At 40.9% G+C, this 278828-nt stretch overlaps 1 protein-coding gene, 1 non-coding gene and 1 pseudogene across 5 annotated transcripts; 2 read left to right on the forward strand and 1 right to left on the reverse strand.

Annotated features, from left to right (window-relative positions):
• Nucleotides 1-15061: 15061 nt before the first annotated feature.
• LOC123460472 lies at nt 15062-15164 on the reverse strand. Its single transcript, XR_006637028.1, has one exon. It is a non-coding gene; the product is annotated as a U6 spliceosomal RNA (small nuclear RNA).
• A 13439-nt stretch (nt 15165-28603) lies between these two features.
• Nucleotides 28604-234991, forward strand: Chn1 (chimerin 1). 4 transcript variants are annotated; one of them, XM_045147786.1, is made up of 13 exons: nt 28604-28711; nt 107478-107516; nt 114152-114207; nt 126989-127020; nt 129564-129677; nt 154863-155151; nt 187778-187855; nt 211354-211438; nt 220197-220370; nt 221409-221486; nt 225810-225947; nt 232938-233043; nt 234201-234991. In XM_045147786.1, exons 1-13 carry the CDS (start codon nt 28693-28695, stop codon nt 234370-234372), a joined length of 1380 nt encoding a protein of 459 aa, XP_045003721.1. In that variant the 5' UTR covers nt 28604-28692; the 3' UTR covers nt 234373-234991. The 4 variants fall into 4 exon arrangements, with proteins under 4 accessions (XP_045003721.1, XP_045003722.1, XP_045003723.1 ...); XM_045147787.1 differs by lacking the exon at nt 187778-187855; XM_045147788.1 differs by lacking the exon at nt 28604-28711 and having other exon boundaries at nt 107496-107516; nt 126993-127020.
• On the forward strand, nt 88885-89527 carry LOC101616422 (annotated as a pseudogene).
• Nucleotides 234992-278828: the final 43837 nt, after the last annotated feature.

The raw sequence follows: 278828 nt of genomic DNA on the forward strand, positions 1-278828 counted from the left end.
GCACACCAGGGCCTCCAGCCACTGCAAATGAACTCCAGATGCATGTGTCACCATATGCATCTGGCTTACGTGGGACCTGGAGAATCAAACCTGGGTCCTTAGGCTTTACAGGCAAGTGCCTTAACCACTAAGCCAGCACTCCAGCCCTATTTATTTATTTATTTTGTTTATTTTTATTTATTTATTTGAGAGTGACAGACAGAAAAAGGCAGAGAGAGAGAGAATGGGCACACCAGGGCCTTCAGCCACTGCAAACAAACTCCAGATGCTTGCATTACCTTGTGCATCTGGCTTACATGGGTCCTGGGGAATTGAGCCTCCAACCGAGGACATTAAGCTTCACAGGCAAGCGCTTAACCACTAAGCCATCTCTCCAGCCCCATTATTTATTTATTTATTAAAGCTATTTTATTTTCATCTATTTATGAGGAGACAGAAAAGGAGAGAGAATGAATGGGCACACCAGGGCCTTTAGCTACTGCAAACGAACTCCAGATGCATGTGTCTCCATATGCATCCGGCATACGTGGGACCTAGAGAATCAAACCTGGGTCCTTAGGCTTCACAGGCATGCACCTTAACCACTAAGCCATCTCTCCAGCCCAGAATTATATTTTTATCTGTTATTTAAGAAAATAATCTAGGACTGGGGAGATTGCTCAGTAGTGAAGAGTGCTTGCTTATTAACCTGTCTGGCCTGGGTTCATTTCCTCAGCACCCATGTAAAGCCAGATAAGCAAAGTGGCCCATGCATTTGGAGTTCTTTTGCAGTGGCTAGAGGTCTCAGCATGCCCAACACTCACTCATTCTCTCTCTCACCTCTAAAATAAATACATATTTTTAAACTAACCTTGACTTAATTAAATCTAGTAAAATGTGTAGATATTAAGAGTAAAACCTTGAAGGACTTTAACGGATTGCACACCTGTGTTGCATCCATCCTTACTCCCAGCTCCTGATACACTATATGTAATTGGAGTTTGACAGCCAGGCAGTTGAAGCCAGTTCCTCAGCTCAGGGCAAACACCTGAGACAACAATCCTCTAACTCTGTGAGCATCAGAATCACCTGGAGGCTTGTTAAAGCAGATTGCTGTCACCAGGTGATGCGAGCCTGATAGCCCAGGGACCGCACTGAACAGAATCCCTGGGGTTAAGATTTCTGGGAAGTGTTAAACCACTAATATGTATAATTATATGAAGAGTCAAGTGCCGAGGTGTAAATTTGTCATCCGAGCTAGTGGGGATGTGGAGGCAGGAGGATTGCTGGAGCCTAGGAATTTGAGAGCAGCCTAAGTAACATAGGATCCTGGCCCAGAGCCCAGAGCCCTTTAAACACTGCCTCTACTACTAGCAAAATGGTCATCAGCATCACAAGCGTGGAGTAGATCAGCATATTGCTCCTTGAGGCTCTTTCTGGTGCATTAATGAGGGTGATGGACCCAAACAGTTTAAAAGGATCACTGTGCTTTTAAAGGCTGGAAGTCTTTTCATACCCTGATGGATAGAAAAAGGGCACTGGTGAGCTACTCTGTGATCCTCAGAGGGCTATCAATCAGTCTGCACTCACCTTTAGAACATGAAAACAGGTTTATATTTTTTTCCTCTCTGCCTCCCAAGTGCTAGGATTAAAGGCGTGTGCCACCACGCCCAGCTATGAAAACAGTTTTAAAGTAACATATTTAATGAGTGAAACTGAGCTGGTTGTGCAGGCACTGTAATTCTTGCAGTTAAGAGGCTGAGGCAGGAGGATTGCAATTTCAGGCAAGCCTGGGCTACATAGTGAAACCCTTTTTCAAAAATAAAGTGATCACCCAAGATGTGAGAATCTTGTTCTATATTCGCTTTGGTGACCTTAAAAATCTTAGTAATTTTTTTGTCATAGTATACTGCTTTTAAAATCATAAATATCAAAACATAAAACAAATTTCCTGAGTAACTGACTTTTCTTGCCACCTCTCTTTGGCCACACAAGCTGCATTTACATAAGAATTTCTGTATTACAAAATGCTTACCCTTTTTTTCACTACAAATTTTTGTTTTGTTTTGTTTGTTTGTTTGTTTTTCAAGGTAGGGTCGCACTCTAGCCCAGGCTGACCTGGAATTCACTATGTAATCTCAGGGTGGCCTCCAACTCACAGTGATCTACCTAACTCTGCCTCCCAAGTGCTGGGATTAAAGACGTGCGCCACCACTCCTGGCTCACGACAAATTTTGACATAGTCATACAAAAATATTCATGGGCTGTTTTTCACTGCTACTCACAATGTATCGATAGATGTTTGAATTACAAAAGTCACTTACAGGGTGGAGAGATGGCTTAGCAGTTAAGGTACGTGTCTGCAAAGCTAAAGGACCCAGGTTTCATTTCCCAGTAGCCACGTAAGCCAGATATACAAGGTGGCACATGTGCCTGGAGTTCATTTGCAGTGGCTAGAGACCCTCATGTGCCCATTCTCTCTCTTTCTCTATCTGCCCCCTCAAATACATAAATAAAATATTTTTTAAAAAGTCATTTATTAGACTATCTTCCTTTTTCCTTTTTCTTAGCAAAAGCAGCGTAAGTGCTTGAGGTATGTCTTAGTGGGTAGAGCGCTTCCCTAGCATGCACAAAGCCCTGAGTCTTATGTCCAGTGTAGCATAAACAGGGTCTGGTGGTACATACCTGCCATCCAAACACTTGGGAGTGGAGGCAGGAGGATCAGAAGTTCAAGGTTATTGTCAGCTACATAGATAGTTCAAGGCCAGTCTGGGCTACATGAGACTCTATCTCAGGGGAAAAAAGCCATGGAAGTGGGGCAGTATTTAAGTGAATTTTTATTTATTTATTTATTTGAGAGAATGAAAGAGGGAAAGAGGCAGATGAAAAGAGAGAGAAAGAGAATGGGTGTGCCAGGGCCTCCAGCCACTGCAAACGAACTCCAGACGTGTGCGCCCCCTTGTGCATCTGGCTTATGTGGGTCTTAGGAAATTGAACGGGGATCCTTTGGCTTTGCAGGCAAACACCTTAACCACTAAGCAGTCCCTCCAGCCTGTAAGTATGAATTTTTAAAAATATTTATTTATTTAGTTGAGAGAAGAGAATGGACATGGCAAGGCCTCTTGCCCCTGCAAACAAACTCCAGATGCATGGGCCACTTTGTGCAAATGGCTTTATGTAGTTAGTAGAGAATTGAACAAGTGCTATCAGGCTTTGCAAACAAAAGCCTTTAAGTGCTGAGCCATCTCTCCACAACTTGAGTATGAATTTTTGAAAAGGGTAGAAAGGGGAAAAGATGGAGAAAGGGAGAAAGAAAGAAAGAAAGAACTTAGCAGCAGAGCACTTGTCTGGGTTTGAGCTCTAATATGACACAGAGAGAGAGCCGGTGTCAATGTGGAGTAAATAAAAAGTAACAGAGTAATCCTGACCCCTCTGTCCCAGTTTATTCTTATTTTTAAAATAATATTTTATTGGAAAAAATATATATTTTATTGGGATGGAGAGATGGCTCAACAGTTTAGACACTTTCCTGCAAAGCCTAACGACCTGATTATGATTCCCTAGAACCCACGTAAGCCTGATGCACAAAGTGCCACAGGCACCTGGAGTTCATTTGCAGCAGCTGGAGGCCCTTGCACGCCCATCCTTTCTCTCTCTCTGCTTGCAAATAAATTCAAAAAAATATATAATTTATTTGAGAGAAAGAAAGAGGGAGTGAAAGAGAAAGAGAGAGAGATGGGTGAAACATGGCCTCCAGCCACTCCAGTCGCATGTGCCACTTTGTGTATCTGGCTTACGTGGATTCTGGGGAATCGAATCTGGGTACTTAGGCTTCATAGGCCAGTGCCTTAACCGCTAAGCCATCTCTCCAGCCCTGTCTGCTCTGCTCAGCATGTTTAGCCAGTCATTATTCTGTAAGCAAACCGTCTGGCAACTCTTTCTCAAGGAAATGTGGCAGCAGATAGCGTTTGTGCTTGTCAAGTCTGTCTTCTGTGCCTCCTTTGAAGTAACCAGTGAAAATTGCCTTTGTAAAGCTACATCTTACATCACACAGCAGCAGGAACAACACTTCTTCCAGGACCTTCTGTGGCAGTAGTCTACTTTTTTTTTTTTAATTTTTTTCTTTTGTTCATTTTTTATTTATTTATTTGAGAGTGACAGACACAGAGAGAAAGACAGATAGAGGGAGAGAGAGAGAATGGGCACGCCAGGGCTTCCAGCCTCTGCAAACGAACTCCAGACGCGTGCGCCCCCTTGTGCATCTGGCTAACGTGGGACCTGGGGAACCGAGCCTCCAACCGGGGTCCTTAGGCTTCATAGGCGAGCGCTTAACCGCTAAGCCATCTCTTCAGCCCAGTAGTCTACTTTTTAAGCATTGCAACTCAGTGGCCAAGTGTTTACTTATCGTCCTTTATATCAAAACGAGAATTTCAAGGAGAAAAAAAAAAAAAAAGAGTGAGCCGTGTATTTCTAGAACGTGTAGCGAACCAGCCGTCCTGCCTGCTCCACCTGTCCCCACCTAGGATTCCTTGCTTATAGGTCCCTGTTGCCAGCTTCCCCTCACTCTTGTCCTCTTGGGGCCGGGGCTTTGGGTGGCGCTGTCCCATCTTCCACTATTACAGTACTAGAAAAAAAAGTGTCCACACAGCCGGCTGAAGCCTGCACCAGCCCTTCTGTCCATCTGAGCCTTTAAAAGCGCAAAGTAGAGCCAGCTGGGCATGGAGGTACACACCTATAATCCCAGCACTTGGGAGGTAGAGGCAAAAATCATCAAGCAAGAGTTCAAAGTCATCACTTGGCTACAAAGTGAATTTGAGACTAAACTGGGTTTCAGGAGACCCAGTCTGAGAAAACATAAATAAAAACTCACAAACTAACAAATAGAACAAGCTCACAGAGAGAGGAAGTCATCTCCTTCCGCTATCAGCTGGAGACTTATACTATGAAGTGTAGTCTTGTAAAGTGAAGTCCTGTAAAATCTGCAAAACGCTAAAAGCTGAGTCTCAGGAAAGGTACTAGGCAACTTCATTTAGTATCTGAATAACAGGTTTCAGTCCCACATCCCATGACTGTATAGCAAGGTCTTTTTTCCATGTCAACTCCACCTTCCAAAAAAATTAATAGCATGAAACAAATCCAAATCCCAAACAAACAACAACAAAAATAAAACCACTTGCATGTACCAGGCACTAAGCACTTTTTGGTAATTAACTTTTTGAGGTGGGTTCTATTACCACCCGTTATTTTATGGGGTTTTTATGGTTGGAGAAGCTGAGGCACAGAGTCATTAACCCAGGAACACAATGATGAATGGAGGAGCTAGGATTCAAACCCAGGCAACCTACTGCAGAAGAGGGGCTCTTGGCCACCTGCCTCTCCATGCAACTGTTCTGGTTTCCTGTCATCAGAGATTTGATAAGAACGTTTATTTTTAAGAGGTTGGCTTTGGGGCTGGGGACGTAGTTCAGAGGCAGAGTGCTTGCCTGGCATGTGTGAAATCCTGAATTCATTCCCGAGTGTTGAAAAAAATAAAGTCAGCCAAGACCAACAGTGGGGAGAAGGGTGGGCACAGGTGATTACAGTTCAAACTTCCAGAACCATGATTAGATCCCAGAGGACTTATCGACTCACTATCCGAAGTATAAGAGGAATAGGTTTGGGTTTAGAGACAACAGGATCTACAAAGATGTGATAAAGTGTGTGGTGTGGGGGTGGGGTTGTTACCAGTAAAAGATGAGCGAAAGTCTGCCTTTCATAAATCAGGAAGTAGTTCAACTATAGTGGATTTGGATATGATTCAGGAAGGCCTGGGTTCTAATGCCAGCACCACAGTTTTTTAAAGTTCTTTTTACGAAGGATATACTTAAGACATGCTATTTTTAAAAAATATTTTATTTATTTATTTATTTGAGAGCGAGAGAGAGAGAGGCAGATAGAGAGAATGGGCATGCCAGGGCCTTTAGCCACTGCAAACGAACTCCAAACACATGCGCCCCCTTGTGCATCTGGCTTACATGGGTCCTGGGGAATCAAACCGGGGTCCTTAGGCTTTGTAGGCAAATGCCTTAACCATGAAGACATTTCACCAGCCCAAGACATGCTCTTTTAATTGGATGCTATACATCCATTTAAATTCCTTAATTTTTTTTTTATTTTTGTTTATCTTTATTTATTTGAGAGTGACAGTCAGAGAAAGAGGCAGGTAGAGAGAGAGAGAATGGGCGCCAGGGCCACCAGCCACTGCAGATGAACTCCGGATGTGTGCACCCCCTTATGCATCTGGCTAACGTGGGTCCTGGGGAGTTGAGCCTTGAACTAGGGTCCTTAGGCTTCACAGGCAAGTGCTTAACCGCTAAGCCATCTCTCCAGCCCTAAATTCCTTAATTTTTGATAAGTTTAGAGTGTTTACTTTCATGGATTTTAAATGCCCCAAGGCATTTATATTTGGTTGAGTTTCCATATAGCCCCCATGTTTTTATAACAGAATCTTGATGTTGTTAGAAACATTAGATCATTAAGTTCTATTATGATGTTTAGTCTATTATAGTTATTTGGCTCATTTCATTGAAATTTTTCATTATTTTCTTTAATCACTTATTGAATTTGGTCCTGGGTATTGAACCTACAGCCAGCGGGTTCACACTTACTAGACCAAGTACTTGTCTCATTTTCAAAAATTACATAGCTGGGCATGGTGGTACACTCCTTTAATCCCAGCATTTAGGAAGCAAAGGTAAGAGGATCACTCTGAATTTGAAGCGACCCTGAGACTACATAGTGAATTCCAGGTCATCCTGAGCTAGAGTAAGACCTTGCCTCAAAAAAACAAACAAACAAGCCTGGCATAGTAGCACACACCTTTAATCCAAGCACTCGGAAGGCAGAGGTAGGAAGATCGCCAAGAGTTCGAGGACACCCTGATAATACAGAGTGAATTCTAGGTCAGCCTGAGCTAGAGTGAGACCCTACCTCGGAGAGAAAAAAAAATCCATAATTAATTACTTATAAGTTATTATAATGGGCAATGACAGCCCTCCTAAAAAATAAATACTAATAATAATCTTAACAGTTTTTATTTGTTGGGATGGTTTCTAATGTCTTTCTGAATTCAGTTTTCTTTCTTCTTTTGTCTTTCTTTTCTTTTTTAATCATTTATTTTGGAAGGGATAAGAAACCTCTCTTTTTAAAACTTTATGGGTGATTTTTAACAATACTTTGTTGACAAATATTGGACATGCTTGACATGTGTAGCAGACAGTTTCAGGTTCACTGAGATGAACTTTCAGACCAGGCACAGTTACGGAGGAAGGGATGTTTATTGAAGATCCAGAGGAAGTTCTATAATGGTAGAAGAAGCTGGTCTGCTCTTACAGGACCAAGCAGAGAGAGAGAGGGCCGGGTGTGGTGGTGCATGCCTTTAATACCAGCACTCGGGAGGCAGAGGTAGGAGGATTGCCATGAGTTCAAGGCCACCCTGAGATTCCATAGTGAATTCCAGGTCAGCCTGGGCTAGAGTGAAACCCTACCTCGAAAAACAAAAACGAAAACAAACAAACACAGAGAGAGAGGGAGGCCACAAGGCCAAAAGCCAAAAGCCTCACAGAACAGCACACTTCAAGAACTCCAGCTAGGCACACTTTGAATATCTTTATATTGGAATCTCAATCCCCCACCACACCTTAAGATCTGCCCAGTGACACTGCCTCTAGCCAGGTGGCTGCAGATGTAAACTACAAACTAATAAAACACTGAATATATTGGGAGCCATCTATTTAAACTACCACATTGCAGTCTCTGGCCTCCAATAGATTTATAACCATCACACGTTGTAAATTGTATTTAGTTCAATTTTAAAGGTCCCCACAGTCTTGACCAATTTAAGATAATTCCAAAGTCCCAAGTCTCTTCTGGGATTTAAGATTGTTTCTTAGCTGTAAGTCCTATAAAATCAAACAAGTTACATACTTTCAACTTATAAGGGCATAGAGTAAGCATTTTTAATTTGTATAAGGCATAGCAAGGAGAGACTAGAACAATGTAAACTCAACCACCATCAAGCAAACATCAAACTTTTGTAGTTCAAGTCCAGTATAACCAAAGAATGACAGTCTCCAGATTTTTCCAGTTCCACCCCTCCAGCTGGTCAGAGTAGCCAGGGAAAACTTTCATCCTAGGGCAAGAGTGTACTCCATGGTAGCTCTTGTACAGTCCTGGTACAGCAAAAACATCTTCGGGTCTCCATGCAAACCAGGGTCCCTTTCCAAAGGCTCTTTCAGCATATCAGGGTCGTCATTCCCTACTTCATCTCAGCAGTGGCTCCTTGAACTATGTGTAATTCATGACCGCTCCACATATTTTTATTTTTGTCTTCAAAATAAATACCAGGTGTGTAGAACACAGTCATATTTTTAAATTCAGGGACAAAATAAATCGTAACCTTGAAAAGCAGGTTTATTTTTTAGTCAACTCTTTGTATTTTTTGAAATATGTATTTATTTATTTATTTATTTATTTATTTATTTATTTATTTATTTGAGAGAGAGAGAAAGAAAGAAAGAAGGGGAGAGAGGGGAGGGGGGGAAGAATGGGCATACCAGGGCCTCTAGCCACTGTAAACAAACTCTAGATGTATGTGCCCCTTGTTCATCTGGCTTACATGGGTCCTGAAGAGTCCAACCAGGATCCTCTGGTTTTGTAAGCAAATGCCTTAACCACTAAGCCATCTCTCCAGCCCAACTCTTTGTATTTTTAAGTCATTTTTCAGGCATCTTCTCTATTGTTTCAATGTAAAGCAGTTGGGCCATCTTTTTTAAGATTGTTAATGTGTTTAACAATAGCAGTTTTTGTATCCTAAACCCAGTCTCAGTGTCTGTAATTTTAACTTGTTTGAGGTTTTTTTTTTTTAACTTAAAATCTTAAATCTATTAGTCCAATATCTTTATCTAAGTACATCAGTCCATTACAAATTCAACTTTGATCAAACTCTCTGGGCATGGGCAGATGAATGCAGGCAGCCCTTATGTTAGTAGCCCAGTTCCAACAAAGTCTTCTGTGGTCTTTTTTTTTCCCCCTTAGCAAGTTCATAAGTCGAGCCTCCAAGTTCACTTTTTTCTGTACTTAGTATTGTCAAACTTTTATCAGAATAGTCCATAAAACTTGGCTTACTGCTCTAGAAGGCATCTTCAGTTGTAAGCACCAAGTCCATGCCCATTCCCCCAAAACAAAGGTTCCAAAAGATCAAAATCCATATGGTCAGGTTCATCTCACCCACTTCTGGTATGAGCTTCTATAGCAGACAGCTTCAGGTTCACTGAGATGAACTTCCAGACCAGACACAGTTATGGAGAAAGGGATGTTTATTGAAGCTTATAGATCCAGTGGAAATTCCATAATGGCAGAAGAAGCTGTCCAGCTCTTACAATACCAGGAATAGAGAGAGAGAAGACATAAGTCAAAGCCACATCGCACAGCACACTTCAGGAACTCCAGCGAGGCACACTTTGTATATGTTTAGATTGGAATCTCAAACTCACCACCACACCTTAAGATCTGCCTAGTGACACTGCCTCTAGCCAGGTGGCTGCAGATGTGAACCATAAACTAATAAAACATTGAATATATTGGGGGCCACCTATTTAAACTCCCACAACATGTATGGTGTGATGACTTAAGATAAATATACAGTATAATGTTTACCATAATCAAACACACCACCACCCATGCTGTATTTTAAATACCCAGAACTTATTCACTCTACAGCTAGACATTCCTACCTGTTGACCAACAGCTGCCCTACCCCATGCCCAGTTGGAATTCACTATGTAGTCTTAGGGTGGTCTCAAACTCATGGTGATCCTCCTACCTCTACCTCCCAAGTGCTGGGATTAAAGATGTATGTCACCACAACTGGCTCTGTATAGGGATTTATGTGAACAGGGTGATGTCATAGCAGCCCTCGTTCTCTCTTTTTAAAAATATGTATTTATAGCTGGGCATGGTGATACACACCTTTAATCCCAGCAATCAGGAAGCAAAGGTAGGAGGATCACTGTGAGTTTGAGGCCACTCTGAGACTACATAGTGAATTCCAGGTCAGCCTAAACTAGAGTGAGACCCTACCTCAAAAAAAAAAAAAAAAAAAAAAAAAAAAAATATATATATATATATATATATATATATTATTTTTGAGAGAGAGAGACAAAAAGAGATATAGAGCTTGTATTAGCATATATAACTCATGGTGATCCTCCTACCTCTGCCTCCCAAGTGCTGGGATTAAAGGTTTGTGCCTGGTTGGTTTCATTAAAAAAAAAAAAATATATATATATATACACACACACACACACACACACACACACACACACACACACATTTGCTTTTAAAAAATAAAACATATGTTATTGACAACTTCTATACTTACAGACAATAAACCATGGTATTTCCCTCCCCTCCCCCACTTTCTCCTTCATAACTCTGCTCATATCCCCTCCCTCTCTCCATTAGTCTCTCTTTTAATTTGCTGTCATCATCTTTTCCTCCTATTATGAGGGTCTTGTGTAGGTATTGCTAGGCATTGTAAAGTCTTGGATATTGAGGCCACTGTTGTTTGGCAAAATTCTTCTGCATTAAAAGCAGTTAAAAAAAAAAAAAAACAACCCTATGCTAGCTTTTATCAAAAGCAGCTGTTGATAGCAAAGTGGCTTAGCAGTTAAGGAGGTTGCCTGAGAAGCCTAAGGACCCAGGTTCCAGTCCCCAGTGCCATGTAAGCCAACTGCACAAGGTGGTGCATGCATCTAGAGTTCGTTTGCAGTGGCCAGAGGCCCTGGTGTGCCCATTCTCTCCCTCCCTCCTTCTCTCTCTCTCCTATCTGCCTCTCTGTCTCAAATAATAAAGTACATATTTTTAAAGCTGCTGGGACATCTCATGAGAGAAGGCGTGAGGAGGGTCATCAGTCCCCACATGAGGCCTAAGGCGATTCTTTGCCAGCTGCATTCAATGACGCAGGACATCCCATGACCTCAGGGGAAGATAGAGTATATAGAAAGCAAAACATCAAGAAACAATGGGCTCCATCGAGGTGCTTTCCTTGGAGTCTCCATGCTCTGTAAACTCTCACCCCCAAAACTGAGGGAGGAGCATGTGGTGGCTAATCCCAAAGTAGCCTCACTGAAGTGCTGTTTTGGGGTCTCCTGCTCTGGAAGTAAGCCCTCCCCCAGAGACTGAGGGAAGAGCATCCCCTGGATAATCCCAATATAAAGAGCTCTACACTCTAAGTGAACTCTCACTTGAGGCTGATGGAAGAACCTTTGGGAGGTATTCCCAACATAGTGAGCACCCCCCTGAAGTGCTCTTTTGGGGTCTCCTGCTCTGTAAGTAAGCGCTTCCCCCAGGACCGAGGGGGGAGCATCCACAGAGGTAAGCCCCATATAGAGAGCTCCATTAATGTGCTTTTTGGGGTGTCACTATGCTTTGTTAGCCCTCAACACCCTGCCCCACCTCTGTGGCTGAGGGAAGAGTCTCCACCCAAACTAGACCTACTGAAGTGCAGCTTTGTGGTGTAGTGCTCTGTAAGAAGCCCTCACCCTGAGACTTGGGGAAGAGCTTCCACTGGGTAATCCCGACATGTAGAACTCCATCCAGGTATGTCTTTGGAATCTGCATCCTCTGTCAGTAAGCCTTCATCCAGATACTGAGGAAGGAGCCTCTGTCAGGGTAACCCCAATATTATGAGCCCCATTGGAGTGCTGTTTTAGGGCCTCCATGCTCTGTAAATAAAGCCTCACCCCAACACTGAGAGGGAGGAGCAGCCTTGAGGATATTCCTGACATAGGGACCCCTCTTCCTCACTGAAGTACTGCCTTGTGGTCTCCCTACTTCTGTGTAGGGACAAAAAGCTCCTTGAAACAGCCCAGGGAAGTCGTCATTCATGGTGGGATGAGACTTCTGGGTATTGTGGCTGTCCTGGGCTCCCTAAGCTCTGTAAGTAAGCTCTGAGCTGAGGAAGGAGCATCCAAGGGGTATTCATATATATATGTATATATACTTACTACATTCAGGTCTTTCAACTCTAAAAAGAATAGTCCATCAAGCTGTACTTACAGCGCTGCAAAGTGTCTCTTAGGCCAAGATTTCAAGTCCTTCCACATTCCTCTTGAAAATCAGCTGCAAAAGGCCAAAGCCACGTAGTCAGGTGTCTAGCGGCAATGCCACTCTCGGTACTAACATTACTGCTGCAGTCAGGTTCACATGGCTGGCAGAAATCACCTGACCAAGAGAAGCTTTTGTGACAAAGGATTTATTTTGGTTTATAGACTTGAGGGGAAGCTCCACGATAGCAGGGGAAAACGATGGCATGAGCAGAGGGTGGACATGACCCCCCTGGCCAACATAAGATAGAAAATAGCAACAGGAAAGTGTATCAAACACTGGCAAGGGGAAATTGGCTATAATACTGTAAGCCCACCTCCAACAATACACTGCCTCCAGGAGGCATTAATTCCCAAATCTCCATCAGCTAGCATTCAGAACACCTAAGTTTATGGGGGACCCCTGAATCAAACCACCACAAGGCACTTGCCTGAAAAGCCTAATGACCTAGGTTTGAGTCCCAGTACCCACATAAGCCAGATGCACAAGGTTGTAGATGCATCTGGACTTCGTTTGCAGTGGCCAGAGGCCCTGGCATCCCCATTCTCTCTATATCTCTCTATCTGCCTCTTTCACTCAAATAAATAAAATATTTTTAAAAGAACTTTAGATATTGAACTACATACATATGACAAAAAGCTCCATTCTGTATCACTGAGATTACATAAGAAAAGGTAAGCAAGGGCTGGAGAGATGGCTTAGTGGTTAAGGCGTATGCCTGCAAAGCCTAAGGACCCTGAAGGTTCGATTCTCCAGGTCCCATATAAGCCAGATACACCTGGTAGCACATGTGTCTGAAGTTTGTTTGTGGTGGCTAGAGGCCCTGGTGCACCCGTTCTCTCTCTCCCTCACTCCCTCTGTCTCTAATAAATAAATAAAAATAAAATCTTAAAAAACACACATTTAATTTAAAAAAAAAGACAAGAGGGCTGGAGAGATGGCTTGGCAGTTAAGCACTTGCCTGTGAAGCCTGAGGACCCCTATTTGAGGCTTGATTCCCCAGGACCCATGTTAGCCAGATGCACAAGGGGGCACACGGATCTGGAGTTCGTTTGCAGTGGCTAGAGGCCCTGGTGCACCCATTCTCTCTCTCTATCTGCCTCTTTTTCTCTCTGTTGGTCTCAAATAAATACATACAAATAAACAATTTTTTTAAAAAAGGTAAACAATATTCTAATAAAGAAATCATCCCAATAGAAGAAATACATGTACATAGATAGATATATAATGTGTATACATTTATAAATGTTTAATTGCAGAATAAACAATGAAATGCTGTTGTGGTCAAGCATATAGGTAAAAGTCTACCTTCTTTCTCTGTGTGTGTATGTGTGATGTGAGGCTGATTATGCACATGTGTGTGCATATGTGTGGAGGCCAAAGAACAAACTTGGGTGCTATTCTCAGGTACTCTGTTTAAACCTTTTCAGAACAGGGTCTCTCATTGGTGTGAGAATCACCAATTAGGTTATAATAGCTGGCCAGTGAAGTCCAGCAGGTCTCCTATCTCCTCCTCCCTAGCCCTGTGGTAACAGATACATACCACCACATCTGGCGTTTATGCAGATACTGAACATTGAACCTAGGTCCTCATGCTTGTAGGACAAGTGCTTTAGTGACCGAGTCATTTCCCTAGCCACCTACACAGCAGCTAAGGGGCATCTTTGAAATCATATATGGGACTACGTCAGTCTCCCTAGATCCTGTCAGTGTTTCTCTATCACAGCTAGAGAAAGCCACAGACCTTGCTAACCTGGTCACCTCCTTCCCCATGGCTCCCTCCTTCCAGCCTCCTGTTTCAGTGATGTAGTTTGAACACACAGGGTGTGTTCTAGCCTCCAGAACTCGGGCCTTCCCTAGATATTCTCATGCCTTGAGCCTTTACTGGCTATAGTTGCACATTGAACAGTCCCTCGAAGCCCGCCTGTTACAGGCTGTTCTCCAGGCTGGTGCTATTGGGAAGCAGAACCCTTAAGAGATGGAGTCGAGTGGGAGGCAGAAGAAGATGGTGGGACCCCGATGCCCTCCTTGTCCTCCCTTCCTCCCTGTGACGCCGGCATTGTGTGGGTAGTGAGTATTCAAGTTAGGCCTCCATGCTTGCAGGGCAATCCCTGTACTGTCTACGCTCTCTCTCCAGCCTCCTAAGTGGGTTTTGCTCTGCCATACACTCCTGTGACATGATGGGCCAACTAATCTTGCTCTAGAATCTCCAAAACTATGAGCTAAAATCGTTTTCTTGAGTTGGAGAGATTGGCTTCGCGGTTAAGGCACTTGCCTGTGAAGCTGAAGGACCCATGTTCCACTCTCCAGATCCCACTTAAGCCAGAGGCAAAGGTGAGGCAAGAGCAAGGTCACACATGTCCACTAGGCAGCGCAAGCGTCTGGAGTTTGATTGCATTGGCTGAGGCCCTGGCGTGCCAATTCTCTCTCTAAAATAAATCTAAAAATAAAATAAAACAATAGTTTTCTTTCTAAGTTGATTATGCCTGGTATTTGTTATAGTGATGGGAAGCTGGCTGATGTACATACTGTTTCTTGTCTTTGTCTTACATAAAATGCAAGCTCCACAGGCCATAGACCTGGCTCCAGTCTTTAGTATACAACCAGGCATGCAGTAGGCAACAGTTCTTTGTTGAATGTGAGGTTTTATTTACTTATTTATTGTTAGAGAGGTAGAAGGAGGCACATAGAGACGGAGGTAGAGTGGGCACGCCAGTGCAAATGAACTCCAAGACACAAGCACAACCTTGCGCATCTGGCTTATGTGGATCCTGGAGAGTCAAACCTGGGTCTTAGGCTTTGCAGGCAAGCACCATAATTGCTAAGCCATCTCTCCAGCCCATTTTTTTTTTTTAAAGGAAAATACTACTATTGAGAAGAACTGTGAAATGGTTACTTTCATGTAATATTGATGATTTATTTTTTCTTTTTCTTTCTAAATATGGAATGCTCCACAAATTTTACATGTCATTCTTGTGCAGGGGCCACGCTAATCTGCATCATTCCAATTTTACTGTAGGTGCTGCTGAAGCGAGCAGAATATTGATGATTTCAACCAGTGAAATGTTTTAGATGTTTGATGTGGCTGCAAAGATTAAGCCTTAAAAATATGGGGCTGGAGAGATGGCTTAGAGGTTAAGCACTTGCCTGTGAAGCCTGAGGACCCAGGTTCGAGGCTTGATTCCCCAGGACCCACGTTAGCCAGATGCACAAGGGGGTTCACACGTCTGGAGTTCGTTTGCAGTGGCTGGAGGCCCTGGTGCGCCCATTCTCTCTCTCTTTCTGCCTCTTTCTCTCTGTCATTCTCAAGTAAGTAAATAAAAATAAACAATTTTTTTTTAAAAAAAGGTTATCTTGAGCTGGGTGTGTTGGCACACATCTTTAAAAGCCACACCGGGGAGGCTAAAATAGGAAGATGGCTGTGAGTTCAAGATTAGTTGGGGCTACAGAGTGAGTTCCAAGACAGCCTTGGCTAGAGTGAGACCCTTCCTCAAAAAAAAAATAAATAAGGTTTAGCTCTATCCCAGCACTTGGGAGGCAGAGGTAGGAGGATCGCTGTGAGTTCGGGGCCACCCTGAGACTACATAGTGAATTCCAAGTCAGCCTGGGCTAGAGCGAGACCCTACTTCAAAACACAAAAAACAAAAAAACAAACAACAAAAAAAGTTTAACTTTTGTATAACAACAATTTTACTCTGAGAAATTTATCACAAGCAAAAATAGAACAATTTGGGTTACAGAAAACAAGAAACCACTTGTGCTAGCTTAGGTAATGATGGAGATGTGATTTATTATGATACATTATAAACCATATTAGAAAGGAAAAAAGAGCAAATAAATTATGTGAGACATTTACACAGGCCCGCCACACCCAGTGTCTGAAGTCAGTCTTCCAGGAAACAGATGGAGACAGAGATTTGCAGGCAGTAAGTTGACTGCACAGAGCTCTTTCCATCAATACCTGTAAGAGTCAAGGGAAGTGGGGCTAGGCAAAGGGCAAAGTTGAAGTGGGATGCAGTAAAAAGCAGTGCCACCACCAATCCGATGAGAGCTCTGAAGCTGTTTCCCATTGAGACAAGGGGTCAACATTCATGCTTACTTATCCTCAAGCCATTAGCTGTAGGCTGCCTCTGGAAAAGTGTGTGACTTTGGTCCAAGCAACTCCCTTGTCCAGGAGTAAGTTCTGGAAAATGGTTCTGCTATGAACCAACAGCAACAGACAAATGGACACTCCAGGCAGCTACAAGTGTGTATTTGAGCGGGAGGAGGGTGTGTACCTGGATGCTAATTTGGGATGGGAACATAGCCCTATTGCAACATCTGCTACATCTATAAAATCTAAAGAAGCCGGGTGTGGTGGCGCACGCCTTTAATCCCAGCACTCAGGAGGCAGAGGTAGGAGGATCACTGTGAGTTTGAGGCCAGCCTGAGACTACATAGTGAATTCCAGGTCAACCCGGGCTAGTGAGACCTACCTGGAAAAACAAACAAACAAATAACAACAACAAAACCCTAAAGGAATGTTAGGTTCTTTCAGGCCTTAGAAGAATAGGAACCAAACACTCGGATGCTGGCAAGATGCTCATCTGTATCTCGCTGTGCCTCTGTCTCACTGTGGGTTGTTTTCCCAGTTTCTTATTCTACATGGTAGAAGATCATTTTCAGCAATCCGTAACTTAAACATTGTGCTTCATCCTCCAAAAGGGTAACTCAATAATCCAGTTTAGGTGGCTGCCCATTCATGGATCTACTGAACAACTATGGTAGAGGGTTAAGTTGAATGGCACCAATAGCAGAATATCTGTTGTAATCGTTTGGATTAAACAAGGTAGAGAAAAGGGCAAATCTATACTAGCATGATGTGTCAGTAAGGGTTCTCTAGAGAAACAGAACTGATAGAATGAACGTGTATTATAAAAAGAGATTTATTAGGTCTGCTTACACAATAGGGGCTGGATATTCCAACAATGGCCATGTGCACACTGGAAAAATAGAGAACTCCGTAGCTGCTCAGTCCACAAAGTTGGCTGTCTCAGCAGTCCCAATCTGGCACTGAAGGTCTGGAGGCCTCTTGGAAAATGCTAAGAAGAAAGTTGAGGGGCTAGAGAGATTGCTCAGTGGTTAAGGCCCTTGCCTACAAACCCTAATGACCTGAGTTTGATTCCCCAGTACCCACATAAAGCAAGACACATAAAGCGGTGCATGTGTCTGGAGTTCATTTGCAGTGGCTAGAGGCCCTGGTGTGCCCATTCTCTCTCTCTCTCTCTCTCTCTCTCTCTCTCTCTCTCTCTCCTTACAAATAAAATAAAATGAAAAAAGTTTAAATAAAGAAGGCTGAAGAACATGGTATCTGATGTCAGCAAATGGTGGCAACAACAGGGGAGATGCACTCACGAGCAAGGAGCAGCCACAGGCAAACAAGCAGCACCCTTCTCTCTTAACGTCTGGGCTGCCACTAGAAGGTGCAGGCCATTCTGGGTGAGGGTCTTCTGCTCTCCGTTAATATGCCCTCACAGATACACCCAGAGCCACATCTTATAGTTGATTCCAGATCCAGTCATGTTAACAAGATTCACCATTATGAACCACCAGACATGTGTTACATCTTTTTTTTTTCTTTTTGGTGCTTGGGGTTGAATCCAGGGCCACATCTCCATCCCTTCATGTGTTACATCTGTAGAGTCAAATGAATGCCTCAAAGGATATAAACTAAAATGCTAACAGCGGTTCTTTTGGTCAGTAAAAGTAACAATGGTTTTTCTCTCTCTTTCTTTCTCTCTTTTGTTTAATTTGGCATATACATCTTTGTAATTGTTACATATAGATTTTAGTAATTATAAGCCAGTTAAAGAAAAGGTAGGTATTATTTCTGGCTTTTTACATAAAATGGCCGTTAGTTACAGGTTCTAGAAAGACCATTTATATTAATATTTTCTGTGAACTAGTGTGAGAAACATCTGTTTTGACTTTGCAACACTTATTCCATTCATCTGCAAACAAACTGGACAGGGAAAATCCAAATACTCAGCAGTCATCACGATGACCCTTCTTGCATGCTGCTGGTGAACCCTAGTCCTGTATCATGCAACCATGCAGCAAGTCAAACTTTAAACAAAACTCTGTATTTTGCTGTTACCAAAATGCCGGAACAGGGCAATGTAAAGCATCAAGCACAATGTTACCCATATCCTAGGGCGTTCCCTGCTGTTGACAGCCTATTTAAAATCAGGGTATTAACTAACTTTCCTGTTCACCTTAGTGAACATAGTCTCCGGTTATTCAGTTGTTGCTTGTTAAATGCCTATGAGCGGGAGAGCATCAAAGCCACAACCCAGCCTGACTTGTAAGGGATCCAAGATCCAGTAAGGGGGGGGAGGGGGGCTGCGTGGAGGAAGAAAGGGAGGGAGGAGGAGAGACTAAAATAGAAGTATATTTACATATTTGTTCATATGCAAATATATCATGATGCAAACAACATAAAGTTCATTAAGACCCATATTTAGAGCTGGGCATGGTAGTGCACACGTTTACTCCCAGCACTCTGGAGGCAGAGGTAGGAGGATTGCTGTGAGTTCAAGGCCACCTTGAGACTACACAGTGAAATTTCAGATTTCAGGTTAGCCTGAGCTAGAGTGAGACCCTACCTCCAAAAAAAAAAAAAAAAAAAAAGATCCGTCCTTAAAGAGCTCTGTGGGAGTTAAGAGAAGGAAGACTGAGCTGAGCTGGTTCTGGGCAGGGTAGCTTCCTGAACAATTTCAGATTACATGGGTATTTTTGAGATCTCAGCTGAATAGTTGCCTACCTATCATTTGTCTTACCCCTTGCTTGATTTATTTTTAATTTTGGTTTTTCAAGGTAGGACCTCACTCTAGCCCAAGGCTGATCTGGTATTCACTATGTAGTCTCAGGGTGGCCTTGAACACATGGCGATTCTCCTACCTCAGCCTCCAGAGCGCTGGGATTAAAAGTGTGTGCCACCACACCTGGCTTCTTGATTTATTTTAACCAACCATCTGCATCAGTACATCCCCTAAACTGTCACGGACTGCACAGGCTTACAAGTAACAAGGACCTCTAAAGAACTGATTGATAGGAAATATTTTCAGTTAGGTCAAACCCTTAACTCTAAGACAGAGGGAAAAGGGGGTGGAGTGTTAAGGCCCTGAGGAACCTGGTGAGTAGGAAGGACTCCTCCCTCACTCAAAGGAATGCCTGGCCACAATAAGACAAGCAAATGCTAGCTCTTCCCTTTAGGAGATTGTACTTACAAAAAGATAAGCTGGAGAAATGTATTAGCCATTCCATGAAGTAATGGAATAAACGGAATAAAAACATTTCCTGCCGGGTATGGTGACACACGCCTTTAATCCCAGCACTTGGGAGGTAGAGGTAGGTGGATCACAATGAGGTCAAGGCCACTCTGACACTACATAGTGAATTCCAGGTTAGCAAGACCCTACCTCGAAAAACCAAAAATAAAATAAAATAAAAATAAAAAATTCCTATCATAGCTGGGGTGGGAGAGACTTTTTTTATTTTTTATTATTGACAACTTCCACAATTACAGACAATAAACCATGATAATTCCTTCCCCCCTCACTTTCCCCTTTACAACTCCACTCTCCAACACATCCTGGGGGGAGGCTTTTTGAACAAAAGGAAACTCAAGCTTGAGTGTGGAAGGACAAACTGAACCTAATGCAGCAAGGACATAAAAAGGGTGGAGGACAGAAACACAGCCAGGGTGAGTGAGGAACGGACATGAGGGACTTTTATTCAATGTGCATGTTTTCCTCTTTGGGATGGGATGAACACATTATGTCACTTTGTCACTGGAGGTTATCTTTCTCCAATTTGCATTGTTCCTTAGAAGAAACACAGGAAACACAGGAAGACATTCCCTATGACAGCTGGCTTCCCTTCACAGCTTAAAAGGTACCAGACCCTTCGCCGTTCATAAAGCCCGGCAATCAGGCTGAGCCAAGATCAGAAAGAGAGGTGTATTAATGAAGTCACTCATGGCTACATAAGCACAAGACAGGAAATGGTTTGTTCAGCCTTAGAGTGGAATTTTACAATCTTGCTTCTCAGTAAAACAAATTTCATCCTGTCACTCATCTGTTGAAGACCTATTATCTTTGACCTCTTATAATGGCCGAGTCCCTGATGGTTCAACGAAAGGCATGCCTAAAAGACACCACCTCCCATTTTCTATTCCGACTTTATACACTCCTGGGCGGTCTCACACCAGTCACCATTTCCCAGAGAGATCTAAGGGCAAAAGCTTCAGATTAGACTTCTCCTAGCAATTATTTATTTAAATTGCTGTGCTGGAGATCAAACTCAGGGTGTCACCGATGATTGTTAAGCACCCTACCACCAAGCTACATGGCAACTTCCCAGCACTTTTGGAATTTAGCTTTACTTCAATTACATAATTATTTTCAAGTGATCTGCCCAAAACATGGGTAATTGTTTTTTGTCAAAATATTTTGCAAAATACTGAGTTCATAATGAATAGTTTATTTATTTATTTGAGAGAGAGAGAAAGAGGCAGATACAGAATGAACGCTCCAGGGCCTCTAGCCATTACAAACGAACTCCAGTTGTATGCATTACCTTGTGCATATGGCTTACGTAAGTACTAGGGAACCTGGGTCCTTTGGCTTTGCTGGCTAGTACATTAACCACTAAGCCATCTCTCCAGCCCCCTAATAGCTGTTTTGTAAGGTCATGTGGTTTGAAGTTCATCTTATGTTTGAACTTCTGGTATATTATCATCAATAAAAGTTTTGTCAAATGAATGTAAGTTTAAGTTATAAACTGGATTAAAATCTCAATTAGAGAGAAAAAATAAAATAAAATAATATTAAAAAAAAATCTCAATTAGAGAACCAGGTATGGTAGTGCACACCTTTAATCTCTGGAAGCTGAGGTTGGAGGATTGCTATGAGTTCCAGGCTCACCTGGGTTATGGAGTGAGTTCTAGGATAGCCTGAACTAGAGTGAAACCCAGCTTCAAAAAAACCAAAAGAGCCAGGCATGGTGGCACATGCCTTTAATCCCAGCACTTGGGAGGCAGAAGTGGGAGGATCATCAAGAGTTCGAGGCTACCCTGAGACTACATAGTTAGTTAATTCCAGGTCATCCTGGACCAGAGTGAGACCCTACTTCAAAAAAACAAAAAACAAAAAACAAAACCACACAAAAATCTTGGCAGCAAAACATTACATCTTGGGATTAGATTTATTAATAAAAAAGCTACTCACTCAAGTACTCAAGTTGGGTGTCAGTGTTCACACCCAGCACTTGGAAGGCTGAGGCAGAAGGATCAGGGAGTTTGAGGCCAGCATGGTCTTCATAGTGAATTCCATGACAGCTTGGCTTTCCTATGGGGATCGCTCCACACGATGGTGTTTGAGCAGATAGCTCAGGGTAACCGGCGTCATGCCTGTGACCACTCCCGGCCCCTGACCACAGTGAGTATTTATGGATGAGAATAGCCTGATTTGGCCCAATAAGAGAAAGAGTACTGACAGCAGAGCAAGAATCTCTCTTCTCTGGATGGAGAAATACAGACTGGTGATGTCTAGATGCTCTGAAATAATTTTGCTACCATAGGAGTAGAGACTGGAGATACAATGAATCAGGGGGCCCTGTGGTATGTCAAGATAATATGACTGCAGCAATGGAAAAACTTAGCCCACTGGGGTCTCTCTCTCTCTCTCTCTCTCTCTCTCTCTGTGTGTGTGTTTGATATCAGCCTTCCCTGAAACTCACCCTGCCACTAGCCTTTTCCTTTACAGAGTAAATAAAAAAAAAAAAACAAACCTAATTTGAGTTTTGTATTGTTTGTACACTGACCAATTGAAAGGGTACCCTGATTTTACAGCAGAGAAAACTGAAGTCCAAGACGTACATGTGTCCTAGACCATGTAACACCAAGATTTAAATTGATGGTTTTCTCACTAGTGATTCTCAAGATGTACTGTGGTTTTCTGGGGTAGCAGGTGGCAATGGTGAACTTCACCTTAATAGTATCGACATTGTTCTTAAAGTGTGTGTGTACAGTAATCAATGCATTTGTAACGGAGGACACTGGGGGGTTAGCTCAGTGGTGGAGCACTTGCCTCGCATGTGCAATGCCCTCGGTTTCAGGCCTAGCACCACACACACACACACACACACACACACACACACACACACACACACACGATACATTGTTATACAAATAGGGAACAGGGCAACAGGAAGAGAACAGAATTTTACATAATGAATTCAAATTCCTAGTTGCCTCAAATATTTGTGAAGAATAAGCTCGGTTCAGATAATGATGAGCACCAGCTCAGCAGCCTCATCTTCTACATCATCCCCAACTTACCTCATATCCCGCTGCTCCCTCTTCTGAGTCCTGTGGTATAGCCAACGCCCTGCCAGCAACACTTCGCTCATGATTTCCCTCCAGCATGTTCCTTGTGGCCCCCCCGCCCCCCCACCCCCATTCTTTAACTTCCACCTCTCCTTGCTCTCTTCTCCTGGTCATACCTCAAGACATGGCTTCATCCATTTATTCATCATTTCTCTTTTCTGAATGTCCACAGTATTTGGCGTGTATCCATCTTGTGGACTTCATCATTGTTCCACTTGCAAATCTTATCAACCCCACAAGACTGCATTCACGTTGGATTCATTTTAGCTCCTTTGCCAGAATCTAGCATGAAGCCTTGTATATCAAAGGAATTTAGTATGCTGGATAGATGAAGAATGGATGGATGGATTCCACTTGTTCATTGTCTCATGTCTGACACGGTCCCATACAATGGGGTACAAGGCTTTATTAAAACTCCATCACAGGAGTAGATTTTTGAGATTATTTTAATCATGTAAATTCACTTCTCTCCTTTTCAGCTGTTATTTAATTAGATATTACATAGTTCCCATCCAGTTTGTAGCTATGTTGCTGATTTATAACTCCCAAAGTAATCAACTTGAATAAGTCATCCGTATTATGGACACCCACATTACCAGAAAAGCCATGGCCATGTGAGAAGATTTGATTCGTAGCCAAATCCCCTTATATTCTCTTGAATAAATCTGGCAGAAATCCAACTGCTCAAGTCAAACGGACATTTAGCCACACTGTGCATTAGATATGCCTGGTGACCTCAGAAAAATACCCTTGAATAGCAATACTGGCTTAACACACTATAATATAATTGTGGTACAGAACAAAAACTTACAGCTGTAATCACTGCACTTTGTCCTTTTGTCTACTGTGTATTTGAAATTGTACTCTATCGTAAGCCTATAAAAATTCTAAAAGATCTGTGATACACTTTACCAGAAATTGGGTATTATTTTAAAATATGTATTCAGAAACAAATTAAAAGTAAGAGTCTCTTTCTCTCCTGCTCTCTTCTGGCTACTCCAAATCAGTGGCCATCTTAACATGTCAAAATAAATTTTATCACATTTAAAACAAAAGGACCTGCGGCTTTTAGGACATTTGAATCTAGGGTGTGCAGTAATTCCTGTGGTTCAATCCTCCTGAACTAAGATCACTTCTTCATGCTGAATAATTGACAAGAAATCTATTATCTTGGGTCAAAGAAAAACTAGTTTTAATCCATTTTTTAAACCATTTTCCCTTCCTTTGCCCTTTCCTTCCCAAACACAAAGCTGCCACAAACATAGGTTAGTTTGTTTGTTTAGTTTGGAGGTGACAGACTCAGGAGCAGTAGTGTTTCCTCAGTAAGATGCAATTAGTAGCCAGATAGCCTTTTGGTGTGACAAAAGCACTATGTAGGGAACCAGGTCTTTAATTCTAATGGTTTCTCATAGATTTTACAAATTAAGTTTTATGTCACTTTTAAGGCACAGTATTGCTCCAGTGGATATAATTTAGGCACCCTCTGGTGGTCAATAGAACACAATCAATTCTCCTAAACATTAATTTGAATTATTTAAGCTTCATGGCCAATTTTACAGTTTATGGTGTGATTCCCCCTCCTTAGTTCTATTATCTAAATCTTTATGTTCAAGATAAGCATTGTCTTAGTTACTGTTATGCATATGGCTTTGTTCTCACAAGGTACCATTTATAAGTCTTGCAATCTGCAAACTTCAGGTAAGGTGTTTACTCAGGAAGTCTGGAATCAAAGAGGGGAGAAGAAAACTCACTCAGATTCAATGTTTGAGGAAAACATTATTAAAAGCAGACCAAATTCACTTCAAACAAATTCACACAATGGAAACAAAGACTTCAACTGACAATATAAATGTAGGATAGAGATGCCACATAGTGCTAAAAGTTAAATTTAAAAAAAACTTAACTTTTCTAATTGGTGTAACTGAGGAATAGGAATAGAAAATGTTTTTATCACATTAGCAGAAATACGCTGTGTAATTTTTCCTTCAACAGCAAACTTCAGCACTATTTTGGGAACTGTGCGAATGCCTCTGGTATTCTAGTGTTTAAAGCCGTGTTGACATGATAAAGTGCTGTAATTTTAACTTGTTATTGTGAGGCAGAAACAGCCTCATTAATTTCTGCTTCATTCAAAACTGAGGAACAAACCAATGTTTACCAATGGGAATGAAGTTAAATGAGTAACAAAAGGAAAATCTAAAACACTTGTGATAAGTCATTAGCTTAAGATGTAAAAAACAGATAGTCTTAAAGGACTGTCTAAGTTCTGTTTAGTCAACAGAATTTAGACAAAGATGAGGAATAGATTGCTTTCTGCATACATTTAATTTTAATGCTGTTGAACCTAAAAAAGGTTAGTTTTTATGCAATAAATGTAACATTATTAGCACAACACACTGTAGATAAGAGAGAAGTATCAATGCCTTTTATAAAACGTTACTTTTTTTTTGGTTTTTCAAGGTAGGGTCTCACTGTAGTTCAGGCTGACCTGGAATTCACTCTGTCATCTCAGGGTGGCCTCGAACTCATGGCGATCCTCCTACTTCTGCCTCCCGGGTGCTGGGATTTAAAGGCATGCACCACCATGCGGGGATAAAATGTTACTTCTTTATGACCTCAGATACTGTTGAACTTTAGGTAAAAAACACTTTAATGTATTGAAGATGCAAATAAAAACAGCTGTTTTATCCATAGTCCAGTTAAATCAAAAGTTTTTTTAAAAGAATATCTCAGAATGGTAGATAAGTCTAAAAGGAGCATGAGAGATAAATTGTTCCCAATCCTTTCATTTATGAATAATGAAGATAAGTATATGGAGTAAAGTATTCGTTGAAAACAAGTCTAACAATTAGTTAGTAATAGAACAAATATGGCTCTTCTAATTACTTTCCTGTTAGGTACAAAATCAAATCTTTGGATGAAGGATAAACGTGTTAAGACGTCAATTCTTTCTTCACCCTCTTTTTTATAAACAAGGAAAAGTCACCACCCATAATAATCGCCTCCAAGTAGTCAACACCCTTCCTCACATTGAATCTGAAACCTGAATTGAAAAGGCTATTGCTTTATTTCCAGGAGTCAAGAGGCACCCTCTCTTCCTCATTGGATAGCGCATGATTACAAACACCAATACTATTTTCAAGGCAGAATACTTGGGTCAAGCAGAGAAGGCATTTAGTTAGCCCATCAAGACATTTAGAAGTGAATGGAAAAGTAGCATTTATGGAGACAAGGCTAGATGCCTTACAAAGAAAGATAGCAACATTCACTCTGTGTTGTTCCAAACAGTACCCTAAAAAGTGCTGTGTTGGATTGGGTTTGGAAGTGCCCAGAGCTTTTGAAGACAAGAGGAAGGGCAAGGGAAGGTCTAAGCTGGGTCTATCACTGGGACTCTGCCTTGTTTGGCCACCATCAGTAAAAAATAAAGAACTGCTCCAGTTACCAAAGCCTGGCTGTTCAGTGGGAGGGTACTCCCCCTGAGCACAAGATCGTTAACTTCCCTCTGACTCACCCCCAGAGCCATTCCCCAAGGGACAGTGAGAACTCCCAGCAAGCTCAGCAGGGCTCTAATTGAACTGGACAAAGAAGACAGCTTCACTGGCCTCAGTTCTCAGTAGAAGAGCACGGGAATAAAGACTCTAGAACAAGATGTAACCTCCTAAAGTGTACCTCGACCCACACAGGGAAAATGGCTGTGAACAAAATACCCCCTTCTCTGCTTTTAATAGTAAACAGATTTTTTCCTTTTAAATTCAAACCATGCATGCTCTAAATTGGGGGGGGGGAGGAGGGAGGAGGTGGTGTTGGGAGAGCAGCAGAAGCCTGGTTTCCTGCTAGTTCTGCAGCTAAGTAGGTGCATGGGGTGGGGGTGGGGGGATCTCTAACTACTAGATCCTCAGGTTTTTTTTTTTTTTAAACCTACTCAAAATTTTATAAAAGAGATTTGAAAATTGTAAAGGCACAACTTCCTGGTACTATACAGCGAACAGATAACCTGGGGCTCTTGAATAATGGCCCTGAAATCATGCAATTTTGGTGTGTCTATATATATACGGTAGGTGATCAAAAAGGACGAAGAGCACGGGTGATTCTGGCTGCAGAGCAGAGCAAGCTTTACATGAAGCTGCCTCACAAAGCCTTCTTGACTTCATTTATCTTCATGAACTGTAATTTTTACATGAGCAGAAAGGGGAAAAAAAAGGCTGCTGAAAACCAAGTTATTTTTTTCAATAATGATGTAAAATTCTGGGGATTTCAAGATATGTTTTTATATCAGTGGCTAAGGGAAAGTTAAATCTGAAAATTTCAAGCACGTAGCATCTTAAATATTTGCTCGCTTGTGCTGAATTATCTTAACATTTCTTTCTTCTTGAGTTAACTCACTTGAAACAAAAGGCTTGGCTCCTCCTTCCATGTACCTTTTTTTTTCTTCTTCTGATGTGATGTCTGCTGTGAAATAATGATGATGAATTAACGGTGGCTCTATTTGAGGTAGTAATTATCATTTTTATAAAGATTTGATCCCTAAGATACATTAAATAGAAACTATTTTTATAATCTTACAATAGTTGGTTGAAAATTAGAGAAAAGAGGAAAATGATATTGGGGATTCTAAAAGAAGAAAGATGCATTCAGGAAAAGAATGACCACCAGAGAAAATGTACACGATTAGATACCAAAACAGTATCAAAGCTCTAAAACAGAGAAACTAGGAAAAAAAAAAACACGATGATCTCGGATGGAACAAAGATAGCAACGAGAGAATACTGACTTTTTGAATACATTGAAGTGAAAATGACGAAAGACATCACAGCCGAGCTTTTCAAGAACATCTTTTGGCTGATAATCTCAAGGCGTTCTCAGGCTCCTCGTTAATTAAGGCAAAGACGGAGGCGAGGAGGAAAACATCAGAAAGAGTGATGTTGCCTGTGAATATCAGATAAATACCAAAAGCTCGAGGGAACATTTTATTGTGGCAGGGACACGCCAGTCAATGAGGAAAGCTGATTCCAGCACCCCTCTTAGACAATATCCAAAAGGTCTAATATAAACAGGAGAAAATTGGGTTTAAACACCTGCCTTCTAACGCATTATCTTAGGCAACCCCAGATGCTTTTTAAAGCGACCGTTTTCTCGTCTGTGCCAATGTCATCAGGGCTACTCGGGTCTCCTCCTTCCGAAGGGAAGGAAAGCAGCATGCAGGGGCTCGGTCCCCGCGGGTCGGCTCGCGGGGAGGAGACGCCTATCACCCTCACACGAAGCGGGTCCCTAGATGACCCTGCCTGGGTGCCCGTGCCGGAGCATCCTCGGGGCGTGTGACTCTGCTGCCATGGAGTAAATAGCAGGTTTTTGTTTTTTTCTCCTCCGCGCGCCTCCCCATATCCCATTCAAGAGAAGCCGGGGGCACCGCGGCTGCAGCGCACAGGGCCCCGCCCAGCCCCACGGGCGGCCGCTCGGGCGGGGGGGGGGGCGGGAGCGCGCGCGCGCCCCCGTGCCCCGGCGCGCGCCCCCGTGTCCCCCCCCCCCCGGTTGCCACGGCAACGCACTGAGCCCATCCGCCCGAGAGGCGCGCGGGAGCCGGCGAGCTGGAGAGACGCTCTCGCAAGATGGCGTCTGCGAGGCGGCGCGTTGCGGAGTGAGCGCGCCTCGCCGGGGTTGTACATGTGTGTGAGGAGTGGGGGGGGGGAGAGGGGGGCTCCGCGCCGCCCCTCCGCCCCGCTGCGCCTCGCGCGCGCGCGCGCACGCGCCCGGCCGGCCTCGCGCCGCCTCGCAGGTACCGCCGCCCGCCTCGCGTCCCAGCCCCCTCGATGGCCGCGACAAGTGCCGGCCGGCGGCGGCGGGCTCGCGGGGTTCCCCTGGCCCCCGTGCGCCCCTCCGTAACGCGGGCGTAACTTTTTTCTTTGCAGCGGCCTCCCCGCACCCGTCCCGCGTCCCGGTCTGCAGTCTCTTCTTCTCCCCCACCCCCCTCCCCGCCATCACCTCCCCGCCCTCCACCTCCGTCCACGCCCCTCGGACACCCAGCCCCGCCGGGCTGCGAGCCGCGCGCCGGGCCGATGCGGTGAGCTCGGGCCCGCCCCGCTGGCAGGCAGGCAGGCAGGCAGGCAGGAGCGCGTGCGGCGGCGCGCGGCGGCCCCACCATGGCCCTGACCCTGTTCGGTGAGTGCGGACGTCTCCCTGCCCCGCGCCGCGCCCCGGGCCACCACCCCCGAGGGGACCCGCATCACCCGCCCCGGGGCTCCCGGAGCGCGGCAGGCTCCCTCGCGCCTCTCCCATTGTCTGGTCTGGCGGCACGGCCGATGGGCGTGTGCTCCCCTGGCCAATTCTTGGGCTGGGAAGGAAGGCTCGGTGGTCCTGGGGATGGGGGTGGGGGGGTGTTTTGTGAACGCACGGTGATTCTCGTGGACGCCAACTTGAGAGAGAAGAAGTTAGGTTAGTTGTTGCCTAACCTAACCTATCCCCAAGCCGGTAAATAAAGATCCTGGAAAAAAAAAAGTTTATTTATTTTGAGCATCCCCAACCTCTCTAGAATGATGACCAAGTCCATGCGTTTGCTTCCCCTTGGGTTGCTGGGGATTGGATTGCAAACAAGAATGGTTTTGTGTACTTTTAAATATTGGTTGGACTTGAAAAGGTGTGCTCTGACGAATGAGGACAAGAAAGTTGGTGAGTGGAAGGTAACCAGTCAGCAGGGTATTTTTGAGGATTCATTAAGAAATAGTGTTATTTGGGGGATGTAATTACTGTGACACTTGTTTCCGTGGTGAAAGACGTCTAGGTGTCCCCTCTCCCTCCACTTTGCAGTGACAATAGGTTGGGAAGAAGCACAGGAAATACTGTTTTCTTTTACAAAAGCAGACTCTGGTACCGATGTACATTAATTAAGAAATCTGTATGAGAAAACTTAGATGTTCAAAGTATTCAGTGTTAAAAGAAAAAGATACAATGATAGGTTACCAGTCACTACAAGAATAGTGTTGTTTACAACATCAGGATTCCAGGTAAGTTTTCATGTCCCTTAGACCAGAGGTGTAACATACCTTAGGTGCTTTTTTGTTGTAAATCTCACAACTAAGCTGCTCCAGTCAGTTACTTCTGATTTTCTTCTCGATTAATTAATGAAATCCCACCGTTTTCCAGTGCCTTTTATTGTATTGTAAATGATGCCTTGCATCATTTAGAACAGGCATTCTCTTTAACTGTGGACTTTTTGTACAAAAGTTGAAAATGGTGGAAGCTTTACTCCTAGGTGGTATTTTCTTTTGAAGAAGCACTTGTAGCTAATTAAAAACTGTGTAGCTGATACATGGTAGTGAGGTCTCTGGAGGTAGAATTCTCTTTTTAAAATATTTCTGAATTAAGTTCAGTTTTCCTTTCTAAAGAGGTATTCTGCATTTTTAGGGTATCCAAAAGTTTATGAGTCTAGCACTTTAACAATATTGGCATTTCTGATGAATAAGAGATAAATTGGGAAAATAATTCTCTTTTATAAGGATTCTTAAATTGTGAGTCTTTACCCTGGTGGAAATGAGGAAAGGAAGAATATGGAAATCCATCAATGTCAAAAACTGCTCACACTCCTCAGAATGAATGATCTGTTTTTAAAATTCTAAAATCCATTTGTGGAAAATAGCGTTCAGCTTACAAAATTCACCTTGTTCCATTATGGATACTGATGTGTTAGAGTATACTCCCAAATAGAAGCTGTGTTTGTGTGTGTGTTTATGACAGTCTCAATAATAGCACAGGTTGGCCTGGAATTTACTGTGTAGCCCAAGTTGGCTTCGGACATTTGTAATCTTCCTGCCTCAGCCTACCAAGAGTTAAGATTGCAGGCATAAGCTACTATACCTGTTTTATTTATTTAAGGTAGTGGTAGAGCATCAGCTCTAAGTGGGACAGTGAAACACTCATCAGTCATCTGGATATCTTTTTTTTATTACTTATTTGAGAGTGGGAAAGAGGCAGAGAGAGAGAGAGAGAGAAAATGGGTGAACCAAGGCTTCAAGCTACCACAAACAAACTCCAGACGTATGTATCAACTGTGCATCTGGTTTACTGGTTTACATGAGCACTGAGGAATCAAACTGAGGTCCTTGGCTTTGCAGGCAAATGCCTTAATGGCTAAGCCAGCCCCAGGATGTCTGTTTTAAACGTAGATTCCTTTGCCCAAAGACCTGTAGATGAGGATTTTAAAGGGATAATTCTGTGATTCTTAGCACATACACACACAACTTCAGAGCTATTGAGTTAAAGGTAAATACTAGGAGATTTGAGGAAAATTGCCTGATTCAAAATTAGCTTTTGCATGCATTAAGAAAAGTATGCAAGGGTTAGATTTAAAAAAAATTTGTGTTTATTTATTTGCAAGCAGAGAGACAGAATGGGCACACCAGGGCCTCTAGCTACTACAAATGAACTCTAGATGCATATGCCACTTTGTGCATTTGGATTTATGTGGGTACTAAGGAATCGAACCTGGATTGTTAGGTTTCGCAGGCAAGCACTTTAACTGTTGAGCCATTTCTCCAGCCCTAAAAATGGATTTTATTTTTATTTTTATTTATTTATTAGAGACACACACACAAACACACAGGCAAACAGACAGAATGGGTGAGCTGAGGTCTCCAGCCCCTGAAAACGAACTCTAGATGCATGTGCTACCTTGTACATCTGACTTACTTGGGTCCTGGAGAATTGAACTTGAATCCTTCGGCTTTCCAGGCATGTGTCTTAACTGTTAAGTCATCCTTCCAGCCTTGGATTTTATTGTAGGTTCTATTGCCATTTAGTTGGTTTTAGAAGCACTTCTTGTTGTTTTATATTTATTCTCTTTCTTTGAAAGTAAAGATTCCATGGTCTCGATGATGTTCCTCCACTGAGCAACACCTTAGACTATCTTTCCTTTTTATGTGAAACAAGATCTCACCTTGTTACATGGGTTGGCATCCAACTCATGATCCTGTTGCCTTGGCATTCTGAATTCTGATATTGCAGGCATATTTACTCACAGTGACCAACTTTGAGGAATAATGAGATGATCCATTTCTGTGAGCTGAAGACTAGATGAATGTGATCTGCCATTATCAAGAAGAGCTCAGGGCTGGGTGTGGTGGTGTATGCCTTTAATCCCAGCACCTGAGAGGCAGAGGTAGGAGGATCGCTGTGAATCCCAGGCCACCCTGAGACTACACAGTGAATTCCAGGTCAGCCTGGGATAGAGTGAGACCCTGTCTGGGAGTGGGAGGGAAGAAAAGCTCAGAGGTGTGTACCCTTGGCTTCCCAGAGGAAACACTGACAGTTGTCCTGTGTATCTTGGGGTTAGTTTCTGCCAGCAAGACGATAGTCCAGTTCCCTGATTTATGTTTTTCATTTTCATTCACACTTTTTATAAATGCAAGGCTAGTGCTTAAATATCGTTGTTGCACCATTGTCTTTTCCAGGGCTATAGTTGCTGCACTCAGCCCAGCCACAACCAGTGCTGTGCAGTTAGTGACATCTGGTGAACTCCATGGATGTTTTGTTGGAACTTCCAAGGAAGGGAAGTGTGTGTTCTTTAGTAATTACTGGGATAATGGAAAAGTCTGAGATCATCTAATTTAGGCCTTTTCAGCTGGTGTACATGACAGGTTGTCCTAATGGCCAACATTGGTACATCCCTAGTTGGCAGAGCTGGGGAAGTAAGCATCCTGCCAGGTCAACCTTTGGTGGGAATTTCATCAATTTTTCCTTTCTTCTTCTTCTTCCTCCTCCTCCTCCTCCTCCTCCTCCTCCTCCTTCTTTTTTTTTTTTTTTTTTTTTTTTTTTTGAGGTAGGGTCTTGCTGTAGCCCCGGCTGACCTGGAATTCACTATGTTGTCTCAGGGTGACCTGGAACTCATGGCGATCCTCCTACCTCTGCCCCCTGAGTGCTGGGATTACAGGTGTGTGCCACCATGCCTGACCATTATTTATTTCCTATAGGGACAGCCCAGTGATGAGCTTGGGGGCTCAGTATGTGCCCTGGCTGGCTAAACCCTGAATAACATTCTTCTCTCTGGGTAGCTGGTACTGGTTCTGCCCTACCCATTGTCATTTAGTCACCACCACAGCTACTATGGGTCATGCCTGGTACTTTCTTACCAGCTTTCCTAGGACCCTGTGCCACAGAAACTTATTCATTATTTTAATTCATTTAGTGTCTCTCACTGCCTCACACACCTGCATATAAACATCTTTGTTGAGATGCTTTGGAGAAGATAATCTCAATGACAATTTTTTTTGTGGTACAGTTAGAAAGTTTACTGATTTGTAGTGTGACTGCCCTGAAATTTAAATTTATTTTCAAAAAGATCAACTGAACACTTTCATTATGATTTGTGTCACCAAAAGCTCATTTTAAAGGAAACTCTTCTTTGCTCTGATGGCATTTTTTTAAAAATCTTTTTAACAGCAAAGGAAACTTATTTATTTACTTATTTATTTATTTATTTATTTGAGAGCGACAGACACAGAGAGAAAGGCAGATAGAGGGAGAGAGAGAGAATGGGCGCTCCAGGGCTTCCAGCCACTGCAGACGAACTCCAGACACGTGCGCCCCCTTGTGCATCTGGCTAACGTGGGACCTGGGGAACCGAGCCTTGAACCGGGGTCCTTAGGCTTCACAGGCAAGCGCTTAACCGCTAAGCCATCTCTCCAGCCCTGATGGCATTTTTTTTAAAAGCAAGGTTTCACTCTAGCCAAGGCTGTCCTAAAGGTCACTTTGTAGCCTGGGCTGGCTTCAGACTCAAAGCAATCCTCCTGCCTTAGCCTGCTGAGTTCTAGGATTAAAAGCACCACCATGCCTTGCTCTAATGCGTTTTTAAATATTTTATTTTAATTTGTTTATTTACTTGACAGAGAAAGAGGGAGAGAGAGAATATGGCACACCAGGGCCTTTAGCCACTGCAAATGAACTCCAGACACGTAATTTTTATTTTATTTATTCATTAGAGACGGAGGGAAAGATAGAGAGTGAGAATGGGTGCACCAAGGCCTCTAGCCACTGCAAATGAACTCCAGATGCATGCACCACCATTTGCATCTGGCTTACATGGGACCTGGAGAATGGAACCTGGGTCCTTAGGCTTCACAGGCATGTACCTCAACGACTAAACCATTTTTCTAGTCCCTAGCTTTTTAAAAAAATATATAATTTATTTATTTATTTGAGAGAGAGAGGGTGGGAGGGAGAGGGAGGGAGAGAATGGGTGCTCCAGGGCCTCCAGCTACTGCAAATGAACTCCAGATGCATGTGCACCCTTGTGCACCTGGCTTACATAGGTCCTGGAAAGTCGAACTGGAATCCTTTGGCTTTGCAGGCAAAAACCTTAACTGCTAAGCCTACTCTCTAGTCCCCCCCGTCAGTTTTTTAAAAATATAATTTAATTTTTTATCTTTTCACAATTTTTATTAACATTTTCCATGATTATAAAAAATATCCCATGGTAATACCTTCCCCCCTCCTGCCGCACTTTCCCCTTTGAAATTCCATTCTCCATCATATTACCTCCCCATCTCAATCATTCTACTTACATATATACAATACCAACCTATTAAGTACCCTCCTCCCTTCCTTTCTCTTCCCTTTATATCTCCTTTTTAACTTACTGGCCTCTGCTACTAAGTAATTTCCTTCTCACACATAAGCCCAATCCCCGGCAGTTTTTTTAATATCAGCTTTTGTCAACATTTTTGTTTTTTAATCTCCTCCAGCCTTGTAGACGGTTTTTTCTGCATGAAAATTGAATACCAGAAATGAGCTTCAGATTGCATATCTGCTTGTAGACTCTGCATATCTGCTTCATGCATATATGGACTGAAAGGCTAGATGTGGTAGCACACTCCTGTAACTCTAACACTGGGAAAGTTGAGGCAGAAGGATTTTCATGAGATTGAGGCCAACCGGGGCTACAGTGTGAGACTGTGTCTTAAAACCATTAGAATCAGGACTGGAGAGATGGCTTAGTGGTTAAGGCATTTGCCTGCAAAACCAAAGGATTCTGGTTTGACTCTAGGACCCACATAAGCCAGATGCACAAGGGGCGCATGGATCTAGAGTTTATTTGCAGTGGCTGGAGGCCCTGGAGTGCCCATTCTCTCTCTCTCTCTATCTGCATCTCTCACTCACTTTCTCAAATAAATAAATAAATATTTTTAAAATTAGGTAGAACAATACTGTTTGGTCATATTTTATATACCATAATAATGCTGAAGAGATGGCATAAATAAGTTGTGCCAGTTTTGACTGGATTGGTTCAATCTAGAAATTGGAATTTACTGTAATCTTAAGACTATCTACTCAGTAAAGGGATATAGGGGAGGGGGGACAAAACAAAGGAGGGTTATGGAAGGGTGTTATGACCAGGGTGCATTGTGAATATATATGGAGGTTGTCAATAAAAAAATTAAAAACATTAAGAGCAACTGTAACAAAGAGGACTTTGTTATTGTTGAGGAAGGCAGTATTTTCTTTCTCAAAAGTCCCTCCGACTAAAAATACCCTTTGGTAATCTTCTATGAAGTGTCAGTAACAACACGTTTAGGACACTATCTCACGGTGTAAACTATAAGCAGTCACTGAACTCTGCAAACCCATTTCAAGACAAGCCCTTGAACCTGGCCTTCTGATCAAAATTACCAACCAGAGTTATTCTTATGAAGAAAATGACTTCCTTAAACTTTGATTTGTTTTGTTTTGGGTCAGGGTCTCACTCTGTAGCCCAGGGTGGTCTTAAACTCATGGTGACCCTCCTCTTCATCTTCCCTAGTGCTGGGATGACAGGCATCAGTCATCATGCCAAGCTCTTTGGTTCTTATGGATTGATAAAGTCTTACTATCCTTGAGAGACAACCTAGGAAGAAACTAAGAACTCAGAATAGTGTGACCATTTAATGTTAAAAAGCCATAGTAAAATAAGCCATATCTGACAGTTAAAAATTTATATTCTGACCTCGACTTCTTATGTCTCAATTGTTTGTTTATTTGCAAGGAGAGAGAGCAAGAGAATATCAATATGAGAGAGAAAGGGAGTGGACACACTACGGCCTCTTGTCACTGCAAATGAATTCCAGATTTATGTACCACTTTGAGTGTCTGGCTTTATGTGGGTACTGGGAAATTGAACCTGGGCCACCAGGGTTTGCAAGCAAGTGCCTTTAATCACTGAGTCATCTCTTCAGCTCATGACTTATTTTTGAACAAGTGAATTATTCTGTGACTATACAAAAACCCTCTGCATTGTATACTTTAAAGGGTGGATTTTATAGTAATGTGAAGATGCCTTAGACAGCTTTCATTTGTAAGCGACCATTTGAGCTTAAAACAACTTTACATAGAAGGAAAATTTATTAATTTAATCAATCTCTCTTTAGTTTTTTTTTGTAGTTTTTTTTTTTTAATGAGTGAGAGAGAGAGAAAGAATTGGCTCACAAGGGCCTCTAGCCACTGCAGTCAGACTCCAGACACATGCAGCGCCTTGTGTGCATGTAACTTGTGTTACCTTGTGTCTGGCTTATGTGTGACCTGGATAGTTGAACATGGGTCCTTAGGTGTTACAAGCAATTGTCTTAACCATAAGCCACCTCTCCACCCCTCTTTTTTCTTTTTAAATATTTGTATTTAGTTAGTTATTAGAGAGAGAGAGAGAGAGAGAGAGAGAGAGGGACAGAGAATGGGCGCACCAGGGCCTCCAGCCACTGCAAACGAACTCCAGATGCATGTACCTCCTTATGCATCTGGCTTATGTGGGTCCTGAGGAATCAAATCTAGGTCCTTTAGCTTTACCAGCAAGCACCTTAACCGCTAAGCCATTTCTCCAGCCCGCTCTAGCCCTCTTTTATTTATATTTATTTATTTATTTTTTCTAAGTAGGGTTTCACTCTGGTCCAGGCTGATCTGGAATTCATCATGTAGTCTCAGGGGTGGCCTCAAACTCATGGCAATCCTCCTACCTCTGCCTCCTGAGTGCTGGGATTAAAGGCGTGTGCCACCATTCCTGGCTCCTCTTTTAAGTTTTTTTTTAAACTTTCATCTTCATATGTTTTTTAAAGTATGTTTTTATTTATTTATTTATTTATTTATTTATTTATTTATTTATTTATTTGAGAGAGGCTGAGGGGAAGAGAGAGAGAATGAGTGCACCAGGGTCTCCCAAGCCAGTGTAAAAGAACTCCAGATGCATGTGCCTCAGTGTGCATCTGGGTTACGTGGGTCCTGGGGAATTGAACCAGAACCCTTTGGCTTTGCAGACAAATGCCTTAACCACTAAGCCATCTTCTTCAACCGCTCCTTTTAGTTTCTTTTTCTTTTCTTCTTTTAGTTTTTTTTAAAGGCAGGATCTCATGTAGCCCAGACTGACCTTGAACTTACTCTGTAGCCAAGGATGACCTTGAGTAACATAACTAGAAACCTTTTAGAGCATTCCATATTTTTGGATAGTTTTTTCTTTCCCCTATAATTCCAAAAAAGACAGACAAAAATCTAAAACAAACATACCCTGGAAATTGCTAGATGCAAATGGCCCTACATATCTCAGGGGCTGTTTGAGTTGAGAGAAGCAAGCAGTTGTTGGGAGCCAGGCCAGGCCTGCTGTCACCAGCTGCTTAGTGGCATGGCATATGGCCGCCTCATTGTTTTTCCTTTCTCGTTCCAGTTTGACTTTTACCTTGAAGATCCTTAGAACTGCATATATTTCTTGGTGTAAGGCAAGATGAGAAATGATGTAGTACAGATTTTTCTGACCACAAACTTTACATTTCGAAAGCAAAGTAGGTCTTCTTGGCTCTTGAAGCTACTGTAGTCTTTCCTATCTTTTAAAAATATTTTAATAAATATTTATATATGTACATACATAAAATATATACATGTATAAATATATAAAGTATATTTTTAAAAATTATTTTATTGGGCTGGAGAGATGGTTTAGTGGATAAGCGCTTGCCTGTGAAGCCTAAGGACCCTGGTTCAAGGCTTGATTCCCCAGGACCCATGTTAGCCAGATGCACAAGGGGGCACACGCATCTGGAATTTGTCTACAGTGGCTGGAAGCCCTGGTGCACCCATTTGCGTGCTCTCTCTCTCTCTGCCTCCTTGTCTGTCTGTCGCTCTCAAATAAATAAATACAAATAAACCAAAAAAAATTTTTAAAAATTATTTTATTTACTTCAGAGAGAGAAAGAGGGAGGGAGGGAGACGGACAGAGAGAGAGAGAGAGAGAGAGAGAGAGAAAATGGGCGCACCAGGGCCTCCAGCCACTGCAAACAAACTCCAGATGCATGCACCCCCTTGTGCAACTGGCTTACATGGGTCCTGGAGAATAGAACTGAGATCCTTTGGCTTTGCAGGCATATGCCTTAACTGCTAAGCCATCTGTCCAGCCCCATTTTTCTTTTTTCTTTTCTTAATATGTTTTATTGTCTTTTTTTCTTTTTATTTCTGCCACTGGTATGTCTTGTCTCAGGGTCTGTACTGTATGTTCCTTGTGTTTGTACCTCTTTTGTAGAACTTAGTCCCTGTTTTCTCGCTACTTAATGGCTATGGCATCACTTTGCTAGGGGTGGCTTTAGGATATGAGGAGGCTTGTTTAGATGGGATAGAGAACAAGTGGTTCTGTGTCCATGTGGAGGAAATGTTTGCCTGAAATACTTCCCCTGCAGATCTCCTGTGGTAACAGTTCACAACATGAGAGCAAAGCTAAAGTGATTTCTAGCATGTTGCTTATGGAGAATACCATGTGAAATCTCATAGTCTGAAAGAATTATTTTATTTAATTTATTTTTTGTTCATTTTTGTTTATTTGAGAGTGACAGAGAGAGAGAGAGAGAGGCAAATAGACAGAGAAAGAGAATGGGCGTGCCAGGGCCTCCAGCCACTGCAAACGAACTCCAGACGTGTGTGCCCCCTTGTGCATCTGGCTAACGTCGGTCCTGGGGAATCCAGCCTCGAACCGGGATCCTCAGGCTTCACAGGCAAGCGTTTAACTGCTAAGCCATCTCTTCAGCCAAGAATTATTTTAATTTGTGGACTGAAGACCTTAAAGTGGCAAGACCTAGAGTAAACACATATTTTGATGAAGGAGCTACAGGCTTAGAGAAAAGTAAGAGGTCTTTCCCTGTCCCCCCCTCTTTCCGCACCCCCCAGAAAGTGGGATATTACTCTGAGTGCTGGGATTAAGGCATGAGCCACCACTCACCTGGCGTGCTGGTACATTACTAAGAAAGACTTGTGAGGGGTGGTATAAAGACAGGCCATCCCTGGTTGGAGGAAGGGATAGATGGTACCATTTAGAGAAGGAAGCCAACCCAAGTGTAGTGATATTTGATTGATTTTTCTTTGGAGTTCCTCTGGTTGTGTGTTTTCCACTTATCTATGTGATGAATTATTTATTGAGCACCTACTGTGTTCCAGGAAAATATGCCCTCAAGGAGTTAATATTTGCAGTAGGGGAGACAGACAATAAAAAAACTGAAGTGGCAAGTGGCAGGGGATGTAGGGAATGGGAAGTAGGTTGAGAGGTATGGTCGCTTGGTCTCTGTGGGGAGCGGTCAGGAAAGACTGCTGTAGCAGCTGAGGATGTACGCAGCTGGAGAAGAGAGGGTCATAGGTGGCGGGGGTCCTGTGAAGCGTGGTCCGTTCTCCAGCTCATTGTAGTCAGATGAAAGCTCACTCAGGATGATCGGAGCAGGGTGTGGTAGAAGGGGCCTAGACTTCAAAGGAAGAGAAAGATGGCCAGGTCCTCTGTTGGCCAAGTGTCAGCTGTGTTCTCATCTGTTTTCTTGTATGTAGAGATCCCATCCTTTCTGTGTCGAATCATTGTGTTCACTCATGTCGTTCGTAGCACAGTGGTCGCTGGTATGAGCAGCATTGTGCCAGTGTTGCTGTTACATGGAAGCAGCTCCATGACACCTGTGCAGCAGAGCTTCTCCGTTTGTTTGCTCTCTTACAGTGCTGGGGATTGAAATCCAAGCCTTGCACATGTGAGGCAAGAGCTCTATCACCAAAGTACACCCCTAGTTTCTCTGCTTTACCAAGTCTGTTGGCTCTCTTGAACAAGAACGTATGCAGTGTTTCTGCTTACATGTGTGCCTGAAGACAAGCCATATGTCCTTATAGATGTCACCTGAGAATGTTGTGGTATGGTCTGCCATGGTTTAGGGTACTTATAGGACTTCCCTCACAGTGCTGTCTGTTGTGACACTTTCCTTTTCCTTGGAAGATGTAGAAAAGATATCAGTTAACGTGCAATACTTCTTGTTAAGGAGGTAATCTAGACTGTAATCAGTGGCCCTTAAAGAGATGAAGAATATCAGACCCAGGCTGGAGAGGACTTAGTGGTTAAGGCACTTGCCTGTGATGCCTCAGGACTCATGTTCGACTCTGCAGGTCCCACGTAAGCCAGATGCACAAGGTGATGCAAGCACACAGGGTCACACATGTGCACAAGGTGGTGCATGCATCTGTATGTTCAGTTACAGTGGCAGGAGGCCCTGGTGTGCTAATTCTTTCTCTCACATAAAACAAACGAACAAACAAACAAAAAGGCCAATCTGGGTGTGGTTGCCCACGTGTTTAATCCCATCACTCAGGAGGCAGACGTAGGAGGATTGCCGTGAGTTCAAGGCCACCCTGAGACTATGTAGTGAATTCCAGGTCAGCCTAGGTAGGAGGGAGACCATACCTCAAAAAACAAACAGCAACATAAAAAACAGCTGCATGCCTGATCCCCAGTAGGGACTCAGTCCAAGTTTATTGAGTAAATAAATGAAGCAGCAAAGAATAAATACCTAATAATGGACATTTACTTTATATTTATTTTCTGAGCCACTGAAGCATTTTGCTTTCATTTGTCCTTTTTTATTACATTACATTATTAAAAATATTTTATTGGGGGGAGGGCATTACCATGGGATATTGTTTACGATCATGGAAGTTGTTAATAAAAAAAATGTTTTCTTAAGCCAGGTGTGGTGGTGCATGCCTTTAATCCTAGCACTTGGGAGGCTGAGGTAGGAGGATTGCTGTGAGTTCAAGGCCAGCCTGGGACTAGAGTGAATTCCAGGTCAGCCTAGACTAGAGTGAGACCCTACCTCAAAAAATGAAAAAAGGGCTGGAGAGATGGCTTAGCAGTTAAGTGCTTGCCTGTGAAGCCTAAGGACCCCGGTTCAAGGCTCGATTCTCCAGGACCCACGTTAGCCAGATGCACAAGGGGGCACACGTGTCTGGAGTTCGTTTGCAGTGTCTGGAGGCCCTGGCGTGCCCATTCTCTCTCTCTCTCTCTTTCTGTCTCTCTCTCTCTATCTATCTGCCTCTTTCTCTCTCTGTCACTCTCAAATAAATAAATAAAAAAATGAACAACAAAAAAATTTTGAAAAAAAATACACACACACACATACACACACACACACACACACACACACACACACACAATTTATTTTCAAGGATAAAGAGAGAGGAGAGAGAGAATGGGTGGTACACCAGGGCTTCTAGTCACTGTATACAAACTCCTAGTGTATACATCACTTTGTGTATCTGGATTTTATGAGCATACTGGGGGATTGAACCTGTATTATTAAACATTAGAGGCAGGCGCCTTAACTGCTGAGCCATCTTTCCAGCCCACATTACATTATTTTTGCTTATTATGTTAGGAATTGATAATTGGACATTAAATCTTAGAAACTGTTAGTTAACAATCCACTTTTCTACTTAAAATCTCTTACTGTTTGTCCATTACCTTTAGGTTATGTTCAGGTTCCCTAGCATATGAGTTGTGAAGAAAAGACCCCTGGTCACACATCTGCCTGTTCTTGTCTCTCACTGTCGCCCCCCCCACCCCAAGCTGGGCTTCAGCCAGACAGAATGGGGCCTCTGGCACATCATGTCCTTAGTTCTTTCCCACTTGCTTCGGCATATACTCCACAAGTCTATATGGCGCAGCCCTCCCTTTCTGCGTACATACTGCTGGTTTTTACACCTGTGCCTAGCACTTACCATGCATGATATAATTCAACTTTTTTGGTCTCCTTTATGAAGGGAAGCTCTTTCATAAGAAAGCTGCAGAGTTCTTCTTTATGCCTGTTGGCCAGTGTATGATGCATACCAGCTACTTAATAAATATTTGAATGAATATTGGAACTTAATGGAGTCTACCAGAACTCTTATATTTGGGAGTTAATTATAAGGCCCAAGTCCACATGATATACCCCTCTATTTTGCTTATATCATTTAAAAAACACTTTATTCATTTGAGAGAGAGAAAGAAGCATATAGATAGATAGATAGAATAGATGCACCAGGGCATCATCTAGCCACAATGAATACACTCCAGATGCATGTGCTACCATGTGCATCTGGCTTATGTGGGTACTGGATAATTGAACCTGGGTCTTTAGGCTTCACAGGCAGATGCCTTAACCACTGAGCTATTTCTCCAGCCCCCCCCCCTTTAAAAATATTTATTTATTTGAGAGAGGGAGAAAAGAAGGAAGCAGATAGAATAAAGCCTATATAATATTTTTTAGCTTATATAGTTTTTAAAAAATTAAGTTAGTTTGCCTTTCTGTTGTCCCTTGGATTCATACTGTACTGTGGGCTCCTCCACTATAAGCTTAATATGGTGGGATCTCTCTCGAGTGTGTTCTGTGAAGTTTAACTGTAGCATACTAACAACAAACAGATGTGTCTAAATTATTTGGCATAATTAGATAACAAATTTCAGCTCATTAAACTATTGTTGATTTTCATTTCAGTGGTACAAAGGAATTGCACATAAATTAACTTGGTTTGTTCATTTGTTGCCTTCACAGTAGAGAACATACTCAAATTGAATAGAATTTCGTATGACAATGGCTGACAACCTTTTAGGGTTCTGAAATAAAAACAGTATAGTCTATAATAATCAATACTTGTGCTGTATGAATTAGCTTCATGTGATTACTAGGATATATAAACAGTCACTTTAACCTTTGTATCTTATATGGGTTGAATGAGACTCCTTATTTCTGTTATTTAGTATTACCTGTTGTTCTTTCAGGAAAAATTTGAAGTGACTCGCAGGAAAAGGCAGTGCAAGATGAGAGAAAATAGCCCATGTGGGAATTCATTTTCTGCCCTTTTGTGTCCTTAGTTTCTTCCTCTCCCCGGGGTTGCTTCTTTGGGATTACAAGTATGCCTTGCTATTCCACATGACAAAGGCTTGCATCGCCTTTCTACTCTCAAAAGCACCAGGGGATGATTAGCACTGCCATCCCCATTTCAGCGGTACATGGACTTGCAATAAATTGAAAACAGCCAGTGCACCCTACCACAATTCTGCGTGCTTGCTTAAGGCTTAACCTCATCTTCCCCACCTCCTTGTAACTTCCTGCCACAGAGCATTCTTTCATCATAATTACATATGTATTTTATGCAAACGAAAAAATTCTGATACTTATTAAAAAAGCAAGAAAGATGCTACTTAAGATATGATAACTGCCAATACTAATGCAAAAGGGAAGAGATTTTTTTTTAAATATAATGCAACATATAGTCATGAAATGGTGTATGTGTAAAAGTATTAAGAGCAGAAAGAGAAATCTTTGCCAATCTGACCTGACAGCTTCTTGTTGAGGGCAGCCAAGGTGATGAGCCACCAAGGGTGGGAGAACGGGAAGTTGATTAGACACCAACAGAAGATCAGATTCGAAAGGTGGAGGGATTTAGCAGATGTGACTGGCTTCTCGCTGAATCTGGGTTGTCCTAGCCCGACAAACAATAGGGCCAAGGAAGAGGCCTCCTTGAGAAGAGGACCTGGAGAAGCTTGACTAGAATGTGGTCAAGGAAAACATGTTACCTTATCTTGCTCTCCTTATAAGATCATCTTCTATTTTGCTTCTATTCAGCTGGAAGTCAACAATAGCCAATTTTCAGTGTTTTTGTTTATACATTAAAAAAATTATTTATTTGCAAGGAGGGGGAGAGAATAGGTGTGCCAGAGCCTCTATTCACTACAAATGAACTCCAGATGCATGTAACACTTTGTGCATCTGGCTTTATGTGGGTACTGGGAGATTGAACTGGGGTTGTTAGACATTGCAGGCAAGTGCCTTAAATGCTGAGACATCTCTCCAGCCCCTCCAGGGTTGTGTTTTTTTTTTTTTTTAAATATTTTTAAATTTATTTGTTTGCAAGCAGAGAGAGAGAGAGAGAGAATGGGTGTGCTGCTGCAAGCAAACTGCAGATGCATGTTCCACTTTGTGCATTTGGCTTTACGTGGGTACTAGGGAACTGAGCCTTGGTCATTAGGCTTTGCTCAGCATTAACTGCTGAGCCATTTCTCCAGACCTCATATTTGATCTTTTTATACTATTTGATTTAGCTGAGGATGACCTTGAACTTCTGATCCACTTCCTGGGCACTGGAATTACAGATTTGCACCATTTCTTGCTGTTTGTGAGGTGCTAGGAATCAAAGTTAGGGCTTTGTGTATGTTGGCAAGCACTCTACCAATTGAGCTATATCGCTAGACCCTGTTTGATCTTTCTCATAGCTTCTTTGTTCTTGAAGCTGCTTTTTGTCTTTCAAGATATTCTTAGAATTGGGCAGGAGAGATGGCTTAGCAGTTAAGCGCTTGCCTGTGAAGCCTAAGGACCCCGGTTCGAGGCTCGGTTCCCCAGGTCCCACGTTAGCCAGATGCACAAGGGGGCGCATGTGTCTGGAGTTCGTTTGCAGTGGCTGGAAGCCCTGGCGCGCCCATTCTCTCTCTCCCTCTGTCTTTCTCTCTGTGTCTGTCGCTCTCAAATAAATAAATAAATAAAAATAAAAAAAGATATTCTTAGAATTGCATTTGTTAGTTTCTCAAGATGCTCATTTCTTTTTCCCCATATTTCTTTTAAAAAATATTTATTTATTATTAGAGAGAGAGAGAGAAATGGGTGTGCCAGGGCCTGTAGATACTAAACAAACTCCAGATTTGTGTGCCACCATATGCATCTGGCTTACATGGGTTCTGGGGAATCAAACTTGGGTCCTTGGGCTCCAGCCTCCCAAATCATATTTCTTTTTCATCATAATATATCAAAATTAACCAGAGATTTTCTATTTCTTGAATAAAAATTAATTCTCTGGTCTTGTCAGTTTATTTCTTTAGTTAAAAGTTAAAAGCATATATTACCTCCAAAGGTTAAAAGGAGCAAAATGGATTAATAGTGTACTAATAGAAAGCAAGGGCCAGGTGTGGCAGTTTATGCAGTCTTTAATTCCAGCACTTTGGAGGCTGAGGTAGGAAATTGTGCTGAAGTGACTTCGAAGCCATGCTGGGTTACAAATGAGTTCCAGGTTGGTCTGGGCTAGAGTAAGATCCTGCCTTAGCAATAGAAAGAAATGGGGGCAGGGATGGGGAGAAAAAGAAAGAGGAAGGCCCGTTCTCTCTCTCTCTCTCTCTCTCTCTCTCTCTCTCTCTCTCATTCTCTCTCTGACTCTGAAATAAATAAATAAAACTTAAAAAAAAATTGGGCTGGAGGAATGGCTTAGTGGTTGAGGCATTTGCCTACAAAGCCAAAGGACCCAGGTTTAATTCTCCAGGACCCACATAAGCCAGATGCACAAGGTGGCACATGTGTCTGGAGTTTGTTTGCAGTGGCTAGAGTCCCTGGTGTGCCCATTCTGTCTGTCTGTCTCTTTCCCTCTCTCTGACTCTCTCAAATAAATAAAACTTAAAAAAAAGAAAGAGGAAGGAAGGAAGGAGGGAGGAAGGGGTAGGCGAGCAGAGGCCATGAAATGCTGAACATCTTTGAGGCCTGCCATCCTGAATTTTCTATAAGGTTGGAAGTAGCGAGACTCATTTTGCCTTCCTGTCTGCTGCTGTTCCTCCCTTTGTCCAGACAGAGGAGCTCTTACTCCCTTAGTCTCCATATCCCTCCCCCACAACCTCTAACCCCCAAGTGTGCCAGCTTCAGAAGGAATTAGTGAGGGAGCAGTGACTGGACATCCAGTTCCCAGACTTGTTCCTTGGCCATGAGACCTCACTGAGCTTATATGCTTCCTGGTGTCACTTGGCACTCTTTTAATCAAGACTTTTCTCCTTTATCTTTTAATCACTAAAGAGAGTTAATCTCTCTCTTTGGTTTTTCCAAGGTAGGTACTCACTCTAGCACAGACTGAGCTGGAACTGACTTTGTAGCCTCAGGTTGACCTTATTCTTTAGTATAATAATCAATGTAGGTAAGGGCATTTGGAAATTTAAATATTCTTTTTTTTGGGGGGGTGGTTGTCAAGGAAGCCCAGGTTGACCTGGAATTCACTATGTAGTTTCAGGGTGGCCTCGAAATCATGGCAATCCTCCTACCTCTGCCTCTCAAATGCTGGAATTAAAGGCATGCACCACCATACCCAGATTAAATAGTATTTTTGAAGTAATTTTTAATTAAAAATTAATAAAATTTTCAGCAGATAATGTCCAACATTTTTAAGATTTACCCAACAATAGTTTTCTCATAAGCTAAGATACATTTAAAGTAAGTATGAAATTTCAGTACATTATTTGTTGTATATCTTCAGCAGTCAAGGCCTCTTGCCACTGCAAAGGAACTCCAAATATATGTACTACTTTGTGCATTTGGCTTTATGTGGGTACTGGGGATTGAACCCAGGTCAGTAGGTTTTGTAAACAAGTGCCTTTAACCACTGGGCCATCTCACCAGCCCCAAATATTTATGTTTTACTTTAAAATTTAAACAGCTTATGGTACTACTTAACTGACTAATCTATAGGTTAAGAGACCAGGACTTCAGAGTTGGCGAATTTCACTGAGCTACTGCTAGTGAAAAAAAGTAGCTGCTTTAAACATTTTACAATTGAGCATTATTTGTTAAAACTTTTGACTTTAAAGCAGAATTAGAAATGGTAATATAAACTGAAATGAATGAAGTCTTCCACTTTAAATCCTTATTTTGCATATGTCAAATCCATGGACCTAAATTAGTATACTCTGAAATTTTTTTTTACTATCCAAAAAATGATACCTTATTAATGCAGAAGATTTGGATTTTTTTGCTATATTTACTACTTTCATTTTATTTATTTTTTCTAAAGAGCTCAAATTGATGATATTTAATAGGCTTTAGCTTTTCCTTTAAAAGTTTCTTATTCTGTTAGCTGAGGTTGACTTCTGATACTCCTGCCTCCGTCTCTGGAGTGCTAGTGTTACAGGCCACCATGCTTGGTGGTGACTGAACTCATGGCTTCATGCATGATGTGTGGGTACTCTACCCACTGACCATGCCTCTATCCAAGTGCCTTTTTCCAAAAGATTCACAACTCCTGAGAAAGCTGCTGTAGGATCCTATCTATTTTTGCAAAGCAACCAAGCATATCATTGCAGTGTATCACAATCACTTCTGAAACATGAAAATTACTAGCGACACTTGGAAAATGTTACACTCTGTGCTCATTTTATTAATATGAGAGGTGAGTGTGGACAGTTTAAAATGCTGTCACATCTTAAAACCTACTTATATTTGGCCTATATGATGTTCTTCCCTCCATTTCTTTTCAACTATTAGTCTCTTTTCTTTCTCCCCCTAAAGAATATGTTTTGTTAAAACCAAAAAAAGCAATGGGGGCTGGAGAGATGGCTTAGTGGTTAAGGTACCTGCCTGCAAAGCCTAAGGACCCAGGTTCGAGTCTCCAGGTTCCACATACAACAGATGAACAAGGTGGAACATGCATCTGGAGTTTGTTTGCAGTGGCTAGAGGCCCTGGCGCACCCATTCAGTCTCTTTCTTTCCCTCTGTCTGTTGCTAATAAGTAAATAAAAATAAAAATCAAACAAAGCTAGAAATAATTACCATATATCACAAGATGATATTTGATGCCATTTTGTGGGTTCCTCCTTTCATCCCCAAAAAGAGTATTAAGAAGGAGAATCCTGAAGGGAAAATGAAAATTGGGGGAGTTAAACAGAAGGTAAATCTGGGTAAATTGGATGTTTACAGTGGTCAGATAGCTAACACAGACAATAGGTAAAGTTGAGGAATTTCCTGGTTTTAATGCTGGTAATTGGAGCCTTTAAAAAGCACTGTGTGGGCCAAAGAAAACACATCTTTGGGCTGGCGGTAAGGTGGTGACAGGCAGGCAGTTGGTGACTTGCCAATTGTAAACTCAATGTTGTAGAAATGGAAAACCTGACTGAGCTGGCATGAATCTTGGGACTGTCCTAAGATGAGGTATGAGTTGGACTGGGGACTGGAGAAAAGGGAAGCCAAAGAGTTGAAGACTTCTGTAATAGAGGTGTGGCTAGGATCAGGACAAGTAGATGACATGACATGATATTCTGTGTTTTCTTCTGTTCCCAGTTGTGCCTTTTAAATAGGGACACATTATTCATTGATTCTGTATCTCCCTGCTTTTGTTTGGCTTCAGTTGTTATGGCCCAAGTCTGCTCTCATTATGTCCTGGCATGTTAGTACTCTTTAGCATGTGAATGTTTTAGAGATTTTTTTTCTTTTTTTTTTAAAATTTTTTATTTATTTATTTGAGAGCGACAGACACAGAGAGAAAGACAGATAGAGGGAGAGAGAAAGAATGGGCGCGCCAGGGCTTCCAGCCTCTGCAAACGAACTCCAGACATGTGCGCCCCCTTGTGCATCTGGCTAACGTGTGACCTGGGGAACCGAGCCTCGAACCGGGGTCCTTAGGCTTCACAGGCAAGCGCTTAACCGCTAAGCCATCTCTCCAGCCCGAGATTTTTTTTCTTTTATTTCTGGTCTTGCCCAATTTAGACCATCAATCAATACCCTCCTCTTTTATCATCTAGGATCAGATAGAATTGACTGTCAGTGAGTGGACAATGGAAGGTAGCACATCTGTATATAGCTTCTGCCACCTAAGTATTTAGTCTTTATAAAATTACTAAAAATTTTCTGTAAGTTTTCAATTTAAAAATTAAGGTTAGGGCTGGAAAGATGGCTTAGTGGTTAAAGCATTTGCCTGCAAAGCCAAGGGATCTCAGTTTGATTCTCCAGGACCCACGTAAGCCAGATGCACAAAGGGGTGCATGCATCTGGAGTTTGTTTGCAGTGGCTAGATTCCCTGGCATGCCTATTCTTTCCCCCTACCTCTTTCTCTCTCAAATAAGTAAATAAATAAATAAATAAAATATATTTAAAAATTGAGATTAAATACTAGTTCTTGGGCTGGAGAGATGGCTTAGTGGTTAAGGCACTTGCCTGTGAAGCCTAAGGACCCATATTCTACTCTCCTGATCCTGTGTTAGCCAGATGTACAAAGGTGAGGCATGTGCAGGGTCGCACATGCCCACTAGTTGGCACAAGCATCTGCAGTGGCTGAGGGCCTGGCACGCCAGTGCTTTCTCTGTCTCTCTTACTCTTTCTTAAAAAAAAAAAAGTTTCTCCTTATCTCTGTTCAACAGTATTGTGAACAAGGAGCAATAATAGAATTTGAGTTTCTGTGTAAATGTCAGCACTATGTAAATCTTGAATGTTAATAATTCCCTTTTTAATGTTATATGAAATAATAATATTGTTTTATCATATAATTTATTATTTATATATAATTTGTTATTATTTTAGTTTTATGTGTACATATTATGTGTATGGTGTGTGTGTTTACATGCCTGTACCATGACATATATGTAGTGTAGAGTACTTTGCACTTCTACTTTTTCTTTTTTTTTTTTTTTTTACTTTTTTTTACTTTTTCTTGATACAGGGTCTCTCTTGTTTTACTGAGGCTGTATGTGCCAGCCTAGCTGTCCTGTGAGCTTCTAGATTCTCCTGGCTCTTCCTTCCATTGCCATAGGCACATTGGGATTAAGAAGCATTTGCCATTTTGTTTATGTGGGTGTTGGAGAATTGAACTCGGGTCATCAGGCTATAAGCAAGCACCTTTAACTAATGAGCCATCTCCCAAGTACCCTCATTCTTTTCTTTACATTTTTTTTAATTTTGTTAGGGAAAAGGGTTTATTTTGGCTCACAAACCCAAGGGGAAGCTCCATGTGGCAGGGGAAAACAATGACATGAGCAGAAGGTGGGCATCACCTCCTAGCCAACATTGATGGACAACAGCAACAGGAGAGATGCTAAACACTGGCAAGAGGAAGGTAGCTATAACACCCATAAGCCCACCCCCAACAATATAATGACTTCAGGAGGCTTTAATTGCCAAATTGCCAACAGTTTAGGACATGGCATTCAGAACACCTAAGTTATGGGGGCCACCTGAATCAAACCACCACATTCCACCCCTGAACCATCCATGATGAAAAATGCAATGCATTCAATCCAACTTTAAAAGTCCCATAGTTAGCCGGGTGTGGTGGCTCACGCCTTTAATTCCAGCACTCGGGAGGCAGAGGTGGGAGGATTGCCATGAATTCGAGGCCACCTTGAGACTCCATAGAGAATTCTAGGTCAGCCTGGGCTAGAGTGAGACCCTACCTCGAAAAACCAAAAAAAAAAAAAAAAGTCCCATTATCAATCTCAGTGATGTTCAAACATCCCCATAGTCCCAAGGTCTTTTAACTTGGCCATAATATCAAAGATTTCCTTCCCCCCAAACCCACAATGGCACAGGATAAACATTCACACTGCAAAAGATGGCATTGGGTATAACAAAGAAATATTTAAGTAATACAAGATTTAAACAGGGCAAACATCAAACTCTGTACTTCCAAGTCCAGCAACTCTGGTCAGTGACAAATCTCCAAGTCTGATAATTCTAACCAGTAACAAGTCTCTGGAGTTCTAGTCCCAGCCCTCCAGCTAGACTACTCACAGTCCCAGAATACTTCATCTGGTGCTGGCAGCTCTCCTTGGCAGCCATCCCATAGTCCTGGCATCTCCACTGAGTCTCCATCTGCAACCCAGTTCATCCTCATGGCTCCATAGGTCTCCATCTAAGTAATCCAACAAGCCTGCTTCATACTGCCCATGGCAGTTTCTAAAATACAAAACCATGTTGCCAGTCCCATGACCCTCTCTTACCTGCATTTGTTATACTCCGTACGAATAGGTGGACTACCAACTTGTTAAATCAGGGGGAAATAGAGCAGACTTTGAAGAACAGGACACTCCTTCAATATTCAGGCCCCTTCCAAAGAGTCTGCATTCTTCCTGTTGTCCCAATGCAGGGCAGCTGGCCCAATCTCAGTGATTGTAATCTCCCAACCAATTGCAGCTGAATGGGCAGCAGTTTTGGCCCAAGACTTCATTTTTTTTCTGTGCCATATCCCTCTGCTCACACCAGTCCATTTCTCCACAATGCAACCCTGCATTAGTATTCAGGACCCAGGCATAACAGCAAGCCTCTCTCACAAACTGCTTCTAGCCCAGTCCAGGCAAAGCTCTTTCTCACCTTCATAAGCCAAACCTCACAGTCCATAGTTCTTACTGCATTCAGGTTTTTCAACTCTGACCAAATATTCCATCAAGCTGTACTTATAGCACTGAAAGGCATCTCTTAGGCCAAGGTTTCACATCCTTCCACATTCCTCTTGAAAATCAGCCCCCAAAGGCCAAAAGCCATGCAGTCAGGTTTCTCACAGCAGTGATCCCACTCTTTGTACCAACCTTATTGTTGCAGACTTGAGGGGAAGCTCCATGATGGCACAGGAAAACGATGACATGAGCAGAGTGTGGACATCACCTCCTGACCAATATCAGATGGACACAGCAACAGGAGAGTGTACCCTTTTAAATATTTTTATTTATTTGCAAGGAGAGGGAAAAGGAGACATATGCAGGGCCTCTTGCCACTGCAAGTGAACCCCAGATGCCTGTGCCACTTTGTGCATCTGGCTTTATGTAGGTACTGGGGAATTGAACCCAGGCTGTCATGCTTTGCAAGTGTGCATCTTAACCACTGAGCCACGTCTTCAGCCCATATGCTACTTTCGAGACAGTCTTGCTGTTGGCCAGGCTGGCTGTTACTTGTGATCCTCCCACCTCAGCTTCCCAAGTGGTAGGGATTACAGGCGAGCATCACTGTGTCTGGCACACAGCGGTATCATGTCCAAGATCTAAGAAGAATCATATTTTCCTGTGGCAGGAATGTTTTCTATGCGTAGTCTTTTGTTTTTTCGTGATCATATACTATATGACTTAACTCTGTACAGTGTTGGGGATCATGCCCGATAAACACTACCACCGAACTCTGACCTGAGCCCATCTAAATTCTTACTTAGCTCATCAACTTTTGCTTATCAGACATGTACAAAGAGAATGTTGACCTATGGATGTGTCTATTTATTAATTCTATATTTATATTCTTGATGATGTTTGTGGTTTTCATGAGGAAGTACCCCCCCCCCACTTCTAAAACTCACTGTTTCATAGCTTGGTTTCTCTATTGTAAAGTTAGAATTATTCTAAGTTCTCTGCTGACCAGATGCTGACGAGAGAAACTCTTAAGCTTCATTGCGTAGTAATCTTCAGCCCAAACCCTGAGAGTAACGATCAGATGCGGTGGTTGACCAGAGCTGCGTCAGATTCTTTAGAAGCATCTCACTCATCTTCACGGCCTCACTGCTCTTGGAGGCCACAGCCCCGACTTGTGCTTGCCAGGCTGAGGCAGGCTTGGACTACAAAGTGAGTTTCAGGCTCCTCTGAGCCAGAGTAAAACCATCTCAAAAACCTCCCCAAGTTCCCCAAACACAATTTATTATGGTTATTGGCATATGGTCCCTGCAGAATTAACCTTTTCATTTAAATAATTTGGAACATTGTATTAAACATTAATACTGATTCTTATGTGGGACTATGCTGAAAAGAATGGAAACATTTTCTGTGAAGTCCACAAGATGGCACTTGTTAACCTATTTCCTCTCCTAGCTTATGAAAATTTGGCAAGATTTAAGAAGATGAGTCAGGACTCCTAAAATTGGTATACTTCAATTTGACATTTTGAAAAATATTCATTTCTAGTAGAGGAGGCAGGGTCCTTGGTTGAAGGTGTGAAGGTTATTTGTAAAGCACATTGGGATCTATAGACTAGAAAGGGGTGCCTCTGTTCATTCCATTTGCTTTTAAACACCTTAAAAAGAAAATGTATGATTCATGAGAAATAGGATCTATGTTCAGTTTCCAGACATCCTAAAATAATGGCATTTATAAGGATATTGGCCATTATTTTAGGATTGTCTGCATACATTAACATTTTTTTATGCCAAGGCAGTGATGCTGAGATTATGTTGAGCTGGTGAGGGAAATTTTATGTTTCTTACTCTGTGAAGTCTTGTCAGTTTCAGTGGAAAGAGCTCCATGTTTATAGAAACCGGGCAGGACAGTTTGTCCAGTACACTTTAGTGTCATACTGTGCTGCATGAAAGGGGCTATTCTCATTTTTCTCTTCCTCATCATAAAGAAGTAGTAGAAGCAAAGGCATGCCATTGAAAAAGAACAGTAAAAGGAACTTTCTGTTGAAAACAGTCAGATTTGTGAAAAACAAAAATTTAACTTTATAAACCAAATATTTTAGAGGGTTGTGAAAGTACTCATTTTTGTACCATTCCTAGGAAGGTCCTTGAAGAAAGAGTCTATTGTACATGAAGAAAGAATCTCTAAAGCTTTCTGTTTTAAACAATTGGTCCATGTCCTTGCTTCTGAGCTGGCGTGGTGAATGTGCGCTGTGGGCAGGCTGCAGGGAAAGCGTCCTTTGTTAGCTCGCCCTCCCTGTATCAAGGACTCAGTGTTGGCGCAGGTTGCTGTCACTTACAGCACATCGTTTCGTAAAATATTTCTTTTTAAAAGCTTGTAAACACAATCTTTTTACAGTTTAGTTTTTATCGACACCATGTAAGCATTGCATTTAGGCATTTACTTTCTGAGCTGCAAACTAGACAAACACTGGTTAAAGAAATGTACTGTGGAAGCATATGTAAGGATGCTTGCCAGCACCAAGGCCTGAGTCCCCACTGTCATCTTTGATATGAAGATCACGAGCTTTCATTATTAATGTGCTTTGTTGTTTCCCCACTGATACACAGAAAACTGTGCTTCCAGTTGTACCCATGTCCAGCTATGTTTCTTTTTCTTTTTCTTTTTAATTTTTATTAGCATTTTCCATGATTATAAAAAAATCCTGTGTTAATTCCCCCCCCCACTTTCTCCTTTGAAATTCCATTCTCCATCATATTACCTCCCCATAACAATCATTGTACTTACATATATATATAATATCAACCTATAAAGTACCCTCCTTCCTTCCTTTCTCTTCCCTTTATGTCTCCGTTTTAACTTACTGGCCTCTGCTACTGAGTATTTTCATTCTCACGCATAAGCCCAGTCATCTGTAGCTAGGATCCACATATGAGAGAGAACATGTGGCGTTTGGCTTTCTGGGTCTGGGTTACCTCACTTAGTATAATCCTTTCCAGGTCCATCCATTTTTCTGCAAATTTCATAACTTCATTTTTCTTTACTGTTGAGTAGAACTCCATTGTATAAATGTGCCACATCTTCATTATCCACTCATCAGTTGAGGGACATCTAGGCTGGTTCCATTTCCCAGCTATTATAAATTGAGCAGCAATAAACATGGTTGAGCACGTACTTCTAAGGAAATGAGATGAGTCCTTAGGTCCAGTTATGTTTTTCCAGAGTTAAAGTTTAAGAAACTCCTGGCACCCCTCCTGCCCCAAACTTCTGGATTGATAAAAACATTCCTTGTCCTTTTTGTCTGCATAGATTTGTAGTTCACATTTGAGATCAAATGAGAAATAGCTCACATGGCAGTGTGTTCCGTGTGGGTGTTTTGACACCTTGTACTGTCGTCAGGGAAGTTTGTCTCTCAGGCAACTGATTGGCTGACTTGTGCTTTCTGAATATGTTAGCTTTATATTTTGTGCTCTACATTCATATAGATACATTCTAGTTATAATCTCTGATTATCCTCATCTTAACATTTGCATATGGGACCCCCTTGAAAATGATATGTTTTAAATGACCATGACAGAAACTATTGTTACATCCTTCTCACACTTGGTCCAGTTTATATAAGCATTGGTGTTATACTAAGAACAGTGAAAGTTTGAGGAGTCGTATTTATTTATTCCTTAAAGATTAAAAAATTAAGTGGAGCCGAGTATGGTGGCGCATGCCTTTAATCTCAGCACTTGGGAGGCAGAAGTAGGAGGATTGCCGTGAGTTCAAGGCCACCCTGAGAGTCCATAGTGATTTCCAGGTCAGCCTGGGCTAGAGTGAGACCCTACTTTGAAAAGCCAAACAAACAAAAAAATTAAGTGGAACATACATGCAGGAGCATATATGATATGTAGCTGTATTAAGTATAAATATACAAAAGGCTAAAGAATAAGTAAGACAGAAATAATGAATTATTTCAAAATGAGCACCTATGTAAGTACATTTAAAGAAATAGACCATTATCAGCATCATTCATTATTCCCCTGGAAGCTCCAATTTCCTGCACCCTACTGCTTTTCCAAAGTTGGTCACTAGCCTGAAATCTAATGCTGAAGAATAATTTTGCTTCTGTTTGTGTTTATAAATCTCTTCTTTCTCTCTTTGGTGGTAATGAAATGTTTTATTTGCTTATTTTTTTGGTGGTCGTTAGAATTAAAGACAGGGCCTTGTATATGCTGATCAAGCTCTCTTTCACTGAGCTACACAGCAGCCCATGAAATATTTTTAATTAATTGAATCTGTATTAAAATACAGTTTAACCTAGTAAAAATGTTTCAGTCTTACTGGGGAAGGATACTGTATAGGTAAGAGAGCATTGTAGTTTTGAATTTCTTTTTCTTTCTTTTTTTTTGGTTTTTTGAGGTAGGGTCTCGCTTTAGCCCAGGCTGACCTGAAATTCACTATGTAGTTGCAGGATGGACTTGAACTCATGGCAATCCTCCTACCTCTGCCTCCTGATCACTGGGATTAAAGGCATGTGTCATCATGCCTGGCCTTTGAGTTATATTTTTAATTTCAAATTTTAAAAATGCACAGTGTGGTAGTTTGAATAGATGTCCCCCAATAGATTTAGGAGTTTATTAAAGCTTGTAACTTAGATCTCTGCTGCATGGCTGGAGGAAGTGTCACTGTGGGTGAATTTTAGGGTCCAGCTTTCTGTGTTACTGGGGATGGATCTGAATTCCAGCCTAAAGGTATGCAGAGTTGCTTAAGTTCTTCCTGGCTTCCTGGAGTGTGCTTGCTTATAGCGCTGGTGATGGTGTTTCTCTCTTCATGGAGTTGTGGAAGGGGACCAGCTGCTTCTGCTGTTATGGAATGCCTCCTGGAACTTTAAGCTTCAATAAATCTCTTCCTCATATAAACTGTCTGGTTTGGAAGTTCATCCCAGCAATGTGAAGCTGACTATGACAGACAGTATTTCTAGCAATATAACTATTTCAAACTGTTGAAAATATGACATCAGGGGAAGGTCTGTGCTGTCACCTACAGAAAAAGTAACCTGTAGCAAACTGACCTTACATTGGTTTTACACTGGTCATGAAAGGCAGAAGAGAGCAAATGGGTGGAGTTCTGGATGTCTGAGAGATATGTCAGGGTCAAAAATTACATAATCATAGTGTGAATGTAATTAAGTGCTGTATGTTTAAATTTTGTATGGATTTGATATTCTCCATAAATTGTACACTTTAACATAATGCTATATCATATTATTAGGGAAAATATTTACTATTGCTTTCATAAATTAGTAGGCAAAATGAGGCTGGAGCAGTAGCTCAGTGATTAAAGGCACTTGCTTGCAAGCCTGACGGCCTGGGTTTGATTCCCTAAAACCCAGGTAAGCCAGATGCACAAATCAGCACATTTGTCTAGAGCTTGTTTACAATGGCAGGAGGTCTTGCCATGTCCATCTTCCCTCCCCTTCCTGTGTCTCTGTTTCTCTCTCAAATAACTAAATGAATGTAAGAAAAAAAAAAAAGGACAAAATGCCAATGAAGTGTACTGTCTATTAATTCAGATAGGAAGAGTTTTTTTTTTTAATTTGTTAGTTTATTTATGTTAGAGATAGAAAGAGGCAGAGAGCAGGAGAGAGAGTGAGAGCGAGAGCGACAGCGAGAGAGAGAGAGAGAGAGAGAGAGAGAATAGGTGTGCTAGGGCATCCAGCCACTGCAGATGAACTCGACATGTGTGCCACCTTGTGTATCTGGCTTACGTGGGTCCTGGGGAATCAAACCTAGGTCCTTTGTCTTTGCAGGCAAGCACCTTAACCACTAAACCATTTCTCCAGCCCAGTTTTATAAGATGTGTCCATGCTATCTTAGGAAAATGACATGTTTGAATATTTTATAAATATACAAAGATCCAATAATTAAAATACATTTATAAAACATGAAGGGGGGGAGCCAGGTTACCTTCCTTAATCAGTTGCTTAAATAGATCTTTGAGCACATCCAAAGTTACCATTTTGCAAATATGATTATGGCATCTGTCTCTAATTTATTTGCCTCTCTTTTTGGCAGAGGTTGGGAGGGGGAATGACAGACCATGATAGACTATGTCCAGCACTAAATTTGGTCAAGTTTTGCATACAAAGATGATTCTCAAATTGGCTTTCTTGGAAGCTTTAAACAGTTTTTAAATTTGTAACTTAGCTCAAGTTGTTTATTTTATGAAATGTGTTTTCTGTTTACTATCATTAAAGCTCTTTAAGATGGCATGAAACAAATCATTCCAGTGTGATAGTTTCATTGAAGGTTCTGCTCGGGTATTGCTTTATTCAGAGCATTATTTAGTTCATTTGCAAGCTCAGAAAAATGTGTCCACCTTAAAAATATTTTATCTTGGTCTTTTTAGCCAGCCACTGCTAATTATTACTGACTTCTTAGTAATGATGGAGGAGAAATAACATCTTATTTCCTATTAGGAAACCAGATCTAACACAAATTTCTTTCTTTTAGTCATGTGTACTTCCAGATGTATTTTAAATGCAATTTATCAAGCTCTGTTTTATTTTTATTTTTGAGGCAAGCCCAACAGATTGCACAAGTGAATGAGAGAGAAAGAGAGAATTGGTGCTCCAGGCCTCCAGCCACTGGAGTTGAACTCCAGATGCATGTGCCCCCTTGTGCGCAGGTATTACTGTGCATCTGACTTATGTGGGATCTGGAGAGTTGAACATCAATCAGTCCTTAGGATTCACAGAAACCACTAAACCATCTCTCCAGTCTAGGCTCTGTTTTTTTTTTTTTTTTTTTGTTTTAAAGATTTATTTAGTAGAGACAGAGAGAGAGGGAGAGAGAGAGTCCAAGGCCTCTAGCTATTGCAGACGAACTCCAGGCACATGTACCACCATCTGCATCTAGCTTATGTGGGACGTGGAGAATCGAACCTGGGTCCTTAGGCTTCGCAGACATGTAACTTAACTGCTAAGCCATCTCTCCAGCCTGAGACTCTCTTTTTTTCTCAATTTTTATTAACATTTTCCATGATTATAAAAAGTATCCCATGGTAATATCCTCTCTCCCACCCCCCACTTTCCTCTTTGAAATTGCATTCTCCATCCTATCCCCTCCCCATCTCAATCAGTCTCTCTTTTATTTTGATGTCATGATCTTTTCCTCCTCTTATGATGGTCTTGTGTAGGTAGTGTCAGGCACTGTGAGATCATGGATATCCAGGCCATTTTATGTCTGGAGGGAGCATGTTCTAAGGAGTCCTACCCTTCCTTTGGCTCTTACATTCTTTCCTCCACCTCTTCTGCTTTAGACCCTGAACCTTGGAAGGTATGATCGAGATGTTACTCAGTACTCCAGTCACTTCTTTCCCGCACTATGATACCTTCTGAGTCATCCCAAGTTCACTGTCATCTGAAAAGAGAAGATTCTCTACCCAAAGTGAGAGTAGCGTTAATATAAGGATATAAATATTAAGAGAAGTGCTTATTGGGTAGTTTGATAAGCATAGTTTATACATTCCTTCTATGACCTCATTTAGTCCAGATGCCTCTTTGTTTATTTTTTCCCGGGATGACCTGTCAGTTGATGAGAGTGGGGTGTTGAAGTCACCCACTACCACTGTGTTTGGTGTTATCTGTGACCTTAGTTCTAATAGTGTTTGTTTCATGAATTTGGGGTCCCCCATGTTAGGTGCATATATGTTTAGGATTGTAATGTCCTTGTGTTGGAGGGTGCCTTTAATCAACATAAAGTGGCCTTCTTATCTTTCTTAACTAATGTTGGAATGAAGTCTACCTTGTCAGATATTAGGATAGCAACCCCTGCTTGTTTTCTGGGCCCATTTGCTTGAAACACTGTTTTCCAACCTTTCACCCTAAGGTAGTGTCCATCCTTTGTAGAAAGGTGAGTTTCTTGAAGGCAACAAATTGAAGGATCCTGCTTTTTAACCCAGTCTGCAAACCTATGTCTTTTGGTTGGGGCATTGAGGCCATTGATATTAAGAGATATTATCGAAACTGTGTATTCATTTTTGCCTTTTTTTGTAGTTCTTCTGGTTTTACCTTTGCTCTCTTGTGTTAACTAGTATTTGAGTATTGTTTGTTTTTTTAGGTTCCTTATATGTGTGCTTTTCTTTTTCTTCAGCATGGAGGATTCTTTCAAGTATATTCTGTAGAGCTGTTTTTGTCTTCAAGTACTCCTTTAGTCTGATTTTGTCATGGAATGTTCTTATTTCTCCGTCTATTTGAATGGATAGCTTTGCAGGATAAAGTAACCTTGGTTGACAGTTGTTATATTTCAGAACTTGGAATACATGACTCTAAGCCCTTCTGGCTTTTAAAGTCTGTGTTGTGTAATCTGCTGTGATCCTGATGGGTTTGCCATTGTAGGTAACTTGATTTTTCTCTCTAACTGCTTTCAGTATTTTTTCTTGGTTTGTATGTTTGGTAGTTTAATTATAATATGGTGAGGAGAGGTTCTTTCCAGGTTTTGTCTGGTTGGTGTTCTAAAGGCTTCCTGTATCTGCATTGGCACCTCTTTCCCAATTCTGGACAATTGAGAGTGGGTTTTTCCTCCCCCCCAATCTTTTGAGACAGATTTTCATGTATCTCAAAATCATCATGTAGCCAAAGATGATTTGGAATTGCTAACCCTCCTGCTTTTACTTCCTGAGTGCTGGGATTTTAAGACTATGTCACCATGCTCAGGTTTTATGCTGTGCTTGGAACTGAACCTAGGGATTCGTGCATCCTAGGCCAGCAGTCTCCTGCCCTTTCATGTTTAAATACTGAAATATCCTTGCCAGAGTTCTTCAGTGTTATAAAAGATAAGTGTGTGTTCAAAAGTGACCAAAAGATAATGTAGAAATAAATTTATTGATCATTTTGGTTTTATAAATCTAGACATAAAATGCTTCATAATATAGTAGAAAAGATGGCTCTCCTTCAAAAAAAGAAAAAAAAACACTGAGTTTTCAGAAGTATTGTTTTGAAGATACAGGTCCAAATAGTTACTTTAGGAAATAGTGATGTGAACTTAAGGTGCTTTTAACCTCTAGAATTTTCTTGACAGGAGGTACCCTGGCTAGTCTTTTGAACTGTGAGGCTCAAGAAGTCTTCCTGTGTTAGCTTTGTGAGCAGCTGGGACTATAAGTATATACCATACCCCCTGAATCCATCTGAAATCTTAATTTCATTTCAATAGTATATGTGCAAGGAAAAAAAAAAAACCCAGAAGACATAAACTAAAACCTGTTTTTTATCAGCTAGAGTTACAGTAGTCAAAACCTATAATCTGTATTTACAAAATGGTTATGTCCTAAGATCATGTTGCTAGTGGATGAACCTTAATTTTGCTCTGTGTGTGTGTGTGTGTGTGTGTGTGTGTGTATTTAGACAGAGTCTTACTACATAGGCTAACTGGCCTGGAACTTGCTATGTAACCAGGGCTGGCTTTGAACTTGAAGAGATATGTCTTCCTTTGCCTCCCAAGTGCTAGGATGATAGGCATGGCACAATGCCCCACTAGGTACATGTCTTTTAATACTTCCATGTTTAGTAGATCATGCTGAAGTACCAATAGGTGAAAGTTTGCATGTCTCCAGCTTATTTAACAAGTCGAGGCCAAGTCATAGAACATGGAACAAAAAGCTACCAAGTAGCAGGTTTCAACAGAAGACTTATTGATACTGGATTCTTTTTTTTCGAGGTAGGGTCTCACTCTGGTCCAGGCTGACCTGGAATTAACTCTGTAGTCTCAGGGTGGCCTTGAATTCACGGTGATCCTCCTACCTCTGCCTCCTGAGTGCTGGGATTAAAGGCGTGTGCCACCACGCCCGGCTTGATACTGGATTCTTCTTTCAGCTTGGTTTATAAGATTGGATAACTTGGGCTGGAGAGATGGCTTAGCGGTTAAGCGCTTGCCTGTGAAGCCTAAGGACCCCGGTTTGAGGCTCGGTTCCCCAGGTCCCACGTTAGCCAGATGCACAAGGGGGCGCACGCGTCTGGAGTTCGTTTGCAGAGGCTGGAAGCCCTGGCGCGCCCATTCTCTCTCTCTCCATCTGTCTTTCTCTCTGTGTCTGTCTCTCTCAAATAAATAAATAAAATAAAAATTAAAAAAAATTTCTAAAAAAAAAAAGATTGGATAACTTCAAAATAAATAGAAAAGTCAAAGAAGTGAAAATTCATTTTGAGCTGGGCACACGTCTTTAATCCCAGCACATGGAGACAGAGGTAGGAGGATCGCCATGAGTTCAAAGCCACTCTGAGACTATAGTGAATTCCTGGTCAGCATGGGCTAGAGTGAGACCCTACGTCGAAAAACCAAAATAAAGAAAGAAAAAGAAAGAAAATTCATTTTGAAAAAAAAAAATCCATTCCTCCTCCTTGAGTATATATTCCTTTTAGAAAGAACACTAGAATAGTGAGAGAGAGAGAGAGAGAGAGAGAGAGAGGAGAGAGATTATCTTATTTCTGATTGTATTTAGCTTTTTACAGTAGCAACAATAATATGCATTAGTTTGCCACCAGTGATATTTTAAAAATTATTTACTTATTTATTTGAGAGATACAGAGACAGAGACAGTGAGTATGAGTACTCCAGGGCAAACACTCTAGATGCATGTGCCGTTTGGTGTATCTGGCTTTGTGTGAGTACTGGGGAATCAAACCCAGGCTATTAGGCTTCGCAAGCAAGCACTTTTAACCGTGGGGCTTTTAGAAAATTTAAATTTAGCAATAGAATGCATATGTAACATTGAAAGGACAGTTAACCCATTGGTTGACCCAGGTTGTGCCAATATGTTCTATGTTATTTTTAATATTTCATTTGGCCTATTTTCCCAGAAAATAGAGTTTTCTTCAAAATTATAGTCACATGTATTGAGAACTCAAATTTTCAGAAATTATTTAATTCATATAGTACATTCTTGAAATAAATTAGAACTCCAGATGCATGTGCCACCTTGTGCATCTGGCATATGTGGGTCCTGGGGAATTGAACCTAGGTCCTTTGGCTTTGCAGGCAAGTGTCTTAACCACTAAACCATCTCTCCAGCTGTGATATATATTTTTTGTTTATTTGATATTTATTTATTTGAGAGTGACAGATAGAGAGAGAGAGAGAGAAAGAGAGAGAGAATGAATGGGTGCGCCAGGGCCTCCAGCCACTGCAGACAAACTCCAGACATGTGTGCCACCTTGTGCATCTGGGGGGTCGAGCCTTGAACTGGGGTCCTTTGGCCTCACAGGCAAGCGCTTAACTTCTAAGTCATCTCTCCAGCCCTGATTTTTTTTTTTAATTTTGTTGTTGTTTGGAAAGCATTTACTGCTAGCATATTTTCATTGATTTTGAAGTACACAAAGTATTTAAAAATTTATTTTTTTTAAATTTTTTATTTTTATTTATTTATTTAAGAGCAACAGAGAGAGAAAGAAGCAGACAGAGAGAGAGAATGGGCGCACCAGGGCTTCCAGCCACTGCAAACGAACTCCAGACACGTGCGCCCCCTTGTGCATCTGGCTAACATGGGTCTTGGAATCGAGCCTTGAACTGGGGTACTTAGGCTTCACAGGCAAGCGCTTAACCGCTAAGCCATCTCTCTAGCTCGTGTTTAAAAATTTATGAGAAACAGAATTTGATCTGATTGTTACAAAATGTAAAAAAAAAAATCATTTATTTTGTTACAGGAATTTAAAACCACATTAATGATAAATGTTTGTCTCTTATAGACTACGAAGGCATGTGAAAATGTTTTACTATTGCCGTTATTTTTCTGTGCTTGATATTGGTTTGATTCATGTAATTCTTTTTCACTTTCCAGGGACAATGACTTTCTGTCTTCTAATCCTTAGCATTCAGCCTCTTGGAGGGCATTCTAACAATGTTAGTTCAGTAGAGCATGCAGATAGTCTTAGACCAAATACTTGTTCCCAGCTGCCTAGCATAAATCACTCAGTCTGCCTTTTGAATAACAATATTGCTATTAGGAAGTTTTAACTTGAATTTTGAGTTAAACATAATAAGACTCTATTTTGCTATTTAAGAATAATCTAAGGCTTTGCCTACTGGGCTAGGGTTCATATGTGAAATATTTTGGTGTATTAGGCATTTGCATAGTATTCTGGAGCATGTAGTAGAATGGGGAAATGATATTGCTTAAATAAACGCCTTTTGGAAAGTTCTTTAAAGTATAGTGTCTTGAGAGACTTCTAACAGCTTTTTGATGTGTTTGTCTACACTTCCTATTAGGTGGCAGGAATTTATTAGGTTTTTGTGGCATAAGAGAAACTTTGTTCTCCTTTAACTCACACTTTTTTGTTTTTGAGGTAGGGTCTTACTGTAATCCAGAGTGACCTGGAATTCACTAAGTAGTCTCAGGCTGGCCTTGAACTCATGGTGATCCACCTACCTCTGCCTCCTGAGTGCTGGGTTAAAGGTGTGTGCTCACACACCTGGCTTCCCTTCCTATGTTTTGACTAGTACCTGTGCCTCCACTGTATCACATGCTTGACAGATGTGAATGTGTTTTATGTGTGTCTATGTTTCGTGTGTGCACATTACATATGCTTAATTGTTAGATCCATTTTGGTCAAGCTATTTGTTGCTAATCATCATATAGAAAAACCCCAGCAGCTCAGGAAATGTTCACTGCTGAATGACAGAAGGGGATGCTACTCCATAATGGTGTCTCTGATGTCCATGATATCATCAGTATTCACTGATTATATGTGTAAATCTTTCTGCATGTATTTCCCTCGAAATTTCATTAATATCAGCTGTCTGAAGAATCATGTTTAAAATTTGAGAGGAATTGGTAAAAATAGCAAAAATTGATTTGCCCAAGGCAAGATTTCAGTTAGTGCTCATACAGGCAGATTTTCTAACTTTTTTTTATTTTTAAAATTTGTTTTTTATTATTGACAACTTCCATAATTATAGCCAATAAACCATGATATATCCATCCCCCCACTTTCCCCATCACAACTCCACTCTCCATCATATCCCTTTCCCCTCTCAAATTAGTTTCTCTTTTATTTTGATGTCACCATCGTTTCCACCTATTGTGATAATTTTGTGTAAGTAATGCTAGGTACTGCAAGCTCATGGATATCCAGGCCATTTTGTGTCTGGAAGATTGCATTTAAGGAGTTCTACCCTTCCTTTGGCTCTAACATTCTTTCTGCCACCCCTTCTACAATGGACCCTGGGCCTTGGAAGGTGTGATAGAAATGTTTCAGTGCTGAGCACTCTTCTGTCACTTCTCAGCACTGTGGTGCCTTTTGAGTTATTCCAGAGGTTACCATCATCAGAAAAGAGAAGCTTCTCTAACCAACAGTGAGAGTATTATTAACATATGGGTATGAACATTAAGAGAAGTATTTATCGGGCAATTTGATGAGCATAGTGTATACATTTAGCCAGACAGTAGCAGATGTTTACACTCCTAGGGCTCATGACTACCCCTGTTGTAGGCTTTCAATATCAGGGATGTATTCCCTCACATGGAGCGGACTTCCAGTGCAATTAGAGAGAGGTGGATTTCCCCCATAATATACATGCCACTATTACACCTGTTGGCTCATTTGATCTGGCTGCTCAAACTTAAGGCTTGCAGTGTTCACTATTGTTTATTTCTGCTGATGACTTTTCCCTCTTTCCCATGGAGCTGCATGCAGCATTGCTTTTTCCAGCTTTCTGCCAGCTGATCTACAAGAAGGAGGTTTTTAGCTCAGCTCCAGCAAGATTTCACAGTGACCTTGCAGCCCAAGCATGTGGAGTCTTCAGTAATAGGGTCTTATCATTTATTCCTGGTGGGGAACTAAGAGCCTTGGCAATGGCCTGTAATGTTTTGGGGGTACCAGGGATCTCCCTGGCCAACAACTCTCTGAGATATCCCATCACTGACACTGAAAATTGTCTAGTAACATCTATGGTTTCTGGGTATGCCATTGTCCAAAAAAGTAGGTTTCCATATGACTTATTCATACCCTCTTAGATTTTGATTAGCCCTCCCCCACCCTTCCTTTACTCAGTCTATTCCCCTGACCTCACTTAGGCCTTTTGAAACATCCCCAGTAATCTGTTTTACATACATATATATATGAAACCCTCTCAGATTTTCACACTTTTAACCCTGTCCTACACTGCCAAAGTGAGACAGGTCCTCAGAGTCTACAGTCCAGACTTCCCTGGCAGGATATGCTTAACTCCTTTCTTCTAACCCCTAGATGAATGCTTCCAGGAACCTTTCATCTTCATCTTTTTTTTTTTTAATTGTTTTCCTTGTTAGAAATACCCCAGAATTTTCTTTCAGTCCTTAGTTTCACTGGCTTGGAGGTGTGTTTTGTCAACTTTTGCTGTAGATTTCTGTCATTGCAAAGAAAAATGTGTTTTGTGACTAGACTTAGCAGCCAGAATTGGTCTACTGGTATCATGCAAGAGGATCTCAGTGTCCTGTGGAGTCTAAAATAGTTAACCACTCTGCTTCACGTATGTTTGTGTTGTTTATATTCTAGCACAATGTTGAATCACTGTGACTCTGCCTACCACATGTTAAAGTATGTGCTCTCATAGGAAGGAGAAATGAAGACTGGGTGGCAGCCCAGTCAACTGTGGAAAAGATCAGGAACATAGTCACTCTATTCAGCATACTCTTTCTGACCTTCACAAAAACTTAGTGACACCATGTGGAAGATTTTGGGGTAAGAAAGATTCCAGGAAAAAATAGTATTAGAGTAGTCCAGTGTTAATAGCAAAGCTGTCAAAAACCTCATGGTTTTCTTTGTATGTTCAATGGTATAAAATGATAGAACACTTGAGAAGGAAGATAATCAGGATCATTCATCACCCTTCAGATATTAGGAATGTTTTAGAATCTCACTGAAACATTTGAAGGTATGTTTGTAAGACTATTTTTGCATTGTTACTGCTTCTATGCATTTTGTATTTTTCCATGTCTAGCCTTGCAGATGCATGATTGAGTCATGCTTTTCCCAATTTTCTTTCTCATAGGGCTACCTAGTTCTATACCTCATAGGACACTGCCACAACACTGAACATGTTACTTGACTTTATGCTTTCCTTCCTTCCCTTTGAGAACGTTCCAATATAGTTCTTGACTTTCTTGGCTTTCACTTCCATGATTTGTCTGAATGCTGCATTGTAAAACCATGACTGGCTCTGCCAGCCACTCCTCCTTTTTTCCTCCATCCTCAATCACTTCTTTAAAAAACATCATCCCATACAAAAGTGACTAATATTTTAAATATTACAGGAAGTAAAATTCAAGATTGTGGAAAGTGTATCTGCATATTCCCACAGAAAATTTTAGCATAGGAGAACTTGAAGTTGGGGCAAGGATTGCTGTTCTTGACCTTAAGAAGGATTTCTTCAGGGCTGAAGAGATGGTTTAGCAGTTAAGGTACTTGCCTGCAAAGCCTAAGAACACATGTGTGAATCTCCAGGTCCCATGTAGCCAGACACACAGTGATGCAAGCACACAATGTTGCTTATGTGCCACAATGGGGTGCACACATGTGGAGTTCATTCACAGTGGCTGAAGACCCTGGTGTGCTCTCTGTCTCGCTCTCAAAAAAAAAAAGACTCCATCAAATGTAGACAATGAGTGCCTTTCTTATCACAGCCAGTCAGGATGATGTCATGTCCAGATATCAACCTGCTGCTTGCATGAGAGGAGGAAGTCTTGGACATAATAGATCTTAATGACATGACCACCTTCCTTGGATATGGAGACCAGAGAACATCCCAACTTATTTTTTTTTGTTTTGGTCTTTTTGAGGTAGGATCTCACTCTAGCTCAGGCTGACCTGGAATTCACTATGTAGTCTTATGGTGGCCTCGAATTCATGGCAATTCTCCTACCTCTGCCTCCCGAGTTCTGAGTTTAAAGGCACGCATGACCACACCTGGTTTCCCAATATTTTTTCTGAAGGCTACACTTATACTTGAGCTACAAACAGAGTAACAGTACCAAGAATATTCTAAATCATGAATGAACCTAACCGTAAGGGGTACCAGCTTGTCTCTCCTATTCTTGGTGGATTTGAACCTCAGGCTTATTAGTATCCATTCTTTAGTCTAGTGAGGGACCCTTGGACTGAACTTGACACATTTGCAGAAACATTATTAACAGCCTGTAAGCAGCTGTCTTGGTCTTTCCTTTGCTCACATGACCTTCCCTAGGTTGCCTCTTTTCCACCCCCAAGTTGTTTTGATTTGTGTTTTGGCTCCTTACTGTATTGATACAAGTACTTTTAGATGCTGTCACTCGGCTTGCACTGTTAACTTGTTTCTAGCCTAACATTTTCATTACATTCTCAGTCACAGTTATGAGCATGATATCTGGAGTCATATGGTCAAGGGTAAGGATGGAGTCTGCTGCTGGAAGTGTTAAGCTGTGATTTGTGCCTTGATCTCTTGATTATTGGCTTCCTAATCTTTTCTTTCTTTCTTTTTTTTTTTTTTGTCTGAGGGTAGTATGTGTGATGGATATGTCTCTGTGTGGGTGGTGTGTGCATATATGCACATCTTGTATATGTGTATGTGGAGGTCAGAAGAGAACTTTGGCATCCCTCTTGCACACGTTTCCTTGAGATGGAATCGCACTTATTCTGGAGATGGCCATTTTCCATGACCTCCAGGAATTCTGTGGTCTTTGCTTCCCACAGGACTAGAGTTATAGACCCACATGGCCATGTTCAGCTGCTTTACATAAATGCTAGTGGATAGAAGTGGCCACCAGATGCCTCAGGCCTTCATATTTGCACAAGAAGCATTCTTACTGAGCGTCTCTCCAGTCCCAGGCTTTCCAATTCCTAAAATGATAACTGTAGCAGACAGCTTCAGGGCCGCACGCGCTCAAGTGAGAGCAAGCCACAAGCCAAAAGCTGCACAGCACACTTCAGGAACTCCAGGTGTACCTAGGCACTTTGCATATCAAACCCACCACCACACCTTAGGATATGCCCAATGATACCTCCTCCAACCAGGTGGCTGCAGATGCAAAGTACCGACTAATAAAACACTGAATATATTGGGGCCATCTGTTCAAACTACCACAATAACCATAGTGATACCTGAGGCACAAACAAAATAAGTAAAAAAGCATTTAATAAGAACCTGTCACATTGCTAATATTCAGTTCAAGAGAATTTACTGCTGTGTTACTATTTTAGGTTAGTAGTTTCCAGACTTTTAAAAAATTTTTAAGAAGAGGTAGGGTTTCACTCTAGTCTAGGCTGACCTGGAATTCATTCTGTATTCTTAGGGTGGCCTCGAACTCACAGCACTCCCTCTGTCCCTGTCTTCCAAGTGCTGGGATTAAAGATGTGTGCCCACCATGTCCGGCCAGTACAACAGCATTTTAATTTCATGAGGTCCCAGTGGTTGATCAGTGGTTTTCTTTCCTGAGCAACTGGCATTATATTCAGAAAGTTGTTGCCTATTGCAGTATGTTGAAGAGTTTCCCCTACTTTTCCCTCTAGTACTTTCAGAGTTTCAGATCTGATATTAAGGTCTTTGATCCATTTGGCTTTGATTCTTGTGCATGGAAAAAGATTAGGATCTATTTTTATCTTTCTATGTATCAATACCCAATTTTCATTTGTTAAAGTGGCTGTCTTTTCTTCAATGAATATTTTTGGCATTTCTGTAGAAAATCCAATGGTTGTAGCTGCCTGGATTTACATCTGGGTTCTCTGTTCTGTTCCATTGATCAATGTATCTGTTTTTGTGCCAGTACCATGCTGTTTTTGTTACTATGGTTATATAATAATAACTTAAAATTGGGTATGGTGATACTGCCAACCTAATTCTTTTTTTGCTCCAAATTGTTTTGGCTATTCAAATATTTTTGTGCTTCCAAATGAATTTTAGGATTGTTCTATTTCTGTGAAGAATGCCATTGGAATTGTGGTAAGAATTGCATTAACTGCATAGATAGCTTTTGGTAAGATTGATATTTTTGTTTTTCTTTTTGGTGTTTTGAGATAGGGTCTCACTCTAGCCCAGGCTGACCTGGAATTCATTGTGTAGTCTCAGGGTGGCCTTGAACTCACAGCGATCCTTCTACCTCTTTCTCCCAAGTGTTAGGATTAAAGGCATCTACCACCACACCGGCTAAGATTGACACTTTTTAAAAAATATTTTAATTTTATTTATTTATTTGGGAGAGAGAGATGGCACACCAGGGCATCCAGCCACTGCAAACAAACTCCAGATGCATGTGCCACCTTGTGCATCTGGCTTATGTGGGTCCTGGGGAATCAAACCTGCAGGGGTCCTTAGGCTTCGCTGGCAAGTGCCTTAACCATAAGCCATTCCTCCAGTCTAAGATTGACATTTTCACAGTAATGGTTCTTCCAAGCCAAGAACAAGGGATGTCTTTCCATTTCCTAGTGTCTTCTGCAATTTCTCTGTCGAGTAGTTTAAAGTTTTCATTGTAGAGATCATTCACTTCCTTGATTAGGTTTATTCCAAGGTATTATTTATTTATTTTCGGTACTTATTTATTTTTGAGGCAGTTGTGAATGGGAGTGATTCTATGATTTCATCCTGGGTGTGCTTGTTGCTAGTATATAGGAAGGCTACTGATTTCTGTGTGTTTATTTTATATTCTGCTACATTGCTAAAAGTGTTTATGAGCTCTAACATTTTGCTGGTAGAGTCCTACGGTCTTTTATGTATAGAATCATATCAGCTGCAAATAATAATTTGATTTCTTCCTTTCCAATTTGTATCCTTTTTATGTATGTCTCTTGCCTTATTGCTGAAGATAAGACTTCTCAAACTATATTAAATGAAAATGGGGACAGTGTTCACCCTTGTCTTGCTTCTGATTTTAGTGGAAAAGCTTCAAGTATTTCCCCATTTAATATTATGTCAGATGTCTTTCCTGCATCTATTGAGATCATAAGTGATTTTTGTCCTTCAGTCCCCTTATATAGTGTATTACATATATGTAGTGTATTGTGTAGAGCATTTATCGATGTGTTTATCTTGAACCTTCCCTGCATCTCTCAGATAAAGACTACTTGGTTGGGGTGAATGATCTTTTGAATTTTTTTTGTTGAGAATTTTTCCATCTATGTTAATGAGGGAGATTGGTCTGTAATTTTATTTTTTGTTCTGTCATTGTCTGGTTTTGGTATAAGGTGATGCTGGCTTTGTAGAAAGAGTTGGTAGAATTCCTTCCTTTTTTATTTTATGGACAAGTTTGAGAAGTATTGCTGGTAGTTGTTCTGTGAAGATGTGGTAAAATTTACCAGTGAATCCATCTGGGCCTGGACTTTTTTCAGTTGGAGATTTCTTTCATAACTGCTTTGATCTCCATATATGTTATAGGTCTATTTAAATGGTGATTTGATCTTGGTAGGTCATATAAATCTAGAAGATCATCCATTCTTTCAAATTTTCAAACTTTGTGGAGTATATGTTCTTAAAGTATACCCTTATGATTTTCTGAATTTCTTTGGTATCTGTTGTAATGGTGGCTTTTCCACCTTCAATTCTACTTGTTTGTGTCTCTTTCTTTTGGTCATATTTACTACAGGTTTATCAATCTTGTTTATCTTTCCATTCTTGTTTTTTTAGTGCCATTCTTGTTTTTTAGTGCTTTCTATTTTTCCTTTATTCTCTTGTATTAACTATTATTTGAGTATGGTTTTTTTTTCCCCTCTTTCCTCATGTGTATGCTTTTCCTTACTCTTCAGCGTGAAGGATCCCTTCAAGTATTTTACATACAGCTGGCTTAGTTGTCATATATTCCGTTAGCCTGTTTTTTTGTTGTGAAGTTTATTTCTTCACCTATTTGGATGGATAGCTTTGTAGGATAAAGTAATCTTTGTTCATAGTTGTTATCTTTCAGAACATGGAATATGTCATTCCAGACCCTTCTGGCTTTTAAAGTTTGTGTTGATTAATCTACTGTTATCCTGATGGTCTTGCCTTTATAAGTGACTTGATGTTTCTCTCTAACTGCTTTCAATATATTTTCTTTGGTTTGTGTGTTTAGTAGTTTAATTATCATATGGAGAGGAGTGGTTCTTTCCAGTTTTGTACATTTGGTATTCTAAAGGCTTCCTGTATTTGCATTGGCATCTCTTTCCCAACTTGGGGGAAATTTTCTTGTATGATTTTATTGAAAACACCTACTATATCTTTGGAATAGAATTCTTCTCCTTCTTCTATACCCTGATTTCCTATGTTTTGTCTCTTTATAGTGTCCTGAATGTCCTGAAATTCCCATTCATACTTTGCTATCTGTTATTCTTTCTTTGTTGGACTGTGTTAGATCTTCCACCTGGTCTTCTACTTTAGATATTCTGTCCTGTCTTTCATTTCTTCTTTTGGTAAGACTTTCTACAGAGTTTTTATTTGACTTAATGTGTTTTTCATTTCTAATATTTCTGATTGTGTTTTGCTTCAGTATTTGCATTTCCTTACTTATCTCTTATATTGATCTCCTTTTTTCATTAAGTTTGTGTCTTGTGTTCTCTTTCAGGAGTATATTTTCTTCTTTGATTCCTTTGATTTCTTTGGATATAGTTATAATAATTTTTTTGAAATCTTTCTCAGGTATTTCATCTAAATCAGTCTCACTTGAGGTCATTTCTGATGGATTTATTATTTTGGATGGAATTATATTGTCTTGATTTTTTATATTTTAATATAGTTATTTTTGCACCTGCAATTAATTTTATTCTTGGGTTTTCTAATTGTCTATATTGGTCTTAGACATGTAAATCTGACTTTATATATCTTCAGTGTAGGAGCTTACTCTTACATTATTTCCAGAGTAACAGTAGAAGTGACCCTATGTGTTAGGTTTGCTGGCTATGCAAGTATTCTAGTAGGCTGGGTAGAACAAAATACAGGCAAATTCTAAAGTTCAACTGAGCAATATATACATTCAAAACCAGCATGGAGTATTTATGTAAGAGTGGGTCTTAAAACAGATAATCTAACAAAGTCGGAGTCCCTAAAGGTGTGTGTTGCCCACACCCTTAATCCCGTCAACTGGGAGGCTGAGATTTCTGGTCTATTAGGGATTTTTGGTCAGCTTGGGGAAGATTGAGACCCTGCCCCACAAATGGCAGAAGTCAAAGGTACTATAAATCATTAAGCAACAAAGGGCAACTGCAGGGAGCGGCTACAGACGCCATTACAAGATGGCGCTGACTTCCTGCTGAGAGTGGTGACGAACAACCCCCTACTTGGTCATATCCTGGCGACAGTCTTGCTTGATGCTGCGCGTGCACATGATGTAATGCATCCTGGGCCTATCCCGTGGCCCTGGGTGATGGGGGAGCAGGTAACGGCCAATCCGTAGGTGTCTAGTAGTATTACACCCTATAAAAGCAGCTACACTCCTGCGCCCCGGCCCCTCGCCATCAACCTTTTTGTTAACCAAGAGGCTCTCCAATAAAGTGTGATCGAGAAGGATCCTTGTTTGCTGGTCGTGCTTTTCCTGCGGGTCAGGGGGTTCGCAGCAGGCAACCCCACAATACAGCTTTTTAAGGATGACAAAGCCAACCATCAATCAAGTCTAACACATCATCTGACATGGAACATGCAAAAAGCACTTCCACTGCAGGCCTTGGGGAGTCTACCAGGCTTTGGGGAAGGTACTGGCTGTTATAAGTAGTCCTTGTTACCTTTTGGGATGGTTTCTGTCTCATCTATGCTGCATGCCCACGTGCTCTTAACTGTGTTGTGGGCTCAGCTAGGCTGGCTGGGTTGATGGGTCTGCTGCTCTTATCACCTGTGCTGGGTGCTGTGTATCTGAGTGCCCTTCCCCAGGTTTCCAGTGTTGCTGGTGCTTGTGGTTGGGAGAGGGAGGTGCTGGAGGGTGCCTAAAGTTGTACCAGAGCTGCGTAGCTGGTCTCCGTGGCCCTTTTCCTCACAAGCTGTTCAGCTTGTCCTTGCTGTCTTCTCCTTCAGGTTTCTTGACTTTGTGAGGAGGTTGTTGTGAGTGGAAAATCCCTTCACCTGGCTTCTTGTGCAGAACCGGGTGGCACCATGTACTGGCACTGTGGCAAGATTGGGCAGGCTGCCTGCTTTCTAGAAGATCTTGCTCTCTCCTGCTTCTCTGCTGAAGTTGATAATTCCTTGCACACCTTCACTTTTCAGTAGAAGAGTGCATGTTGCTGTTTTCCTCCTTATTTCAGCCACCATCTTGCCTGGAAGTAACTCAGACTTTTTTTTTTATTAGAGTGAGAGCAAGAGAGAAAGAGGGAGAGTATTGGCTTGCCAGGCCCTCCAGCCACTATAATCAAAATCATGACACATGCACCATCTTGTGTGCATGTGCAACATTGAACATGCATCACTTTGTACATCTGGCTTATGTGGGATCTGGGGAGGTGAACATGGGTCCTGAGGCTAAGCACCTTAGCTGCTAGGCCATGTCTCTAACCCTTCCCCAGACTTTTTAATCTCAGGATTTATATTATTGAGAACCTGTAGAGAATTGTTTCTGTGAGTTCTATGCATTGGTCTTTATTATATTTAAAGTTAAATAGAAAAATTAAAAATATGCTGTTTTACAAATAATAAGTACATTACTTTTTAGTGTTAATATCATCGTATGGGAAAATAGAAAATAGTGAAAATAATGAGTTTTTTTTTAACATTTTTTCTAACTATTGTCTGAGAATTGGATTCTCAATTTTTACATTTCACTATTTTGTTTGGGTATATGAAGAAATTCACTTAATGAAGATATATAGTTGGAGAAGTGGGAAGTATTTTAATAATATTTTAAAACAGCTGCAAGTATTCTCTGATGCTACACTAAAACATTTTTAAAATATTTTATTTATTTATTTGAGAGAGAGATATTGAAGAAGAGGCAGAGAGAAAGAGAGAATGGGTGTGCCAGGTCCTCCAGCCACTGCAAACGGAACTCCAGATGCATCCATCCTCTTGGGCATCTGGCTTATGTGGGTCCTGGGGAACTGAACCTGGGTAATTAGGCTTCGTTGGTCCTGAGGAATTGAACCAGAGACCTTAGGCTTCATAGACAAATGCCTTAACCACTAAGCAATTTCCCTAGCCCCACTAAAACATTTTATAAAAGTTGTTTGAACTGTAGATTCTGAAACCCTGTTTGTGAACGCTATACTATGTCATTGTTAAAATCCATGAGTCCACCTTGTATTTCACTGGCTCTGTTACCATTTATGGTTCTGTACTGGCTTGTAGTTGTCATTGCAGAAGATTGGTTAATTGACTTACGCAGAGCCTCTTAATACATTTCACTCTACAAATATTTAAAAATTGCATTCTTTAGTTATAACCATGGATATCATTGGAAGTCTTACAAATGAACAGTCTGTTAAGCCTATGGTAGTAGGTGGGGTTTCCTCAAATTCTAATTTTTACTTGAAAGCTTGAATTTTGTGACTGACAATAAATACTGTCAGTTACTTTCTTTGAAATGACAAGCTTACTTTGTTCATTTTCAAGAAAATATCTATCAAATACCCACATCTGATTAGTCATAGATTGTCAGTCATTCTTTCCGCGAAATGGTGTTGATGAAATTTGCAGCTAGCAGCTCCCAACTCTAATGACTTTGCATGCGCCCTTCAAGACAGCTGTCATATTCAGCATCCAGTTGAGGGTGTACACCTTATGTACACCTCCCATTTTGTCAGAGAATATCTAAAGTCTGGATGCTGAAGGACTCAGACTTAATAAAATTAACAGTTCTTTAGCTGCTTCATCAAGGACATTCATAGGTGGAGTAATGCCTTTTTTTGTGGTTGTTGTTATGAGCACGTGCTGGTGAAGAATACAGGAGGAGCTACTGGCTCATTGCTGCTGGTTTGTACTGGGCTGAGTTGCCAGCAATTTGACCTGTCAATACTCCTCTCTCCCTGGTGTAGATAGTGTGAAGGAGAATGTGAAAGGTCTTGGAGTTTTGAGAAAGAAAGGCCTCATGCATATAGAATTGAAGCAGATGAGGGAGCCAGCTGTCATGATCCACGTGGGGAATAGTCCAGAGTGAAGAGACAGGCAGGTGTACGTGTATGTCGTGTGTCTGATGAATGGCATTGAAACTAAGGATGCTAGAGAAGGGTGGATGAGAAGGAGAGAGGCGGAGGAATTGTTGAGGTAAGAGGGACAAATCACCTGGGGTCTTTCAGGTTATGCTTTTAAAAGGCCTGTGTGTATGTACATTACTTAGTCTTGTGAGAATGCTGAGGGAGGATGAGTCCTGCGATTTTACCTCCCTGTGTTTCTATGTAATGCCAGTATTATTGGGCCTTTTTGAATGGTGGTCTTTGTAGGCAGTTCTAAAGTGTTCAGTTTTTATTTTGAGTGACCCAGAAAGCCACTGGAAAGAATCCAGCAGAAGAATGACATGTTCTGATTTATGTTTTAACATGATCAGCCATAAATATTAATAATAGTAGCAGGTTTATAATCCTTTATCTAAAACCCTGGGGCCCAGAAATGTTAGAATTCAGAATGTTTGAGATTTTAGAAAGGTAATGTATTTCATATATGTATACTTTAATCCTCCAGCAGCACCTGAAGCATTACTCTTTAACGACACAGTAATATTTTTACAATGAAATGAATGGTCACACTGAATGGAAAAAAATAAAGACTCTCAAATCTATTCAGGTGAAGTTTTTACTAACAAATGACTTAATAAATTGTTAAAAAATTTTCTTCAGGTTCAAGTCAGAGCAGAGTTGGCTGCCAAATGAGTGATAAAAATGCTTTCTATTTTCAAAGCAGTAGGATGTTATAATTAAGTTCATAAACATGGATATTTTGTTGTTACTACTCTTCTAGTTAGTGTGTGAACACTGCAGGGACATCTTTAAGACAGATTACATGTTCCTTATAGACCTTGTTGGATGCAAGTGTCACCCGAGACACCACGCACGCCCAAAGCTTGTGTTGCCCTGGTTCTCCTTGAAGAAACAGTAACAGACACCTATCAATTTGGAACCCAAGTTCTCCTTTCCAAAGACTTTTTACATTCTGGCAGCCTGTGCTGTCAGTGCACAAAGCATAATTAAAGCCCTACTGAGAATTTTATTATACTGTGGGACACTTAACATGTATTTAGAATCACCCAGCTCTGGTCATTTGTGGTAGACACAGTATTACTTCTATATTTGACTTTGTTTTCTTCCTTACAGTGGTGACCTGCCTTATTCCACACTTGGTTCTGTAGCTCATAATTTAGACCAAACTTCTCTGTATTTTTCAACATCTTCTTTTTTCTCTTTCCTTCTTAAGTGACTGAGCAGTTTGGCCCAAGAAGTTCAGTTAAAAAGAAATGCACGTGGAAATTATTACTAGATAAGGAATGCTGTGATCTTTTCTCCTCACGGTGATCTGTGATGCTTTATCTCTCTTCTCCAGAGACTCTTGTATAAGGATGAGCGCTTCCTGCTTTCTGAGCACTTCTCTTGATAAATCTTTAAAACAGTGGCGTAACTAAGACTTAGAAAGGTAGTTTTGCATGACTGACTCATCACTGCAGAGTCCTATCTCCTGTCTACGAGTCTGTGTCAAAGAATAATGCACATTCTTACAAACATAGTATTCCTGTTCTTTGGCCCGCCAATGTTTATGAGAGATTCTTTCCCCAAGGACAAGGGTCTACATGGATCATTGCTACAAAACTGGGGTAGGGCATGGGAAAAGTGTAGGCTAGGAATAATTTGTCCAAAATAATGAGTAATAACATTGCTTGCTATTTTTCTTTCAAAAATAGAAAAGACAGATGCATGCCGTGTCTGCTAAAGGAAGGAGGGCACTTGAGACAGCTGGGTTGCTGTTCTAGACAACTGGCTAGGAAGGTCACCAGCTGGAGTGAGTGTATAGTCTTAGTTCGTTATTTTCTAGAATTTATATTTATGAAAAGTAGGAGTTGTACAAAGACTGTTTGTGGAGTTACATTTTTAAATTTGTATTTATTTATTTATTTATTTATTTATTTATTTATTTATTTGAGAGAGAACGAGACAGAGAGAGAGAATGAGTGTGCCAGGGCCTTCAGCCACTGCAAACAAACTCCAGACACATGTGCCACCTTGTGCATCTGGCTTATGTGGGTCCAGGGGAATTGAACCTGGGTCCTTTGGCTTTGCACAAAAGCGCATTAACTGCTAAGCCATCTCTCCAGCTCTGGATTACATTTTTTAAAAACTTTTTTTATTGACAATTTCCATAACTATAGACAATAAACCATGATAATTCCCTCCTCTTCCCTAACTTTCTTCTTCTTCACAAATCCACTCTCCATCATATCCTCTCCCTCTCCCCATTAGTCTCTCTTTTATTTTGTAGTCATCATCTGCGGTGGTTTGATTCAGGTGTCCTGCATAAACTTAGGTGTTCTGAATGCTAGATTTCCAGCTGATAGAGATTTGGGAATTAATGCCTCCTGGAGGGAGTGTATTGTTGGGGGTGGGATTATGGGTGTTATAGCCAGCCCCCCCCTTGCCAGTGTTTGGCGCACTCTCCTGTTGCTATGGTCCACTTTATGTTGGCCAGGGGGTGATGTCCATCCTCTGCTTATGCCATCATTTTCCTTGCCATCATGGAGCTATCCCCTTGAGCTTATAAGCCAAAATAAATCTTTTTCCCACAAGCTGCTCTTCATTGGGTAATTTCTACCAGCAATGAGAACCTGACTGCAACATCATCTTTTCCTCCTATTATGATGGTCTTATGAAGGTAGTTCTAGGCACTGTGAGGTCATGGATATTGAGGCCAATTTCTTTTTTTTTTTTTAATTTTTATTAACATTTTCCATGGTTACAAAATATATCCCATGGTAATTCCCTCCCTCCCCACCCCCACACTTTCCCATTTGAAATTCCATTCTCCATCATATTGCCTCCCCATTACAATCATTGTAATTACATATATACAATATCAACCTATTAAGTATCCTCCTCCCTTCCTTTCTCTTCCCTTTATGTCTCCTTTTCAATCGAGGCCAATTTTTATCTGAACAGTTGTATTGTAAGCATCCTCCCCTTCCTTTGACTCTTACATTCTTCCTGCCACCTCTTCTGCAGTGAACCCTCAGCCTTAGAAGGTATGGTAGAGATATTTCAGTGCTGAGCACTCCTCTGTCACTTCTTCTCAGCCCTGTGGAGCCTTTTGAATCATCCTGGTGGTCACCACCATCTGAAAAGAGAAGCTTCTCTAACAAAACTGAGAGTAGCATTAATATATGGGTATAAACATTAAGAAGAGTGCTTACAGGGCAGTTTTGGGAGCATAATACATGCATTTAGCCAGTAAGAGCAGGTGTTACACTCCCAATGTTCATGACCTCCCCCACCTTAGGTTTTTGATTGGTTTTTCAGTACCAGACATGTATTCTTTCCCATGGATTGGGACTCCAGTCCAATTAGAGAAAAGTTGGCTGTCCCCATAAGAGACATGCCACATTGTACCTGTTTGGTCATTTGGCCTGGTTGGCCAGACTTAAGTTTTTCAATGTTCACTGATTTCACCACTGATGACTTCTCTCTCCCATGTAACTATGTGCAGTACAGCTTTTTCCAGGTTTCTGTCAGCTGGCCTAGAGGGAGGAGATTTTTAGCTCAGTTCCAGCTTGATTTCTCAGTGACATTGTAGCCCAGGCATGTGGAATCTTTAGCAATAGGGTCTTACCATCTATTGCTGGTGAGAAATCAAGAGGCTTAGCAATGGCCTGTAATGTTTTGGGAGCATCAGGGACCTCCGTGGACAAAAACTCACTGGAAAGTATCCCATTCCTGGCACTGAACTTTCTCTAGTAACATCTGTGACTTCTGGGCTTGCCATTATCCAGAAAAGTAGGTATCCATATGGCTTATTCAAAACATCTTGAATTTTGAACAACACTAACCCCACCATTCTTTTACTTAGTTGCTTCCCACGACCTCGCTTAGGCCATTGTACCCCTAGCAATCTATTCATCTACTTAAATATATGGAATACCATCTCCTTAAGTCATCCCCTCTCTTTTCTCCCTTGCAGCCCTTTTCTAGCTTACTGGCCTCTGCTACTGATTTTTACCTCAACTCACATAAGCTAGGATCCACATATGAGATATGTGATGTTTGGCTTTCTGGATCTGGGTTACTTTACTTAATATAATCCTTTCCAGATCCATCCATTTCACTGCAAATTTCATTTATCTTTACTGCTAGATAGAAACTCCATTGTATAAATGTACCACATCTTTTATTATCCATTCATTAGTTGAGGGATATCTAGACGGGTTCCTTTTCCTAGCTGCTATGAATAGAGCAGAAATAAACATGGTTGTGCAAGTATCTCTAAGGTAGTGAAAACAGACCTTAGGATATATGCCTAGGAGGGTGTTGTAGTTAGGTTGACATTGCTGGCAGAAATCACACAAACAAGAGCAGCTTTTGGGAAAAAAAGGGCTTAATTTGGCTTACAGACTTGAGGGGAAGCTCCACAATGGCAGGGAAAATGATGGCCAACATCAGGTGGACAACAGCAACAGGAGAGTGTGCCAAACACTGGCAAGGTGAAACTGACTATAATATTCATAAGCCCACTCCCAAACATACACTGCCTCCAGGAGGCATTAGTTCCCAAATCTCCATTAGCTGGAAAACTAGATTCAGGACTCCTAAGGTTATGGGGGGCACCGAAATCAAAACACCACATCCTGCTTCTGAGGTATTGGGATTAAAGGTATGAGCCACCACACACTTTTTTTTAGATGTTTATAGGCCATCTGTATTTCATGTTTTGAGAACTCTTTATTTTGTTCCATAGCCTGTTTTTTTAGTTGGGTTGATTTTATATTATTTAATTTTCTGAGTTCTTTGTATATCATAGATATTAGTCTTCTGTCAGATGTATAGCTGGCAAAGATTTTCTCCCATTCTGTAGGCTCTGTTCAAATTGTCCTTTGCTGTAAAATAGCCTTTTAATTTCATAAGGTCCCAGTGATTGATCAGTGGCTTTATTTCCTGAGTAACTAGGGTTATATTCAGAAAGTTGTTGCCTATGCCAATATGTTGAAGGGTTTCTCCTACTTTTTGCTCTAGCAGTTTCAGAATTTGAGGATTGATATTAAGGTGTTTGATTCATTTGGCCTTGATTCTTATACATGGAAAGAGATAAGGATCTATTTTCATCCTGTTACATTTAGTTATCCAGTTTCCCAATATCATTTGTTAGAGAGGTTATCTTTTCTCCATTGAATATTTTTGGCATTTTTGTAGAAAATAAGATGGTTATAGCTGCCTGGATTTACATCTGGGTCCTCTATTTTATTCCATTGATCTGTGTATCTGTTTTTGTGCTAGTACCATGCTGTTTTTGTTATTATGGTTCTGTAATATAGCTTAAAATTGGGTATGGTGATACTGCCAACCTAATTCTTTTTTTGCTCCAAATTGTTTTGGCTATTCAAGTATTTTTGTGCTTCCAAATGAATTTTAGGATTGTTCTATTTCTGTGAAGAATGCCATTGGAATTTTGATAGGGATTACATTAACTGTGTACATTGCTTTTGGTAAGATTGACATTTTCACAGTAATGGTTCTTCTAATCCAAGAACAAGGGATGTCTTTCCATTTCCTAGTGTCTTTTGCAATTTCTCTGTTGAGTGTTTTAAGGTTTTCATTGCAGAGATCCTTCACTTCCTTGGTTAGATTTATTCCAAGTTACATTTTTTTTTTTTTCTTTGCGGCAATTGTGAATGGGAGGGACTCCTTATTTCATCCTCAGCATGTTTGTTGTTAGTATATAGGAAAGCTCTTGATTTTTGTGTGTTTATTTTATATCCTGCTACATTGTGCTCTAACAGTTTGCTGGTTGAGTCTTTATGGTCCTTTATGTATAGAATCATATCATCTGCAAATAATGATAATTTGACCTCTTTTCCAATTTGTATCCTTTTTATGTGACTTTTGCCTTATTACTATGATGGTAGTTTTCTCATAAATAGCTTTTATTATTTGAGATATGTTCCTTCTATTCCCAGTTTCTTTAGGACTTTTACCATAAAGGGAAGTTGGATTCTGTCAAGTGCCTTTCATGTGATTTTTTTTTTACTTCAGTCCATTGATATAGTACATTGCATTTATCGATTTGCATGTGTTGAACCTTCCCTGCATCTCTTGATAAAGCCTACTTGGTCAGGGTGAATGATCTTTTTCATGTAGTCTTATATTCTGTTTGCCAATATTTGAGAATTTTATTTTATTTTATCTTTTTCTAGGTAAGGTTTCACTGTAGCTCAGGCTGACCTGGAATTCACTATGTAGTCTCAGGGTGGCCTTGAACTCATGGTGATCCTCTTACCTCTGCCTCCTGAGCTCTGGGATTAAAGCTGCTGTAACACCTTGTCCGGCTAATTTTTTTTTTTTTTTTTTGTTCAGTCTTTGGTTTTGGTAATAGGGTGATGCTGGTTTCATAGAAAGTTTGGTAGTTTTCCTTCCTTTTCTATTTTACAGAAACGTTTGAGAAGCAATGGTGTTAGTTCTTCTATGATGTTTTGGTAAAATTCACCAGTGAATCCATCTGGGTCTGGACTTTTTTAGTTGGGAGATTTTTTCCTTTTCTTATTTTTCTTTCTTTTGATTTTTTTTGAGGTAGCATCTCACTCTACCCCAGGCTGACCTGGACTTCACTATGTAGTCTCAGGGTGGCCTTGAATTTATGGCAATCTTCCTACCTCCGCCTCCTAAGTGCTGGGATTAAAGGCATGTGCCACCATGCCCAGCGAGATTTTTTTTTTTTTATAACTGCTTAGATCTCCGTATTTGATATAGGTCTATTTAAATGGTTTGTCTCATCTGTAAGTCATATAAAACTAGGAAATAATGCATTCTTTCAGATTTTCAAACTTAGTGGAATATACCGTTTTCTTCTGATCCGTAGTCAGACGTGTTATCCTTTGCACCACTGGCCCAGTGCTGAATATACCTTCTTAAAAGTATGTCCTTAGGATTTTCTGAAGTTCTTTGGTATCTGTTGTAATGGTGTCCTTTTCATCTCTAATTTTATTCATTTGTGAGTCTTCTCTTTTTCTTTTGGTAAGATTTGCTACAGGTTTATCAATCTTGTTTATCCTTTCAGTGAAACAATTCTTTGTTTTTTAATTAATTTATGCTCTAATCTTTATTATTTCTTCCTATCTACTGAGTTCTGGTTTGCCCTGTTCTTCCCTTTCCAAGGCCTTAAGGTTAATAAGCATTATGTTGTTTACTTGCAACCTTTCTAATTTCATAGTATAGACACTTGACCCTCTTAGGACTACTTTTACTGTGTCCCAGAAGTTTTGGTATGTTGTGTTCTTACTATCATTTAATTCTATGAATTTTTAAATTTCCTTTTTGATTTCCTTAATGTCCCATTCATCATTCAGTCGTGTACTGTTTAGTTTCCATAATTTTGCATAATCTCTGTAGTTTTTCTTGTTGCTGATTTGTAGTTTAATCCCATTGTGATCAGATAGAGTAGAAGGAATTATTTCAGTTTTCCTGTATTTGTTAAGATTTGTTTTGTGTCCTCATATATGGTCTAATTTTAGAGAATGTTCCATGTGCTGCTCAGAAGAATGTATATTCTACAGCATTTGGATGGGATATTCTATAGACATCTGTTAGGTCTATTTGTTCTCTGACATAAATTAATCCAGATGTCTCTCTGTTTATTTATTTATTTATTTATTTTTCAAGGAAATAGATTTTAGTATATCTGTTTATTTTTTGCTGGGATGATCTGTCAATTGATGAGAGTGAGGTATTGTAGTCACTCAGTACAATTGTGCTTGGTGTTATCTGTGATCTTAAGTCTAATAGTGTTTGTTTAATGAAATTGGGAGCACCTGTGTTAGGTACATACATGTTTAGAACTTCAGTGCCCTCTTGTTGGGTTGTTCTTTAATCAATATAAAGTGACATTCTTTATCTTTCCTCACTAATGTTTGCTTGAAGTCTATCTTGTTAGATACTAGGATAGCAACACCTGCTTGTTTCCTAGGCCGATTCCTTGAAATACCATTTTCCACCCGTTCACCCCAAGATACTGTCTTGTCTTTTATGGAAAGGTGATTTCTTAGAGGCAAGATACAGAAGGATTCTGCCTTCTAAACTAGTATGCAAGCCTGTGTCTTGAATGGAGCATTGAGGCAATTGGTATTAAGAGTTACTATTTTTTTTTTTTTTTTGAGGTAGGGTCTCACTCTGGTCCAGGCTGATATGGAATTAACTCTGTCATTTCAAGGTGGCCTTGAACTCATGGCAATCCTCCTACCTCTGCCTCCCGAGTGCTGGGATTAAAGGCGTGTGCCACCACGCCCGGCAAGAGTTATTATTGAAAGGTGTTGCAGTCAAGTTCACAATGCTGGCAGAAATCACCCCACCAAGGGCAGCTTTTGGAAAAAGGGTTTATTTTGCCTTACTGACTCAAAGGAACACTCCACAATGGCAGGGAAAGTGATGGCATGAGCAGAGCATGGACATCACCCCTAGCCAACATAAGGTGGACAATGGCAACAGGAAAGTATGCCAAACACTGGCAAGGGCGAGCTGGCTATAACACTCATAAGCCTACCTCCAACAATACACTGCCTCCAGGAGACTTTAATTTCCAATTGTCATCAGCTGGGGAGACTAGCATTCAGAACACCTACATTTATGGGGGATACCTGAATCAAACCACCACAAAAGGTATTTATTTATTCTCACCATTCTTGTTTTGTAGTGCTTCCTGCTTTCCCTTTACTATTTTGTATTAACTGTTGTTTGATTATGGTTGTTTTTTTTTTTTTTTTTCCTGTTTCTTCATGTGTGTCCTTACCTTTCTCTTCTGCATGAAAGATTCCTCCAAGTATTTTATATAGAACTGGTTTAGTTGTCATTGATTCCTTTAGCCTGTTTCTGTTGTGGAATTTCTTTCTTTCTCCATCAATTTGTACTGGATAAAGAATTCTTGGTTGATTGTTCCTATTTTTCAGAGCTGGAATATATCTTTCTAAGCCTATCTGGCTTTCAAAGTTTGTGTTGAGTAATCTGCTGTTATCCTTATGAGCTTGCCTTTATAAGTGACTTGATGTTTCTCTCTAACTGCTTTTAGTATATTTTCTTTGGTTTGCATGTTTAGTAGTTTAATTATATGTCGAAGAGAGTTTTTTTCTTTTTCATATTTTGTCCATTTGGTTTTCTAAAAGTTTCCTGTATCTGCACTGGCATCTTTTTTCTAGTTTGGGGGAAATTTTTATCTATGATTTTGTTGAAAACACCCACTGTGCCTTTGTACTGAAATTCTTTGTACTACCATATCCTGAATTCTTAAGTTTGATCTTTTCATAGTGTCCTGAACATCTTGAAATTCCCATCATACCTTGATAGTAGCTTGTCTTTCTCTTTGTTGGACTGTATTAGATTTGCCACCTGGTCTTCTAGTTTAGATATTTTGTTCTCTCCTTCATCCATTTTTTTTTTTTTTTCGAGGTAGGGTCTCACTCTAGCTCAGGCTGACCCAGAATTTACTCAGGGTAAATTCTGTAAGTTTGAGGGTAGCCTCAAACTTACAGCAACCCTCCTAACTTTGCCTCCTGAGGTCTGGGATTAAAGGCGTGCACACCATGCCTGGCTCTGTAGAGGTTTTTTTTTTTTTTTTTTTTTTAACTTGACTTACTATGTTTTTCATTTCTAGTATTTCTGATTGGTTTTTCTTCAGTATTACTATTTCCTTACTCTTATATTAACCTCCTTATTTCATTAATTTGGTTTCCTGTGTTCTCTTGAGATTCCTTCAGGAGTTTGTTTTCTTGTTTGAGTCCTTAGATTTCTTTGAACAGAGTTATAATGATTCTTTGTTTTTGAAAATTTTCTCCGGCATTTCATCTAAATCAGTCTCATTGGAAGTCATTTCTGATAGATTTATCATTTTTGGTGGAATTATATTGTCTTTTTATTATAATGTACAGATTTCTGTATCTAGGGTTAATTTGGTGCCTGGGTTTTCTAATTATCTGCAGTATTCTTAGATGTATAAATCTGATGTTGTATATCTTCAGCCAGGTGTGGCTCTCACATCTTTTCCAGAGTAACAGCGGAAGTGACCCTAGGTGTTGGGTTTGCCTGCTATGCAAGTGTTCTAGTAGGTTGGGTAGAGCAAAATACAGGTAAATTCTAAAGTTCAACTGAACTATATATATATATTCAGTCAAAACCAGTGTGGAGTATTCATTTAAGAGTGGGTATTAAAACAAACAGATAATCTGACAGTCAAAATCCCTAAGGGTATTGCCCTACTCCCTTAATCCTGTCAACTGGGAGGCTGGGATTTCCGGTCTGTAAAGGGCTCTAGGTCAGCCTGGGGCCAAATGAGACCCTGCTCCCACAAATGGCAGAAGAAGAGACAAAGGCACTATAAATCAGGAAGCAACAAAGAGAGTCCCAAAATATAGCTTATTTAAGAATGGCAAAACTGACTATCAGTCAGATCTAACACATAACCTGCCCTGACGTAGAAGGTGCAATTAGCACATACAATGCAGGCCTATATACCAGGCTTTTTTGATGTATACTCACCTGGTGTAATTTGGCACTGTTACCTTTTGGGATGGCTTTGGTCTTAGCTATGCTGTATGCCTGCTTGGGTCCCTCTTTACTGTGCTATGGGCTAGGCTCTGCTGGTTTGGGGTCCACTGCCCTGATCACCTGTACTGGGTGCCGTGTATCTGAGTTCCCTTCCCCTGGTGGTTGGCAAAGGAGAGGCTGTGGAGAGTACCTGAAGTTGTACTGGAGCTGTATAGCTAGCTGGTCCCCATGATCCTCTTCCTCACGAGCAACTCAGCTGCTCCCTGCTGTCTTCCACTTTCAGGTTTCTTTCAGGTGTGTAAGGAGGCTGGTGTGAGTGGAAAAGCCCTTTACCTGGCTTCTCCTGTGGACTGGTGCTGCTGCTGGAGCCACTTCTGCCTGGTTCTGTGGTCTCTAGAGGCTTTGGGTCTCTCCTACTTCTCTGGTGAGGTTTATAATTTCTTATACACCTTCACTTTTTGGTAGAAGAGTCTTTTTTGTTGTTTTTCTGCTTATTTGCTCCCTAGGCCGCTTTGGTGTGGCTACTGTGCCTCCATCTTACCTAGAAGCCCCTCCTGGGTTACATTTTTACTATCTAGAATTTCAAGTTCTGGAGGTAGTTAAAAGTCTAGGCTGGGTTTGGAAGATTTTTTCATCAGATGTATTTTTATTGTGATTATATATAAACTACAGTATTTAGGCAGATTCATAAAGATCTAATATAAATTTATCTTATTACATTTAAATTTTAGACATTTGAGATGCAGAGAAGTAAATGTTAGCCATATAAGGATGGGTTTTACATTTTTACTCTTATTTTCTGAGGAAGAAGGGTTCAGGAAAGGGACATATTATGAAAGGTGTGGTTTTTCTGTTTTGTTTTGTTTTTGCTTGCTCATCAAAAGTCAAATAGAAGTGGCCCATCAGGAATGCCAAGATGTTAGAGAGCGTTGGCAGGAGCTGAATCTGTTTTTGCAGTGCCCTTTTGAAGCCCTAGGGACAAGTAGGCCTGTCTGAGAACTGTCTGCAAATGTGCCAGCTTGCTAGGGTACATTATTGAAAATGGTCAGATCTCTTAAGGAGAACACCTCAGGGGCATGACTTGTTAACTAGAAGTAGTGTGTTGGAAAATGACCCCCTTATCATTGATTGAGTTGAATGCCCAGCTCCTGTGTATTACATCCTTTTGTTTCCAAAGTATAGTGAAAGGTTTGAGTGAGCAGAAGGATTTGGTTTGTGTGGCCTGCTGGCTGATCCACAGCTGGTGAGAGGAGGCTTTGCTTTGCTCTGAAATAAGAGGCTGAGCTGCAGTTCTAAAAAGGAAAGGCTTCCAGGCTAGCTGTGGCCACTTTGAGGAGGTTTCTGTGGTGAAGAGCTGAGCCCAGCATTTACGAAATTCTTGTTTCTGGAGATCTTTGGCAAGGCTACATGTGAGCATAATCATTGCACAGTCTCACCATCTCAGAAGTTTTTTTCCTCTTTATATGTAAATAGTTATGGATTACTATTCTCTGAAGAATTAAAAATAATTTTCTTGGGGCTGGAGAGATGGCTTAGCAGTTAAGGCGCTTGCCTGCAAAGCCAAAGGACCTTGGTTCGATTCTACAGGACCCACGTAAGCCAGATGCACAAGGTGGTACATGCATCTGGAGTTTGTTTGCAGTGGCACACCCATTCTCGCTCTCACTCTTTCTCTCTCTGCCTCTTTCCCTTTCTCAAATAAATAAAGTAAAATTAAAAAGTTTAAAAAATTTAAAAAATAATTATCTTTGATTTTAAAAATGATTTAGTCTTGTCACAACAGAGTTATGACACGTCAGTTTCAACTTGGAACAGTTTTACATTACTTGGTTGCTTTTAAGGGTGAATTTAACTGACCTAATTTGGCTGTGAATTTTAATTACTTCAATTGAAATGCCTTCTTTCCACAGTTTGAATTACATTCTGGTAAAACATATAGTCAGGATGTGCAGTACATATGAACTTAGCAAAGCTCATTTTTACTTGTTTTCTTATTAGATTTTATTTGCATATACTACTCAAAGCCTTTTAATATTTATTGTGAATTTGTGTGTTCAAATAAACACATTTCTTATAGAGTAAGAATTTGGTTATTTTCCTTGTGACTCTTTCAAGCTTTTTAAGTATTGGCATTATAGCACTTGTTTGCTGTTTATTATTTGTATGTCCTCATTCTTGTAATGATGCTTTATTGTAACAGAGTTTTGTGGTCGTTTTGGTGTGTCCAGATTTGGCACAGAACAGAATGGCAGCAGGTGGGGGTTAATCCCCAGAGCCTTCCTTCCTGTGGAGATTAAAGTCATGCAGGGGCTCTCTTGCAGTGGTTGCAAGGAATGCTTTTTGTTATAAGCTAGTATTCTTTTTTTTTAATTTAAAGCATGTTATTTTTATTTATTTGAGAGAAAGACACTTGCACCACCTTGTACATCTAACTTACGTGGGTCCTGGGGAATCGAACCGAGGTCCTTTGGTGTTGCAGGCAAGTTCCTTAACCACTGGAGCCATCTCTCCAGCCTTCAGCTCGTGTTCTTACAGAAATTAAAATGATTAATATTTAAGCCACAGGCAAACTAAATAAATCTTTCAATTTTTTTAAGTGTTGTGAATCATTAGTGTGAGCTTCACTTAAAGTAGAACATAGATAGCCCTTTAAAAAAAATTCTGTTTAAAAGTTGCTTGGGAAAAAAGTGGCTTTGTTTGAGCCTAAAAAATATGAATCGCTTAAATTTATTTATTTATTTATTTTTTGAGATAGGGTCACACTCTAGCACAGGCTGACCTGGAATTCACTCTGTAGTCTTAGGGTGGCCTTGAACTCACGGCGATCCTCCTGCCTCTGCCTCTGCCTCCCAAGTGCTGGGATTAAAGGCATGCGCCACCATGCCCAGCTCTTAAATTTAATATTTTGATCTGTTCTCTATTAACTATTTTTCTTTTAAAATGAAAAGTTAAGTGCATATAAATTTCATCAGAGGAATATTCTAAACCCAAGCCCAAGACTTAAAATGTAACAATCCACAAAGCTGTATTTAATAAAAGGAATGAAATAATTTCTCCCTAAATTTTGGTCATTTTGACATTATATGTATATATACTGGATACAAATAAGGTCTTATTACAGAGTATTAGGAATTATTCAATCAGGTGTTTTAATCTAAAAAAATCAGGGTATTAGAGTATTTGAAGCTTTGATTCTGACAACAGTGAAATGAATACTTTAAAAAAAAATTATTTTGAGTGGCAAGCGGAGATGCCAGCAGTTGGCTAGTGTGAGATCAGGAGGCAGGTAGCAGTTGGGTGGGAAGCAGAGCGGCCTTGTGGCATTGGCAGCCAGCAGTGGGTCTCTCGCTGTCAGGGAAGATGGTGTTGCTCACAATGATTACCTGAGTGGCGGATACCACTCCGCTGGCCACCTCCTTGCAGGAGGTGAGCAGTCTGGCCAGGACCTTCGACAGTATCAGAGTCAGGCTAAGCAGCTGTTTCAGAAGTTGAATGAACAGTCCCTACCAGATGTACCTTGGAAGCAGGAGCCATGACTTTTCACTACATTATGGAGCAGGGCATGTGCTGTTTAGTTTTGTGTGAAGCTGCCTTCCCGAAGGAGATGGCTTTTGCCTACCTGGAAGACTTGCACTCAGAATTTGATGAACAGCATGGGAACAAAGTGCCCACTATGTCTAGACCATATTCCTGTATTGAGTTTGATACCTTCATTCAGAAAACCAAGAAAAACCATACTGATAATCGTGCTTGGAGAAATCTGGGCTCTGTCAACACTGAGTTACAAGATGTGCAGAGGATCATGGTGGCCACCATCAAAGAAGTGCTGCAGTGGGGAGAAGCGCTCATAGCATTGGATTCACAGGCTAACCATTTGCCCAGTCGATGCAAGAACTACTGCCAGGATGCCATGTACTTGAACATGCACTCTACTTATGCCAGGCTTGCAGTAGTCACTGTGTTTTTCACCATGTTAGTGGATGTGCGATTCTGGTGGCTGTGAGGTAGTCACTGGTGAGGGAGATGTTAGAACCCAGCAGGTGTATGTTGCCAGGAAGCAGAGCTCACAGAATCCAAGTGGAACTTCTGACTAAAGCTCTTGCAAGAAAAGACAAGTTCTGAAAATGAAAGATTGCACCTCATTTAATGAAGCTTAGCCCTGTGTGGAAGCCTCTTTTGAGGGCAGAGGCTTACTGTGGGTGCTAAGCCACGTGTATTAGGGAACAGGAGGTTGTTTTATTTGTTCTTTTTTTTCCTTCCTACTCCATTTTTTTTTTAAAACAGCACTGACTATAGCACTGTCTCAAGAAGCTATCAGTGAGATTTAAGGTAATCAACCCGTGCCAGCAAATTCTGAAATCCCTTCAAAGAAGACAGCCTTTTGGGAAGTTTTTACTTTAATCAACATTCCTTTTGTTGGTGGTATTTGTGATTTTCTGTAATTTGAATGTTTGATGGCCTTTCAGACAAGACCACAAGTATGTGAAGGTTCATTGCTATGCTGGATAGATTCTGTCTGTTGGCCCCTGTAGGAAGTTAACCTTTGTTATTTTTATTTTATATATTGCATATTGCACAATTGCTTTAGGATTAATTGGATTATATTAAGATGCCTTAAATTATATAGCACTCCTTGATTAAGAAGCTAATTTTTTTCCTCATTTACTCTTTAAACAAAAGACCTAAGTTAGTTGGAACATTATTATTTTGCCGTGTGTGGTTTATACTAATGTTAGAACTAATACACTGTAGGATAGCTAGAGGCCTCCGGCTTGATGAGAAGCAAGGCTTGGCTCAGGCTCCAGCATTGTCTTGTCTCTTACAACATTCTGCCTATCATTAGTTCTTCCCATTTTTTGGTTTCCTCTTGCCACAATTTGCTCACATTTTAAAAATTCCCCTCTCTGTGTAGTCTCATGTCCCATAAATATCCTTCCAGGATACTTTCAGATTTCAAAATAGAAACTGTTCAGCTATATAGTTAATTAAATTTATAATATTGCAGATCAGCTATGAAACTAAATATATTTATCTGAAAAAAGTCTCCCAGAGCGCCTCATTCCTATCTCACATCATGCAATTTTTCCAAGAATGTTCTTTTTTTTTTTTTTTTTTTTTTGGTTTTTCGAGGTAGGGTCTCACTCTGGTCCAGGCTGACCTGGAATTAACTCTGTAGTCTCAGGGTGGCCTTGAACTCATGGCGATCCTCCTACCTCTGCCTCCCGAGTGCTGGGATTAAAGGTGTGTGCCACCACGCCCAGCTAAGAATGTTCTATAGATAACTCATTAGCTACTATTGACTAATAAAAATACATACATTTTTTTTCCTTTTTTGCTCAGGGATAATAGGATTTCTTTTTACCTTCTGAGGTGGAATTTCTTAAATGGGAAGAATAGGCCTTTTGAATATTGTCCCAAGAACCTACAGTATAACCTATAACTCCTGTACATGTTACAAATACTTCTTTAAATTGTTCAGGAAATGATCCAACTTCTAATTTTCTAACATGTTTGGAAAGAACTTTAATAACTAATTTTGGGACCCTAAAGGATCATCAGAGCTACTATCCTGACTCCTGGTAGAGAACAGCTATCCTATTTCCTTGCAAGAAGACAAATAGAAATGCTTATTTTATTCCTAATCATTTACAGAATAAACTAGAATAAACATTTTCTTCTATTATGAACTTAAATCTGTCAATTAGAGTTTTTACATAAAATACAAAATTATATTTCATAGAGAATAAGTGCTTGTAAGTTTCTAAAAGGCTTATCCCTCAAGTAATGATAGTGGTAATAAAAGCCTTTGAAACACTGAAAACCTAAGTAGTGGTACCATATTATTTGGTGCCTCTGTAGGAATGGAGAGTAGCACCTCATTGTTGAGCTTTACATGCTGTAACCTAATAGCAGCAATGAAATAAATACTTCTAAAAAGTTAATTAAAAATTATTTTGTTTGTTTGAGAGAGAGCAAGAAAGAGGTAGATAGATAAGAGAGACTTGGCACAGTAGGATCTTCAGCCACTGCAGATGAACTCCAGAAACATGCATCTCCTTGTGCATCTGGCTTACATAAGGTCCTGGGAAATCATATCTGGGTCCCTTGGCCTTGCAGATCAGTGCCGTAACTGCTAAGCCATTCCTCCAGCTCTTTAATTTTTTTAAAATTTGAAATGAACACATTTCAATATTTCCTAAGTAGGCCTAATGTTGTGATTATAATTTACCAAAGGAGTTATCCTAGATATGTTTTGTTACCATTTTTTTTTGTTACTACTCACAGGTACAGATATATATCTTAAAATTTTTTACTTTAAAGAAAAAAATAGGTATGCATAAGATATCATATGTGGAGAAAAATACAACAGAGAAGTCTATGCAGTATAGTATGGAATCTTACTAAATAATTGCAGGTTTGAGTTTAAAAAGGCAATAAAGCGAAGTCATATTCATGATATGATAGAAAGAAATGAAATTTTCCTGATTCTTAGCTCTAGCAATTAACCAAAGTGAAGGGAAAACTTTCCTTAATGAATATTTGATGTTCACAGATTCTGTTAGAACAGGGAGCAGGAGAGCCCAGAAAGAAGGTGATAACCTTATTATGTGTTCCTGTGCTCTGGAACTCGAGCTGACTCCTGAGCCTCTAGATAGGCGTACAAATTCTCTAGCGATGTGCTTCTTTCAAAAACCTTTGCAAAGCGATTACCGCCTCCTGTAGATTTGCTATAGGGGAACCAATTTCCATGTTAACTTGTTTCTTGTAAGGAAAGTGTAAGAGAAAAGCAAGAGAGAACACCAGACTTGCTCTCTACAGACAGGCAGTTTACTGAGTAGAGCAGCGAGGGGCAGCAGCCTTCCCACGAGATGAAGCCTGAAACACTGATTTAGGCTGGGGTTCACACTTGTAAGGAGGATCCTAAGAAACAGACTGTGCCACGTGCAGTTGATAAGAAAACTGTAGCTGTTTGTGTCCTTGTTCAGAATAGGCTTCTTCAGCCAGGATTGTCTAAGGGAGGATACTCAGATGGTTTCTGGTCCTTCAAGGCCATCTGAGCTTAAGGGGAACATCAACATGGAAGGTTTCAAACTTAATGAGGCCAAATACCTCTGTGACTTCTTTATTGCCTGCGAGTTTTAGGGATAGTTACCAACTCTTTAGTTCCCTCTAGTTTTCATGTAAGGCTATTAACCCTTCATTTCTAATGTTTTTCTTCCCCATTAGCACAAAGATAATCACTGTATTGTTTTCTAAAAAATATACAGATATTTTTCTAAATTATTTTTTTTTAAATTTTTTATTTATTTATTTGAGAGTGACAGACATAGAGAGAAAGACAGATAGAGGGAGAGAAAGAATGGGCGCGCCAGGGCTTCCAGCCTCTGCAAACGAACTCCAGACGCGTGCGCCCCCTTGTGCATCTGGCTAACGTGGGACCTGGAGAACCGAGCCTCGAACCGGGGTCCTTAGGCTTCACAGGCAAGCGTTTAACCGCTAAGCCATCTCTCCAGCCCTTCTAAATTATTATTAGCAAAGTTTTCCCCCTGCTGGTTCTGGGAGAAGATGATTATCTTCATTTTTATTAATTTTTTGAGGTTGGGTTTCACTGTAGCCGAGGCTGACCTGGAATTCACTATATAGTCTGAGGGTGGCCTCAAACCCACAGTGATCCTCCTACCTATGCCTCCTGAGTTCTGGGACTAAAGGTGTGCGCCACCACGCCGAGCACAGGGCAGCCTTTGTATGTAATAAGTTAACTGTTAACAGTTATACCTGTAGAGAGAGAGAACGGTGCAGATCTACTGCAAATACTATCTGCTGTGTGGTTTAGAAGAGGAACCCACATGGGAAAGGCTGATGTGGAAATCACTGCTGTCATTATTTTAGTAGGTACCTCCTTCTTGTTTCTTTATAGCTTTTCTGCTTATGTTCTACTTAAATATTTACAGAGACATACTCATACATACACTTACTTTTTTTCCATTTATTAACAAAAAGTGGAGGTCAGTGGGTAAAACACTTGATATGCAAGAGTGAGAGCTGGAGTTTGGATCCACAATACTCGCGGAAATGCTTGGTGGTTGGCATTCTAATGCTCTGGAGGCAAAGGCAAGGGATCTCTAGGGCAAACTGGCTAGCTAGACTAACCAAATCAGCAAACCCTGGGTTCAAGTAAGAACTCAGTAAGTAGAGTGGAGAATGATCAAAGAAGATACTTGATTGTCAACCTCTGGTTTCCACTGGCACACATGCATGTATATCACATACACAGTCAACTCCTTTATTAGGTGATATTATACATACTAATTAACTTAGACTTTTATTTTTTACTTTTTACAAAGGTTGTAGTCTTATATCCCTTCTCCCTTCCTTCCCTGCATTAAGGACTTTGTCAGTCTCTGTGGGAGGTGGGCCATGCCTCAGCATATTTCTACCCACCCGGTGGCTCTGTCACTCTTCAGATCTCTCTTTCAGTATGGTCCTTGAGCCTTGGCACATCTGTTAGCAGTTTGGTTTAGTGTTCAGTTCTCTGTAGCCTCTGTATTTCAGATCCAGTGTGCTTTGATTAACCATAGTGTCTGTTGCCTTTCCCCCGGAGCTGGTTATTAGGCTACGGTGGGAGCAATATTTGTGTTGTCGCTTCCTCTGCAGTTTCTGTGGGTCCTGGCAGATGGTATAGAGGTGGCATGTCTTATGGTAGGCACTCGGCTATCTTTACTTGTCCAACTAATGAATCTTGGATTTCCTCTGTTCTCTGCCATCTGTAGTATAAAACAGATTCTCCAATCATGAGTGAGAGTAGCTTAGATTAAGGGGATATACATAGTTATCTGAGAGACTTTTTGGCATATATGCCCACTTTTCTTATTCAGAGAGCAGTGGGGGCTTCTCTCTGGAGTCTATGAATTTCCTGGCTATGGGATTCTGACTTGGTTTCCAGTACCAGATATGAGTTCCCTCCCACTGAGCAGGCCTCATGTCCAATCAGAGAATAGTTGGCTATGTGCCACTATTGTGTAAGTGTGTATTTCTTGCCCAACAGGTTGATTTGGTAGCTTGTTCACATTGTTGGTGACCATTGTTCCTCTGCATTGGTCTTTATTTTTGATATAGTTTATTGATCTTTTTTCTTTCATTTTCATAAGTTCTTTTAAATTTTTGCACTGCATCACAGGGAGGACGTCTCAAAAAAACCTATTTTCATACTTTCCCACTTCATTAGGCTTGCCTTAATCCTGTGGCATATTCTACTTTTGTTTGTAAAATATTTTATTTTTTATTTATTCATTTATTTGACAGAGAAGGGGAAAGAGAGAGAGAGAGAGAGAGAGAGAGAGAGAATGGGTGTGCCAGGGCCTCCAGCCACTGCAAACAAAATACAGACTCATTAGTCTCCTTGTGCATCTGGCTAATGTGGGTCCTGGGGATTCAAACCTGGGTCCTTTGGCTTTGCAGGCAAATGCCTTAACCGCTAAGCCATCCCTCCAACCCTTGTTTTGTTTTATTTGGTGGTACTGGGTGTTAAATTCAGAGCCTTTGGCCTGTTGTATCAAACCTTTCACCTTTGAGCTATAGCCCTACCTTTTATATTTATTTTATTTTGCTCATTAAAATTTTTAGTAAAATAAGCCAGACGTGGTGGCACATGCACTTGGGAGGCAGAGGTAGGAGGATTGCTGTGAGTTTGAGGCCATCCTGAGACTACATAGTGAATTCCAGGTCAGCCTGAGCTTAGAGTGAAACCCTACCTCAAAAAAAAAAAAAAAAAAGTAAAATAAAATAAAAATCCTTATACAGGGGCTGGAGGGATGGTTTAGCAGGTAAGGTGTTTGCCTGCAAAGCCAAAGGACCCAGGTTCGATTCTCTAGGACCCATGTTGGCCAGATGCACAAGGTGGCATATTCATCTGGAGTTTGTTTGCAGTGGCTGGAGGCCCCGGTGTACCTCTGTCTCTCTCCGCCCTCCCTGTCAAATAAATAAAAAAAATAAAATATTTAAAATAACTTTATACAGTTTTTTTGTATGTGTGTGTATATGTTCATGTGTGTGTACGCATGCACATAGAGGCCAGATCTCAGTGTTAAGTGTCTTCCTCATTCACTCTCCACCTTATTTTTTTTTGCAACAGGGTGTCTCAGTAAACCTGAACTCACCAATTTGGCTAAGCAGAAATTCCAGGGATCCTCTTAACCTCTGCCTCTCCAGTGCTGAGATTACAGGTGTGTGCCATTGTCCACAGCTTTTTATGTGGGTGCTGAGTATCTGACCTCATGTCCTCATGCTGCGTGGCAAGCACTTGACTAACTCAGCCATCTCCTTAGCCCCTAAATTAAAAATAAGAAAGTTTGGGCTGGTGAGATGGCTTAGCAGTTGAGGCACTTGCCTGCAAAGCTAAAAGACCCAGGTTTGAGTCCCCACGACCCACATAAGCCAGATGCGCAAGGGGGCACACACATCTGGAGTTCATTTGCAGTGGCTAGAGGCCCTGGCATGCCCATTCTCTCTCTCTCTCTCTCTACCTGTCTGTTTCTGTATTTCTCTCTCAAATAAGTAAATAAACAAATAAATTAATTAATTAAAAATAAATAAAGTTTAACTTTAGTTTCAGATAGTGTCTTGTTAAGTTGTCCAGCCTTACTTTGAACTTGGTGTGTATATAGCCAAGGCAGATCTTGAATTTATTGTTCTCCCCAATAAGTAGGCTGATAGGCATCTACCACCTCACTTGGTTATGTCTATGTTTTTGAGTATATTATGTCTTTTTGTAATTTGTATTTATTTGTTTGAGAGAGAGAGCAGAGAGAGAGAGAGAGAATGGGCATGGCAAGGCCTCCAACCACTGCAAATGAGCTCCAGATTCTTGCGCCACCTTGTGTATCTGGCTTGCATGGGTTGTAGGGAACTGAACCTGGGTCCTTAGGCTTCACAGGTAAGTGCCTTAACCACTAAGCCATCTCTTCAGCTGTGCTATTGAGTTTTCAAGACTACACATACACACACAATATGTTCTGGATGTCTGTGTGTGTGTGTGTGTGTGTTTATTGTTTTTTTAAAATTTTTTTGTTGTTTATTCTTACTTATTTGAGAGCAACAGACAGAGAGAGAAACAGGCAGAGAGAATGGGCATGCCAGGGCTTCTAGCCACTGCAAATGAACTCCAGATGCTTGTGCCCTCTTGTGCTTCTGGCTAACGTGGGCCCTGGGGAATCGAGCCTTGAACCGGGGTCCTTAGGCTTCACAGGCAAGCACTTAACCGCTAAGCCATCTCTTTCCAGCCCAATTGTTTTTTGAGACAGGGTCTAACTGTGTAGTTCAGGCTGGCCTTAACCTTGTGTTCTTCTTGCCTTAGCATCCAAGAATGCTGGTGTTTCAAGTGTGAGCCTAGCTTCTATATTCTGGTTTTTAATCCCTTGCCTACATACAGTTTGTGAATATTTTCTAGCATTCTGTAGATTTTCTCTTCTTTTACTTACAATCATGTATACCTGCTAGGGTTATTTTAAGTAACTGTTCATGAGTCATATATTGTCTGGTGTTCAGTCCCAATAGTGCTCCAGTCTGCCACATTTGTATTCTCAGTCTGATGCAACATGATGATGAGAGTCCTTGAGACCATCGTGAGGGCAGAGTGTTTAGTGTCTTTTCATTGGGCTACTGCTCTTTGCTCAGAGAACACATGGTTTGTTCTCCTTTCCTTTTAGTTTATTTTTGTATTTCCGCTATAAGAGGGGATACCTTTTACTCCACTTCAGGCTGTACCTCAGATATGCCAGGGAAATCATGGTTTAAAATAGTTCTTTTTCTTTTTATTTTTTTTGAAGTATATGGAAGATATTTATTGTTTATTTATTTATTTATTTATTTTTTTACCACTGAGCTATATCTTTTAATTTTCATTTTCCTTTTTCTAAAAAATTTTATTAGCATTTTCCATGATTATAAAAAAAATATCCCATGGTAAATCCCTCCCCCACCCCCACACTTTCTCCTTTGAAATTCCGTTCTCCATCATATTACCTCCCCATCACAATCATTGTACTCACATGTATACAATATCAACCTATTAAGTACCCTCCTCCCTTCCTTTCTCTTCCCTTTATGTCTCCTTTTCAACTTACTGGCCTCTGCTACTAAGTATTTTCATTCTCACGCATAAGCCCAGTCATCTGTAGCTAGGATCCGAATATGAGAAAGAACATGCGGCGCTTGGCTTTCTGGGTCTGGGTTACCTCACTTAGTATAATACTTTCCAGGTCCATCCATTTTTCTGCAAATTTCATAACTTCATTTTTCTTTACTGTTGAGTAGAACTCCATTGTATAAATGTGCCACATCTTCATTATCCACTCATCAGTTGAGGGACATCTAGGCTGGTTCCATTTCCCAGCTATTATAAATTGAGCAGCAATAAGCATGGGTGAGCACGTACTTCCAAGGAAATGAGATGAGTCCTTTGGATATATGCCTAGGAGTGCTATAGCTGGGTCATATGGTAGATCAATCTTTAGCTGTTTTAGGAACCTCCACACTGAGTTCCACAATGGCTGGACCAGATTACATTCCCACCAGCAGTGTAGAAGGGTTCCTCTTTTTCCACATCCCCGCCAACATTTATTATCATTTGTTTTCATGATGGTGGCCAATCTGACAGGAGTGAGATGGAATCTTAATGTAGTTTTAATCTGCATTTCCCTGATGACTAGTGACGTAGGACATTTTTTAGATGCTTATATGCCATTCATATTTCTTCCTTTGAGAATGCTCTATTTAGCTCCATAGCCCATTTTTTTATTGTCTTGTTTGCTTCCTTATTATTTAACTTTTTGAGTTCTTTGTATATCCTAGATATTAATCCTCTATCAGATATATAGCTGGCGAAGATTTTTTCCCATTCTGTAGGTTGCCTCTTTGCTTTTTTCACTGTGTCCTTTGCAGTGCAAAATCTTTGTAATTTCCTGAGGTCCCAGTGATTAATCTGTGGTTTTATTGCCTGAGCAATTGGGGTTGTATTCAGAAAGTCTTTGCCAAGACCAATATGTTGGAGGGTTTCTTTTTATTTTATATATATATATATATATATATATATATATATTTTTTTTTTTTTTTTGATAGAGAGAAAGCTGCAGGCACGCGCACACACACACACACACACACAGAGAGAGAGAGAGAGAGAGAGAGAGAGAGAGAGAGAGAGAGAGAGAGGGAGGGAGGGAGGGAAGGAGAGAGGGAGGGAAAATATGAGTGCTCCAGAACCTCCAGCCACTGCAGATGAACTCCAGATACATGTGCCACTTTGTGCATCTGGCTTACGTGGGTCCTGAGGAATCAAACCAAGGTCGTTTGGCTTTGCAGGCAAGCCCCTTAACCGCTAAGCCATCTCTCCAGCACCTAAAACAGTCCTTTTTAAAGATGGTTCAGGGACCCCTGGCAGTTCCCCAGTTTTTTTTTTTTTTGAGAATTTTTGCAAAATCTAAGGTGAAAAACTATTTCAATTTAATTCCAAGATATTATTTTCTCCTTGCAACTTGAATCTTATAGAAGTTACATGGCATGTAATGTACTTGTGGTGAGAATCATTTAAATTTAAATTTAATTTGAAAGGTGTGAAACCAGTTTTTTGTTCATTTTGAAAATAGTTATTGTGGGCTGGAGAATGGCTTAGGGGTTGAGGCACTTGCCTTTGAAGCCTAAGGACCCAGGTTCTATTCCCCAGGACCTGCATAAGTCAGATGCACAAGGTGGCACATGCTTCTGGAATTCATTTCCAGTGGCTAAAGGCCCTGGTGTGCCCATTTTGTCTAATCTATCTTCTTCTTTCCCTTAAATAAAGTAAAAATAAAATAAATGTAAAAAAGAAAATAGTTATTATTCATAAAATATTGTTGTATTGGAATTATTGTTTTTTTTATTTTTACTGGTTTATCAAGGTAGGGCCTCACTGTAGCTCAGGCTGAGCTGAAATTCACTATGTAGTCTCAGGATGGCCTTGACCTCATGGTGATCCTCCTACCTCTGCCTCTCGAGTGCTGGGATTAAGGGCTATCATGCCTGGCTTTGTTTTTGTATTTTATTTATTTTTTTATGAGAGAGAGATATGGTGGGGAGAGAGAATTGGTGCACCAGGGCCTCCAGCCAGTGTACTCGAATTCCAGATGCATGCACCATCTTGTGCATATGTGTGACTGTGTGTTTGTGTCACCTTGTATGTCTGGCTTATGTGGGACCTGGAGAGTAGAACATGGGTCCTTAAGCTTCACAGGCAAGTGCCTTAACCATTAAGCCATCTCTCCAGCCTAGATTTACTAGTTTTAAAAGGTTTTATTTTTATTTATTTATTAGAGACAGAGGGGTGGGGGAGGGGAAGAGAGAGAGAGTGAGTGAGTGAGTGAGTGAGAATGGGTGTGCCAGGGCCTCTAGCCAATGCAAACGAACTCCAGACGCATGCGCCACCATGTGCATCTGGTTTTCGTGGGACCTGGAGAATCAAAATGGGGTCCTTAGGCTTCTCAGCATGTGCCTTAACTGCTAAGCCATCTCTCCAGGCCTTACTTTAATTTTTAATATGGTTAATATTACTCATGATAGATTATTCCTGATTCAAAAGTAGGAATTCCAAAATTCTCCAAAATCCAACATTTTGTGTGTGTGTGTGTGTGTGTGTGTGTGTGTGTGTGTGTTGGCATGTGAGTGCTACAGTGTGTACGTGGATGTCAGAGGACTACTTTCTTCTCTCAGTCACCTACCACCTTGTTTTGTGGCAGGTGTCTTTCACATTCTTGCTGTTGTTATCTAATACTTTCTGAGCACCAGCATGATTCCACATATGGAAAATTGCCCTCCTGTCCCTTTGTGACAGTCTTAGTAGAAACACATTGTGTAGAATTACCTCAGGATATTGTGTAAGGTGTATATGAAATATAGGTGAAATGTGTGTTTTGAATTGGGTCTCATTCCCACTATATATATGTGTATGTATACACACATTCCAAAGTCTGAAAAAAATCTGAAATGTGAAGTACTCTTTGGTCCAAAGCATTTTGAATCAATAGATACTCAACCTGCTTTTCTAAAAAAATTGCCCTTTCTTCCTGACTCTGGCTGCATTTTTTTTTTTTAGTCATATACACACTGTGTATACAGCCATGTTGGTACCATTGTTAGCCTCCTCCCTCCTCCCTCCTCCACAGGGACCTTCCTCATTGGAGACTGTGGGTTATGCATTGTGGGGGTAGCCACGAGTTATGGGAAAGAGGCAATGTCTCTGTGCAGAATGTCCCAACTTGTGGCTCTAACAATCTTTCCACCTCCTCTTCTGCAAATTTCCCTGAACTATGTTGGGTTTGTTTTAAGTCTACTTCAGTGAAGAGGTCTTGGGAGCCTCTGTGTCTCTGGATATCTGGTTTGGTAGGAGTTGAGTGTTCTCTGTGTGTCTCTCCTTCACCCTTGTGCTGGCACCAGGTTCGCCAAGAAAGCAGCACTCTTGCTCATTTCCCCAATTACTCCTAGTTTCAGCTGGGACCCTGGTGAGTTGCGATGGGCTGAGACTCCTCAGGATCTGTGTCCATCTGAAAAAGAGAAGCAAGTTCTCCAACGGATAGTGAAGTCAGCACCAGATAAATGGGATAATCATTATGATTTTTGACAGAATTTAATATGTGTAGGCCCTTTTGTAGTCCATGATTGGTGGGAGCTTGATAATGGAGAGTGGACTCATTTTTTGATATGGTTGACTTGTTTCCCAGCTCCAGCTGTGGGTTCTGTTCTTCTGAGCAGATCCATTAGCCAAGTCAAGAGCAGTTGGTTGCCCACCATGGCTGTGTGTCTGGCTGCATTTTGATGAACCGGCTGCCATGCCTTCCCTGCCATGATGTAAAGTATTCCATTGGAATTGTAAGCCAAAGTAAACCTTTTCTTTTCTCAAGTTGCTTATGACCAAGTATTTATTTGTCGTTAGCAATGAGAAACTGATATAAGCCATATGCCTCTGGTTCTGGAGACTGAGGGCCATGAGCCTCTAATCAGCTAGTCCAGCCTATGGGCTTGTGGCACTGAGCAACCTGAGACAGCAACTCCAAGGAACCACCCTTTGACTATCTGTAGTTTCCATCTGCATAGAACCACAATAATAACAAAAATCCTGGCCAGCTGCTATCAGCTGGGATAGCTTTCCTAAGCCATTCAACTTTCTTCTTCTAATGCCCAAATTTCCTACTTCTGAAGTCAGTGGCACTTCCCATTTGCCTACTAAGGAGTCTATTGGAGCAGCTCTGTTCTTAACAGAAAGGATCATGCCACCATGATCTAAGGTCCTAATCCTAAACGTAAGAAAAACCATAAGTTACTGCTGTCAGCAGTAAGTAGAATTGTTTTAGCATTAAAATAAAATCAAATGTTTCTCTCAATAATTCTTTGTTTGGTAAAAACTTTTTTCAGCCACATGTTTATGATCAGTTATATCTTTTTTCACATTTTTTTAAATTTGAGATAGAATGTGTGTGTGTGCCTCTTGCTACCCAAGTGAACTCTAGACTCATGTGCTACTTTGTGCATTTAATTTTATGTGAATACTGAGTAATTGAACCTGGGATGGCAGGCTTTGTAATCAAGCCCTTTTAACTTCTGGGCCACCTTCCCAGTCTAATCACTTATATCTTGAACAATATGTAGTAGAGTAGGTGTACAAGGATTTAGAAAATGATGAGAAAATATATATCTGAAGTAGTTAACAATGTCTTGGGATAATATGTACTGTGTTTTTTTTTTAAAGAAATGTTATCTTTTTTTAAATTTTTATTTATTTATTTGAGAGTGACAGACAGAGAGGGAAAGAGGCAGAGAGAGAGAGAAGAGAATGGGCACGCCAGGGCTTCCAGCCACTGCAAATGAACTCCAGACACATGCGCCCCCTTGTGCATCTGGCTAACATGGGTCCTGGGGAATCAAGCCTTGAACCAGGGTCCTTAGGCTTCACAGGCAAGCGCTCAACCGTTAAGCCATCTCTCCAGCCCTGTATTTTTTTTATTAGTTATGTATATAGTGTGTATACAGCCATGATGGTACCATCGTTAGCCTTCTCCCTGTCATTCCCCCCCCCCCATGGATTGTAGGTGATGCATTGTGGGGATGGCCTTCAGTTATGGGGGAGAGGCAATGTTTCTGTGCATAATGACCTAGCTTATGGCTCTTACAATCTTTCCACCCCCTCTTCTGCGAATTTTCCTGAACCATGATGGGGTTGTTTTAGGTCTATTTCAGAAGTGACGGGAGGTCTTGGTAGCCTCTGTGTCTCTGGATAACTGATTTGGTAGGAGTTGAGTGTTCTCTGTGTCTGTCTCCTTCACTCTTGTGCAGGTACCAGGTTCATTGAGAAAGCATCTCTTGGTCATTACCGCACTAACTCTATGGCTTCAGCTGGTGCCCAGGTGGGGTGCGATGGGCTGATTCTGTCCTCAGGTTCTGCATCCATCTTAAGGGTCTTGCCTTTTCTTCCCCCTGAGGTCAGGTGTGGTTAGGTGGATGCCATCTTGACCAGAAGTCTTGTACTGTATTTTTAAGTTTACTTTTTTTTTTTTTTTTTTTTTTTTTGAGGTAGGGTTTCACTCTAGCTCAGGCTGACCTGAAATTCACTATGTAGTCTCAGGGTGGCCTCAAACTCATGGCGATCCTCCTACCTCTACCTCCGAGTGCTGGGATTAAAGGCACACACCACCACGCCTGGCTTTAAGTTTACTTTTGTTGATAGCAGGAGAGACTACTTTCATACTAAAAGTGTCACAAGTATAAGGATCTTTAGTTTATGTGTAATACCATAATCCTCAGCACATCTGTGTGGTTGCTATCCCCATTTTAATTGATATTTTATTTCAATTTATAAAGAAATTAAGGCTTGTAAAGATTGATGTTCCCCTAAGGAAGCCCTGTCTGATGTTAGGCACATGATTGTCCAGGAAGGACTTTGGCTGTGGGCCTGTCTCCCTCTCACCTCCCCCAAAGGCAGAGTGACTGCCAGGAGCCCTCACCATTCACAAGTGCAGGATCTGTACACAAGTAGGACCAACCACAGCATGAGCTGGCATAGTCCCCAACCTTCCCTCACTTCTGACCAAACGCAAGTCCCAGACCACCTTCAGGGATCCTCAGTTCACTAGAGGACTCCACAGAACCCACTCAGCACTCAGACACTTGCAGTCTCTGTTTGTTCTAGGGAAAATAATGACCAGGTTCAGCCCTGGGAAGAGGCTGCTAGGGCAGGGCCAAGAAAAATAGGACAGTGGAGCTTCTGCTCTTCTTTTTCTGTGGAGTCAGGACACATCCTCTTCCTGGATTTTGTGTGACAGTACACACTGAGTGTCTCCAGCCCAAGTAGCTTCTGTGCCAAGCTAGGTAGGTGTCCAGAGCTTTTAAGGGGCTTCAGTACACACATGTGCACTTGCACACATACCTGGTGACTAGTTGCCCTCATGGATGGCTGGTACATGCAAAAATACCCACATTCTAAGCTTCATGGCTACTCTCTGACTAGTCCCAGGCAAGCACAAACGAGTTGCAGGAGTGAAAGGCAAAGGCCAGGCTTCATTGATGGCACGAGGATTCATTACTGCACGAGGATTCCCTAGGTGTTGGGTTGATCACTTCCATTTATAGTTCAGAGCCCAGCAAGGAGGCTGAGACATGGAACTATGACTGAGTGTTGAGCAAATTTAAGTGCTTGTCATATAAGCACAAGGACCTGAATCCTGTCCCCCAGGCTTGTAAACTGCCTGCCATAGTGGCAACATGCCTATAATCCCAGCTCTGAGGTGATGGAGACAGGAGTACCCCTGGGGCTCTCGGGCCAACCAGTCTAGCCTAATTGGTGAGATCCAGGCCAATGAGAGCCTTTGTTTCAAAAAAGATGTGGACAACATTTCTGAAGATGGCACCTTAGGTCTCCACACTCATATGCACACACGTTTGTCCTCACACATACAAACACTATGAACATGCTCACCACACACATGAACCCCTTCCTCCACCCTCCATGAATTTATGTTTTGCTATTAGAAACTCTGAATAAATTACACATCATCCTCTTAAGGACTGGATGACTATACAGCAGTATTTATATACCATTAATGAATGATTATAAGCAGAATTTTCCTACTTATGAAAAGCAAATGACTTGTGATTTTCTTATTCAAAGTCCAGTGTACTTATCCCTACAGCATATGTTCATAGGTATATAGATTTTCTGCTTCTATGCATGTGTGTATGTTGTGGTGTGGGGGGTGTGTGTGTATTGTGGGGTATGGTTTGGCACCCTAGATGCTCATGTGGCCAGAACCAAATGCTGGGTGTCCTGTTCAGTCAGTCTTGTTTTGAGCACGACTCTTGATTGAGTTTGGGAGTTTGTATGGCTCTGGCTCTTCTTGGGTCTCTGCTTCCCTTAAGGCCTGGGATTGCAGGTGCGTGTGCCACACTCAGCTATTTATTTGGGATCTAGAGATTTGAACTCTGGCATTCTCAAGCCCCCACAGGGTCAAGAGGTATACTTAACCACTGAGCCATCTCTCTATCCCTGTATATGTTTTTTTTTTTTTATCTATTATTACATTGAGGTCATGTTTGATCCTAAGTTTCTGTCATCACTGAGCTCACCTGAGCTCGCTAGTTTCTAAGTAATTGCTTATTACTTATAGTCAGCATTATTCATAAAATATGTGTTTGTAAATTTGCCTGCATAATATTTCATAGTATACATTTCTAACCATGAAACAATTACTTGAGGCATTTTCAAGGTCAATGCAAATTTTGAATCATATGACCAGCCTGTGCCTAGCTGTGGTCAAACAAGCTCACTTCAGCTTTTGTTCTATAAAATATCTTTTTTTGTAGTCTTTTGCTATGCTTAGCAGTTCTGTTGGTAATTTTGCTGTTTATAGTGCCCTGGTACTTCAGTGCTGTGTGGTGTTCCTGAATGTGGGAAGGCATGATGTGACTCACAGAGAAAGTGCACGTTAGATAAGCTTCCTACAGCATGCATTCATTATAGTGCTGTAGGCTGTGACTTCAGTGTTAACAGATCAACAGTCGACAATAAATAAGGAATTTCTAGGGAGAAACATACACAAATCAAAATTTGTTCACTGACTAGTTGGTGAATATCAGAGGTTCACAGGAACCTAACCCTGCTTTTTTCAAGAGCAGTGGTTCAATGTTTGCTCTTAAATTCAGTGTTTGTAGAGATTTTATAGAATGTAACAATTGGGGCTGGAGAGATGGCTTAGTGGTTAAGCGCTTGCCTGAGAAGCCTAAGGACCCTGGTTCGAGTCTCAATTCCCCAGGACCCACATTAGCCAGATGCACAAGGGGGCACACACATCTGGAGTTCGTTTACAGAGGCTGGAAGATCTGGTGTGCCCATTCTCTCTCTCTCTCTCTCTCTCTCTCTCTCTCTCTCTCTGCCTCCTTCTCTCTGTTGCTCTCAAATAAATAAAAAAAATTAAAAAAAAAGAATGTAACAATTATAAATAAGGAAAATCAACTGTCATTGCTGCATTACTTCATTATTCATTTATTCATCTAATTTTTTATTTCTCTTTAAGCAATTATATTTGAGTACTTCTCCAGGGTATGAAGTGATTGATGTCCACATGACTTGGAATTTTCCCATTGTACGTCATGTCCCTCATTAGTGTCTTGCTGTATCCTTCTGACACAGACTTGTTAGTGTGGTTTGTAATAACACATAGATGAAGTGTGAGATTGCATTTTAAAGCTTGGGAATTGCAAGCTGACCGTTTGATTCTGTGACTGGTTCACTTGAGCTTCAGGTTTCTCAGTCTTAATAAACTTTCCACAATTTTTCTTCCCTCTTTGGGATCAAGATTTTTAGGACCAGATTTCCTAATGGGTTCATTTCAGATGCCAGCAGAGCCAGGGAATGTCACTGGCTGCACCTTTCCACACAAGAAACATAATGTGTCTGCTCAGTTGGCTACTGTAGTCTTTCGGAGAACCTCTGGCTGGCAAATGATCCCTCAGCTCACTCTCACTGGTGAGAGTCCAGATCACCCTTGGCCCTTTGCCTTTCTGTGAATTACTCTATCTCCTTCCCCTCTTGTGTTTATATTGCCTTCTCCTTTCTCTGCTGCCTCACACTGTCTCCTACATCTGAACTCCAGCCAGTGAGAGAAATGGACTTGAAAAGCAGATGTTCACATCCTGTTCTTAGTGGCTCCCTAGAGACATTCTCTTCCATGAGAGCAGTTCTCATTTCCTGGTTTTCATTGTCTCAGTCTTGTTGAGGATTAGGATCTGTGCCTTGCTGCTCTGCTGTCTTTATTTTTATTTTCTAATTTTTTTGGTTTTTGAGGTGGGGTCTCACTCTAGCCCAGGCTGACCTGGAATTCACTATGGAGTCTAAGGATGGCCTTGAACTCATGGCAATCCTCCTACCTCTGCCTCCCAAGTGCTGGGATTAAAGGCATGCACCACCATGCCTGGCTCTTCTCTCTTCAAGCTAGCAAAATCAGCTATGTAGGGACTCCCCAAATGTAACAGGAAAAATAGAGAAATACTCAACATATGTGGAGGTTAACATTATCTGACCAGCTGGAGAGAAAAAAATTGCGATGATTTCTGGAATCTTTCAGTGAAATATTCATTAAGCTCACATAAACAGTGCCTTTTTTTCCCCTTTTTCTATTACTCTGTTGCAGTTAGAAAGAATATCAGCACAAAAAATTAACTGGTGTATTTGTATGGTACGCAGTTGGATAATGCACTTTCTTTGAATATCTTTGGAAAACTGGATTTGAAGACACTTAAAAAAGCCTTTGAGTGCTCTTTGGGGCCTAGAACTAGGAAAAATATAGCTCAGTCAAAAAAAATGTGGTGAATTAATGATTAAAGCATCTTATCTAGAGTATAAATATCTAGTAATGTTAATTTGATGTTTATTCTTTCAGATACTGATGAATATAGACCTCCTGTGTGGAAATCTTACTGTAAGTATTGAATAAATTTGTGTGGATTGTAGTACTTTGTACATAATATGAAAATACTGATATCAGTAGATATAAAGATTCATTTTATCATGTATTCACTATTAAAATATTCACAGTAAAGTTTAGGGATAGCATAAAAGAAGTACTGGTGGTAAAATGACTATTTTTACAAAATTTATATATGGTTTGTATATTTGGAATATAACTCATCTCTCTGAGCTTTGTAGAATTCCATTGTGGAATTTGAAACCACTTGTTCTGAATGGCTCATAAAACTTATGTAAGAATTCAAGCAATTTGTTATGTTCTTGATTCTTTATATGACACAAAGGAGTATATAAATAATGAGAAGTGAGGAGGCTATCTTAGTAGAAGTGGTTGAAAAGAAACAAAAGCATCTTTACTTTCCCAAATATGAAAGAGAAATTTGCTTATTTCCTTTTCTTTGGTGATGCTGCAGATTGAACCCAGGGGCTTCAGTGTGCTCAGTGACAGAGGGATGCAGATTTCTATATTGCTGTTGAATTTTGCATTAGAATAGACATTTCTTTGAATTTAAGTTGTTAGCTCCTAATTTCCCCCCTTTTTAGTTTCAAAAGAATTTTATTTTATGAAGCAAAAGACAGCCCCGATTTTAGAGTGCAGTTAGGGTTAATGAGTGCTCTGTTGCTCTTGTGAAAACAATATTCAAGAATCTGGAGTTGTAGCTTATTGGTAGTACCCTTGCCTAGTGTGAGGGAGCCCCTGGGGTTCATTGTCCAGCATCGCAGGGAAAAGAAATTTTTATTTGTTGTTTATATAATTGAATAAGTAACCTAGAAACTCTGTACTTATTGAAATAGTGATTATACTGATTATATAACATCTTTGTAAAGGTGGAGAGTTATTCTAAATTACAATATTTGTAGGCTGCCAAAGTAATTTAGGTACTTTATTGGTTTATGTTCCTAGAACAACAGATAGTTTTATTTTAATAGGTTGCCAGATTGGGCTAACTATAATAAAAAATGTGAACAGTCTAAAAACATCACCATAAGAAATTGCCCTCTCCTGGTACCTATTTTTCCCTCTTCTAAGAATATGTAAAAATGACTAATGCTCTTTTCTTCTAAAGGTTACATCTCATAATATCATTGACAGATAGCCTCTGTAGAATTCTCTACATTTTCTGATTTCAGTTTCTTTTTTCCTTTGCTCCAGCTTGTGCCCTGCAGTTTCAACTGAAAAACATTTATCAAGTCTCAGAGTATTACTGAGTTTGTGATTATTTTATCCCACTGAAGCGTATTTATTAGCACATGTAGTGTATGTAATTTGTATTTTTGTATCTTCATATATTTTGCAGTTTTAACTGTAATTTTTTCTTTAAATTGACATATTTTTGGTGATAATTCCTTTTTCTAAGTTTTAGAATATTTTAAAATGATTTCAGTACTCAAGTTTGCCACTGTCATTTTAATAGCAGAACACAGAGATTATTAGATGTTTTATCTTTTGACTCTCAAATGTAAAAAATTCTGATTAAAGGAAATTTTAGGTTTAAACTGTGTTAAAATAATGTGAATAAATCCTCATGAAATTTTTGTATTCTAAAATTTGAATGTGGTTTATTTTAACCATGGAAACATTAAAAATTCATTCCAGTAATGAATTTGATCATCATATAGATTGGTATAGTATGCTTGACAAAATTCTGACCCCAGAAATAATTATAATTATACTTATTTTCTTTGTCACCTTCAGATAGTTTTATAGCTGGCTACAAATGATCTCAAATATTATATTTATTGATATTACCTTGAGTTCATCTGTCTAGGAATCTTTGCAAAGTAGTAGGAAAATAAATAAAGCTTGGCAAATTTATTAAACCCATTTTATCAGTAGAGACTGGAATTTTAAATAATAGCTGAGATAGCAGCCCATGTCCAATACTCTTAGTAACTGATAATTTTCATTCTGAGCTAGATACACACACACACACACACACACACACACACACACACACACACACACACACATATATATGTATACATGCATATGTGTATATTATTAGTTGACAATCTTTGGAGACCAGAAAATCATAAAATGCATTCAACATCTTTTCTTTAGCCTGAACTTATTTTTTTTAATTCTAAAAACAATAGTAAAAATTGAAGTGCAAATTGTCAGGTCTGCTAGTCCATACATGGAAGCACACACTGAATGAAAACTGTCCACCTTCCTGTCTATTAAACTTAAGCAGATGATATAATTTTAATGTCAAAATTTGTTACATGTTAGTTTTCTGTTTTGGCATGGTAAAATCTTTTTATAGTGGGATTTTATAAAAAACCAATTTTTTACTATGATTTCTTTAATCTTTAAGAAAGTTATTTTACCCATGTTTCTGTGAGCTTTTCCTCTTGGGTTCAAGTAAATTTATAAAAGCATAGCTCTAAAACGTTACAAATATAAGCTGCTAGGGAAATTAAGTTATCAAGATATCTTGAGAACTTTTCTTAGGCAAATGTAGCTTTGTTGGTTTTCAATATGTGTTTGATTAAACTGTGAGTCTTCTGTATAATAATTAGGCAAGCCTGGTGTAGGAGCTGCAGAAAGTGGACCAGGTATACTATCTGTAGGCCCAGGTTAGACCAGCTCCCCTTTGTTGTGGTGGAAGACTATGGCTCTCTTGGTGTCAGATCTGTTTTAAAAAGAAGCTGGAATTTTCTTTTGCTTTTGTTGTTAAATCTTGCAGTGTTTAAATGTTAAAAACACACTCAAATTTAAAAACAAACAAAAAATGTAAACCAGTTTTGACTTTTAAGAAAGCAGGTTGTAATCTCTGAACTTGACTAATTTTTATCTCTAGGAAATAAAAATTTCAATAATATACATACAAGCATTGACATGTCTAAGGTGAATGAAAATACGTAAAATACTATAATTTTAATTTTATATCTTGCCATTTTGAATTTAAGTAGTAACTTTTCACAAATAATTTAATGATTATGCCAGTTTAAATTCAGCCAAATTCTATATCAAATTATCAGAAGTTCCAAACTAAAGGAGAAGTGACTGGATTAATTAGACCTTACTATTGGATGTCAGTTTGTGTGTGTGTGTGGGGGGGAGGGATTGGGGAACAAGCGGAGTCAAGGTCTTGCTGTACAGCTCTAACTGATTGGGTACTCACCACATAACCCAGATTAGCCTGGAACTCATGGAAGTCCTCCTGCTTTAGTCTCCCAAGTGCTGGGATTGCAGGCTTTTGCAACCATGCCTGGCTCTTAAATATAATGCGTGTGTGGGTGTGGTGTTCATATATAATGTGGATGCATATGAATATGTGTGGAGGCCAGAAGTCAGCATTGGATGTCTTATTTGATTGTCTTTCACCTACTTTTCGAGAACAGTCTCTCACTGAACCTGAAGCTCCCCAACTGGGTGTTAGACAAGCTAGCCAGCAAGTTCCTGGGATCTTCTTGGTGCCACCTCCTCAGCCCTGGGAGTGTAGGCACATCCCATATGCTTGACATTTTATGGGGGTACTGGGAATTTGAACTCAGGCCCTCATGCTTGAGCCATCTCCCCAATGCCTCAAATGATACTTTCCATAGGTGTTCTCTGATATTTTCTGTGCTTGGTTATAAAATGTTCAAATATATTTATGCTTTACATAGTGCTTTTTAAAAATACACATTGAAGGGCTGGAGAGATGGCTTAGCGGTTAAGCGCTTGCCTGTGAAGCCTAAGGACCCCGGTTCGAGGCTCGGTTCCCCAGGTCCCACGTTAGCCAGATGCACAAGGGGGCGCACGCGTCTGGAGTTCGTTTGCAGAGGCTGGAAGCCCTGGCGCACCCATTCTCTCTCTCCCTCTATCTGTCTTTCTCTCTGTGTCTGTCGCTGTCAAATAAAATAAATAAATAAAAATTAAAAAAAAATACATATTGAAGGTCAGCCAGCCATTGTTGGTCAATCAAGAGATGCTTGTCTAAAAACTTTTCTCTAAGAAATACAACTAGACCTGCCTGTAAGAGACCTGTAGGGAAGTCAGAAAGAAAATGAAACATAATGATTTAATGTTAGGAAAAAGTGAGAGTGAAACCTGGCTCAATTCTCCTGTCTTGATATTATCACTCAATTTTTTTCTTACAGTTTGCTTAGTAGATAGTCATGTGCTTGCTGATTATAGCCTATTCAGCATTTTACCTTTGTTAGTAGTTTCTGATATTCTTTTTTTTTTTTTTTTTTTTTCCCCGAGGTAGGGTTTCACTCTATCCCAGGCTGACCTGGAATTCACTATGGACCCTCAGAGTGGCCTTGAACTCACGGTGATTCTCCTACCTCTGCCTTCCAAGAGCTGGGATTAAAGGTGTGCGCCACCACACCCAGCTTAGTTTTTGATATTCTTGACTCTTGCTTGGTTGTTGCAATTCAGTTTTCATAAGTGACAGTACTTTTCAGAGCCTTTTGTTGACAAAAGAAAACAACTAGGGCTGGAGAGATGGCTTAGCAGTTAAGGGGCTTGCCTGCGAAGTCTAAAAGCTCGTGTTCGAATCTCCAGGTCTCATGCAAGCAGACGCACAGCGACGCAAAGTGCACAATGTTGCGCAGGGGGGTACGTGCACTGAAGTTCATTTGCAGTGGCTGAAGTCCCTGAACATCAATTCTGTCTCTCTTTATCTGCCTTTCTCTCTCTTTCTCTCTATAAATATTTTTTTTTAAAAAAGAAAACAACTAATCTTTTGAGAATTTTTTTTTAAAAAAGAAAACAACTAATCTTTTGAGAATTGTGGATAAAAGCAGATTTCCGAATATCTTTGGGCAACCTGTATAGGAAAACATTTGTATCAGTAGATTTTTAGACATTTCTGAGGCAATGCTTATTTTTCACTTAAAAAGTAAAGTGTATCTTCTTAGTTCCTATTAAATTATAGCATATCCCCTAGTATGTCTTAGTGATGAACTCAAAATACATCAATAATCAACTGTTGATATAACAAATGTCATGTGTTCATATCAGTCATCTACATATAATAATACCTACTCTTCACTTACTATGTGTCAAGGATTATGTGTTTTATATGTAGTAAGTAGCATTACAGAACAATGATGTGTGTCTGTGTTTGATCTCACTATGTATATTATGCATGTATCTATACTTGTATAATACTCTAATTACATATGTATATTTATCTAATTGTACATATATATGGTGAGAGGTGGAGCCTATATAATAATACTCAGTTGAAGTGAGTAATGAGTTACCTGACAATCCCATTGTCTGGATAGTTTGATATTATGTTCATAAGTAGTGTAAATATTTGACCACATGATTAATTTCAATTCATTTACATGTGAATACCTAGAAAAATAACCTTGAAATAAACACAGACTTTCTCTTACAGCTACTAATTCTATTCTTTTTAAAAAATATTTTATTTTTATTTATTTATTTGAGAGAGGGGAAGAGGCAAAGTGAGTGACAGAGAGAGAGAGAGAGAGAGAGAAAATGGCATGCCAGGGCCTCCAGCCACTGCAAAGTAACTCCACATGCATGTGCCACTTTGTGCATCTGGCTTATGTAGGTACTGCAGGTCCTTTGGCTTTGCAAGCACGTGCCTTAACTGCTAAGACATCTCTCCAGCCCTCCTATTCTTTTTAAATTTTAAATAAAAAGCTTGAAGTAAGGCTTGAAAAGGTTGTGATATCACATACTCTAAAACCTGTCCACTCTTGGCAGGTTATTTTAGTATTTGAAATCTTTCTTTTGCAGCATTTGTCCTAATAAATTTGCCTTAGAAATTCTGTTTTTAGTGGAAATTATATTTAAAGGTAGATGTTTGCAATAAAGTTGGGGAGAAAAACAGCATATGTTACTTCTAGCTTATAAATCATGTTTTTAGTAAATCCTAATTCTATTTTATTTTTAAAAATATTTATTTGTTAGGGCTAGAGAGATGGCTTAGTAGTAGTTAAGGCACTTGCCTATAAAGCCAAAGGACCCAGGTTTGATTCCTCAGGACCCACATAAGCCAGATGCACAAGGTGGCACATGCATCTGGAGTTTGTTTGCAGTGGCTGGATACCCTGCCATGCTCTTTCTCTCTATCTGCCTCTTTCTCTCTCTGTCTGTAGCTCTCAAATAAATAAAAATAAAAACAAAATTAAAAATAATAAAATATTTAAAAAGTATTTATTTGTTAGAGAGGCACAGAGATAGAGAGAGAGAGAGAGAGAGAGAGAAAGAGAAAGGGAAGGAGGGAGGCAGGCAGGTATACCCAGGCCTCCTGTATAAAACCTGATTTTAGTTCCATGTTTGACAGTATGTGTTTTAAAAGACATAAATATTATTGGCTGGTGTCAGAGACATGCTTCAATATATCCACTACAAATTAGGCAAGTAACTGACTAGGTGGAAAACAAAAGTAAACCTCTAGCCCTGGTTTCTTCTAAGAGGTGTTATGTGGGTTGACTTTTCTGCTGTGTTTGGTCCTGGGCCTTTGGTAAATTTACTGTGGTGAGCACCTAACAACAAATGAGACTGTAACACATTTTTTAAAAAAATGTATACAAACAGCCAGTTTCTTCTTCCTAATGTATTCCTAAGTTCTACCTAAGAGAACCTGACATCTTCCTTCTACCTTCTCATAGTATACCAGCTGCAACAAGAAGCCCCTCATCCTCGAAGGATCACCTGTACTTGTGAGGTGAGCATGATACAACCTTTACAACAAAATTCTCTATCATCTGTATACCCAAACTTGACCTTCCTCAAAGGGTGTGGTGTTTGTGAATGTATTAACCATTTGCTCTTGTTGGCATAATAACATTGTAATGAATTCATTTTAACATCCTCACTTGAAATATATATGATCTTATATGTGAAGTTTGGGACATCATATATAATATGATTACATAGTCTTAAATAGAACTATGTTCAATTAATTCATATATTGCTCTTAGATTTTTAAAAATGTTTTCATTACTATTTAAAATGAAATAAGAAGCTGGGCATGGTGGCTTATGCCTTTAGTCCTAGCACTGAAGAGGCTGAGATGGGAGGATCACTATGAGTTTGAAACCAGCCTGGAGTGAGAATCTGCCTCAAAAAAAAAAAAAAAGAAAAGAAATATCGAAGTATCATTGAAAGATTATTGAATATTTTTTTCTATTGAAAGAAAGATTCAAATCATGATTTAAATAATGAACAAAAATAATTCATCCAAAAAAGATACTTGATAAGATGATATAGGAAAAGACGCTCAACTTAATAAGGAAAGTGCAAATTAAAACTCATCATGAGACATTTTTACCTTGCAGACTAGCAAAAGTTCAAAAGTCTGTGAGAAATATATGCTCTCATACAGTTTTGATAGGGATATGAAAGATTGCAGCTTAAGAGAATTTTCTAATATTTAACAAAATTATCCCTACACTTAACAATAGTTCTGATATTTAGCAAAGCTATACCCATGCCTACATATTCTAGATATTTCCTTTGATAAGTTACCTGCTCAAATATGGTAGAACATAGGCTCACAGTTTTTCATTTTTATATTGTTAGATAGCACAATATGTAGAAAAAATGAGATGTCTGTGGATAGGGGACTGAATGGAATATAATATAGAAAGAATAAGGAATATCTCTGTGTACCAATATGGAATGATATATAGGTACAAAAAGTACATATATGGACTGAAAATGGTCATTTTTAATAAGAAAGAATGGGAAAAATAGATGCAACTTAATCCTGCCAAAGAAAATAAAACACATTAGCCAGAGACCCAGTGCAATGGGTGTCATAAGAAGAGAGTGAAGAGCCCTGGGAAGGTTGTAGTGGTGGAAGGGAGGAGGCTCCCCAGAGCAGTGGCCTTTATATTTGTGATTGTAACTTTGCAGGGTGGGGACTTTTTGAAATAGAATCTAGCATGTTCCTGGCTGGCTTTGAATATATGGCAGTCCTCTTGTCTCTACCTCCCTATTTGCATGTTTACATATGTTTATGTATTTATGTGCTCTAAAGCTATAAATTTTGAATGCTGTTAAACTTGAATGGGGAGTGTAAGATGAAATAGGTTCATAACAACTTTCCTAGATGGTATATTATGAATAATTTCTCCATTGTTAAAAGTTGTGAAGTTGATTCTGTCTTTATGACATCTTGTTTAAGCAACATATAGCCTTGAAAGTATCCAGTGTCAAGAGAATCAGTTTACAAGGAAAGTTAGGCAAGAGTTTCCTTAGATTTTTTTTTTATTGTCAAAGTCCAGTTTGCAGATGTAAAGTTTGTAACAAGTGTGTAGTAATAAAAGGAATAAAAATAGAAAAGTTAAGTTGTTTGAAGTGCTGCTGAGAATCAAAGTAATTGTATGAGTTTGTTCCCTAGTAATAATGTATGTAACTCTTGGCCTGGGTAGATTTCTTTGTGGGCAAAGTACTTACAATGCAAGCATGAGGACCCAAGTTTAATCCCCAGAGCCCTTGTAAAAATCCTGCATGTGCTGGTATATCCCTGTAATCCTAGCAATAGAGAGGTACACACAGGAAGATTCCTGCAGCTCATTGACCAGCCTAATCTGTGAGTTTCAGACCAGTGAGAGACCCTGTCTCGAAAACTATAAAAGGTGGCTGATGTTCCTGAGGTTTTAGTCTGCCTCCTCACACATGTGCATTCACATGTATGTACACATATATGTGCATAAAACAATGAAGTATATAACAAAAGGATCAGAAAGGCCACTATGTTCCTGTAGTTTCCTGAATTAATTTTTTTATAGACAATTTAGTTGGTATAACATTACGGAACAATAATTCAGTGAACTTTTAAAGAGCTAAGCTATGTGGTCCAAATCTGCACGGCTTTCTGGTGTTCATTTATGGAAGGAAACAGTGTAGAATATTGGAGGAACATATGGCTCTTAGAGCCTCGGAAGTAACTTCCCTTGATTTTATTATATGATGCAGTTGGCTAAATACTACCCTTGTTTGAGGAATTAGAACTCCAGATGCAACACACCCTCTTGTGCAGCTGGCTTACATGGGTCCTGGAGAGTCTAACAGGGATCCTTTGGCTTTGCAGGCACACACCTTAACTGCTAAGTCATCTCTCCAGCCCCTTAATCAGCCAAATCTTATAATCTATAGTTACCTAAGTTTGGTTGTTCAGTGAAGATAAAATGTGTATCTTTATTTGAAAATGAGAGGTAACAGCTTGTTACAATTAACTAGTCTGTGTGTTACTTGGTATTTTTGTTTCATCTAGGTAATAATTAAAAGGCAATTACTAAATTAAAGATAATGTTTGTTTTTCAAGAAATTACTTCTTTTTTTTTATTTTAAAGGTTTATTTAAAGAGAGAGAGAGAGAATGGGTATACCAGGAACTCTAGCCACTGCAACAAACGAACTCCAGACACATGTACCACCTTGTGCATCTGGCTCAGTGTGGGCACTAGAGAGTCAAACTGGGTCCTTAGCCTTTGCAAGCAAGTGCCTTAACCACTGAGCAATCTCTCCAGCCCCAATAAATGACTTCTTGATGGTAGCCATTCTGACTGGGGTGAGATATAATCTCAGAGAGGTTTTGATTTGCATTCCCTGATGGCTGAGAAAGTTCAACCTTTTTTTTAAAAAAAATTTGTTTGTCATTTCTTCTTTTAAGACCTGTTTGTTCCTTTTATTAGCCTGTTTATTGCTTGCAGATTTTTTTTTCTTGGTATTTAGTCTTTTTCGTTCTAATATACTCTAGATATTAAGCCCCTGTCAGAGGAATAACTGGCAACGATCTTTCATTCTCTAGGCATCTGTTGTTTTTTTTTTTTTCCTTTAAAATATTATTTATTGGGGCCGGAGGGATGGCTTAGCAGCTAAGGCCTTTGCCTGTAAAGCCAAAGGACCCTGGTTCGATTTCCAAGGACCCACATTAGCCAGATGCACAAGGGGGTGCACGCATCTGAAGTTGGTTTGCAGTGGCTGAAGGCCCTGGTGCACCCATTCTCTCTTTCCCTCTTTCTCTGTCAAATTAATTGCAGGGCCATGCCAAGGCCTCCAGCTTGCTACAGACTCCAGATACATGTGCCATAATGTTGTGGCATCTAGCTTTATGTGGGTGCAAGGTAATTGAGCTCTTTTAGTCTCTGCAGGCAAATGCCTTAACTACTGAGTCATCTCTCCAGCCCCTTGTAGTCTTCTGTTCACTCTGCTGATAGTTTCCTTTGCTGTGAAGAAACCTTTTAGTTTCATGTAGTGCCATTTGATGATTCTGAGGCCTATTTCCTGTGCTATTGGAATCCTCTTCAAAAAGGTTTTACTCATACCTATAACTGTTGCGTATTGCCTATGTTTTTTACTAGTATTTTTAGCATTTGCAGATTTACATAAAAGTTTTTAACCCATTTTGAGTTAATGTTTGTACAGAGTGAGAGATGTGGATCTAATTTTATTCTTCTATGGATGTATATCCAATTTTGCTGGCACCATGTGTTAAATAAGCTGCCTTTTTTCCAGTGTATGTTTTTGATGTCTTTATTGAAAATTAGGTGATATAAACTGTCTGGTTTATTTCTGGGTTTTCTATTCAATTCAGTTGATCTATGTGTCTGTTTTTGTGCCAGTATCATGCTGTCTTTGTCACTATGGCTCTATTGTATTACATCAGGAGTAGTGATACCTTCAGCAGTGGTCTTTCTACTTGGGTTTGCTTTGGCTATTTATAGTCTTTTGTGTTGATCTTTCCAGTTCTGAGAAGACTCATTGGAACTTTGATAAGAATTTCATTGAATCTGTAGGTTAGTTTTGGTAATATAGCCAATTTCACAATATTGATTCTGCCAATCCAGTATCATGTGTCTTTTATTTTATTTTTTTCAGTATCTTAACAGTTTCTTTGTAAAGGTCTTGCACATCTTTGGTGCTTTATTATTATTCCTAAGTACTTTATTTTTTTACTTTATATTTTTAGATATTTTGTTTTTTATTTATTTACCTGAGAGAGAGTGTGGCAGAGAGGGAGAAAGACAGTGAATGGGCACACCAGGTCATCTGGCCACTGCAAACGAACTCCAAATGCATGCATCACCTTGTGCATCTGGCTTACATGGGTCCTGGGGAATTGAACCTGGGTCCTTTGGCTTTGCAGGCAAGTGCCCTAACCACTAAGCTATTTCTCCAGCCCAGTACTTTATTTATTTATTTATTTATTTATTTATTTATTTATTTATTTATTTATTTATTTATTTTTTGAGGTTGGGTCTCACCCTAGCCCAGGCTGACCTGGAATTCACTATGGAGTCTCAGGGAGGCCTTGAACTCATGGCAGTCCTCCTACCTCTGCCTCCCAAGTGCTGGGATTAAAGGCATGCACCACCATGCCCGGCTTACTACTTTTATTTTTTGGAAGCTAGTGTGAATGGGATATTTTTTCTAATTTCTTTCTTAGCAAGTTTATTTTGGAATAAATGAATGCTACTAAGATTTTGTTAATTTTGTATCTTGCAATTTTTGCTGAATGTATTTGTTAAATCTGAGTTTTCTAGTAGTCAGTAGGGTCACTTATAAAATCATGTCCTCTGCACAAATAAAGATAGTTTCATTTCTTTGTTTTCAGTTTTAATTCTTTTTATGTCTTCCTTTTACTTTATTGCTCTTAAGATTTTCTTTTCTTTTCTTTTCTTTCTTTCTTTTTTTCTTTCTTTCTTTTTTTTTTTTTTCAGTTTTTTGAGGTAGGGTCTTAATCTAGTCCAGGCTGACCTGGAATTCACTATGTAGTCTCAGGATGGCCTCGAGCTCACAGTGATCCTCCTACCTCTGCCTCCCAAGTGCTGGAATTAAAGGCATAGGCCACCATGATCAGCTTTGCTCTAAGATTTTAGAGAACTATATTGAGTAAGAGTGGAGACAGTGGCTCCAGATTTTTTGAGGAAATGTTTTGTTCCAGAGTTTAGAGGAAATGTTTTCTTTTTTTTCCTATACAGAATAATGCTGGCTATAAAGTTTTTATTTGTAGCCCTTATTATTTTGATGTGTGTTCCATCAATTCCTAATTTCTCTACAACTTTCACCATGAAGGCATGGCCAACTTTGCCAAATATCTCTTCTGCAAATAGAGAGATATGATTATCTCTTTAAAACATTTTCCAGAGATGGAAGTTCTTGACTTCCTGCTGTCCAGATCATAAGCCATGCATTATCTTTCACCTTTTTTGTCCTTTTTACTATCTACTAAGAACATTGTCTTCAACCAGTTTAGGTATGTAGTTTTAATCCCTTGATTATTAGGAATTTATAGACTTTGAAATAAGCATATAGATGTTTGTAAACCATAAATTATTTCTACTACTGCATATAACATTTAAATTCCCAATTTGATACATTTACACATAAACTAATTTGAGATTATTAGTCATTTTTATATTATTTATTAATCCTTTAATTTGATTATCTGAGTAATGTCTATGAATTTGAAAAGATCTGCAAAATCACTACTTAACTTAATATCTCATATAGTCCTAGAACATCTAACTGCTGTTGTAGAAGCTGGAGCCTGATCATTAGGACTGATAAACGGCATATTAGACAAATTCCATGAACTGTTTCTTCATGATTAGGAAGATTCAGAAAAAAAGTGAAAACTCCAAATCAGGGGCTCATACTTGGGACTTAAATGCCATTTTAGCAAAAGTTGGTAAAGTGGAAAAAGAGGCTAGTCAAGAGAAGGGGGTCTGGAGAAAGGAGTTTATTATGGAAGAACAGTGCATGCTAAATAAGGATGGTTCATTATACAGACTCAGCTCATCTCCAGTGATAGGAGTTCTTTCTGGAAGTTTCTTCTTAGAAAGGGAAAGGAGTCTGCCACACATGGGACTGTCCTTTACAAAAGAGAAAACAGACCAAAACTCAAAGTTATAGGGCTTCTCCTTGGTTTTATGTTTCTTAATTCCCTCAGTTCAAAATAATCCTTATTCCCGAGTTAGGTGTTTTGGGGATGTCTTATTCTGATCTTATTCACTATCTAGACAAGAGAAGTACTGGTTTAAAATTATTTTGTTTTCTATTTCCATCATTAGAAAACACCAGGAGGGGATGGAGAGATGACTTAGCAGTTTAAAGTGCTTGCTGGCAAGGCCAAAGAATGCAGGTTCAATTCTCAGTACCCATGTAAAACCAGATGCACAAGGTGGCACAAGCACCTGGAGTTTATTTGCAGTGGTGAGAAGCCCTGGCACACCCTTTCTGTCTCTGTCTTCCTCTCTTTCTCTCTTAAATAAATAAATAAAATATAAAAAATACCAGGAAAGGTGAAATTGATGTGTGAATTTTATCTTGGACATATACATGTTACAACAGTACTATGTTCATTTACCTAATTTTTTAAAATTCAGAACTATATTAGGCAATGCAAATTTGTTATAACTACAAGTATAATAGAGACATACTGCAGGGCTTTTGCATACATAATCTGTATTTACAGCCACATTCCCTGTGCCATCACTGCTTTTTCATACTTCACTAGGATTTTCATCATGAATAGAACATATTAAAGACACTCTTTCTTATCTTAGTGCCATAGGCACACTTTACCTTCAACCTGCTATTGAAGTCTCATGGTTGAGGGACAGACTACAGTCTCACCTCAAACTTTTGGGGGACTTCATTCTAATGTGTCTGAGGTCCCAGTATTAGGTTATGCAAAAGTTAATCTTTAAAATCATTAAGAATATTGCAGCTGTATAGTTAAAAGATGAATTCAGTTTTCTTCACAAGTTATATTACGGATAAGATTAAAGTACCTTTTATTCCTTTCTCATGTCCCCCTTAGGTCCATTTTCCTTCTACCTTACTAGATGTAATTATATGAATGTCCTATCAATACTTTCAGATCCCTGTGTGCTATACTGTGTGGTAGTATTGTGTTCATGTGCTTTTTCTAGATGTTTAGGAATTACCTTTATCACCCCATAACTTAGCTTTTTATTCCGCAACTTGTCTTATCGATTTCTCCTCACTACTCCCTATAGAGCTACATCATTCCTTCAAACTGTGCATGTTACTTACTTCATAAAGCAGTTTGTTATTCTTCCTCTGGTGAACATTTACTCCTGTCTTTAAAGTAACTATGAACAGTGCTTAAGTAAGCATGTTTTCCTCTGTAAGTGTTCCTCTAAAGTAAAAACCCAGCATTTGCAGTTTTAGTTTCAAAATATAATGCAGAATTGTTATTCACAGCAATATTTTACCATTGATAATTTATAAACTTTAATTCTTTCAGCTTATACTTAAACATTGAATTTTTATCTGAGATGTAAAGGTTTGCTGTCAAGCAGATGTTTCACTCCTAAAAACCCTAGACCTAAAAATAGAAAACCATCATCTATAGCTGTAGGAGTCACTGGCCTATTTTTAGTACAGTGAGCTTTATGAACAGAGAAACTATTAAGCAAGACCAAATCAGATCGAATTTATATTGGGAAGATAATAAATAACTTGATTATAATCTTATCAGAAAACAGAAGATTCCTGAAAAGCCACTATTTAAGAATAATTCTTGGGAAAAGATAAAATCATAACCCTCATGAGAAAATGAACATGTGTTTAAAAAATTAACTCATAAGGCTGGAGAGATTGCTCAGTAGTTGAAGCACTTACCTGCAAAGTCTAAGGACCTGAGTTCAGTTCCCTAGTACCCACATAAAGCCAGATGCACAAGGTGGCTCATGCATCTGAAATTCTTTGACAGTGGCTAAAGGCCCTGGCATTCCCATTCTCTCTTTCTCAAATATATATATATAATATATATAAGATGGGAGAGAACCAGGCAGATATTGGTTATAAAAGAAAAGTTAAAACTGCAAATTTATATGGACTCAAGATACTAAGATCAGTTGCACAAAAAATGTTTTTCACTGGGATGAAAATCATTATCATATAAGAAAAAAATCATTTATCAATTGCTTAGCATTTAGAGAATTCCAAAATGCTTTGGAGACATTGTGTTGGGCTAGAATCTGGTAAGCCTGTAGGATGTGCCCTTGAGGTTGTATTCTTCACTGAAACTGTGCTGTGAATCAATACCAACAGTACTAGCTCTGGATGACCAGTCGGGAGGTAATCTAGACTTGGCAGCCAACTCTGGCACTGAACCAAGGGAGGTGATCACTGAAATGACAGGCTTTGAAGTTGTTTGGGGAACTGCCAGCTTTAGCCTAATTCAAATGAGGCATTGTCAAGCAGGCAGAAGTGAGGCCTTTCTTTTTTTTACACTATGCCTTAAGAATTCTAGTTTTACCTTGAGCTCTACCATTTGAACAGTAACCTTGAACAAGTAATTGGAATCTGTTATGCATTCTAGCATTCAGTCCAGCAATCCCACTATTGGGTAGTTAGGAAACAAATCCATTGTGTTGAAGAGCTATATGCATTCTCATCTTTATTGCAGCATTATTCATACTGGCCAAGATACGGAACCAAGTGTCTGTCAGTGAATGAATGGATAAACAAAGTGTGAGGACAGTCTGGCTGTGACATCTGCCACCTCATTAATCACCTGGCTGGCTAGGAGGGTGTCCCCTTCCTTCTTCATCACTCCATATGTGTCCCTCCCCAAGCTAAGCTGTATGCTTGGCTACAGAGGATGGCCCTGACTGATAGAGGAGGATTGTTTTCAGTCAACGGTAGACAAGTAGCTCCACACCCCTACTAAAATCTCCAAACAAGCTCTTGTGAAAATGTTTATAAGCACAATGAAATATGATACATTCCAAATTGAATTCAGCCTTAGAAATAAAGAACTCTTGGACTGTAGAGATGACTTAGCAGTCAAGGCACATGCCTGCGAAGCCTAAGGACCAAGGTTCAATTCTCTAGGTCCCACGTAAGCCAGATGCACATAGTAGCACATGCATCTGGAGTTCACTTTTAGTGGCTAGAGGTCCTGACATGCTCATTCTCTCTCTCTCTCTCTCTGTGTGTTTCTAATAAATAAATAAAAATAAATCTTTAAAAAATAAATAAGGAAGTCTTATTATTTGTATTATAGTAAGTGAAATAGACCAGGCACAGAAAGAAAACTACTCATCTCACTCCTGTCAGATTGGCCACCATCCTGAAAACAAATGATAATAAACGTTGGCGGGGATGTGGAAAAAGAGGAACCCTCCTACACTGCTGGTGGGAATGCAATCTGGTCCAGCCATTGTGGAAATCAGTGTGGAGGTTCCTAAAGCAGGTAAAGATTGACCTACCATATCTCCCAGCTATAGCATTCCTAGGCATATATCCGAAGGACTCATCTCATTTCCTTAGAAGTACGTGCTCAACCATATTTATTACTGCTCAATTTATAATAGCTGGGAAATGGAACCAACCTAGATGTCCCTCAACTGATGAGTGGATAATGAAGATGTGGCACATTTATAAAATGGAGTTCTACTCAGTGGTAAAGAAAAATGAAGTTACAAAATTTGCAGAAAAATGGATGGAGCTGGAAAGGATTATACTAAGTGAGGTAACCCAGGCCCAGAAAGCCAAGCGCCACATGTTCTCCCTCATATGTGGATCTTAGCTCCAGATGATTGGGCTTCTGCATGAGAATGAAAATACTTAGTAGCAGAGGCCAGTAAGTTAAAAAGGAGATATAAAGGGAAGAGAAAGGAAGGGAGGAGGGTACTTAATAGGTTGGTATTGTATATATGTAAGTAGAATGATTGAGATGGGGAGGTAATATGATGGAGAATGGAATTTCAAAGGGGAAAGTGTGGAGATGAGGGAGGGTGTTACCATGGGATTTTTTTTTATAATCATGGAAAATGTTAATGAAAATTTTTTTTAAAAAGAAAGAAAACTACTGCAGAACCTCACATGTGGACTCTAAAAAGGTTAAACTCAGAAGTAGTACTCAGATGCTCGGGGTGTCATAGTAATTAGAGAGAGGTTCATTAAAGATAAAGAATTTTTTAAAATTTTTTTGTTTATTTTTATTTATTTGAAAGTGACAGAGAGAGAAAGAGGCAGAGAGAGAGAGAGAATGGGCACACCAGGGCCTCCAGCCGCTGCAAATAAACTCCAGACGCGTGCATCTCCTTGTGCATCTGGCTAATGTGGGTCCTGGGGAATTGAGCCTTGAACCAGGGTCCTTTGGCTTCACAGGCAAGCGCTTAACCACTAAGCCATCTCTCCAGCCCAAGATATAGAATTTTAATTACATATTATGGGTAGGTTCAAGAAACCTATTGTACATCATGGAAAGTTTAATAACAGTTTATAGTATAATTCATATTTTCTGAGTTGATTTTAAATGTTCTGGCCTCAAAAAAAGCAAGGTAACACATATGTTAATTAGCTTGTTTTAGCCAGTCCATAGTATATACATATGTCAAACATTATGTTATACACCATAATGTATAGTATGAATCATGTAATTTGTAAACATTTTTATTTGTCAATTAAAAACCAATACATAAATAAAAATAAAAGAACTTTATCATGAAGAATAAGTAAAGAAAAATGTGAATAGTGTTGTCCTATAAAGATGAAATAGATCATTCCTGTCATACCATGAGGAGCAAATTATCTTTAAGTATAATTAAAACATACAGGAAACAGCAGAATTCAGTATGTTGTCTGTGGCATTACCCAGGTACTTCCTAGGGAAGGCTTTTTCTGTTGCTATGATTTTGTGATTAAAACTAGCTTCTTCAAGACCCATTTCCAACATGATCCAAGAGTGGTCTATTTCTGACCATCTAACTTATAAGCACCTCAGCTGTCTGCCTTTGTTTCTTTAGAGCACTCACTGTTACTGATCTTTTTGTTTTCTTGTTGCTTCTTAAAAAAAAAAATAAACACACAATGCAACAAACCTGTTTTATTGCCTATCCTTTACCATTAGAATGTATTTCTAAAAACATTTATGACAGTTTTGGTCTTGCTCAGTGAGGTGTCCTGTGCAGATAGAAAAATTCCTATCTATCCTTTATTTTCTTGTTTTAAAAAATATTTTATTTATTTATTTGAGAGAGAGAAAGAGGTGAGGTGAGGAGGGGGAGAGAATGGGCACACCAGGGCCTCCAGCCACTGCAAATAACTCCAGATGCATGCGCCCCCTTGAGCATCTGGCTTACTTGGGTCCTGGAGAATCAAACAAGGATCCTCTGGCTTCTCAGGCAAGTGCTTTAGCCACTAAGCCATCCCTCCAGCCCTATCCTGTATTTTCTGTTCATTGGGTAAATGCTCTCTTCTGTCTTCCTACCTAAGGCTGCTCTTCTGTATGGTTGCTTACCTGTAATCAGAACACAGGTCATAAAATGCTAAGGGGTAATAAAGTGTGGTGATGGAAGAGCTGGTGGGAAAACAGAAGGGCAGTATTGTACTGAGGTGTTAACAGAATGGAGAATATGGAGTAACAGGAAGGGAAAGGAATGGGGAGCATGGGAAAGAAAACCACAATCTGTTGTGACACAGTTTGACATTAAGTTTCTGAATACTTATTTTACTCTCTGAATAAAATGATGTAAATATCTTTCCATAGGTTGGGAAGGTGGATCTGTGGCTAAAAGCACTTGCTGCACAAGCCTAATGATCAGAGTTCAGGTCCCCAAACCCACATTAAACAAGACTCAAGTCCCTAATCACATTGTACCTACCTACAGCAATGAGAGACAGAGTCAGTAGAAACCCAAAGCTTGCAGGCCAGCTAGCCAGATATTCACAGCAGCAAACAAGAGGGACCCTGTAAATAAGGCAAAGGCAGAGACCAAAACCCACTAACACACCAAGGTTGTCCTCCAGCATGCATGCCATTAAACATGCACACACACACACACACACACACACACACACACAGGCACATATATAATCGAATTCATTACAATTTAAAAAGACATGATAAGCTGGGTGTGGTGGCGCACACCTTTAATCCCAACACTTTAGGAGGCAGAGGGAGGAGGATCACCATGAGTTCGCGGCCACCCTGAGACTACATAGTGAATTCCAGGTCACCCTGGGCTAGAGTGAGATCCTACCTCAAAAAACCAAAATAAATAAGTAAATAAAGTAAAATAAAGAAAATTTAGCTCAACTCTTTAGATATGGAGAATTTATATATCAGAAGCAGGTCTAGAGTAACAAAATGACTAGTCCAATTAATCTGATAAACTCCAAATCCATCCTCTGCTCTCTAGTCTTATTAAAATTGTTTTTCTTTTGAATTACTTGCATGCAGAGAGAAGAGAGAAAGAATGGTTGTGCCAGGGCCTCTAGCCACTGCAGACAAAGTCCAGATGTATGTGCTACTTTGCACATCTAGCTTTATGTGGATACTAGGGATTCAAACCTGGGTTTTTAGGCTTCACAGGCAAGTGCCTTAACACTGAACCACCAGCTGTCAAATTGTTGTTCTTAACATATACTTTAGTTTGTATGTGTACAAGATGTTGAGTTATGTCTTGCACATTTGCATTCTCACAAATGTACTTCTTTTCCCTTTTCCAATAGGTAGAAAACAGACCAAAGTATTATGGAAGAGAGTAAGTATGGATTATCAGAAAGTATTTCATAGATTGACATATGTTAAAGTCACAGGTAAATACATGCTTTTAATAAAATAAAACAAGACAGAGGAAGTATTCAAGTTTGGTGGAGTTAAACTTTCTTTGATTACAAATGGATTCTACAGGTTATAAAATACGGAAAATAAAGACAAGTTTAAAAATTTCATGAGAAATGTATGTGTAATAAACAAATATATAGTGAGTGGAACATGGTGGTTATTTTATATTTCTTTTTTGCCCAAGTCTTCTGTATTGTATAGTCTCATCATTAAGAAGTATAACTCAGGGTAGGAGAGATTGCTTAATGGTTAAGGTGTTTTCTTGTAAAACCTAAGGAACCAGGTTCAATTCCCCAGTACCCACACAAGCCAGATGCATAAGGTGGCGCATATATCTGGAGTTCATTTGCATTGGCTAGAGGCTCTGGTGTGACCATTCTCTACCTGGTTCTTTCTTTCTCTCTTTCTCAAATAAATAACTCAAGAAAATAAAAAAATAATATTACCCAGAAAAAGCATTACAAATTGAAAATATTACTCTCTTAAGGTCTGTTTCCCTAATAAAGTACTTAGAGACAGTGTCTCTCTGTGTATAGCCCAGGCTAGCATGGACTTGTGATGTGCCTGCCTCAGCCTCCCTTTGTGCTAGGGTTACAGGTATATGTCACTGCTTCTAACTTCTTGTTTTTTTTGTTTTGTTTTGTTGTTTTTTTTTTTCAAAATTGAGATTGGTACATACAAATTTTTAGTTTGATTTTTTTCACTTAATACTGATAGTGAGCTTTTCAGTATTTTTAAAAAATTGATTTTTCCTTATACTTCGAGACCAGACAAGAGTGCTATATAAAAAGTGATTCAAAATGCCATTTTAATGTAATTTCTAAAGTGCTTATTACTTTTGATTCTTGAAAAATAGACATATAATACATTAAAAAATAAAAACCACCTCTATCCCATCATTCCCTCAGATAAAATCATTTTTTTCATGACTTGAGATCATATTAAATAAACAATGTTGCCTATAGCAAATATTTCTGAGTTATGTGAAATTCCAGGTATGATTTTTTTTTTTTTTTAGTTTTTTGAGTGAGGGCCTCACTCTAGCCCAGGATGACCTGGAATTCAATATGGAGTCTCGGTGGCCTCAAACTCATGGCAATCCTCCTACCACTGCCCCCCAAGTGCTAGGATTAAAGGCGTGCGCCACCACGCCTGGCTGATTTTTAAGTCTTGTGAATGGAACATAAGCAACCTACCTATGCGTTGTAGTGGGAATAACTACAAAGCTGAGAGGCCCTGTCTTCTTGCCAGTGTATTCACACTCTCTTGATTGAACATCTCATGAGGAATGCTACAGACCAGAGGTGTATAGATTTTGTTCAGATTAGGGAGACTCCATTTCTAAAGGTAAAAGTAACATCATAAGAAATATCTTATGGTTTGAGGGTACAAATAATTGTATCACAATTAGTATGGATAGTTTTAAAATTCTTTTAAGTTTCATTGTCAATTTTTTTCCCTTAACTAAATTTGTGCCTTGACTAATTTAAGATAATCAGATCAAAATAATATACTAAAACCACATCTTTTACAGTGACATGTGGTATTCCTTTATTGTCTCAGTTATAAAAGAACATGGTAAATATGCAAGCTACATATATATAAACCACCATGATGATGTAAGGTGCTTTCATATTTTAAATATTTGTCAATACTGCTGTTTATCCTATTTAAATGTTTTGTGTTAGGTTGTTCTTGCATAAAGATTATATTTGTTATTTGTGTTTACTTCTCATTTCTCTGTTAATGGCAGATAGAGTTTGGACAGGAAGTGAAAGTACTGCTATTGTTTACTTGTGGTCTAAGTATTTAATAATACAGATTATGCATATTATTGGACAATCATGCCAATTAAGGGCAACCCAGGGTCCTGGGAAACTGCCAGTGTTGACTTCCAGACAGAATTTTGGATTGTAGCCACTAGTTGGAAGAAAAGAAATAAAACACATTTCTGTGTATTTTTTTAGCAAGTCTGTATGGCCAAATAAGAGGATTGTTCTCCTGAGAGAGGTGGCTGACCTTCCCTTAGATGACTGTGAATTGTGACTCAGTGGTTGCTAAATTGATTCAAAAGCTACTTTGGAGCCAGGTGTGGTAGAGCACACCTTTCATCTCAGTACCCGGGAGGCAGAGGCAGGAGGATCGCTGTAAGTTTGAGACCACTCTGAGACTACATAGAGAATTTCAGGTCAGCCTGGGCTAGAGTGAGACCCTACCTTGAAAAACAAAACAAAATGAACAAACAAAGCTTCTTTGGCATGGTTCCTATTACACAGGGAAGCTGGCCAGGGGCCGCACCACAGGAATCAATCCCAGCACTATCCATTTGATGATGTGGCAGTGTTAGTCTAGAAAATGATAGCAGAAGGCGTGTTTATGACCAGGGATGTGAGGGTGGGTATTACTTTCTTGAATTGAAGAAACATGGAGAGTGGTTTCTGAATGGACTCTGTCCCGTAGGTTTCACGGCATGATCTCTAGAGAAGCAGCTGACCAGCTCCTAAGTGTGGCTGAGGGCAGCTACCTGATCCGGGAGAGCCAGCGGCAGCCAGGAACGTACACGTTGGCCTTAAGGTTGGTCCTAGACCTGCGCTTTATTTAAACCCTCCTAATAGAAGGCTTTAAAATTTAAAGGCATCCAGCATGTAATTGAATTGGTTCTTGTTTTCTTGGGACTTAATTACCATTTTAATAGCTTTGAGACCCTTTAAAAATCCTCATGAATGATAGCACTCAGTAATTAAGAATTAAAGCATGGATATTATACCTACTTCTTCCCCCCCCCCCTCTCTGTGTGTGTGTGTGTATGTGTGTGTGTATGTGTGTGTCAGCTTGCATCTATTTCTTGAATAAGGAGAGACTAGAAGTTTCTTCTAACTAATAAAGCCAGTGTCATTCCTAGGTTGGATTTTGGTTGAAGTACCTTTTCTAGGGCTCCTGTGGCTCTTCCCTGCCAGCTTAACTTTGTGTGATGTTTTGGCTGTCTTTAGCTTTGGTGCATTGCCCAGAAACAAGGATTTCCACTGATACTGCACCAGTGACCTAGGAGCAAGAATACAGTAGCATGCCTGTTCATTGGGCTTACCCTATGCCCAACCTCTAACCTTATTTAATCCTAAAATAACTATTATTATCATCCCCATTTTACAGATAAGAAAACAGAGGGTATAGAGGTTGAATAGCATGACCAGCCAAGATCACATATTTCCTTATATTTTCACATATTGTGTCACAGGTGTTGACCCCAGTCTGGCTTTAGAGTGTGGTCCTAAGCACTCTACATTCCTGTCTCTCCAAAGCTAAGTGTCTGTTGTCTTTATTCACTTCTCCATCTGTTCCTTCTACCATATTCTGATCTCTTTTTTCAGAAAAAGCTAGAAGTAGCCACTTGCTAAAAAAAAAAAAAAAAAAAAAAAAGCCAAAGAAATGATGTATGATTTGCAGCCACAGAAAGAAGAGAAAGAATGCTAATGTTTAGGCCTAATATCTCTACCTCCCTCTCCAACCACTTCTGCTGATGTTGAGTAGGCAAGGACTTCATTTTTGTCTGCAGCATTGTATATGAACCTGTCTGATAAGTAGACTAATTAAATTAAATATCATTTCATACTGAATTTTGGATCATTTTCTTTCTTGGAGAGAAGAGCTTATCATAGCAACTTTTGAAACTTTTTAGTGTGTGTGCACACGTGTGCGCATATGTGCCATGGCATGCATTGGAGGTCTGAGAGCAACTTCAGTTCTTGGTCCTTGTCTTCTCGCTTGTTGGAGACTGGTCCTCTCTTCTTGTTTACTGCCAGGCAAGCTGGCATTCAAGCTTCCGGGCAGCTGTAGTCTCCACTCTCACAGTCACCTTCGTGTTGCTAGCACAGTATACCCAACTTAACGAGCTGATGGGTGGAAGGGTTGTTTGGCTTACAGTCTCAAGGGGAAGCTTCATGCTGGCAGGGAGAGCATGGCACAGATGTGCAGATGCTCTCACTATACCAATTGTCTGTAGTCAGAAAAGAGTTAAATAGTGTATTGGTTCAGAGTATGCAGGTGAAGAAATGTACTGGCTTGGCAGTCAATCATAGTGATTTGGAGGTTTTCTATTGATTTTGACATTTGGATTAATTATAGCTAGAGACATCATATCAAAGATTAGATCACAATATAACTTAAGAAATTTGGTTGAGGACACGTTTTTCTTATGGTTTTCACAGTCGAATAACTTTTTGAGTGTGGTAGTGCTGGGGTCAAACCAAGGGCCTTTCATGCTAAGCAGGTGCTCTGTCAATGCACTCCCTCCTTAAATCTTTGATCCCACCATTCTGTTGTTAAACCCATTCACTAAGTTTCTAGATTCAGATACTATGTTAATTTACTTCTGGAAATATCATTTATATCTTGGAAATAGTGAAATAAAGAGGTATAGAAACCTGTGTTGAGCTAATATGAGTTATTGTATGAAATGACTTTTAAATATAAGATACCTGGGCTGGGAAAATGGCTTAGTGCTTACAGTGTTTTGTTTGCCTACAAAGTCTAAGGACCCAGGTTCGATAACCCAGGACCCACGTAAGCCAGATGCACAAGAGGGCACATGCGCTGGGGTTCGTTTGCAGTGGCTGGAGGCCCTGGTGTGCCCATTCTCTTTCTCTCTCTCAAATAAATAAATAAATAAATAAATAAATAAATAAATAAATAACATATCTTAAAAATATGATACCTGTTTTCTCTTTGCCAGTACAGTACCTGGAAAAAATCTAATTGATTTCTGGGTATATATGTAGTTACAACCCCTTCAGAATTACTTTGAAAGTTTTTGTTTTTATTTTTCTTGTTATTATTGTGAATGTAAGGAAGTATTTACTAACTCAATATGTTGGCTATTGATATTTTAATACTAATAGCTATTTACTTTTCCTTCTTTAAAGAACTAAACTACATAAATAGGTAAAATTATTACTGATCATTAAATTCTCTCTTTTGTTCTTTCTAAATCATCTATTTAACGTAGGCCATGCTTGCTTTGACTCTGTCCAAGAATTTTCATAGAAATATATATATATATATATATATATATATATATATATATATACATACATATATATATACATACATACACACACACATATATATACATATATATATATACACACACACATATATATATGTGTATATATATATACACATATACACACACATATATATAATCTTCATATCAATGTAATTTAACATGGTATAGGACTAGAGCTAAGCATATCTTAAACATGACTGGGCTCCTGTCCATGTCAGTTCCATTTTTTTGTTTTTGTTTTTTCGAGGTAAGGTCTCACTCTAGCCCAGGCTGACCTGGAATTCACTCTGTATTCTCAGGGTGGCCTCGAACTCATGGTGATCCTCCTACCTTTGCCTCCCGAGTGCTGGGATTAAAGGCATGCGCCACCACGCCCGGCTTGTCAGTTCCATTTTTAACAGTGGCTTTTTCAGTAAAAATTTGTTCACTTTTACTGAAAAAAAAGCACTTTTAAGTGTATACTTACAAAAACTAAGACAAAAGTTCAAAACACCCATTGTTTGAACAGGAAGCCCCTGAATGTAGTGTATAGGTTACAGAAGAGAAAGAACAGAGAATGTGAGATTTTATAAATGTATCACAAAATAGATGTAGTTACAAGCTCTCATTGTTGGGGCTTTGGAATTGAAATTGTTGTATGGATGTTAGAGATCTGGATTCTAGCTGTCCACCTATTATATATACATAGTTAACCTTTGTGAGCTTTAGGTTTTGATTTGTAAAATGGATGTAAGAATCACAGTACTTCTGAAAAGCTACCATTTTAAGTCTGTCATCCTACTTTCAAGATTTCAAGACCTATCCATTGGGATGTTTTCAGCTGCAAATATTATCTGACTCAAAATCAGCAAAGCCTACTGGCTTAAACATAAATTACTTAAGGAAATAGTTTATTGTGAAAACTCCAGAATGTAGTAATCATTTAGATGAGCCGTGTTCCAGTGATATGGAAGAGGTCTTGTGATCTTCTGTTCTGTTCACAGCTATACACTATGTAGGTCTAAAGTGCTCTTCCTTGGGGCCGGAGCAGAGTTGTCTGCTTGCTTGTTTATCCCCAGCAAGCGAGCACTGTGGACTGACCCTCTCTCATGCAGCATGCATGCTCTCTTCAGGTTGGTAGGGCCAGTGTAGGTCTCTCTTTCTTAGCATCTGCAGGGAGGTCCAGGTACTAGGTATTTGTCTAAGTGGCCTTTGATCTAGCTGCGGAGTTGGTGTCAGCCTTTTCTGGAAAGGAGGCTTCTGGAAGTTTGAAGAAGCATAGAAACTCTGGTGAGATCTTTGGTTTGTTTTGTTTTCCTTTCTTGTTTTAAGCCAATGGAGAGAGTTGTAGGAAGAGGGGAAATGGCTATCAGCCATGTAAGTATAGCTTGGTAGGCAGTTGCCATTAAGGGCATTTCCTTTTTAGGCAGTGAGGATCAACCCATACTGCAATTCTTCATATTTTCAGTCCTACTTAGCCTCTTATTGAAGGCAATCTATCCAACAGTGGCTCTAGTAAGTGGTAAGAAAATAAGGTGTGTGCTCCAAAGAAAGTTGTGAGAACAAGTGACAAAGTTATAGTTTAAAAATACTGTTTTCTGGCCAGGTGTAGTGGCACACAACTTTAATCCTAATTCTTTTGGAGGCAGAGGTAGGAGGATCACTGTGAGTTGAAGTCAGCCTGGAACTACACAGTGAGTTCCAGGTCAGCCTGAGCTAGAATAAGACCCTACCTTGAAAAAACTCTATTTTCAATATTTTAAAGTGATATGGAGCAACCCATCATCAGTGATAATTAATAGTAATTTTAGCAGTGAAAGTCATAGTTCCTTAAAATAGTTACCTCTGATATGTTACTTATGCTTTAAAGCCCTTCATGGAAATCAGGCACAGTTCTCCAGCATGAACTTTGTAGATGACAATCTTGAGTCACGTCTAAAGGTTAGACATGCCTGCAAGAATGCTTGGTGTATTTGCTTACTTTTAAAGTGTTTGCCATGCTGAAGATGGAGCTCAGGACCTAGATGATAAATTTACTAAGCAACGTTCCTTGGGCTTTTTAAAAAGCACTTTTTATTTTGGGGAAGGGAGAGAAGAAAGAAGGAGGAAGGGGAGGAGGGAGGGAGAAGCGGGGGTTGGGGAGAGAATGAATGGGGGCATCAGGGCCTCCTGCTGATAAACATTCTCCAGATGCATGTGCTACTTTGTGTATTTGGCTTTACATGGGTACTAGGAAATCAAACCAAGGGAGTTTTGCAAGCAAGCACCTTTAGCCTCTGAGCCATCTTTCCAGCCCTCCTTTAGCTTTTGAGAGGAGATATTTAAAAGGGTTTGTTAATACCTTATAGATTTTAAAGGGCTTAGTTTGAGAAGAAATGTTAGCTCCCATATTTGGCAGTTCCAGAAATATTTTTGTTAATCTGACTCATTTTAGCTTTTCTAAATTGGGAAGAGAACAAGATGTCATCTGTGTGTCTTGATAATCCCTGAGTCCTGGATTTGGATATTTCTGGGGCAGATTTGGACATATGCCAGGTAGTGCTATAGCCTGCAGTACATGGCATCTTCCTGTTTATACATCAGGATAAGAATTATTTGGATTTTTTTTTGTTTTTGAGGTAGGGTCTCACTTTGGCTCAGGTTGACCTGGAATTAACTGTGTAGTTTCAGGGTGGCCTTGAGCTCACGGTGATCCTCCTACCTCTGCCTCTCAAGTGCTGGAATTAAAGGCGTGTACCACCATGCTGGTTATTATTTGATAAATTTTTAAGTAATCAAGAATAAGTGAGAATTTTAAAATTGAAGAGTATAATGCTTAGACATTATATTTTCTTTTAAAATATGTCACATTTCTTATTTAATAAATTCTGACTCATATATAGCCTATGTTAATCTGAAAAGTAGAATCATTATACAGAACAGTGTGCATACCATCATACTGCTTATGTAAAATTATGTATCTATGGATGTAAATGTAAGTGCAGAGCTGTCTTAACGAATGCTCTTCAAGATGTTCAAAACTTAGCTGACTGATGAACCTGAAGATGGGTTTTACTTCCTTATGCCTTGTAAATTGCCTTATTTTGTGTGTTTTTATAATTTATATACATATATGTCATTTTATAATTAAAAATGATCAATAGGGCTGTTTTTCTTTTTATAAAAAATGAAGACATTAGTTGCAAGCATAGGTCCAAATGAAAATCAGAGTCTCCTGCATGTGTGAAGATTATGATAACAGCTTTAACTGGTCAGGAGGAGGATTGGCCAGCCAGGCGCTAACAGAAAGAGAAGCTGCAGGCAGTACTTGAGAACCCACGCAGGCTCTGTGGGGGCATGGCTCTTGGCCAATGCCGCAGTGGAGGTGGGTGGCCATGCATGCCTTCCTGGTATTAAACTTAGTGGACTGGATTTCTTTCCTGCAGTACTTCTTAGTCTGTGGGTATTAATAGGACCAGACTCATGTGATCTTGAGAATCTTATCATAGGGTCTCAATGGAATACTTAAAAAAATTTTTTTTTGTTCATTTTTATTTATTTATTTGAGAGCGACCGAGAGAGAGAGAGAGAGAGAGAGAGAGAGAGAGAGAGAGGGAGGGAGAGAATGGGCGCGCCAGGGCCTCCAACCACTGCAAACGAACTCCAGATGCGTGTGCCCCCTTGTGCATCTGGCTAACGTGGGTCCTGGAGAATCAAGCCTCGAACCGGAGTCTTTAGGCTTCACAGGCAAGCGCTTAACTGCTAAGCCATCTCTGCAGCCCTCAATGGAATACTTTGAGAGATGTTCCATTTAGCATTTTGCTAACTCTGCTCCTCTTTCTGGACACCACGCCACCCAGCAACCTTCTGCTAAATGCTCCCTTTCATGCTTTTTGTCTACATGGAGGAAGCTTAAAGTAGATAGGCTGACCATTAGGACCTTGTGAGTTACTTCTTATTCTCAATAATCAGATTAGTATTAAAGGCTGGAAATAGGAGAGAAGAAGAAAAATCTACCAGGGTGCTTTTTATTTGGTGAAATCAAACAAACACTACCTTGTTAGTTTGTTTTCTTTTTCTCAATCTCTTTTTGACCAGTGAACCTAAAAGACTACTTGCTAAAGTGCTAACTTGATAGAGGGGGGGAAAAGCACTAGTGGTTTTATTACTTCTTTTCCTTCCTGCTTTCTGACCCACCCCCACCAGAAAAGCCTTGCCCCATGCAGCATTATGAATCATCTTTGGCATCTAAGCATAATATATTACAGAATTAAAGCTTTTCCCTATCCCTTTACAAGTATGACCTATGTGTGCTCCAGAATCATACTGTTTAAAACAGTTTTGAGTTATAATTTACATGCCAATTCACCCATTTTAAAATGTACAAGGAAATGGTTTTTAGTGCATTCATAGAAGTATGTAGCGTAATTTTAGAACATTTTATTACCATAAAAAGAAACTCTATCCATTTTCATTTGCTTCCCATTTTCCTCAACTTTTCTAGGTCTAGCCAACCATTAATCAATCTACTTTTGTCTCTGTAAATTTATACATTCTAGATATTTTACGTAAAGAGACTCAAATAATTGGTGACATTTTACAACCAACTTCTTTTCCTTAGCATGTTTTCATGGTTTATCAATATTATAGTATGTGTCAGACTTTACTCCTTTTTACTAGGAAGTAATACTAGAAAGATAGTCCAGTATGTGGATAAATTTCATTTTGTTTATCCATTTTCCATTTGATGGAAATTTGTGTCATTTTCATTTTTGGCTACAGTGATTAACAATGTGATTATAAATAATACTATTATGAATAAAGTATATGTAAATTTGTGTGTATATATCTGGTTTTAATATTTTGGGTACATACTTAGGAATTAAAACACTGGACCATATTATAACTTAACAAATTGGAAGACCTGGGTGTATAGTTCAATGATAAAACTTGTGTTTAACATACATGAGACTCTTGAGTTCAATCCCTAGTACCAAATGATGAAAAGTTTTGAGAAATTGCAAATTATTTTCCAGGGTGGTTATAGTGCAGTGAAGGGAGGCCCTGATTTTTTTACATTCTTGTCAACCCTCGTTATGTCTTTTTGAAGATAGCTGTCCTAGTATGAAGTGGTATCTTGTTGTATTTGGGTTTGTACTTTACTCTTTACTATTGTACTTCATTTTTCAGATTTTTCCTTAGCATTGTTTTTACTCACTATTATGCATATTCAAACTTTCACTGTCTCCTAAAAATTTACCTATATAGAAAGTAGAGCCAGAAAATCATACTTCAAGACTTTTTTTGTATTTTAAGGCAAATTCCATTGAACATTTCTTGGAAGTGGCAGTAGAAACATACTGCATTCTCCTTAATACCTATTTCTCTAACACAGACAGCCTCAGAGTATCTGTCCTAGATGGTTCATTAACAGACACAGCTTTATAAATATGACAGTAATCAAATACCAAATACTGTCATAGACATTATAGTAAATGTTTTCTAGGAAGTATCTCTCAGTATGCCTGTCTTTTTTGTATTGTGGCAGCAATTCAAATAGAAGTGGTATTGCTTAGTGTCCCTGGGAGGTAAGTGAAGAAGGCCAGACATAGCCATATGTGCCTGGCTCAGGGACTTCAGTGGTGTCAGGCCCTTTTTGGCCTCTTTGAAGACTGAAGGCTGGACAGAGTTGATACCTTGTGACCTCTGTCCATGACAACCAGTTTGTAGAATCAGCCTTATATGGAATAAGCTCATGCAGTACATGTTATGGTTTTCTGCATTTCATAGTTGAGAACTAAGGCTTGACTGCCAAAGAACAAAAAAGCTAAGAAACAGAAATACAGGTTGTTAAAAACAACATCGTGAAATAATAGCAACACATGTAGTATTTTTTATATAAATTGATAAGAGGTGTGACACATAAGTGAAACTTAGCTTTTAAAAAATATATTATTTATTTGTTCATTTGAGAGAGAGAAAGAGGGGCCATGACAGAGACTCTTGCCACTGCAAATGAACTCCAGACTCATGTGCCACTTTGTGCATCTGGCTTTACATGGATATTGGAAATCAAACCAGGGCCATCCAGTTTTGCAAGCAGATGCCTTTAACCACTGAGCCATCTTTCTAATTCAGAGCTTAACTTTTAAGCAAGTTACCTTCTAAAAAAGTAAGATTTTAAAGTTAGCCACACATCACCATTTGGCAGAGAAGCCATGGTTAAAGTTTTTAAACATAGTAATGATAGCCACTGAGTCTCAAGGCAAACTTTCCACACCCCTTCCCAAAGAGGAAAGAAAATTAACTTTATTCAGTGCTTAATAATTTAAACTGAAGCTCTATTATAACATTACTTTGTGATCATTTGTACTTTAGCATGAGCAAGGCCCTTGGTTTAATCAGTGGATCTTAAAAAGTAATACATTTATACTAAGTTAGAATAACAAAAGGAAAACAACAGTAAGTGTTATAATAGCAGTGTGCTGGCACCCATACCATTTATTATATTTTATGGTGTTGAAAGCAACATTTAGATATGGCAAAAAATTTTAAGCAAGAGAAAGTATGCATAGTGATAAATCATGTATATAATGTCCCCACCACAGCCTTCTAGTTCCACTCTGTACAGACATTGCCATTCAGTTCTTTGGCCTTCTAAAAACTGATGATACATAAAGTACATATCTCTTTTTGTGTCATGTATGTTGACTATATTTAAGACAGGGTGGTTCTGTCTGTTCTTTGCAGCTCTTTGCCCCATTGTCTACCTGGCTATATAGTTATATAACAAACAGCTTGTGCCTCACAAAAGCCCTCATTACCTTGTTTATTTAATTTTAGCTGATGATTGGTGGTTTATGAACATGCTGAACCTAATTCTATGAGTTTAACTTCAGCGCCTGTAATGGGGCTTGATCACTAGTGAGACAGGGGATAGCAACATAGGGCTCCCGTGAATGTCATGAATGCAATTGTGACTTAATTTACTGTGGCTGGAAGAATTCCCATGATAATAATATTTAATCTTTATAGTTCTGACAGTTTAGTATGAGGCAACTGTTGCTACTAATAGGAAGTGAGAAAACTCTATTAAAACAAAATGTAATTTTTAATGATTAAAAAGAACCAATAATTCCTCATTTAGTTTTAGAATGTTAATTTCACTTCTAATGTGAACTGAGCCAGGGAGTTCTCAAGTAAAGTTAACGAATCATAGTAGATATTGGTAAAGGGGCTTTCACATTTTACAAATAGTGAACATTGGTTGAAAGCTTTTCATATTTAGAAACAGGATCAAAAGGAACTGGGGAAGGATTATGCTGCTAGTGGGTGTTGATGTGTAATGTACTATGTGTTCTTTTGATCTGATAGCTCATGATAGGTTTAGTTGGTTACCATGGTTTCATTTCATTTCCTGCAAACCTTCTTGTGCTATTTGGAATAAGTGGAAAATAATGCTCTGCAGAATAATGTTTCAAAATTATTTTTCAGCTTTTATTTAAGAGAATGGAGCATCTTATGGTACAGTTTCTAGATATAAGGTGATAACACAAACGACAAGAGTTTAGTAGACATTCAGTGTCATAAAATTGATATTGATAAAGAGGATAGATATCAGAATTTAGTTAAAAATGTAATACTGTGTTATCAGTGCCACGGGCTTTTTAAAAATGTTGGTACAGATTAAATGTCCCTTACTCAAAATGCTTGGGGTCAGATACGTTTTGGATTTTGGCATACATATATATGTATGTATTTATATATAAACATACACATTACTTCTCTGATTTCTGAAACCTCTGAAACCTTGCTGTAGATAGGAATAATTGTTCAAATAGACATATGTTCAGTATATCAATTAAGAATAAAGAACTCTTGCCTTATATGAAGAGATGTATTTGGATTTACTGAGGAAAGAGAAGTTCTTAATTTGTCTTGATGGATTATCCTTTTGATTTGCCTAATCTATACCTCAGCTTTCTGAACTATTCTTTTTCATATATCTATTTTAGGTCTCTTTGTAATTTAAGTATAATTACAATCTTGTTAACTAAATGCACATTGTTTATAGCTATTTCCTAAAATAGTCTCAACTTGTGTGACTGAAACTCTGTAGTATTAAATGACTGCCTGGTTTATTCTCCCTCCTAGCCTCTGGTAACCATGTTCTACCTTCTGTTTCTCGTATTTTTTTATTAGTTTGAATTTTTTACCTGGTAATTGATGCATATTTTTTCTTTGGGGTTAGTTTCAGGAGATTTGTTCCATTGGTTGGTCTGGGCTTCTCTGTGTCTTGGTGTGTTTTTAAGTCTTTTGAGTTTGTGGTTATTGGGGTTTTTAATGTTTGTTTCACTGTTTTTTTTCCCCCTAAATTTTTAAGTATTTACACACCCACTTCTCTTAATTCTTGCAAGATGATGACTTTATCAACTGAGCCACCTCCTTAGCCCCTTTTCTCTTTCTCTATGGGCCATTGTGTCCAGGAGAACATCTTTATCAACCAGCTTATTTAGAGATTCCTCACACCTTTTGGGGAGGATTTTTTTTCCCCACCTGGGCTTGTGCATACCAGCTCTCAGTTGGAGAGATTTGCCAGTTTCTTTTAAAGGAACTCTTACTGCTTTTGCTTCCTGGTATTAATTTGTTCAGGCTCTGAGGTCTATGATATCAAGATGTCCCACACTGTACCTTGTTCTCAAGAGTTTTCAGACACCCAAAGTACAGTTGAGCTGTTCTAGCTGTTTCTTCTCTTCAATATTCCCTTCAATATTGTCTTGGTTCTGAACACATACAGAATTTTTTCTTGTCATTATTCCCAAAGCAATACATTATTAGAACTCTATTATATAGGGTTTAAAAAGTAATCTGTATGTGGGAAGGTATGATATATTATATACAAGTACTTCACCATTTTGAATTTTGGTGTCTGTGAGAAGTCCTGGTATTAGTTGCCCATAAATACTGTGGGACAGCTATATGCCAACTCCCAAAATGATCAAGTCTGATCCTAGTCCCTTCTCCATGTCTCTGAAAATCCAGAACATTGCATACACATTCTCCTTTTTTCCATACTTTCTAAGGGAGAAACCATCTTTGGAGCAGTCAGTTTAACACACTGAGCTGAGCTGGGCTCTGTGTGTGGCACTGTAGGCTCTCTTGCTTGAGTAAGCTTGGCTTTGCCCTCCTTGGCTTTCATTAGGCCCTCATGCATCCAAACAATGCTAGTTCTATTAGCATTCTGTGTCAGGCAAGAGGAAAACTAAGTCCTCAGAAAGCTCTCAGAAAAGTAAAGATGAATTCATGCTTCATTCTTCTCCTCCCACCCCGCTCAGAAGCCTCAGGCTCTGCTGAGCTCCACCAGTTTGGAGCAGAGAATAATGCAGATAAAGTGAAATGGCTTTTGTTACCCTTTAATGCAGTTCCTCTGGGCTTTGCACTTGCTGGGAATATTAAGGCTTTTCAAAACTGTTTTTGGCTAGGCTTGTTGGTACATGTCTTTAATCCCAGCACTTGGAAGGCAGAGGTAGGAGGATTGCCATGAGTTCTAGGCCACACTGAGATTACATAGTGAATTTCAGGTCAGCCTGGGCTAGAGTGAGACCCTACCTTAAAGAAAAACAAAAAAAATGTTTTTGGACCCATAATCCCTATGGGATTGGCCTGCATCCCCCAGGACAAGGGCCTCTTTGGGAAAGGGGCAGGGATAAGGGAAAGGATGGTTCCAACATGTGGTGTTTACATACTAAGTATATCCATAACTAATAAAAATAAATTTAAAAACTGTTTTGGAACATCTCATATAGGTATTTTGGTAATACATTGCCTTTATCTTATTAAATCTGTTTCTTTTAGCTTGACCCTGCCCCTCCCCAATCCATTTGTCCCATCTTTCTTTGAGTCCAGTAGAATAGCTGTCCTATGAATGACTCCTGTTATCTCCAAGCCAAAGGAATGCCTGTGGCTCTTGTCAGCTGTGAGTACCCTCTTCCCTCTGCCCCTCTGTCATATGGTTGCGGTAGCTTTGCTTCTACTTCTGCTTCTCCTCTCAGCTGTGCTTCTTTACCGTGCTCCTTTTCCAAGCTCCAGATCAACCCCCCTGCTGAAGCTTCCCAAGTGCCTACCAAGAGTTCAGTAGCTGCTTCCTGCCAAGTTTTAGGTTCACCTGGAAATCTCCTCCCGAATCAGGTGTTTTGATTTGTAGGAATGGTACCTTATATGCAAGGTTACATTTGAGTCTATATTTAATATGTTTATGCTTGGTGCTTTTTATCATATAGTTGTTATTTATTTTCTGGAAAAAAGTCTTTTTTGTTGTTAACTTGCTAGATTAATCATTTTTTTTAAATTTTATTTATTTATTTGAGAGCGACAGACACAGAGAGAAAGACAGATAGAGGGAGAGAGAGAGAATGAGCGCACCAGGGCTTCCAGCCTCTGCAAACGAACTCCAGATGCATGCGCCCCCTTGTGCATCTGGCTAACGTGGGACCTGGGGAACCGAGCCTCGAACCGGGGTCCTTAGGCTTCACAGGCAAGCGCTTAACCGCTAAGCCATCTCTCCAGCCCTAGATTAATCATTTTTATTTATTATTTTTTTTTTATTTTTCAAGGATGGTCTCACTCTAGCTCAGGCAGACCTGGAATTCACTATGTCATCTCAGGATGGCCTTGAACTCACGACGATCCTCCTACCTCTCCCTCCATGTGCTGGGATTAAAGGCGTGCACCACCACACCTGGCTTATTTATTTTTTGTTATTAGCATACAGTGGATTAGATTTTTGTTTTTTGTTTATTTCAAGGTTGAGCTGGAATTCACTATGTAGTCTCAAGGTGGCCTTGCACTCACCATGATCCTCCTACCTCTGCCTCTCGAGTGCTGTGATTAAAGGCATGCACCACCACACCCGGCTGGATTAGGTTTTGTTACGTTGTATTTCAAACAGATTTTGTTCTTTCCCTTCCCCTTCTTCATATTTTCTAAAATGATCTGAATGTGTTCCTTAAATATAAGTAGGCAGAAGGTACTGCCTACAGTAAAAGTCTATTTATGTACCTGTCTGTTTTTAAAAAATGAACTGAGGGGCTGGAGGGATGGCTTAGTGGTCAAGCCATTTGCTTGCAATGCCAGAGGACCCAGGTCAATTACCCAGAACCCACATTAGCCAGATGCACAAGGGGGCGCACATGTCTGGAATTCGTTTGCAATGCTTGGAGGCCCTGACATGCCCATTTTCTCTCTCTCCCTCCTTTTCCCTCTCTCTCTCTCTCCCTCTCCCTCTTTCTCTGTCAAATAAAAATAAAAGCTGGTTCAAAAATGAACTAAGGTCCTCCAGGGCAAGAAGAAAATCTTAATTCATATTGATTTCCTTGATCCTGTAGCGTATGTGGTATATACTGGGTTTATTCAGTAGAATTCCATTAATTACATTAGCTTACAACTTGTCAGACTCAGAGTACTTCTTTATGATACAGTTCTTGCATAAATAAGAAACTACAGAAAATTACTTTTCATTCAGATTCTTACTCTCTTTTTTTTTTTTTTTTTTTTTGTTTTTGTTTTTTCGAGGTAGGGTCTCACTGTAGCTCAGGCTGAGCTGGAATTCATCTGTAGTCTCAGGGTGGCCTCGAACTCACAGCGATCCTCCTACCTCTGCCTCCCAAGTGCTGGTATTAAAGCCATGCACCACCCCGCCTGGCTCAGATTCTTACTCTTATCTAAGGATCTCTAAAGTAGGCAAATTTTCATAATTCTTTTTTTTCCCTTTTTTAAAAAATATATTTTATTTATTTATTATTTACTTGAGAGAGAGAGAGAGAAGAGGGAATGGACATGCCAGGGCCTCTAGCCACTGCAAACAAACTCCAGACACATATGCCACCTTGAAATTTTCATAATTCTTTGCTGTATTGCTGTAAAAGACACATAGCCCAAAGGGTGTTTGCTGACCTTTGTTAGCCCTTATGGCTCTAAGTCAATATAGGTGGCCAGTGGCTCAGAACATGACTTTTACTCAGACATTCCTTAATTCAAATTCTGGTTCTTGCGGTCTCTTGACCGAGTTACTTAATTTCCTTTAATCTCAGTTTCTTTAGCTTTAAAATGAGAATAATAATACCTCAGAGTTATTGGAAATATTAATGGAAAAATGCACACATAGTGCCTAGAATATATCACTCAAAAACTAAATTATTATTAATAAACATACAGATATGTTATTATAGTTTAAACCTGCTTATCAGACATTAAAAGTCAACAAGCAGCAACCATAATTATGATGATGTTTTTTTATTTAGTAGGCTGAATTATAAGAAGTGTTTTTGATTTGGGATTTGGATTTGGATTTTTCAGGGAACTTTGGAATGTTTGTCTATATATAATGAGATTGTGGTGATGGTACCCAATTCTAAACGCAAAACTCTTTTATATTCCATAAACATAGCATCTGGGGGTGTTTTTATACAATATTTTAGTGCTCCTGCATTTTTCTAGGACCCATCACATGAGGTCACATGTAAAACTTCCTACTGTGACATGGTGGCAATGCTCATGAAGTTGTAGAATATTTCAGAATACAGATTTTCAAGTTGGGATTGCTTAGGGTGTCTCTTCACTAGAGAAATTAAAACAACCCCAGAAACAACACTGCCTATAGTGTATTGTTGTCTGTTTCCATCTGGAAATTATGGCCTGGTTCTACTTCATATCTAATTGATGGAGCCAAGCATTCATCAGTTTAAAGTAATCTCTGTTTTAAAAATGTAGCCTAGCCCAAAAGAGCTTGTTTATGATTCCATTTCTATTCAATAGGAAAGTAAAGGGCTGGTACACAGGTAAGCAGTGGAGTGGGGGCAGCTGGACAGGCGGCAGAAGAGCGCAGGGATGCCGAGCCATGTGCCCGTTGTGCAGTTTGCTCATGGCACTTTGAACAAACACAGTATGTTGTATGTAAAATGCATCCACCCGTTTTTGCATGTGTGGAGTACATGTGTGATATGGGATTGTGGTGTATGCACATGTATCTGCAGGTACGCTCCCCACGCACATGTGTGCTGAGGCCAGGGGAGAATGTTGTCCTTTTGACTGATCATCCACTTAGTATTTCTTGCGTTGGGATGGGTTCTGTCCCTCAACCCCTCAACCCACAGCTGCTATCTGTTCATAAGCGCTAGCCATTCTCCAGTCCCCCCATTCCACTAGGGTCATAGCCCTGTATGACCAGGCCTGGCTTTTTATGTGGATTCTAGGGAATCAAAGCTATTGGTTTCTGGCCCAAGAGGCTTACATGCTTAAGCAGCAAGCACTCTTAACTGCTGAACAATTTCCTAAGTCCTAATAAAGAGATTTTTTAAATTTTTTTATTTATTTATTTGAGAGCGACAGACACAGAGAGAAAGACAGATAGAGGGGGAGAGAGAGCATGGGCGTGCCAGGGCTTCCAGCCTCTGCAAACGAACTCCAGACGCGTGCGCCCCCTTGTGCATCTGGCTAACGTGGGACCTGGGGAAGCGAGCCTCGAACCGGGGTCCTTAGGCTTCACAGGCAAGCGCTTAACCGCTAAGCCATCTCTCTAGCCCAATAAGGAGATTTTAAGTGAGGATTTTTTGTTTGTTTGTTTGTTTGCTTGCTTGCTTTTCGAGGTAGGGTCTCACTCTAGCTCAGGTTGACCTGGAATTTGCTATGTAGTTTCAGAGTGACCTTGAACTCATGGCGATCCTCCTACCTCTGCCTCCTGAGTGCTGGGATTAAAGATGTGCATCACCACACCCGGCTCCAAGTGAGGAATTTTTTAATGAGAGAAATGCAGTAATTTTTGGTTGTTGGTGCATAGCTGGTACTGTACTTAAAGACCAGACCAAATCAGCCCTCTGGCTGTTCATCTACAATAATATCCTTTTAATTAATTTATTTATTTGAAAGAGAAAAAGAGAGTGCTAGTGAGCAAGCACACAGGGCCTCCTGCCACTGCAGACAAACTCCAGATGTATGTGCCACCTTGTGCATTTGGCTTATGTGGGTCATGGGGAATCAAACCATGGTCCTTTGGTTTTACAGGCAACCACCAAGCCATTTCTCCAGCCCCAGTACTATCCTTTTTATCTGGGAATAAAAGTATTGGCAACATCTTGCCTCCAAAATATGGCCTTAACACTAGTAGAGGAGGAACAGGAGCAAGATAGTTTTTTTATAGGCAGTCATCCAAAGACAGAGGTCAAAAAGAAGCCTGAACCTCTCTCTTCTTCATCGTGGCCCCTCCGTCCTATGGTTCCATCTGAACACAAGTATAAGTCTCTCTAACCAGCTTAATTAGGAAGGGAGGAGACTGTCGCCTGGGTTTCTTCCTATCTGGCGTTGGGAGGCTTTCTCACTTTGTTACATGTATGATCTCTCTTTAAGCTCTGAGTCCTTTGCTGTCTTTTCCTGACCACCTATGTGAGTGTGAAGATGAAGGGGTTCTCTTGGCTTGGGCTGTCATGCTTTGCTGTGTGTGTGTGTGTGTGTGTGTGTGTGTGTGTGTGTGTGTGTGTGTGTGTAGGGAGAGAGAGGACCTTCTCTGGAGCCCTTTCCTCCAGAGATTTTTCTGTGAAAAACATTCCATCCTTCCCTCTCCCTTTCGAGCTGACAAAGGGGATGAATTCCCTTCTGGCTTGAATCTTTTAGCTAGTCTTCTCCCTGGATCCTAATTCTCCCTAAAATAAACCTCATAATTCATAATTTACCCTTCTCAGAATCCATTTTTTCAATTCTTTACTAATTGAGATAAGAATCCAAATATTGAGGTCGATAGGCCTGGGAACTTCTGTATCTTTCTAGAATTTAATCCCTCCCTGGACCCAAAACCCTGCATCACTAGGAATAAATGGGAAATACCAATTAGCATTTAAATAGCCCAGACAATGTTTATTGCATAGGAATGTTCAGTAATCCCATTAGAGTCTGATTAATACATTTTATGTAAAACATTAGTAATTCCTTTTGTCTCTTCCTCAACAGTATAGTGGATAAAAGTAGCAAAATATAAGATGAGCATAGTCTGTAACCTACAAAGAGAACCTTAGAAGTTTAAAACTAAATGTTGAGTAGCTTGGGGCAGATGAGACCAGAGAACGGTAATTCAGTGCTATTGGCCTCTGGGATATTTCTGTATTCACACACTAGAATAATATGTCATCAAGGAAAATGTTAATGTGTATTCAATATGTGATAGTTTGAGTGTGTAACTTATATAGAAATGGTTCAATAAAAGCATTATACTATATTAAGGAATTAAACATAAATATGAACCATTTTGAATGTGTATGTATACAAACATACATGCATATAACTTCCAACACATTCATGTTTGTAATTTGTTTTCGTACATCTCTATTGTTGTCTTGAATTTTTATTCTAAAGTAGCAAGTTCACTTTAAATATTTTATTTATTTATTTGAGAGAGAAAGAGGTAGATAGAGAGAGAAAATGGGTACTCCGAGGCTGCTAGCTGCTGCAAATGAATTGCAAACACATGTGACACCTTGTGCATCTGGCTTACGTGGGTACTTGGGAATCGGACCAGGGTCTTTTGGCTTTGCAGGCAAGTGCTGTAACTGCTAAGCCATCTCTCCAGCCTATTTAAAATAAGATATTAATAACCTTTTAGTGGAACTGACCTCTAGTTCTTGAGTGTTGTAGTTACCTTCTCACTGGTGGGACAAACACTAGACCAGAAATGGCTTATGGGAGGAAAGGGATTTCAGGCTTTCCGATTCCAGGGGAAGCTTCATCACGGTAGAGAAGCTGGCTCCCTTCCTCAGACATCTTAACAGCAGAGAGGCAGCAGCTAGCACCAGCAAACAAGCTAACTGTGAACACATACCCAAGGCTAGACTCCATCCATCCCCCAGTGTCACACTTCTTCCAGCAAAGCTGTGCCTTCTGACGACTTAAATAGGAATCTTAATTTTAGTCAAAAATACCTGAGGCTATGGAGACATTACATTCCAACCACCACATTGAGTAAGTAAACCTATTGTTAACACAAGCGTTGATAATCCTGGATGTCTTCTAATTTTCAAAGGTTAAGACATGTCTACCATATTATTCTGCTAGTAAAAATATGAATGTGCAGGGTATGGTGACACACGCCTTTAATTCCAGCACTTAGGGAGGCAGAGGTAGGATGCTCGCTGTGAGCGCAAGACTAGCTTGAGACTACATAGTGAATTCCAGGTCAGCCTGGACTAGAGTGAAACCCTACCTCAAAACTCCAATAAATAAATTAAATTTTTAAAAAAATGAATGCATGTAGTGCTGAGCAAAATGTTTAGAATATGTTCACTTGTTTAGTGAAGAGGTGAAAATGATAGCAAAAGTTATAATTGGTTCACTACTATATAAAAGTTGCCATTTGTTTATTCCTGATTGTCAGTATGGAAAGCAGCTTTATATCGTATATATTGGCACTCTAAGACCATTAGAGCTGTGCACATGACAACAGGTTATTGTGGGGCTTATCACTTCTTTTTGAATTATGTCCCATAAGACTATTGTAATATGATTGTGTCTTGACAGTTCTGTATAACTCCTATGAATTTTTTCTTTCATTCTTTCTTTGTTTTTTGGTTTTTCAAGGTAGGGTCTCACTCTAGTTCAGGCTGATTATTCACTATGTCATCTCAGGGTGGCCTTGAACTCATGGTGATCCTTCTACCTCTGCCTCCCAAGTGCTGGGATTAAAGGTGTGAGCTACCACGCCCACCTCCTGTGAATGTTTTAAAAATACTTTTCATGTTCCATGTAGCTGGCCAACTCAGGGGAAAGTGATAATGGAACAGTGAAACCATTTCATATTGTCTTTTTTTAAAATATTTTTATTTATTTATTAGACAGAGAAATGGAGAGAGAGAGAGGGAGAGAGAGAGGGAGAGGGAGAGGGAGGGAAAGAATGGGTGCTCCAGGGCTTCCAGCCACTGCAAACAATCTCCAGATGCATGTGCCCCATGTGCATCTGGCTAACGTGGGTCCTGGGGAATTGAACCAGAGTCCTTTGGCTTTGCAGGTAAATGCCTTAACCCCTAAGCCATCCCTCCAGCCCTGTTTTGTTTTTGAAACAGAGTCTTACTCCATAGTTCAGAGTGGCTTTGAATGAATGGCAGTACTCCTGACTCAGCCTCCCAAGTGCTGTGATTACAGTTGTGATCCACCACTATTCCTGGCTTATTTAGCAATTGAGTCTAGTTCTCATTTACTTTGGGCATAATATGTGCCAGGTATTTTACCAGCCTGGTGTTTTATAGTAAGTTAAACTAACAATGGGTTCTCAAGGACTGGGCACTTGCTAGTGTTGAGCCATTAACTTTCAGAAAGGAACAAGAATGTGAGGATCTCATAAACACATGAAACTTATCATCACAGTACATGGATCACTGTTTCTCCATTTTATGGAGAACATATATGATTTCCAAGCTTAGCCCTTTATGAAGATTGCTACCAAATACGTGCATATACATAAATACAAAATAACCAATGACAGCAATATACATGTATATGTATTTTTTATATTTTATTTTTATTTAATTATTAGAGAGAGAGAGAATGGGTGCACCAGGGCCTCTAGCCACTACAAATGAACTCAAGACGCATACACCACCATGTGCATCTGGCTTACGTGGGTACTGGGAAATTGAACCTGGGTCCTTAGGCTTTGCAAACAAGTGCCTTAACTACTAAGCCATCTCTGCAGCCTCTGTATTTTTTTTGTTTATTTTTACTTATTTATTTGAGAGCAACAGACAGAGAGAGAAAGAGGCAGAGAGAGAGAGAGAGAGAGAGAGAGAGAGAGAGAGAGAGAGAGAGAGAGAGAATGGACATGCAAGGGCTTCCAGCCACTGCAAACAAACTCCACATGCGTGCGCTCCCTTGTGCATCTGGCTAATGTGGGTCCTGGAGAATTGAGCCTCGAATAAGGGTCCTTAGGCTTCACAGGCAATTTACACTTAACCGCTAACCCATCTATCCAGCCCCAGCTTCTGAATTTTTATATAAATAATTTAGGTTTTGTATGTTCCCAGGTAGAATATATGTGTCCTCTCCTTGATGGTTCTTAGTATTGTCAGACTTGTTAAATTTTGTCAGCGTCAGTATTTAACTTATAATTTCTCATCTAGCCTTTGGGTACCTTTATATATTTAATCCATGTATTGTGGACCTAATTTTGTATAGTACAAAAATTTGTCCTTCCATTGTGATCATTTTCTCTCTGATTTCTACCTTTCACATTTACTTTTTCTTTCCTTTATACTAATCCTAATTTTTCTAGTTAAATCCTATTCAAGAAAAGGTATAGGGAACATCCCTTGTTTAGCATATCCACAATTTTGAAATATGAATGTGAGTTATCCTGGTCTGAGTATTTCCTGAAAGGCTTTCTCTGATACCAAGTGGTAGTTGGCTGGTTGTGCATATCAAAGTATATATATTTGGCACTTAGGTACAGGATTTTGGCTCTGAAAGGTTGGGGAGATTGACAACTGCAAGATGATCACTTCTATTCTAGAGTCCATTTTTAGTAGAGTTAATCAGATTTCCCAGAGAAGAATCTTGGGTTTCCTGATTACAAGAAAGTGGTCTCATTTCCATATCTGAAGCATTCATCCCCTCTGTTTTCAGGGTGGCATCTGTGCTTCAGCTCTGCCTGGCCTCCCTCGACTCTCTCTTCCATCCTGTCAAGGAACAAGATGGGCGGTGGGAGACAGGGCCCCAGTGTGGGGCGGGGGAGAAGGGTTGACAGCTTCTTGTATAGAGTTCACCTGATCCTTCCTGATCACTTCTACCTTGTAGAGCTGCCTGGCACCATCTTTGGAAGTTTATAGTTAGGCAGATGGGTTTGCCACTGGGAATGAATTATTCTGCTAGGGATATATCATTGTAAATTGTCACACTTTAGTAGCTTCTCCCTATTTTACCTTCCAAATCATATAGTAAGATAAACAAAGTCATAGCCTAACAAAGTTTTAGAAAGAGGGAACATTTTACTAAGTTGTATGTAATTTTGTTCTCTCCTTCTTAGCCTTCTTTGGTCCATAGAATTCATCAAAATTTACTTTGTAGTGTTTAATGGAATATTTTATTATGTTATTCTGTTTTAACCTGCCTTCCAAGAATATGTTCATGATTATATGTATCTATGAGACACATGTTTTTATTTCATTGGATGTGCTTCTTTGACCTGATAAATATCATAAGTACATATTCATGATAAAATGCTTTTTTTGCATGCTGGTTGCTGGAAATACTTCTGATATATCATTATTAGCTTAGACAAGTGTGTTTTGTATGTTTAATCTTCTGTTTGTTAACAAAACATCAACTAAATTCTCATATCCTTTTCCAAATAATTTTGGCCTCAAATCAAAAGTAATTTTTGGTTTTACAGAAGTTAAGTAATGTTTTACAAATATACTCATCATTTTTTGCTTCTATACTGAATTTTTTCTAGTGTAGCTCATTTGTTAAAAACTAGAATAGATAGTATTAAATGTTGTGTTCAATTTTCAAGATATTTTAAAAAATTTATTTGAAGGAAATAAAGAGGCAGACAGAGGGGGAGAGAGAGAGAATGGGCAGCAGAGTATCCAGTCACTGCAAATGAACTCCAGATGCATGTGCCACCTTGTGCATCTGGCTTAAGTGGGTACTGGGGAATCGAACCTGGGTCCTTCAGATTTGCAGGCAAGTGCCTTAACTGCTTAAGCCATCTCTCCAAGCCTGTGTTCATTTTTTAAAGCTAGATGCCAGAGTTATATATTATTATATATAATAATATGTAATATATATAATAATATATAATTATATTTGGAAATTTGTCCGAATGCAGACCTGCACAGCTTTACATGGCGTTTTCAAATATGCCACTACCCACCATGCATGTAGAGACACTACCACTACCCACTGTGCACAGAGACACTACCACTTATATGTGAGAAATGTTGCATTTACTTGGTTTCACTAATCACTTGACAGAAATTCAACTTTTCTATATAAAAACAAGATTATACACTTTTCTATATTCATTTTTAAAGATATTTTATTTACTTGAAATGAGGCAGGAAAGGTAAAAGAGAAAATATGAATGAGTAGGTGTGTCAGAGCCTCTTGCCACTACAAACAAATTCCAGACACATGCACCACTTTGTGTATATGGTCTTACATGTGTGCTGGGGACTCAAACCCAGTGTGTTAGGCTTTGCAAGCATCTTTAACTTCCGATCCATTTTTCCAGCCCTCAGTATTCATTTTTACAAGAATCCATTTGAAGATGAACTTTTTAAAATTCAACATTTCATAGCTTTATATTGACTTGTTTTTATGCTTCTATATTTCCTGTTGTGTGACTATGAGGACAAGCACTTTATTGTGATCTTTCTGATACAACATGGTGTCTAGAGTTTTATTTTGTTTACTGAATGACAATCTGCCAACAGAACATTTTTATAAGGAAGGTTTTTTTTCTTCTCTGTCCTTAAATCTGACATATTCTCCCTTCCCCCACTCCACCTTTTGTTTTATTTTATTTTATTTTTTTAAACCTAGAATAGGGCCATCCATTTCCCTCCTTTCCCAAGCATATTCTGTCCTTTTCCTGTACTTACCTCATGGATACAAGAGAGTACAGAAAATAAAGAACTGGAGACTTCTGTGACAGTGCAGGCTGGTAGGCTGTTTTTTATGTAGCTTCCTACGTAAAAGTGTAGTCCTGGCAGGCAAGGAAAACCTGCAGTTCTCTAAGCATAAAGTATGTAGTATTTTTTGTTTTTGTTTTAAGAAGAAAAATCATTCAGAATTCCAAAATGGGAGTATATTTTTCTTGTCCTTTGAGGCTAAATTTTAATTAAGCTACATTATGCTTGCCAGTTCCTTCAGAAATCTGATAGCTCCCTCAAGACTGGCTGGCTGAGCTGACACACAGGCTGGAGAGGAAGTAGACGTCATGGAGAACAGCTTTTGAAGTTGCATATTAAGGCAGTAAGAAGAACCAACGGAATCTTTTCCTCCAAGTGTCTCACAGAGGGACCAGAAAGCCTCTTTTTGGATAGATGAGGAATAGCCCCTTGTGATTCTAAACTTCACTTGGTCAAACCATGTGAAGTCCGTGTGAGACCACCGTCTTCCATGCTCCTGGCCCCCCATACCATTCAGACTTCAGAAGACAGTTGTGTGATAGGTGATTGATACCATTGCCTGGTCAGTATATATCGTGAGCACCACCATAAAGTCATGAGTGCTGGCGGGAGTAACATGGTCCAAGCCTCTGTTGAGATGTCTCCATTATGATTGACAGTTAAAGGGATTTGATGTAAAACAATGCTGTGCATGTTTGTTATCAGAAAGGCTTATAAAAACTTGAGTGACTTTCAGTGTTTCATTGTATATAGCAGATAATGTATATTAACAAAAAGGAAATGATGAAAGTTGTATCATTTGACTTTACTCTTTGGTATAGAAATTTTACATTTCTAGCTTTTGAGACTTATATGTGATGAAAATTCAGCCTGTGATGAAAACTGACTTGGGAGAGATGTTCTTTTAACTTTAGAGGGAAATGGAGACCAGGAAAGTTTAATTATATAGCTCATTGGCTTGAGTACAAGTAAAGTTTTGGTTGCTTTTGAAGAAACAAACAAAAGGGACAAATTACATGTTTAAGGGTCCAGCATGGATTATTTGGATAGATTCTGGATTAAGTGATCATTAAAGTCTAAAGTAAAGTAAAAGAGCGATCTCAGCCCATTATGAGAAAGGGTCTTGCTCCTGTTCATTTGGAAATGGTCGGAACCAGAGGCATGCTACTGCACAGCAAGCTCGCAGCCCTGTTGGCACCTTTTAAAGGCAGAGATAATTTTGGTTTTTAGTTCATCTCTGATCTGTGTGCTTTTGGCAATGAAATTAAATTGAATCTTTCTGCTTGCCTAATTTTTCCTTGGGCTCACCCTGACACTGGCAGCCCTTCCTGCTTTGGGCATCAGCTTTCATAACCGTTGCCTGTCTCTCCTGGCAAGGAAGCTGATGCCAGTCATGCCAACATGGATCCATTTCTGAAGCTTCCTGTGGGATGCAAAATACTTGAATTACTATAAAGGGAACCCATTCTTCTCCTGTTGTTAAAACATGAGGCAAAATTGACAGCAAATTTCATTTATGCCCTGTACATGGTGAATATTTTTTGTCCACACATCACCAGCAGACAGAAGAATAACTGTAAAAAGGAATAACAAGTCACTGACCCCTGGTCAGAAAGAGGAAAAGAGCATTTCAGGCCTGCCTGCGTGGCTTAGGGTCTGGGTTCAGCTCTAGGTTACATGATTACTGACATCATACTCAAGATATGAGACTTTCTATTGAAAGACACAAATGCCAGCATCTAAAGTTCATTCAATATTTATATCATTCAACTTGAATAAGAACTGGCAATATGAAAATATTATTTTTTAGAGTTGACCAGTTGAATATTGGATATTCCTTAACAGGTTATAAGACTTGCTTTTCCCTACATTTCCCACAGATGGCCAGTAATCTCAAGTCTATCTTTTGCATTCAGGAGTTTCATTCTGTGTATTCCAGGTGAATCATGGATATGAGATGCAGTATATTTATTCAGAGACATACACAAGCAAAGCACTATTTTTTGTTTGTTTTCAGAAGGAATCCACTTGCTTACTTTTCTTAAAAACATCTTTCCCATTTCATTGAGGCAGATTTGGAAGTCAAACCAGAAACTTCAGGCTCTACTACGATGGAAAGCACTTTGTTGGGGAGAAACGCTTTGAGTCCATCCACGATCTGGTGACTGATGGCTTGATTACTCTCTATATTGAAACCAAGGCAGCAGAATACATTGCCAAGATGACGATAAACCCAATTTATGAGCACATAGGATACACAACCTTAAACAGAGAGCCAGCATACAAAAAGCATATGGCAGTCCTGAAAGAGACACTTGATGAGAGAGATGCTACAGGCCAGGATGGGGTATCAGAGAAAAGGGTAAGCTATCGTGAAACCACATTTTATCTTTCTCTGTTTGGAGTTCTTTTCAGAAAGTTTTCATTTCTCCACAAGTGCTTTGAAAAGTCAATGAGGTTTTCTTAATGTCTGCTTCTTGTGATATTGAGCTTTGCATGTATCTGTCGTTCATTTAGTGGATGTCAGGTATATTTTTGTGTGTCTGATTTCTTCCTTGTTAATCAATTTAAGGTTTAAAACATATTGGGATAAAATGGTCCCTTTGTAACAAGAAGTACAAGAGTTTTGGTCAGAATCATAGATTATGGTCAAGAAAAGATATCAATCATTATTTAAGTAAGAATTGAGTCACATTATTAATACTACTTTTTGTCTTCTTTTAAGATAACTTTCATTATAAATAGTTCTGTTCTTTAACAAGGCTATTTATTTTAATATACATGTTTTAATTCAGTCCATTATTAACTACCATACTGTTTTGAGAATCAGCCAGTCTTGATTAGGAGGATTTATATTTTAGTATTAAGAAACTAAATCTGAAGGATTTTCTTTAATTACAAAAGACAATTTAAGTTTTCTAGTTGTCATATTTTAATCATGATAGATTTCAGAAATAGTATCAAAAGTTTTATCCCTTTGAGCTGGGCGTGGTGGCGCACGCCTTTAATCCCAGCACTCGGGAGGCAGAGGTAGGAGGGTTGCTGTGAGTTCGAGGTCACTCTCAGACTACATAGTGAATTCCAGGTCAGCCTGGACTAGAGTGAGACCCTACCTCGAAAAAGAAAAAAAGCAGGTTTATTCTTTGGCATTAAGATTATTTTACTTTTAAATTTGTCCCTACTTCTTCCTCACTCTTCTTCGTTGGTGTTTTCTTTTGTGTGAAATTTAGTTAGGGAAATTTGCTGTATTCTGATTGGAAGCATTCATTTTTATATTTTCAAGAATCTTCAGTTGACAAAGATATGCAGATGAATTTTTACTTAGAATCTGTCACAAAATAGATGTGTAGGCAAGTCACTTAAGTTCTCTGGGCTTTGATTGTCCTAAATGGTAAAATGGCAACAACAAACAAATTGCAAGAATTGAATGGGATAGCAGGCATTAAACACTCAAGCCGCACTTGTCACTCAGTATGAGTTGTGGTAGTGTTGTAATAGCAGCCACCTAAAACAGCTATTTTGTTGTATGTCTGTATGGAAGGCAAACATAGTGTCCACAGTCCAGCCTCAAATTAGCTCTAGATCATAGATTGGTGTCCAGTAGCCCCAGAGAAACCTCGTTTTAAATAATGGACTAAAGAAATCTTGTTTTAAAAATGTTTTTTCAATGTTTAGACTTAAGAGTCACAAATCTTATTTAGAAATTTGCTAGAATTTAAAGTCATAAAAGCATGCTCTATTTAATCATGTTCTTTTCATTATCTCATTCCCATTTTCTCAATATTGTTTTGTTTTTGACCCATGACATTTTCAGTAACACAGGAATTTTCCACATCTAATACTGACATTACAATCTATGCAGATATATTGCTCTTCTTGATGTTTGTGAAATACTCAAGAGTTTCAAATTTGGTCAGTCCAATCTATGCTGATGTCTTGTATATATACTCTTCAATCCCAGGGACTTGAGATAAAGATATTTAGCAGCTTAACCTTAGGCTAGTTATTTAACTTGAAGGGTCTTGCTTTACCCTCCTAAAAGCACAAGTGGTAGTAACAGAGGCAAGAGACCGAGGAGGACCCTACTAAGGACCCTTTAGTACTGTCACTGTTCCGTGTCCTGAAGGCATCACGCGTTGCATTTCTAGGATTCTCTTGTGCTAATGGCCAGCAATAGAGTGAATTAGAGGGAGGAAGTTGGCACTGGAGCTATTTCTCTCCAGCGATAAATCATTAAGGATCATTTTAAAAATTACTCTTTGCTTAAACTGCATGTATCTTAGTTGGCATAGAAATCTCACTCAAAAATAGATTTATTTTATTTACAGGTGTCATCCAACAGGACAGGGATGATGACCTGTTCAACAGCTTGAAACATTGATTCCCTGTCACAGTGGATGACATTTGTAAGTAAAGATAATCATGTTTAATTGATTTAAAATACCTATACATATGACTTAATAAATATTTTTAATGGGTCCTTAAAAGCTAAACCCCTCTTGACCATGACTACTATATCTCAGAGGCAAAAAAAAAAAAAAAGAAAAGAAAAGAAAAGAAAAGAAAAGAAAAAGTGGGTTTTCAGGAGTTAGTATGCTGTGTAGACACAGTTGTAGTGTTGGAATTAGGAATTAGGTGTGAGTAGTATAGGACTGGATTTCATGTTGCTGCTGGGCTGAGAGCACATCCCCCCTAACTAACGTGAGTGCTGGACTTGGTCATCACCAGATGATCTGAGATCCTTCAAGAAATGTGTTACGAGAGAGACAACATGGTACTAAAAGTGCTCTTGTAGAGTCCTGAAAGGTGAACACTATTTCTAGCTTACCTACAAACAAATTGTATGACTTTGGGACTGTCCCTTTGCCTGTCTGGACTCGAGTTTCTTCAGAAAGAGATTTTTCCACAGAATGTAAATTACAGACTTTTTTATTTTTTTTTTATTTTTTTTAAAATTATTTATTTATTTATTTGAAAGCGACAGACACAGAGAGAAAGACAGATAGAGGGAGAGAGAGAGAGAATGGGCGCGCCAGGGCTTCCAGCCTCTGCAAACGAACTCCAGACGCGTGCGCCCCCTTGTGCATCTGGCTAATGTGGGACCTGGGGAACCGAGCCTTGAACCGAGTCCTTAGGCTTCACAGGCAAGCGCTTAACCGCTAAGCCATCTCTCCAGCCCTACACAGACTTTTAATCAATACAAGCTGCAAAAATATTTCTTTGTTCAAATGTATTGAGCAAAAATTAAGATTTTTAAAAATACTCTTATTTTTATTTATTTATTTAGAAAGAGAGAAAGAGACAGACAGAGAATGGGCCTCTAACCACTGCAAACAAACTTCAGATGCATGCTTCCCCTTGTGTATCTGGCTTACGTGGGTTCTGGAGAGTTGACCCTATGTCCTTTGGCTTTGCAGGCAAATGCCTTAAAGGCTAAGCCATCTCTCCAGCCCCAAAATCAAGATTTTCTTGTTTTGTTTTGTTTTGTTTTGTTTTGTTTTGTTTTGTTTTGTTTTGTTTTGTTTTGTTTTGTTTTTCGAGCTAGGGTCTCACTCTAGCCAAGGCTGACCTGGAATTCACTAGGTAGTCTCAGGGTGGCCTTGAATTTATGGTAATCCACCTACCTCTGCCTCCCAAGTGCTGGGATTAAAGGCTTGCGCCACCATACCCAGCTTAAAATCAAGATTTTTTTTAAAGGCTTCTTTCTTTTCTATAGGCCATTAGTAATGACCTAATATGGTTATGATTTTCTAATAGTGTTCCAGCCATTGTTAAAAAACATCTTTGAAAAACATACTTTGGTATTTTGTTTTTGTTTTTATTTTTTGAGAGAGATAAAGAGGTGGGGACAGCAAGAGACAGAATGGGCGCACCAGGACCTTTCAACCACTGTGAATGAACTGCAGATGTGTGTGCCCCCTTGTGGTCATGTGCAACATTATACGCTTGCAACACTGTGTGTCTTGCTATGTGAGACCTAGAGATTCGAACATGCATTCTTAGGCTTCGCAGGCAAGTGCCTTAACTGTTAAGCCATCTCTCTATCCCTCAACTTTAGTATATTTGAGTAAGATAGTCTCTTAAAACTGAAGGACTAAAAATTTCACATGTGGGGCTGGAGAGATGGCTTAGCAGTTAAGCACTTGCCTGTGAAGCCTAAGGACCCCAGTTCGAGGCTCCATTCCCCAGGACCCACGTTAGCCAGATGCACAAGGGGCGCATACGTCTGGAGTTCATTTGCAGTGGCTGGAGGCCCTGGTGCGCCCATTCTGTCTCTCTCTATCTGCCACTTTCTGTCTGTCTGTCACTCTCAAACAAAGAAATTAAAATAAACAAAAACATTATTAAAATTCCGCATGTGTATTTGTGGCAGTCCGTGAGGTGGAAGTTGTGTATATCACCTTAGCTTCTGTGAAAGGTTGGCTCATGGTTTTATGGCCATGAACCTTGTTCCTTTAATGGCCAAGTGGCTATGGGTAGTGTGATTTGCCAGTTGGCTTAGTCTCGCAAAGAGTAACTCTTATAAATATTTTTAAATGTTTTATTTACTTATTTTGTAAGGGGGTGGAGGGGGTGAGAGAGAGAGAATGAGAATGAATATAGGTACCAGGGCCTCTAGCCATTGCAAACAAACTCCAGAGGCACATGCCACTTTGTGCATCTGGCCTTATGTTGGTACTGGAGTATTAAACCTGAGTCATTAGGCTTTCCAGGCAAGCGCCTTAACTGCTGAGCCTTCTCTGCAGCTGCTTGAAAATATTTTTATTTTGCTCAAATGTGTTTGTCTGTATGTATAGCACATTATTTGTATCTACAGAATCTCAATGTAGAAATCAATAAGAGTTCATACTAAACTTAATTGTGGGAAAAAAGTAACAATGCTTGGATACTTGGCATGATGAAGCAGTCTGTAGAAATTCTTTCTTTGTCTCTTTCTCTCTCCTTCCTTCCCTCTTTCTCCCTCTTTCTTTTCTTAAAAAATATTTATTTTATTTTATTTATTTATTTGAGGGAAGAGGCAGATAGAGAGAATGGCCACACCAGGGCCTCTAGCCACTGCAGACGAATGCCAGATGCATGCACCACCTTGTGCATGGGGAATTAAACCCAGGTCCTTAGGCTTTACAGGCAAGCACCTTAACTACTGAGCTATTTCTCCAGTCTCCCTCCCTCTTTCTTTCCTTCCCTCCCTTCCTTTATTCCTTTCCTTTCCTTTTTTTGTTTTGTATGAGAGCAAGAGAAAGAATTTGCACTGTAGGGCCTCCAGCCACAGCAGTTGAACTCCAGACACATGTGCCACCTTCTGTGCATGTGCGACCTTGTACACATGTTACCTTGTGCTTCTGGCTTATGTGGGATCTGGAGAGTTGAACATGGATCCTTAGGCTTCACAGGCAAGCATCTTAACTGCTAAGCCATCTCTTAGTGTGTGCTTGCTCGGTCTCGCGCGCACTCTCTCTCTCTCAACATGGTATCATGTAGTCTAGGCTGTCCTTAAACTCTTGATCCTCCAGCCTCCACTTTCCAATAACTGACGTTGCAGGCCATGTGCTACCACATGGGGCAGCAGACTCTTTTTATTTGTGTTTTCTTAGCTCTATCTTCATCCACTTCATTGCCACAAATTACATGCCGAAGTCTCCACTGTCTCTTCTTTCAGGACCAGCTCAGTACCAGGGAAGAACACACCCTTAAAGAACTTCCTACATGCCAGGGGCACCAAATTAATTTAAAAGCCAAGTTAGTGATGTATGAGAAGTCCTATTACCTCTGCACAGAACTTCTAAAAGTGGGTATATTCTCTGTAAAATATTCTGCTTAACAAATCAGAGGAGATTTTATCATTTTAATTTTTGAAAGAAGCCTACATGTTCAGTGTGTGTTGCTTATGTGATCTTGAACAAACCTTCTAAGACTCAATTCACCCTAGTCTGTGATGGTGCCTTATAGATGCCATTGCAGTACTAGTTATGAGTTTTGATGGATTTTGTAATGTGATCTTTCAAAATGGAAAATGATACATGAAGCATTATTGCTCTCTGGGACCTTCAGCTGGACCTATGCCTAACCTTATGCTAGGAGCTCAAGGCCAGGTTTCTCTTGGAGATTCATCTTTTCAATGCCTAGAATGTCCTTTCATTTTACAGGAAAACATCAAAAGGCCTCTGGTTGCTTCATAAAGAAAGCAGCATTTCTTTGTTAATGACTCTACCTATTGAAGATATATACCTCTGTCTTCCATCAGGAACCATGTGTTTGCCCAATAATATTCTAATGGTTAAAATGCATTCTTTTCCTGTGATATTTGTGGTTCAGTATGAACCATTTTTTTAAAATTTTTTATTTATTTATTTGAGAGCAACAGACACAGAGAGAAAGACAGATAGAGGGAGAGAGAGAATGGGCGCGCCAGGGCTTCCAGCCTCTGCAAACGACCTCCAGATGCGTGCGCCCCCTTGTGCATCTGGCTAACGTGGGACCTGGGGAACCGAGCCTCGAACCGGGGTCCTTAGGCTTCACAGGCAAGCACTTAACCGCTATGCCATCTCTCCAGCCCTCAGTATGAACCATTATTTTAACTCTACTTTCTTTGTGCATAAGACATAAAGCTGTAAGCTTCTGTGCCTGTCAGAAAATTGTTTTGAGTCTGTGTTCCATGTTGAGTCCTTTCAGGATCTCTCAAATTTCCCCTCACTATGTTTTCTTTATACCAGTTAGGTCAGTGCTCTCCTTTCTTGGCCACCAATGTATTCACACCTCATTCTCTATAAACAGTCATCATGAGCCATCTGTATAAGCATCCATATAAGCATTTCCCTCTTGTTATTCTTGTTATTAATAGCCAAGGAGGACTAATATCCTCATGTCCCTTTTAGACTCCATGAACTCCTCTTTCAAAATTAATTTCATTTAGTTCAAGCATTTATTTTATGTCTCCTATTTGAAAATTAATAGAGTCTACTCTTGAAGGAATAGAAACTGTTCAGGGCTGTGACTCAAAAAACTTACACTTTAATATTTAATTTTTTCTACCTGCTTAATTAACACTTAGGCATTTTGAAACCAGGAAGCTTTCAAATATAATCTGTAGATTCTTATGAATTCAATAAATAGTATGTTAGACTCACTTTGATTTAAGTTTGTTGTTATAATAGCCCAGCAAATCTCAGAAAACACATTTGCAGACAAAAAAAAACCTGACTTTTCAGAATCATGAATCAGAAATTAATAAGAAATTATGCCATTTTGGCTCCATGTCAGGGCTGTAACCCCTCAGTATTGTTTCATTTCTGACTTATCACCTTGAGTTTTATATAAACAGTTATTGACTGACCAAAGGAATGAACAAGTAAGTGAACATATTTTCTGAATTCAGCTCAATTCAAAGGTCCTAATAGAAATCCATCTTGAGACTTAGGAAGGTATAGTAATTAAAGTTAACTTAATGCTGTGTAGTTTTTCCTTTACGAACTCAGAATCCTTACAGTGTCCCTGCACGGTATATGGTATGGAGGACCATTCCTTATTCTACGAATTATGCATTTGAGATCCAGAAAATTTATCTTTGTATTGTGAGATAGCTTGTGAGGGAGGTGGCTAGTTCACAAGCGATCTTTCCCTAAGTTGAGGGTTTTCAGTCATATATTGAGACCATTTAGATGTCACTGACGAATCCTATGAAGTAGTGGTTAAAGAAAAGTTCAGTAGGGCCTACAAAATAATCTTTGTGAGTCTCATCTGTCCTTCCATTTTATTACCCACAAAAAGGACGAGAAACTGGAAGCCATGAGTGAAAAACAGATGGAAAGCGGAAGATGAAAGATAAACACATCAGCTCTGCAGAACCAGGCCAACCCAAGACCAAACTGTGATTTTCTAAGCCAGCTGCAGTTTAGGGAAGATTTTCATATTTGAGCCAATTTAACAAATAAAGTAACTCTTGAATTACTGATTACTTAAAAAGAAGCATTAAACAGTTTTCCACAATCGTTGTTCAGAGTTGTTAACATTTGGTGCAGAAATAATCACTCCATCCATTTAACTTTATTCAAAAGAAATCAGTGCTGTTGGCTTTGGGAACATAACACCATTTAGGGGTATAAAGCATGATTTTACCAAGCAATAATCTGGCCATACCCTATTGCTCACAGATTAACAATGACCAATCCTAGAAGAATCAGCCCTCTGGGGCTGGATATATAGCTCTGTGGTAAGCATCTGCCTACAATATGTGAGGCCCTGGGTTCCACTTCTAGTACCACTAAAAAAAATAAACATAAAAATAAAAGAATCAGCTTAGTAGTTGTAGTCAGTCCTTATCTTATTATTAGGCTCAGTGACTTGGGACCATACTTTTATCTTATACTTCTTTTTTTTTTTTATCTTATACTTCTTAATATTTTCCTTTTTTTTTTTCTGAGGTAGGGTCTTGCTCTAGCCCAGGCTAACCTAGAATTCACTATGTAGTCTCAGGGTGCACTCAAACTCACAGAGACCCTACTACCTTGGCCCCCTGAGTTCTGGGATTGAAGGCATGTGCCACCACACCTAGCTCATACTTACTTTTTTACTTGATTTTTTTCTTTTTATTTGAACATGTCAGGTATTGGAAGGGCATAGTCATGTGAGGTATTGGATAAAGCCTTAACTTCTTCAAGTTGTGATAACTTATTTTTGTTTGCTTGAGGTTTTTTGTTTTTTTTTTTTTTGGAGGGAGGTTTTCACTCTAGCCCAGGCTGACCTGGAACTCATTCTGTAGTCCCGGGCTAGCCTTGAACTCACAATGATCCTCCTACTTCTGCCTCCCAAATGTTGGGATTAAAGGTATGTGCAACCATGCCCGGCTTGCAACTTATTTTTTATATGACCTTTACAAATTAGTTCTTAATCCTTTTAGGGCCTCTTTCAAGTTACTGGAACTGGTCAAAAATGTCCAAACTAAGCATTGCAGTGATTAAAGTCTTTCAATAAGAAATTAGAGACATCTGTACTAGCTACTAATATTGTCCTTATCTCCTGTGTGTGGGTATACATCCTCAAGTTCATCCAACAATATAAAATTACTTTTTCTAGAATTTTTTTCTTATCTTTATCTCCTTACCAGTGTAACTAACAGCTCTTTACATAGACTTTACACTGTGTTAGATGTATAGATTATACAAATGGGCTACCATTTTATGTAATGGATACTAGCATCCATGTTAAACCTGGAACCAAGACCTTGAGGACACAGAGGGACAACTATGCTGCTATGTTATTTGCACTGTGGTTTGTCAGAACTTGGACAAAGCACCCTATTCTTATTTCCCTAGCTTCTAAAAACATTCTCTAAAGATTCAGTAAATCCTGTAGACTTGCTTATGACCTAGTTACATTTTTTACATTTGTTCGAATGCAAACATTTTTCTCAGCAACTTCTAAGTCATTGCATCTTGTTGTTTGGCAACACTGGCAAACCTAGAGGCTGTTGCATAATCTGCAGCTCATGGAACACCCTCTTCAGAGATTTGCACCTCCCTCCCTTTCACCCACTCAACAGGAAGGGATCCTGTTCTGGGTATCCTATGCTTATTAACTTTAGAATGGCCTTGGGCTGCTACCTAAGTTTATAATGAGGAAAAAACAACCCTACAGGTCATATCCCTTAAGAAAGTCCTGTTTTAGCTGGGCATAGTGGCACACACCTTTACTCCCAGCACTTGGGAGGCAGAGGTAGAAGTATTGCCAAGAGTTTGAGGCCACCCTGAGACTACATAGTGAATTCCAGGTCAGCCTGAGCTAGAGTGAGACCCTACCTCGAAAAAACAAAAAACAACAAAAACAAAACCAAAAAGTCCTGTTTTTGTTTTTTTTTTTTTTTTTATAATGAGTAAACTCTAAAAATGAGCTCATACTGCCATGTTGCTAAGAGTTTGTTAAAAGCCAGCCACATTGAGGTATAGTTTGTTTATAGTGAAATAAACAAGGTTACATGTACAGTTTGAAGAGTTTTGACAAATGTGTGTCAGCCATGTAACCACCAGTGCAGTTAAAATATTCGTAACATTACTTCAGAAAGTTCCCTCATGCACCTTTATGGAAAATCCCACCCAGCTTTTGGCCAAACAGATAATGCCCAGTTTAATTTCTCAGATTTTTACATTTCCTCTTTATCATTTCTCTCTCTTTTTAAAAAACACACAGTGTATCTTTAACCATCTGTCTTGCTAAGCTTAGGATTTAGGATGTAATACTGCTCAGAGCATGTTTCATAAGGAACTGTACATGTGTAGCAGTGAATTTTAGACACTATGACTTACAGAAGGCTTCAGTCTTATCATTGGGGACTCTCTACCTTTTGACCCTAATAAAGGTTCCAATCAAATGAAAGACAATAGGACGGATTCCTTGGTACAGGGAGGAAGAGCCTTTTTGATCCTGGAATCTTGCTGCTGATCCGAAAGCACTCCATAGCCAGGGGCAGCCTGCTAGTCTCTGTTCACGGACTCCGCCCTCCTCCTGCCATGCTGTTCTGTACTCTGGTCACAGTTGAAGGGGAAGTAGAGGGTCTTTGACCGCACCATGTGACTGCGTATCACAGTGAGGATACCATATCTGCTTATTCCTGATCTCAAATGGAATCGTTATGGCAGTGCTGTGGTTTCCCAAGGTACAATTATGGCATCTTTAGGTTCTCTCCTACTCTCCTTAAAACCATGTTGCAGTTACATCATACTCAGGAGTCCTGTAGACCAGGGTTTCAACTTTTTCCATGCAGGATCCTTTCCACCTGAAAATTTTTTTACCCAGCCCCAAGTGTATTAGTTATTTTTCTCACTACTGTGACAAAAGCAACTTGCAGAGGAAGGATGTACTTTCAGGGGATGCCCTCCATCATGGTGGGGAAAGCGTGGCCGCAGGGCTGCTGGCCGTTGGTCCACGGTTAGCCGCGAACGCTGCCGCTTGCCTGCTTGTCGCCTGTTCTTTCCATGACCTCAGCTCATAGCGAGGTACCGTCCACAGTTAGGGTGTGTCTTCCCAACTCAGCTTGCCTAATCTAGAAACTTCCTCACAGACTTACCCAGAGCTTTATTCCCATGATAAGTTGAAACCCCATCAAGTTAAAAATTAACTATTACATCAGGTATATATGTATATTAAATAGGTATACAAATCAAGCATTTACTGCTAATAAATCTTAAAGAAATTTATTTTAAAACAATTATTGGTTGGGGATATAACTTAGTAATAGAGTGTCTAGGTTCAATTTCCAGTACTGGGAAAAATAAAATCTCCAAACAATAAAAGAAATTCTTTAGTATATGCATAACTTTACTGTTTATTAGAAATGAAGGGCTGGAGAGATCTCTGCTTAGTGGTTAAGGCACTTGCCTGCATAAAACAGGACTTTCTTAAGGGATATGACCTGTAGGGTTGTTTTTTCCTCATTATAAACTTAGGTAGCAGCCCAAGGCCATTCTAAAGTTAATAAGCATAGGATACCTAAGGACCCAGATTAAATTCCCCAGAACCCATGTAAGCCAGAATGACAAGGTGGCACATGTATTTTGAGCTCATTTGCAGTAGCTAGAGGCTCTAGTGTGACCATTCTTCCCCCCCCCCAACCCCCCCAAAATGAAGGAAGGATACTTTTTAAAAAGAAATGAAAGTACTGATGAGATGGACATGCTTATTAATTTTTACATAAAGAATTAAATCTTGGGGGGGAGGAGATGGTTTAGCAGTTAAGGCCTACAAGCCTAAGAACTCATGTTCAGCTCTCCAGGTCCCACATACTGCCAGATGCACAGTGATGCAAGCATGCAAGGTCGCACATGCGCCCAAGGTGCACACACATCTGGAGTTCAATTGCAGTTGCCCTGGCGCGCCAATTCTCTCCCTCTCTCTCTCTCTCTCTCTCTCTCTCTCACACACACACACACACACACACATTTTTAAAGAAAGAATTAAATCTTGGCTAAATATATGACACTGAAGGATGAGGAGCACCTTTAACATTTTTAGAGTGGATCAATATTTTGATTCTATAATTGTCATTGCTGAGAATGCAACTTTGTATAAATGTGTAATACAAAATGGCAGAACTATATGTATAAATTGTTAGAAATTCTGTTCTAATGCCAAGCCAAAATTCCTTTTAGTGATTTTTCATGAATATTATCTCAGCAACTCAAACAGCAACTTTTAAAATCAAGCCTTCTAGCCAGGCATGGTGGTTCATGCCTATAATCTCAGCACTCAGGAGGCAGAGGCAAGAGTTTGTGAGTTTGAGGCCAACTACAGCTACAAAGTGAGACCCTACTGTAAATAAATGAGTAAATGTATATTTATACATGTATATGTATAATGTAATAACCCAGAAATACACTAATTTGACATATACTGAGGAATAATGGTTAAAAAAAAACTTAGTATTTTTTTGTAATTAAACCATTATAATTCTGTAAGAGCAGAAAACATTGCATGTACAGTAAAATACTGTAATTCATGCCATATACTACTCTTGAATTTGAGCCAAGGCATTTTAGGCAATGTTTGTTGGTGCAAAGTGTGTGTGTGTGTGTGTTGGGTACTCAGAACCAAGGCTGTAGTAAACTCACCTGACACAGTACAGTTGAGAGCTACAAAAAACATTGTGGATGGAAAGATGGCTTAGTGGTTAAGGTGCCTGCCTGTGAAGCCCAAGTATCCTGGTTTGATTCTCAGGTCCCACATAAGCCAGATGCACAAGGTGGCACATGTATCTGGAGATTGTTTACAGTGGCTAGAGGCCCTGGCATGCTCATCTTAATTTTAATCTTAGTTTGGGGGCTGGAGAGATGGCTTAGCATTTAAAGTGTTTGCCTGCAAAGCCGCGGGAGACATACAGATTCTCAGGGATAGAGCCCACTGGAGACATACAGATCCTTGGGGATAGAACCTGCTGGAAACATCCAGATTCTTGGGGGTAGAACCTGTGGAGACATCCACATTCTTGGGGATAGAACCTGCTGGAGACATTCAGATTTTCGGGGATAGAACCTGCTGGAGACATTCAGACTTTCAGGGATAGAACCTACTGGAGACATCCAGATAGTTAGGGGTAGAATCTACTGGAGACATTCAGATTCTCAGGGATAGAACCTGCTGGAGACACCCAGATAGTCAGGGGTAGAACCCGCTGGACACATTCAGATTCTTGGAGATAGAACACACTGGAACATACATATTCTTGGGGATAGAACCTGCTGGACACCTCCAGATTCTCAGGGATAGAACCCGCTGGAGACATCTAGATTCTTGAGGATAGAACCCACCAAAGACATCCAGATTCTCGGGGGTAGAACCTGCTGAAGACCTCCAGATTCTTGGGGATGGAACCTGCTGGAGACATCCAGATTCTCAAGAGTAGAACCTGCTGGATACATCCAGATTTTCAGGGTTAGAACCCATGGGAGACATCCAGATAAGTAGACAGGGGTAGAACCTGCTGGAGACATTCAGATTCTCAGGGATAGAACCTGCTGGAGACATCCAGATAGTCAGGGGTAGAATCCACTGGAAACATTCAGATTCTTGGGGATAGAACCTGCTGGAACATACATATTCTCAGGGGTAGAACCTGCTGGAGATATCCAGATTCTTGGGGGTAGAACCCGCTGGAGACATTCAGATTCTCAGGGATAGAACCTGCTGGAGACATCCAGATTCTTGGGGGTAGAACCCGCTGGAGACATCCAGATTCTCAGGGATAGAACCTGCTGGAGACATTCAGATAGTCAGGGGTAGAACCCGCTGGAGACATTCAGAGAGTCAGGGGTAGAACCCACTGGAGACATTCAGATTCTTGGGGATAGAACCCACTGGAACATACGTGTTCTTGGGGATAGAACCCCGCTGGAGACATCCAGATTCTCAGGGCTAGAACCCACTGGGACATCCATATTCTCAGGGGTAGAACCTGCTGGAGACATTCAGATTTAAATATAGACTTGGCTCTGCTATTGACAAGCATTGGAAGTGTTTGAGGACCACATAATCTCCTTTGGCCTCAGGAAATTTAGGTCTCTTCCAGCTCCCCTGTATATATTACTAAGGGCTGTAACTCTGAGAATAACTACAGAAGTACTATTTATTGAGCTTTTGTATACTGGAAATTGTGTGAAAGTACAAAATTCTTCACCAGATTATCTCTAGTCCTTATAACACTCGTAAGGATTGGTTTTATACTAATATGGCTCTCTTTAGGGATTATAGGATTATAGTGAGTTATCAAGGGATTCTATGTATGTGTTTTAATATAGCCCTTATTTTTTGTGAGAGAGAGAATTGGTGTGCCAGGGCCTCCAGCCACTGCAATTGAACTCAAGATACATGTACCACCTTGTGTGCAAGTGCAACCTTGCATATGCATCATCTTGTGCATCTGGCCTACTGGGGACCTGGGGAGTTGAATATGGGTCCTTAGGCTTTACAGGCAAGCCCCTTAGCCACTAAGCAATCTCACCAGCCCCATAGTCTTTATTTTTGAGAATGAAATAACAATGAACAGCCAGACCCTTCCATTACATGTCTTTTGTTGTTATTTTAAGCTTGAATATTATGCTACTTCTTAAATTAAGTGGGTCACTATTTTAGTAGTAAATTATTTTAAGGACAGAAGTTAAAGACAAGCTCCCCAAACTCTATACTTCCCAAAGGAAGCTGAAGCATGGTCACATGCACTCTTCACCCTGGGTCATTTCACTCCAGAGCCACAACATTATTTCAGCTTTTGCAGTCACCTCTATGTTAAAAGAATAAGGGATTCCATTGTACACAGTAAGAAAGCCTACTCTAATTGAATTTTATATTAAATTTTACATTAAATAGAAAAAGAAACATTTTTCCTGTAGTGTAGCTTAATTATGCTTTTTTTGCTACCCTCCATGTTCAAGTATAAAATAAATAAGTTCAGAGTCTTGTTTCATAGGAACAACAAAATTAAATATATAATAAAAATTTATATCTGGGCTGGAGAGATGGCTTAGCAGTTAAGCGCTTGCCTGTGAAGCCTAAGGACCCCAGTTCGAGGCTCAGTTCCCCAGGTCCCACGTTAGCCAGATGCACAAGGGGGCGCACGCGTCTGGAGTTCGTTTGCAGAGGCTGGAAGCCCTGGCGCGCCCATTCTCTCTCTCTCTCCCTCTGTCTTTCTCTCTGTGTGTGCTGCTCTCAAACAAATAAATAAATAATTAAAAAAAATTTATATCTAGTATTGATTACGCAGAAATGTGCAACATTTACAACAATTAAGCATGAGAATATTAACAGTACTATCCTTGGTACTCTTTACATTTTTTATAATTGAGCCATATAAAATTAACTTATCTGCATATTAAGTCTGTTGATAACTAATACTAGAATAAAGCGTTACCACATTTATTTAAACTAGGTCTCCATGCTTTCATGTCTTTGACAGTTGACTTAAATTCAGGTCATCAACTTCAGGTTTTCATCTTTCAGTCTGCAAAGTGCTTATTTAGTGTTTCATTGTCAAGGTAGAAGCCTATTTCACTCCTTACAACTGACAAAAGACCTCTGAGTTGATACAGTCACCTCCTAAGTAAACAAGGTTTTCAAGGCAGAAATGCTTTTGAAATTGCTACTCAGAGACCACAGATAAGCTTACTATAGAAAGTTCATTATAATTTACAAGCAGAAAAAAAATGAAACAAGCAAATGAACGGTCTTCTTAGGATATTAGCAGTTTGATAGTTTATTACCTTCCATGCTATTCCTCAGAAACAGGGAAACCGATAACAATAAGGATTAGTATTTCATAAATGAAAATTAAAGATATTATTACTAATGATAGTACTTTAGGAAATAAAATAGTGGACAAAATGAAAAAAAAACAGCTTTAAAAGTGTTTGTAGTTCTCAGATACATTGTGGTAAATAGGCTTGACCAAAATAAGATCAGATCATGTTCTTGCCATGTTTTTCAAAGTTAGATTTTATTTTTTGGTGTGTGTGTTTGATGTGTGTGCACATGTTCATGGGAGCACAGGCATGTGTGTGCCATGGCGTATGTTTGGAGGCCACAGGACAACTTTGGGTCCTGGTCTTTACCCTCCACCTCGTCTGAGGCAGGGCCTCTCATTGTTTACTACCTCAGACACTTGTGCTACAGTGTCTAGCTTTCTGTGGCTTCTGAGGATCTGAACGTATATACTCATCACTTGTTCAGCAGCTCGTTATCCACTGAGCCATCTTCCTAATACTCACCATTTAAACTTCATGTAAAATAAAGATGCTACAAAAATTTGTTGCAGGGCTGGAGAGATGGCTTAGCGGTTAGCGCTTGCCTGTGAAGCCTAAGGACCCCGGTTCGAGGCTCGGTTCCCCAGGTCCCACGTTAGCCAGATGCACAAGGGGGCGCACGTGTCTGGAGTTCGTTTGCAGAGGCTGGAAGCCCTGGCGCGCCCATTCTCTCTCTCTCCCTCTATCTGTCTTTCTCTCTGTGTCTGTCGCTCTCAAATAAATTAAAAAAAAAAAATTGTTGCAGAGAATTCAACATGGAGCCCATACATTTATATTAGGTGTTTATCTTTCAACACATCCTGTGATTCTTGTGCACAGTAAAGGCTAAAACTGTGTGATTCTTATACTTAATGGAGTTAGGACTCTAATTTTTAAAGTTATTGAAAATTTCAAAAGAGAATTTGCTTATTTGAGTTATTTCTATTGGTATTTCTTATGCTGGGAATGAAAATATTTTTTAAAAGTTATCTTAAGAACACAATGTTATTAAAATAGCCTAATTATGATAATCATATTTTATTAAACATAACCCTTTGGGAAAATTGCATTGTCAAGCCACATGGTAGCAGTCCTGTGGTACCAGTGCTTTGGAAGCTTAAGCAGCATGACAGCCTTGAGTTCAAGGCTAGCCTGGGCTTTGGAATGCTGTTCTTTTACATTTCTGTCAATCTCTGTAACTTAGTTCCTGACGTTAAGGGGCAGATGGGCTATTACAAATGTTTCTGCATTCCATCTGCAGGGATAGGCTATTTTGGTTGGAGTATGGAAAAGTCTGGCAATTTATTTTTTCAAAGGTGAATTTTAATCACCTTTTCAAATAATGGTGGATGTTCCTCTTTGACATTCTACCAAAACAATTTCATTTGCAAATGGAATCTGAAATCTTATCAGTAATCGTTTCTTACTGTTACTCTGAAATCTGCTGGTCTGTGATGAACTTGGATCAGTACTGTTATGATTCTCTTACATCAGGTGCATTGGTCATTTGGAAAATACTGACTGGTTCAGTGAGTTGCATAGTTTTTACAAACATTGACACATTCAAAGAATATTTTTATTTATTAACAAGCAGAGAGAGAATGGATGTGCCAGGGCCTCTTGTCACTGCAAATGAACTCCACTCACTTGCACCACTTTGTGCATGTGGCTTGATGTGGGGAAATCCACTGACCGGTCGTCTTTGCAAGCAAGCACTATTTTCTTTTTTTGTTTGTTTCTTTTGTTTTTAATCTAGGTAGGGTCTCACTCTCTAGTCCAGGCTGATCTGAAACTTACTATATAGTCTCAGGTTGGCCTTGAACTCATAGCAGTACACCTACCTCTGCTCCCAAGTGCTGGGATTAAAGGCATGTGCTACCACACCCAGCCTGCAAGCAAGCACTTTTAACTGCTGAGCCATCTCCCTACCCAGCCAGACATGTTTTTATATGGTTATGATGATGATGATGATAATAAAACAAAAACAAATTTGTTAATATTACCATTAATCTCATCAAGACTGTTAAGTTGTAGACTGTCAAGTTCAGAAAATCAAATACAAATTTTCCAGAATTATAATATTTACTAGAAAGTTTGTATTTTTATCACTGATTTCTTGTTTCCATTTAGGTAGAAAGCTCACTTTATTTATGTTCTAGAACAGAGTTTCTTTTTGTTGTTGTTGTTTTCAAGGTAGTCTTACTCTAGCCCAGGCTGACCTGGAATTCACTATGTAGTCTCAGGGTGGCCTCGAACTCAGAGTGATCCTTCTACCTCTGTGTCCCAAATACTGGGATTAAAGGTGTGTGCCACCATGCCCGGCTAGAACAGAGCTTTTTTTTTTTTTTCCCACAATTTTTATTAACATTTTCCATGATTATAAAAAATATCCCATGGCAATACCCTCCCTGCCCCCCACACTTTCCCCTTTGAAATTCCATTCTCCATCATATTACCTCCCCATCTCAATCATTGTACTTACATATATACAATACCAACCTATTAAGAACAGAGCTTCTTAAAATCCACTCACAACCCCTTTCTACCTGCCAAATTTTCACACAACTGTATATATCTAAGTATATAAAATAGGTGTACAGATCAAACATACACTGATAATAAGTCATAAAAAATCTTTTAAAATATTTTATTTATTTGAGAGAGAGAGAGAGAGAGAGAGAGAGAGAGAGAGAGAATGTGTATGCAGGGGCCTCTAGCCCTTGCAAACAAACTCCAGATGCATGTACCACCTTGTTCATCCAGCTTTACATGGTTATTGAGGAATTGAACTTGGGTCCTTTGGCTTTGCCAGCAAGCACCTTAGCCACTAAGCCTTCCTTCCAGCCCAAGAAAAAAGTTAAAAACAACTCTTTGGTATATGTATAATTTTACCATTTAATAAAGACAGCAAATTTGCATATTAATGAAGTGGACACGGCTATTTATTTTAACATAAAGAATTTTTGCTAAATATTTGATATTGAAGGACATAACATATCTACCATTTTTCAGAGTTAATTGGTATTTTGATTTCATAAACATCAATACTGAGAATGCCACCTTGTGTAAATACATAGTACATATTTAGGGCCATTTTAGAAATTTTTTGGAAGTTTTTTCCTAATCCAAAGCCAAAATTCACTTGTGATTATTTTATGAAACTCAAGTCAACAACCCAAACAACAATTTCAAAATTAGACATTTTAACAGTACAACCTAAAGATATACAATTTTGGTACTTACACAGTAAGGAATAACAGCAGGAAAATATGAGAAGTCTTTGTTCTCAGTAATTAAGCCATTTTGCTTCTGAAAAACAGAAAACTTTATCTGCACAGTAAAATCACTGCGCCGTCGTCTCTGGCCTGAGCCAAGGCAATTCAGGCAGTGTCTGTTGGTGTTGGGGGTGTAACGTCTCGTGCAGTGCAGTGTGCACGTCAAGTACACAGGGACAGCACATAGGCAAGTGCTGTCAGAAACACCTCAGGTTCCCTGCATGCTACTGTTCATTAAGAGCAGTATTTCTTGGGCTAGAGAGATGTGTCCGTGGTCTGAGGTACCTGTTTGCAAAGCCAGATAACCTGGGTTCAGTTCCTCTATACCCACGGAAAGCCAGATGCGCAAAGTAGCGCATGTGTCTGGAATTCATTTACGGTGCCAGGAGGCCCTGGCATGCCCACACTCAGTCTCTCTCTGTCTGCCTCTTTCTCAGTTTTTCTTTCTGTTTCAAATAAATAGACAAAAATAAAAATAAAAATCAGTATCATTATATGTTATATATATAATACAATACATTAAACTCTATTCTTAATGTCTCAGAGACCTGATTCTTTTCAAAATGAAAAATAGCTATGTTGCTAAGATACCTAGTTATCCCCAACTTTCTCTCTGACATGTTTTCAGTTGATTCTTGTGCATCCATTTTGGTTGTTGAGGACTTGCAGTTTCCCACTACTTAGTACATTTTTCCCATGAAACATTCAATTGATGACATGTTTAGTATTTTGACAATGAAAAATGTAATAAAAGCATCCACTTAAAAAAAAAAAAGCTTTCTGTAGCTAATTTTACAGGAGATATTTTAGGCAAGTTGTTTTAAATATAAATCCTCCTTTTACTATATTGTTATGACATTTATTTGAAAATGATTAAAGTATTTTCATCTTGGAATAGGTTTGTTAATAGAAGGAAAAGTGATCAGAGTTGGACCTACACTTACTAATGATAGATAGTGCCCAAATCCTCTTTACTACCAATATTGTCTTACAACTTGTTCTTGTAGAGCTTTTATTCATTGAGGAATTTTTGTGTAACTTTATGTAATACTTGTTATGTAAATATAAATCACAATGAGCAACAATCTTTAAAAATTAAATCTACACTTTAAAATTTTAAGCATCCTTCTTAACTCAGGTGGCACGTGTTCTCAGCTTCAAAAATGTTTTCAGTTCAGTGTCTCCTTCAGTCAGCCATGTTGCTAAGATACCTATGTTATCACAGATTTCCTAACATGTTTTCAGTTCATTGTTTTGCATCCATTTTGGCTGTCAAATGAGGAAACAGTGTTCAAAATGTCTTTTTTCCCTTTACCTCTGACCAGCCGTAACATCTTACTAACATAGTTTCAAGATAGAAATGCAAGCATTTTTTAAAAATTAAATCATTCTGACAGTATAAGGACAGGAGGCTGGACTTATTCTCTGTCAGCATTTATTTATACCTACCTTTTCTACACATCACATTTAAGTGGTAAGAGCCATGTCAGTCTGACCAACATTGCTGACATGACCATTGTCTCATCTCTGCAAGCCTGGCACACTTGCTGCATGTTGGGTCCTTAGGCACTTGGCTGCATTCTGCATATCTTGCATGCACACCTCTTATCCTCTCAGCACACCTGTGAGGGGTGGGTGCTCTCGTCATGCCAGTCTGACAGAAAACAAAGCTGATTTACCTCAGATCCCTGTTGCGAGTCCCTTACCTGAGAACTAGGTGACTTCTTGGTTGAGCTTTGATTCTTTCACAGATTATCTTGACTCAGCCACTTAATTAGAGATGCACTAAATTTTGCTTAAAATTTCTCTAAAAATAGTTTCTATACTGTATGGAAAAGAGATTCACTAGATTTAGGAGGGGACCTTATAAACTGCAGCTCCCTGTCTGCATTATTTCTGATAAAGACTCTATGAAGTGTTGACATACTCCCCTGTGTTCAGGCCTTGAGAAGCTTTTGAAGACACATTATCTGCTAAGACTTATCCCAATCATAATTTATTCATGAAAGTTGTATTTCATTTGTTAATATATGGTTCTTGTAAAATATCATGTGGTCCTATTCTCTGGTATTCACCAATAAAACATACAACCAGTGAAGCACTTGTTGAGTAAAAATTATTTATGAGCACTTAGTATTGTGCATATATGCTTGGAGTATTTCACTGTTCTCACTGAATGAATTCATGGAGTTGATAAAGTATAATTTCTCAAGCCACACCTTCACTATCCAAAAATACTTATTTAGTGTTACCTTCTTTTAAAATAAAAATGCAGGCAGAGAAATGGTTTAGCGGTTAAGGCGTTTGCTAACAAAGCCAAAGAACCTAGGTTTGGATCCCCAGGACCCACATAAGTCAGATGCTCAAGGTGGTTCAAGCATCTGGAGTTCGTTTGCAGTGGCTGGAGGCCCTGGCATGCCCACTATCTATCTGCTTCTTTTGCTCTTTCTTTCTCTCTCAAATAAATAAGTAAATAAAATAAAAACACATCTTAATGATGTAATTTTTGCATTTGCTAGTCTGGAATCTCTATTGTGAAATTTAAGATTTAGTTGTTTATACATGCAAATGGAATGGCTTTCCATCTTGTAAATTGCATGTTTGTTTGGTGGATTGAAATGGAAAGTTTACCCATTTCTGTTTTGAGTTGTTTTGAATCAGGGTCTCACTATCTAGCCTAGGCTGACCTGGAACTCAATCTGTAAATGTACACAGAGAAGGTATATTACTCAGTCAGAAGTCTCCTTCAAGCTCAGATAGACACCTGATAAAGACTGTGTCTGTGGCTAAGTACAATCAGCGTGTCACCTTGCCTACCACAGGCTGAATCATGAGCAAGACATTGAAAGTGCCAAAAGTTAATTGTCAGGGCTGCTTTAGTTTGGAAGAGTGTCCTCCAAAGACCTGTGTGCTAAAAGCCTGGTCCATAGCCATGGTACTATTAGAAGATCATGGAACCTTTTGTTCAGAGATGGAGCTAATGGAACCTGGGTCATAAGATATGTGTCCTTGATGAGGGTATCGTAACCTCAGCCCTTTTCTGTGAGTCTCTTTGCTTCCTGTTTGTCATGTGGTGAATTGGTTTCCTCTGCCCACTCTCCTACCATGGTACCACCTCACACCCATGACAACAGAACCAAGCACCCATGGGCTGAAGCCTTTGAAACAGTGTGCCAAAATAACCCTTTCCCCCCTGTTAAGTTGATTCATGGGCATTTTGTCACTGTTACAGAAAGCTCAGTAACACACTAACCATGTTGTAAATATGTTGTATCAGTTGTCAGACTTAGAACTGACTAAGGATGGTCATTCTCAGCTGTGACTATGTCTGTTAAGAACTGTGTGACCCCCTGGACCATATATAGGGTTGTTCACTGACATCACTCACTGGGTGATCATGCCCCAGATCACAGTGGAGAGAGGCTAGGGTGTGAAACCAGGACATGTGTTTCCACTATGGCTACTTTGACTTTTCTGTCCTAAATGCCCTAATGTAGTGAGTTTCCTTTTTCAAAAGTAGAAATGTGAGAAGAGAATGAAATAGTGTATGTGAAAAACTATTTGTAGGTCTAAGTAATGTGTGACTGCTGCTGATTGATGCAGCGGTAATGATCAGTCTGCAGTTTACTGTGTCTACATTAGCAGAAAAATACAATCATTATTATAAAACAGAGCTAGGATGGGATTATTACACCCTTTTTGGTGTGTGTGTATGTGTGAGAGAGAGAGTATTCCTGCTTGCCATAGCACATATGTGGAGGTCAGAGGACAGCTTCTGTCAGTCTTCATAGTCTACTTTGTTTGAGGTAGTCTCTCTCATTTTTCCTTCTGTTGCCAGGGAATCTAACCCTGAAGCTTCTGGAAAATTCTCCTGACTCTGCCTCCCTTCTTGCCATAGGTGTGCTGGGATTACAAATGCCTATGACAGCATCTGGCATTTATATCGGTTCTGGGGATCCAAACTCAGTACTCACATGTTTTGCTAGCATTTCATCCACTGATCCATCTGAGCAGCCACACAGGTTACTGCTTGATATACAGCATGGTCATAGAATCAGACTTAGGGGAGAAGAGTTTTTCTAAAGCTACATTTAGATACTCAGGCCTGTTCTGAAACTAGATAAGTAAGCCCAAAGACAAATCCACCTGTCTTCCTACAGCATCCGTTTTGCATAGTTGTAATTAAAACCTGTTGTATTAAGCAAGCATGAATACTACTCCAGGAGTAGTATTCATCTCTGTTCACTGGCTGTTGCTGGTCTTACTTGGCCAGATAACCTTAAATAGCATTTGGCCTTGGCAATCTTGGCTCTTCATTTGCTCTGTTAAGCTATTTCTCTTTAACATATCCTTTGTGGAGGAGGAGATCAGCAGAGTAGGTGCCTCTAGATACATTGAAGTGTCACTGAAAGAAGTTAAATCAGGCTTTAATCTTTTCTTCTTTCTCACAGAAATCAAGGTAACACTTGGTCTGTGTGTGTCTGTTTTCTTAACATAATGATCACTTTCTGGCCTTATCCAAATGCCTTACATCCTGTTAAGATATTGAGTTCCATTTGAGACACAGCATGTAAAAAAGAGACTCCAATCACTGTCTGTGCCATTAAGGAAAGCATCCAAATTAGGTATTCCTAAAATTTCCTTCATGAAATAACATATTAAGGAAAGGATATAAAAAGTTTGTTTTAAGGGCTGGAGAGAGAGCTCCACAGTTAAGGTGCTTGCCTGTAAAGTCTAATGATCCAAGTTTGATTCCCCAGTGCCCACATGAAGCCAGATACACAAGGTAGTACCTGCATATGGAGTTCATTTCCAGCAACTGGAGGCCCTAGTACACATATTTTGTCTTTCTTTCTCTGCTTGCAAATAATTATTTTTTTTAAGTTTTAGAAAGCCCCCAAAGCAAGTTACTGTTATTTTAAAAACACCATTGTCTGATATTAAGTATACAGCTCAATAGAGACATTGAAAAGTGGATGTCTATGGCAAGGTGGACGTAACACATTTGTGAATTATGTTCCTGATGATTCTTCCTTCTTGCCTAATTGTTGGAGGAATTGTTTTACCTCCAGCCTGATATTAGTATTTCAAGTTTATAAAAGTTTTTCACAAGTATGTTTGAACTTAACAAATCTCCTAATTTATACCATAAATCAACATTCATCATGATTGAATAGATGTTTGAAATATTTAAGATATTTTAAATATTCAAAATGAATGTTTAAGTAAGTTACATCTGGAATATTCTAATCAAACTATTTTTATATATACGGAAAACAAGCTTTTATAATTTAAGTATAGATATGTCTGTAAAATGTCTTTTTTAAAATAAGCACGTGACTTGGGTTTTAGCTCATCTAAGCAACAAGTCAGTGAAAGGATGAGAAAAAGTGAAAATAGAGGATTTAGTTTACATGCTGATACACTAGTTTCTCTCTGCTCCCCCCTTCCCTCCTTCCCTCCTTTCTTCCTTCCCCTAATTAAATATTTTAGCCAGGCATGGTGGCACACACCTTTAATCCCAACACTCAGGAGACAGAGGTAGGAAGATCACTGTGTGTTCAAGGCTACCCTGAGACTACATAGTAAATTCCAGGTCAGCCTGGGCTAGAGTGAAACCCTGCATTAGGGGTATGTGTGTATATATAACATACATACACATGTATACGAATATGTGGTGGTTTGAATAGATGGCCCCCAATATATTCAGTTCTTTATTGTTTGTAGTTTGAATCTGCTGTCTACTTGGCTGGAGGCAATGTCACTTCGGGATCTTAAGATGTGGTGGTGGGTTTCCATTTCAATCTAAAGATATGCAAAGTGTGCCTAGCTGGAGTTCCTGAAGTGTGCGGTGGTTTTTGACCTTTAGGCTTGTGCTTCTCTTTCTGTCTGCTTGGGTCTGTGAAGGCAGGCCAGCTTCTTCTGCCATTATGGAACTTCCCCTGGATCTGTAAGCTTCAATAAATCCCTTCCTCCATAACTGTGCCTGGTCTGGAAGTTCATCTCAGCGAACCTGAAGCGGTCTGATACAGTATATATGAAGTCCGAAAACCCTCTTCATGGTATCATCCTGAGTTTACTTTTTAGTTGTGTTTTATAGACATATCTTAACAACTAAAAAGTCTCCTTAAGAGGGTAAAAATATGTATAATTCAGGAGTCTTGCACAGGGTTTAAGGGCCCAAATTTTGAAGTGTTGGGCTTCTCTAACTTGACCATCTCTGTTGTTATAGAACAGTAATAGTACTTAAAAAGTCATTTAGGTAAAAGGTATCAAAGATCTGGTCAGAATGAAAAGTTAGAATGCAGTGACATATTTCTCCTGAAATATGACCAAGGTTCACTTGGCAGTGAGCTTAGAGAGGAGATTCCTGTAGTGTCTCTTTTCAGCTTTTCATTAGGAAGAGACTTGTGGCTGTGATCATCACTACACAACTTTCACTGCCAGTACCCACATACTATGGAGAGTTAGATTGTTATATATATTAACCTGCAGTTCAGAATTCAGGATAAGGACAGCATCTTCCATTCATTATTCATCTCCCCCAAACACTTATCAATATATTAGGGTTACAGACCACCAGTTTCCAAGAACTATCATAGGAATTAGCTTTTTGTTCACCTAATATACCCGAGGAGGTAGGAGAGGAAGAAAAGGAGGGAGATGGCAAGCCTGAGGACCAGAGTTCAGTTCCCCAGAACCCATGTAAAAAGCTGGGTGTAGTGGTATTTGTTGTAACCCAGCACTGAGGAAGCAGGGACAGAAGGATCTTCAGGGACTGCTGGCTAGCTAGTCCATCTGATTCCGTGAGCTTCAGGGTCACTAAGAGACCCTGTCTCAAAAGAAAGGTGAAGAGCAATTGAGGAAGACACTGTGTTGGCCTCTGGCTTCCACGCTCATGTGAATACCTACACACAAAAGTGTGCTTACCTGCATATAAATACACGCACACACTACAGACAGATAGACAGAGACAGATTAGATAGATACTCTAAAAGTTAGAAATGGCTTATAAAGTGAGAAAATCTCACTAAATGACCACTTGTAAATCTGGAGGATTCAACTTTATTTAAATATATAGTTCTCCTAACCCATGCTACTTATTCTTATCCTATTTTTACCAATTTCCTAGTGAGCTTTTGTTCCCAGGGTGAAGGTGCTATCAAAATACATGTTGGACCACCATTTTTTGATCACTGTGTTGCATTATATCTGTTATAGACTAAGTAACTATTATTTTGATTCAGCTGTCAGTCTCCTGAGCTTGAAAGTAATACCAATTTCCCCTTGAGAAACAGACAGATCCCTTTGTGCTAATGAAAGTTAAGTATCTGAGCCTGCTAGATTAAGTACTGGGTACTGGGGATCTTTCTAAAGGGCATTATACATTTGCTGAAGGTGCCTAATGAAGACCCTTTCGTATAGCCAGCTGGCCATCCTCACATGCATGTGTTTCCAATGAGTATTAGCCTTCCTATTCCCAATTGACTATCTGTTTAAAATATAAAGAAGGCCATAAAGCTCATTTATTCTGGATAGAACTTAGATTTTTTTTTTTTTTTCCTGAGGGAGGGTCTCACTCTAGCTCAGGCGGAGCTGGAATTCACTATGTAGTCTCAGGGTAGCCTCAAACTCATGGTGATCCTCCTACCTCTGCCTCCCGAGTGCTGCGATTAAAGGCGTACACTACCATACCCAGCTAGAACTTAGAAAATGTAAGCGACTTGGTGAACTAAGTGGTTTGGTTTAGAAACCTGTGCCACTCCTTCTCCCCTCCCTGGATATGGTGGTGTGCACGCAGAGTAGAAACGATCCCTCAGAACTGCACTTGGAGGCTTATCTTATTTCTGTTGTTTGGAATAATAAAGATTTCTTTGGCTGTGCTTTTGTTTGCATTATATTTTCTGATCTCTTAAATTTGAACAATAAATAGGGAGCATATTAGAGTAGACAATATTTGGCAGTGGTCATGTTAACATCATGTATTTTAAATTTAGTTTACATGAAATGAATGCACTGATATGCCTTATAAGTTTAGGTGGCTGTTATGTAGATTTCAGATAGATATTCTCTTAATGCCAGAGCAGTAATGAAGACCCAGTTAGAAATTATAATGTGACTCTGCAGTGACATAAAAATTTAGAGCCACAACAGAATGTAAGAGTTTCTTGTGCAGCATAAAACTTTATTTATCCCAACATAATGAGGAATTTAAAAGTTCTAAAATTGAGGTTTCTAATGTTTGGCTTAATCCATTTGGAAAGTTTGATTAAGTGTTGAATCTGATGGAAACTATAAATTCAGTTGTAACAGTACTAAAATGCTTAATGATCTGTGAGGTACTAGAATATAAATGATCTAGGAATTTATTCTAGTGATAACTGTTCAGACCTGCATGTTAACAACACATAATATGAGAGGCAAGGTAGTAAAAGAAATAAAATTAAAGTCATGGAAACTGGACTCTAGCCCTGTTTGTACCTCTTCCTAGTTATATGGCATTCAGCAAGGTGCTTCCAAACTTGTTCCTTCATCTGTAAAGTGACAGTTGTCACATGGACCTGAATGATATCATGCATGTAAAGCATTTACTAGTACAGTGCTCGACTGCTGACAGTTAATTAACAGAAGCTGACACGTTGTTGGTTGGTACCTTGGAATATATTCCACTCTTGACTTTAACAGAGAAAAATTAGACTACAAATGATGAGTCAGGGGATGAAGGTATAAATAATATAAATATAGTGGAGTGAATTGGATTTTCTTGAATCCACAAATTTTCATGTTACATCTTGTTATAGGAAGAGAAAGGCTGTTGTTCATACTTCTGTAAAAAGAGTAAACCTAGCTTTGCTGCTTCTTCAAGCTGCAGGATGTGCCCACTAGGACATTTGGTGTGAGGTGCCTTAGGAGGGAGCTCGAGCAGCATTGTGCTGATGGATCTGTGGTGTGGCCAGGGTGTTCAAGAAGCTAGCCCTTTGTGTTGTCTTGAGGCTCCCACTGCAAGCAGATACTGATACTCAGGTTTATTCCTTTGCTCAAAGTTTTGGTTCTCTATTTAAAATCAGACACTGTGGGAAAGGAAGAGTAACCAGTCATTTGTACTCTAGCGTGAGAAAGTTGTTAAGACTCTTTCTCCTGTAAACAGAGAGTTGGGTGGGATGACTCAGAATTTGATCATAGAGCTTCTCAAGCTTAAAATTTCCAGGTCAGGCTAAGGTTAAAAAAAAAAGGTATAAAATTATGATATTTCAGTGTGTCCAGAAGGTTACATGGTTTAGGACAGTGGCCTATGGTTTTAATTCATGCCATAGACATTTATTTATTAATCCTGAGCTTGGAAATATAGATCCTTGGCTATAAGGAAAAGAAGGGAAACTTTTCATTTAATGATGAGTTGTTATGCCAGAAAGAATGCAGAATTTTTCCTATATACTATCTGATTTAGTTATTTTTTTGAAAAAAAACTAGGTATTAAATATTTTTACTTATTTGGAAGCAGATTGAGGGGAAAGCAGGTAGAGAGAAAGAATGAATAAGCACATCAGGGCTTCTTGCCACTGCAAAAGAACTCCAAACGCATGTGCCATTTTGTGCATCTGGCTTTACATGGGTATTGTGGAATCGAATTGGGCCTGGCAGGGTTTGTAAGCAAGCATCTTTAACTGCTGATCTATTTCCCCAACACATATGATTTAGTTCTTAATAATTTTACTTAGAAACATTTTAATGAATTGTGTAGATAAGAAAATGAAGGCAAATAAATTGTTGACTTAACCAAGAACAGTCCACAGCCAGTAAATGGAGGATTTAAAGTCAATAGCATTAGACTGACAAGTCTGCTCCCTAACAAATACTGAGTATCTCCTTTCCTGTGCACTTTCCATCCTCCTCCTAATTTTGCATCCTCCACTAGCATTCTTGTCATCATGTTCCTTTGAAAAATTAAGTTAGAGCTGGAGTGTGGGCGATAGAGGCTCTAACACAAATGAAGGACAAGTTTCTAGCATGCTTTATGGTCTGGACAAAGGCTTCTTCAACTTCTTTCATTCACATCTCCTTTCCACCCAAGACAATTTTACATTTTCATCTTTGAAACTGAAGGAAAAAAACAGATGATCCATCTAGAATAGAATCAAGGAAACAGTCTGTCAGTCTCCATAGCTCCTCCTGTTTTCTCACCTGAGGAGATATACCATAGCTCTTCAGAGCTCAGCTCTGCCTCTTTTAGTGCGCAACTTTGGGAATTTAACTTCCATGGACTTCATCAGTCCTCTCAAGGGTGGAATGAGGTTAACATATGTATGCCTTACAAGGTTCATCTATAGCTTTCATGAGATTATGTAAGTAGAATGCTCAGCAGAGTGTCTGGAACATAATTTATTTGGTATAAATAATAGCTATAATAGTCTATGGCTGTGATCTGAGATAAAAATGGCTATACACAGACTGGAGAAATGGCTCAGTGGTTAAAGGCCCTTGCTTGCAAAGTCTGATGGCCCCAGGTTCAATTCCCCAATACCCATATAAAGCCAGATACACGTAGTAGAGCATGATGTCTGAAGGGCTTTTTTTTTTTTTTTTTTTTGCAGTGGCAGGAAGCCCTGGCATGCCCATTCTCTCTCCCTCTCTCTCTCTCTCTCTCTCTCTCTCTCTCTCTCTCTCTCTCTCTCTCTCTCTGTCTAATTAATAGATAAAATATTTTAAAAGAATTACTAGATCCAATAAGCATAAGTCACATACATTTATCTAGAACATTGATAGTGGTTAGAATGAAAGAGCTTGCCATTCTTACGGCGCACAAGTTAGTCCCCACACTAATGCAGAAGTACAGTTGCTGCCACATTGGCCAAACCCTTGCCTGATTGGTAATACCTGACGCCTTTGTCACCCTAAGCTACTGTTTTCTGTCTTTGCCCAAATTGTAATTAATCTAGCATGCCTTTATCAGTAGAAAAATTAAGCAAGAGTACAACTCTGCTGACTCTACAATAAGCTTTATCTCTTAGTGATAAAATGTTCGCCTTACCTGACCGTAGCTTTTCTGGGCAAGTCTACTATGATTATGTTTGTGCTTAGTTGAAGACTGGTTAGTACAGCTGAAACTCAGGCTTTTCTAAAGCATGGGTCCTGGGCCAGAATACTCACAAAACAAAGTGTTACTTGGGTTCCATCTATGATTGTTGGTGCCACATTATTGAAAAAAAAATACTGTTAAACTCACCCTCAGTCTCTTTTTCTGCCTGCTGAACATTAGATGAGCATCCCTTTAGGCTGGGCACTTCCAAGGAGTCAGTTGGTTTCAATCATCACATGACACACTAGGTGAAAAGTAATATAGGTTAGGCAAGGGAACTTTATTCCTATATTTTCTCTTGAAATGATTCAATTTTATGTCTCATATTAATCATCTTAGGCTATAAATTTGTGAAACTTAACCTGTGAAGATGTGCTAATGTCTGCTTTTTAAATTTATTTTATGTTTATTTTAGAGAGAGAGAGAGAGAATTGGTATGCCAGGGCCTCAGCCACTGCAGTGGAACTCCAAACACTTGCACCACCTAGTGGGCATGAGCAGCTTTGGCCTTGCCTCACTTTTGTGCAACTGGCTAATGTGGGATCTGGCTTGTCAAACATGGGTCCTTAGGCTTCACAGGCAAGCACTTTAAGTGCCAAGCCATCTCTCCAGCCCTTAATGTCTGCTTTTATTTGCTTGTAGTTTTTAAAAATGTTTATTTATTTATTTATTTGAGAGAGAGAGAGAGAAGAAGAGGCAGAAAGAAAGAGAGAATGGGCGCACCAGCACCTTGAGCCAATGTAAACAAACTCCAGACACATGCATCTCCCTGTGCATCTGCCTTACGTGGGTCCTGGGGAATCAAACTGGCGTCCTTAGGCTTTGCAGGCAAATGCCTTAACCACTAAGCCATTTCCCCAACCCCTGCTTATAAATGTTTTTAAGAGAATAAAAGAGGAGTGGCACAGTATGTTCAGCAGATAATTTGATTAGTGAGGACCTGGGTTCAATCCCTAGGACAGCAAAAAAAGAAAAAAGAAAAGACAATGACAATGGACTAAGTGAAATAAAAAGAGGTTGGGGTGTCCAGGATATCAAAAGACTTCATTGTATCCAATGTCTAACATAGTATGAGGGCCATTCATGTCCTAACTATAAATGAGAATATTCACTGAACTCATACTACTTAATAGATTGTTTATACTAGTAAGTTGATTAAATTCATGTGTTTTTGTTTATTTTTTGGTGCTGGAGCTCAAACCTAGGGCCTTGCACATGCCATGCACTTACTCTGCCACTAAGCTATACCTTCCCCAGTCTCCAATTCATTTAAGTACAGTTTCGGAATAACAGTAGAATCATCAGAGATTAAAATTAATCATGTAGCATGAGAAAACAGATGGGAGATGATTCAAGGACCAAATGGGAAAACTTAAACCTGTCGTAGCCCCTTAGTGAAATTGTAGATATTTCCCCCAAGTGGAGCTAGGTTTGAATCTCCTCCTTGCTTCCCCCTTTCTACAGCAGCAAACAAGCACCCAGGGTCTGGTAAGCAGTCACACTACACCTGGGTGTGAGGCTGAGGAACTGCTCCTGCCTGCCTGCTGTGCCTCAGGAGCTGATTAAAAATAGTGAGGTTTAAAAACTTTTATGCATTAAGTGTAGATCCACAGCAAAACTGTACATAGTGGAAACAACATGACCACTCAAGGGTATTAATTAATCATGTTATCATAGTTTTGTTCTGTGTGAAAATAATATGATGCTTAGTTAAACTTCTGGGTTTTTGGGTTGTTTCTGTTTTTTGGTGGTTTTTTTTTTTTTTTTGTCGTCAAAATACCAGTTTTGTTTATTGCTAATGGCATTTGGCTTTAGTTAACTAACCTTCATCCACAATGCACAAAGGAGGAGGCTGTATACATACCTCAGAGGTAGAGCTCACCTAGCTTCATGTACAAAGAAAGATACCAGTCACCCTTTTACAATTTACCTGGCAGTGGTGGCTTAGGGAAAATAAAAACCGGGTGCTGTAAGTTAATTTCCTCTGCTTCTAATGCATGACTCATTCATTGCTCATTATCTTCCCACTGTTTTTTTATTCTTTCTTCTTCTTCTTTCCTTGAGCCAGCAAGAAAAATCTTACATGAGAGGAGGGAGAAACCGAGTGAGTTGAGGAACACAGGACTTAAATACTGTTACTTGATTTTCATTGGCTGTCTCCTCTCTCACTGTGGCCAGTCTGGTCCCGCCTCCCCTGGCAAATCCCTCCCTTCCCCCACCCTCCCCAGAGCTGGTTCACTGGGTGGCTTGCTAGAAACTGACTGCAGGGAGTATGTAGGCATCTTTCATTCAGAATGGACATTAATGTACTGAAGGAAGAAGAAAGCTTTTAGCAATGTGTCATTTGTCAGAATTGCCTAGCTTTTTAAAAGGGTTCCTAAAGAGAGATGCTGAAGGTTTTGTATGCTAGCTGACTGCTTTTCTGTTCAGCCTCTTAAGTTTTCAGAAGCTTAAATATAGAACCCTTAAAAAAAAAAAAAAAAAGGAAGAAAGAAGCATTTGGTTTGCGTGGCTAGCCGGCCTCCTGAAGAAGAGAAGTGCTTCATCACCCTCACGCCTCCCGAGCCGTGCGTGCGCGGCCGGCTCTGTTGGTTAGGTGCTGTGCTGTGCTGCCTGCAGAATGCTTGGGTGCTAGCTGCCTGCCTAGAGTTCATCGGCAGACACAGACAGATACAGGGTTCTGTCTTTCCTCTGAATTCCAAAATGCCATCCAAAGAGTCATGGTCGGGGAGGAAAACTAATAGAGCTGCAGTTCACAAATCAAAGCAAGAGGGCCGGCAGCAAGATTTCCTGATAGCAGCCTTGGGAATGAAACTGGGATCTCAAAAGTCATCTGTGACAATCTGGCAACCTCTGAAACTCTTTGCTTATTCGCAGTTGACATCACTTGTTAGAAGAGCAACTCTGAAAGAAAATGAGCAAATTCCAAAGTATGAAAAGGTTCACAATTTCAAGGTAAGAATATTATTTCTAGTCTTTTTGTAAGAAATGCTCAATACTTAAAATACACAATATTAAAGGAATATCTTCTGATGTCTTTGTAAAACTAGAATGACTTGACTAAAATGGTCTTCCTATTGAAAGAATGGAGGTGATTTTGTTTAAGGAGTAGCTGAATAGAGCTAACAGAATGCCAGTCTCATTCTCTTCAGTGCTGTGCAGAATATTCTGTGTAATCAATGTGTACACAGTGGTAAGTCTTGGCTCATATTGAAAGGTCTTTAATTATTATTTTTATTTGTCATGTAATATGTCTAAATACTTTTGTTGACAATTTCAGAGAGGATTAGGTCTTATCTGTCTGGTTGTGGTAAAAAGGCTGTGGTGTAGGAGGCATGTGCAGTTACATCTGGATAGACAGATGGTCTTCATTTCCTATAGTTTCTGTCTTTTCTCCTCCATTAATGAACTGACTGTGATGAAAGGAGGATAGCTGTCCTGGGACCATAGAAGCTGCTGACTCTGACTGCTTCTCCTCACTTCTCAGTATCAGCCTTCACCTTGTGTGTGTGTGTGTGTGTGTAACTATTGTTTTACTGTATATTACCTACTGTACCTGAATCTTCTTCCTTCCAGATATGTGTATTAATGCAAGCTGTGTGTAGATCTTGACTGTACTGGTAGCATGGTGCATAGCCTTGAAGTTGTGCCCCTTGCATCCTAATTCAGAGAGTGTTCAACATGAAGTGCATAAGGAGACCCAGTTACTCTTAATAATCAGGTGAACTGGCGCTTCTTTAATAACTTCCACATAGTTAAAAGTTGTCTAAGATGTGAACATACCCAGTTTAGAAAGAACGTTGCTAAGGTTGGTGCTGGAAAGGGACTGCCTGGTTTCAAAGGGTGTTAGAGCTAGAAATCTCATTCTCTATCTAATTATTCAGTTTATTCAGCACATGGAGTGCAGTGAGCTCTCTGCTAGGTGACTTCATTCCAAACTTGCATATCATCCTGATTTCTAACATGAGCATTTATTTTACTCAAATGGTAAAAAACATGCCCCTAGTGCATTCTGCATATTCTATAGTGAGGAATATAGACCACATCTCATTTGGGGATTAAAGATAAGAACATTATCTTTCAACCAATATTTTTGCTTTAAATTAGTGAAATTGAGGCACTTCTATAGTTTAATAGCGAACAGAAATCATCTATATATCTAATATTAACCACATTATTCATTTATAAACTCCAACAATACCTGCAGGTTACTAGGCCTGTTTCTTGCATGATAAATAACCTGTTCTTACAGGATTTTTACCAGGAAAATGCCTCCAAAGTCCTTTGCACATACACAGTTATGTACATGTTAGGTCACAAAAATGGCTATGTAAGTTCCTAAGCAAGAATCATATACACACCCTAGAAATGGCTGAGACTTTAGTGTTTCTCCAGAGAGGTACTGTTGGGTTTATTTAGCAGAAACAGTCCTATTATGAGAGCCATTTTTGTGCTAAATCAAGTTCATTGTACATGTTTTTTTTTCTCAATATTGTTTGAAAGCATGTAGCCTATTGAAGGATTTTCTTTAACAAGCATATTCCTCCCCCACCAGGTTATATTCTCTAGATATTTATCAATTTTAATTTAACATATGGCTATAATAAATAAATTATATACAGTGTGAAAGTACTATGGGATTGTGAATTAGCTTGTTATCTAGACTGCTGTAAAGGTCCTTTTCCCCAGAGCTAAGAATTGAACCCAGAGCCTTGCACGTGCTACGCAAGTCCTCTACCAGTGAGCTATACCCCAGTCACAACATCCTTGTTTTTTGTTTGCTTGCTGTGTTTTAAGCACATAAAAGGTCCAAGACTTCTTTCTTTTGTGGAGCTAAAGATGAAATCTAGCTAGGGCTTACTCTAAAAAGTATGCTCAGCAGAGCTTATGTGAGATAGTAAGTTGAGTTATATATTTTCAGAGTTGCCAATAAGGTCGAAAGTTTGAAAATTTGCTGCTTCCCATTAAAATAACTCTGCTATTTAAAAAATGCATCTGTGGGGTAACATTTAGAAGGGGGAAAGAAAGGGGGAGTTCTTGTTCTTGACTTCCGAGAACATCCCCAAAAGAATTCCAGTGCCTGGCAGGAGCACTCGTCTCCCACACTCATGCTTACTGGGAGGTCACTGCTTGCCATGCCTCTGTCCACTGAGAGGCCTAGTGTGAGAAAGCCTGGCGTGTGTGCCTGGTGTCGACCCGTCATGGGGCCTGCCAGCAGCCTCTGTGTCGTCACGTGTGCTCTGTCTGGCCGCAGGCCCACTCTCCAAACCCTCCTTTCAGTGTGCTTTCCCTGTGCTCCTTGAACTGCCTTGCTGCGTAATGCTGCTCTGTGGTGGGCACAGCAGTCAGGTCTTATTTGGGGGTAAATTTAAGAGTTCTGTACACCTTTGGTGAAAACACTGGCTAAGGAAGAGCCAAACGGAACAGCACCTGGACCTCAGTGATCTGGGCTTTTTATTTGTTGTTGTTGTTGTTGTTGTTGTAACTGAAAAGGAAGACTTCCCATTTTGCTGTTATGTAACATCTCATTCTATCTTCTTCCCTCCCTCTCTCTCCTTCCCTCTTGCTGTTATTTATAAAAAGGTTGGTGATATCTTAGTGGGGGGGGGGGGCTATCCTTTTAGAGATAAATGTACCACATCCTTTAAAAACTATCATAAACTAACAAAATTAATTTGAGTAAAATTTCAAAAAAAAAGAAGAAGAAGAAAGGATTTGGGGTGTGTTGACCACAAAGAAATGATAAATGTTTGAAGAGACATGTTTTCCCTGATTTGAGCATTAGACTTGTATGGCATTATCACATGGTAGCATTGATACATAAATACTATACATAATTATTGAGTATCCATATGGTCTTTGCATATCTGTATACACTGTTTAATTGACACCAAAAGTACACATTATTTTACTCATAGGCCTCTTTTTTAAAGAATTACTTTATCCTAAAACTACACATACAGAAAACAAAACAAAAAGAAAAACACAAGTCCCCACCTCACTCAGTAATTACATCCCCATTCTAAGCCCTGGGCAGAATGATCTAAAAGCTAGCCTTTACCCTCAGAAGCTAGCGTATCTGTGCCAACTGGGAATGACTGTCTAATCTCTCTCAACCTCTTTCAACCTTTGTGAAGTTGAATTTCTGTTACATATAGGTATATGTGGCCATTACTATTATTACCATAAATTGTCCCTGATTGAATATTTTTTTATTTAGACCAAGAACTGTATATATGCATAAAAGTAACTGAGCCCTGAGATTCCTGCCCAGCATCAGAGGTGGTGACACACTGGAGCATGTGGAATGATGCCTGGGCTGAGGAAGGCTCTCGCTCCGCCCCAGGCAGAGTGGGCCTTATATAAGAGTAGTTGAGTTTTTCACGAAATACGGTGAAATCCTCTTCATCTCTTTTACTTCCTCCAAGTTGAACTATGAAATGTTTCATTTGGTTATTTGCCTGAAAATCAAGATTAGATACAATATTATAGTAATAAGAGAAGACTGGCTTCAGAGGCAAGTTACTTAAAAGACAACATTAACAATTATAGGGCTGGAGTATATATAACTCAGTGTTAGGCAAGAGTACTTGCCCTGTGCACTGGGAAAAAAGCATAACAAATAGATACTTTAAAATATGAATTTAGTTCTTTCTTTTAAGGTGGTCTTGGAGTGGTAAAAGGTTGGTTTTAGTCTGAGGTACTAACTACTAGATTTAATGTTGCCAAGATAATATACAAGCAGTGAATCCTAAAATATGAATTGATAATTTAGATTTAAGAACACTAAAACATGAGCTTTATTTAATGAGGTTACTGATTCAGGACTGCTGGCCACCAAGCAGGCAGGCAGGCTGACTGACTACAGACAGATGTTCACAGTAACGATACTTCTGCTAAAAGTAATTTTTCCTTTTCCTCCAAGAACATAGGCAGACCCAGGCCTTTCAGCCTTTCATTTGAGAAAAAAGTACAAAGTAAGCCAGCAAAAGTAGGTTTTGTTTCTTTCACAGCAGTTGAAAGTCCTATTCAAGGGCTGTGCCTACTCGCTCCTTTGTGCTTTTTCCCCAGCCATCACAGCACTCTCCCCATCTTCTGTTCTTTCCTTTTGTTCCATATCCAGTTAAAATGCCTGTAGTTAGTCCATGTTTCAGAAGTGCTTGTTGAATGACTAAGTGAGTACACCGTATGGCATAGTGGATGGGCTATTTTGAAGCCAAGTCTCATGCTAGCAGAAAATTTCCATACAAAACATATCCTTTTAATGGCCTGAAGATCATTATTGTTACATTTTTATCTCTATGTAAATGTTTAAAATCAAATGAAAACTAAGATGGTATCTTGTTACCTTAATATTTAATATTTGCCCTGGTTTTTTCATTTATATTTAGAGACAGGGTCTCACTCTATAGTCCAGGCTGGCCTCACATTCCAGATCCTCCTGTCTCAGCCTCCATAGTGCTGGGATTATAGGCATGAGCCACCACCCTTGGCTCCTGTGCTCACTGTACATGCTCATGAATATGAGGGTTGTGTTGAATTAACAGTTATATAAAAACAGTTAATTGCAGTATGACAAAGTGAGGAGGACATCTAAAGTGATTTATTGAGCTTGTGCAGTGATGTTACTTGACCTTCATGGATAGGAACACAGAGTGTCCAACAGGAGTATGCTTTGTGAGTGTATGGTACTGGGGGTCAAACCCCAGGGCATCATATATGCCAGGTATTCACTGCACCAACTGAGCTAAAGGAATAAATAATATTTCTACAAATAAGAGGTTAACTGAAATTATAAGAGATATTTCCTGTTAAGTGCACACCCTCTCTCCTCAATTTAAATGTGGGCCACTTGCAAGACAAAAATAGCAAAGATCAGTGCATCAGTGTGTTCTCTCAGCCATGGAAAGAGCCAGTGAAGAGAAACTAGGAGATGGAAAAGATCACTTATAAGGTCTCTGGAAGCACAGTGTGTCTGGTGCTATCTGGTATAGTACTCGTCAATGCTATGAGAGCCCAGACTACGGAACTTGGCTTTTTACCTCTGCCCATGCAGCTTGTAAGGGTGTCTGCTAAGACTCAGGTGCTTTCATCTCCTGCCTCCAGCACTGGTCCACTCGACCTCACCTTGCCTGTCTTGCTAATGGCTGGTGGTGCTGGCTGAGGAAGTGGTTCTGAAACCCCAAGTGTAGATGATTAGGATTATCAGAAAGATTGCTCCCCTTTCATAAGGCTCCCAGTGTTTGCAATGGCTGCATTCTACTTCATAGCCACTGTATGGAGCTGGAAAATTAGACTTGCAGTACTTAGGAGGAAACCCATTCTGTTAATAATTCTCACACAGCATTGCTATTTACTCTTCAGATGTTTTATCATCTGTCTGTATTCTTGCAGATTTCCCAGCTACATCTCCTCGACACTACCTTTCTGGTACAAATTACCTTTGTAAAACTATATGAAGTCTGTTTTAGATTTCTTCCTGTCAAGTTTGGTAGTACATCTTTTTAAAAATGGTCTCAAGTAGGGCAGCCATGTCTTAATAGCAGCCTCTTTATCTGTAGAAGAGCCTCCCGTGCCCATGTGGGCACAGAACAGATTGTCTCTTTTCGATGCCTGTGATGAGTCACTGATGTACATACTAACTAAATCCTTTCAAAGGACAGCAAAATAAAGCCTGTTAACAGTGTAGCATCTTGCCCACCTCATTTCTCTGATCTGAAACAAGACTATTTTGACTTCCCTAGTGTATATTGACGCCCAATTCCTCTTTGCTCATCCCTTGTGTGTTCATTGAGCTGCTCATACATGCATAACTCTTTTCCATACATGACAAGCCTGAACATTCACAAATTAACAGAAAGCAAATGCCAACATAACAAGAAGGATGAGGAGGACATTGTATGTCACATGTGTGCTCTGGCAGTTAAAATATTTTCAATGTTGTGTCCTCTAACAGTAACAATACCAATATTTCTTGAAGTTCTATATTCTACATACAAATGTAATGTAAAATGATTGTTACCTAAAATTGCATCTCTATTTGAAACACTTTGACAGCCCAAACTGGGTATGTAAAGCACAATTTGAAATGTGACACAGTAGTTTATAAAGTTTGAGAAGTTTTGATTTTTGGGTTTTGAGGTTGGGTTTTTCTTAGTTTTTGTGAGAACAGTTTGAGGTCTCCCCTGTTAAATGTCTTAAGTGCATAGCATAGTTTCATGCCCTAAAGGCACAATGCACAATGCTGGATCTCTAGAACTTAACTCAGCTTTATTCACAGAGTAGCAACTCACCGCACTTCATTCCACCCAGCCTCTGACAACCAACCTATTTTTATGAGTCTGATTATTTTAGTTTTCTCATCGAAGTGGAAATGCAGCATGTGTCTTTGTGTGATTGACCTGTTTCACTTAATAATTTTCAGGTTCATCTGTGTGACACATGGCAAGATGTCCTTTTTAAAACCTAATATTCTTTGTATGTGGGTATTATGGCTAATGCTACCATTGGTAGAGTGTGGATACCTTCTTGAGATCCTGGTTTTAATCCTTTGGGATCTATTGTAGTTACCCTCTCATTGCTAAGATAAAACATCCAAGCAAAAGCAGCTGATGAGAGGAAAGTTATTTTATTGTGGCCTACGGTCTCCAGAGAAAGCTTCATGATGTCAGGGGACAACATGACATGAGTAGTCTTTCCTGAGCAGATGGAGAATAGCAAGAGAGTAAGCTAGGGCCAGTCGACCTCAAGGTCCACTCCTGATAGCATATGTTCTCCAGCAAGTCTCCACCTCCCAACCTTCCACCAGCCAAGGACCAAGCACACAAAATAAATGAGTTTATGGGAAGGTATCGAATCCAAGCCACCACAGGGTTTGTACCCAAAAGTAGGATTCCTGGATTGTGTGATGGCCCTATTTTTATTTTTGAGGAACCACCATGCTGTTTTCTGTAACAGTGGCACCATTTTACATTCCCACAAACACCATTCAGGATGCTGCTTCCCCACATCGTCACCAACACTTTTATTTTTTGGTGTGGTCATTCTAACAGGTATGAAGGGATATCCCATGATAGTTTTAATTATGTTGCACAGTCTTTTTGTATATCTGTTGTTCATTTGGACATCTTCTGTGAAGGAATGTTTGTTCAGTCAAATCTTTTGCCTCCACCCTCATACACACCTTGTTTGTTTTTTTTTTTCTTTCTTTTACTAGATGTGGCTTGCCATGCTTCCCAGGCTGTCCTTGATCTCTTAGGCTTAAGTGATCCTCCTCAATATCAGGCCCACAGGGATTTTATATCTGCCTCATTTTTTTTAAGTCATCTAGCGAGGGTAGGAATATGGCTCAGCAGTAAAAATATGTGCTTGCAAAGCCTTCTGACCTGGATCCAGTTCACAAGCACACATGAAAAGCCAGATGCAAAATGGCCCCACATATATGATCCCAAAATGGGAGACAAAGCCAGGAGAATCTAAAACTCAGAAGCCAGCTAGTCTGACTTTCATTTGTACCTAGCTGTTTGTTTGTAGCAGCAAGAGACCCTGGCTTAAAGGAGGTGGAATACGACATCTCAAAACTGTCCTCTGACCTCTACACATACACCTGTATACACATACCCCACAAATTATAAACATAAGTTTTAAAATATGTGGTTGCCTAGCTCTTCAGTTATAGGAGTTCCTAATGAGCTTTGAATATTGACCTCTGTAAGGCTTGCAAATATTTTCTGCCATTTTGTAGGTAGCCTTTTCACTATTAATTCCTTTGCTGTGTGGAGGTATTTTTGTTTGCTATAGTCCCATTTATTTCTGCATTTGTTGCTTTAAAATTTGGACGAAGATTTTCAAGTTGTTTTTATTATAAGGCTATTAGTGGAACTTGCTAACTGTCCTATTTAATTTATGAACTACAAATACTTGGGGAGAAGCAGGAGGGAGAGGAAAGAGAGAGATCAGAACCCTTAGGACTCCCTTTGAAACCAAGATGCAGGGTTGCTTCTTTTGAACACCTGAAGAGTGAGCCTGGCTCCATCTCAGCACAACCAATCCGGATTCTTAACTACAGCAGCATCATTTGAGACCCCCTGGTTCAAACTGTACCTTATACAGTATTATTTCCAACATATGCCATGTACTGACAGGATTTTATATCAAGTGTCTCCAACATATATCACAAAATAACTTGGCCTATGACTTCTAACCCAGTGACAAAGCTCAATAACATGTCACAATGCATACATATTTTACACTAACCATGTTGGGGATAGAGGTGCAGCTTAGTGATAGAGTACTTGCCTAGCATGTACAAGACCCTGAGTTCAATTCCCAGAACTGCATAGAAGTACAGAAGAAAAACAGCTTGTACACAAAAAAGTACCTACCATTTTGTCAATTAAAAAATAAAACTTTTAGCGTTTGAGAGATGGTTTAGCAGTTAAGGCACTTGCCTACAAAGTCGAAGGACCCATGTTTGATTCCCCACAATCCATGTGAGCCAGATGCACAAGGTGGCACATATGTCTAGAGTTCATTTTCAGCAGCTGGAGGCCCTGGCATGCTCATATTCCCTCCCCCCGCCCTCTCTTTCTCTTCCTCCTTCCCTCCCTCCCTCCCTCTTTCAAATACATAAAGTATTTTTTTTAAAAAAAATAGAATTTGATTGGCTGAGCCCCTGGCATGCCAGTTCTCTCTCTCTCTCTTTCCTCTTTCTCACTCTGTCTCTCTCTGTCTCTCATTCTCTCCTAAAGCACAAAGGCATCCCCAGCAAAAGAAAGGGGGGAGCTGGTGCTTTTTGTTCTGAAACAGGGTCTCATTCTGTGGCCCAGGTCGGCCTTGAATTTGAACCAGTCCTCATATATGGATGGATGGATGGATGGATGGATGGATGGATGGATGGATGGATAGAAAAAACTTTTAGGGCCAGGCATGGTGACATATTCCTGTAATCTTAACATTTAAGAGTCAGAGGCAGGAACATTGATCTTTATGACAAGAACTTATCTAAAATAAAATTTAAGTCACTGTAGTAGACAGCTCTACAATACTGGGATGATCATCCAACCAGACACAGTTGAGGAGAGGAAGGACTTTATTTCAAGCTTACAGATTCAGGGGATGTTTCATCAGTGGTAGAATAAGCTGACTCCCTTTCACAAACTCAAGCAGAGAGAGAACCAAACAGTTAGCAAATACCAAAAAGCAGCAACCAGGGACCCTGCCAGAGTTCAAACTTTTCTATATACCACTGGGCTGGAATTCAGAATTGGTTTGCTCCCAGTGATACATTCCCCCCTCCCCCCATAGCAGGAGTCTGCCTGCTAGGGACTGATGCTGCAAACTCAATTTTAGTCAAGCACCTGAGTCTTTGGGCCCATACATTCAAACTACTATAGTCACCTTTTCTAGATTTTTTTTTTTTCTGGTAATGCTTTATATTAGGGATCTTTTCTTCTAACACTTTATATTAGGGACTTGGTTTTTCCCATACTTGGGATGAGTTAGTATTTTAAAGGCTACATTTTAGGCTGGAGAGATGGTTCTGTTGCTAAAGACTATTTTCAGATATGTTGTGTTGCAGCTTCACTTTCTCCTCTCAAATTTAACTGAGGATTGGGGTTTAAATTCTTTGTTGCTTATTTTTAGGTTAATAGGACAAATGCTTATTCAGCATTGTATCTCTATTCTCAGGCTTGATTTGACAAATCTTGCCATCATACTTCATCTTTGTGACCCACTGTGTAAGCATTCACTAGTGAACCAAAAGTCTTACTAGTAGTAAGACTGACAGTGGCTTTAATAAGGTGATCAGAGAGTTATGTGGAGCACATGCACATTATAACCTCAGTTACTGCTGTTTCCGTCAAGTTTAGTGTTTCAGCAAACCTGTCTCATCATTAGTCAGCATTCATCATTCATTAGTTAATAATACACAACACAAAAACTATAACTTCATCAAAGGACCTAAGAGTCAAGGATAAGAAAGACATACAAAGGAAGTTGATATAATTTTTAAAATAAGTAAAGAGAATATATATCAGGTGTTGGCTTTTTAAAAGTGATACTGGGGGGGCTGGAGAGATGGCTTAGCAGTTAAGCGCTTGCCTGTGAAGCCTAAGGACCCTGGTTCGAGGCTCGGTTTCCCAGGTCCCACGTTAGCCAGATGCACAAGGGGGCGCACGCGTCTGGAGTTCATTTGCAATGGCTGGAAGCCCTGGCGTGCCCATTCTCTCTCTCCCTCTATCTGTCTTTCTCCCTATGTCTGTCGCTCTCAAATAAATAAATAAAAAATGAACAAAAAAAATTTTCTTCTTAAAAAGTGATACTGGGGCTTAAGCCCAGGACTTCATATATGCTAGGCAAGTACTCTACCATTGTACCTTATTCCCAGGGGTGTGTGTGTATGTGTGTGTGTGTTGGCTAGAGAACAACCTTGGGTGTTATTCCTCAGGTGCTGCCCACCTTCCTTGAGACAAGGTCTCTCATTGGTCTTGAGCTTCCAAGTAGACTAGAGTGGCTGGGCTGTGATCTCTAGGGATCTTCCTGCCTCTGCCTCCCCAGCATTGGGATTACAGGCACATGTTGTTACACTAGCTTTGTGTTTTCTGTGGGTTCTTGAGATCAAACTCAGCTCCTTTTGCTTGCAGGGTAAGCACCCTACCCATTCCCCTCCCCCAGCTCTTCTTTTTAAAATATTTTATCACAGAAGAACTGCTAGTAGGTGAAGACTTACAAGTCATTTTTATGGTAAGCGCCATAGCATATTGGCTTTTTTTAAAAAAGAAAAAATGGTTTCCTAACCCCCTTCTTAAATTAAAAACTCCGATAAGAGGTGGGGCATCAGTGGAGCAGTGTTACAGTCTTGAGGAACACAGAACACCAGCTGCTCCCTGTCTATGTTTTGGTTTTCATTTGGGGAACAAAAATAGAACTGGTCATGTTTTGTATGATGGTGTTCAGATGTAAAAACTTAAAAGAATGTATTCTTTTCATTCCTGGAGGCCAGAGATTTCTTGTCCTACCAGGCAAATCCTCTTTTGTTCTGTTAGAGGTGACACTTGGGTCATCTATGTGATTTGTCTCAATCAAACCTAAAATGTCATGCTTGCTCTTTCTTCTGTATTGAAACTAACTTTGGAGCTAACTTCTTCCATGTGACCCAGCTTATCTCTGCCTGCTGCTCTTCCCAGGGCACAGGCCTTTCTTCATAGAGAAGTTGGCTTTGCTGGTTGCTGTGACAGTTTACTACCTCACTCTTTTATGACATTGCTTCACTGGGGTGTTTTATTTTATCTTATTTTATTTTATTTTATTTTATTTTTTAAACCATTTGAAACCCATGAATATTATTTACAGTTTGATAGAACACTTGTGATACATTTTAAGTATCAGAAAGTATCAGAAAGCCCAGCCCACACTAGCTGAGGCACAAATGAAATTTACCATGTCACATAGTAGAAGTCCAACATTAAATAAGTCCTTCAACTGGGGACCAGATCCCTGTTTCCCAATTCCAAGTTTATTTTTACGTGATAGGATGATAGAAGCACCAGCTCTTTATCCTCCCCAATTCTGACTGTAAAGAGAGACCATTTTGTCAGGTTTTAGGCCTACCTTTCATTCACCTGATTAAGTGCCCATCTCTTCACAGTAGATCCTATGCAGAGAAGAGACTGTGCTGATTGGCCTAGATGTGGGCCATAGATTTATATTAAATATGGTACCTAATAAGGCAAGGAGTATTATTGAAAATAAGGGTAAAATTCATTAGGAGGACATAGGATTTCAAAGCATATATACACCTAGTAACAGTTTCAAAATACATAAAGCAACAGCTGAACTTCAGGTGAAATAAACATGTCCACATTGTAGCAAAAGATTTTAGCTGTCTCCTCAGGGAGAGACCAGAGTGACAGTTATACTGATATTGCAGTCAGGCTCACATTCCTGGCAGAAATCACCTGACCAAGAGCAGCTTGTGGGAAAAAAAGGTTAACTTTGGCTTACAGGCTCGAGGGGAAGCTCCACAATGGCAGGGGGAAACAATGACATGAGCAGAAGGTGGACATCACCCCCTGGACAACATAAGGTGGACAATAGCAACAGGAGAGTGTGCCAAACACTGGCATGGGGAAACTGGCTTATAACACTCATAAGCCCGCCCCCAACAATACACTCCCTCCAGGAGGCATTAATTCCAAAATTGCCATCAGCTGGGGACCTAACATTCAGACCACCTAAGTTTATGGAGGACACCTGAGTCAAACCACCACAACTGATCATCAAATTGGCAAATTTGATCTAACTGGTACTCCATTACAGCAGAATACACTCACCTTTCAAATGAACATGCAAGATCCAGCAATATAGACAATATTCTGGCCCATAATCCAGTATTGATAAGCGTAACAGAATGAAACCCAAGGCCCAAAAGAAATAAATAAAAGTTGAAATTATACAAAGCATACCACAACAGAATGAAATTCAAAATCGATATTGGATATCTGGAAAACATTCCACACACTGAGAACTTAAACAACATACTCTAGCTCATAGATTAAAGGAGAAATCACATGAAACCCTAGAAAATACTTCAAATGGATTGAAAAGAAAAACATAACAATTTGAAGAATATAGCTAAAATTGTACTGAATGGGAAATTTATCCCATCGAATACTTATATTAGAAAAGGAAATATTTTTTTTCTTAAGTTGGTAAGCTGAGTATGCTTTCACCATAAGAAACTAGACTAACCAACATAAAAGTACTAAGGAGCAGCTATCAGTGAAACAAGAAATCCAATGGAGGAAAAAGAAGTCAAGATCTCCTTTACTATGACTATAAAGAGAACTTTTGCCACACAGGTTATGGATGAAGATTGTTTATGGTTTTGTAGTTTTGGGTCTTGGAGGGTGTTTTTATTTGCAGTTTGGTTTTCAAAAAAAAAACCCAGTTTCTCACTATGTACCCCTTGCCTAATACTGGTTACCCTTCTGAGTGCTTGGAATAAAGATGTATACCACCATATACAGCTTGGTTGGGTTTCCAGAGTGCTGGGGAATCAAACTCAGCCCCTCATACTTGCAAAGCAAGCATTCTAGTACTGAGTCATACCCTCCTCACACATCAGTTAATAATTTTCAGGGCAGTTCAGTCAGGTCTTTCTTTTCTTGTGTATTCTAGCATGCTTCCATTCATAATGCAATGTGTGATACTGAAACCTGCTTCTGTAGAAGTGTTAAATTAATGAACACTGACTCCAAAAAAATTGTGGGGCATTGTTTTATGTCTCAGCATTGTTTACCTATTTATACCATGAATAGAGGTTTTCTGTCACTCAGCCATGAATCATGAAGTGCCTTTTACCACATGACCAGATGGAGTCCATTGTTTTCTTTTCCTGCTGTGCATATATAACCAGATGATTGGTATTTTGAAGTACTGATTTTCTATGTTCATTTTTATTACTGATACTTGAATGTAACTCACTTATCCAAGTAATGAAGCCAACTTTCAAAGTATTGTTTTAGACTATGACATTTCATATTTTTAAACCTTGTGACTATGGTTCAATTTAGAGTTGAGATAAAGTCATCAGAGAGAAATAAGTTAAAATTATAATTTTAATTATCCATATTTTGAAATGGAAACAGGTTTTGAGTATTTGGTTATATTTATTGTTATACTTTTGTATATACTCTGTTCTTTATAACATGATCAGTCATCAGTAAATAAAAGAGCCAAGTTTGGTGACACTCACCTATAATCCCAGTCTTGAGTATCTGAGGTAGGAGGATTATGAGTTCAAAACTAACCTAGGCTACAGAATGAGTTATAGGCAAGCCTTAGCAACTATAGCAAGGCCTTTTCTCCTAGGATGGATACATGGATGGATGGATGGATGGATGGATGGATGGATGGATGGGCTGATAAGAGAGATTTGCTATGTCTACTCCTTATTCCTGGTACAGATTGATGATACAGAGTGAGGTGCCATTCAGTCAGCTTAGAACAGAACACTGGCACCAGATGCCAGCCAGGTTTATTCCAACAGTAATAGTCATGTACAACTCTAAGCAACTTCACCTGCTTTTACTAATAACCTACCTGTAATTTTAGAGGGATTTTTTTCCCCCACATAGACATAGTAATGTCTGAGGAAATAGATGAATTATGAAGGAGTCCATAAAGGAATATAACACTGCTAATAAATCCTTATATTGAATTATAATCAATGTACTATTAGTAGTAGATTTAATAATTCATTTTTTTCTGCACATTTAAAGTATTGTGTCATATACCATTTAATAGAACCGGTTTACATAATGTTCTTCCTGTGGGAGAGCTTACTCCGTTACTCTAACAGTCACCTGCTAGTAAGTGAGAACTGTCACAGCCTGGCTGTGCTCCTTTAACTTCCCTGTGGCTTACTTAGTTCTTACAGTTTGGAGCATCATTACTAGTCATATGGCCAGTGTAAGGCTAGGTGGCTTTTATGGCATTTCCTTCTATTTTGAAGTTTTCTCTGACTTGGAATGTCAGGTAACCAGTTTTCTGCCATTTGTCATCCTGATCAGTGTGCTGCTCCTGCCTGTTAACACTTGTGTGGTTCGGTACATGCCATCAGAGCCCCTGCGGATCCTCCCTGGGCGAGTTCCTGCAGCAGCAGCTGTTGGCATGTAGACCTCCTCACCAGCTGTCCCACGCCTCCCTGACTTCGGTTGCTCTGGCCACTGTCCTCCTCCTGTTGTTCTAGGAACTTACTATCTCAGACTTTTACTTAAAATTGTGCTTCAGGGCTGGAGAGATGGCTTAGCGGTTAAGCGCTTGCCTGTGAAACCTAAGGACCCCGGTTCGAGGCTCGATTCCCCAGGTCCCACGTTAGCCAGATGCACAAGGGGGCGCACGCGTCTGGAGTTCGTTTGCAGTGCTGGAAGCCCTGGTGCGCCCATTCTCTCTCTCTCCCTCTGTCTGTCTTTCTCTCTGTGTCTGTCGCTCTCAAATAAATAAATAAAAATAAAAAAAAATAAAATAAAATAAAATGAAAATTGTGCTTCAGCAAGGGCCTGGTACATTTCTTTTGTCTTCCCTGCTGTGGCCACTATCTTACAGATCTTTCAAATTGGCCAGCAGGAGTTTAAAAGCAGTTAGCATCTTTGACTTGATTTAATTAAACATCAGGCAAGACACTAAATATACCCCACTTTTAGTTACCTGATGCACCTTTTTTCCCAAGGGACCCCTATACAGACTTGTGTATTTATTGAGAATGATCATGTACAATATTATATACATCCTCTTTTCACAAAATATATCAAAATACTTTAACTGAAGTGACAGAATTAAAATTGTAAATTTTATATCATATTGATCAAAAAATTTTTAATGTCTAAACCGGGCGTGGTGGCGCATGCCTTTAATCCCAGCACTTGGGAGGCAGAGGTAGGAGGATCACCGTGAGTTCAAGGCCACCCTGAGACTCCATAGTGAATTCAGGTCAGTCTGGGCCAGAGTGAGACCCTACCTCGAAAAACCAAAAAAAAAAAAAAAAAAAAAAAAAAAAAAAAAAAAAAAAAAAAAATTAAAATGTCTTCATGAGACTGATGTGTGGTAATTTGAGTGCACTCTAGCTCAGCATGTTGGCACACATTTCTAATCCCAGGACATAGGATACTGGGAAAAGAGGAACACATGTCCAGCCTGGGCTATGTAGCAAGATGAGATAGATTTAGATTCGAGTAGATAGATATTGATATATATATTATTCAAATGCATTGACAAAAAATGGAGAGTGGGGAAGAAACAGCCTTTTGTGCATGGCTGCCTGTCTACTTACAGTCTTTCCACTTGATTTGCTCATGTGTTGCCTTCCTTCGCTGCCCAGAACCATGCTGGAGGACTGACTCAGTAGAGCCTCTCAAATTAAAAGCTACAGCTGAAATGTCATCGTCACCTTCCCCAGCAAAACTTCACTGCCCCAGTGTTTCCCTCACCCCCCCGCGTGGTCTGCATTTGCAGCAGGCACCGGGTCTTCTGCCTTTGCTGCTGCATCTAGAAGGAAGATGTGATTGGCCTGAAGGGGCAGTGACGCTAATGCTGCATTTTTCTTCCTGCAGCACGAATTTCTTTTGTAGTTTTCTATTATTAGCATTCAAACTGGAGGTGTGCCTGCTGTAAACGTGGCAAGGAGCAGGTGTGCTCATTTCCTCATGTAAGGGCAAGTTTCAATCAGTATAAAACAGGCCCCTTTGAGATTGACGAGTGTTTACCAAGCACTAGCTCAGGAGACACAGGACGTCAGCTTGTGCCTCTCAGTGTACCACCCATCTCACATGCTCTGGGTCCTTTTCAGCTGGATTGAAACCAGTGGTAAGACTGCTGGGGTCCACTAAAGAGCAGAGCCTTCTGCTTTAACAGAGCAATTAACATGAAAGCTGTGCACTGGCGAAAAGCAGTCTCAAAGGCCTTGGTAATAAAGTTGTCTTTTTCTAGTTGCAAAAGAGAAGAAGGCATTAAAACTAGTTGGTCATTCTGTTTGTTCATTAAGGTCTCAGCCATCTATGTATCCTGTCCTTCTTGTCAAGATGGACAACAGCTTTAGAGGCAGCCTAAGAGAGTCCTAGACCTGCGGCCCGCTTAGGCGGCCTTCCTGAGGACCGTCCTGACTTCACTATACAGCTGTGTGCGGCCACTGATTGCTCTTTGGGGTTATCTTGCCAAAACCCCTTCCCAAAGACATCATTTCTGATAAGTTGATCAAATGATTTGTTTCAAATAGTGACATTGATAAAAGAGTTGGTTCCTCTGTCACCTTACAAAGCCAGTATGTCTTTAAAGTCAAACAGCCAGTAGACATCAAAAGCAGAGGCTGGTTTCTGCTTGGAAGAAAGGGTGTCCAGTAACTTGATGGATGTACCAGAGTAAGATGATGCTGGTGCCTCATTCATTACACACTTCCTTCAGCTCAACGGTCAGCAACTCAAGAAAGAGCCAAGGAGGCCTTCAAGAGAGGGACTAGATGGGAAGAAGGGACTCAAAGGGATGGAGATAAGGGAAGGGTGACAGAAGAAGGTCATGATTGCATACATTATGTACATATACAAAAATTGTCAATAAAAAATTTTAATTAAAAATTTTTTATAAACAGGACTTTAAAAAGATAAAACATTTTCCTGGTTTATATCAAATACTAACAAAATTCTTAGATTTCTCAGTTAACAACTAAGAATCATTAATTGAAAATGAGAGCTGGAGGTAAGGAAGGTGAAAAAACTGACAGCTTTGGAGATGAGAACACAAAAGCAGAAAAGCACAGACTTAGGAAAAATATCTGAGGCTCTTTAGATAAAAGATGTTTTTAAAATGGCATTAAGTCTCCCATAATGAGTGTCTATTAATTGTTTATGTTGACAAAGATGTATTGGTTTTTATTCCTCAAGTACTTCCCAGCTGCAGATGAATGTACTACAGAAAGGGTAGAGAATGCCAGGCACAAGTTACTGTTGCCTGGTGAGCATGGTGGCACCCACCTATGTCCTCGCACTGAGGAAGTGGGGGAAAGAGGAGCAGCGTCCAGGGCCAGCCTGGATTCCATAGACACTTCTTTCTCAACAACCCAAGAGATGGAGATGTACGTGGCTCAGTGAGAGAGCTTGTCTACCATATGCCAGACTCTGCACTCAATCCGTAGCACCACCCCTAAAAAAGATACCCCAGTGGTTTAGGGCTTTGCTCTAAAGCCTCTCATGACCCATTTCAGCCTTTCTCTTCTCCATATGCACCTCAGTTCCTTCTTAGCAGCCTCCTAAGCAGAAATAATCCCCAACGTGGAACTTTTGACCTTTTAACTATTTTTGAATGCCCATTACATTTTGATTAACTGGTTTCTAAAATGGGTAATTAAAGTACAACCATATCTAGTAAAATTGGTGGCAGCTGTCTTGCCTGCAGGATATAGCACCTGCCTCCATTGTGCTAGATCATGCTGGACAACTGAAGAGCCATTTCTTTCAATTGGCACATAATTGCACTATTTATGAGGTACAGCATGATGTTGTAACATAAGTGCGTAAGTGTAATGACCAGATGAAGATAGCAGCATCAGCCACTCAGGCATCGATCACTGCACTGTCTTAGAACATTGAATCATAGCAACTAACCGTTGTTAACTAGAGTTAACCCCACTGCCAATTAGAAACTGTTTCTCAGCCAGGTAGCACATGCCTGTAACCTCAGCACTTGGGAAGTAGCATCAGGAGGATCAAGAGTTCAAGGCCACATGTTCTCCCTCATATGTGGATCCTAGCTACAGATGATTGGGCTTCTGTGTGAGAAGGAGAATACTTAGTAGCAGAGGCCAGTAAGTTAAAAAGATATAAAGGGAAGAGAAAGGAAGGGAGGAGGGTACTTAATAGGTTGGTATTGTATATATGTAAGTAGAATGATTGAGATGGGGAGGTAATATGATGGAGAATGGAATGTCAAAGGGGAAAGTGCGGGGGGGGAGGGTATTACCATGGGATTTTTTTTTATAATCATGGAAAATGTTAATAAAAATTAAATTTAAAAAAAAGAGTTCAAGGCCATCTTTAGCTATCTACTGAGTTCAAGGCCAGCCTGAACTACATGAGACTATCTTTTAAAAGCTTCAAGGAAAAGAGGAGGAAGAGGAGAGGCAGTGGCTATTCCTTCAATCCAGTCACACCCCTGTACCCATTAATCTTCCTCTGTCCATCCCCACTTTAGTAATAATCACTGTTCTCTCTACTGAAGTCAGCATTTTCAGCTTCCACATACAAATGAGAATTAGAGTGTGTCTTTCTGTGCCTGACTTGTTTCACTTAGCATAATGCCCTCCAGGATACAGGCTAATCTAAATTCTATGATCTGTGCAGTTGATGTCCTCAAGATACCATTTTCTCAATTTGTAAAGTATGTGATATCAACTTCACTGATAACGTAAAACTGCACATAGAATGCAACATTTACATAAGCCTCAAATAACGTGAAATTTCACATTTAGAAGAAGATATGTATCACTCAGTCCTTGACATGGGGTAGTATGGTCTCAGTGACATCAGCAAAGAAGCTTGCTTTGAGCCCAGTATCCTGCTCTACGCTCCTGGCCAGCCCTACTTCCTCACCCCTGTTTCTCCAAACTACTCATTGGCTTTAGCTGAACTTACTTCTGATGCAAAGACTGCATCACCTGTGGACTCCCTGTGCCCTCTGACCTCAGTGGCATCTCCACCACTCCTGCACAGCCACCAGCTCCCGTTTCCTTCCAACTCTATTCAAAGCCAGCTGCCTGCCTGGATGCCATCTGCAGTTGATGCTAGGACCCTGCCCTTTCAGAGTCTTCTTTCCCACAGATCTTCTATCAGCCTTGCCCTCCCTTCCAAACTGGCTCCCTTATTTCTGTATCCCTATCATCATCATCTTCCCCCACATGCCAGGTCTCAGACCCTAATTGTTATCCTTGGTCCCTCTCTTCTCCTTCACCTCCAGTTTTATTAGTTCCCACTCATCTCTACTGCCCGAGTTCACATCCATGCTGCCACTTCCTGGATGGCTGCCAGAGTATCCTACCTAGTCTGTTTTCCTTCCCTCTTACCATCTTGACTTGTGTCCCTCTCCTTAAAAAGCTCCTGTGCCTATGACATTGCATTGCTCACTGGACAGGGAAGGACCACGTCTGCCTCTCTGGTCTCCTATGCCGGTTATTGCTCCGCCACCTCTGAATTGGAAACACTACCTCCACATTGTTTCCTTCACACCTGTGTCTTGGATTTCTGTGGAACAAGCTCTCCTGATGTGCCCTTCTCATCATGTGCATGTATACACACACATCTGTTAAAGTCACCCTCTCATTGCTGGGACAAAACACCCAAGTAAAAGTAGCTTATGGAAGGAAAGAGTTTATTTTAGCATGGGAGAGCAGAGACTGGGCATGACATCTTGCCACAGCAGTGGACAGGTAGCAACAAGAGTGAGCAAGCTCTGGGCAGGGGAGCTTGGACTATAACACCCCAAGGCCCACGTCAGATGGCACACCTCCTCCAGCAAGGATTCACCTCCCAAATTGCCACCATCCATGGATTGAGTGTGAGGCTTATTCACCAACACATGAGGCTATGGGAGACATTTCACAATCAAACTACCACAAGGTTCAATCTTCCCTTACAGGCTTAATCACATCTGCTGTCTGAGGGCTCAGCGCATAGGCTGTGTCCTTAGCCCAAGCAGCTCCCCTCTCCAGCTCCCCACCCTCACTTTGGGCACTCTCATTAACTCACACTGTTTCTATCAGGAAAAATCTACCATGAATTCCCTAATTCCACAGCCTTTGTCTTCACTTAATGAATACTTACTATGTCATTACTTAATAACTGTTTATGAATGAATAAAAACTACCTAATGAATGAAGACATTTCATTGTGATGACCTCTGGAAGAAGACAGAAAGGATGTAGTTTAATGTTCTATAGTCATAGTATCACAGAACAAAGGGAATTTAAGAAATATAAATTTTAGATGTAAAACAGTGGCTGGATGCCCTGGTGTGCCCATTCTCTCTCTGTCTCAAATAAGTAAGTAAAATATTTTTTAAAACTCTGTCTTAAGGAAATCAAGCAAAAGAGCAATAGAGTAGGATGCCGACATCTGGCCTCCACACAGGGTGCACATGCATATGCACACACACACACACACACACACACATATACACATGCATACACCTCACACACGTTATACACACCCCAGGAAAACATATTGAAACCTTTTCTTCAGCATACGTAATATGAGCATGCCTTTCAAAAATGTCATATTCTCCAGTGCTATCAGGAAGGTGAGTGTGGGGGTGAGTTCTATTGTAATATCTGTGTAGTCATTACTGCTTGCCAAAATCCTTTACCTAATTAAAAAAAAAAAAAAAAAAACACCTTCTACTCTATTTGCTCCTCCAATGTAACTTCAGAATGTTATCATAAAGTAATTGGCAGATACAGAAACTTCCACCATACTTTATTCTGTTTTGGTCACTCTTTCAAACAAGTCGTACGTATCTGTCCTGAGATCTGTCCACCGTTGGGCCAATTTCTATCCCAAAGACTTTGTCTAAAGTGACCCCCAGGCATTGCGATGATTTGGCCATTATATAACTCGGCATGAGCCAGCGCTGTCAGCTCCCCGTTCCCATCAGAGGGGATGAGGGGGGGCTGCGTGCTCACCCACTTTCATTCGCTCGGAGGAGCACAGACAAGCACTGGGACATCACAGTGTATCTGACAGTTGATCTTGGGCTCTGCTTCAGCAACTCCAGGAAATGCTTGCAATTTCTGGTCTCTGAACATCATTAACATTCCAGAAGCAACTGTGTCTATATTCCTGACCCTTTTCCATAAAAAATGGAAAAAGAATTGTGGCCTACTTCTCAAAGTCAACAAAAAATTTTGTACTCAAGCATGCTCAACATCGGCCACGGCCACAAATACCCCTCGAAGTAAACCTTGTGTTCTCTGCCACGGCCCTAGATGGACATTCGGGCCAGTGGTCATATTTTGAATTCTGATGACACCATATGTCACTGGTTCTAGTAGGTACATTTTACATTTCAGCTTTTGAAAATTTTTTTTAATCAGAAGTTTTTCATAATTGGCATGGTTTTTCTGGATGGAACATACTACATTTATGGCATCTTAGGTTTGAAGATTTTATGTACATGTATATGTATGTATGTATATGTATACACACATACACATTTACACATATATCCTAAAATCACTGACTTCATTTCTCAGCCCATGTCTACACCTACTGTAACGGTAGTGGAAGAAGGCATGCCTATCTGTGCATTTCACTGTGCAGTAGAGATGTATTGAAATCAAATCATCACTGTAGTTTTTCACTTGTTTTACTGTTTCCTGTAAGAATAAATTATCTTAATAAACCTGACTTCATGCATGTCAGCTGATATCCATGTACTTTCTCCTCTTTCATTTCTCTAGTGCAGTTTCAACCAATCTTTGCTCAGAAATCTTAAATCGTTAGCATTAATACTCAAGATTTTCTAATTTTATTCTTTAATGTTCAGGGTTGGCTTCATCACTTCTCTGTTCTAGAAATATTTGTTCACTTGAGGTATGCTAGAATAATTTATCTTTGCTATGCATAAGAGTCTGTGGGAGGGCTGGGGAGATGGCTCAGCAATTAAAGGCACTAGCTTGCAAGGTCTGCAGGCCCTCGTTCAAGTCCCGGTACTTACATGAAGCCTGATGCACAAAGTGGTGCATATGTCTGGAGTTTGATTGTAGTGACAGGAGGCGCTGGTGCACCCATACGCATACACACATTCATTCTCTCTCTGTGGCTCCCCTCCAACACACCATTCATAAATAAAAGTCTGGAAGTGGGAGAGCCAGATGTGGTGGTGCATGCCTTTAATTCCAGCACTGAGGAAGCTGAGATGAGAGAAACACCTTGAGTTTGAGGCCAGCCTGAGGCTACAGAGTGAGTTTCAGGTCAGCCTGGGCTACCATGAAATACTGCCTTTAAAGAAAAGCTCTCATGTAAAGGTGCTTGCCAAGCCTTGTGGCCTAGGTTCAGTTCCCCAGTGCCCATATAAAGCCAGATGCACAGAGTGGCACATGCATGTGGAGTTCATTTGCAGAGGCAAGAGGCCCTAGCATGTTCGTTCGCTCACTCGCTCTCTCTTTCTCTCAATAAATAAATAATTTTTTAATCCTGTGGGAGCTGGTGTGGTACAAGACTGTGAGTTCCAGGCCACCTTGGGAGAAGACTGTCTCAAAAAATAAAAATCTATGAATATCTTAGCATTTAAAAAAATTCTATCTTCTTTGGGATTTCCTTAGGGAAAAGGAATCAAATTCAGTTAAACATTAAGATATAGAATGATTGGTGAGTTACTGCTTGAGGTCTCTCATTAACTGTTGCTTCTGTCATTTGTAAGATGTATCGATTCTCTATGCTAACACAGTATTGGATGTTTTGAGTAGAAATTGGCCCTTTCTAATGATTCGGTTGGAGCCAGTCAGTTGTCCCCTTTCACATGTGTGACCCACTGTGTCCACACAAACTGGGATCATCTGCCAACATCCTTCCAGAACCAAGACACGCTCCATGCTACTCACAGCCCTCTTCATGTCACCACACTCGAGCATGCAGGGTTTGTATGGCATGGGGAAGAGGCTGCTTGTGCCTGAGGAGACTCTTTAGACAGTTTTATGATAAAAAATTGTTTTCAGAAGGAAATTGCAGAGTATCAATTTATTGTGTCATCAAGGTAAAAGAGGAAATAAGGCTCTGGGGAAAATAACAACTAACTTCTTATCAGTTCCACTGAAGCCAAGTTGTTGTGTGGCTTATATGTTGGTGCTTTGATATGAAGCCTCTTCTCATGTGCCTCCCTTTTCCCCACCTTGCCCTGTTCTTTTTCAGGTCCATACATTCCGAGGGCCACACTGGTGTGAATACTGTGCCAACTTCATGTGGGGCCTCATTGCTCAGGGAGTGAAATGCGCAGGTAAGAGCGCCTCCCTCGTGAGAACTAAGGTTGGAGATGTCCCATCACACACAACCAGCCCGGAGCCCGGCCTTCTCTCAGACCTGCCTTCTTAGGCAGCTGCTTTGGAAGCTGACGTTTAATCTGCCCTCAACTCCTCACACTTGATGGACAGAGCAGTAGGGATCTGGTATGAGTCTACTGAGGAGAGAAGTCTGTTTCAGACCCAATAATAGGAGATAAAAGTAAGGCAGTTATATTTAATACTTGTCTTTGGTGTTGTAGTAACAAACTTAAAAAAGTGAGTTTTTTTAAAGTAGTGTGCAAGGACCTATGTTGCCTTGGAAACTGAATTTTAAAGATGGCTTGTTAAACAGGATTGTCCTTACTAAATATTTTGTAAAGTCAGACTTTTAAAATAAGTCTGTGAATTTACTTTCAAAGGTAGTTACCAAGTTCTGGGAGGAAAAAAAAAAAACACTTCATATTTTCTCTGTGACATTTTAAAGTATTGGATATAACAACTTTTTGTAAAATATAACTCTGGTATTTTAGATTTAAATTTAGGTACTTTAGGTTTTACACAAAGAAATGCTAAATAAGCTGGGTGTGGTGGCACATGCCTTTAATCCCAGGAGGCAGAAGTAGGAGCTGAGAGTTCAAGGCCAGCCTGAGATTACATAGTGAATTCCAGGTCAACTTGAGCTAGAGTAAGACCCTACCTCAAAAAAAAAAAAAAAGAAGAAGAAGAAGAATACTAAACATGAGCATATTTTAAAAACAACTTAAATCTGTTTTCCCAGATCGCTATCCTAACTAACCCCAAATAATGTAATTTTCTTTGTCTTACCAAAGTGTGTGTGTTTGTGTGCGTGTATACATTTCAGGGATTTATTTCAATACTCTGTGAGGTGAAGTAGTTATTTATAGCATGTGAATTTTATTTGTATAGAACAACTAACTATTCTTAACTACCCATTTATTCAAACTACTATAAATTCTAGCATAGGCTTAAAAATGACTGTGTAAGTTTTAAATTTGAAGTATTTGATCATTTAATTTGTAAAATTAATATATTTTATATATCTTTAATGTACACTAAAAGTAAATTATTTCAAAATGGTAATTTTCAGGATTATCATTGTAAATATCTTTATTTCTCTCATGGCCTGATTTTCAAATGCAAAGTTCTTATTGTCCATTATATGCAAAAATTTCTGAAGTCCTATTTTTCATATTTCTAAGTCTCATCTTCTTGAGTGGCAAAGCACAATGTGTATTGCATATGAGCAGCCCAAGTCACTCTTACTCCGTTACTGTTCCTGAGCACCCCTAAAGCATAATCAGGCTCCCAGCAGGTCACTGGCCAGTCCCACTCAGAACCCTTCGGCCACTGGGAGAAGGATAAGACTGGTATAGTGTGGCCTTGATGTGTACAGAGGGGTCTGCAAGGATGTGCCTTGGCTCCAGGTCCAGTTTCAGAATCCTCAAAGTAGCCACATTGGGAAGGCCTTGGCAATGCAGCTGGGCTAGAGGCCCCATTGTGGGCTGGAAAGTGCTGCCAGTCAAGTGGGAGCAGTGAGATGGTCTGCACCGTGGTCTTTCAGAGGCCAATCAAGTACTGCCCTGCAGAGTCCCCACCCTTGACCAGCTGACACTGCAACACTTCCTCTAACATTTCATGATGGTGGCTGTTCTTTCATGATAGTACTGACTACTACATTTTGAAAGAATGAAGGCTACGTAAGTCAGCTGTCAGCAAAGAACAGAGACAACATGTGTGAATAATGTGTGGTAATATGCTATAGTCCTGAATCATATTTGGAAGAAATATTTGAGAACATTTGTTGTAGTGATAACATCCTAGAAAAGGAGAAGGTGTTCAACCCTTAGCCCTCATCACCTTCCCTCACTCCACCTCACCTATAAGCAAATGGCAGAGGCTGAAAGCAAAACATTGAGAGTTTTTCATTCTATCCTTAAAAGTATTATGCCTGTGGGACTTGAACCATATTAACATATAATGTAAACATATGTGGACCTACTTTTTAAAATGCAGAGGGGTGGTGTTTAGACTCAAATATAGTTCTGTTTACTTTGACAACTAATTACATTTGCAACAATAATGGAGTTCTGAGCTATAAAGTGATTCCAATTCATCTGGCCTTTTAGCTGTTTAATTTATCTAAAACACAACTCAAAGAGTAAAGAACTGAAAGAGCTCACTCTCACTAGGTAGGCTGTTGTTGAAGTCACTGACTTTGTGGTGATGTGTTACAGCAGCAATAGGAAGCTAACACACTAGCCACTCAACATTAAAGACATTTTGCCAGAGAAGATGGCAGGCCTGTAAGAAAAGAGATGTGTTCATCTGTTTTTGATCCCTAAGACAGCTGGCTTTATTCTGGTTTCTTTTATCAAAAATCCACCAAGGCAAAAGAGCTTATCAGGAATGCATAGTGGAGTGTTGGCCAAAAGCAGCATTCTGTATCCCACCCACACTCAAAAAATAAAAAAAGTCCAAGTACTGGGCGCCGTGTAAACCACTAGGCTGGCAGAGTTGTTGCGAGATCTAATTGTGCCCAGCTAATATCAATGGCAAGCTGTCCCCTCAGAACCAAAAGCATGGGGCTTGCTGCTGGCACACCACAGCCATCACGGGCAAATGAAGGAGCAGAAAGGGGAGGAGAATGCTGGTCATTACAGTGTATGAGCTTTTCAAAACCCAGCAACCCAAGTGACATGGGCAGCTTCAAACAAACTCATCTGCCAAAGCCTCCCCCTTCTTCTGCCTGCTAGTGAGTGACCTTATCGTGAAAGTGACTGTCTACAGCTGCAGGACGATGCTCCTCTTGCTGAAACAGTGTGGCCCAAGCAGGAACCCTTTAAGAAGTCAAGTCCAACAAGGCCCAAGGCCGTATACCTGTAATCCCAATGTTTCAGAAATGAAGGCTGGAGGGCTCTGAATTCAAGGCCAGCCTGGACTATATCTGTAAATAAATAAGACCAAAGAGAGAGAGATTTAGTCATCTGTTTTATTTTATTTTATTTATGTGAGAGAGCAAGAGGCAGGCAAGCAGACAGAATGGGCGTGCCAGGGCCTCCAGCCACTGCAAACGAACTCCAGATGCATGCTTCACCTTATGCATCTGGCTTATGTGAGCCCTGGGGAGTTGATCCAGGTCCTTTGGCTTTGTAGGCAAACACCTTAACCGCTAAGCCTTCTCTCCAGCCCTAGTCATCTGTTTTGGAACCCTAGGACTGCTTGCTTTGTTCTGGTTTGGTTCAATTTCCCAAAGCATTTTTTTAATGATAATTTTTTATTTAATTTTTATTAACATTTTCCATGATTATAAAAAAAATCCCTTGGTAATACCCTCTCTCCCCCAAAGCATTTTTTTTTTTCTTTATGAAATGTAAGCTAAAAAAGACACTTGCTTGCAAGGCCTGCTGACATAGATTTGATTCCCCAGTATCCATGTAAAGCAGATGCACCAAGTGGCACATGTGTCTGGAGTCATTTGCGCCCTGGTATACCCCTCCCCCTCTTTCTGATAAATAAAAGTTTTTTATATTTTTATTTATTTGCAAGCAGAGAGACAGAGAGACTCAGAGAGAAGGGGTACTCCAACTGCTGTAAACGGACTCCAGATGCACACACCACTGTTGAGAAAAATAGGGCTGGTGAGATGGTTTAGCAGTTAAGGTGCTTGCCTGCAAAGCCTAAGGACCCAGGTTCAATTCTCCAGTTCCCACATAAGCCAGATACACATGGTAGCGCATGTGTCTGGAGTTTGTTTGCAGTGGCTAGAGACTCTGGCACATGCATTCTCACTCTCTGTGTCCCTCTCTCTGTCTCTATTAAATAAATAAGTAATAAAAATAAATCAGAAAAAAATAAAAAATAATAATCTTTCAAAATATATATTACATAATTACATTATCCCTGAATTCCATCAGTATAATACAAATAAATGTTGCCTGCTCACTTCAAAAGTTAGCACATAGAAGTGTTTTAGAAAAATCAGTCCCCATAGGGTCAAAGAGTAGCCTAAGGCTTATAGTTCAAATAGTAGAACTGTTTTAATAAGAAGGTACAGAATAAGATATGATATAATCTTCTTTTCCTGTTCTCATTCTATACCCATTAACTTGAAAAATTGGAGGACAAAATGTAGTGTAGTAATAACAAAATGAACCTTCAAGCCAAGAGGTATACCAAATGAAATCTACAGATTTCCCCTCATTTGTAGTGTAGTGTTACCCTGGGAGAAATGAAACTATTACAGGAGGTATATGACTTTAATAAATAAATATGCAAACCAAATAAAGTCTTAATGGCAAACTGAAGTATGATATATTGTTGCAGGTCCTTAAGGCTACAATTTTCAGAGTATGCTCAGGGCATGAGGGTTTGTACTTCCTGACAGCCTAGCAGGACAGAAGCCTTCTAGTCATACTGCGGTTCTCCAGGAAAACACCTTGGAAGAAAGCTGCATGAGCTTAAGGGTATAAAAAGATAGCGTGTTTTCATGTTTGATCTGTGCCATGACCTCTGGAAGGACTTCATATCCAGTCCTGCCAGAGATTCAGTTCAAAATTAATGCTAAAATTTAGCATAATATTTCCTATAGTTTTATATTATTCAAGTAGGATAGAGAATACTAGTTTAGAAACCATTTCTTTGCTAGATTCCAAACTTTTAGAACATTTTGTGGTTCTTGAAGCTCTGATAAAGTTAATGGGTATAAAATGAGAACAGGAAAAGAGGATTATATCATTTTACTCCTCCCATTAATTACAACACTGAGCGTCACGAAAATCAATCAATCAATCAATGAAATTGTGACAAGATACTTGTTACCAACCATGATAAGTGTTTGAAACTTGGAGAAAGAAAGAAAGTTCATAGGGACCTCTGACTTGAAGGACAGTCCAACGATGAGTTCTCTAATGGTGTGCGACAGGAAGGTAGCTGTTTGTACCTCCTGACAGCCTAGCAGGACAGAAGCCTTTCAGCCTCAGTGCTGTGCTCCAGGAAAGCACCATGGAAGGAAGGAGCATTACTCTCCTTCCCAGTGTATGCTGGATGCTGCTGCAGCAGCAGAACCTGGCTTCTGCCTTCTACTTAGAATGTGGCACTTTCTGGCTGAGTCTGTGTGTGAGACCTTGAGTTTTTTCGGTGCCCCATAGAAGCAGCACCCTTTCAGCTTGTCTGTGCAGAGAGGCCTGTTGTCATCGCTGACCTGTAGAAATGAGGCAGCTGAGACTGACTAGAACTCTGTCTTCCACACCCACCTACAATGGTTTACAAAGCAGCAATCCTCCACCAAGTTTGTGGGCCCAGCCCTGACTTTCATGCTACCTGGTACACCATGGCAAACGGGACATAGAATCGTCATTTGGGGAGCACGTAAGTGAGGCTGGCAAAATAGCCTTACAAAGGTTATATGACCTAAGTTATCATTTGAACCACTGTCTACAAAAGTGAGCCAGACTTTAGTTCTGAAGCTAAAGTTGAAGATTTAAATAGAACACATACCCATAACATTCAAAATACAGTTCAGAATTATTCTTCCATAAGCCAAGAAAATCTAGACTCAGATGAAGAAATGACAATTGACATATCAAACAGTGAAATGATATAGATATTGGAGTTGTCAGACAAGAAAAGCAGCTGTCATAAATATGCTCTAGAAATCAATTGTATACACTCTTGAAACAAATGAAAAAATAGAAATCATCAGAAAAGAAGTAATGGCATAAATAAAAACTGAAGGGAAGCTTGGGAAGTCAAAACTGTGATGCCTGAGGTTAACTGTGAGTGATGGGATGAAAGCAGAATGAAGGTGGCAGAGGGAGAAAGTAGTGAAGTTGAAGGTAGAACACTGAATTATCTAATTCAAGCAAGTTAGAGAAAAATATATTTCTAAAGTGAACCTAAAGGGCTGGGGATGCAGTTTAGTGGTAGAGCACTTAACCTCACATGTGCGAGATCCTGGGTTGAATCCCAGCACCACAATAAAAGGAAAACATGAACTGAGCCTCAGAGATCTGTAGGATAAGAACAGAAGATTTCACGTTTGTGTTGTTGAGATCTCAAAGGATGGAGAATGAGACAGTAAAATGTTTGAAAAATTTATCACAGAAACCTCCCCACATTTGGTGAAAGCAGAAATGATGCATTATTTACTCAAAGATGCTTTTCTGTAAATGCAATGCATTTACAGTATAGATGTGAAAATCTATAACCCAGGTACCTAATATTTTCTTAGGACCTTGACTTCAATTTAGCTTCTGACCTTAAGCTGATGACAAAACCCCAGGACACTGCATTGAGAAGGCCTCTCACAATGCCTTTCAGTCTCCTGAGTAATAACATAGTCAACACAGCAAGCCTCACATGCATTCTGGTAGATAAGCTCTATTATTACCTCATCTTAAATAACCAAAACACAGAAAGGTAGAGGAATCTAAAACATTCAGAAGTTTGGGGAGAAAGAAGTCTCTTAAATGAATATTTGTCCAGTGGCTTGCCTTATGATTAAGTAAAAAACATATATTATTTGAAATAAATGTAAGAGGAACTTCAGTTTTGGTTAGATAAACATTTGAACCTTATTTAACTATACAAAACAGTGTTGCCTCATTGCTTCAGACAGTATAGATTGAACTCTTTGCCCTGGAAACCTTTCTGTATCCCAAGAAATTGTTATTCCTTAATGATGACATTGTTTGGGCATGATGAATACTGGTGATGTCATCTCCAGGGTGTTCACTTACGCAAACATGTGCAAAGACCCAGTTTCCTAGCCTGGCTTTGCTGCCACATCTGACTCCTCCTATGGGCTCCATAGCTCAGAGTTCATTTTTCCAGTAGGCAGTGTCTGAACATTCCATGAGAAAGCACTTCTATGTATACACGGATGCTTCTTGTCTGCACTGATACAGAACTAGATTGCAGCCAGTAAGCTTCACCAAAATTCATAGTGGTGGTGGTGATCAGTTGGCACTGGTCTTTCACTTCCCAGCATGCAAAGTGCCTAAATGCACCAGCCACTAACTCTGGTACCATACCATGCTGTCCTTCGTTCTGGAACAACAGCAGAACTGACACTTGCTGGAAGGCCACAGGCAGCTGTCAGGACATTCTGACATTTTTAAGTTGGTTTCATTAAGGTCTGGCTATAACCTGTATCTACTGCATTTGGACTCATTTGCAGGAGGTCAACCTAAGAGTTTTCTGGGGTTTTTGTTGTTATTTTTTGTTTTAGTTTGGTTTGGCTTTTGGTTTTTCAAGATAAGGTCTTGCTCTAACTCAGGCTGACCTGGAATTTACTGTGTATTTTCAGGGTGGCGTCGACCTCATGGTGATCCTCCTACCTCTGCCTCCCAAGTGCTGGGATTAAAGGTGTGCATCACCACGCCCAGCAAAACTATGAGTTTTATGAACTTAGATACAAAAGGGTTGTGCTTTTAAAAATCACAAAGGTGACATTGATTTTAGTTGAATTATTTACTTAATATAGTTTACCACTTTTCAGTCTGATTTCAAAAAATACTTAACTTTTTTTTTGAATCCTATGTAAAACTTCATTGCCCTCTTGCTGAAAAGACAGTGTCTAAGAAATAGTAACCAGAAAGTGGGTTTTAGCACCTTAGCCCAGCAAAATTTCAAAGCACAGCAATAACCACAGAGACGATGTGGTGCAGGCGTGAAGTTACAGATCCAGAATCATCTGCTGGCTTGAATCTCACCTTCACCGTGACCCTGGAGAAGTTTCTTAACTTGTTCTGCTCATACAAACACAAATACAAGATGAGAAGGAAAATACGTCTTCCATAGAGCTTTGTGATTTCAAGTGAAATAATAAATATAAGGCACTTGGAATGGTACTGGCAACAGTAAGTCCTCAGCAAATGTCAACTAGTGATGCAGTCATAAGTAATGGTTATTGCTATTCTAAACTGCTAGATGAATTACGTGATCTTATGTAGAGAAAATGATATGAATAAATTGGAGTAGCATTATTTTAAGAAGGCCTTGAATATTCTTACCTTTTGGTGTCCAACTCCACTTTATATCACGTGTATTGAAATATAACTGTAGCTCACATTAAAATGTAGTTTGATGTAGCTTTAAAGAAAATGATCTTTAGGAAACTGTCTGGGTCCATTTTGGGCTGCTATACCAAATACAAAAACTTGTATCTCTCAGTTCTGAGGTCTGGCAAAACCAAGATCCTGCACCAGTATCTAGATGGGCCTTCTTACTACTCACAGGGCAGAAAGTGGAAAGCTGAGAGAAGGTCAAGACTTTGTCCTCACACAGCAGAAGAGGGAACCCTCCCTCAGGCCTTTGATAGTGATCCTGATACCTCTGTGAGAACAGAACCTCATGATCTACACCTCCCTAAAGGCCACACTTCTCAACACTGTCACATTAACTTTGGAGAGAACATACTCAAATCATAGCATTGGTTATCTGACATTATGTATATAAACATTTAATTAAGGACCTATGGGCTTTGATTTTTTTTCTTCTTCTTCTTCTGGAAGCTTCTGGGGTCATATAAGATAGTAAATGAGAAGGCATGAACTAGAATTCTGGTCTCCTACGTATAACAAAACTTTTCCAAGAGGAAAGAAGAGACCATCATTGTACCACTCTGAAAGACCTACCGGAGCTAGTCCACTTTAAAATTTAATCCAAGCTGAAGTGCCCTTTGTTAAAATAAGGGACCCAGCATGCTCAGACCATTACTTTTTCTCTTCACAGACTGTGGTTTGAATGTTCATAAGCAGTGTTCCAAGATGGTGCCAAATGACTGTAAGCCAGACCTAAAGCACGTCAAGAAGGTGTACAGCTGTGACCTGACGACGCTCGTGAAGGCACACATCACCAAGCGGCCGATGGTGGTGGACATGTGCATCAGGGAGATCGAGTCCAGGGGTGAGCGTTTCCATGGCACTTCTGCCGAGTGAGCCCTGAGCCCTGATACCTCACAAGATGTTCATGCTTGGTCCTGCTGTCACTTTCAGCATTTTGGGGGAGAATAGTGCTAGATGCCACTTGCTCTGGAAATGTGGAGTGAAATACTTAAGCAATTTGATTTCAAGATACTTTTAAACAGTTTTGGAAACTATGCTTTGAGATATGTTTAAAAGGCTGGGAAGATGGCTTGGTGTGGGTAAGGCACTTGCCACAGATCCCCAGCCCCCATGCAGATGCTGCCTGTGGCAATGTGTGCCCACAATCCCAGCACTAGGGGTGGAAACAGGAACACCCATAGGGTTCCTGGCCAGCTACTTGAGCCAAATCAGTGAGCTTTACACTCCGTGAGAGATCTTGTTACAGAAGGTAAGATGCAAAACAACTGAGGAAGACTCCCAACACTGACCTCGGGCCTGCACCCACACCACACATGCACCCCACACAGAGACCAAAATAATTAAATTTATATAGTTAAGGATGATGCCTTCAAATCTGTAAAGTCATCCTACAAACCCAGATTGACTTTTCAGGTCATATTCTTTACAGGGTCCAGGAAGTAAGGTAGAAATGCCCTATTAAAATGCCCAAGGCCAGAAATCAGAACCACACCCTAATTATTCCTTCCCACATGGGAAAAACTGCCACAGACCTGGTAATAAGAGTTATCCCTCTGTCTTCTGTTACATAAGTGACTTGATGGTAGAATTGAGGTGAGGAATTATTTCCCTTAAGACTTAACATTATTCAATCTAATTAGACATAATAAGGCACATTATAAATATCCAGGTAACAGCAGGTCAGCATTAAAGAACTGTGAATGGAACAATTTTATTTCAGGAGAAAAGTGTGAAAAGGTTTCTAATCTTGTATATGGTATTATTCTTTCTCATATATTACCTGTGTAGCCTGCAATACAGAAAGAAGTTAAAATGTGAAGGAATGACCTAACTTGAAAACCAGTTAATTAGCACCCATGCTTTCTTTTTTTCCTTGCAGGTCTTAATTCTGAAGGTCTGTACCGAGTATCAGGATTTAGTGACCTAATTGAAGATGTCAAGATGGCTTTTGACAGAGGTATGGTTTTTAACATAGTCTTTAGCCTAAGATAGTCATACTCTGCCAGAAAGCCATATTTCTGATGTGACTCTTACATGATTTTTCTAAATCATTGAAGATTATTGTAGCCCTCAGAAAAGACTTGTGCACCTACAAAGAACTGGGCATTGCTGCTCATGCCTGTAACCCCAGTCCTAGGGAGAGCAGAGACGAGAGAATTGCTGGGGCTCTTCAGTCAGCCAGTCTGACTGAAGGTGGCAGCTCTGGGTGCAGGGGGAGACTCTTATCTGAAGGAAGCACACAGATAAGCAATAGAGTAGGACACCCAAGGGTCTCATGCAGCCTCCACACATGGGTGCATGTGCCACCACACCACACCACACATACAGCACACACACACACAAATGCTTTTTTCTCTTTTGTTTTTTCAAGGAAGGAAATCGGGCTTTAAAAAAGAACTCCTTTAATAAAGTACATAGTAGATCCAAGAATGTTACTCTTTTAGGCTTCTAGCCCTTTTGTGTCTCCTTTTGTCTCTCTCTTCCCTCCTCTTTTTTGTGTGCATGTGTGTGCATACACAGATACACACGCCCCATGCACAGGCGAGAAGAGCCCATGAGGTGGCCTCCTATTGCTCTCTGTCTTCTTTCCTTGAGGCAGTCTCACTGACCCCAGAGCTCGCCGTTGTCTGGCTAGAGTGGCTAGCCAATGAGCCCCGGCCATCCTCTGTGGTCCCTCACCCTGCACTGGGGTTCCCCATGCATGTGACCACACCCAGAATTTTCATGTTGGTGGCAGAAATTGAACTCAGTTCCTCATGCGTACACAAGTGCTCTTACCCACTTAGCTATCTCCATAACCCTAGGCTCTTGATTTTTAAAATCTCTTTTCTACCGATTTATTAATTCAAAAAAATTCTGAGCAGCTGCTTCCAACAGAACAGTTAGCCGTGTGTTCTTAGTGCTTGCATTCTGGACTCACATCATGAAATAATCACATAATGACAATAAGTTCCCTAAAGAAAAAAAAAACAAGTGGAGAACTTGGCTAAGGAGGTGACTCGACTTACTGAATAAAGCACTTGCCATGCATGTATGTGTGAGTCCCTGAGTTCAGATCCCCAGAACCCACATGAAAGCTGGACCCTGTGGTCCTAGTCTGTGATCTCAGTGTGCCAAACATAACAAGGGAGGCAGAGATGGGAGAATCTCCCATTAGCTCACAGCAGTGAATGACAAGATGCAGAGGTCCTGCCTCAAACAGCATGGAAAATGAAGACAGACTCTTGAAGTTATTCTCTCACCTCCACACATGTGCCCACACGCACACAAACACACACCAAGTTAATATAGCAGTGATGATAATGTAGTCTGCAAAGGGAAGACTGCGGGAGGTTTAGAAAAGGCCTCCTCAAGGAAGGAGTGTGTGCACTCCTGAGAAGCTTAAGGAGGGATAGGAGCAGCATGAGACAGAGGATATGTGTTACAGCCTAGAGACTGTGGGTGAGAGGAGGCTGGACTGGGTGTGATGATCATGTTAGCTTTCCATGGAATTAGTTTCCAATGGTAGAAGGTTCCCAAGCCAATCTCAAATTCTACCTACATTTCCACATAGCTGAACTGTAAGAATGGTGACTATTTTCCCAGCCAAAAAATGAGCAAGTAGCTTATATCCTGGGAGCAGAAAAATATTTGAAATCTAGATTTTTATAATCTTTTTGTTTTATTTTATTTTTCAAGGTAGGGTTTTGCTCTAGCCCAGGCTGAGCTGGAATTCAATATGTAGTCTCAGGGTGGCCTTGAACTCTGCCTCCTGAGTGTTGGGATTAAAGGCGTGCACTACCACGCCTGGCTTGAGTAACAATTTTGACAGAGGTGATCCTTGCCTTTGCATTGGTCGACGTTCCTGTGGCTCTTCTGTCCCCTCTGCCAGGTCCTTGGGCTGCAGCACCTTGTTTCTCAGAAGGGGAAATCAACATGGACCGTTGTTTCCAACAAGCACCTTCTCCCTATTTGTCCTTCATATGACTTTAATCCATGGTGAAGATAGACACTCATGATAAAATTCACAGTGACTGGGAAGTCTGGAAAGACTGTCGTATTTGCATTTCTATAGGGCTGGATCTATTTCATAGGCTTTGCAGTAGTTGTAGAGTTTCGGGGAAGTTGAGTTAAAAGTACAAGCGGTTTCCTATATAATCCCCCCTCCTGCCCTTACCTACGGTTTCCATTATTTCATTTTATTTATTTCATTGTTTGCTTTTTAGGAGACAAGGTTTTACTGTGTAGTCAAGGCTGGCCTGGGCCTCAAACTCTTCTGCCTCTGCCTCCTGTATGCTGGGATTATGGTGTATGCCGCCATGCCTGGTTATATCATGTGCTTGCTATAGGTAAGGGGCCAACACTGAAACATTATTAACTAAAACTCTTCGTTTACATTAGGTTGTCTTCCAGTTACCATCACATTATCATACATAACACTTGCACTAACAAAAGCCCGTTGTTCTACATGTCTGCCCCTTCCTGCATCACCTTGAAAGCTCAGCAACCACTGGCCTTTTTACTGTCTTTACTTAGGCCTTTTTCAGAGCATATCAGTTACAGTTGTATATTACAAAGCCATTTCAAGCTGACTTCTGTTACTTATACAATTATGGCTTTTCTGTATCTTTTGTGGCTTACTGGTTTTATTTTCATTGCTAAATAATATTTTATTGTATGGATGTTCCACAGATAATCTATGCATCTCTTAAAGGACATCTTGGTCACTTTTAATTTTTTGGCAAGTATAAACAAAGCTATAAATTGTGTGCAGATGTAAGTTTGCAGCTTATTTGAGTAAATGCCTAAGACTGCATTGCTGAGTTGTGTGGCTAAGATTATATTAAGCCTTGTGAGGAACTTCCTGTCTTCCTATGTGGTGTCACCATTTTGATGTGTCCCCTTCCGCTACAACCTCACTGGCATTGGATGTTGGTCAGTGCTTTGGATTTTAGCCATTTGAATGGCAACAAAGAGCCTGCATTTATAATTCTTAGAAATCATTCATAAGGAGGAGGTACAAAAGCTGTGGGGAATGGTGGGGGTAAAGGGACAGATGAGGTCAGTACCTCCTTCCCATACACACACATACAATTTTATTTTTGGGCCATTACCCATATTCCTTATTGCTGCCAAAACCACATGTTTGGGGGCCTGGGCTTGGTGGACAGATACCTACCCATACCCTTCCTGTGTGTGTTTGGAAAACATTTTTTTTCTGAATAACAAAAAGATTCCACTAAAAAAAATCATTCATAAGTCAAGTGCAATAAAAGAAATCTGGCATGAGATCTAGCAAGGAAATAATAATTAACTCTTTAGTAGATGCAGGCTCAGGCATTATAATAATGTACTAATGTGCCCAAGGACCAGCCCAGCCTTGTTGGAGAATCTAAGCATCCCTCTGCTTTTCCTGCTCTCATAATTAAGTACTTTCAAGCATCTGGGTATTTTTATTTGTGTTTTGCTTTGCGTTTTCACTCCACACAGCTTCCCCTGACCCAGGGCTTAGGTAAGATGAAACAAAAGGCATCTTTTGCACTGGGGGGAGGGGGAGGATTGTAAGTTAGAAATACCTCTGTCATTCTTTTTCATACTTTTTTTCTGTTTCATATAAACATAAAGCAACACTCCCCTTGCCGGGGAATTCACAAGTAGCTATGCCATTTAAAATAGCTCTACCCATGAAAAAGATAGTTCTACCTCAGTCCTCTGCCCCTCCACATACATTGAATTTTATGTAAAAAACCGAAGTGTTGTTTGATAGTAATGCAAATGCTCTTTAATTGGCTAGAAAAAAAAAAAACTGAAGTTTACATATCTTTAAAAGCTGATCATACTCTGGGATGATGCAAAAGGGCACCATAGTGCTGAGAAGAAGTGACAGGAGTGCTCAGCACTGAAACATCTCTGTCACACCTTCCAAGGCTCAGGGTCCATTGTGGAAGAGGTGGCAGAAAGAATGTTAGAGCCAAAGGAAGGGTAGGACTCCTTACAGTGTGCTCCTCCAAACACAAAATGGCCTAGATATCCATGATCTCACAATGCCTGACACTACCTACACAAGACCATCATAATAGGAAAAGACGATGACATCAAAATAAAAGAGGCGCTAATTGAGATGGGGAGGAGAAAGTGAGGGGGAGGGAATTATCATAGTTTATTGTCTCTAATTATGGAAGTTATCAATAATAAAAATATTAATCTTTAAAAATAAAATCTGAGCACATACAAAATTGTCATTAATTAAAATGGTGCATGAATCCAGATATTTACATTTGTTCCTTTTAATATCCTTAAGATGGTGAAAAAGCAGATATTTCTGTGAACATGTACGAAGATATCAACATTATCACTGGTGCGCTTAAGCTGTACTTCAGGGATTTGCCAATTCCACTCATCACATACGATGCCTACCCGAAGTTCATAGAGTCTGCCAGTAAGTACACATGGGCACACCTGGGCCCCACAACCCTGAAAAGCTGCTTCCTTCTCCTAGCTCCCCTGCAACTCTCTCCATAGCTTAATATGTTCATAAGAATCTTACAGATTATCTACAGCTTCAACCATCAGAAGTGTCTTGATGTACTAGCTTTCCAGAGTAAGCCCATAACACTGCTTCTTAGGTATAGACCAGCACTTTTATGAAATAAAAAATGTGTAGTTAGAAAACTAAAATTACAGAAACAAAGCCAGCTGTGGTACTGCATGCCTTTAATCCCAGCACTTGGGAGGCACAGGTAGGAGGATCGCTGTGAGTTCAAGGCCACCCTGAAACTACATAGTGAATTCCAGGTCAGCCTGGGCTAGAGCAAGACTCTGCCTTGAAAAACAAAACAAACAAAAAAAAACCAGAAATAATCCTTTTTTTAATTTTGAGATAGGGTCTCACTCTAGCTCAGACTGACCTGGAATTCATTATGTAGTCTAAAGGTGGCCTCGAACTCATGGTGATCCTACCTGTGCCTCCTGAGTGCTGGGATTAAAGGTGTGCGCCACCACGCCTGGCTTAGAAACAATACTTATTTTGTTATTAGATTCTTCAAACACAGCAGATTGCTGTGAACATTTCTAAGCTCTTATTCTCAAGTTCCAAATGGATCACATACACGCAGACCTGGACCAGCAGCTCACGAATGAGCACTAGCCCGGGCTCCCGCTGTAGAAGCTCGTTTTGCCTTGCTGTGCTCGGACCTGGGAACTGAGCCCAGTGCCTCCAGCTTGCTAGACAGACACTACCACTGAGTTACCCAGCTGCAGAAGCTGCTTTCAAAATTCCAGGTGAGGTGAAAATGAGAAGCTAAGGTTTAATTGCCAAATATTATTTGTGCTGCAAAAACCATACCTTCACTCTTTAAAGAAGGAAGCTCTTAACAACAGATTTAAAGTGTTTGCATTACTTTTTTTTTTTTAAGAAAAGATAGTCTATTTCTGTCATTTTGCTTTTTTTTTTTTTTTTCTCTTAAGGCCATATGTTGTCTTGATCTTTAAATAATAGCATCACTTCCTTAGTAACATTGATTTGCTTTTTGACTTTGAAATTTCATGAAGCAGTAGTTCTGAATTTTAGTTCCCCTTCAGAGCTGTCTTTGAGAATCTTTGTGGCTAGTTCCCTACAGCTCTGCTTTCTCCAGGTCAGCTAGAAAACTCTCTGTAGAGAACAGTGTGAGAATTACACTGATTACAAAAGTTAGATAGCATAGGAGATTCTGGGTCTCTTCCATGGGGATTTAACTCTTCACATCTAGAGAGGGACTCAGTGCTGATCATGAAGGCTGCCTAGGCAAGTTGCAGATCCTGTTTCAGGGGGGCATGCGTTGCCTGCCCAAGGGAGCCTCAGCTTAGTTGGCACCAGTCCAGAAAGCACGTCCACTGTGAAGGGCTGCTCAGTGGACTGGGGAGATGGATGTTCCTCTTGTGACATTGGTTGAGAGTTAAGACTATAAAGCTGGGCTTCGTGCCTGAGCCAAGGACAGAGAGTGGAGCGGATTCACACTGGTTCAAAACCCCACACTCACCCTGTCTAGGTAAAACACACAGCTATTGTTGTATTCCAAGGCCTTTGTCCTCAAGCTTCCTGGTGACCTCACCTTCCTGCCCTGCCCAAACCCATTGTTGCTGAGGGAAATCTCCTTTTATTGTTGTTTTTCCAAACCATTGGTCATTGCAGTGGGGTTTGTTTCTAAAATAGCCTTTCTATCTGAAGTGAGCAAGCCACTCTTTCATCTCTGAAATCAAGGTAAAAATGTCTTCTTATAATCTAAACTATTTTAATATGTGTTTTCTTCCCTATACATATGTACCCGTGTGCGGTGCATGTTTGATAGTGATGGTGTGTGGAGCGTCGTGGTCCTTTCCCGCAGTGGAATCTGCTTCATTCTTTAGATGAGTAGACACAGCATCTCTTAAAAGGCCTATGAGACATATCAAAAGGAGTCATCAGTTACAGAACATACCTGGCATGCCTGTCCCACATCAGGCCCATCACTTTACACCATGGTATCATTTTAGAGAGAAGATGTAAGTAAATTTGCCAAGGTCACATTGCAAAAAGAGGTGACCCTGGCCCTCCAGCCAACCTTTGCCTCTCATCAAAGCCCTTGCCTGGCTCACCTGTCAGGGCCAGGAAAAAGTATACACTAGGAAGGAGGAATGGGGAGGGGGGGCTTCCAAGCAAGGGGTTGGGTAAGGTGACCCTTCCTAAGGCACTTTACTCCTGGACATTTTTATATCTCAGCCCCCCAAAATGTCTCTGACATTTCTTAGAATCATTTGTCAACAAGACAGAGTTTTCACGTTGAAACTCATGCAAAAGCTGGAGGAGCTGTGCTGTTGATGCCTCTCACCTGGAGGGAGAGACTGAAGATGGAGAAGGGATGCCAGATGGAGAAGCCAGGTCAATTCCATCTGTAGGCTATGCAGCCTCTCTAAAGCCCAGGCATTCTCCAAGCTTCCAAGCCTGCCTCAAAGGCTCCTCCACTCCTTCTCCCCACCAGCTGACACACTGCTGCTCCCGGATAAAGAGGTCTGGAAGCCAGTTGCTATGGGTACTCACTGACCATGGGGGAAACCACAATGGAGTCATCTCTCAGCCTGGAAATTGAAGCACTTTCTTCCCAGTAGGTCTTAGAAAAGCCCCATGACTCAGACTGTGTGTAGCCTTGAATGAGTCAGATAAACTTAAAACCCAGGGTGTTTTGTCCCCAGTAGCTTTAAACTTCCTGAACAGAAGCCTGGGAACAAAAACTTGCTAGTTGTTTCTTCTTCTCAGCTCTACCACTTAATTGCCCCTAATGCTTAGCCAAGTTTTATTCTTACATTTGAGTTTCTCCAACCTGGGCCAGTTCACCCCTCCTTAAGCAACCTGGTGATCTTCGGCTCCTCTGAGGTCATCATACTGGTTCTAACTTACTGTGAACATCCACTTAGCATAGTGCACTGCCCAGAACTCCTGGACCCAAGTGATCCTCCTGCCTCTGCCTTCTGAGTAGCTGGTGCTGTAAGTGTGTACCATAGTGGCCAACCTTTTTACCTTGTAACACAATGTTGTCATCTGCAAAGTTCATCTTTGAGTTACCAGGAAGTTTATAAAGCCAGGTATGGTGGCACATGCTTTTAATCATAGCACTCAGGAGGCAGAGGTAGAGGATCACAGTGAGTCCAAGGCCAGCCTGAGACCACATAGTGAATTCCAGGTCAGCCTGGCTAGAGTGAGACCCTACCTCGAAAAAAAAAAAAAAAAAAGTGACAACGGACAGTACTTGTGTACATCAGAAAAAAGGAGGACTCAATTACAGAGAAGAATCTTGTTAGTTGGATACCAGTATATTCAGTGCATTTTACTGTGACTTCCCAACTATGTACCTCCATCCTGGAGATCCACATGCCCTCTCTCTGAACGGCAAATAACCCAACCAGCACATTTGTTTGGACATCTGATAGGTACCTCAGCTGGAACTCCCCACCATACCCCCTACTCTCTATACTCCAGACGTAGATCATAATTGATTCTCCTCTTTCTTACGTATGTCTCGCTGGGAAACCTGCAGGCTCTAACTTCGGAATCCAACAGCTTCTTGTCATCTTCCCTGCTAGCCCCCAGTCCAAAAAACCATTGTCATACCACCCTGGATTTTTGTCTGAGCCACTGGGATGGTCTTTCTGCCCTTACTCTTACCCTACTGTAGTCTGTGTTCTGCATAGCAAACTGAGGATTGGTGATGACAGAAACCGAACACTGGGGTTTGAGGCTTCTTTATTGGGAACCCTCTCAAAGGTTCTCTCCATGAATATGAAGTCTTACATTCTGGCCTCTCCCCCTCATGCTCCTCTGCAGCCATATCAGCTCCACTTGCCTTTGGATCCCACAGGCCTGCCCCACCAGGACCATCATGCAGCTACTCCTCTCTCCCGGAACCGGCTTTCCTCCAGAGCCCATTCCTTCATAGAGTCTTTATTCAAGACCGCCTTTCTCTCTCACCAAGGCCTTAACTTACTACCTTTGGGAAAGTACAGACTCCTAGCTCGTGCACCCTGAGAATCTTCCGACAGCAATAGCCTCATTCCAGTGTACCCTAAACTAGACAGCCATGCTCACTGTTTATTATCAGCCCCACCAGCAGAAGCTAAGCTCCCTAGAAGCAGGGAGCTTGTTTGCTAACTCACCAACACAGTCTTGAGGGTCTCACTGCAAAGATTAATTGTGGAAAAAAGGAAAACTTTTCTATTTCAGGAATCATGTCATTTAAAATTAATTATCCCCGTGTTTAAAACTAAATAGTTTTCCAGAGTAAATAGAATTTCCTTCTCTTGGTTCTAGGAATTAAATGATTGAATTTTGGTATCTATCACAGTGGTATTACGAATTGATGTTCTTTGTAGTCCCCTAGATTCAGAGACCATGTGTTATCTGTGTTATCTGTCAAGGCAAAAAGCAGAGGATACATTGTTTATTGCAAATAAATTAACAATGACTTGAAGAAATTTTTAGGGGAAATGTAAATAGCCAAGTTTTTTTTTTCTTTTTCAAATAAGTCAGATCTGTTTTTAAATATATTTTTTTATTAATTAGTTTTGTATTCAGCAAATACAGTCAGTTTGGTACCATTATTAGGCTCATCTGTGACCTACCCTGCCCATTGGCCCCTCCTTGTTGAGGTATATGGGTCATGCATTGTGGAGTTAGCCCACAGTTATTGGTACGATAAATGTCTCTGCATATCATGACCCAACATGTGGCTCTGACATTCTTTCTGCCCCCCTCTTCCTCAGAATTTCCCTGAGCCATGTTGGGTTCATTTTTGGTCTCCTTCAGTGATGAGGTGTTGGGGGCCTCTGAGGCTCTAGCTCTCTGATTTGGTAGGAGTTGATTTTTCTCTGTGTTGGTCTCCTTCCCCCTTGTGCTGGTATCTGGTTCATCAGGAAAAGAGCACCCTTGCTTGTTTTGCCAATTTTTTTTTAGTTTCAGCCAGGGCCCTTTTGAGGTATGATGGGGTGGCTCTCTTCTTAGGATCTATATCTGAAAAAGAGAAGCAGATTCTCCAACAGAGAGTAAGTTAGCACCAGGACAAATGAGATAACCCTTACTTTTTTTTATAGAGAATTTAATAGGTGTCGGTCCTCTTGTAGCCCATGATTGATGGTAGCTTGATATTGAAGAGTGGGCTTATGTTGAGATATGGTTCTGACTTGTTTCCCAGCTCCAGCTATGGGTCCCATACCACTGAGGGGATCAGTTAGCCAAATCAAGAGCATTTGGTTCCCCACCATGGCTGTGTGCCACTATTGCACTTTTGTGGGCATCACAACAGGTTATCAAATAAGTCAGATCTTGAGCATCCTGTCCTGGTCAGATGCAGCATCCCTACATGTGAAGGCTGCTGCCCTGATTAGCAATCAGCGGCATGGGATCCTGTTGCCGTTGCCCTGAAACACAACACTTAAAGCACCCCATCAGCTTTTTCTAGTGGCATGGATCACTGGTAAATGCAGTTCTTAAAAGAGTGAGCTGGTGTTTTGGCCCTCCTAATAGTTCTGAAATGTCCAAGTGAAAATGTTATCTTCAAAGCTGACTCCTTTGGAAGAGGAACATTTATTTCCAGGATCCCTGCCCTCACGCAGAACGCTGGAATTACTCTTAAAGCCTGAAGTGTGTTCTTTTGAGCACATTCTAAGGAACAGAATGTACTTGCACTTTGAAGGGAGACTTGATTTTTTATATATGACATAAAGTGCAATGAATAAAACAAGTAAATGTTAGTTAATGTGATCCTTTGTTTTTTTTTTAATTTTTTGTTCATTTTTATTTATTTATATGAGAGTGACAGAGAGAGAAAGAGGCAGATAGAGAGAGTGAGATTGAGAATGGGCGCGCCAGGGCCTCCAGCCACTGCAGACGAACTCCAGACACGTGCGCCCCCTTGTGCATCTGGCTAACATGGGACCTGGGGAACCGAGCCTCAAACCGGGGTCCTTAGGCTTCACAGGCAAGCGCTTAACCGCTAAGCCATCTCTCCAGCCTGTGATCCTTTGTTTTAAAATATGAAAGGTTGGGGTGTTGCTAAGTGGTAGAATGCTTGCCTAGATGTGCAAAGCAATCACTAGTATTGCAAAAAATCAATAAGATAAAATAAGATAAATGACTATCAATAATAGTTTGCTAGGACTCACAAGGAGTAGTGACCTGTATACCACCTCTGAAACAGGATTTTTAAAGTACTTTGGAAAGTATTTCATCCCTTGAGCATGTCTATGATGTTCTGTGTCTACACTTCTCTGATTTTTGTTATAATTACCTGAATATCCAGAGTGTCCTTTCTCTATAGTGGACAAACTCTTAAGTCACTCAAGTGAAAAAGGCTTGGGGATGACCCAGTGGAGAAAATACTTGCTTCTCTAGCTGGAGTTCCCAAGTTTTCCTCATAAAATGCCAGAAGCTTCGACAGGCTTCTGCAATCCCAGGATGCTGATGCTGCCTGAGAGATGGGAGGCAGCGACAAGCTTAGAAGCTAGTGGCCAGTGCAGCAGAGCACAGCAGAGCAAGAAGACAGAGCCAGAAACCCTTCCTAAGATGAGGGAGGTGGCCCAGCAAGGACCAGCCCCACAGTTGTCCTCTGACCTCCGTACACGCACACCTGCTCTCACAGGCACGCATGAACACGCACATGCATGCAAGGACATAATTTTTTTAAAATGATTTAAAAAGTGAATGCTTATCCCAAGAATCCAAGTAAATAGTGTTCCCACGTTGAAACTAAGGGCCTTTGGAAATCTGTGACTTGAAACTTTAAAGTTTTTTTCCAAAACTGTGGGCAAGAATCTGTGAGAAAGCATTGTCTCCCACTTTTAGGAAAGCATTATAGAATAGTGAGCCACTTGCATCAGTTTTCTACTAACACGTTTCTCTTTGGTATTCAACCTGCTATTTTAGAAACCCTGGATCCTGACGAGCAATTAGAGACCCTTCATGAGGCGCTGAAGCTGCTGCCACCTGCTCACTGCGAGACCCTCCGGTTCCTCATGGCACATCTGAAGAGGCAAGTCACACTCAGGAAGGCTGCCGCTGGGATGGCAACCAGGTTTTAGACCAAAACAGTAGAAGGTGAAAGCAGGGACAAGTGGTCTACGCTGTCTTCTCGTGAGGAGGTGTACTCCTTAGACGGAATGCTGGGAAGGGGCTGCGCTGCAGTGCTGTGTGCAGACCTGACCTAGGATCTGGTGGCAAAGATGCTAGAAATACCAGTATTCTGCTGAGGACATGTGTGCCTTTTTGTGGAAGGGGGAAGGGTTGCAGCCAAACAAAGCAGTTTCCAAGACAACTCGCTTTTCTTATCTTGCTCCAGAATAAGCACCTCAATCTTGGTGATTGGATTTTAGATGACTGAAGTCGTGTTGCTAATGCTGGAAACTGGCATTGGAAAATGATGGGGTATACAGAGGAGTGTTTTGGTCTGGATTTTAAGCTTTAACATGACTGACAGAGATCAGACCAGTTAGAGCAATGTTTTCACAATTATATTACATAAATGACCATGAGTTTCAAAATACAAGGCCAATTACATACAAAAATTTTATATGCCCAAAGGCATGAGTTATCCATAAAGGATATTTTAGTTTCTCATGGATATTTGCTGTTTTCCTCTTTAAAAGCACCATGACTTAAACCTTTGTTGAGATGTTTACAACTGCATGCTAAATTAGAGTCGGCTTCATACTTAGCTGCCACACACAAACAAAGTAGTAACTCACATTACAGTCCATGCTGTTGGTGTAGGAGCAAAAGGAACAGAACCAGATCCCTCACTGGAAGCCATTGCTATCACCCCCATCGCTGTTTTTTCTCCTCCAGACTCTGCAAACTTTCCCTTGCAGGAACAGGAAGCCAGAGAGCTAAGGGGAGGGAGAACATGTGGAACTGTCAAAGTGACCTGGCTCTTCGCAGACTTGTTCCTGTGGCTGGGACTGGAGAATCCATAGACAACGGAACCCATACTGCCCAGTGCACTCACTTAGGCATGAACTTGAGCTGTCACCCAGACCGTAAACTCGGTGTCAGCATAAGCTAGGGAAAGTCAGTAATTTGGCTGTTTGGGCACAAACCTTCACCATGATGTTGGCTTTTGTTTGATGCTCAGGCCTGAGGAAGAATCTCCCAGGTTGCAGAGTCACCTGTCCCTTCTCTTGTCTCTTTCAGAGTGACCCTTCATGAGAAGGAGAATCTGATGAGTGCGGAGAACCTTGGGATTGTGTTTGGTCCAACCCTCATGAGATCCCCCGAACTCGATGCAATGGCTGCATTGAATGACATACGGTATCAGAGACTGGTGGTGGAGCTGCTTATCAAAAATGAAGACATTTTATTTTAAATTTTTAATTTGAGGGCAGGAAAAGAAGTGTTTTACAGATGAAGGATGTTTTATAGTTATTTAATTGGCTCCATTAGCTGAACTATTTCCTGGTTAGAGGGAGGTTTAGGCAAATAACCAGATTCAAGTGAAGGAACTTTCTGTCATTTCTGTAGCACCGCTCAGCTGTCCTTGTGAAACAGTGAACACATGCTTCCTGGTTCTAGTAATCCTGGGTGTTTATCATGGGAAGAAAACCTCAAGCCACTGCATGATTACCCCTGTTTGGTAAGGAAACCCCACACTGAGGAAACACAGGCCTATACCTGCACCGCTTTTCTTTCCCAGGTGGTCTGTGGTTGTCACCCAGCATGTTTCCCAGAGTAACTGTCGTGACTTTGCTTTTGGGGTCCATGCCATTGGTTCTGAAACTTGTACCGATAGCACGTGCACATGGGTCAGCAGCACCCCGGCTGCCGCACTGCCGCAGACTCCGTCCTAGGCTGGCTTCACAACGGTTTACTTCTACTTTCTCCTAGCTCTTCTCTAACGTAGCTCTTTCTTTCCAGCAACAGCTAAATGTGTTTTCAGATTTGTTACTTCAATAAGTTATCCTACCAATAAAAATGTACAACACAGAGCATTTTCTGTTAAGTCATTGGTTTTTAGTTGTAAGTTTATATTATTATCTGACATGCATTTGTTAATGTATTAAATCTGGCTTTTAGAAGTCAAAATATTACAGCTTTTTTAACATGAGAGGTAAATTAGAAGAATTTGTTTGGCCATTTAATACTGAGTACTTTCACCTCTTTTCTTTATTACTAAAATGTGGTAGGCACCTAAAATAACTTAAAACTGCCTAGAATCAACATTAATTCATGGGTTTATTTTCTGTCATTACTCTGACAGAAATATTTAGCTTTTGGAGGGAGAACAGTCAGGATTCATAGGATAAAGAAGGCTGACTGAAAGAATGACTTTGAGGTTAGGAATGTAGCTCAGTTGTAGAGGGCTTAGGTTTAGTCCCCAGTACCACATCAGGTCATGGGTGGTGGCACACGCCTGTAACCCAGCACTTGGAAGATGGAAGCAGAAGGATCAGGAGTTCAAGGCCAGCCTGGGCTACACGAGACCCTAGCTCAAAAAAAAAGCAGCTAATCAAGGTGTCACACTAGTCCCAATTTCTGGGGAGGCTTATGCAGGGGACCACTGGAGTCCAGCAGTTAGAGACCAGCCTAAGCAACATAGAGAGACCTTGTCTCAGGAAAAAGTAAAAATAATCCAGGTATGGTGGCACATGCCTTTAATCTCAGCACTCAGGAGGCAGAGGTAGGAGGATTGCTGTGAGTGTGTAGTCATAGTGAATTACAGGTCAGCCTGGGCTAGAGTGAGACCCTATCTCAAGAAACAAAAAGAAAGAAAGAAAGAAAGAGAGAAAAAAGAAAAGAAAAATAGGGCTGGAGAGAGATGACTTAGTGGTTAGGGTGCTTGCCTGCAAGGCCTAAGGACCCAGGTGTGATTCTCCAGTACCCACATAAGCCAGATACAAAAGGTGGCGCATGTGTCTGGAGTTTGTTTGCACTGGCTAGAGGCTTTAGTGCGCCTGTTCTCTTCCTCCCACCCCCCTCACTCTGCTTCTTTCTCTCCCTATCAAATAAAATAAATGTTTAAAAGAAAAAGTTAAAAATAATACAATGATGCCTGAACTTTCAAGAGTACCCCAAAAATAATGGGAGTGGATGGAAATATGGAGCTTTTCTGACCCCATATTTTTGCCCCAGGCTATCCAAAGATGTTGACTTGTGTCTTTAGTACTTTTTTTTAACACTGTGGAGAGTATGCTCATTCAGGGACTAGCCACCACAGCTGTCTCTTTAACCAATGTCCTATGAAACAATATCACTGCACTAAACAATACTGAACACACAGATTAGTCAAGTTCAGAGATTTGTTGTAACATAAATTGTCTTTAGAAGGCAGGCCACTGAAAATAACTAGACACTAAAATAGTACTTTTGACCCATGAAATGAACATGCTCAAGGGCTCTGATCAAATGAATCCCCTGAGTTAACTGGGTGAACTATAAGTGCACACAATTGATGTCCATCCTCTCCACATCTTTCTTTGGAAGGAGAAATCCAACTGAAAAAGGATGCTTTATTAGAAAGCACTAAACCTGCTCTTTTCTAGAAGAGGGCCTGTAGATGTAGCTCAGAGGTTGAGCACTTAACCTAGTAAGTGTGAGGCTCTGGGTTCAGGGAAGGGAAGGGAAGAGGGTGGGAGAGAAAGAGGAAGATATTTGATTGACTTTAGACCAGCAACCTTCTAGAAATAGAAGCAGCTGTATCTGAAGCAGAAGCAGTGCCCATGCCTATCTGAAGATTGCACATGTTAAGGAGATTCTCGGAGCAAGTTTTGAGCCGATCTGTAGATGCACATTTTCCAGCTCTGTCAAGAATGTGTTTGTTTGATTTGGTCTTTAAGCACACTAGTTCATACCCTTGGGGTGGGCAGACACAAATCACAACTGCCTCATCTGTGACCATGCCTAGACTGTGGGGAGGCACATCCGTGAAGTGCTACGTTCCCAGCCATTTGGGGGCACACAAAGAGTTGTAAATAGGTCTTTCTCCATTTGGTAGGGATTGTCTTAAATATGGTTTTTCATGGTGAGGCAGAGGGGCTAGGTAGAAACACCAGCAAGCTTCCCTATGGCCACCCACCATGGGCACCCTGCTCTCGGTGCCAAGTGCTCATGTTTTCTCTCTTTCTGTATAGAACCATGAAGAAATTGAGATTTTTGGTTTTTAGTGTCACCTATACCAGCTGATGAAACAACAGTTCTTCACTGAATGGGGATCTGAAAACATGTCTCTGAGAGGAGGAATGGATGCTAAACTCTGTTATTGATGAGCTGGAAGTGAAAGATTCTAAATAAGGTTCAGGCTTCCAATCATGTAACATTTTTTTAGCAGTCCTGGTAGTTGAACTCATCACCTGATAGATGCTAAGCCAGTGCTGCATTACTATCACTGGGTCCCATCATCAGGCCCCAAGAATCATCTTTAACCCCCCAAAGTTAATTGGGTATTATTGGCAAGTCCAGTAAAGCAACAAGTGGTTTTTGAAATGTACATTAGACAATCGGGGTATCCAAATGTCTTCTTTCAACTGTATGTTCTAGTAACTGGGAAGTTAACTTTTTAGGGAAATCTTTAGTGTTTAGACAACTTGATTTGCTGTAATAGCTGTTTTCTATGCACATCTCTGCTAGAGACACACTTTTGGGCATATGTGTATGTGTGGCTGTGGAGGCCAGAGGACAATGTCGTGTCATTCCTTAGGTGCAATCCACTTTTTTGTTGTTTGTTTGTTTGCCTAGAAGAACAAAGCTTACTTCAAAGTAAGAGGGAAAAAGAGCAGAAAGAACAGACTTCTCTGGGAGGAGGGGATTCCCCAGCTGGAAAATCGGCCAGCCCCACTGTGAGCTGGACTTGTACTGCATGGGGAAGCCCAGCCCTCCATAGTCCATGATTGTTCAGCGTAAATGAAGGTTGAAGGCACTGGTTGGCCCATGAGGCATCCAGTACTGTGCAGGGCCCAGAACACTGCCAAACCAGCCTGAAGGTGGGAAAGTTTCCTGAGGCCAGGAAGAAGGAAGAAGGGGTGGTCACACTCTTTATCGTCTTGAGTCAGCCAACCACCTTTTTTGAGACAGGGTCTCTCACTAGCCTAGAACTCTCCAAGTGGATTAGTCTAGCTGGCCAATAAAGCCCCTGTCTGTGACAAGTGAGATAGTCATGTATTTTTTTTTTTATTTATTTGTTTTGCTTTTCCAAGGTCAGGTCTTGCTGTAGCCCAGGCTGACCTGGAATTCACTATGTAGTTTCAGGTTGACCTCGAACTCACAACAATCCTCCTACCTCTGCCCCCCCCCCCAAGTGCTGGGATTAAAGGCATGCACCACCACAGCTGGATTTTTCTTTGTTTAAAAATGTTTTTTTTTTTTTTTTGAGAGAGAGAGAGAGAATTGACACACCAGGGCCTCAGCCACTGTAATTGAACTCCAGATGCTTACACCACCTAGTAGGCAACCTTGAGCTTGCCTCATCTTTTTGCATCTGGTTTACATGGGATCTGGAAAGTCAAACATGGGTCCTTGGGCTTCACAGACAAGTGCCTGTACCGCTAAGCCATCTCTCCAGCCCATGCATGTTTTTATTTTTAATTAATTTATTTATTATACACACAGAGAGAGAGAGAGAATGAGTATGCCAGGGCCTCTAGCCACTGCAGATGAACTCCAGATGCATGTGTCACCATGTGCATCTGGCTTATGTGGATACTGGGGAATCGAACCTGGGTCCTTAGGCTTTGCAGGCAAGTGCCTTAACTGCTAAGCCATCTCTCCAGTCCAGTCATGTTCTTTACATATATCAGGTTATTACACATTCACAGAACATTTGGTCTACCTTGTTCACATGCATTGTAGTGGTATTTAGAAGACCAGAAGGGATTATCAGGAATTTGTCAACCCTTCTTTAAACTTTAGAGATCTTATTCAGCATTCACTGGCTCTTCAAATAAAAAACAGAGCCACTTTCTGCATCCTTTGGACATCTGTCCACATCACACACATTTTCTATGTACCTAGTGCCAGGCACCATGCTAGGACTTGGCAAGGATAATGCAAGCTCACAATTCCATGTGGTGCTTTGAAGTTCAGTACTTCTTTGGGCAATAGGAAAAGGAGACAAAAATGAAAATGGCTTCATCAGACCCACCAAAAACATCACCACGTAGCTACCAGCCCCTGTGTTTGGGAAGAGTGCTGTCTAGATGTGGCATGCATGGGAGAACCTGACATCTGTGACCGTGGCCTCACTAGTTTCTCATTTTTCTGCACTACTTAAGGTTGTTTGTCAGTATGCCATATTGTACCATGACCCATTGCTGTTATTTGGGCTACTTCCATGTGTACTGGATGGTAATTTTGCAGCAAGGGATGCCTTGCCTGACGTGTGGAGTCTCCCTATGGTGGACAGGAACCCCCTTATCTTCAAGGATACAAAGATGCCAAATCCTGCCTACACAATTTCTCTTCTATGTATACACAAGTGTAATGTCTTCCATCTTTTGCTTTGTTTGTGTAGTATTGGGGATTGAACCTGGAGCCTTGTGCTCAGTAAGCACAAGCTCTACCTCTGAGCCATATGCACAGCCCCACCTTTCCCATCTGGTGTGTGTGTGTGTGTGTGTGTGTGTGTGTGTGTGTGTGTGTGTGATTTCGAGGTAGGGTTTCACTCAAGCTCAGGTTGACCTAGGATTCACTATGTACTCTGAGGGTGGCCTTGAACTCATGGTGATCCTCCTACTTATGCCTCCCGAGTGCTGGGATTAAAGGCATGCGTCACCACACCCAGCCACCTTTTCCATCTTATTAAGTAGTTACTGTACTTGGTGGCCATCACTTTTGCAGTCTGAGGTATGACAGCAAAGCTAGCATGAGTTTCCTTTTCCTCCTTCACAACCTCATAGCAAGGTGAGTTCTTGCCATTCATCTTAGAAACCTCAGCATTGGTACTCTCATGAAGTTGGGCATTTTAACCTCTTGACTTAAAGGAAACACTTCATGGTGTCTCTCAGGCATCTACAAGTGTCAGTATCACTATTCTTGCATTATGGGGCCATTGTTAAATACCACAGTGCCTCACCCTCCACTCTGATAACAGATGGTTACTATGAGACCTAGAGTCCAGTGCACTGGGTGGATACACTGGAAGAAGGGGTAATTCACTTCCTGCTTTGGAGTAGACTAGCACCAGACACTACCAGGCTACTCGGAACAGTGTACAGTGAAATTATGAATTCTTTTTTTCTGGAATTTTCCATTTAACATTTTCAGACAGTGGATAACTGAAAACCTCAAAGGGAAATTTGAATAAGTGAGGACCTTACTAAGAAATGTATTCGGGACCTCATATCAGCACAAGGGTGAAGGAGATGGACACTGAGGACACTCCTACCAAACCAGAGATCCAGTGGCTCCTAAGAGCCCATCACTGAAGGAGGCCTAAAATGAACCCAACATGGCTCAGGGAATTTCACAGAAGGAGGGGTGGAAAGCTTGCTAGAGCCACAAGTTAGGACATTATGCCCAAAGATGTTGCTTCCCCATAACTGATGGATACCCCCACATGCACAACCCACAATCTCCATGGGGATAGCCAGCATCCCCAATGAGGAGGCTCTCTTTGTAAAGAGGATGCTTCTGTGACCCCATTGTGCCTACAGCAATGGGAAGCAGAATCCCAGAACTCAAGGTCCAGCTCATCTGGCCTTCACAATATCGAACAAGGTCAAGTTGTCCCCTGACCACATGTACACCGTGGCATGTACATACACACAACCCAGCCTCCTGAACACCTGCATTTGATTGACTTCCAGGTACGTAGACACGTGGAAGCTCTTCCCCCTCCGTACCCACTCTCACCCCTTGCCCTACGCTCCTCTTCTATTTGGCTATTCCTCAGTTATGTAGCAAATAAATAAAGCATAAAATATTTCCATGAGTTTTCAGGCCATTCTAGCAAGTTATTGAACTGAGAATGGGGACTGTAGAAACCTTTGATTTATAGCTCATTAGTCAGAGGTATGGGTGGTTCCATGGGACATGTCACTGATTTCAAAAGTAGAATCGGGCTGGAAATGGATTTAGCTAGTATTGCAGTCAGGTTCACATTGCTGGCAGAAATCACCCAACCAAGAGCAGCTTACGGGAAAAAAAAGAGGTTTATTTTGGCTTGCAGGCTCAAGGGGGAAGCTCCAAGATGGCAAGGAAAATGATGACATGAGCAGAGGGTGGACATCACCCCCTGGCCAACATAAGGTGGACCATAGCAACAGGAGAGTGTGCCAAACACTGGCAACACTCATAAGCCCACCCCCAACAATACACTCCCTCCTGGAGGAGTTAATTCCCAAATCTTCATCAGCTGGGAACCTAGCATTCAGAACACCTAAGTTTATGGGGGACACCTGAATCAAACCACCACACCTAGCAAGCACAGGCCTTGGGTTCAGTCCTCAGCACCAAGAAAAAATAAAGTAGGATCAGGGCTGAGGGAATATCTTAGCAGTTAACTTGCTAGGAAAGCCTGAGAGCTGGGTTTCAATCCCCCAGTACCCACATAAAGCCAAATGTACAAAGTGGCCTATGTGTTGGAGTTCATTTGCATTACTAAGAAATGTATTCAGGACCTCATATCAGCACAAGGGTGAAGGAGATAGACACTGAGGACACTCCTACCAAACCAGAGAGCACTAGGCCATAGCATGCCCATTCTCTCTGTCTCTTTTTTGCTTGCAAATTATACACACACACCTCTCTCTATATATATATTAATGTAGGAGCAAGCTGGACATGATGACTCACACCCTTAATCCCAGCATGCAGAAGGCAGAGGTAGGAGGCTCACTGAGTTCCAGGCCAGCCTAGTTCCAGGTCATCCTGGGCTAGAGTAAGACTCTGCCTTGGAAAAAAAAAAAAAAAAAAAAGCACAATGGAATGGAGTTGTAGAATCCCCAATTGGTATCTGGATAGTTAGAGTTTGCTGGTACATACAACACTCACATGTTCTGAAGCGTTATGAATATAAATAACTCACTTCAAATGCAAGTGTCAACAGAAAAAAGTTCCAAGAGGCCCCTGTTTTGGACTGAACTGCACCAGGCCCCAACAAACTAGGTTCCCAACCAAAATGGAATCACTCATGCCCAAATTCCACCTTTCATCAAACTAAAACTAAGCTATTTATCTGACCAGCTGAGGACTCTGGGAATTAGAGAAATATGAGCCAAAATTTCCAAATAAGCAAATTTCAACTAGCATGGTAGTCAAGTTCACTACCTCTTAATCCTTACAAACACAGAAAGGTAACCTGATATGAACCAGTTATTTTCTCTTGTTCTTTCTCCAATGAGTATAAATAGAGGAGAATTCAGTTGTTCCCTAGTATCCAAGACACTGAATAGATTTGCAAAACTATAAAACAATCCCACGATCTCAAAATATTTTTAGAAAATACATTATTTTCTAAAAACATATTAACATGCAATGGGCTTATAGTTATCTTTAAATGAGCTAAATAATTGTTTTGAATCTTAGTTTTGATTTCCAATATGGCAAGTACTAATTATTTATAAAAACATAAAGTTGGGGTAGCCTTTAAGAACTTCAAAAAAATAGAAGATCAAAGGTTTTAGAACCACTGCTTTAGAGATAATAAACCTCCTCTGCTCTGTTAATCAGAACACCCATTCTATTTTAGGGAATGTAGTGTCATCTGACTCCAAAATCAAAAATGAAGCTCATTAAAATGCTAAATTTCAGAAGAAAGATTCTAAATTGCTGAAGATTTGTCCTTTGATATCATCCACCATTTATCTAAATCAGACTGGTTGGTAGTCTTCATATTTCCAAACAGTCATGGAGCAAAAGCCCCAAAGTTGATGTTTTTCTCTTGGTTTTGTATGATCAAAGAATTAAGCTGTTTAACACCAAATTCTTTAGTAATTGTGTCAATAAATGCATTAAGAGTCAAACAATGGTTGGTTCTAACATGCCTCTGCAGCCTTAAAGTCTTCAGGACCTTAACAAGTAATATTTCACTATCCTTGTACATCACATGAGGCTTGAATCAGTTGACATTTATCCATATTGAAACAAAATCAAGAGAGAGCTCAGCTGAAAATTATGATTCATCGTCACAGAAGGAGAACCCTGATTCATGTTTTGTTGTTCTCCACCAAAGAGATTCTATATTGGGGGCTGGAGAGATGGTTCCATGTTTCCCCAGAACCCTCATGAAGCCTGATACACAAAGTGTCACATACATCTAGAGTTCATGTGCAGTGGCAGGAGACCCTGGCATGCCCATACTCATTCTTTCACTCTCTAATAAATAAAATTATTTTTGAAAAATAGCAATTACATTTTAATAGTCATCTAGCCATAATGTATCTCACAATGTAAATGTTTCCCATATGGCTTATTCATCCAAAAAGCACAAAACAACATGAGGTATAAGTACCATGTGGGTGACATACTTTTGGAACCCTGGTGGCCCTTGGAATAACTGGGGTTTTCTCTTTTCTGACACACCCTTGTGTCCTAGCAGAGACATCAACATGTGAAGCTAGGAATCTTAGGGTTTTTCTGTCCATGCCACAAATGGTAAGCCTAAAGGAAATGAGCAGCAAGGATTTTCTGGAAGTAAAATGCCATAGAACTGGAATATTCTTTTTTTTTTTTTAATTTTTTTATTTATTTTATTTGAGAGCGACAGACACAGAGAGAAAGACAGATAGAGGGAGAGAGAGAGAGAATGGGCGTGCCAGGGCCACCAGCCTCTGCAAACGAACTCCAGACGCGTGCGCCCCCTTGTGCATCTGGCTAATGTGGGACCTGGGGAACCGAGCCTCGAACCGGGGTCCTTAGGCTTCACAGGCAAGCGCTTAACCGCTAAGCCATCTCTCCAGCCCTGGAATATTCTTAAGACATTATTTTTGTTGCCATCAAGCACAAACCACTTGGTGTCTTCTGATAATGTGTACAGGTGTGCGTGGGCACAATGCCAGGTTTGTCCATGAGAAGTCAAGTCCTACCCCAACACTGACGTACCTACCCACGTGAGTGGGCATTTTCTTAAGAGAGCATTTGTTTTTTTTTCCCTCCATTTTTGTGATGCTGGGAATCAAACCAAGGGAATAGGACAATTATTATTTACCAAAGAGAATATCTGAGTAAGGAATAATGTGTTTTATTTTAAGTCAAATCACACAAGATAAAAAAGGCAATGAGGGCTCCCAGAGGTTAAGTTCAACCCCACAAGCACCAGCTTCTGGGGACTCCCAACAGACAAGAAGCCCATCCCCGCCTCCTGAGCACTGGCATTGCAGGGGTGCCCAGCTGGCCTGATGGGACTCTCCTGTTCTTCACAGGGCATGGCAGTACCTGGCATCACTGAGCTCTCAGGCCCAGGCCACTAGAACTTACCAGCTTTCACCCACCCCGAAGGCTTTCGACCCTTAACATCTTTGTCACTTGGAAAACTTAACATGCAGTTTTCCAAGGCTCCACTACAGATTTCTAAATTAGAGAGCCTGGGGTGTTGAATAATCCTTTTTTTTTTTTTTTTTTTTTTTTTTTTTAGTTTTTCAAGATAGGATCTCACGCTAGCTCAGGCTGACCTAGATTTCACTAAGTAGCCCTCAGAGTGGCCTCAAACTCATGGCGATCCTCCCACTTCTGCCTCCCGAGTGCTAGGATATAATTTGCATTCCCCCCGCCGCCCCCCCCCCCCAGGTAGGGTCTCACGCTGGTCCAGGCTGACCTGGAATTAACTGTGTAGTCTCACGGTGGCCTTGAACTCACAGTGATCCTCCTACCTCTGCCTCCCAAGTGCTGTAATTTGCATTTTTAACCAGCCCCAGATGACTCAGATACCCTATCTGAAGGATCGCACTTTGGGAACAGGGTTTTGGCCTTTTGGCCCAAGTTTTCCTAATGCTAGGCATCCATTAGACTGCCTGAGTGCCTACTGCAAACCAACAAAATCCAAGAGTACATGGGCAAGGCCTGGACAGACAGCTGCCCAGGTGGTCCTTGCAGGTTTCTTTGTGTTGGCTACAATCAGCCATGTCCTACTGGTATGCTGAAATGCACTGGTAATTTATTCCAGTCTGGTATGGGCAAACAGCAGACATGAAAGAAGGAATTGTCATGAAAGAAATTTCTACGAGCATTCCCTTGTAACAAGAGACAGGGCACAGCCCACCACACAGGGTCACGGGGTGGGGGGGGATACTAAGGTTGGTAAGCTGGCAGAAGGGGTGAGGGCAGAACATGGCCTAGAGCCTTTATCAGGTTTCCAAAGTGAAGGAATGGGAGAGGAAGGGAAGGAATACCAAGTTGAGAATTGACTAATAGAATCATTTCTTGGCCTTTTGGGGCCACAAGTGTGCTCCTTAGTACTAGGCACTGGAGTAATGTAGGGCAAGAAGAATATTGGCTGAGAGTGTGAACCTTTGATTAAGGTGATTGTTGAGGGTGTGGGCTCTGTCTGGGTCGGTTTGGTGCTTTGCTATTTCCAGGAACTGGCTAGCCTTTGGACGGCCGAGCTCTGTCCCAAAGGCCGGAGCATGGAGAATACAGAAATTGAAATAGGGTCAACTCAGTCTGCACCCCACCTTTCTCTAGTCATCTCCCAGCTTCTGACCCAAGTCTCACTCTGTCCTCAATACATTCTCTTCTTACTCTCATTTTACTGTAAATTTCACAGCTTACCAAAACTAAATCAGATGCTAAGTCTGCAAAAGGGTAAGAGACTTTGTCAACTTTTATAGTAATCAGAATGAATCCGATAAATCCTACTGATTAATTACAACCCTTAATCAGGAGGCTAGGCAGGTCACCAAGAGACCACTAAAAGGTATTTTTTTGCCATGAGCAATAAACTCAAGGCTTGACACCTGGACAGGTTGTTCACGCTGTAGATGATGAATAACTTCAAGAGTACTGTATTTCCCAAACTGCATCTGATGAAACTAACATTTTGCAGGATGAGAGAGTGTGAATTGTTTTGAGGGCCATGATGTTGGGGGCTCAAAAGAAATGGTACCCAAGGGCCAGGTAGGTGATGCACACCTTTAAACCCAGAATTTGGAAGGCAGAGGATTTCCATGTGTTTGAGGCCACCCCCTAAACTACGTAGTTAATTCCAGGTCAGCCTGGGCTAGAGCAAGACCCTACCTCAAAAAAAAAAAAACATGATACCCAAAAGACTGGTGCATTGACATTTGAACCAATGCATCTTCTAGCCCTTGTCAGGGAGCTGTGGGGAGGGGGAGTTGAGACACAACTAGTAACTCTGCAAATTAAGGTCCCTCTGCCATTGCCTTGATTCTGCTCCAAGTACAAGGAGATCCCCACCCCCCACAGAGATAACGTCTGCCTTGAGTCCTGACCACCAAAGGGAATACAGTGACCTTCTGTCTGTACCCTGACACCTCATAGTCTATCACAGAAACATGACTAGGGAATGTTACCACACCTGGACCAACCTTGCCACAAAACTCATGTCTGTCTCTGGTTTGTTCCAGTTCCAGAGAATCACACACTCACCTGGCTCCAGGTCTACTCATTCTCCCTCGTGGTCATTTACTACCCCCCTCTACAATCACCTCCATTTCCTTCTCCCCTGAAAAGTGGGTGTTTCTGGCCTTGAGCTTTACGTACCCCAGGTGACCCTATGTTTGTACATGGTGGGTGTCTCACAGTTCTTTCTCTATTGATTGGGGTATTACAGGATTGTGTCAGCAAACCTTAGAAAGCAAGGGGAAACCCTGCCTCACTCAACCTAGATCCGACCTAGAAGAAGGTGTGAGAACTGAGACTGTATCAACTTGGCCTGCTCGGTTGTCCCGGGAGAACTTTGCCCACCGAAGACCAGAGTTCAGTGACTCTGCTTTTGCCTCTGGGCCTTCCAGCTGATCAACGTGCCTGAGGCAGCCAACTGTTCACCTGAGCAGGGTGCTTAGCAAATAACGGCTTACCCATCAAATCCCTTCAAGACTGTTGCTCTCACTAAACTCCTGCTTTCCTGGCCTGGAAAGGCATCTTAGCCCACTTGAGCTCAGACCTCCCCCCACCAAACCCTCCCTGACTCCCCTTCTTCTCTGAGGCAGAACTGAGATGCTGGGCCACGTCCCCTCCCTGCTGCCTGCATGGAGTTCTACTTTACGTTGACTTTATTAGGCCATCTGGTAATGTGCTGGGGCGCTCAGCAGTTATTTAAAGAACAAAGGGCCTTATAGTCAAGTCAGCTCGGGAATGCTATATATCATGTCTACCTTTATGAACGTTATAATCATGTAAGCATAATAAAACTTGTAGAAAGTAGCTCCTATAAAAAAAGGAGATTAAATCAGCAATTTGTGCATAAAAAGCCTTTTGCAAACTTACTTCTCTAAGAATATTTTCCTCTTAACATCAGGTGTTTTGTTTTCTTCTGTGTTTTTTTTTTTCTTGTTTGTTTTTAAATAGAATTTTGGGTAGCCCAGGCTGACCTCAAACTCATTGTGCAGCCGAGGATAACCTTGAACTCCTGATCCTCTGGCCTCCATTCTCCTGAGTGGTGGGACCGTAGGCCTTCTCCACCATACCCAGCTATCACCAGTTTTGAAAACGTTAATTTAGGTCAACTTGTTAATGATTCACTGTTGCACGAAAAGGCCTCCAGGCTTGCCACACTGCACGTGTCCTTGTCCCACTATCCCCAGCAGCAGGTCCTCTGAGCTGGGCTAGTGTCCTAGGCAGAAACGTTTCCGCATTCTTAATGGGAGAGGCATACTGCAATACACCTGGCCATGGAAGGTGGCGTCTATACCCTGCGTCAGAGGAGAGGACCCAGGAGGTCCTCTCACCTGTGTTCCCAAAGCCACCTAAGCAGCCTGCCTGCCACGAATGGGCTTTGAGCAGAATGAGTGCTCTGGGATGCCCACTGCGTAAGAGTGACGCTGGAAGACTGAAAAGACTTCCATCCAGAACCTTCCCAGCCTCCCCAGTTGTGGACACTCTGGAAATGTCCAATAAAATATTAGGATTGCAGGGACCAATGCGTTGTCTCTGACACAAGTGTCCAAGCAAAGAGAAATGACTGGCTTCGCAAAGTCAGTTATTCACCTCCCCAGTGAGTATTTTGCAAATGTGCTATTGGCATGTCCAGTGGGCCGGAGGAGTAGCTCGGTTAGCAGAGTATGTCTAACAGGCACGAGGTCCTGTGTTCTCTCCCCAGCATGCATAAAGCCAAGCACGGTGGAACATACCTGTAATCCCAGCACTCAGGAGGTAGAGGTGGAGATGGAGGCAGGAGGATTAGAAGTTCGAGGTCGTCCTCAGCTACAGATTGAAGTCAGCCTCACTGTCTTAGTGTGTTTCTTAAATAACTACCACTAACATTAATTATGGTGATTAAAAGGAAGCATCTGTAGACAGGCTGGATGTAGCAAGTCAAAGCAGAGCTGTCAAAGGGAAGAAGCTTCATGTCAAATGGAAGGAGGGAGGGAGAGAGAGAGGGAGAGGAAGAGGATAGTGGAAAAAGGGGGAAAGAAAAGAGGGCTGGGGAGATGGCTCAGGGGTTAAAGGGCTTGCTTGCAAAGCCTATCACTCTAAGTTCAGTTCCCCAGTACTCATGTAAATTGGCATATGCATCTGGAGTTAAATAAAAATTTTAAAATATTTTTATTTATTTATTTGAGAGAGGGACAGAGGAAGAGAGAGAGAGAGAGAGAGAATGGGAACACCAGGGCTTCCAGTCACTGCAAATAAACTCCAGATGCATGCGCCATGTTGTGCATCTGGCTTACGTGGGTCCTGGGGAATCGAACCGAAGTCCTTTAGCTTTGTAGGCAAATGCCTTAACCGCTAAGCCATCTCTCCAGCCCCAGAGTTAATTTATAGTGGCAAAAGGCTCTGGTGTGCTTATACACACACATACTCTCTCTGTCTCTCTATCTCCTTCCCTCTCTTCCCCATCCCTCCCTCCCCCTATCTTCTTCCCTCCCCTTCTTCTCCTCCTTCCCTCACAAATAAAAAATGTTTTAAAGATAAAAGGCACTATCTAACAATGCTCAGGTTAGGCCTGAGATCTGGTTACTACACACACAGACTTATTCTTTCCCTTCTTCTCCCTCCCTGCTGGTCATGCCTCTGACTGGCTGCTAATTCCTCATATTGCATAGTTGCTCATCTGCAGAGGAAGCCAGAGTTTTTCATAGGGCAAAACCCATTCTGTTTCAAGATTACTGAATTGAATATGGGTTATAGCAAAAATAAATTTTCCCTGCCTATGCTCTATGGAGCACCATTTTTCATTCTTATTTCAGCTTTAGAATGGAGAGAAGCAAAGGATTGGTAAGAAGGGCATTTTGAGGCATTTTCACAAGGAGCAAAAGCCTGGTGCCCCTATATCAATCACTCCATAGTGAGATGTCAGGCAAACTAACAATGGCCTAGGAGGGGACCTGCCCAGCTTGGCTTTAGCCTAAGTTGTAGAGAGATGTACCCGCTGCCAAGTGTTTCTCTCCACCACAGGCCTGCTCAAACCCAAGAAAAGCTGAGTGGTAAAGAAAAATCACTGGGAGGGATGGAGGGAAGGCTTAGCAGTTAAGGCGTTTGTCTGCAAAGCCAAAGGACCTATGTTGAAGTCCCCAGGACCCATGTAAGCCAGATGCACAAGGGTCGCATGCATCTAGAGTTCATTTGCAGTGGCTGGAGCCCTGGTGTGCCCAATCTCTCTGTCTCCCTCCCTCCTTCTCTTTCTCCCTCTTTCTCTCTGTCAAATAAATAAGTAAAAATAAAATTTTAAAAAGAAAAATCACCACAACACTGCAGTCTTTTCCTCCTGGTATGTTTTCCTTGTACTGAAATCAAAGATAATCCAAAAAGCACACATGCTCAGTTCTTGGAACACCAGGGCATCTGTGATGTTGTAGAAAAGGCTAAGGATGTAATTGAAAGCCTGTTACTGATTATAAACCCTGCATTGTGGAAGACAGGAGAACACTGCTGACCAGCCAGAGCTGAGGCACTGAAACACCAAAATTGAGGGCGTGCTTTTCTACCCACAGCCCAACAGAGCTTTCCTGTGGTCACCCAGGGAGGGTGGCTGCAGGGTTGATGACGGGGCCCACTGCCACTCCCCCAGAAGAGAAACCCTAGGGAGGATAAGTGGCTGGGCCTGAGGCTGGCCACTCCAAAATGCTATCTGGAAATTGTGCTAATAGCATACACGGGAAGGAAGAACTTGTTCTCAAAGGTCAAAGGGGAAGATCATGTAAACTCTCAAAGGGGTCATCAGGTCTGCTCACAAAATGAAGCATTAAGAATCGAATTGGTGGGCTCGAGAGATGGCTTAGTGGTTAAGGCATTTGACTGCAAAACTAAAGGACCCAGGTTCAATTCCCCAGGACCCACGTAAGCCAGATGCACAAGGGGCACATACACCTGGAGTTCATTTGCAGTGGCATGCCCATTCTCTTTCTGTCTATCTCTCTTCTGTCTCTCTCTCTCTCTGCTTACAAACAAACAAATAAATAAAATTATAGCCGGGCGTGGTGGCGCACGTCTTTAATCCCAGCACTCGGGAGGCAGAGGTAGGAGGATCACCGTGAGTTCGAGGCCACCCTGAGACTACATAGTTAATTCCAGGTCAGCCTGGACCAGGGTGAGACCCTACCTCGAAAAACCAAAAAAAATAAAAAATAAAAAAAAATAAAATAAAATTATAAAAATATAAAAAATAATAAAGAATAGAATTGGCACCAGGCATGGTGGTGCATGCCTTTAATCCCAGCACTCGGGAGGCAGAGGTAGGAGGATTGCCATGAGTTCAAGTCCACCCTGAGACTCCATAGTGAATTCCAGGTCAGCCTGGGCTAGAGTGAGACCCTACCTCAAAAAACCAAAAAGAAGAATGGAATTGGCATTGGGTTTGTTTAGTTTTCATTCAGTATTGGAGGTTGAACCTACAGGTCCCCGCATGTTCAGCAAGCTCTCTACCACTAAACTATATCCATCTCCAGCTCTTTTTTCACTTTTCAATTTGAAATAGGATCTCACTAAGTTACCCAGGCTGGCCTTGAACTTGTGATCCTCCTGCTCCAGCCTCTGGGGAGAGCCGTGATTACAAGTGCCCCCTCCCAAGCCTGGAAAGCACTGGCTTTGTAACTGAATGGAAAACTCCCAGCTGTTGTGATTACCAGGGAGGTGATGTTCTAGTCAGTGTAACTGCTTGAACCCCAACCACTTGTAATCTGTACTGAAGTGCAAAAACCAACACCTGCCTACCTTCCCTGCATGTTAAAAGAAATTAGGCAACAGAAATTAGTTAGATTTAATTATAGTTTGGTCAAACTGGGGGAAGAAAGAAATCTACTACACATGTAGCCTCCTTACAATTTATAGAAATCCACAAGACAACATATGTCAATTTAACTGTGGGTAAGCTAACCAGTCCCTTCCTGGGAGAAGAGGACTTAGACCCCAGGTTGCCTTCCTTCTTTCTTACAAAGACAGTTTTGTTGAGATCCATCAGGGTCTTAAATATCCCCCAGTATTTTTTTTTTGTTTTTTTTATTTATTTAATTTTTATTAACATTTTCCATGATTATAAAAAAAATATCCCATGGTAATACCCTTCCTCCCCCCACACACTTTCCCCTTTGACATTCCATTCTCCATCATATTACCTCCCCATCTCAATCATTGTACTTACATATATACAATACCAACCTATTAAGTACCCTCCTCCCTTCCTTTCTCTTCCCTTTATGTCTCCCTTTTAACTTACTGGCCTCTGCTACTAAGTATTTTCCTTCTCACGCAGAAGCCCAATCATCTGTAGCTAGGATCCACATATGAGGGAGAACATGTGGCGCTTGGCTTTCTATCCCCCAGTTTTGAAAGAGAAAGAATCTCTGATCCAGGCATGGTGGCACACACCTTTAGTCCCAGCACTCGGAAAGCAGAGGTGGGAGGATCGCCATGAGTTCGAGGCCACCCTAAGACTGCATAGTGAGTTCCAAGTCAGCCTGAGCTAGAGTAAGACCCTACCTCAAAAACAAAAAAATCTCTGGTTCTTATGAAATATAAAAGATCCCACATCTCTGGGAGCCTGACATAATTCTTTGTCCATAAGTCCAGTGGTTTGTTCAAGTCTCACTGACTTCCAGGAGGAGCTGCTTCTGGAAGACCAGGAGAAGACCCTCCCGCACCCGGCAGCAGGACGCTGGAGGCAGCCTACTGTGTGGGCGCTGTCAGCCACGTGCTGCTGGGAGTGAGCCTTGCCAACGGGTGGGTGACCTGGCAGAGACGTGGGGTTGGTCGCAGTGGAATCTGGTTGTCATGGGGATGAGAGGTTTTCTGCTCAAGCTGTTTGAGAAGCAAATTTTCCATTGTGCATGTGTAAATACACGACAGCATCCTTCGTTTCAAAATTCCCTTTCAAGTAACATCCAGGATGGGTTCATCCACTAAAAGAACAATCAGGCAGGTCTGTGATCACAGGTCCTTGGGAGGTTGAGGCAGATGGGTCATGATCCCAAGGCCTGGACTACAGAATGAGTTCAAGACCAGCCTGGGCAATTCAGTGAGGGCTTGTTTCAAAATAAGAAGTGAAAGTGTTGAGTTCAGCACGGAGTGCTTACTGGCATGTGCAAGGCCTTGGATTCAATTCCCAGTATAGCAAAAACAGAGGAGAGAGAGAGAAAGAGACTATAAAAGTTCATTTCCCAGGGGTGGCATTTCTTCCAACAGTGAGAGGTCTCAACACGTGTGCATGGCTAAGTGTAGCAGGAAAGAGCAGATCAAGTGTCTCAGAAGCCCTGAGTCTACCCAGTCCTGAGGCGTCTCTGCGATGGTTCTGGGGTCTGGCTCAAGAGCAAGAGAGCGAGAGAGCGTGAGAGCGAGAGAGAGAGAGAGAGAGGAAGGCTAGGACACCACAGACAGGCCCAGGACAGCATTCTCTACTTGAAACTTCCACAAGGAAAGTTTACCTAGTTTTCTATCTTTCTGGCTACCCATCAAATAACTCCATAGCCCAGGCCTTTCCTTTAGTTCAACATGCGCTCCTGTATACATTGTATTTTAACAGGAAACAGTCTTGCCATATAACTGAGGCTGGTGTGGAGCTCACTCTTGTCATGAGCACTGTGCCGAATGGACACGTTTGGGTCTTTCTTCCCACAGTGTCGGAATGTACTGAATAACGTTGGTGTCATTTGCTACAATTGAGCAAATAGGCTCAATTTCCCTTGACAGTTGGACAATGGCCATGACAGGTTTTTATATTGCAACCTTAAATGACCAATATTAACTCTCAAATCATACAGTATACTTTATACAGTAATGTGTCTGTTCAGGCTGTGTGTGGTGTCACAGAATTGCTACAAAAGGGTTCAAAGTGGCCACGGGGTTTCAGAGGCCTTACTGGAGACAGGGCAGAGAGCTAATAGGATGGATCTATAGGCGTAGATCCTATAGAACTCAGCTGCCAGGACCGCACAGACCCGGCAGCCGGGTCGAGCTGAACGGGCAAGGCACAGGACTGTCAGGCAAAGCACAAGACTGGATCTGGACGGATGAACAGTAACTCCTTAATTCAAGTGGGCCACGTCAAGCAGTGAGGACTGTGCTGAACTGATGGCCTGGGAACAGTGGACAAGTCTGTGCTTATTGGGCCCTTGATGAACTGGGTGGTTGAGTAACAGATCAGAGGGCCGCTGCAGATTGCAGTTTAGGTGTCTTTTTGTTGTTTGGTTGAGACAGGGTCTCATGTAGCCCAGGCTGGCCTGGAACTCCGGATCCTTCCTGATCCTCCTGCCTCCCCTGCTGGTGAACAGGCTGTGGGGTCTCTGTGCACAAACCAGGTGAGATGCACAGTCATCCTGCCTCTGCATTTGAACTCAAAATAGAGCTGAAGAAAAAAGAAAGAGAGAGAAAGAGAGAGCCAAGAGCTGAGCGTGGTGGCACACGCCTTTAATCCCAGCACTCAGGAGGCAGAGGTAGGAGGAACCCCATGAGCTTCAGGCCACCCAGAGACTACATAGTGAATTCCAGGTCAGCCTGGGCTAAAACTTGAACCAAATGCCATTTGTAAAGCAGAATCACCCAGCGTTCAAGACAAAACCCGTGAGCCGATTTCACCCAAGATGGAGTACCTTAGGGCACGGTGCAGCCAGCCTGGTCTGTACAACTGAGCAGCCCAAGCTCGCCTTGAACTCATGGCAATTCTCCTGTCTCAGCCTCCCAAGGGTACACCACCACACCTGTCTCCTGGGAGCTTTTGGCATCTGTTAAAATATACATAACATAAAAGTTACCACTTTACTCCATCCTCGGTGGCTTTAAGTACATTCCCCAATCATCACCAGCCGCCTCCAGCACTTTTTCATCATGCTAAATAGAAACTGTGGCCATTAAACGATAACTCCCACCTTGCTTTATTCTGCTTTCTGTCTGGAAACTCCCCCCTTCTAGGTATGTAAGCAGAATCATAAGGTACCTCACCTTCAGTGTGTGGCTTATTTCAAGTAGCATAAATGTATTCAAGATTTGCCCATGGCCTAGATATTTCAATCTCCAAAGCAGTATGGGCTTATCCTGCTACGCACCCTCCGCTGTTGGTGGGCATGTGTTGCTCCGCCTTTGGGTGACCATGAAGAATGCTGCCACTCTGAGCAAGTGTCTGTTTAAGATGCTGCTTTCTATTTTCTGGATATGTAACCAGAAGTAGAATTGCTGGATCAGATGGTCATTCTATGTTTAACTTCTTGAGGAGCTGCCAAACTATTTTCCAAGCAAGCCCCTGTGGACTTGATTAATGTGTCTCCTGGAGCAGAGGAAGATCATTTTATAATGGAAATCGGCAATGAGCACAAAATGCATCTCCTTTTTAACTCTCTCATATTTACTCATCTATTTTCCTCTAAGGGTCTCTGTATGTCCTTTTAGTTCAGTTTTCTTCTAGTGACTGTTTTAAGCAGATCTGAGAACAACGCCGAACTGACGATTAATTAATTGACCTAGACTGGCAATTAGATTGGTAAGCTCAAATTCATCCCGTTATCAAACCTTCCCGAGCACTGAGTCCAGCAATGATTGACTTCCACTCCTTGTTCATGGGACCTTCATGAACACTTCACCCCCACCTTCACCTTAGCATCAGTGGGAGCTTATCCAGGCTCTACAAACCTTCACAGAGCTCCTTCTCAGGACTGCCATGGCATTGCGAGTCTCTGTCACCTGGTCTTGCATTTTCATGGTTATTTTGTGTGTGTGTGTGTGCATAGGAAGTAGGAGTACAGCCTTTACAGATCTCCAGATGAGAGCTCTTGTCTAGCATGTGCAAGCCCTAGGTTCAATCATCAGCACCATAGAAATAAATATATCAAATAATTTAACAAATAATAATAAAGCAAAAATCTTTGTTACCACCACCAGGTTAAGAAGCAGAACGCTATCTTGCACCCCAGGATGCCCCATTCACCTTGGGAAATCATGACCAGTTCAGACACCTCCCCACCTCACTGGTGGTGTCCTATTTTGACTGGTATCATTTCACCCCATATATTTTTTTTTATCTGAAAATATGAATGTTTAAAATGTAGCTCCAGGGTTGGAGAGATGGCTTGGTGGTCAAGGCACTTGCCTGCGAAGCCTAAAGACCCATGTTCAACTCCCCAGATCCCACATAAGCCAGATGCCCAAGGTGACACGTGAGCAAAGCCGTCATGCGCACACACATCTGGAGTTCAATTGCAGTGGCTGGAGGTGCCAATTCTTTCCCTCTCTCACTCATAAAAGAAAATGTAGCCAGGGCTGGAGGGATGGCTTAGCGGTTAGGGCATTTGCCTGCAAAGCCAAAGGACACAAGTTTGATTCCCTGGGACACACATAAGATGCACAAGAGGACGCATGCATCTGGACTTCGATTGCAGTGGCTGGAGGTGCCAAATTCTTTCCCTCTCTCTCTCTCATAAAAAAAATGTAGCTTCATTTTGCTGGTTTTGAACTTGATATAAATGAAGGCTGTACATCTTCTTTTGGGATGTGTGGGTTAGTTGGTTTTGGTAGGTGGATATAGTGTGCCATAGTGCAAATATACTGTTTGTTCAGGGCATTTGTGCAATAAATGTTGATGGCCATTGATTTGGTGTCAGTTTGGGGCTGTTAGGAGAAACCCTCTGTGAACTGAAGTTGCCAACATGCAGCTCCATCTACTTCAAACAAAGCTGAATTGACTGACAGAAAATTTTTAATATTTAATTTATTTGAGAGGTGAGAGAGAGAAAGAGGCAGATAAAGAAGGTGAATGGGTGTGCCCCGGTCTCTAGCCACTATAAACAAACTCCAGATTCATATGCCACCTTGTGTATCTGGGGTACTGGGGAATTGAACTCAGGTCCTTAGACTTTGCAAGCAAGTATCATAACTGCTGAGCCATCTCTCCAGGCCCTACAAAAAGTTTTAGGTGTTTTATTTATTGATTTGCAAGAGGGAGGAAGAGGCAGAAAGAGAGAGAGAATATGGGCACACCAGGGACTCCTGCCACTGCAAATGAACTCCAGATGCATGCACTACTTTGTGCATCTGGCTTTATGTGGGTACTGGTGAAGTGAACCTGGGCTGTCAGGCTTTGCAAGCAGTGCCTTTAACCACTGAACCATCTCTCCAGCCCACCTGGTAGAAGTTCTGTGATTGTGGAAAGTTGGCATGTTCATATTCAGAAGCAAGTTCACTTGGCCTATTTTTAGTCCCCTTAATAGCCATTCATTGTCCACCTCTGTGTCTGACCTGACAGCCTTATGACTACCAGGTGACCAGATGAAACTTTTTTGGCATCTGCAAACAGACCACCAGCTTCCACCAGTCCCTGTGCTAAGAACATCATCAAGACACCATCTGAAGCCCACATCAGAGATGTCCCTGCCTGGCTATAACCCGCCTCCCTGAGGTTTCCACCAATGGATTCGAAAAGTGCCTTGGTTTATGACATTCTTATGCTCCATAACCCTAAAAGTTCATGAAATTAAGATATTGGAACATGGAATTTGGGTTTCCAAATTCTAAATTGGTATTGCCAGGCCATGCTCATTCATATTTGGCTTCAGAATATACCATCTCCTATTCTCCTTGAGGTGAGAGCCATGTGTTTTGCGGCACCTCCCATGATCAGTTCACAGGTCTGCAGGTGAAAGAGCTTGCTTGCCTCGGGAGGGAGTTGCAAGGTCACACTGTGTCTACCTTCTGCTCCACTAGGACTGGATGTCAGCCTGTTTTAGAGTGGTTCTCACCCCTGCCCCAGGTTGAGAACACCTGCTGACCCCTTGCTCTCAACAACACTTGGAAAACGCTGCAAAGCCATTATAGTCCCAAGACTGCCTGTCCTTTCTACCAGAGGTAAAAACATTCAACAGCCACCTCCTTGATCTTAGTGACCTCCAAACCCTTGGAGATCCTTCCATCCAAGTCTCTGCCCCAGTTTCAGGGTGATCAGCCAGGGGGTAACTGGAACACATTGCTGCCACCCTGGTACTAGGAATTTCAACTTCAGACCTAGCCAGAAGGTTGTAAAATGTCCACCAGAGGCTCAGGATTCCACTGGCTGTGCATTTAAATGGCACCCTCGTGCTCCCTGCAAACCTCCTCCCTGCTGAGCTGCGCACCTACCTGCCCTGCCCTAGGTTTGCTGCTGCAGCCTGAGCAAGACCAGGGTCATGGTGCTCTGGCTCTGCCAGTTGGGAGGCTCACCTCGGCCAGGTAGCTAGGTCTGCCTCAGGAGCAGTGCCGAAGCGCTATGCTATACACGGCCCATACCAGAGCTGAGTGTGTAAGCAAAGAAAATACAGTCATGCCTTCTATTTGAAAAATAAATTATGTGCCTTATTTTAAATTTCACGCCATAGAGGAAAGGGCAAAGAAACACAAACAAAAACACATCAAACTCCATCATCCTGGAGATAGGAAGATGACACCGAGGTTAAAAGCTCTTGTTTGCAAAGCCTGCCAGCCTGGGTTCAACTCCCAGCACCCACTTAAAGCCAGGTGAAAACGTAATCTGCAGGTCTGGCATTTGTTTACAGAGGCAAGAGATCCTAGAGTGCTCCGGGCCCCCACACACATATGCCAACAAATAAATAATTTAAAATCCCAGTCTAGAAACAACCACCACCATCATCATCACAGCCAGCACCATGAACAGCCCACACTCCTCAGGCACACACTCAGGCCTCCATATCCACTGCCCAACTAACAGTTCACTCAAAGTAGTCAGAGGGGAAATTTTCAGGAGGTCCAAAACAGAACTGGAGTTAGAGAGACGGCTCAGCAATTAAGGCACTTATCTTAGCCTCAGGACCCAGGATCTAATCTCCAGTACCAATCTAAGCCCAATGCATAAGGTGACACGTGTCTGGAATTCGTCTGCAGTGGCTAGAGGCCCTGGCACGTTAATATTCTCTCTCTCTCTCTCATAAATAAATAAAAATAAAATAATTTTAAAACAACAGAACTTGAATTTGCCACCCACACCAAGCACCATGGTGAATCCATGTAAAATGACACCAAATGTAAGCCCACCCCGTGGTAACCTCCCAATATTCTCACGTTCTCAGTCTCACCCAGCACCCACTGCCCGAGCATCATTCACTTGATTCTCTTTCGTGGACTGTGACATAAAACCCATGATGGTTCCTTCCACAACAAGGTGTAGGCCTTTCTTCTTATCTCTGTTCCCTGAACAGTACAATGTAGCAACTGTTGAGAGAGCACTTACATGTATTTGGAATTATGAGGAAATTAGAGATGGTCCAATGATATAGGAAGATGTGTGTAGTTACACATAAACAACATGCCATTTTGAATATACTCACAGATTTTGGTACCCACGGGAGAGAGGGTTCCTGGAACCAGTCCCCAAACAGAGCTAAGGACTTAATGGCGCTTAGTGGTACTTAAACGTACTTAGGAAGAAGATTGCCTGGAGGAGAGGCATTTTCAATCACTATCCAACCTGCACTGAGTAGAGAAACCAGGAGGCATAGGCAAAGCTTGTTGGCAACGGAAGTAAAGGCATCCCCAGCTGTACCTGGCCGGGGCTTGCTCCCTGACAGGATGTCCACGAACTTAGTCAAAGGTCCAGCCCTCAGGTCATCTCTCAGATTTTGGCCTGTGGCTCAAATAAAAGATCGAAGACTATAGCCAGACCAGGCCAGACAGAGCAGCCTCTTGTGTGCTAACTAAAAGGATGAGTGAGCCAAATTGGAGACCGGGGCTCTCATCTCCAATACCTAGAAGACCTCGAGGCAAATGTTGAAGTTAGACCATTTGGGAAATAGACACCCTAAAAAACTGCTTTAGAGGGCTTGCTTAGCTTGGGCAAAACTCTAGGTTCCATCCCAGCATAGGGAGGGCAAGAGGGAGGAAAGAAGGAAGGAAGGAAGAGAGGGAGGATGGGAAAGGTGGGAGAGAGAGAGAGAGGGAAGGAAGGAGGGAGAAAAGGAAGGTAGGAGGGAGGGGGGAAAGGAAGTGGTAAGGAGGAATGAAGGAAGAAAAGAAGGGAAGGAGGAAGGAAGAAAGGAAAGAAGGGAAGGAGGAAGGAAGAAAGGAAAGAAGGGAAGGAGGAAGGAAGAAAGGAAAGAAGGGAAGGAGGAAGGAAGAAAGGAAAGAAGGGAAGGAGGAAGGAAGAAAGGAAAGAAGGGGAGGAGGGAAGTGAGGGAGAGAAGGAAGGGAGGAAGAGAGGAAGGGAGGAGGAGAGGAAGGGAGGGAGGGAGAGAGAGAAAGAAGGGACAGAGGGGAGGAAAGGAAGGAGCGAGGGAGGGGCGGAAGGGAGAAAGGGAGAGAGTGGGAGGGAAGGGGAGGAAGAGAGGGAGGCAGAAGAAGGGAGGAAGGGGGGAGGAGAGAAAGGAAAAGACTTCTAGTGTGTCCTCAGGCCAACTCAGGGAATTACCTCTCCCCTTTCAGGTCAGTTGGCCTCTGTCTTCCTGCCCCCTTCTGCAGAACCAACTCAGCGCCCAGAAGGAAACCAGGAAGGTGGTCCACACTCAGGCTTGGGAGAAAGGCCTTTAACAATTTTTCCCAATGCCGCTGTAAAGCAAAGCCCCATCTAAAGGATGCTGAGGCCTTGGGCTTATTAGACTCAGGCCCTAAGGCCTTGTCATTCCTGTCTTCCTGGGGGCCCCTTCTTACCCAAGACCCTCATGTGATCCCCACACCCAGGCACGCCCCTCACTGGCATGCAAATATCTCCAACTCCTGTCCTTAGAACTGTCCTACAGCCATTCCTCCTTGATCCAAAGCTGGACTCTGTGCGAGGGGAAGGAGCAGTTGATACCTTACCATTTTCAGACAGTAGGATGGTATTTAAACTGTCTCCTTCTAAACCAACAGTGCGCTCAGAAACCTTGAGTCTGATTGGCGGGTGTCTGCTTGGGGCCTGCAGGCTGGGGGGACCTTTGGTTCACACTGTGTCAGAGGCTACCTGCTCCCTTTATGCCTGAAACCAACCTGACTTGGAAGGGGCGGGGGCCGGGGGGGGTGCACGGATGAGGGAGAGGGGTGCCTCTGCGCTCCTGCTTTTGGGCCCGCTCTGTGGGGGCGAAGAGCAAGCTGGCTCAGCTCAGCCCAGCAGCAGCAGCACCAGCTGGTGAGCTCCCAGATCTTTCTCTACCCCCTTGCCACCTCCTCCTCTCACCTAAAATGGGAGGAGAGAGGGGGAGGAAGCGCCACCTTTCCTCCTGGGCTGAATTTATCCCAACTGCGTGCAGACAGGCTGCGGAAATCAGGAGAAGATGAACAAAGAAGGCCTGCTAGGAATTTTCCAGAACTCTCCCAGTGTTCCTGGGCCCTCGCCTCATCCCCCTCCCTTGCTGGGGAGGCGGTGTGCTTGGCTCTTGCATAGGAGGGAGCTCCTTTGGAGCAAGGCTGCTGCCAAGATTTGTGTCACCTGTTGGGACTGAGGACTTTGACAGGCGTCTGCTATTGTATTAACGGTTGGCCACGGTTAATACTTGTTTGCATCCATCTTTCTCCGAGACCTCTCCAGAGCAATGGCATGTCTGAGTTTGCCTCCTCTTCTCTCTCTTTCCTAAGGAGAGACGATGTGCAGAGTGCAACAGCCGAAAGGAGCAAGACAAGGGCCCAGAGGTTCACCTGGTAGAATTTCACTTGGACCAAGGGAAAGGCTGCGGGGCTGGCAAGGAAAACCTGGCAGTCTCAGGATGCCACCTTGTTCAAACGCCATTAGAGAGCTGTCAGGGGCTGGCCAGATGGCTTAGTGGTTAAGGCACATATGCAAAGCCCAAGGATCCAGGTTCGGTTCTCCAGATCCCATGTAAGCCAGATGCAGATGGTGGCACATGCATCTGGAGTTCGTTTGCAGTGGCTAGAGGCCCTGGCGTGCCCATTCTCTCTAATAAATAAATAAATAAAAACAAAATTTAAAAAAAGAAGACCTGTCCGACGTCCCTTTGGGAGAGTGACAGGATTTGCATCAGGACATAGGCCTTCTGCCTACTTCACCAACTCACTGTATTCCAGCCTGACCCATTAGGGGCACTTATGTTGAGTGAGGAGCCAGGAGGAACCACTGGGGCTCATTGATCCTCCTAGGACAGAACTTCGGATGAACTGTGGCACAGGCCTGGCTGTGGAAGCAGCCTGAGGTCTTTCTCAGACTTCCCTGTGACTAACTGAACCCCATCAGGGCCTTTAACCCACCCTTCTGTGTAAATCAGCCTGAATTGGCCTCTGCTGCTTACAGCTGAGAGCTCCAACTGATTTCCAAGGCCACTGGGTTCTGATGACATCCAACTACTTTTCTTTCCTTCTTTCCTTCCTTTCTCTCTCTTGAGATAGGAGACAATGTCTCACCATGTTGCCTGGGCGGACCTCAAACTCTCATGGGTCTGCCACGCCCGGGTTCCTCCTGCTTCATTTCAACTACTTCCACCCGGTCCAAAGCCGCGGGCCTCAGATCCCTCAAGCGCATTGTCTGTCAAATTAAAAATATGCAATGTAGGAGGCCCTGGGTTTGATCTTCTGCACTGAGAGAAAAGATGCAAGCCTCCCCATATTGCACAGGCTCTGCAACCTCTCCCAAACAGAGGGTCTTAATCTACAAATGGGACTATTCCCACCAACGGAGTGAGTAGAGCAAGGACTCGCATGTCATGTGACACGTTACCACAAGGCCTCCAGCCACCAATCAGGGTAAAGCTTAATGACATGAGAAGCCCCCATACCAGCCTGTGGATGGCTTATGACCAGTTTGATTCAAGCCCAACAGTTCTAGTTTGATGGTTACCTCTTAGTAACTTCAGTTACTACTAGCCAGGTGCGCAGATCCTGCAGTGTCTCTTCCAGCGTTATGCTCAATAATCCCATTAGAACAACAAGTCAGAGCCAGGCATGGTGGCGGGCGCCTTTAATCTCAGCAGTGGGAGGAGGATCACTGTGAGTTCAAGACCACCCTGAGAGTATGTAGTGAAGTCCAGGTCAGCCTTGGCTAGAGTGAGACCCTACCTCGAAAACTCCCCCACCCACCAAAGAAAAAAAGTCAAAAATTAGGCACTATTTTCCCTTGTACTTGCCCTTTGCATTGGCCTTTTAATCACTGCCCAGCTTGTTAGTGCCTGCCTGGCAAAATTACTCATTTGAACTGAGGAGGGGTAGACCAGAGCAACCCTGGGCCTTGAAGTGATTTGTTGGCCTTGGAGAGTTACTTCGTTCTGGGAACAGGGGTCATACAACAAGACCCAAGACCAGTCACAGAACTCTGATCGGTGGGAGGGAGAATTAAGGTCTGAATAGCTTTTGAGTAACTCTGGCCTTGGGATAAAATTGTGATGCTCGACCCAAACACCTTGAGCCGACAGAAGCTGGTCTTCTATTGTTAAGCCTCTAGGTTCTCGTAGTTCACCTACAGTGGCTGGGAGGGGGGGTGAAGGCGGTGGAACGTGAGGCCCCTGAGAGCACCCAGCCCTTGATGCGTCGAGAATCCACCTTCCTGATGACATCCAGACGTGTCAGCCTTCCAGGGGTCTGATTAGCTGTAGAACGTGGTATTTCCATGTTCCCAGGATGCGGCTCTGCTGCTAATTGGGTTTGTATCTGGCAGTGGTGACATGGGGGGGGAGAAAGGTTTTGTAGTCAATTATGTTCTTCTGGAACATATAGTAAGAGGTTGTCCTGTCAACACTGAGGCAGTTTCTCCCTTAATGAGCTACCCCAGACAAAGGCACAAAAGGACATTATTGTCTCTGAGTACCTGTCTTTAGTGGCTTCTGTTGAACAAAAAAGCAGAGCTCAATCTGGGTGCTCCCGCCACCCCGAGCTGGCTCTCCTGCACTCTCAGATGTCCTGCCTCCCAGGGAGTGCATCTGAATGTGATCAGGTGCATTAGAGTCGCTTTATAAAACCATCCCCAAGGCAATGAAATGCACAAGTGCTGTTCCCGCAGCCCAGTGACCGTGAGCTTGCTTTAGCTGCACCAAAGCCAGGAAATGGCCACTTACCAAGCCAGTTACAGCCCTCACTGCCTCCGTAACCAGCCACGTGGCACACACCTGCAGGAAGAGAAGTGGAATGCTTCTCGCATGTGTGGGTTTTTTTCTTTTTCTTTTTCTTTTTTCTTTTTTCTGGTCCAGAACAAATCATTCTTCAAATGTTTTTAACATCCTGAGTGTGGGTGTAAGCGATACTTACTTGTGTCTTATGGAAAAGATGGTGTGTTTATAGAACAATCTAGTTCGCTGGCTGGCTGCAGGAAGGGCTCCTCATCACCCGGAATCTGAGAAGCATTCGATCATTTTCTTGGTTTCCTTTGGGTCTTGGTGGGTCAACTCCTGCCATCTTTGTAGAAGGCTGGGGATTTCCAAACCTCTAACCAAAGGGCCTGGAGGCCTTTCCTAGGGAAAGGGGAGGGTAGTTTCTCATTCATGCCTCAGCAGGAGTCAGGCTGCTGGTCCTGGGTATGGCCTGGAAGAAAGTGAACTCTCTGGAGCAGAGCCTAGTGGGCAGTGGATGATCCAAGGAGGTGACTTCTGTCACAGACAGCCGTCAGGATGAGCTGGCCTGATGTTGCCCATGGGAGGAGAGTGTCCACCGTGTGCCATGCCAGCCAAGCCCCTGGGCCTGAGGGCAGTCTACCCTGTTTGTCTTTGGGATCCTATGACTTTCCTGTGAATGCGAAGAGATGTGGTCCAGCCACTCCCAGTATGGGAACGGGAACTGCACATTTCCTGCCTTTCATCTTTGGGGTGTTAGGGATGAGTATGTCAAAATAAGCAAGCCTCAGCACCACCCCTGGGGCAAGGGCCATGGCTCTGGGGTGGAGAGAGGGCGCCAAGAGGGCTGTGCCAGGCAAACTGTGCAGGTGGTGGAGGGGAATCTGACTGAGGATGTGACGGAGCAGGCCCCATGTGCCCGGCCCAGGCCAGGAGAGTCCTCTACGGGCCCGGGGCAAGCCTGTTGCTCAGAAAACGTACACAGCCTGTGTGGTGAGGTGCCACCGATGTCAGAGCCCGATTACCAGTCCAGGGTCTTCTGGGGTGAAGCTGGGAAAGCATCACTGGAATTTTATCATGAGCTGGAGGGTGTCAGGCCTACCCTTGACCTCCTGCAGGAGTGAACTTTTAGAAGACAAACTTGGCTTGGAAAGGGCAAGTTCAGAGCGTAAATACAGACCATGAATGCATCATGCAAAACTTGTAGGTGAAGAAATAGATTTTGCACCATCTCAACATGTCAGAATTTATGCACCAAAAGAGGGTATCCTGTGTTTTCTCCCTCGGAGTAGAAGAGGTAGAAGAATGTCTGTCTTATCCTATTCTGATCCACAGAGAATAATTACTTTATTAAAAACGTGAAAATTTCAGCCGGACATGGTGGCACATGTCTTTAATCCCAACACTTGGGAGGCAGAAGTAGAAGGATCCCTGTGACTTCAAGGCCACCCTGAATCTACATAGTGAATTCCAGGTCAGCCTGGCTAGAGTGAAACTCTACCTCAAAACACCAAAAAGAAAAAAATCAGCTGGGGAGATGCCTCAATAGGTCAAGTGCTTACTTCACAGTGTGAAGGACTGGGTTCGGGTCCTCAGAACCCGGAACCATGACAAGTCAGATGCAGTAGCTTCCATAATTCCAGTTCTCCTATGGTAAGATAGGAGGTGGAGATCGACTAGCCTGGCATAAGCAGTGGAGGACAACAAAGAGATTTTGTTTCAAATAAGGTAGCACTGGGCTAGAGAGATGGCTTAGTGGTTAAAGCATTTGCCTGCAAAGCCAGAGGACCCAGGTTCGATTCCCCAGTACCTACATAAGCCAGATGCACAAAGTGACACACACACCCTGAGTTTGTTTGAGCTGCTGGAGGCCCTGGCACACTCATTCTCTACCTCTCTCTCTCTCTCTGTGTGTCTCTGTCTTTTCCTCTTTCTCTCTCTCAAATAAATTAATTAATTAAATTTAAAAAAAAAAATAAGGTAGAACCAACATCTGAGACTGAGCCAAGGCATATGCATGCCTGCACTCACACTTGTAAACACAAACAAAATGTGAAAAACTCAGAACATGAAACATGAAAATGGTCAAAGGCCTTTGTGGGACTCAGAATTGCCCAGTGTGCTGAATTGTCTCCACAATCCCATCTTCATCACCCTACCATATCTTGCTCCACCCCCACCCTCTAGTCCTTGCCGGCAGCCGGGCTTTTCCTTCGGCCTGTCATCTTGAAGGTTTGGCAAGGATTCAGACCACACTGGCTCTCCGAAAGAGCTCTTGTAACCCAACAAGAACCTCGACACCCCCACCTGCCCCCCAGCTCTCCCTTTGATTGAACCCGACGCACAGACTCACTTGCTCTGCCGTCCTCAGCTTGGATCCTCTGAACTCTCTCCTTGTCCTTCCTAAGCCTTGTGGTGTGAGGGGACAGATGACCTCGTCCCCTGCAAGGAATGGAATCTGCAAAGTGTCAGTCTTCCTACGCACAGGCCTAGGGCTCTGGTGTCCGGTTCCGACACGTGGGAACAATACAACTGAAGGGCAGAATGCTCACGCCAGAGCCAGATCCTTGGTGGGACTGTTGAAAGAAATAGCAAGCAACATGCCAGTCAGCCTGCACAAGGGAAATGGACATAGATGGGAAACCTGCCATGCTCAAGGAAACAGGCCTAAAAATCACTCAGTCCCCAAACAACAGTGTGTGTGTGTGTGTGTATCTATATATGTGTGTGTGTGTGTGTGTGTGTATGTGTGTGTGTGTGCATAGTGTGTGTATGTATGCATGTACATATGTCTATGTTCTATAGTGTGTGGGACCACACAGGGGAACACATACATTCATGTGCATGTACATATGAAAGCCAGAAGATACCTTAATAGTTTCATTCAAAAGTCAGAGGTCGGGGGGAGGGAGGGAATTAACATGAGATATTTTTTTATAATCATGGGAAATGCTAATAAAAAATTTAAAAAAAAAAGAAAAACAAACAAACAAACAAAAAGAAAGTCAGAGGTCATCATCAGGTGGAAGCCACCTTGGGCAACAGTTCTTGTCACAAAGTAGAGAAAGCCCCTGGGTTGTACCCACCGCTCTCTGGTGCAGGGCTCCCATCACCTACCCAAGCCACCTTTATCTTTCTTGAAACACAAAGGAAGCAATATGAAATTGAATTTCATCAAAGCATTAAGTGCTTCTTTTGAAAACAGTTTTGGAGAAAGACAGTGGAAAGGCCCAGTCTTCATGAACCAGAGTAGCCGTTACTCCTGCTGTTGACAGAGCACGAGGCCTGGACTGCTTGCTGCTGCGCCAACAACATGGAAGACAGAAGTTGGTAGAAGGAAACTGTCTCAAGTCTATATTTGGTGGTGGTGGCAGGGGGGTTAGGTTGCAGAGGGCTTTATAGGGAGTAACGAGTCCTGGGAGACTGGACGTGGTGGCGCACACCTTTAATCCCAGCACTCGGGAGGCAGAGGTAGAAGGATTGCCTTGAGTTCGAGGCCATCCTGAGACTACATAGTGAATTCCAGGTCAGCCTGGGCTAGAGCGAGAGCCTACCTCGAAAAAAAAAAAAAGAGTCCAGGAAGACAGTGGATAGGAAGTCCACATGCTGGGTAGGATCATGGTCATGGGAAATGCATCTTCTTCCCTGTGCTCTGGAGGAGATCCTCACAATGGACTTGGCTCTGTGGCAACTGATTACCCAGAGCTTCAGCAAGAAAGCAAGACCCGGGCTGGAGAGATGGCTTAGCAGTTAAGCGCTTGCCTGTGAAGCCTAAGGACCCCGGTTCGAGGCTCGGTTCCCCAGGTCCCACGTTAGCCAGATGCACACGGGGGCACACACGTCTGGAGTTCGTTTGCAGAGGCTGGAAGCCCTGGTGCACCCATTCTCTCTCTCCCTCTATCTGTCTTTCTTTCTGTGTCTGTCGCTCTCAAATAAATAAATAAATAAATAAAATTTTTTTTTTAAAAAAAGGAAGCAAGATCCTCTGGCAAGGGGATAAAGGAGGGAGAGTGAAGAGCTGTTTCAATGAGCCCCTCTTACACACTGCCATTTTGCAGATTGGGAATAGAGGATAAGGAATGCATGGAATTGGGTTAGGAGGCTAGATACCTGGTGCCATCTCTTATTGCCACATGTGAGTGTGAGGCTAGTCTTGGCCACACGAGACCTGGTGTCAAAAACAAAAGTTAAAAAGTGCTGGAGGGGGGGCTGGAGAGATGGCTTAGCGGTTAAGCGCTTGCCTGTGAAGCCTAAGGACCCCAATTCAAGGCTCGATTCCCTAGGACCCATGTTAGCCAGATGCACATGGGGGCGCATGCATCTGGAGTTCATTTGCAGTGGCTGGAGGCCCTGGCACGCCCATTCTCTCTCTCTCTTCCTCTCTCTCTCTCCCTCCCTCTCTCACTCTCAAATAAATAAAGATAAAACAAAAAAAACCACATTTTTTAAAAAAAGTGCTGGGGGGGAGGGGAAGCTGGAGAGATAGCTTATCAGTTAAGGCACTCATCTGCAAAGCCTAAGGATCCATGTTTGACTCCCAGGTCCCATGAAAACCAGGCACACAAGGTGACGCAAGTGCAAGGTTGCACATGTGCACAAGGTGACACACGCATCTGGTGTTTGATTGCAGTGGCTAGAGGCCCTGGTGCACCAATTCTCTCTCTCATTAAAAAAATTTAAAAAGTAAAATAATTTTTTTTTAAAGTGCCGGGCATGGTGGCGCATGCCTTTAACCCCAGTAGTTGGGAGGCAGAGGTAGTAGGACCGCTGAGAGTTCAAGGCCAGCCTGAGACTACATGGTGAATTCCAGGTCAGCCTGAGCTAGAGTGAGACCCTTATCTCAAAAAAAAAAAAAAAAAATCTTTTTTTAAAGTGCTGGGGGTATAGCTCAATTGCAGAGTGCTTCTGTGCAAAACTTTAAGTTCAATCCTGAGAGAGGAAGTGAGGACTGTTTTAGCTGGAGCCGGGTCAGGCTGGGCTCCCCAGATTTAACTGCACTACCAGTTGGTCTCTGGTTTAAAGTCTAACAGTGAAACAAGCATATTTCTTGGTTTACAAGTTGTTATTCTATCACTGTAAGTATTAATCAACATTTGGATTTTAGTCATAACATAGCTAATGCATAATTTTGTTTGCTTCACAGAAAATTAAATAAAATATTGGCAGCATATTAAACAAATAGTTAATTTTTTTCCTTCAAGTCTTCAAAAGTAATTCAAGCTCTTAGCAGATGGACTGCATTTTTCCACAGGCTCCACCTCACCACTCACCCCTCCAGGAACTGCCACTGTGGCCAGGAGAGTGACCAAGAAAAGCTAGTGCCTCTGATGAGTTGAGCCCCGGTACACAGAAGGAGCTCGGAGAGGCGGCAATGTGAATAGTGATACCAGCCAGGCGGAGCGGAGCACGCCTTTAATCCCAGCACTCGGGAGGAGCGCCGAGAGTTCAAGGCCACCCTGAGACTCCATAGTGAACTCCAGGTCAGCCTGGGCTAGGTGAGCCCCTACTTCGAGAAAAAAAAAAAATCCAGAAGTCAATAGCAGGACTGACTATGGCCATATATTGGACTACTGAGGCCAGCATACTTAAAACCACCGTGACAAATGAAAACAGTTCTCTGATACAACCCAACCTGGACAAGTCTAGCTAGATGGGTATGGAGCCACCAGCCATGTTTTCATTTGCCGCACAACCTCTGTAAGCAGGAAAGGCACAATGCAATCGATAAGCAAGCCGTCTATGGTCACCCCCGAACCGCAGAGCACTAATTCTGGCAGTGGCGTGTTCACACACAAGGCCACATTATGAAGGTCTCCAGAAAATGATGGAAAAACAAAAAAAAGAGTGTAAACAGTATTGATGTTGGCCATGGCCCTTGTCAAGTTTTACTTTCAGCTTCTCTAAAGAGACTCATTGGTGCATTGATTATTCTGCACGTCCTCACCCGTGCAGAGCTCTCCGAAGTCTTTGGTGAGCCCTCTTTGGTCCCTGCAGATTGTTGTTCAAAGGGACGCGCACGTGGGCTGTCCCCAGATGACGGCTCTTTGATGTTGGGCCGTCTTTGAGCCAAGTGGTGCTAGAACCCTGCTCTGATGGACAGTGGGCAGCTAGTGTCTGAAAGGACAAAGGGGAGGAAGGGGAGACTGATTCCATATAAGAACTCCAAGCTTATTTTTAAATGCCGTATACCGCCTGCTTTATATATCCTGAGAGCACTGCCAAACTCATCTTTGGCAGAATTATTTTAGGTATGCCCATCACTTTTCAGTGCATAATGAACACAGCAGTCATCTAGGGAGACACACATTTTCAAGGGCTGAGGATAGCCTCAGCTTTGTTCCTTGTGCTGGAAAATCCCACTGTGAAAAATAGATTAAGTGGTGAAAAATAATACTTAAGTGATCTCTTTCCTAAATGCAAGAATTGCATTTAGAAAGATTTTTAGAACAATCCTTGAAAAAAATCAAAAGGCTGAGCCAGGCATGGTGGCGCACGCCTTTAATCCCAGCTCTTGGGAGGCAGAGGTAGGAGGATCGCCGTGAGTTCAAGGCCACCCTGAGACTCCATAGTGAATTCCAGGTCAGCCTGGGCTAGAGTAAGACCCTACCTTGAAAAACCAAAATAAATAAAAGGTTGATTTGTGTCTGTTCAGATATATGTAATAAAATATTGTCTGTTAATATAAAGGTCTTTTATTTATTTATTTATATTTATTTATTTTTTGGTTTTTGAACTCACAGCAATCCACCTACCTCTGCCTTCCTAGTGCTGGGATTAAAGGCGTGCGCCACCACGCCCGGCTTATTTTTGATTTTTTGAGGTAAGTTCTCAATCTAGCCCAGGCTGACCTGGAATTCACTATGTAGTCTCAGGGTGGCCTCGCACTCATGGCGATCCTCCTGCCTCTTCCTCCCAAGTACTGGGATTAAAGGCATGAACCACCACGCCTGGCAAGGGTCTTTTTAAAGTGAATTCTTCACTATTTTTTTTTTATAATTCCTGTCATAGTGTCAACAGTAGAATATCTTAGACCAAATTAAAACTAATTAAAAATTATTTAGGGAACATCAGTGAATAACAATGTTTAACAGTTAGCACCTCTCAAAATAGAAACTCAAGCAGCTGACAAAGTGGAAGTTGAAAAATATTCTTGACTTTGGCTCTTCCAAATCACAGCAAAGCCTGAAGTTTGCTTATGTAACTGATACAAACCCAGGATCCCACATGGTCCAGTCCTACAGCAAAATAGAATAGAAAATACATGAAATCTTTTCTATTTCTTGAATAAATGACAAATGTAGGAGTGTATTTCAAAAATACAACAAAGCTCCTTAAAAGTGATGCTAGGGGGCTGGACATATTGCTTAGTGGTTAGGGCATTTGCAAAGCCTAAGGACACAGGTTCGATTCCCCAGTACCCACATAGGCCAGAATCACAAAATGATACATGCATCTGGAGTCTGTTTGCAGTGGCTAGAGGCCCTGGCATGCCCATTCTCTGTCTCTCTATCTGTGCCTCTCTATCTGCACCTCTCTCTCTCTCAAATAAATAAATTAAAAAAAATACATTTGGGCTAGAGAGATGGCTTAGTGGTAAAGATGCTTGCCTACCAAGCTTAAGAACCCAGGATCGACTCTCCCAGAACACATGTAAGCCAGATGCACAAGGTTATGCATGTGCATAAGCTGACACACACATCTGGAGTTTGATCGCAGTGGCTAAAAGCCCTGGTATGCCAACTCTCTCTCTCTCTCTCTCTCTCTCTCTGTGTGTGTGTGTGTGTGTGTGTGTGTTTCTCTCTGTCTTGCTCTATCTCATAAAAAAATAACATTTGAGGCTGGGCATGGTGGTGCATACCTTTAATCCCAGTACTCGAGGCAGAGATAGGAGGATTATTGTGAGTTCGAGGCCATCCTGAGACTACATAGTGAATTCCAGGTCAACCTGGACTAGAGTGAGACCCAATCTCAAGAAAACAAAATAACTAAGTAAATAAATAAAAATAACATTTGGATGGCCAGAGAGATAGCTTAGTGATTGAGACACTTGTCAGCAAGGCCAAAGGACCCAGGTTCAGTTCCCCAGTACCCATGTGAAGCCATATGCACAAGATGGCACATGTGTCTGGAGTTTGTTTGCAGTGGCTGGAGGCCTTGGTGTGCTTTTGCATTCTCTCTCTCTCAAATAAATTTAAAAAATATTTTTTAATTTTTTTCTCAATTTTTATTAACATTTTCCATGTTTATAAAAAATATCCCATGGTAATACCCTCCCTCCGTCCACTTTCCCCTTTGAAATTACATTCTCCATCATATCCCCTCCCCATCTCAATCATTCTACTTACATATATACAATACCAACCTATTAAGTACCCTCTTCCCTTCCTTTCTCTTCCCTTTATATCTCCTTTTTAACTTACTGGCCTCTGCTACTGAGTTTTTTCCTTCTCACGCAGAAGCCCAATCATCTACAGCTAGGATCCACATATGAGGGAGAACATGTGGCGTTTGGCTTTCTGGGGCTGGGTTACCTCACTTAGTATAATCCTTTCCAGATCCATACATTTTTTTTTATATTTATTTATTTATTTATTTGAGAGCGGCACAGAGAGAAAGATAGAGGGAGAGAGAGAGAATGGGCGCGCCAGGGCTTCCAGCCTCTGCAAACGAACTCCAGACGCGTGCGCCCCCTTGTGCATCTGGCTAACGTGGGCCCTGGGGAACCGAGCCTCGAACCGGGGTCCTTAGGCTTCACAGGCAAGCCCTTAACCGCTAAGCCATCTCTCCAGCCCAGATCCATACATTTTTCTGCAAATTTTATAACTTCATTTTTCTTTACCGCTGAGTCGAACTCCATTGTATAAATGTGGCATATCTTCATTATCCACTCATCAGTTGGGGGACATCTAGGCTGGTTCCATTTCCCAGCTATTATAAATTGAGCAGCAACAAACATGGTTGAGCACGTACTTCTAAGGAAATGAGATGAGTCCTTTGAATATATGCCTAGGAGTGCTATAGCTGGGTCATATGGTAGATCAATCTTTAGCTGTTTTAGGAACCTCCACACTGATTTCCCCACTGGCTGGACCAGATTGCATTCCCACCAACAGTGTAGAAGGGTTCCTCTTTTTCCACATCCCCACCAACATTTATGATCATTTGTTTTCATGATGGTAGCCAATCTGACAGAAGTGAGATGGAATCTCAGTGTAGTTTTATTCTGCATTTCCCTGATGACTAGTGATGTAGAACATTTTTTTAGATGCTTATATGCCATTCATATTTCTTCCTTTGAGAACTCTATTTAGCTCCATAGCCCATTTTTTGATTGGCTTGTTTGATTCCTTATTAGTTAACTTTTTAAGTTCTTTATATATCCTACATATTAATCCCCTGTCAGATATATAGCTGGCAAAGATTTTTTCCCATTCTGTAGGTTCCCAATCCAATCATAGAGCTGTTGGTTACCCCTGTAACCTTCATGCCACTGTTGCGCAAAAGGGCATATCTTGCCTGTTGGACTAGTATTGCAGAATGTAAGAGTCACTGTTGGGTGGCAGTATTGATGATTTTTCCCTGCCATCAGCCTACTTCTGGCACAATGAAAGCTAGCCAGCAAGAAGATCACTTCCACCTCAGCTCCAGCTGGATTCCTCTAGACCCTTCATCTATCATCATTCGCCCATCAGATCTTTAGCAATAGGGTCTTACCTTTCAGTCCTGGTGGGCAGCCAAGAGCCTTGGCACTAGACTGTATTATCTTGGGGACCTCAGAGGTTTCCTTGACCTGGTAGATATCCCATGCCTGGCAATGATAATATTCCTTGATAGCCCATGCTGTTAGGAATGACACTATCCCTCTTTGTAGGGTACCTCCATTCATTGTATATGTATTTTTTATGTTCATATGTTTTAGTAATTTTACTAAATAGTAGGCTTACATCTCATAAGTTTTGGTTAACACCCTCCCATTTTCTCTTTTCATCCATCTCCTGGCCTTCATCCCTGCTTAACCCTTTCCAACCCCAATGTTACTCCCATTGCTATTATGTCACTTCTGTTCCACTATCTTCTCCCTGTAAGACCTCCCCACCCTTCGCCCCTTTTCTAGCTTCCAAGTGGGACTCATGAGTCTAGAGATCAAAGCTAGAACCACATATGAGGAAGAACATATGCCATTTATCTTTTTGAGCCTGGGTTACCTCACTCAGTTCCATCCATTTTCCTGCAAATTTCATAACTTCTTTTTTCTTCAATGCTGAATAAAATTCCATTGGGTGTATGCATCACATTTTTATTATCCTTTCATTAGTTGATGGGCTTGTTCCAATAAACATGGATCTGCTAGCATCTCTGAAGTAGGAGTTTTGTGGATATAAGCCCATAAGTGGTATAACTGGGTCATATTTTTTAGCTTTCTGAGGAGCCTCCACACTGATCTCCATAGTGGCTGTATCAGTTTACACTCCTACCATCAGCGGATAAGAGTCCCTTTTTGTCCATATCCTTGCCAGCATTTTTTGTTGTTTGTCTTAATGATAGCCATTGTGACTAGAATAAAGTGAATTCACAAAGTACTTTTTTTTTTTTTTTTTTTTTTTGGTTTTTCGAGGTAGGGTTTCACTCTAGCCCAGGCTGACCTGGAATTCATTATGGAGTCTCAGGGTGGCCTCGAACTCACGGCGATCCTCCTATCTCTACCTCCCAAGTGCTGGGATTAAAGACGTGCGCCATCATGCCTGGCTACAAAGTACTTTTAATCTGAATTTCCCTAACAGATAAGGATGCTGAGCACTTAACAAAAAAAAAAAAAAAAAAAAAAAAAAAAAAAAGGTTTGGTGGGGGCTGGAGAGATGGCTTGGCAGCCAAGGCGCTTGCCTGTGAAGCCTAAGGACACATTGTCAATCTTCCAGATCCAATGTGAGCCAGGCGCCACCAGAACTAGGCAGTGCAAGCATCTGGAGTTCAATTGCAGTGCCTAAGGCCCTGGCACACCAATTCTATCTCTTTCTAAAAAAAGAAAATAAAATATTTTTTGGGCTGGAGAGATGGCTTAACAGTTAGGCACTTGCCTGCAAAGCCAAAGGACCTAGGTTTGATTCTCTAGGATCCACTCAAGCCAGATGCACAAGGTGGTATGCATCTGGAGTCTGGAGTTTTTTTGCAATGGCCAGAGGCCCTGGTGCACCCATTCTCTCTCTCTCTCTCTCTCTCTCTCTCTCTCTCTCTCTCTCTCAGTAAATAAATAATTTTTTTAAAGTTTTTAAAAAATATTTGTTCATCATTTGTATTTCTTATTCTGAGAATTCTCTTCAGTTCCATAGCCTACCTTTTGATTAGTTTGTTTGTTTTCTTGTCATTTCGTTTTTTGAGTTCTTTATATTTTCTAGATATTAATCCAAAGATTTTCTTCCATCTTGTAGGCTGGCTGCCTCTCGACCCAGTTGATAGTTTCCATGAAATCCTATTTGTTGATTATTTGCCATATCCAAGGCAACCAGAAAGCCCTTCCCTGTGCCTGTATACTTTTAAAGAATATTTTTATATATTTATTTTCAAGGAGAGAGAGAGAGATAAGGGGTATGTCAGTGCTCTTGCAAACAGATCTGCAAACAGATTCCAGATGTGTGTGCCACTTTGCATTTGGCTTTACATGGGTACTGGGGAATTGAACCCAGGCTGGCAGGATTTGCAAGCAAGTACCTTTAATGGCTGAGCCACCTTGCTAGCCAAGATGCCTATATCTTGAAGTGTAATCCCCACTTTTTTCTTCAGCCACCTCAGAGTTTCAGGTCTTATGCTGAGGCCCTTGATCTACTTGGAATTAAGTTTGGGGCAGGGTCTAGTTTTATTCTTCTACATGCAGACATGTGGTTTCCCCAGATTATTTGTTGAGAATACAGTCTTTTCTCTAATGTGTATTTTTGACATCTTTGTCAAAAACTAGGTGGTTATAATTACATAGACTTATACCTGGCTGTTCAGTTCTGTTCATCGATGTGTATGTCTCTTCTGTGTGAGCACTATGCTGTTTTTATTACTATGGCTTTGTACTATAGCCTGAAATCAAGTATGGTGATACCACCAGCAGTATTCTTTTTGCTCAGGAGAGTTTTGGCTACCTTGAACATTTTGTATTTCCATATGAATGTGAAAGTTACTTTTTCTTTTTTTTAAAAAAAAAACTTTTTTTTGTTGTTCTTTTTGTTTATTTATTTGAGAGAGACAGAGAGGGACAGAAAGAGGCAGATAGAGAGAGGGAGAGAGAGAGAATGGGTGCGCCAGGGCCTCCAGCCACTGCAAACGAACTCCAGACGCGTGCACCCCCTTGTGCATCTGGCTAACGTGGGTCCTGGGGAACCGAGCCTCGAACCGGGGGCCTTAGGCTTCTCAGGCGAGTGCTTAACTGCTAAGCCATCTCTCCAGCCCCAAAAGTTACTTTTTCTATTTCTGTGAAGAATGACACTGAATGCACTGAGAAGAATGGCACTGAATCTGTATTTTGCTTCTGGTAGAATAACCACTTTCCCAATATTAATCTTCTGTCTTCCTCAATTTCTTTCTTCAGTGTTCTAAAATCTTCATTGTGGAGATCTTTCACTTGCTTGGTTAGGAAATTAAGTATCTTGGAATTAAATATCTATGGAATCAAGATGTTTAATTTTCTGGCTATTGTGAATTGTACGGTTTCCCTTATTTCTTTCTCAGTGTGTTTGTCATTGGTATGTGTAGCCGTTGCCTTCGTGATGACAGGACAAAGCCCAACCAGGAGCAGCCTATGAGAAGAAGAGATTGATTTCAGCTTAAAGTTTTGCAGGGAGCTTCATCATGGCAGGAAAAGTATAGCAGGGACAGGAAGCCGGCTCACATCATCACATGTCAGCAGGGATGGAGGATAGCCAACGAGCTCACTATGAACACCCAGTGAGGCTGGACTAATAATTCGCAAGGCCGTGCCTCAGTGACAACCTCCTTCAGCAAGGTTCCGCCTCCCAAAGGCTCAGCCAGCTGGGATTGAATTCGGGGCTTTACCACAAACACATAAAGCTATGGGGACCATTCAACATGCAAGCTACTGCTGTATATAAGAAGGGTGATTTTATGTTAATTTTGTATCCTGTCACTTTGCTGAAAGTGTTTATCATTTCTATGAGTTTTCCGATGAAGTCTTTAGGGTCTCATATAATCATATCATCTGCAAACAAGGATTGACTTTTTCCTTTGCAGTTTGTATTTCTTTTATTTCTTTCTTTTGCCTTATCTCTCTAGCTAAGGCTTGAAGCATTGTATCAAATAGAGTGGACATCTTTGTCTTATTCCATATCTTATTGGAAATGCTTCAAATTTTTCTCCATTTAACATGATATTGGCTGTAGATTTGTTATATATAGTCTTGATTAATTTGAGATATCCAGTATTTTTTTTATCATGAAGGGATGTTGAAATATAGTATCTATCACAAAACTACCAGCCTGAACTCCATGACTCACAGCTTGACTGGGGGTGGGTGGGAAGGTCTGATCTGCTGTAATAATTCCTGTACGCAGGAAGACAAGGCAGGAAGATCACAGTGTGAGGTCAGCATGGGTTACACAGGACCCTGTCTCAAAACAAAAGACAAAAAGACCCACTTAAATTAACTGGCTGCTGCTCTCACATCTCATAAACCACAACCCCATGGTGAATACCAGCGTTCCTACTGAGGGTCGTCCTCAGTGGAATGGGGGCAGGGAGGAAGGAAATGATGGCACCAATACACGATGTGTCCGTACAAAGTTCCTACTTAATTTTTTTTCTTTTTTTTAAAGAAAGAGACTAGCGGAAGGGGGTAAAGGGAAGATAAGGAAAAAGAGGAGAGTATACAGGGTATATTGTCTGTTCATTGTGCATGACACATTTTTTAAAAGATTATCTTTATGTACAATCACTATGTACAAGTATACAAAAGTAAATAATAAATAAATTTTTAAAAATAACCTGATCACTTCTGGCAGATGGAAGCCATGACTGGGCAGCCAGCTCTTTACAACTGCTGAGTGCAAAATGGAGTTGGATTTGTGCTGACTGCTGCCCCACTTTTGTGATTCTTCTCAGAAGAGGGTCCCTTAGAATGTGGCTCACAAACTTCCATGGCAGGACAAAGCCCGGCTGGTTGGCTTGTTTCCAGGAGGCAGGAACAGCAGGTGGTCTCCCAGCCCCGAGAGCCTCCCCACCCAAAGGGACTCAGCTGGTCCACTGCCACTTTAATAACTGTTTATTGCCACCTGCTGGCCACTGGGCTGCAGCACTCCACCTTACAAACATGAGGTTTGGGCTCAGAACAGCTGCTTTCCTGGGAGCTAAGCAAATGTTGATGGGGACTGAGGGCTTTCTCCAAAGTGACCTTAGAAGGATTTACAGTAACCCATTCATCAAGCCACAAGCGGTATCCTCCATTCACTCGTTAGCCAATTACAAACATGCTGGAGGCTATGACCCAGCTACCCTGGAGGAGACGTTATTGATAAGTCACATTCTCACTTTATCTCCAAAACACATCATGCTTTGTAATCCACTCTGTTCCTTCTATTTTCTTTTTTCTCATGCAACACTTCCTTGTACCAACATTACATCGAGCTAAGCAAAGCCAGTGGAGCTAATATCACTGTGTGTCTACCACCATCCTCTCCTGGGTCACAGGTCCAGTAAACACTTTGCTCATCAATTGAGCGGAACCATTTTATCAAATCATGTTTTACAGTATAACATGTCACCATCTTTATGACCTCCAGTATCAATTTTCTTGCCTTTATCCTCAGTACTATATATTTAAGAGTTTATTTAAACTACATGACTCATTCATTGCAAAAGACTTAAGCTGTATATTAATCATGATAACTCTAGCTGCTGGAGAAAGCCCAAAACTTCTTCTATAGATGTACACAATAGATCTTTTGTTTATAAAAATCAAAATATTAAAACAAAACAGGAAACTATCCAAGTATCCAATGCCAAAAGACTGATTAAACCCTTCTCCAAACCAGGTATGGTGATGGTGTCTCACACCTATAATCCTGGCACTTGGAAGGCTAAGGTAGTGAAGGTGAGTTCAAGACCAGCCTTAGCTCCTGAGTGAGTTCCAGGTCAGCCACAGCTAGAATGAGACCCTGAAAAAAAAACAAAAAACAAAAAAAAAAACCTTCACTCAGGGATCAAGAATTAAGTAAGGAAAGGTGGAAGGAGGGCTAATCAAAATCTAAGAAAAGGGCTGGAGAGATGGCTTAGCGGTTAAGCACTTGCCTGTGAAGCCTAAGGACCCCGGTTCAAGGCTCATTTTCCCCAGGACCCATGTTAGCCAGATGCACAA

This window comes from Jaculus jaculus, chromosome 4, assembly GCF_020740685.1.
Source record: "Jaculus jaculus isolate mJacJac1 chromosome 4, mJacJac1.mat.Y.cur, whole genome shotgun sequence".
Lineage (NCBI taxonomy): Eukaryota > Metazoa > Chordata > Mammalia > Rodentia > Dipodidae > Jaculus > Jaculus jaculus.

What these genes read in the sequence shown, in the direction of transcription:
- Chn1 (XM_045147786.1), top strand. An exon ending in TCCTGTGTGGAAATCTTACT is followed by an intron (nt 107,517 to 114,151) that starts GTAAGTATTGAA and finishes ACCTTCTCATAG; the next exon opens with TATACCAGCTGCAACAAGAA. An exon ending in CAAGATGGCTTTTGACAGAG is followed by an intron (nt 221,487 to 225,809) that starts GTATGGTTTTTA and finishes AATATCCTTAAG; the next exon opens with ATGGTGAAAAAGCAGATATT.